The sequence below is a fragment of the Heteronotia binoei genome, chromosome 5 (assembly GCF_032191835.1).
Source record: "Heteronotia binoei isolate CCM8104 ecotype False Entrance Well chromosome 5, APGP_CSIRO_Hbin_v1, whole genome shotgun sequence".
NCBI classification, from domain to species: domain Eukaryota; kingdom Metazoa; phylum Chordata; class Lepidosauria; order Squamata; family Gekkonidae; genus Heteronotia; species Heteronotia binoei.
The window spans coordinates 27,790,039-28,077,020 of record NC_083227.1 but is presented as its reverse complement, the minus strand read 5'-3'; the positions used below and the strand labels follow the sequence as shown (position 1 = coordinate 28,077,020).

General features: G+C 46.2%; 6 protein-coding genes, 1 long non-coding RNA gene, 1 other non-coding gene and 1 pseudogene across 14 annotated transcripts; 3 read left to right on the top strand and 6 right to left on the bottom strand.

The window, feature by feature from the left end:
• The first annotated feature begins 34,063 nt into the window (after positions 1-34,063).
• On the top strand, positions 34,064-35,101 carry LOC132571891 (gastrula zinc finger protein XlCGF17.1-like). The gene has a single exon (XM_060238683.1). It carries the CDS (start codon positions 34,064-34,066, stop codon positions 35,099-35,101), a length of 1,038 nt encoding a protein of 345 aa, XP_060094666.1.
• Positions 35,102-47,763: 12,662 nt separating this feature from the next.
• LOC132571890 (zinc finger protein 420-like) lies at positions 47,764-140,558 on the bottom strand. The gene is made up of 7 exons (XM_060238682.1): positions 140,268-140,558; positions 137,395-137,509; positions 132,004-132,203; positions 131,677-131,803; positions 50,721-50,849; positions 48,254-50,400; positions 47,764-47,982 (listed from the first exon to the last, which is right to left on the bottom strand). Exons 1-7 carry the CDS (start codon positions 140,556-140,558, stop codon positions 47,764-47,766), a joined length of 3,228 nt encoding a protein of 1,075 aa, XP_060094665.1.
• Positions 55,327-76,920, bottom strand: LOC132570972 (oocyte zinc finger protein XlCOF6-like; annotated as a pseudogene).
• Positions 76,999-77,476, bottom strand: LOC132571356 (uncharacterized). The gene is made up of 2 exons (XR_009555384.1): positions 77,434-77,476; positions 76,999-77,102 (listed from the first exon to the last, which is right to left on the bottom strand). It is a non-coding gene; the product is annotated as an uncharacterized LOC132571356 (long non-coding RNA).
• LOC132570971 (oocyte zinc finger protein XlCOF6-like) lies at positions 107,151-113,887 on the bottom strand (the record flags this gene model as incomplete). Its single annotated transcript, XM_060237607.1, has 6 exons — positions 113,690-113,887; positions 111,552-111,666; positions 110,612-110,688; positions 110,264-110,390; positions 107,610-109,005; positions 107,151-107,526 (listed from the first exon to the last, which is right to left on the bottom strand). Coding segments are annotated over exons 1-6 (2,289 nt in total), but the record flags the coding sequence as incomplete, so codon positions are not given.
• Positions 140,559-162,112: 21,554 nt separating the features above from the next.
• LOC132571351 (zinc finger protein 845-like) lies at positions 162,113-198,217 on the bottom strand. Its single transcript, XM_060238155.1, has 2 exons — positions 196,794-198,217; positions 162,113-163,046 (listed from the first exon to the last, which is right to left on the bottom strand). The coding sequence occupies exons 1-2, from the start codon at positions 198,070-198,072 to the stop codon at positions 162,202-162,204; spliced, it is 2,124 nt and encodes a 707-aa protein (XP_060094138.1). The 5' UTR covers positions 198,073-198,217; the 3' UTR covers positions 162,113-162,201.
• On the top strand, positions 181,101-263,691 carry LOC132571256 (zinc finger protein 883-like). 5 transcript variants are annotated; one of them, XM_060238005.1, is made up of 5 exons: positions 236,276-236,493; positions 240,023-240,105; positions 243,792-243,915; positions 245,517-247,392; positions 261,883-263,691. In XM_060238005.1, the coding sequence occupies exons 2-5, from the start codon at positions 240,091-240,093 to the stop codon at positions 263,438-263,440; spliced, it is 3,573 nt and encodes a 1,190-aa protein (XP_060093988.1). In that variant the 5' UTR covers positions 236,276-236,493; positions 240,023-240,090; the 3' UTR covers positions 263,441-263,691. The 5 variants fall into 5 exon arrangements, with proteins under 5 accessions (XP_060093987.1, XP_060093988.1, XP_060093986.1 ...); XM_060238003.1 differs by lacking the exon at positions 261,883-263,691 and having other exon boundaries at positions 236,364-236,588; positions 245,517-247,600; XM_060238002.1 differs by lacking the exons at positions 236,276-236,493; positions 240,023-240,105; positions 243,792-243,915; positions 245,517-247,392 and adding exons at positions 254,823-254,939; positions 258,231-258,357; positions 259,620-259,712 and having other exon boundaries at positions 261,558-263,691.
• TRNAW-CCA (transfer RNA tryptophan (anticodon CCA)) lies at positions 232,620-232,691 on the bottom strand. The gene has a single exon. It is a non-coding gene; the product is annotated as a tRNA-Trp (tRNA).
• Positions 263,692-278,476: 14,785 nt separating the features above from the next.
• Positions 278,477-286,325, top strand: LOC132571279 (zinc finger protein 260-like). Of its 3 annotated transcripts, none has more exons than XM_060238043.1 (3): positions 278,477-278,627; positions 280,044-280,176; positions 284,338-286,325. In XM_060238043.1, the coding sequence occupies exons 1-3, from the start codon at positions 278,568-278,570 to the stop codon at positions 285,963-285,965; spliced, it is 1,821 nt and encodes a 606-aa protein (XP_060094026.1). In that variant the 5' UTR covers positions 278,477-278,567; the 3' UTR covers positions 285,966-286,325. The 3 variants fall into 3 exon arrangements, with proteins under 3 accessions (XP_060094026.1, XP_060094025.1, XP_060094027.1); XM_060238042.1 differs by having other exon boundaries at positions 278,509-278,627; positions 284,335-286,325; XM_060238044.1 differs by lacking the exon at positions 278,477-278,627 and adding an exon at positions 278,727-278,762 and having other exon boundaries at positions 284,335-286,325.
• The last annotated feature ends 657 nt before the right edge of the window (positions 286,326-286,982 follow it).

Here is a 286,982-nt window from a genome sequence, read left to right as displayed (position 1 = left end):
TATCGGAAGGATAGGGAGGGAAGGGTTGGAGGTGGGGTGGCTCTGTATGTCAGAGAGGATATACGGTCCAGTAAGGCTCAGATCAGAGAATTAGATTCACTTTTAGAAATGCTTTGGGTTGAAATAGAGGGCCCAAAAGGAAATTTAACTATGGGAGTTTGTTATCGCCCACCAAATCAAAAGAGAGAGGACGATTATAATATGATGGAACGCTTAAAGATAGCGGCTAAACGTAAAAACTGTGTTGTAATAGGTGATTTTAACTACCCGCAGATTGATTGGGTCAATATGTGTTCTGGTCGAGAGAAAGAGATTGAGTTTCTTGATGCTCTCAATGACTGTGCTATGGAGCAGATGGTCTCAGAACCTACCAGGGGTGGGGCGATCCTGGATTTGGTCCTAAGTAATGCCCAAGACTTGGTGAGAGATGTAAAAGTGATTGCGCCGCTTGGGAGCAGTGACCATAATGTTATTGATTTCACCGTTTGTATAAATAGGGAGTTGTCCAAAAAGACCACCACAACCACGTTTAACTTTAAAAGGGGTAAATACACTGAGATGAGGAGGCATGTGAGGAAGAAACTGAAAGGAAAGGTACATACGGTCAAAACCCTTGAGAAAGCTTGGACGCTATTTAAAACTATAATCCTAGAAGCTCAGATAAAATACATACCACAAGTTAGGAAAGGCACAAACAGGCATAAGAAAAGGCCTGCGTGGTTAACAAATAAAGTAATGGAAGCTGTAAAAGGTAAGAAGGACTCCTTTAAGCGGTGGAAAACCAGTCCAAGTGAGATTAGTAAAAGGGAACACAGGCTGTGGCAAATCAAATGCAAGACTGTGATCAGGCAGGCAAAAAGGGACTATGAGGAGCATATTGCAAAAAACATAAAGACCAACAATAAAACTTTCTTCAAATATATTAGAAGTAGGAAACCAGCCAGGGAGGCAGTGGGGCCCTTGGATGACCATGGGGTAAAAGGATTACTGAAGGAGGATAGGGAAATGGCTGAAAAGCTAAATGAATTTTTTGCCTCCGTCTTCACTGTAGAAGACGAGAACTTTTTGCCCGCCCCAGAACCACTAATTTTGGAAGGGGTGTTGAAAGACCTGAGTCAGATTGAGGTGACAAATGAGGAGGTCCTACAACTGATAGACAAATTGAAAACTAATAAGTCACCGGGTCCGGATGGCATACATCCGAGAGTTCTGAAGGAACTCAAAGTTGAACTTGTGGATCTTCTAACAAAAATCTGTAATCTTTCATTGAAATCTGCCTCCATTCCTGAGGACTGGAAGGTAGCAAATGTCACCCCCATCTTTAAAAAAGGTTCCAGAGGAGATCCGGGAAACTACAGGCCAGTCAGTCTGACTTCAATACCGGGAAAGTTGGTAGAAACCATTATCAAGGACAGAATGAGTAGGCACATTGATGAACACAAGTTATTGAGGAAGACTCAGCATGGGTTCTGCAAGGGAAGATCTTGCCTCACTAACCTGTTGCATTTCTTTGAGGGGGTGAACAAACATGTGGACAAAGGAGACCCGATAGATGTTGTTTACCTTGACTTCCAGAAAGCTTTTGATAAAGTTCCTCATCAAAGGCTCCTTAGAAAGCTTGAGAATCATGGAGTAAAAGGACAGGTCCTCTTGTGGATCAAAAACTGGCTGAGTAATAGGAAGCAGAGAGTGAGTATAAATGGGCAGTCTTCGCAGTGGAGGACGGTAAGCAGTGGGGTGCCGCAGGGCTCGGTACTGGGTCCCATGCTTTTTAACTTGTTCATAAATGATTTAGAGTTCGGAGTGAGCAGTGAAGTGGCCAAGTTTGCGGATGACACTAAATTGTTCAGGGTGGTGAGAACCAGAGAGGATTGTGAGGAACTCCAAAGGGATCTGTTGAGGCTGGGTGAGTGGGCGTCAACGTGGCAGATGCGGTTCAATGTGGCCAAGTGCAAAGTAATGCACATTGGGGCTAAGAATCCCAGCTACAAATACAAGTTGATGGGGTGTGAACTGGCAGAGACTGATCAAGAGAGAGATCTTGGGGTCATGATAGATAACTCACTGAAAGTGTCAAGACAGTGTGCGTTTGCAATAAAAAAGGCCAATGCCATGCTGGGAATTATTAGGAAGGGAATTGAAAACAAATCAGCCAGTATCATAATGCCCCTGTATAAATCGATGGTGCGGTCTCATTTGGAGTACTGTGTGCAGTTCTGGTCGCCGCACCTCAAAAAGGATATTATAGCTTTAGAGAAGGTGCAGAGAAGGGCAACTAGAATGATTAAAGGGCTGGAGCACTTTCCCTATGAAGAAAGGTTGAAACGCTTGGGACTCTTTAGCTTGGAGAAACGTCGACTGCGGGGTGACATGATAGAGGTTTACAAGATAATGCATGGAATGGAGAAAGTAGAGAAAGAAGTACTTTTCTCCCTTTCTCACAATACAAGAACTCGTGGGCATTCGATGAAATTGCTGAGCAGACAGGTTAAGACGGATAAAAGGAAGTACTTCTTCACCCAAAGGGTGATTAACATGTGGAATTCACTGCCACAGGAGGTGGTGGCGGCCACAAGTATAGCCACCTTCAAGAGGGGTTTAGATAAAAATATGGAGCACAGGTCCATCAGTGGCTATTAGCCACAGTGTATGGAGCACAGGTCCACCAGTGGCTATTAGCCACAGTGTATGTGTGTATATAACATTTTTTGCCACTGTGTGACACAGAGTGTTGGACTTGATGGGCCGTTGGCCTGATCCAACATGGCTTCTCTTATGTTCTTATGTAACCCCCACTAACTCCTTAGCTAATATTAATTAAATTAATACGTCCCTTGGCTCCTTAATTAAAACCTTCCCCACTAATACTCTTCTCCTATTAATTTGCCATCAATATATCGACTTAGCTAATCAATGAAACTGATTAAATGACCAATAAATAATTAGTTATCTGGTTGTACAAATTGGTAGTTAAAACAATAGGATTGGAGGGTAAAGTGCTGTTGTTTACAAAGTGACGGTGCAATGAGGTACAGAGTTCTTCTCCTTATCTTCATCTCCTTATCTTAAAGTGCGGTAGTGTCCGAAAGGTGGAAGGCAAGCAAAAGAAAGAAAGTTCAGTTCTTGTTCTTAGGCAGTGTGAGAGCATAGTTCTTGTTGGGGGGGGGGGGAATCATGCGGTCTGAGAGCCCGAGGCAGCCTTCTACCCAACACCGGGGGCCCAGGAAGGTACTAGCCCCCCCTACTACTTCATCTTCTGTAGACCATTTCAAAACAATTTATACATTGTCATTGTATTTACTACTTCATCTTCTGTAGACCATTTCAATAACAATTTATACATCTTTGCAATCAACTTTTCATCTTCCCCTAATAGCACTTTTTCCATTTCTGTCTGATCTTGCCTTATACCTGTAGTCCTGATATCTTTATCCACTAAACTTTTAATTTGTAGCATCTGGAACCAATTAAATTTGTCTTGCAGTTCTTCCTCCGCTTTTAATTCTACTTTGCTACCCTTAATTTCTAGCAATTGTTTGTATGTAACCCATTTGTCTTCCTGTGAGTCAGAAATCCATTTTATAACTTCCACTGGTACAATCCACAGTGGTTTCCTCTCACCACCATATTTAAAATATTTTTTCCAAGTATTCAACAAACTTCTTATAAAATGATGCCGGAAGAAATCATCCATCTTCTCCTTCCCATAATACAAATATGCATGCCAACCAAATAGATTTCCATGACCTTCTAACGCCAATAACTTCTGGTTGGATAAGGTTATCCAGTCCTTGAGCCATACTAAACATACTGCTTCATGATATAATTTAAGATCCGACAGTTGCAAACCTCCTCGTTCTTTCGCATCAGTTAGTATTTTCCTTTTGATTCTTGTTTTTTCCCCGCCCATACAAATTCAGAAATCTTTTTTTGCCATCTATTGAATTGTTTAACATTTTTCACAATTGGAATTGTTTGGAAGAGGAACAACATTTTTGGTAAGACATTCATTTTCACGGCAGCTATCCTTCCCAAAAGAGACTTCAGTTTATTCCATTTCAACATATCAGCTTCAATTTTATGCTAAAGTTTATCATAGTTATTTTTAAACAGATCTATATTTTTCATCGTGATCTCTACACCCAAATATCTTACTTTCGAGGTGACTTCACATCCAGTTGCATTTTGGAGTTCTTTCTGTTTCCACAATAATAAACTTTTACTTAAAATTTGCAATTTTTCTTTATTTATGTAAAACCCAGCAAGGGTTTCTCTGATTTTTTCCAATAACAATGGTAATACTTGTATTGGATTTTCAGTAATAAACATCACATCGTCTGCAAAGGCTCTATATAAGTCCTTTCAATTTTAGCCCCTCTATTTCCTTATCTTCTGTTATTTGCAACAACAAAATCTCTAGAGTCATTATAAATAGCAATGGGGATAGAGGGCAACCTTGTCTTGTACCTTTGCTGATAACCATTTGCTCCGTTAAATCTGAATTAACACATAGCTTAGCTCGCTGTTCAATATATATCGCCTTCACCATTCTTATAAAGTCTTTTCCCAACTCTGCTTTTTCCATCACAATAAACAAAAAGTCTCAATTAAGATTGTCAAAGGCTTTTTCCGCATCAACAAAAAAGAGTGCCACTTCTTTTTCCGGATGTTTTTCATAATACTCTACAATGTCGACCACTATTCTGATATTGTCTCTAATTTGCCTCTTCGGGAGAAAGCCTGCTTGCTCCTCACAGATAGACCTATGCAGGTATTGTTTTAGCCTTTCCGCCAAAATTTTTGCAAAGATTTTGTAGTCATTGTTCAGCAATGAAATTGGTCTATAATTTTTCACATTTGTAGCATCTCTGTCTTCTTTTGGTATCAATGAAATAACTGCTATCCAAGTATTTGGCACTTGCCCATCCAAACGGATCTTATTCATCAATTTTTGGAGCATTGGAACTAATATATTTATAAGAACTTTGTAAAATTTTATTGAAAAGCCATCCGGTCCCGGTGCTTTCCCTATTTTCATTGAACTGATTGCAGCTTCTATTTCACCTTTTTCAATTGGATCATTCAATGTTTCTTTCATCATTTCTGTTGTTGGATTTACCTTCACATTTTGTAAATAAGCTTCTATTCTTTCTTTATCAACTCGCTGGCCTTTAAATAAGTTAGCATAGTACTTGTAGAATTCCCTTTTGATGCCCTCCTGGTCCACAATTTCTTTGCCACCGGTTTTAATCTTGTTTATGTATTTATTTTCCCTTTTTTTCTTCATTTGCCACGCCAAATACTTTCCAGGTTTGTTTGCCCCTTCAAAAGATTTTTGTTGGAGTCTTTTCAAATTCCACTCCACCTCTTTATTCAGTAAATGACTTAACTGACTCTGTAAAATTGTAATTTCTTGCAACATTTTCTTTTTCCCCGGTCTCTTTCTTAATTCAATTTCTTTTTTACTTATTTCCTTTTGTAAGTCCAACAATTGCTTTTCATTTGCCCTTCTGTCATTATTCAATGTAATTAATGTTCCTCTCACCACAGCCTTATAGGCATCCCAAACCATTTGAAATTGTACCTCTTGGTTGTCATTTATTTGGAAAAAAGCTTTAGTTTCTTTTTCTAGAGATGCCACTACCTCCACTTTCTGTAATAAGTTATCATTTATCCTCCACCTCCGCTCTTTTTCCCTCACTTTAGCCAACCACATCAACGGGTTATGGTCTGCACCTATTTTCAAAAGAATCTCTACTTTTTTGTGATCAGCCCCAGCTCTTTTGTAGCCCATAACATATCAATCCTAGAAAAGGTATTATGTCTGGCTGAAAAAAAAGTATAGTCTCGTATCCTGGGGTTGAATTTTCTCCACACGTCTTCTAAGCTCTCTTGTTTAATTAGTTCAAAAAATGCTTTAGGTAGTTTCCCATCTACATTTTTTTCCCCAGATCTATCTAAGAAATTCTGGATAGTTCCATTAAAGTCACCCATAAGCATTATCTGATCATATGTTACTTGATCATTGAAAAAGTCACTCTTAGCCCCATTAGGAGCATAAAGTCCCAACAACAGAGTCTTTTTGCCATACATCAAAACTTCTACTGCCAAATATCTACCTTCATTATCTTTAAAAATCAGTTTTGGCTCCAGCTCCTTCTTTATGCAAAAAATCACTCCCCCTTTTTTTTCTTTAGCCAATGAACCAAATTCTTCCCCTAAAAATTTGTTACGTAAAAATTTGTAATCCGATTGTCTAATGTGTACTTCTTGTAAACAAATTATATTACATTTTTGTTTTGTAATCCAATGAAATGTCGCTCTTCGTTTCTGCAGTGAATTTCGGCCATTAACATTCCAACAAATTAATTTGTAATCCATAATGATTCTTCAATTAAGCTGTGTCCCCAAAATCCTTATTGTCCGCCAAAAACCCTTCCATGCCTTAAATGTCTATTATGGAATACTTCAGCCCTTTATACTCAAAAGTAAGTCCAGCTGGTAAAATCCATCTATATCTTGTACCTTTTGCCCTTAATTTATCTGTCAAATGTTTAAATTGTCTTCTGTCACTGATGACCTTCCTTGGTAGTTCCTTCATTATTCTAACTCTGCTCTCCTCCACCACCAATTATTTTGCAAATTGTTGGCTCAAGATCCTTTCCACTATATCTCTAGTGGTAAGTTTAATTACTGTGTCTCTTGGCAATTTACGCCTTCTGGCAAACTCTGAATTGACCCTGTACACGTAATCACATTGATCTTCAGTCTTCTTTGGATCTTCACCCAAATATTCAGCAATAATAGTCATGATATATTTCTTTAAGTCCTCTTGATTGTTTTCTGGCACCCCCCTCAGACGTACAAAGTTCTCCATCAGCTTACAGTCTTGTAGTAGAACTTTTTCTTGAATCTTCTTTATTGTAACATCTTGATTTGTAACTCTATTTCCCACCTCTTGCATCTTCTGTGTTGTTGCTTGTGACTTCTTCCTCAGATCTTCAATTTCCTTTTTGATCTCTTTCTTTACAGCTTCAGCACTGGAATTTATTTCTTTTGTTAGTTCCTTAGTTATCTCTTTTGTTATTTCTTTAGTCTCTTTAGTCAACTTTTTCTCACTTGTAGTTATCAAATCTTTCATTGCCTTTGTTAATCTGGCCTCCATAGCATCCAGCTGTTCTTGGGCAATCTTAGACATTTTGCCCTCTACTGAGCCAGCTCTTCCACGCGTTCTTAGTTTGTATTTTGGATCAGATGTCAGTCTTTCCATAGCGTATAATAGACCCCAAGTTGACCTCACCAAACTACAAACCGATAACAGAGTTCAATAGATTAGAGCATGCCCTCTTCAGCAAACCCAAAATCGCTGTCCTCAAAACTTCCTGCGCCAAGATATTAATATTTAAAGTTTTGTAAACATTCAAAATGGAGGCCACAACTTTTTCAGGCCCCAACTCTATGATTTTTTGGGCTAGAATAGGCCTGGAGGTCTAGGATGTGTCCCTCTTCTCCCAGCGCTGTTTCCTGACTCTGGAAATGAAGTCCCGTTCTCAATGGTTTCCACTATCGTGATAGTTCGATCGTCACTTCCTGTTTCCCAGTTGCAAGCCAAGGCTTTGTTATGACGGGGGATTTTTTTGAAGAAGCCACAAAGGTAAACAAATCTTGGTTTTTTGAATTTTACAGCATCTATTAAAGTTCCAAATCTTTGTTTCTTTATTTTAAAAACATTCTTTTGGTCCCGGAATGAAAGATTTGTACCTTATCAAGTGTCCAAAACTTCCTTACACTGATCGTTCCAATCTTCAGTAGTCTATAGTCCATAGAAAGTTGGAGTTAGGTGAACTTATGTCAACTTAATGACTCCAAAAAGCCTTTGTAGATGTTGTTATGTGATTTTTCACGGGAGAGTCTTCAAAGCCAAAAAGGAGCCCTGGCGGGACTCCTCGCAAGCCAAAGTTAAACTCCTCAAAATCTTACAAGCATGTCTTGGACTCTTCCCATAACTGGGAGGGTAGACAGCAGTTGATAAAAACACCTTTTATGTCCAGAACAAAGGCATTGGTCCACTCCACGAAGGGGAGATGCGTCAGTTCCCCATCTTTCCAACTCCGGAAGCCCCATTCCATTGGCTCCCAGGACCCTCCCGGCTCCCCATGGTTGGGGCCAGGAGTCTGGCAGTGATGGGGGGGTGGGGCTTAGCAGGCCCAGGTAGTGGCGGTGCTGAAAGCAAAGGAGCAAGAACCATCTCAGGGTGCAGGTGGTGGCTTTTTCCACCAGAGCCCCCCATGCCTGTCTGCCATGATGCGCGCACCAGTTTCAGGACTACTCCCCCCCCCCCCTTCTGCATTATACAAACTGTCTAGGCTGTCATCTCTTTGATTGCAGAGTACAGGCATGGGCAACCCTCATCTCCCCAGTGCCTGCCCTCCCATTTCCACCGACAACTACACATTACCATTAGGACAGTATGCAGGGACAGTATGCATAGCCTCTGTCATCTGGTGAAAAAAGTAACAACCATTTTCTTGTGGTCTGGATAAGAGTCCTGGAAGGGCAGGTTCCAGCTGTATGTTTGATACCAGTGCCTTAGCTGGTGGTATCTTTCTCTTCCAAGTTGCCAAGGTGGTAATTGGGGGCCTCATGCTTTGATAGTTTTAGCCCTGTCTGGCAGAGAAATCCCAGAAGTGGGTCAAGGGAAACCCAGCTGGACATGAACCACATGGTCCTAGAGAGTTCTCTTGTCTTCCATGTTTTAGATTCTGGAATTTTCTGTGGGAGTCTGGGAAGTAGCTCTGCTGGAGTCTCTGTCCAGGCTGCGAATGTGATTCTCCTTGAGGCAATGGTCTGGATTTCTTTCTAGTGTCCTTTTCCTCCTTTAAACAGGAGGTTGGCTCCACAGTTTACCATGGAGATGGAAGAAATACCCAGCAAGGCTGAACAGAATCACACTTTCCTACGCTCATTTAAGCAAAGTTTGCTGTGGAATGCACTGTTAAAAAAGGTTGACAGTGGTATGAGGTGAGAAAACTTTCCGGTTCTTTGTTTTTCCACAAAATATTCCCATTTCTAATGACCTCTTGTCTCCTAAAATTAATACTGCATGTATGCCATTGACAATACAGTTTTGGTTCAGTTTGGCAATTTTAAAACAGTAGTAAACGTTGTTCAGTTAAGATGTTTGCAGCCACTTAGAGGTTGCTGAGACATTCGTGCCTCAGTTCAAGGGTGATGTCTCATTTCTCTCTCTTTGGCCTTTGAAATTAGCAGTTTCCTTCATGAAGGTCTCAGCCTTCTCTTGCTTAGGAATTCAGACTGACTGACTTACGGGAAAATTTTAAAAACAATATCTAATCACTTGGCAAAGCCTTCCTTTATAATACTTCCTAACAGAGAAATTCTAATATGCCATTTTTCCCAGTTGGGCTTATCATGAAAATGCAAACAAATTAGCAGTTTCCCTCACTCTCTCTCTGGATGTTTTCTCTCTCCTGCTGCTGAGGGAATGGGACTCTTGTCATGGGTCATATGGGAGCCACTTCATGAACCGTTCAGGCTCTGCAACCATTTGCTCCCTGGGCTCTAATTCCTACCCCTCCAAACGGAAATAAAATCAAATGTTAGAAGATGCCTTGGATTACACTAAGTACACTTACTGTGGGTTTTGTTCAGAGTGAAACCTTGCTAACTGTCAGAACAAAGAACACTAGGAAAGAGACTGTTAAAAGAGGTTGACAGTAGTACGAGGTTGGAAACTTCCAGTTCTTTATTTTTTCCACAAAATGTTCCCATTTCTAATGACCTCTTATTTCCTAAAATTAATACTTCATGGATGCCATTGACAATGCAATTTTGGGTCAGTTCAGGAATTTTAAAACAGTAATAAAATAAACAGAGGCAACATTAGTAGAAAATTAAAACCATAACAATAAAACAGTCAAATAAAAACACAATGGTGCTACTACATCTATTATAGGCAGAATCATATGGTAAGAACGTAAGAGAAGCCACGTTGGATCAGGCCAATGGCCCATCCAGTCCAATATAGTGGCCATAAAAACCAAGTGTCATCAGGAGGTCCACCAGTGGGGCTAGAAGTGCCATCAGGAGGTCCACCAGTGGGGCTAGACGGTGTCATCCTCTCTCCAAAGGCATCGAATCCTAGGCAGTTGGTATAATACAAGATAAAGTCCAGGTGAGGTGGCAGCTCTCTCCTACTTAGATGTCATATGCCATCTGGAACAATTCAGTCTTACAGGCCCTGCGGAACTGTGATGCTGCAAGGCCCTGACGGCTTCTGGGAGGTTGTTCCAGATTATTGGGGCTGCCACAGAGAAGGCTATGGCTCCACTGGAATTTAGCCTAGCCTCTTATAGCCGAGGGACAATCAGAAGATTTTGCGAACTTGCTAAGTGCTCTCTGGAGAACATGTGGGGCAAGATAGGTCCTAGGCCATATAGGATTTTGAAGGTTAATACCAATACCTTGAAATGGATTCAGTATGCTACAGGCAGCCAGTACAGTGCCCTCAGCAGAGGCTGAATGTGCTCCTGCCAAGGGAGCCCCATTAGTAGCCTGGCTGCATTCTGCATCAACTGCAGCTTCCAAATCTGAGTCAAGGGCAGCATCATGTAGAGAGCGTTACAGTAATCTATTCTTGATGTGACCAAGGCATGGATCACCATTACTAAGTCACTGCGCCCAAGGTAGGGGACCAACTGCTGTATATGCCAAAGATGGTAAAAGGTGGCTCTTGCAGTGGCTGCTACCTGAGCCTCCATAGTTAAGGAGGTCTCCAGGAGAACTCCCAAGCTCTTAGTAATTGATGCTGGCTTCAACAGCGCCTATCAAAGGCTGGTAAAGGGATCATCCTTCCCAGGCCACTGCGACTTAGAGAACCTCCATCTTCGTCAGATTCAGCTTCAGTTGACTCAACCTGAGCCATACCACAGCTTGCAGCGCCAGGTCCAAGTTCTCCAGTACACAGCCAGACCAGCCATCCATCAAGAGATAGAGCTGGGTGTCATCAGTGTACTGATGACAACCCAGCCCACCATCTAGGCAAGGGGGCGCATGTAGATTATGCCTGTTCCCACCACTATACTTGCCCCTCCCTAGGAGCGCTGGTATCCCTTGGGCTAATTCATCCATGGTGCTGATCTTCACAGAGCCTCAGATCTACATCAGATGGAATTACCTCACTGATAGCATACTACTTTTCATTCTTCATGTTGTAAAACCAGAAAATTAAAGAGAGCTGTCAGGACAAACATATCTTCTGCCATAGAACAAAGTAGGGGTTAAGTCGCACCTTTTAAGACCAACAAAGTTTTATTTGGAACGTAAGCTTTCACGTGCTAGAAGCACTCTTCATCAGACAATAGATGGAATGGCAAACAGTCCTAAATATAGAGAGAGTGGGTAGTGAATCGGTATACAAAATCATGGAAATGTTTGTTAGCAAATTAAAAGAAACACAATTTGGTGATTGTTAGTTTATGCTAACTGGGCTGCATCAACAAGGGGGCAATATAAGTCAGAATAGCAGATTGATGTCTATGTGAAGTGCCATGAATAAGAGTCTGTTGAGATGTTAGCTCTGGGTTTAAAATGAGGGCATTAGTTTCTCAAGATGTTTAATTTAAACATGTAACACATGTAAACATCATTCTAGTTTGCCATTTGAAAAAAAAGGAATACATTAAAATATAGTGGAAGATGGGTTAGTATATGTGATGAAATAAACAGCCAATATCCCTTATTTGAGTATGTCAATACAAAAAAAACATTATTCTGATACACTGTTCTAAAAGAAAAATACATGTGGATATATAGCTATATTCAGTGAGTATACTCATCTCTTCTGCCAGTGGAAGGCACCGCAGGATTGCTTTCCGGAAACCAGTCCTGTGAAGGGTGACTTTCTGTGGGCTAAACTCTTGGGGGCTGTTTCGGGGGGACGGTCGTTGTGCTGGTCTTCAGAACAGCCAGATTCGAGACCAGACTCCTGATGGGTCTCTAAGGCGCTGCTGCACTCACACCTGGCTCCTTCCACAAAGACTGGCATGAACTCATCCCCCAACCTGTGTACCCTCTGTGCCACTCACACCCCCTCCACTGGATGGGGCTCTTCGACCTTGATTCTGGTCATGTTGTGCACATGTCCAGAAAGACAAAATAATACTGGTCACCGACCAGTGTTTTTTGTGGCAGCCCAGGCGGTTTGATCCCCGTTCTGGCCTATTCCGGGGTGTTCCGGAGGCCTTTTGGTTCGGAACGGGCTAATAAAGATGTGTGAGTTCCGCTTTTCCCCCCTAGGATATTGTTCTTGAGTGTCTGTGAGGCATCCCAGTGTTTTTTGTGGCAGCCCAGCTTGTTTGATGCTCGTTCTGGCCTGTTCCGGAGGCCTTTTGGCCCAGAACAGGCTAAGAAAGATGTGTGAGTTCCGACCTCTTCCAGGGTGTTCTGAAGGCATTTTGGCTTGGAATGGACTAATAAAGATGTGTGAGTTCCGCTTTTTCTTTTCTAGAATATTGTTCTGGAGTGTCTGTGATGCATCCCAGTGTTTTTTGTGGCAGCCCAGGTTGTTTGATGCCCGTTCTGGCCTGTTTCAGGGTGTTCTGGAGGAATTTTGACCCGAAACAGTCTAATAAAGATTTGTGAGTTCTGCTTTTTCTTTTCTAAAATATTGTTCTGGAGTGTTTTTGATGCATCCCAGTACTTCTCCTCAAAACACCCTCCAAGTTTCAAAAAGATTGGACCAGTGGGTCCAATTCTGTGAGCCCCAAAAGAAGATGGCCCTATCCTCAGCGCTGGCCCATGGACGCATGGTGCCCCAGGCAAGCTCCTTGCCTGCCGCGCTCTGTTCCTCCCCCCCCCCCCAATGCCACGCCACACCACTGCACCGAGGCTGGTCCTTACCGGGTTGATGCAGCTGGCACAGCTTCTATGCCTTTGAAGAGCCTACGACGTGAGAGGAAACTTAGCTTCCCCTCCTTTCCAAAACCAGAAGGGGAAGCGAAGTCTCCTTTTGTGTCACGGGCTCTTCAAAGTTGTAGAAGCTGCACCAGCTGCATTGACGCCAGTAAGGACCAGCCTCAGTGAAGCATGGTGGGGAGGGGCAATGGAGCATGGCGCTGCCAGGCACCGAAGGGAAGGAGGGTGGTGCGGGGCTTGTGGCTGCAGTAGCAGGGGGCTTTCAGCGGTACAGGGCTTTCAGTGGCAGCGGGGAGCAAGGGAGGCAAACTAGGCATTTGCCGTGGGAGGGAGGAGGAGAGCCCAATTTGGTGCCCCAACCTCCCGGCCCCCTAGGCAACTGCCTAGTTTGCCTAGTGGGTGAACTGGCCCTGCCTATATTTTATTTTATTTGTTCAATTTATATCCCGCCCTACCCCACCAAAGCGGGCTCAGGGCGGCTTACAATACAGAATGCTAACAGTAAATCAGTTTAAAATACATTAATGATTATACAATAAAATACATAAAAATACATAAAACTCACATCACTATACTATGCTACCTCTTCCTTAAATCAATTCTTCAAGTATTCCAGTGTTCAATATTCTGATGTTCGTAAGTTTAAATATTCAGGCATCCCGGTATCGATCAGTTGTATGCCAACCGGAAGAGGGCTGTTTTACAGGCCCTGCGGAACTGTTCAAGGTTCCGCAGGGCCCTCACCTCCTCAGGGAGCTGGTTCCACCAACAGGGGGCTGCAATCGAAAAGGCCCTGTCTCTGGTGGCTTTCAGACGGGCCTCCTTTGGCCCAGGGATTATAAGGAGGTTCCGAGACCCCGATCTCAGCACTCTCTGGGGAAATATACATTATTTCCAATGTAGAGAAGGCTTTTCAAAGGTGTGCAGTTCCTTGAATTTGTCTGTCAGAATTTGTGCTTGTCACACCCTTGCTCCTGGCTCCACCCCCAAAGTCCCCAGATATTTATTGAACTGGACTTGGTAATCCTAGTTTGCAGGTCTTGGTTACTAGTGGCTCTTTTGCTCTGTGGCCCAGAAAGAAATGATAGGATGGTTGCCTATCATGTAGAAAGGCTGGCTAAGCTCAGGAGGGGAGAGGCAGTGAGGGGGCAAGATAGGAGTCCAATAGCACCTTGGAGACCAACAAAGTTTTATTCAGAATGTAAGCTTTCATGTGCTGTAAGCATACTTCATCAGACAGGAATCAGGCACAGTGAGCAGATCTACATATCGCTGGTAGGCAGTGGTTTAGAATGCAAAATGGTACAAATGTAAAATCCAATGACAGAATAGCAAAATTAACAAATTGAGCAAACCTTTGAACTGGGGAAGAAGAAGGAAGAAGAACAGATTTATACCCCACCCTTCTCTCTGAATCAGAGACTCAGACAATCTCCTATATCTTCTCCCTCCACAACAGACACCCTGTTAGGTGGGCGGGGCTGAGAAGACTCTCACAGCAGCTGCCCTTTCAAGGACAACCTCTGCCAGAGCTGTGGCTGACTCAAGGCCATTCCAGCAGGTGCAAGTGGAGGTGTGGGGAATCGAACCCGGTTCTCCCAGATAAGAGTCCGCACACTTAACCACTACACCAAACTGGGGTGAGAAACCAATAAAACAGTAACATGTCAAAATGTAAGAATGCCTGTTAATCATTCTATCGTTATAAGCCTGGGCCAAAAGTCCAGATGCCTTTCTTGGAAGACCCCGGGTTTTGCCTTTCCCCCACCCCCGCCCCCAGGAATGTTGGCCAACACTCCCCCAGCCCAGACGGGCCACTTTCTGACCGGCCGCGTTTGGGGTCCAGTCCAGCGGCGTTTTCTCTCCAAGGGGGTGGGGCAGAGAAAGTGATGGCCCTGACCCTCTTCTGTTTCCAAAGGCGGCCCCTTTTAAAACCAGCCCACTGCAGCGGAATTACTCCAGAGGAACCCCACTGAGTTGCACAGGGCCCGGCAGCCGGGCTGAAGCTCCTCCCGGAGAGAGGGGCGCCTTTTCCCTTCCTCTGCAGCACCGAAAGGGTTAAAAGAGCCGAGCTGCTTGCTAGAGAGATCCAAGCGGGCAGCCGTGTTGGTCTGAAGCAGTAGAACAAAGTAGGAGTCAAGGAGCACCTTTAAGACCAACAACGTTTTATTCTGAAGGTGAACTTTTGTACCATTTTGTACCATGTTGCATTCTGAACCACTGCCTACCAGCTATACCTAGCTGTGCTCACTGTACCTGATTCCTCGTCTGATGAAGTGTGCTTAGAGCGAATAATACTTTGTTGGTCTTAAAAGTGACTTGACTCCTACTTTGTTCCATTGCTTGCTGGACAGGCCGGGCAAGAGGGAGGGGGGCAGGAGAAGGAAGGCGCATTTCCTGCGGGGAGGGGCCTGGGAAGGGTTTGCTTATGCAGGGCGAAGGAGGAACTACAGAGGGGGCTGCAAAGCAGCAGCAAGATCTTCGTGGGAGGTCTCCTTAGAAGTAAGGCACGGCGTAGGGGGAGAATCGGCTTCGAGATCTTGAAAGGGAGGAGGCCGAGGTCGCTCTCGGCCAGGGTTGCCAACTCCCGGGAAGTTGCTGAATATTTGTGCGGGGGGGGGGGATTCCGAAAAAGGCCCAGTTTGGGCCCAGGGGAGACGGGAAGCCTGAGACGGGAAGCAAGCCAGAGATTTTCCCCACACCCACACCCAGGACAGCCATTTTCTCCAGGGAGGGAACTAAACGCTTTCAGCCAGAGGTCGGCTGTAATTCCGGGAGAACTTCAGGCCCCACCTGGAGGGTGACAACCCTCTTAGACACCAGTTTTGTTCCGCTGACTACGGGGAAGGTGTTGGAGATCGTGACCGCTCTGCGATTCAGAGTGTAGGGCGGGATATAAATCCAATTATTATTATTTCTTCGTCTTCATCTTCGTTATCTTCTTTTTCTTCTTCTCATTCTTTTAGCATAAGGAAATTTACATGTATGAATCTGACATTCTGTTGCTGGTCATTTTAATGGGCAACCCCCCAAAAAAGCTGGCCTTCGGTTGGCAAAAGGGGGCACGGGGCGGGGGAGCTCCTGCCTGCAATGGAATCGGGCTGCAGCCCCATCTGATGACCCAGTGTGCGGCTGGGGCTGCCAGCTGGTGCCCCAGGCCTGCTCAGCACAGGAAAGGAAAATTGGGCAAACTCCCCTCTGACTGGCAGAGAGGGGCAGAGCATGCTGGTGTGTCCACACCCCCTGGCATCAGCCTCCCTCAGACACAGGGCCAAGAGGAACCAATGGCACACAGTCACCATGAGGATTGTGGCTCTGTTTTTCTAGCAGGAGCTCCTCTGCATATTAGACCACGCCGCCCCTGATGTGGCCAATCCTCCAAGACCTTAAAGGGCTCTTAGTACAGGGCCTACTGTAAGCTCCAGGAGGATTGGCTACATCAGGGGGACGTGGCCTAATATGCAGAGGAGCTCCTGCTAGAAAAAGAGCCTTGCATGAAAGATGTAAGCACCCCAAGGAGCGCCACAGCTATACGTTTCAGTACCCACCCACAGGGAGAGAACGTGGCTGCTGTAACCGCATCGCCCCAGCCCTATCCCTCCACAGCTAACTTGGCAGAGGCAGCCATAACACAATGCCAAATTCTCCCTCCTGCAGGAATGGCATCTTTTGCCAGGTGAGAAAGGGAAAGAACCAGCCCCCGGGGCAACACAACAGGGAGAAACACTGTGTGTATGGCGGGAAGGGGGGGGGAGGTTTCAGGTCTTGCTAAGGGGGTTGCCAGCAAGAATTCAAAACTCTCCTTTTGGTGGTTAGGAGGACTGTAGGTGACTCCGTCATGCTGATTGGGTGGCCAGAATGCCAAGCATTTTGATTGGTCCTCCCCATCTCCCTGATGTGGGTTTGCCAATGCCCAGGGAGGGGCTGGAGATTGTCTCATGAGAGCCAGTTTGGTGTAGTGGTTAAGTGCGTGGACTCTTATCTGGGAGAACCGGGTTTGATTCCCCACTCATTCACCTGCAGCTGCTGGAATGGCCTTGGGTCAGCCATAGGTCTGGCAGAGGTCATCCTTGAAAGGGCAGCTGCTGTGAGAGTCCTCTCAGCCCCACCCACCTCACAGGGTGTCTGTTGTGGAGGGAGAAGATATAGGAGATTGTCTGAGTCTCTGATTCAGAGAGAAGTGCAGGGTATAAATCTGCAATTATTCTTCTCAAATTACAGCTTCAGACTCCAGAGATCAATCTGAGGGCAGGAGATGGCTGCTTTGGAGGATGGGCTCGGTGCCATCATCCCCTGCCCTCCCCAGGCTCCAACCCCAAATTACCAGGAATTTTCCAACCTGGAGCTGGCAACCTTGTGCATTCAGCAGAGTTCCTTGCTTCCCCCGGCTCCCCTTCCTCCCAGCAGCCCTTGTGCCCTAATTGGGAAAGGCTGAGCCCCATTCCACATGCAGACCACACCTCTGGCACAATCCCACTCTATGCCAGGGTCAGAATAACATTTGCCTGATCAGCAGGGCATTGGTGTGGCTTTGGGTGGTCATATCTCCTAACACAGAGGTTCCCAACCACCGGTCCATGGCCTGCTAGCAACCAGGCTGCAGAGGAAGGCAGAGGTGCCACACTGCCTCCGCCTGCCCAGGACCCAGGCAGATGAAAGAGGCAATGTGGCCTTGCTCTGAGGCAAGGAAGCAGCCTTGGAGTGAGGTAGGGCAGCCTCAGCGCCCCTTCTGTCTGCCCAGGACCCAATCAGCTGATCGATGGGGTCTTTACATGGGAAGGGGAGGTAGATTGGCCTTCTGCTGCCTGGCCACCTAGCAGGGAGGTGGCAGAAACAGCCCATCTCCCTCTCCCCATTTAAAGACCCCCATGTGGGGCACGGAGGGGGCAGCCTGGGGCAGCAAAAACCTCAGCACTGCCCCCCCCCCCACCGGTCTGTGGAAAAATTGTCTTCCGCAAAACCAGTCCCTGGTGCCAAAAAGGTTGGGAGCCACTCTCCTAACATACTTGGTAGCCATCCAGATTGTTCAAGGGCTGGGGTTAGTCTTGTTGTCAAACAGGCTGGACTCTGGAAAAGGGTCCTTCTGTCAGGGTGACTTCCCCACCCCCTCGAGACTTAGGGTTATAGAAGAGATGTATACAAAGGGAATAGGGTCACGTCTCTTGTGTCCTTTTGGGGCTCTGGTTTCCCTTAGGAATTAGGCCCCTGGACAGACAGAAGAAGATTGCAGATTTATACCCTGCCCTTCTCTCTGACTCAGACACTCAGAGCGGCTTACAGTCTCTTATATCTTCCCCCCCCCACCAACAAACCCCCTGTAAGCAATGTTCCCTCTAAGCTGTGGAGTCTTGTGAGCAAAAATTCTACTTTGTGAGCTACTGGCATTACAGTTGTGAGCTACCACATAAATTACTTTGCTCTGGGGCCATTTTTCCTGAGCTGAGACAAAAATGTGTGAGCTGGAGGCTAAAAAATTGTGAGCTAGCTCACACTCGCTCAGCTTATAGGGAACACTGAGCTGAGAGGGCTCTCACAGCAGCTGCCCTTTCAAGGACAATTCCTGCAATAGCTATGGCTAACCCAAGGCCATTCCAGCAGCTGCAAGTGGAGGAGTGGGGAATCAAACCTGGTTCTCCCAGATAAGAGTCTGCATATTTAACCACTACACCAAACTGGCTCTAAAAGGAATGAGAAGCCAAAGGAATGAGAAGCTAAGCTTGTAATGTCTCTAAAAAGCCCAACAGAGACACTTAACTTTCCCCAAAAACCAAGGCGGCATATTTAAAATGCATCGGTATGCAATATATAGCAAAATGATATTAAATCCAACCTACAGACCACAAGAAGCACTTTTTTTCCTTATCTACCAGGGCAATTCTAACTTGTCACTGGAGCATATGAAGGTTGGTGGGTTTTGGTGGTGTATCTCAATTCTCATTTATCTTTCTGATGTATGTGTGTCTCTCCTTCCCCCACAACAGAAGCCTCTCTTCAGAGACAAGTGAATAGATGGCCATCTAACAGCAGTGCTGATCCTCTGAATTTACGGGGAGGTATTTGTGAATTTCCTGCATTGTGCAGGGGGTTGGACCAGATGACCCTGGAGTCTCTTCCCACTCTATCATTCTATGAATGAAGGCATCTTTCCTAAAATGGAGATGACTCAGTAGAAGGAGCAGGAGATGGAAGAGCAGGACCTAGAAGGACCTGGAACTGGCAAGAGAGCAAGCAAAGGCCTCCTTCCCCTCCAAGCTGGGATTGGGGTTGAATTCTGGGAAAGAGCTGTGCCAGAGACCATGGCCAAGGACACCATGACCTCAGATGTATATTGCCAACACTTCCAGCAGTTCCACTACCATAAGGCTGATGGACCCCGAGAGGTTTGCAGCCAGCTCCATGGACTTTGCAGCCAGTGGCTTAAGCCAGAGAGGAATACCAAGAAGCAGATCCTAGACCTGGTGATCTTGGAGCGGTTCCTGACTCTCCTGCCCCAGGAAATGCAATGCTGGGTCAGAGGATGTGGGTCGGAGACCAGTTCCCAGGCAGTGGCCCTGGCTGAAGGTTTCCTCCTGAGTCAGGCAGAGGACAAGCAGCAAGCAGACCAGGTGAGGGAATTCCCTCCAGGTATATCCAATTCAAGCAATGATATCTGGCCTTATCCTAAAATTGTCCAAGCATTAATCATCCTAATGGGAGATTTAACAGCCTCCTAATCTATCTCACAGAGTGTCTGTTGTGGGGAGAGAAAGGGAAAGAGGTTGTAAGCTGCTCTGAGACTGCAAGTGAAAGACACAGAAAAAAATCCTTCCTTCCTTCCTTCCTTCCTTCCTTCCTTCCTTCCTTCCTTCCTTCCTTCCTTCCTTCCTTCCTTCCTTCCTTCCTTCCTTCCTTCCTTCCTTCCGTCAAGCGTGCTTATTTCTGGACTGCATTTTGCTATGTAGAGAGCAGGTCATCAGCTCTCCATCTCTCCCTGCTTATTTACAGCCAGAGGGCAAGTAGTAACACCATCTGGCCCTGAGATGCTTATGTTACAGACTGGCTGTTAGTAAGAACATAAGAGAAGCCATGTTAGATCAGGCCAATGGCCCACACACACACACACACACTGTGGCTAATAGCCACTGATGGACCTCTGCTCCATATTTTTATCTAACCCCCTCTTGAAGGTGGCCATGCTTGTGGCCGCCACCACCTCCTGTGGCAGTGGATTCCACATGTTAATCACCCTTTGGGTGAAGAAGTACTTCCTTTTATCCATTTTAACCTGTCTGCTCAGCAATTTCATCGAATGCCCACGAGTTCTTGTATTGTGAGAAAGGGAGAAAAGTACTTCTTTCTCTACTTTCTCCATCCCATGAATTATCTTGTAAACCTCTATCATGTCACCCCTCAGTCGACGTTTCTCCAAGCTAACGAGCCCTAAGCGTTTCAACCTTTCTTTATAGGGAAGGTGTTCCAGCCCTTTAATCATTCTAGTTGCCCTTTTCTGAACTTTCTCCAATGCTATAATATCCTTTTTGAGGTGCGGCGACCAGAACTGCACACAGTACTCCAAATGAGACCGCACCATCGATTTATACAGGGGCATTATGATACTGGCTGATTTGTTTTCAATTCCCTTCCTAATAATTCCCAGCATGGCGTTGGCCTTTTTTATTGCAAACACACACTGCCTTGACATTTTCAGTGAATTATCTACCACGACCCCAAGATCTCTCTCATGGTCAGTCTCTGCCAGTTCACACCCCATCAACTTGTATTTGTAGCTGGGATTCTTGGCCCCAATGTGCATTACTTTGCACTTGGCCACATTGAACCGCATCTGCCACGTTGACGCCCACTCACCCAGCCTCAACAGATCCCTTTGGAGTTCCTCACAATCCTCTCTGGTTCTCACCACCCTGAACAATTTAGTGTCATCCGCAAATTTGGCCACTTCACTGCTCACTCCCAACTCTAAATCATTTATGAACAAGTTAAAGAGCATGGGACCCAGTACCGAGCCCTGCGGCACCCCACTGCTTACCGTCCTCCACTGCAAAGACTGCCCATTTATACTCACTCTCTGCTTCCTATTACTCAGCCAGTTTTTGATCCACAAGAGGACCTGTCCTTTTACTCCATGACTCTCAAACTTTCTAAGGAGCCTTTGATGAGGAACTTTATCAAAAGCTTTCTGGAAGTCAAGGTAAACAACATCTATCGGGTCTCCTTTGTCCACATGTTTGTTCACCCCCTCAAAGAAATGTAACAGGTTAGTGAGGCAAGATCTTCCCCTACAGAACCCATGCTGAGTCTTCCTCAATAACCCGTGTTCATCAGTGTGCCTACTCATTCTGTCCTTGATAATGGTTTCTACCAACTTTCCCGGTATTGAAATCAGACTGACTGGCCTGTAATTTCCCGGTTCTCCTCTGGAACCCTTTTTAAAGATGGGGGTGCCATTTGCTACCTTCCAGTCCTCAGGAACAGAGGCAGATTTCAATGAAAGATTACAGATTTTTGTTAGAAGATCCACAAGTTCGAGTTCTTTCAGAACTCTCGGATGTATGCCATCCGGACCCGGTGACTTATTAGTTTTTAATTTGTCTATTAGTTGTAGGACCTCCTCTTTTGTCACCTCAATCTGACTCAGGTCTTTCAACACCCCTTCCAATATTAGTGGTTCTGGGGCGGGCAAACACTTCTCATCTTCCACGGTGAAGACAGAGGCAAAAAATGCGTTCAGCTTCTCAGCCATTTCCCCATCCTCCTTCAGTAATCCTTTTACCCCATGGTCATCCAAGGGCCCCACTGCTTCCCTGGCTGGTTTCCTACTTCTAATATATTTGAAGAAATTTTTATTGTTGGTCTTCATGTTTTTTGCAATATGCTCCTCATAGTCCCTTTTTGCCTGCCTGATCACAGTCTTGCATTTGATTTGCCACTGCCTGTGTTCCCTTTTATTAATCTCACTTGGACTGGTTTTCCACCGCTTAAAGGAGTCCTTCTTACCTTTTACAGCTTCCATTACTTTGTTTGTTAACCATGCTGGCCTCTTCTTATACCTGTTTGTGCCTTTCCTAACTTGTGGTATGTATTTTATCTGAGCTTCTAGGATTATAGTTTTAAATAGTCTCCAAGCTTCCCCAAGGGTTTTGACCGTATTTACCTTTCCTTTCAGTTTCCTCCTCACATGCCTCCTCATCTCAGAGAATTTACCCCTTTTAAAGTTAAACGTGGTTGTGGCGGTCTTTTTGGGCAACTCCCTATTTATACAAACAGTGAAATCAATAACATTATGGTCACTGTTCCCAAGCGGCGCAATCACTTTTAGTCACCTCTCTCACGGTTTCACACAGACAGTCCTTATCTCTCCCCAAAGAAGTGTGAGAAGGTTTGATGTTTCCAATAGCCTAAAATTCCTTAGTAATAAAATAGATAGTTGCTTAGTAACCTTTGAACCCGTGACTCAAGTATGCATCTGTATTGTAACCTTTGATGACATCCTATATAGTAACTGTGTAACTGTTTGTACTCCATTACTCCCAAGGCTTGTGTCTTTGGTACAGTTCCTGAGTTTCTAACAATAAACCTACTTTTGATTTAATACAAAGGACTTGGTTATTATCGGCACTTGACACCTTCCTTCCTTCGCCTCTTCTACTAGAGAATTTCTTATCCCACTCACCACCAGCTGCTGATAGAAGTGTGCAGAGTCTGGGAGTGGGGCAGGATCCATTCCTCGGTCTCTTTTCCATTCCATCTCTTACTCCTCTCTGTTGCTGCTCTTTCAGATGTGGGCACCACCCTTGAATAAAGAAGCTATGTTCCCTGAGGTGAAAGGAGCTTCCTTGGAGGAAGGGCAGAGGGCGCAGGTCGTGGAGTGTGCCCAAGAAGTTCTCTCCTGTGGTAAGGGCCTTTTGTGCCTGGGTGTGATTGGGGCACCCTGTGTATGTGATGGGTAGAGAGTTCAGGTCAGGGGAAATAATTAAACTCTCCTTCACAGAACACAGAGTGAATTTGTGTCACTCAGTGTCCACAAACTGTGATTCCTCTCAAAGGGGATTCGACAAGTTCATGGAAGGCAATTCCTCACATAAACAAAAATATTCATATCTCACCCTCCTTCCATTCAACCTGGTGAAGAAAGGGAGCCTCCAACTTCTGGGGCAACAGAGCTCTGAAAAACACTTTCCGGGGACCAATAATTTATTTATTTATTTATTTATTTATTTATTTATTTATTGGGGGTGGGTGGGGGTGGGCTCCCTCTGGGAATCCTACCCCCCCAGGAAAAGTGCATGCGCAATACATAGCCTCTCCTCTCCCGGTGTAGTGAACGCCGCGTGGTCACTGTCTGGCTATGCCTGGCAGATGGTCACTGCAATGGCCTCTCCTGCATTACTGCATCCGTAGCAACACCTTCTCGCTGGTCCCCCCCGTTTTCACAGAGTTTGCTACGTCATGGTGCGACCGAATTGTCCGGCGGTATAACCGGATGGGCAGGCTGGGCCCACCAACTTCGTCAGCCTAAGAGAAGGAAAACTCTAACATCAAACCCGGGCAGATAGAGCTCGTTAATGTAACACCTACCACCTGGAGGACTCACTGCCGGCGTCCCGGCTTACTGGGCCATGGCAGATGACCCCCAGGTGAAAGGGTGGAGCCAGTACCGCGCACACTGCGCTTCACCTAAAAAATTCCTCTGCGCAGGCCTGAAGGGCATATCCACACACACAACCCACAACGCATCAAGTCCTGCAGCGATAGGCAAGGGGCGAAACGGCAGGTGGAAGGTGCCACTGGAAGCCGCAGTCCCGATCCTGCATGTAGGCGGTTCAGGATATTGGTCGCCTGATGCTAACCCGGAGACGAAAGCATCTTTCGGCAGCACCCTGAACGACCAAGCAGCCTTATCTAGGGACAGCACTGCTTGCTCCACACGGAGAGGGGCCTAGAAAAGGTGGCCTAAACAAAGCTCGTCTCCCCCACCCCAGTTGGCTAGCCGCGGTCAACGGGCATCCTTACTTGCGGTCGAAAAATAACAACAAAGAAAAGGCATGCACCTGCCTCACAAAGTGTGCAAAGACTAAAGCTTGCGTGTTGGAACATCAGAACCATGCTTGACACAGTAGGCAGTGGTCGCCCTGAACGACGCTCTGCTCTAGTTGCCCACGAACTTCTCAGGTTGAATATCGACATAGCAGCTCTCAGTGAGGTCCGTTTCCCTGAGGAAGGTAGTCTTCAAGAACACGGTGCTGGCTATACCCTCTACTGGTCGGGTAAGTCAAAGGCTGAGAGCCGCCTTTCTGGCGTTGGCTTCATGGTCAGGAACTCCATTGCCTCCAAACTCGAAAACCTTCCAACAGGTCACTCAGATCGCATCATGTCCATGCGCCTCCCACTTCAAAACAAGCAGCATGCAACACTCTTCAGTGTGTATGCCCCAACCCTTCAAGCAGATCCTGCAGAAAAGAACAAGTTCTATGCTGATCTACGCAACCTCGTACGGAAGACCCCTACAGAGGACAAGGTGATCATCCTTGGCGACTTCAATGCCAGAGTAGGTAAAGACTCGGAAGCCTGGAAAGGAGTACTTGGCAAACACGGCATTGGCAACTGCAATGACAACGGGCGCCTCCTGCTAGAATTCTGCATGGAGCACCAGCTCACCATCACCAACACTATCTTCCAGCAGAAGAACAGTCTGAAGACAACCTGGATGCACCCACGGTCCAAGCATTGGCACCTTATCGACTACATTCTGGTGCGCCAGAGAGACCTTCGAGATGTCTTACACACCCGAGTAATGCCCAGCGCAGAATGTCATACGGATCATCGTCTTGTACGCTGCAATCTCCGTCTTCACTTTAAACCCACACCCAGGAGAGGAGGTATCCCTCGGAGGAAGTTTCAGGTTGGCAGCCTCCAGTCAGCCGAAGTTAAAGCTGCCTTCCAGGCAAAACTCCAGTCAAGAATTGAGGACCTCAGTTGCCCCACAGACCCTTCTCCAGAAGCACTCTGGGAACACCTAAAAACTACCGTCCTGCAGATCTCTGAAGAAGTCCTCGGGTTCTCCACAAGGAAGAACAAGGACTGGTTTGATGAGAACAATCAAGAGATCCAAGAATTACTGGCAAAAAAGAGATCTGCCTACCAAGCACATCTTGCTCAGCCCTCCTGTCCTGGGAAAAAAGCAACCTTTCGCGCTGCATGTAGCAACCTCCAGCGCAAGCTTCGAGACATTCAGAACGAGTGGTGGACCAAGCTTGCAGAGAGAACCCAGCTGTGTGCAGACACTGGTGATTTAAGAGGGTTCTACGAAGCCCTGAAGGCAGTATATGGTCCATCATATCAGGCTCAGAGTCCCTTGCATAGTGCAGACGGCCAAGTGCTCCTCACAGACAAGGCATCCATACTGAACCGGTGGTCGGAGTATTTTCAGGTTCTCTTCAGTGCCAACCGCGTAGTTCAAGATTCAGCAATCCACCTCACCCCACTTCAACCGGTGAAAACAGAGTTGGATGAGATCCCCACCCTAGAAGAGACTGTTAAAGCCATCAAGCAACTGAAAAGTGGCAAGGCAGCAGGAGTTGATGGAATTCCACCAGAGATCTGGAAGCATGGGGGCACAGTACTACATAGCTCACTTCACAAAGTACTTGTCACCTGCTGGGAACAAGGCAAATTACCACAGGACTTTCGCGATGCAATCATCATCACCCTATACAAGAACAAAGGGGAAAAGTCAGACTGCTCCAACTACCGGGGGATAACCCTGCTCTCCATCGCAGGCAAAATCCTTGCCAGAATACTCCTGAACAGACTGGTGCCCACCATTGCAGAAGAACTCCTCCCAGAGAGCCAGTGCGGCTTCAGAGCTAACAGGAGCACCACCGACATGGTATTTGTTCTCAGGCAGCTCCAAGAGAAATGCAGGGAACAGAACAAGGGTCTGTATGTGACTTTTGTCGACCTTACCAAAGCTTTCGATACCGTTAGCAGGAAAGGCCTGTGGCAAATCTTGGAACGTTTAGGATGTCCCCCAAGGTTCCTCAGCATGATCATCCAGCTACACGAAGACCAGCGAGGCCAAGTCAGACACTGCAACGACCTCTCGGAGCCCTTCCCAATAGGCACAGGTGTAAAGCAAGGCTGCGTTCTCGCGCCAACTCTCTTTACGATCTTCTTTAGCATGATGCTTCAAAGAGCCGCAGTAGATCTAGATGAGGACGATGGTGTCTACATCCGCTATCGCACCGATGGCAGCCTGTTCAACCTGAGGCGACTAAAGGCACACTCCAAGACAATGGAAAAACTCATCCGAGAGCTACTGTTTGCTGATGATGCTGCACTCGTCTCCCACTCGGTATCAGCTCTGCAGCATATGACGTCCTGCTTTGCAGAGGCTGCCAAGCTATTCGGCCTAGAAGTTAGTCTGAAGAAGACAGAAGTTCTCCACCAGCCTGCCCCCCAGGAAGATTATCACCCTCCCTGCATCACTGTGGATGAATCAGTTCTGAAGACAGTCCAGCAGTTCAGCTACCTGGGATGCATCATCTCCTCAGATGCCAAGATCGACAAGGAGATTGACAACAGGCTGGCAAAGGCAAACCGTGCATTTGGCCGACTGCACAAAAGAGTGTGGAGCAACAAGCATCTGAAAAAAGGCACAAATATCAATGTTTACAAAGCGGTTGTGATGACAACCCTCATCTATGGCTCCGAATCGTGGGTTTTATACCGTCATCACCTGCGACTCCTCGAGCGCTTTCATCAGCGCTGCCTTCGCACCATCTTCAACATCCACTGGAGTGACTTTGTGACCAACACTGAAGTCCTCAAGCGGGCAGAGGTTACCAGCATCGAGGCACTGCTGTTGAAGACGCAGCTGCGCTGGGCAGGGCATATTTCTAGGATGGAAAACCACCGCCTTCCCAAGATTGCCCTGTATGGCGAACTCTCCACCGGCCATCGTAATAGAGGGGCACCAAAGAAGAGGTACAAGGACTCCTTGAAGAAATCCCTTAGCACCTGTCACATCAACCATCACCAGTGGTCTGACCTAGCCTCAGATCGCAAAGCATGGAGGCACACCATCCACCAGGCTGTCTCTTCCTTTGAGAACACACGCATAGCTGGTCTTGAGGACAAAAGGAGATTGAGGAAGAATCGCACTGCTACAGGACCAACCCTAAATCAGACTTTTCCCTGCAGCCGCTGTGGCCGGACCTGCCTGTCCCACATTGGTCTTGTCAGCCACCAGCGAGCCTGCAGCAAACGTGGACTATTGCACCCTTCTTAAATCTTCGTTCGCGAAGCCAAGCCGAGAGAGAGAGAGAGATTTATTTATTTATTTATTTATTTATTTATTTATTTATTTATTTTTATGTCCCGCCCTCCCTGCTGAAGCAGGCTCAGGGCAGCTCACAACAACAAATTAAAGCAATCAATTTAAAGTAGCATGACATTAATATGACAATTTAGAAATCAATAATTAAAACAATCTGGTGCTGATATCATTTGTAATTGTTTCACTTTCGATGGCTTCAGTATTCTTACATTTGCTCCCACAGTACAATAACTCTAGCTCAGTTAAAGGCTAGCTGGAAGAGTGTGGTTTTACAGGCCTTGCGGAACTGGGCAAGGTCCCTCAAGGCCCTCACGTCCTTTGGTAGCTGGTTCCACCAGTAGGGGGCTGCTACCGAGAAGGCCCTCTCTCTGGTAGATTGTAGTCTAGCATCCCTCGGCCCAGGGATCACTAGTAGCTTTTGAGATCCAGATCATATAGAGGATGGTGTGGAATTGTTTTCTGTGGCCTCAGAAGGTAGGACCAGAACCAATGGGCTGAAATTAAATCAAAATAGTTTCCAGCTCAACATTAGGAAGAACTTCCTGACCGTTAGAGTGGTTCCTCAATGGAACAGGCTTCCTCGGGAGGTGGTGGGCTCTCCTTCCTTGGAGGTTTTTAAACAGAGGCTACATGACCATTTGATTCTATGATCTGACAGCAATGAAGATCCTGTGAATTTAGGGGGAGGTATTTGTGAGTTTCCTGCATTGTACAGGGGGTTGGACTAGATGACCCTAAAGGTCCCTTGCAACTCTATGATTCTATGAGATCTATGAGTATAAATGGGCAGTTTTCGCAGTGGAGGATGGTAAGCACTGGGGTGCCTTAGGGCTCAATACTGGGTCCCATGCTCTTTAACTTGTTCATAAATGATTTGGAGTTGGGAGTAAGCAGTGAAGTGGCCAAGTTTGCAGATGACACTAAATTGTTCAGGGTGGTGAGGACCAGAGAGGATAGTGAGGCACTCCAAAGGGATCTGTTGAGGCTGGGAGAGTGGGTGTCAACGTGGCAGATGAGGTTCAATGTGGCCAAGTGCAAAGTAATGCACATTGGGGCCAAAAATCCCAGCTACAAATACAAGTTGATGGGGTGTGAACTGGCAGAGACTGACCAAGAGAGAGATCTTGGGGACGTGGTAGATAACTCACTGAAAATGTCAAGACAGTGTGTGATTGCAATAAAAAAGGCCAATGCCATGCTGGGAATTATTAGGAAGGGAATTGAAAAATCAGCCAGTATAAATCGATGGTGCGGTCTCATTTGGAATACTGTGTACAATTCTGGTCACCGCACCTCAAAAAGGATATTATAGCATTGGAAAAAGTGCAGAAAAGGGCAACTAGAATGATTAAAGGATTGGAACACTTTCCCTATGAAAAAAGGTTAAAACGCCTGGGGCTCTTTAGCTTGGAGAAACGTCGACTGTGGGGTGACATGATAGAGGTTTACAAGATTATGCATGGGATGGAGAAAGTAGAGAAATAAGTACTTTTCTCCCTTTCTCACAATACAAGAACTCATGGGCATTCGATGAAATTGCTGAGCAGTTGAGTTAAAATGGATAAAAGGAAGTACTTCTTCACTCAAAGGGTGATTAACATGTGGAATTCACTGCCACAGGAGGTGGTGGCGGCTACAAGCATAGCCAGCTTCAAGAGGGGGTTAGATAAGAATATGGAGCAGAGGTCCATCAGTGGCTATTAGCCACAGTGTGTGTGTATATATATATTTGGCCACTGTGTGACACAGAGTATTGGACTGGATGGGCCATTGGCCTGATCAAACATGGCTTCTCTTATGTTCTTATGCTCTCTGGGGAATGTGTGGGGAGAGACGGTCCCTAAGGTAAGCAAGTCCTTGGCCATATAGGGCTTTAAAGGTAATGACCAGCACCTTGTAGCAAATCCGGTATACTACTGGCAGCCAGTGCAGCTCCTCAGCTGTATGTGCTCCCACCTGGGAAGCTCCAAATTGCCAGGAATTTCCCAAGCTGGAGCTGGCATGGGATGATGGGAGAATTTGGCTTCTGTAGCTGAGCTTATAGAGGCATGTGGTGGGCTGCTGAGGGAAGCAGGATATTGGAGTTGGGAGGGCAGGGTGTGACCTGTAACCCCCCAGGAGCTTTGGGGCTGGGCTTGGGACATATTTCATGTTGTGCTGTTTCATCTGTCTGAAAACCTGATTGTGAGGTTAGCCATGCTGTCATGACTCAGGGGGGTCTTACCAATTGCTGCCACCACTCTGGGTTAAGGGTCTCCCTTGAGAAGGCTCAGAGTACCCTCCCAAGCCCTTCCAGGCCTCCCTTAGCTTAGGCCAAATAATGGGCATGAGGACCAGGCAGAGTTAACAACAAGGGGGAAAAAAGGTTTATTTAAAAGGTTAGTGCAATATAACAAACAAGGTGCATAAAACAGTAAAAGGGGTGAAGGGAAAAATAACCAAATGCCCTAACGCGTCTGTCTATACAGTCCGTAAACTGCCAGTCAGACCTGGGCCTACTCACCCTTCCTCACAGGGCAAGGGTCTCTTCCTGGCAGCAGCTCTTCCTCAGTTCTGCTTCCTAGGAAAAGAACACGCCCCCTCTCTGGACCAGCTTCCAACCCTTGCCACCCAATCAAAGGGATAGAGGGGATCCTCAGAAATGTAGGCTCTTCCCCGTACTCCTAAGCAGGCTTCCCTGGGGCCTGCAGGCCTTGCTAAGCCAGGATCGCGATGCATGCCAAGAGACACTCTGAAAACTCATCCATATTACCCTTGAGACTCCAAATGTGCACAAGTCACGAGTGGTCCAAATGTGACAGTGACGTGTCAGGAGACATCATCTTCACCTCCCTCTTCCCATCCACCCCCCCCGACACAGGACTCACAGAAGTCTGAAATACATTGGCAGCCTTTGTAATCCCTGAGGCTCAGAGGTCCCTGGTGCTTCTCTTCTTCCTCTCCCAGAATTTAGTAAGAAATATTTTAAAATGTGTTGAGTGTAGGTAGGGTGAGGTTTCACACCCCTGGGAAGGGTTACATGAAGCAGGATATTAACCAGCAGCCACCAGCGAGCCTGCAGCAGACGTGGACTACTGCACCTTTCTTAAATCTTCGTTCGCGAAGTCAAGCCGAGAGAGAGAGAGAGAGAGAGAGAGAGAGAGAGAGAGAGAGAGAGGAATATAAAGTCCTGGAAAACACCTTCTTTCTTTCTTTGTCTCAGGAACAGACAATGAAGAGATGCTGCTGGGCCATTATCTTTTCAGAGGTGTTGAAATGGCTGCTGCACCTCCAGTCCAGGTGAGGAATTGGAGCAGGGGGCAGCTTGGGCGCCCCCTCCTTCTTTCTTAGGGAGGCTTTTGCTCCTACAGTTTCTACAAGGTGTCCAGGTGAGGGAGGCTCTGGATCAGGCCCGTAGCCAGAAAATTTTAGTTGGGAGGGCCCATGGAAAAATATTTTGGGCGGAGGGACCCCCCCCTCTGGCGGCCCCCACTCTCTCCACTGCCACTGTTCTGGTGGCCCCTAATATCCCCGCCACTCTGGCAGCCCCCCCGGCCCCCCTCCGCAGCACCTCCCCCCCCCCCCTCCTGCTCACTCACCCGGTGAAGCAGTGAAGCATGGGCTCCTGGGACTCTTTCAAGGTGCTTGCTGAGCGTGCCGGAAAGCCAGCGTAGGGACCGCTGGCCTTGTTGCGGCTTTTCCTGCTGATCAGTGCCTTGAAAGAGCCCCAGGTGGGTGGGAGGGAGGGGGAGGCGCTGCGCGGAGGGGAGTGGGGGCTGCCAAAGTGGTGGGGAAGGGAGGGGCCGTAAAGGTCAAAGGGGGGTTGGGTGGGGGGGCTACGGACCTGCTTTAGATGCAACTTCTTTTATCCATCCCCAGCCTCACATCCTGTACCTTCCCAGACAACTCTTTTCCAGTATGCAGTCTCTGCCTGGCGTGATCTCAAAGAGGAGGGAATCTGCTTTTTCTTTCAGGGTCCCTTTTCCTTGGAGGAGGTGTCCGTCTCTTTCACTGAGGCAGAATGGGCCTTGTTGGATCCGGGACAAAGAGCTCTCTACAGGGAAGTCATGCTGGAGAACTATGGGAATGTGGCCTCTCTGGGTAAGGATCTTCTTTCCTAGGTTCCAAAGGTGTGAATTGCTGCCACTGGGATGAGGAATGTGTCAAAACACTGAACGACAAATACACTGTTTTGTCTTTTGTCCCGCTACTTGCCCAGAGGGAACTGAGGCCGGTGTTGTAGCCAGTGTTCCCTCTAAGCTGGGTTAGTGTGAGTTCGCTCACAGATTTTTTTAGCTTTCAGCTCACACATTTTTGCCTTAGCTCAGGAGGGATGACCTCAGCGCACAATAAGTTATGCAGTAGCTCGTAACTTTAATGCCAGTAGCTGACAATGTGGAATTTTTGCTCACAAGACTCTGCAGCTTAAAGGGAACATTGGTTGTGGCCATCACCCAAGCCAGAGAAAGTGTCCTGGCCTGAGGCAAGGGTGGGATGAAAGGGCCTCAGAAAGACCCTGGAAGAGGCCAGATCCTTATTTCTCTGTGGTTAGGCTTCTCAACACTCCTTTCCCTTGGAAGGGATTAAAAACATCTGCTCTGACTGTGATATGGAAATGATCCATCCCCCCCTTATATTGTTTGGGATTGTGGGCTTTCATCTTGACCAGCTTTCTGTTCTTCCAGAAGAATTTTTAGTCCTGTTTGGATTTCCCTCCTTCCCCATATAAGAATTCTCCTCCTCCACCCCCCACCAAAGAAGCCAGAATTATAAGGGAGACTATGGTGGAGGCAGACAACAGCCGTGCATCCAAAGAAAATATTAGGACTATGGAGGTGCAGCAACGGAACAAAAGCGATACACCCTCTCAGTCTGTGCAGTATGAAAAACAAATTATAATACTGTCAAATGTGTTTACTAACAAAGAAGAAGAAGAATTGCAGATTTATACCCTGCCCTTCTCTCTGAATCAGAGACTCAGAGCGGCTTACAATCTCCTTTATCTTCTCCCCCCACAACAGACACCCTGTGAGGTGGGTGGGGCTGGAGAGGGCTCTCTCAGCAGCTGCCCTTTCAAGGACAACCTCTGCTAGAGCTATGGCTAACTCAAGGCCATTCCAGCAGGTGCAAACAATATTTCATCCAGTTACAATAGAATAATACAGTGAAGCAACCATCCAACACACATGACACAACTCCTGTCTGTATAACAAATATGTCCGTATCAGATTGTTTTCTCTATGTCAAGGTCTGATGATAGGAGAACCAGTCCAATATCATTTTGGATTAAACAATCCTTCTTCCTAGGACCGTCTTCTACAATCAAAAGTTCAGTAGTCTGGTGGTGCCATTATTCATTTTTATAGTTCACTAGGTTGCATTTTTTCCTTGCTTTTTCTAATATTTGTTATTTACCTGCAGAATGCTGCCAATTCTCCTCCATGTCAGCATTTAGACGTTCAGACTACTGAATTTTTGATTGTAGAAGACAGTCCCTGGAAGAAGGATTGTTGAATCCGAAATGATATTGGACCAATTCTCCTGTCGTTGGACTTTGACATAGGGAATACAATTTGATATGGACATTTTGTTATATGGACAGTAGTTGCGTCATGCATGTTGGATGGTTGTTTCACTGTATTATTCTATTGTAACTGGATGAAATATTGTTAGGATTTGTTAGTAAACACATTTGATAGTATTATAATTTGTTTTTCGTATTGCACAGATGGAGAGGGTGTATCGTTTTGTTCAGTGCATCCAAAGAAAGGCTGAAGAGTTCCTCAAGAGGATCTCAAGAGAAGATTCACAATTCACAGAATCTTTAATGGCATAACAACAACAGTATCAAATCAAGGAAGAAGGGGGGGGGGAAGAAGGTGGTTAATTAAACATTCTAAACATTCTCCTCTTATAAGCACAGTAAAGGAAGTTTGCCACCACTTTGATAGTTTCAGCCATATTTGAGGCTAGTAAACTTACTATCTTGCTTTCATCAGATTTACCCTCCAAGAATTGCAATAAAGGATCCAGATAAGATGCATGTAAATCACAGTAGAATCTACAGGATAAAAGTACATGGTCTGTTCCTTGAGTTTCCTTCAGCCCACAGGGACATAGCCTATCAAAGAATGGTATTTTTTAAACCTCCCATATAACACAGCAGAAGGAAGCACATTAAAATGGGCCAACATAAACGCCCTTCGTATATGGGGGGTCAATCAAACAAGAGACATACTCTGTAAGTGAACCCTTCCCAAGCAAGCTGGCAGAGAGTGGGTATCCTTCACACTTAGGGGAACAAGCAAGGAATACCCATGGGACTTTTCGGCTTCACTTCTAAGCAGCTCTTAGTTTGGTAGAATTATAAAGCCCGCTGGATGACTTGGGAGGGGTCTGAACTCTGGAGGTTTGGCAGCTCCTTCTGGGCAAGAGCTCAGCTGTGACTCTTGAAAGACTGTGGTATCCTTAAATCCTGGATATTCTGGGGAAAGGCGGGGGGTTAGTTAAGGTCAGCCAAGCTGGATGAGGCCAAAGGTCTGTCAGTCCTTTCCTGCTGCTGTCACATAGATGCCTTGGACCTTACCTGCCCTCCCAGGTGCTAACAGTCTCTCTCTAATTATTCCAGCAGAGGATGATCAGAGGAATGAGGAAGGTGAGGAACTTTATCAACAATTGACAGATAGAGTTAATAATGAAGACATGAAAAGAGACATCGGGGATAAAGGCAGATGTAAAAGAAAAAATGACAGCCACTGGGTTGGGCAGAGAGATGGAAGAAAGGGTAACATACGTTTTCCCAAGCACAATATAATGAAGAAAAGTAAATCCATTCAGTGTGGAAAGTACTTCAAATATAGATCACAGCTTCTTGTGAACCAAAGGGTACACAGAGGAGAGAAACCTTCAAAGCATGGAAAGAAATTGAGTCAGAGTAATAATCTTCAACAGCAAAGAATACACAAAGAGAAAAAAGGTTTTGAATGTTTAGAGTGTGGAAAGAAATTCAGTCGGAGTGGTCATCTTCAATCACACCAAAGAACCCACACAGGAGAAAAACCTTTTGAATGCACAGAGTGTGGAAGGAAATTCAGTTACAGTTCCAATCTTCAACGGCATCAAACATCCCACACAGGGGAGAAACCTTTTGAATGCTCAGAGTGTGGGAAGAGATTCCGTCTGAGTTTCAATCTTCAACAGCATCAAAGATCCCACACAGGAGAGAAACCTTTTGATTGCTCAGTGTGTGGAAAGAGATTCAGTCGCAGTGGCAGTCTTCAAATGCATCAGAGAACCCACACAGGGGAGAAACCTTTTGAATGCTCAGAGTGTGGAAAGAGATTCTGTGAGAGTTCCAGCCTTCAAAAGCATCATAGAACCCACACAGGAGAGAAACCTTTTGAATGCCCAAAGTGTGGAATGAGATTCAGTCGCATTGGCAGTCTTCAAGTGCATCAGAGAACCCACACAGGGGAGAAACCTTTTGAATGCACAGAGTGTGGAAGAAAATTCAGTCACAGTTCCAATCTTCAACGGCATCAAAGATCCCACAAAGGGGAGAAACCTTTTGAATGCTCAGAGTGTGGAAAGAGATTCCATCTGAGTTTCAATCTTCAACAACATCAAAGAACCCACACAGGGGAGAAACCTTTCGAATGCTCAGAGTGTGGAAAGAGATTCAGTCGCAGTGGCAGTCTTCAAATTCATCAGAGAACCCACACAGGGGAGAAACCTTTTGAATGCTCAGAGTGTGGAAAGAGATTCAGTCACAGTGGCGGTCTTCAAATGCAGCAGAGAACCCATACAGGGGAGAAAGGTTTTGAATGCAGAGTGTGGGAAGATATTCATTGAGGGGGGGATTTTCCATTGCATTATAGAACCCAGACAGGAGAGAAACCATTTGAATGTTCAGAATGTGGAAAGAGATTCAGTTTGAGTTTCAGCCTTCAAAGGATTGCTATTGAGGAGAAGGAGAAGAAGAAAATGATGATATTGGATTTATATTCCGCCCTTCACTCTGAATTTCAGAGTGACTTATGATCTCCTTTACCTTCCTCCCCCACAACAGATACCCTGTGAAGCAGGTAGGGCAGAGAGAGCTCTCTCAGAAGCTGCTCTTTCAAGGACAGCTCTGCAAGAGCTATGGCTAACCCAAGGCCATTCCAGCAGGTGCCAGTGGAGGAGTGGGGAATCAAACCGGGCTAATCCACTACACCAAACTGGCTTCATGGATTTCATGTTATCAGTCATTCAGAAATCATCTCATCTCATCTGCAGCAAGTATTAATCCAAGTGCTGCAAGCAACTTCTTCAGTGCAAGTATTCAATAGTAGAACATTGTAATATGGACTTTAAATCTCATTTGTAAATATAGTATATTCTTTGGTGTGTTGTATACTGTTAAACTGACATGATATATTGCTCTGTGTTAAATACTAGAGAGATTATACATAACAAAGAATTGAAAAGAAGGATTGAAAGAGTCAATAATTTTGGAAGAGTGGTTTCTTTGATCTATGGCGTTATTCTTGTTTTCTTACAACTTTTACACTGTGGTTTCCTTTGTGGTTGTACACAAACAACTGACAAGTTCACCCCTCAGTGGTGCTGTGTATGCTGACAAGGTCTATGCCAGGGGTGGCCAAACGGTGGCTCGGGAGCCACATGTGGCTCTTTCACACATATTGTGTGGCTCTCAAAGCCCCCACTGCCCTGTTGGCCAGCCTGGCGGCTACAAGCATAACCAGTTTCAAGAGGGGGTTGAACATATGAACATATATATGAACATATGAAGCTGCCTTATACTGAATCAGACCTTTGGTCCATCAAAGTCAGTGTTGTCTTCTCAGACTGGCAGCGGCTCTCCAGGGTCTCAAGCTGAGGTTTTTCACACCTATTTGCCTGGACCCTTTTTTGGAGATGCCAGGGATTGAACCTGGGACCTTCTGCTTCCCAAGCAGATGCTCTACCACTGAGCCACCGTCCCTCCCCAGATAAAAATATTAGATAAAAATATGGAGCAGAGGTCCTTCAGTGGCTGTTAGCCACAGTGTGTATATATATGTATATATATATATATAATTTTTTTGGCCACTGTGTGACACACAGTGTTGGACTGGATGGGCCATTGGCCTGATCCAACATGGCTTCTCTTATGTTCCTATGTGATACAGAGTGTTGGACTGGATGGACCATTGGCCTGATCCAACAGTACTTCTCTTATGTTCTTATGTGACACAGAGTGTTGGACTGGCTGGACCATTGGCTTGATCCAACATGGCTTCTCTTATGTTCTTATTTGTCTCTTTAAATCCATTCTCCAAGCCAAGCCTGCTGGCAGCTTAGAGAATGCATTTCAGGTGAGAGTAGCTTTATTTCCATCTCTCCTGCCCTCTCCCCATTTAGTTGCCTCCCTCCCTCCCTTCCTTGTGGCTCTCAAGCATCTGATGTTCATGTCTTGCGGCTCTCAAACATCTGGTGTTTATTCGATGTGGCTCTTACCTTAAGCAAGTATGTTCACCCCTGGTCTATGCCCTGTACCAGATCCTTCTTCCAAAGATCAGGGTGTTCCTATCGGTGGATGTGTATGGCAACCTCACCCACATTACATGCTGTTGTACAGGAGTGACCTTGCTAGCCTAGCTGTGATCCCAAGCTCCAGACATGGCATGCCTCCACCACCACCCCCCCCAAAAAAAACAGTACTCCCTTCAAGGCAATGGTCTGGTTAGCTGGTGGCACAAAAATGTGCACTGTCAGCAGCTGCAAATGGAGTTTGCCCACTGCCCTCATTAATCTCACAGGTCCACTTTTGTACAATGCATGGGCGCTCTTCAAAGCATTTCTGTTTCCCCTCCCCTCTGAAAGGACATGGTCCGGAACCAGTGCTTGTGCTTGACCAACCTGCTGCTCTGTGTTTTGAGAGTTGCCAAGAGATTTCAAGGCACCTTAGTAGCTACGAGCCTCACTTAAAGAACACAAGAGAAGCCACGTTGGATCAGGCCAATGGCCCATCCAGTCTAACACTCTCACCGATTTCCCGCTCACCTTACACCGCTCTGACGTTCCTCTTTGCAGCGGGGCTTCCTTCCGATTTCATACTATCTGCCCTGGGGCTGCAGCTCGCGTCGGCGTTTTCACGCAGCAAACAGAAACTGGTTTGTAGCAGTTTCTGTTTGTTGTGCAAAAAAGCCGACGTGAGCTGCAGCCCCGGGGCAGATAGTGTGAAATTGGAAGGAAGCCCCGCTGAGAAAAACGTCAGCGGCATAAGGTGAGTGGGAAATTGGCCTCTGTGTCACACAGTGGCAACCCCCCCCCCCAAAAAAAAAACCCAGGTGCCATCAGGAGGTCCACCAGTGGGGCCGGGACACTAGCTCTCCCACTGTTGTCCTCCCCACCACCACAAGCACCAAGAATACAGAGCATCACTGCCCCAGACTGAGAGATCCATCAATACGCTGTGGCTAATAGCTACTGATGGACCTCTGCTCCATATGCTTATCCAGTCCCCTCTTGAAGCTGGCTTTGCTTGCAGCTGCCACCACCTCCTGTGGCAGAGAATTCCACTTGTGTGTTCCTGTTCTTGGCATCTCTGAAAGTCTTCCTGTCCATTCTTGCCTGTTCCAGCCTGCACTCATATTGCCTCTCCTCAGCCACCAGGATCAATTCCTCATGGCGCAATGTGGAACTCTGCTCACTCTGGCAATCCAAATGCAGATGTTTCAAGACTGATCCATGACCAAAGCAGAGAAACGCATCCAGAAGCCCCTGTAGACAGATGGGGCAGCGGAAAGAATAGGGGAGCTGTGGGGCTGCTGCTAATGGAAGGGAGGGATAATGCAACGTTTTGCGAGAAGGAGCTTGTTCACCCATGCCCCACTCCCTCCACCGTCTTTACTGGGAGCCTGACTGCCAAAATGGTTCCTGCAAGACTTTGCTCACTAAAGAAGTAAAGATGAAAAAGTTTTCCAAAAAAATCTGGGAGAACTGGGTTTGATTAACCAATGCTTCTCCACTTGATGCTGGCTGGGTGTCCTTGGGTCAGTCACCAGTTCTCTCAGAGCTGTTCTTTCAAGAACCATTCTCTCAGAGCTCTCACAGCTGCACCTGCCTCACAGGGTGTCTGTTGTGGGGAGGAGAAGGGAAAGGAGATTTTAAGCCGCTCTTAGACTCCAAGTGAAGAGCCCAGGGTGTAAATCCAGTCTCTTCTTGAGAAGGAGGAGGAAGAGAAAAATAGTTGGTTTTATATCCTGCCATTTGCTACCCGAAGGAGTCTTGGAGAAGCTTACAATCACCTTCCCTTCTTTTCCCCATAACAGACAACCTGTGAGGTAGGTGGGGCTGAGAGAGCACTGAGAGAATTGTGACTAACCCAAGGTCACTCCCTGCTTCTCTTTAAGGCCTGCTCACTGCTGTCTCCCAGGCCATGTGTTTGGAAGCAAGGTAGGTACCTCCCCCCCCAACAGACATCCTGTGAGGTAGGTGGGGCTGAGAGAGCATTTACAGCAGCTGCCAGCTGCCCTTTCAAGGGCAACTCCTATGAAAGCTATGGCTGACCCAAGGCCATTCCAGCAGGTGCAAGTGGAGGAGTGGGGAATCAAACCCAGTTCTCCCAGATAAGGAAAAATCAAACGCATCATTATAGTATGGGGGAGACTCGTTTTGGCAGTAGTATATGTAAAAAGGATCTGGGGGTCTTGGCATAATCTAATGCTGCAATCTCTTGTGGGGAGGGGTTTGTGCAGCTCAAGTGAGGTCAGAGAATTCTGCCCCCCTCTCTGGGAGTTTGGCTTTGGATCATTCTCCTTCCTCCTCCCTCTTTCCTGGCAATGTTCATCAAGTAGTCCTTCCCACCCCAGGATCCTGCATGGAGCACGAAAAACTTCTGTAGTAAATCTTCCCTTCCCTTCCCTTCGAGGAAGCAAAATGCAGGGGGTGAAGAAGATTATGATACTGGATTTCTATCCTGCCCTATACACTGAATCTCAGAGTGGTCACAATCTCCTTTACCTCCCCCCCACAACAGACATCCTGTGAGGTAGGTGGGGCTGAGAGAGCACTTACAGCAGCTGCCCTTTCAAGGGCAACTCCTATGAAAGCTATGGCTGACCCAAGGCCATGCCAGCAGGTGCAAGTGGAGGAGTAGGGAATCAAACCCGGTTCTCCCAGATAAGAGTCTGCACACTTAACCACTATGCCAAACTGGCTCTCAATAGCAGTACACACAGTTACCAGGTAAAACTCTTGTGCATACAAATGTTTTTACCTGAGCAGAGAAAGCAAAGGCACAGACGACTTCACAGGGAATTTCTTCTGGTGGGTGCTACCATGCCCTTTCAGTTGATTTATACCTGGACTGTTCTCTTATCAAGGTCTACTCTGTTGACTTTGACTGCCTGGCAGTTATTCCCCAGCATTTCAAGCAGAGGAGGACTTGGAGATCACCTGATGATTTCAACGGGAGATGCCAGGGACTGGAGACTTGCACAACTGAATGCTTAAAGTCAGGGATTTTTTGTAGAAACGGCCCAGCAGAAACTCATTTGCATATTAGGCCACACCCCTTGACATCCCCATTGTTTCACACAGGATTTTTTTGTAGAAAAAGCCCAGCAGGAACCTATTTGCATATTAGGCCACACCCCGATGCCAAGCCAGACAGAACCGCATTCCTGTGGATTCCTACTCAAAAAAAGCCCTGCTTAAAGTCAGGGTTGCCAGCCGCAGCTTGCAAGGTTCCTGGCAGGGGGAGGGATTTGGAGACAGGAAGGAGTTCAGGGAGATTGACAAACCTAGCTAGAATTGACAGGGAGATTGACAAACCTAGCTACTACTGGTCTTTAAGGCGCTACTATGCGCTATCACTAAGCTCTGCTCACGACCTGAGTTCGATCCCCGATGGAAGCTGGGTTTTTAGGTAGCCGGCTTGAGGTTGACTCAGCCTTCCACCCTTCTGAGGTCGGTAAAATGAGTACCCAGCTTGCTAGGGGGAAAGTGTAGATGACTGGGGAAGGCAATGCCAAACCACCCCGTAAAAAGTCTGCCATGAAAGCAACATCACCCCAGAGTCAGAAACGACTGGTGCTTGCACAGGGGACCTTTCTTTTCCTTCTCCATGCACTATCAACATGTTATGGTACTATTCATAAAACAATTATGGTAAGCAGTGGCAGACTGGCCAGGGTGTCAGCTTGCCCAATGGCAAGTGGGCCCCTGATGAAGTGGGTCCTCTTCAACATTAGACAAGATGTTTAAAATGTTAATGTCCTTTTAGTAGCTTGAAAATATAACAGAAGTTCCAATATTATTACTGTAATGCAACTAAAATTTACATTGTATTTAGGGTTGCCAGCCTCCAGGTGGGGCCTGGGGATCTCCCGCTTTTACAACTGATCTCCAGCTGGCAGAGATCAACTCCCCTGGAGAAAATGCAGTTTGTATTTACATTTAATATCTACTGTATACTGCCAGTAATTTGTACAATATATGCACACTGTAATTACATATATATATATATATATATATATATATATATATATATATATATATATATATATATACACACACACACATACACACACACACACACACACATTTATTTTGCAAAATAAATGAGCCCGCCTTGCAGGATAGGGCAGGGTATAAATCTCAAAATTAAAAGTTTTTATTGTACCTTTCTTCCACTTATGTATTTTTTAAAAATTTTTATTTATTTCTTATAAAAGTGAAATGATAGCCTTATAGTTGTGGGTGGGCACATTTGTCTCCTGGCAACCAATATTTTTAGACCCAGACCACCACATTTTTAGTAATTACTGTTCTACAAAACATCAGATCTCCGTGCAACTTTCATGCTAGTGGCCTCTTGATTCACAAAGCAGATTTTTTTTTCTCAAAACACTCCACAGCTTAGAGGGGACACTGCTGGTAATGTGACTTCTCCCATGTCCTGGGAACCAGCAGTACGCCTGGAACTGGAACATCTTTCCAACTCCTCCCTGTCTGGAATCCCAAGGGGAAAAATTTTCCTCTGGTTTAAAGTGTCTGATCCTTGACTGACTAGATGGAACAGGTCTACCCTCCGGAGAGTCAACAATTCCAGTGACGTCTTGAGTATGGGAGCTCCATCCACCTCCAGAAAGTCAACTTCTGTTGGCTGTTTTGCCATTGCAACACCCTAACTCAGCAAGCCACATTTTTTTTAGAAATAGTGTAATTCAATATTCAATCTCAGGCTAAAACAGGAATTTTAAGTCTTCAAGGCTTCACTGCAAGCCATGTCACAGACCCCTAGTCCAAGGGACTCTATTTTGTGCAGAACACAAAATAGAGTAGGAAGCAGAGACCTCCAGGGTCATCTAGTCCAACCTCCAGTAGATCTTGTGACCTAATTGAAGGTTAGCTTTGCAGATGACCATGATATCTAGAAATGGGAATTTAACCTTGATTTCTTTTTTGATGCTCATCAGGAATTCCTCACTTCATCCTGACATGCACAAAAAAATGAAAGACAGTAGCACAGCCACTACGATTATAAGGACTCCCTAAGATTCATAAGGACTCAGTCCCACTCTGACCCACAGTGAGTGCCCTACATATGAATTAGCTAAATAGCTGGCCAATCTTTTACAGAACCGCATCGGAAAAACCACAAAGGACATCATAGATTTAGCGCATTTCATCAACGAAATCAGTCCTCTGAAACTCAACCCACAGGACATACTTGTCAGTTTTGATGTGGTATCTCTGTTTACCAAAGTTCTGGTGAAAGACACACTCACACTTGTTAATCAGATTTTTCTGGATGACGTAGTAGCCTTATTCCACCACTGTTTGACAACCAGTTATTTCCAATGGGATAATGAATTCTATGAACAAATAGATGGTGTTGCCATGAGAAGCCCTCTCAGCCCGGTTATAGCAAACTTCTACATGGAACATTTTGAAAAAGCAGCTTTAGAATCTGCAGCCCGCAAACCTACAGTCTGGTTTTGGTTTGTAGATGATACCTTTATTATTTGGAGCCATGGTGAGGTAGAATTGATGGAATGCCATCAATATATATATAATTTTGGACACTGTGTGACGCAGAGTGTTGGACTGGATGGGCCATTGGCCTGATCCAACATGGCTTCTCTTATGTTCTTATCTGCTAGCTAGATACCATAGGAACTGCTTTTATCTCTCTACCCTGCACTCAAGCATATATTTCTAGAAGAAAGTAGTTATTCTGTTTTAACTTGAAACTTGACTGAGTAAATTTGGAAGTGTATGGTTAGGTCCAGGGGTCGTTTTGCAGAAAAATAGGTGGTGGCACTCATCCAGGGATTGTTATGCAGCTGCACCTATTCAATGGACAAGGTAGGGAAGAGGAGGGGAAACCCTCAGAAAGGTTCAGGAGCTGTGCTCCTGTGAGTTCCTACTGAATCCGAGATCTGGTTACGTCTGAGACAAGCACAGCTACATTAAAGCCTTTGCTCTCTGTTAACTAAAGAAAGACCTGGATCACCCAAACCAGTACCACTTTCTACAAAAATATCATATTAGAATTTCCCTGTTTAGGAGATATTATAAAGGAAGGCTTTGTCAAGTGGATAGTTTTAAAAAATTTCCCCCCATATGTCAGTCAGTGTGAACTGCTGAGAGAAGGTTGAGAGCTTCCTGGAGGGAACTGTTAACTTCTTTGCAGGCCCAAAAGGGAGGACTGAGGCATCACTGTCAGAAGAAAAGGAATAGATTGGATTTATACCCAGGGCCGGATCGGGTGGGGGGCCTGCTTGACCCAGGCACCGACCGGGGGGGAGGGGGGGCGCCAAATTGGGTATGGAGCCCATTCTATTCTATGGGCCCATAAGATAGAAGGGCTCATAAGGGGGCATCTTTTTTTAATTTTGCCCCCCTCCTCAAAAAACTTGTAGATTCGGTCCTGTTTATACCCTATCCATCACTCAAAGTCAGAGTGCCTGACAATCTCCTTTCCCTTCCCCTTCCCACAACAGACACTTTGTAATTGTGCCATGCACAAACATCTCAACAACTCAAAACGCAGCCAACATCTTACCTGAATAACATTTATTACTGTTTTAAAATTGCCAAACTGACCCAAAATTGCATTGTCAATGGCATCCATTCACTATTAATTTTAGGAAACAATGTTATTAGAAATGGGAACATTTTGTAGAAAAGGGAAGAACTGGAAAGTTTCCCCATCTGATACCTCTGTTATCCTTGTTAAACAGTGTGCTCTACTGGAAAGTTTACTTATGTGGGCTTAAAAAAGTGGGACTCAAATACCTTGCTGGGTATTTTTCCATCTCTGGGGTAAACCATGGAGTCAGCCTCCTGTTTGAAGGAGGAAAAGGACACTAGAAAGATATTATTATTATTATTTGTTCGATTTATATCCTGCCCTACCCCACCAAGGCGGGCTCAGGGCGGCTTGACTGCCTCACGGAGACTCACATTTGCAGCCTGGAGAGAGCCTCCAGCGTATAATTCTGATTCCACCAAGAAATTCCGGAATCTAAAACACAGAGGACAAGAGATAACTCTTGGGACTACACGGTTCATTTCAAGCTAGGGTCTCCTAGCCCCTCTTCTGAGATTCTCTGCCAGACAGGGCTAAATCAGAGCATGGTGCCCCTTATTACTATCATGGCTACTTAAAAACATAAAAGAAGCCATGTTGGATCAGGCCAATGGCCCATCCAGTCCAACACTCTGTGTCACACAATGGCCAATATATGTGTGTGTGTCTATATACATATATATAGACACACACACACACTGTGGCTAATAGCCACTGATGGACCTCTGCTCCATATTTTTATCCAAACCCCTCTTAAAGCTGGCTATGCTTGTAGCTGCCACCACCTCCTGTGGTGAGGCTGAGGACCCCTGTGTCACACAGTGGCCAAAACCCAGGGGCCATCAGGAGGTCAACCAGCAGGGCCAGAACTCCAGAAGCCCTGCCACTGTTGCTGCCCAAGCACCAAGAATACAAAGCATCCCTGCCCCAGATATAAGATCATAAGAGAAGCAATGTCGGATCAGGCCAGTGGCCCATCCAGTCCAACCCTCTGTGTCACACAGTGGCCAAAACCCAGTGGCCATCAGGAGGTCCACCAGCAAGGCCAGAACACCGGAAGCCCTCCCAATGTTGCCCCCCCCAACACCAAGAATACAGAGCATCACTGCCCTAGAGTGTTCTATCTATAAAGGTAGTCCCCTTTACTTGGAAGAGAAAAGAGACCACCTGCTAAGACATGGGTAGCAAACATATGCTTTGTGTGCTGTAGAAGGGGGCGGGGAGTAGTCCTGACACTGGCAGATGCATGATAGCAGGAAGGTGTGTATGTGTTTGTGGGGGGGGGGGTCCAGTGGAGAAACCCACCCCTTGGATCCTGAGATGGTTCCCTTGTCCTTGCTCCTTTGCTGCTGACACCACTGCTGTCTGGGCCTGCTAAACCCCCACTGTCACTCCCAGAGCCCTGGCCCCAACCATGGGGAGGCAGGAATGTCCCAGCAACCAACAGAACAGGCAGAGGCTGACGCAGTCCATCTCCAGGTGTGGCCAGTGGTAAATTGCCCACAATGGAGTGCATCGTGAAGGGTGAGAGGGTTGGTTCCCATTATCTGAAGGTGGGGGAGATGGAGGTAGGTGTCTACTTAAGCTCCAGCATTATTATCATGTCTGCAGATAGGGGTGGATTTTATTATATATGCAATGGTGGTGGCAGCTGGGGAATTATCATGTGGCAATCCCTCAAGCTGAGAGGGAGAGGCTAAAACTTAAACCTGACATAAATGTCTCTTTGTCAGGCCATAGTATGTAATGTCATGAGATATAAACTTTATAAAGGACCAGGCAAACCCAGTTAAAAATATTTTTACTGAAAAGACACAAACATGCTTAAAACATTATCACTCTTGCAGTATTTTATTTACAAGTCTTTGATAACTGGTAACTCTTTTTCTGAAGTATCACATCAAACTCTGGAGTCAATATCTATGCTGTAGCAATCTTAAGTATGCTGTTCAGATGTGTCTCTGTAAGCCAAGACACACTTTTGATTTATTGACATTCATTACAGAAAAGAGTGGTTCAGACATACGTTGTCCCAAATAAGACAGAATTTTAGAAGCCAAAGCCTTAAGTTAGGGTTAATTTAGACCTCAAAACTGGTAAGATTGGCTAAGGTCAACATCAGAAAGGTTATCCTTCAGTAAGGCATCACCCTGCTCCCCACCTACCAATGAGAGGATGACACAAATCACCCCTGGTGTGCTTTGGGTCCTCTATAGACTCATCCAATTTAGCCACCTTTCATTAAAATTAGCAGCTAAATGGGGATCAGCTCTGTAAATCTTCCATAATAACTGTTGTTACATATTAATAGTGGCTATAATAACCCATTTCAGTGAAACAAATGGAAAACCCCAAGCCCATCTTTTATGGCATGGGGTGGGAAATATGGAGCATCCTTTTATTTTAAAGAGCTATGACAATTCCATAGCTTTTTGCTTCCAATTGATAAACAATTATGGGTTGGAAACTGCCCTGTGGCGCAGAGTGGTAAAGCTGCAGTACTGCAGTCTGAGCTCTCTGCTCACGACTTGAGTTCGATCCTTGCAGAAGTTGGGTTCAGGTAGCCAGCTCGAGGTTGACTCAGCCTTCCATCCTTCTGAGGTTGGTAAAATGAGTCCCCAGTTTGTTAGGGGGAAAGTGTAGGTGACTGGGGAAGGCAATGGCAAACCACCGTGTAAAAAGTCTGCCATGAAAACGTCACGATGCAACGTCACCCCAGAGTTGGAAATGACTGGTGCTTGCACAGGGGGCTACCTTTACCATACCATACCAAACCTTTAATGGCCTAACAGATGCAAATAAAAATACACAGAATATAAAAATTTAAACACTGGAGGTAAAATCAAAAAGAAACCGAGCTTCCAGATGCATTCATACATGGTCAGATTTAAATTTAAGGACGTCAGCCAAAAATTTTGCCACAGCCACGCTAACCTCCCCCTCAGTATCATTCAATAAATAATAGCAGGGTGGCAGAATAGACAAATCTGGGGAGAAAGAAAGCTTGCAAAATAAATCTTTAGGGAGATAATGATAAAAGGAACAATCAAGCAATATATGCTGAATTGAGTCGGGAATATTCACTCCACAGGAACAGGATCTATCGCCTAAAGGGACTCGATGATATCTCCCTTGTAAAACTTTGGAGGGAAACTCATTTAGTCTAGCCAACATAAATGCCCTGCGATGACGGAATGGTTAAGTCTGATAGATAATGGGGCATTCTGCCGCAGAAAGCATAAAGACCTAAGGAAGCTGGGAAGCAAATATAAGAGTCTGTTGGCCGTAGTTTCATTTCCTCCAACTCCCACAGTCTCAATTTAATACATCTGAAGATATATGACTCATCAGAAGTAAAAAAATCATCAACCTCTATCCCCAACTGGTTAAGTTTGGACATAAGCACTGCTGTCCAGGATGAAATATATGGGTCTCTTTTCATACAATCAAGAAGGCTGTTAGGATCTGTTCTAAAGTGAATTTTGAGCCAGAATTTAAACATTGCAATCCAGGCTTTTGTCTCCACCAAAGACTGACCCACTTCAGAGCAGAGAGCAACCCAAATTAATCCTACTGCCAGAACTCTCTAGGATGCAAAGTGGTGAGATCCTCAAAAGCTCACTGCAGTCTGGACTTGGGACAGTATAGAGTTGGGGGATGCCTCTCTAGAACTCCTTGTAAGGAAAAAAACTATAAATTAGGGAAGCCAGCTGTTCAACTCCAGTCTGTTAGGGATCTACCATCTTCATTTTGCCTATCTCTGTACAGGATTTGGAAAATGTTTTTGCCAGTTTTGCAGATGTCAGAAAGAGTTAGCTGGGCAGATATCCTGAAGTAGTGAGTTTCATAGAGGAGGGCAGACCATTACAAAAGTAACTCTTTTCTGAGCCTCCAATACCTGGGTGTTTATGAGAAGATATCAGCTGGGCTGGTCCTGAATCCTGAGAGCACATTCTGGTCTTCTTCCCTGTAAGATCTAGTTCAGTTTTCAAAGATGGCTAAAGCTCTTTCCACAGTCTAAGAATTCTTAGATGCTGCTGAAGATAGCCACATGGATTAAATCTCTTTCCACACCCCAAGTATTCAAAAGGTTTCTATCCTCTGAAATCTTCTAGATGCCCTTGAAGAGTTCTACTCTGATTTTTTCCTCATATGCGTGTACAAATTGTTTCTCCCCTTTGTGATTTATTGGACGCTGCTGAAGATTGCAATTTCGATTGAACTTCTTTCTATTTTCTAAGCATTTAAAAGGTTTTTCTCCTGTGGGGGTCCCTAAATGTCTTTGAAGACTGTCAGACCAACTGAATTTCTATCTACATTCTGAGCATTCAAAAGGTTTCTCCCCTGTGAGGGTTCTTTGATGCCACTGAAGAAGACCAGTGTGTATTCCTGGAATATACTGAAGAGAGCCACAATATAGAATCTGTCAACATTCTGAGCATTTAAAAGGTTTCTTTCCTCTGCAGTTCTTATATGCTGCTGAAAGAATGCAGCTGGGACAGAAGCTCTTTCCAAACTCCAAGCAGTAAAAAGGTTTCACCAGTGTTTTGGTTCTTAGATATTTTTGAAGACTGGAAGACATATTGAATCTCTCCCCATATTCTGAGCATTCAAAATTGTTCTTCTCTTTAAGGATTCTTTGATTCTGTCGAAGAGGCGAACTCAAACTGAATTTCTTTGCGAATACTGAGCATTCAAGTTTCCTCCCATGTGTTTCCTTAGATGCTTATGAAGATTGCCATTCCAACTGAATCTCTTCCCACACTTTTAAAAGGTTTCTCCACTATGTGGTTTCTTTGATGAAGTTGAAGACTGCAATTCTCACTGAGTATCTTCCCTCACTCTGAGCATTCAAGAGGTTTCAGCTTTCTGTGGATTTTCAGATGTTTTTGAAGACTGCCATTCTGACTGAATCTTTTTCCACACTGTGAGCATTCCAAAGATTTCTCCTTACTGTGGGTTCTTTGATGCCGCTGAAGAGTGGAATTCAGAGTAAATCTCTTTCTACATACTGAACATTCAAAAGGCTTCTCCCCTGTGTGGATTCTTAGATGCCGTTGAAGATCTCGACACTCATTGAATCTCCTTCCACACACTGAGCATTCAAAAGGTTTCTCCCCTGTGTGGATTCTCTGATGCTTTTGAAGATTCCCCCTCACACTGAATCTCTTCCCACACTCTGAGCATTCAAAAGGTTTCTCACCTGTATGGGTTCTTAGATGCTGCTGAAGACTACAACGCTGACTGAATTTTTTCCCACACTCTGAGCATTCAAAAGGTTTCTCCCCTGTGTGGATTCTTTGGTGCAGTTGAAGATTGCAACTCTGTCTGAATCTCTTCCCACACTCTAAGCATGCAAAAGGTTTTTCCCCTGTGTGGGTTCTTTGGTGCAGTTGAAGATTGCTCGTACTACTGAATTTCTTTCCACACTCTAAGCATTCAAAAGGTTTCTCCCCTGTGTGCGTTCTTTGATGAAACTGAAGAGTGCAATTCTCACTGAATCTCTTTCCACACCTTAAGCATTCAAAAGGTTTCTCCCCTGTGTGGGTTCTCTGATGCCGTTGAAGAGTGCCGCTTTGACTGAATCTCTTTCCACACTCTAAGCATTTAAAAGGTTTTTCCCCTGTGTGGGTTTTCTGGTGCTGTTGAAGAGTGCGACTCCAACTGAATCTATTTCCACATTCTGAGCATTCAAAAGGTTTCTCACCTGTGTGGGTTCTCTGATGTCGCTGAAGAGTGCCACTCTGTCTAAATCTCATTCCACACACTGAGCATTCCAAAGGTTTCTCCCCTGTATGGATTCTTTGGTGCTGCTGAAGACCCACCCTCTCACTGAATTTTTTTCCACACTGTGAGCATTCAAAAGGTTTCTCCATTGTGTGCATTCTCTGATGCTTCCTAAGATTCCCACTCACACTGAATCTTTTCCCACACATTGGGCATTCAAAAGGTTTCTCTCCTGTGTGGGTTCTCTGGTGCAGTTGAAGATTCCCATTGGCACTGAACCTCTTTCCACACTCCAAGCATTGAAAAGGTTTCTCTCCTGTATGAGTTCTTTGATGCAATTGAAGAGTGCCACTCTGACTAAATCTCTTTCTACACACTGAACATTCAAAAGGTTTCTCCCCTGTGTGGGTTCTCAGATGCTTTTGCAGATTCCCCCTCACACTAAATCTTTTTCCACACACTGAACATTCAAAAGGTTTCTCTCCTGTATGAGTTCTCTGATGCTTTTGCAGATTCCCCCTCACACTGAAACTCTTTCCACACTGTAAGCATTGAAAAGGTTTCTCTCCTGTATGAATTCTTAGGTGCAGTTGAAGAGTGCCACTCTGACTGAATATCTTTCCACACTCTGTGCATTCCAAAGGTTTCTCCCCAGTATGGATTTTCAGATGCTTTTGAAGATGGCTACTCAATCTGAATCTATTTCCGCACTTTGAGCATTCAAAAGGTTTCTCCCCTGTGTGGGTTCTTTGATGCCGTTTAAGTATGCCACTCTGACTGAATCTCTTTCCACACAGTGAGCACTCAAAAGGTTTCTCCCCTGTGTGGGTTCTTTGATGCCGTTGAAGTATGCCACTCTGACTGAATCTCTTTCCACACAGTGAGCATTCAAAAGGTTTCTCCCCTGTGTGGGTTCTTTGGTGCATCTGAAGAGCAGCACTCCAGCTGAATTTCTTTCCACACACTGAGCATTCAAATGGTTTCTCCCCGGTGTGGGTTCTCTGATGCTGTTGAAGATGGCCACTCTGACTAAATCTCTTTCTGCACTCTGAACATTCAAAAGGTTTTTTATCTCTGTGTATTCTTCGTTGCACAAGGAGCAGTGATTTCTTTCTGAAGTACTTTCCACACTGAATGGATTTCCTTGGCTTCATTATCTTGTGTTGTTGGAAATGTACATTATGCTGTGTTTTATCTCTCTTCTCAACCATACGGCTTCCTTTCTTTCTGTTAAGTCTGCCTCGACCGATGACATTTTCTTTCAAGTCTTCATTTTCAACTCTATCTGGCATTTGCTGATGAAGTTCCTCACTCTCCTCATTCCTCTGATCATCCTCTGCTGGAATAAAGAGAGATCCTCTTAGCACCTGGGAGGGCATCTATATGGCTGGGGCTATGTGACTGCAGTAGGCCCTTGGGCCTCATCCAGCTTGGCTGCTCTTAATCACCCTTCTGCCTTTCCACAGAATTTCTAGTATTTAATGATCCCTCACCCCCTCAAGAGCCACAGCTGAGCTCTTGTCCAGAAAGAGCTTCTGAGCTTCCAGACTTCAGGTCCCTCTCTCTTTAACCAGCGGACTATATGATTGTACCAAACCACAGGTTGTTCAGAAGTGAATGTGGCTGTTTCCTTGATATAACATGAAGAATACTCACCTTCAGTGAGCTCATCTGGGAAGGAAATATGCTTTTGTGAGCCTCTTGAGGAACTCTCCAGCCTTTCTTTGAGTGCAAGGCTATTGTTTGTGTCCATCAAAGTCTCTATTATACTTCTGGCTTCTTTTGCTGAGAGAGAGGGAGAAAGGAAGAGAAAATGATCATTCTTATATGGGGAAGGAAAGCAATCCAAGAATAAATTTTCTCGTCAGTTTATTGATAAGTTCTCTTAATATCTCTTTTTTCCTCCTTTATTTTCTTTCTCTGTACCTTTATATTTCTGATTTTTTAAAAAAGTATATTAGAAGAAGTTTTAAATCTTTTTTTTTCTAGAAGGTCAAGCTCATAATCCCAACCAGGAAAAGTGGAATGGACCTGAGAGGCAAAGCACCCTAGATTCCCAAAGGTTAATGTGATTATTAAGTACCTTATTCTGAGTTGCAGATGTTTGTGACTTGACAAATGGTTTTCTGCAGGGCTATTTTTGTAGGAAAAGCCCAGCAGGAACTCATTTGCGTATTAGGCCACACCCCCTGATATCACCATGGTTTCACAGGGCTTTTTGTAGAAAAAGCCCAGCAAGGGATCATTTGCATATTAGGCAACACCCCTCATGCCAAGCCAGCCTGAACTGTATTCCTGCTCAAAAAAAAGCCCTGGCTTTATGAGAAATAGTTTCATGAAGAGGAGGGGTGCCAAAGTGCAGCCTGCAGGCCAGAACTGGCCAGCCTGGGCTTTAATACGACCCGCAAGCTGGGCTTGATATGCCTTGGATTCCTTTGGTGCAGCTGGCTCCGCCTCTCCCTTCCCTCCTCTGTGCTTTGCTTTGGTACAGTGGGTGTTTCTTTTTTATTGTGTTTGCTGGGCTTTTTCTGCCTTGAGTCTCCCAGGTGCAGCTGGCTCCACTTCCCCTTCCTTCCTCCATGCTTTGCTTTGCTACAGTGGCTGTGTGTTTCTACTTTGTTGGGGAAGGGGCTGGGCTTCTTCTGCCTTGGCTTGCCTTAGTGTAACTGGTTCCACCTCCCCCTTGCCTCCTTCATGCTCCCCATTGCAACACAAGTGGTAGAGGGACAGTGGCTCAGTGGTAGAGCATCTGCTTGGTAAGCAGAAGGCCCCAGGTTCAATCCCCGGCATCTCCAACTAAAAAGGGTCCAGGCAAGTAGGTGGGAAAAACCTCAGCTTGAGATCCTGGAGAACCACTGCCAGTCTGAGTAGACAATATTGACTTTGATGGACCGAGGATCTGATTCAGCAGAAGGCAGCTTCATATGTTCATAACACTGGAGTGTGTGTGTGTTTCTTTATCTTTTTTTTTGCTGAGCTCATTCATGTTGATTGGGGGAGGGGGTTGTGGCTCAACTGAAGAGCCTCTTCTTGGTCCCATTTTTTATCCTTGGTACCTCCAGTTAAAAGGACTAGGCTGTGGCTTATAAGAAAGACTTCAGCCTGAGACTTTAGAGAGCCACTTCACTCAGTTTATTTATACGGCACCAAGCCAGCCATAAAAGCCTAATAACTGAAACAAATTTGAACATTAAATGGCAAAATTATCCATGGTTAAAACAGAATAGATAAAAATGAATCAAAGTATCAATAAAATCAAGAGATATATGCATTTCTAATACAAAGACAAGCATTACAGAACTTAAAGATAAAGGCAGTCCCCTGTGCAAGCACGACTCTGGGGTGATGTCGAATCATGATGTTTTCACGGCAGACTATTTTACCGGGTGGTTTGCCATTGCCTTCCCCAGTCATCTACACTTTACCCCCAGCAAGCTGGGTACTCATTTTACCGACCTCAGAAGGATGGAAGGCTGAGTCAACCCTGAGCTGGCTACCTGAACCCAGCTTCCACTGGGATCGAACCCAGATTGTGAGTAGAGTTTGGACTGCAATACTGCAGCTTACCACTCTGTGCCACGGGGCTCCTATTACAGAACTTAGCTACCTGTTTCGTAATATTCTGATTGCCGTCTGAGAGGAGACAGACTACCTGAGCAGACTCTGTTCAGCCCGGCTTAGCCTTAACCCAAGGGGGAATATATTTAGTGCAGGCGGAACTATACCGAGAACATATTAGGAGCACATGTTCAATTGTTTCTATTTCTCGCAACTCACACTGGCAAAGTCTCTGAGCACATGGAATTTTCTTGTACCTTCCTTCAAGGACAGTAGAAGGAAAAGTTGAACATCTTGCCAGGGAGAAAGCTTTCCTCATCTTGTGATCCTCTAAGTTAATAAGATAGGGGAGAGGAGCGAGATGGCACCTAACTGGATCAGACACAATAAAATCCGGGCATCTTGAGAGATCGAGGTGTCTTTCTGAATCCATTATCCTTTGTTGTAAAACTTTTTTGGCCTGATCTCTGTTAAGGGACAGAATTAATTGAGGGGAGAAATCAAGTGAATTTAGTTTATTAGTAATAATTTTAACTGCCACTCTAGACTGGAGGGGGGGGGGAGGAAGAAATTTGCAGTGCCCAGCCATTTCATGTTTTCTCATGGGTCCTAGACTGGCTCAGAGAATTGACCATGAGAGCTGGTTGGGGAAAGGGTTTGCTCCCCAGGCAGCATGGGGTCATTAGCCCAATGCTGCTCTGCTGGCTCTCCAGTCTGCCTATGTGGATTTTTGTCTACATCTGGGGCAATGTGGTGAGAACCAGCGTTCCCTCTAAGCTGAGTTAGCGTGAGCTACCTCACAGATTTTTAGCCTCCAACTCACACATTTTTGTTTTAGGAAGGATGACCTCAGAGCACTCTAATTGATGCAGTAGCTCACAACTTTTAATGCCAGTAGCTCAGAAAGTGGAACTTTTGCTCACAAGACTCTGCAGCTTAGAGGGAACATTGGTGAGGACACACCAAATTAATGCTTACCAGGAACACACCAACTTAATGCTTACCCAGGAACTGGTAAAATACGTTTAATTGTGCTTGCCTATATAAAGACCCAGCATCTCCAACTAAAAAGGGTCCAGGCAAGTAGGTGGGAAAAACCTCAGCTTGAGACCCTGGAGAACCGCTGCCAGTCTGAGTAGACAATATTGACTTTGATGAACTGAGGGTCTGATTCAGCAGAAGGCAGCTTCATATGTTCGTAACACTGGAGTGTGTGTGTGTTTCTTTATCTTTTTTTTTGCTGAGCTCATTCACGTTTGTAAACTTTATAAAGTTTACAAAACTTTAGATCTCCGCTACCTGGTGTTACGTTTTATAAGCCACATGGCCCAGCCAACCAAAATTCCATATATGTCATATCTGTCCCCTATAGCAAATGAATTCAGGATTCCTGAGGTAAAGTAACTTAAGCTACAGCTGGAATATCGATGCTGCAAAAAGAGGTTCCTTCTAATACCAGGACTTTCATGAATCAGATAGAACAATTAGCTTTTCTTGTTTTTCTGCTACCGAGTAATAGAAACTGCTGCTTAGAGATGCCTTAATTTTACATCCTTAATAAACCTTTATATCTTTTTAAAGGGGTCTGCTTTATTTGTGCGCAGTCTCCTTTTGAACCCGTGGAACTGGATGGTGCTCAGGTACACCCATCAGGACCCACTTTGGTTCATTTCCAGACCACAAGCAGAATGGATATTGCTAATTCCATCCAGGGGGAAAGGCGAGTTGAAAAGGTTGGCAACAGAGAAATGAGGAACTAGCCTCTTCCAGAGTCTTTCTGAAGGCCTCTCATTTGATTCCCCACTCCTCCACTTGCAGCTGCTGGAATGGGTTAGCCATAGTTATCACAGAGGTTGTCCTTGAAAGGGTAGCCATAGCTATCACAGAGGTTGTCCTTGAAAGGGCAGTTGCTGTAAGAGACCTCTCAGCCCCACCCACCCCACAGGGTGTCTGTTGTGGAGAGGAAGATAAAGGAGATTGTGAGCTACTCAGATTCAGAGTAGAGGGCGGGATATAAATCCAATATCTTCATCCCCTTTGTATGAGGTCAAGGCAACTTCTCTGGCTTGGGTGATGGCCACAACTCTGGGCTCAGTTGCCATTGGGCAAGTACAAATACATGAACAACACAGGAAGCCGAAAGGGTGGAATTCTAGCAGGAGCTCCTTTGCATATTAGACCACACACCCCTGATGTAGCCAATCCTCCAAGAGCTTACAAAAAAGAGCCTGTAAGCTCATGGAGGATTGGCTACATCAGGGATGTGTGGCCTAACATGCAAAGGAGCTCCTGCTAGAATTCCACCCCTGGGAAGCTGCATTATACTGAATCAGACCCTTGGGCTATTGACGTCAGTATTGTCTACTCCAGGGGTGGCCAACGGTAGCTCTCCAGATGTTTTTGCCTACAATTCCCATCAGCCCCAGCCATTGGCCATGCTGGCTGGGGCTGATGGGAGTTGTAGGCAAAAAACATCTGGAGAGCTACCGTTGGCCACCCCGGTCTACTCAATCCAGCAGCAGCTCTTCTGGGACAGGCAGGGGTCTTTCACATCACCTCCTTCCTGATCGTGTTAAATGGAGATGCTGGGGACTGAACCTGGGACCTTCTGAATGCAAAGCAGATACTCTGCCACTGAGTCACCACCCCTTCCCCAGTAGTAGGACTGGCCTCAAACCCCTGTGTGAGTATTCAATATTTTGATTCACGCTTCATCCCAATGGCAGCAACTCGCACCTTTGGCATCCAGAGAGGCCACATTCCCATAGTTCTCCAGCATGACTTCCCTATAGAAAGCTCTTTGGCCTGGATCCAGCAGGGCCCATTCTGCCTCAGTGAAATAGATGGACACCTCCTCAAAGGAAAAGGGACACTAAAAGAAAAAGAAGATTCCATCATCAGAGATCAAACCAGGCAGGGGTTGCACACTGGAAGGGAGTCGTCTGGGAGAGTGCAGGATGTATGGCTTGGGATGGGTCAAGGGAAAGGCATTCAGAGCATCTCTTGCCCAGACACTTTGTAGAAACGGCAGGAGCAAAAGCCCCCCTGAGAAAGGAGGAGGGACCCAGGCTGTCCCCTGCTCATCTCTCCTACCTGGACTGGAGGTGCAGCAGCCGTTTCCACACCTCTGCCAAGATGATGGCTCAATAGCATCTCTTCGCTGCCTTTTATTGAGACAAAGAAGAAAGGAAGGGGGTTTGCTTGCTTGTTCCCTTTTTCATGCACCTTTTCCCAGGATTGTGAAGCCTCACCCTGTGTACACTCAACAAATTTTTAACATATTAAATTCTGGGAGAGGTAGAAAAGAAGCACCAGGTATCTATGAACCTCAGAGATTATAAATGCTGTCAACATATTCTGTGAGATTTCAGTCTGGCCTGAGGGGAGGGACAGAAGGGGATGGAAATGACCATCACTTGACATTCAGCTTATAACCCAGATGTGACTGGATCATATATGGAACCTTAAGTTTAATTTCAATGAGTTTCCAGAGTGTGTTTGCATGTTAACATCACAACCAGCCTTTCAGCCAGATGCAACATCAACATGGCATCACATTTGAACCATTCTCCTCCCCCCCACAGCTTCCGGGGGTGCCAGTCCACAGCCTGCCATCCCTACTCCAGCATCCTATTTCTCAAAGTGCACACCAGATGCCCCTATAAGTGTGGACACAGAAGTCAAATTTTTTCAATGAGTATTGGCCCCGAGGGACTGTTCATCAGAGCTCTGCTGTTCCAGAAGTGGAGGCCCCCTTTATTCATCAGGATGAATAGCTCTGCCCAGCTTTGTCTACCTCTTCTCTTTTGAGCCACCTTCAGTTCCTCTTAAGGAAGGAAGGTGAGATGTGAATATTTTGATTAATGGGAGGAACTGTCTTCCATGAATCTGTCTAATCCCCTTTGAGAAGAATCACAGTTAGTGGGCTTTGAATGCCACAAATTTACTCTATGTTGTGTGAGGAAGTACTAAATTCTTTTCCTGACTTAAGCTCTCCACCCAACCAACTCGCAGGGTGTCCCAAACACATCCAGGCACAAAGAGACTTTACCACAGGAGAGGGAATCTTGGGCAGACTCCTGAGACTGCGCCCTCTGCCCTCGCTCTAAGGAAGCTCCTTCCGCCTCAGGGAATGTCACTTCTTTCTTTGAGGATGGTGCCCACATCTGAAACAGCAGCAAGAGAGAGGGTTAAGAGGTGGAATGGAATGGATTCTGTGTAAGCATTCATGCCCCTCTTCTGGCAAGAGCAGCTGGCAGCTAGGGAGAGACAAACCCTAGTGTCTTTCAAATTAATATTCTGGGCTTTTTTGTAGCAGGAACCCCTTTGCATATTAGGCCACAGCCCTCTGATGTAGCCAATTCTCCTGGAGCTTGCAGTAGGCCCTGTACAAAGAGCCCTGTAAGCTCTTGGAGGCTGGGCTACATCAGGGGTATGTGGCCTAATATGCCAAGGAGTTCCTGCTACAAAAATATTATCCCAGAATCATAAGTCCCATGCTGTCTGACCTAAAATGACAAAGAATGGATGCCAGCCAGAAAGGCAAAACTAGGCCACAATTCTGTGAAAGTAATGTAAAGCTGTCTCGCTGCCTCATGAACTTCCTTCCGCCCTAATTTATAACAATGGGTTTCTCATGAAATCAGCTCCTCTCCTTGAATTAATCTCTCTCATTCACAATCCTGCTTCGTCCCCATTTTCCTTCTTAGAATATCCACAACATGTGGAAGTATCTCCCATTCTGTACTTCACCTATGAATATTAACACCCATAACCAGTCCCTTAGAGAGCCATTCAGCCAGGGCTGGCGTGTGCGAGTAGTCGGTGGGGGGGGAGGGTGTCACATTCTCAGGGCACAGGCAGGCGGGAGTCCAAAGCCAGTCCAAGGTCAAAGTCCAGGAAGCAGGAGCCAAGTCACCAAAGCAAAATCACAAACCAGAATCAGAAGGGTCAGGGTGCCAAGGAATTCAAGCAGGTCAGGATCAGGAAGGACCGTGGGTGCAAGCCAGGGAATAGACTTGTTGCTTCCACAAGGTTACCAGGTCCTGGGTGGGAGTTATATGGAAGCCTCAATCAGCCTGCTCCCTGGGTGGCAGCGACTTTGCTAGAACTCAGGGCTGAGAGATCTGAAGCATCAGCGTTCCTCCTGTCTTCGCTCTGACATTTCTTTCCAGAGCCTGCTTCAAACTCTTGTGATGGGAGGGGGAGAGCTTGGAGGAGACTGATTGTCAACAGCTGACACTGGTGCCTGGAATGTGGGGAGAGTGACTGATGGGCCAGCTGCTGGTTGTTTGGCTGAGGAACTGGCTGGCAACTCTTCCAGGTCTGTTAACCCTTCCAGCTCCCCCTCGTCAGGGCTCATGACAGGGGGCATGGCAGTGAGCACAGTCAGAGCCCGGCTCTGAACATGCCCACTGCCTTCCTAACTTCGCCGAGGCCTCCTGAGGCTCAGGAAGCTTTGGCAAAGTTCAGGGGGGGGGGGGGGGCTGGCAGTGAGTGCACTCATAGCCTGGCTCTGAGCACGCCCGCTGCCTTTCTGACTTCACCGAGGCTCAGGAGGCCTCAGCAAAGTCCGGGGGGTGGGGTGGTGGTGCTGGCAGCAAGCATGCTCAGAGCCTGGCTTTGGGCGTGCACACTGCCTTCCTGACTTCGGCGAGGCCTCCCGAGGCTCAGGAAGCCTTGGCAAAATTGGGGGGGGGGTGATGTCATTGGGGCGTGCGCGCGAATAGAACACTTGGGGTGGGGGATTCGGCCTGGTACGCAAGAACCCCTAGCACCAGGCCTGCATTCAGCTCTTCCCCCATCTTTGATTTCCCTCCAGGAGAACCATCAAACATCTCTTCAAAATTCCAGCAAACACATGAAGTCATTTGTTTCTGGGTCAAACCTGTCATAGTGCCTCAGGAAACATTTTTCCTGTGAAGGTTTCCCTAGTCCAAAGAATGTCTGTTCTCAACCCAGGGTCTGGTTCTCAACCCTTTTTGCCCTGGCCCCAGCCTGGTGGAACACTCTTCCAGGACAGTGCAGGGCCCAGCAGGATTTGGTACAATTCTGCAGGGCCTGCAAAACAGAGTTGTTCAACCAGACCTATGGTTGAGGCAGAACCGGGCCCTAGGTGATAGGCTACAGCTAGTTTTGGCCTCCTCCTTTCCTCCTCCTCTTGCTTCCTCCCTTCTCCTCCCTTTTTGAGACATGTGTATATATTGCCTCTCCATATGGATTGCATGCCATCTTAAAAAACCAAGTTATTTAAACTTGTTTTTAGAGGCTGAAGGGAGGTAGCTATTACCCCATGGCACCGATAATCCCACTGAACCACCATAAGTGAAGCAAGATCATTCAGAGCAATTAGAAATGCACATCTTGGTCTTAAATGATTGTAAACTGTATTGGTTAATTTTATTGTGTACTGTTTTTAATGTTTTATATGGGTAAGTTGCTGTTGTTAGCTGCCCTGAGCCCGCCAAGGGAGGGCGGGATATAAATTCGATAAAATAAAAATTAAAAATATTGAATTTTATAGTAATCGTCTTATAGGTTTTATTGGTTTTATATTGTTTGTAGCAGGGCTCTTTTTGTAGAAAAAGCCCAGCAGGAACTCATTTACATATTAGGTCATGCCCCCTGACACCACCATTGTTTCACACAGGGCTTTTGTGTAGAAAAAAAGCCCAGCAGGAACTCATTTGCATATTAGGCCACACACCCGACACCAAGCCCGCCGGAACTCCGTTCCTGCTAAAAAAAAAGAGCCCTGGTTTGTAGTATTTTAGAAGGGTTTGAATTGTTAATCTATAAATTGTTGTCACCGCCTATGAATCTACTTTGTTGAGAGTGGGTTATAACTTAAAATAAATGCAAGCACCCATTTCCAGTGTGTGTTTGTGTGTATTTTTATTTATTTATTTATTGGATTTATATCCTGCCCTCCCCGCTGAAGAAGTGTACATATGTATGTGTGTTTTCTTGGCTCCTGCATCACACTTCCATTTGCATGGGGGTGCCACCTCTCTTCTATGGAATGTGGACCATTTCAAATCCTTCTTCATGGACCACACTTCTTCAAGATTGGTAAATACAGCCTCTCCCATAATCTGTTCCCCACTTATTCCTGTTCTTCTTATTTAGCTTTGCAGGTGTGTTTAAAGAGTGTTCTTGTGTGCAAGTATACTTGTTTCATTTCTTTTCAATCTGTTTTTCAATAAAACTTTACTGGTTGAAGATTTGCCTGGTTTATGTGAGTTTTTCTAAGGGAACAATTCCTGTATACATAGGTGGCAATTCCAGTCATCCCCTCTTGCACTGTCTCTAATAACGCTAACTTCCCCAATTAAATAAAAGACTGCTATCTGGGTAGCAGCTGCCCCACTTCCAGACTCAGTACCCTTCGATCAGCAGAGACCTGGAGAGTTATCTGGAGGGATAAGAAATCCTCTAGCAGAAGAGGCTGCTTAAGAGGCTGTTCATTTTGGATGATTAATGCTTGGGACAAATGTCTGTCAAGGAACCTTTAGGATAAGGCCCGATATCATTGCTTGAATTGGACATACCTGGAGGAAATCCCCTCACCTGTTCTGCCTGCCTCTTCTCCTCTGCCTGACTCAGAAGGAAACCTTCGGCCAGGGCCACTGCCTGGGAACTGGTCTCTGGCCCGCATCCTCTGACCCAGCACTGCATTTCCTGGGGCAGGATGGTCAGGAACTGTTCCAGGATCACCAGGTCCAGGATCTGCTTCTTGGAGTGCCTCTCTGGCTTCAGCCAGTGGCTGCAAAGTCCATGGAGTTGGCTCCAAACCTCTCGGGGCTCCTCAGCCTCATGGTAGCGGAATTGCCGGAATCGTTGGCAATGTACATCTGAGATTGCAATGAACTGATCTTGGGTATCTGGCACCAGGCTTTCCCAGAATTCAACACCACTCCCAGCTGGGGTGGGACGGGGGCTTTCCCTTTGTGCTTTGCAAGCTCTAGGTGCTTCTGGGCTCTGCTCTTCCATCTCTTTCCACTTCTCTTGGGTCCCTCTGATTGTGTAAAAGGTGCCTTTAGTCACTTAGCTATGAAAAGCAGCTTCTTTCTGGAGCAAAGGAGAGATGCAGGCAGTCACACTGAAAATCAGAATGGAGTTGCACCAGTGATCAGGGGTCGTTCTGTAGAAAAATAGGTGGTGGAGCTCATTAGCATAACTCATTAGGAAAGCAACCCGATGCAAGAAAGGAGAGCCCTGGGTGAGTGAGGCCTGCTTGGGCTGGGTAGAAATCCAGCCAGCTCAAGCAGACCTCGCTCACCTGGGGCTCTCCTTGGCCACCCTCCCCGCCCTCAAGAGGCCAGCAAGCCACCTGCTGTCCAAAATCACATAAGAAGTGAAGAAAGGGTAGTGTGGGCTTCAGGAATTAGATGAATTTATGGAAGACAATTCCTCCCATTGATCAAAATATTAGGTGAATTTATGAGGGTGAATGAGGGTTGTAAGGGTTTGGCAAAGCCCCTGGTGGCTAGCTGGCTGCCCGCTCTCCTAATCCAGGGATTGTTATGCAGCTGCACCTTCTATTCAGTGGACAAGATAGGTGGGGAGGAAGAGGGGGAACCCTCAGAAAGGTTCTGGAGCTCACAGGAGTGCTGAATCCGAGGCCTGCCAGTGAGCATCACAAACCTTCAAATACTTAGGAGATACATAAGAATTATCTTGGTGGATCAGAACAAAAGGACTTCTTGTGGGTTACAGACCGGTTTCATATCATTTTTATATATTACAAACTAAGTTATTTGAGATATGCCTCCATGGGTTCATTAGAAAGTTAAGTGTCTCTGGCACTTTAAAGGTGTGAACAAGCCCTTAGCCTCTGTTTAGTTGGTTCAGTCTGTTCATGAAGATCATGTCCCATTAAGTAGGCCTCTCTCAAAGGAACAGAGCCAGACTGGTGTGGATCAAACGGCTGCAAGTGAAGAAATGGAAAACTGCCCTTGGCAAGACGTTGGTTGGGAAGGCCTGAGATCTGAAAGAGTATCATGTTTCCCACTTCCACAAGCTCTGGAACACAGAAGTATTCAAGAGGGTTTTGCTTTGCAGGCAAAAGAGCTGCACTGTACTAAATGATTCACAATGCTACTTGGATAAATTATTAAGGACTGTGGTCTTACCACTCTGTATAGCTTCTTAAAACTAGGATCCCACTATGGAATTTTTGCATCACTTAATGTGTTGTGTTAATTCATGTGCTTTCCTTAATCCAGTCTAGCCACCTGGATCTACCCTATGGTAACTGAGGCTAGACTACTGTCACACACTTTACATTAGTTTCTCTAATGTAGAGCTTTTAAGGGCCACAATACCTGATTCCCTCGTCTGATGAAGTGTGCTTAGAGAGCACACGAAAGCTTACGTTCTAAATAAAACTTGGTTGGTCTTAAAGGTGCGACTTGACTCCTGCTTTGTTCAACTGCTTCAGACCAACACGGCTGCCCACTTGGATTTTCCCATTGATTGTTTGTGCCTGGTGTAAGATGCCAAAGAGTGGTTGGTGTACTGGTGCATCCCATCTCCAAGGTAGGCTGTGATCAGAACCAGGACAAGGAGTCTGATTACTGTCCATCTCTGCAGTGATACCACCCCCCCACACACACCCCGTTACCTGAAAAGGCTTCCTGGCAGCTCTTTTTCCTTCATCACAGAGGAGATGAAGGAGGAGATATCTTTCTGCTGCTGCCTGAGAGTGAGAGAAAAAAAGATGTAGGGGAACCCTTTTTTCTACACACTCATTTTTTTATGCCAGTCCTTCGAAATGACCTTGTCTCTGGATAAGAACATAAGAGAAGCCATGTTGGATTAGGCCAGTGGCCCATGCAGTCAACAACTCTGGGTCACACAGTGGCCTAAAAAACCAGAAGCCATCAAGAGGTCCATCAGTGGGGCCAGGACAACAGAAGCCCTCATACTGAGCCCCAAAGCACCAAGAATACAGAGCATCACTGCCCCAGACAGAGAGTTCCAACAATACACTGGATTGGTGTCAGGACACAATTCAAAGTACTGGAATTTATCTAGTAAAGCTCAGGACAGGTTGACCTGTCACCTCCCCCCACCCCAGCTAGTTTTTATGGGGGGGTCACATATTCCTTGTCCATCCAACCCTCTCCCCTTCCGGACAGGTGTCCTCACAGCCTTGCCAAATCCATTCCTGGGTGCTTAGTTCCTGACCCTGCTGGAAGCCACTGCACTTCCTCCTCCCCTCTGAGGGAAGCCAAAACCCTCCAGTCTGCTCCACACACTGAAGAGAACTCATGAGCAGGAAGGCCATGAGGCAACAGAGCTGAATTGCTGGCTCTTTGCATCATGGGAAATGCCCACACGTTGGAAGATAGAAGAACAAGGAGAAAGGTTGTGCCCACTGTCTCTGCTCATATGAATCAGATCAGAGATGTCTTCAAGGCATTCTTCTATCTAGCACCTGGCACAGGTGACCCTGGAAAGATCTGATTCATCGTCTCAAGGAACTTGGAGGGCTTCTTTCTCCATACACCCAGCAGAGCAAAAAAGCAGTCATCAAAGGCCCAGAATTTTGACAGTGAGAAGGACAAAGAGGATTGCAGGGGTGGGGGAGACCTTTCACTCCTCAGTTTCTCAAACAGCAAAACACACGGCTGCATTGCTTGGGAGCTGGATGCCCAAGGAAGGAAGGAAGGAAAGGCCTGCTTGGGCCAGAAGCAGAGGAGGCAGAAGGAAGGCGGGGCCCCCTCTCCTCCTCCCCTTCCAAATCTCCTACCCCTCCTGTTGCTCCCCAGCCTTGCCCCATCAGCTCCCTCCCCAGTCTAAGAAGGTTCCTTTCCTCTCCATGTCTCCTGCTGGTCTGAATTCCCAGGCTCTTTGGGGACTGTTTTCTTCTGCACAAAGCTGTGCCTTCTGAGGCAGGAAGGGAGGGTGTAAATTTGAGGGGGGGGGCTTTCTCCCAGTTACCTTAAGAGCGGCAGGCTGTAATCTGGAGAAATGGATTTGAGTCCCCACTTCTCCACTTGGCAGCTGCTGTATAACCTTGGGTCAGTCACAGTTCTTGAAAGAGCTGTTCTGCTCAAGAGTAGTTTCTGTCAGAGCTCTCTCAGCCCCACCTGCCTGCCTCACAGGGTGTTGCTTCTCCAAGGGGGAGGGTAGGAAACCTCCACCCGCCTGGTGCTTCTCTAGAACTGAGGACTCTCTTCACTATTCTGGGCTCTTGTTGCACTCCCCCCCCTCCCTATAGGAAATAAGCCGGGTTTTAATTCCCTGCGGTCAGAGACTCAAGAACATGGATAGCTCTGGGCAGGAATGAATAAAGGCAAGCCACCATTTCCCCTCTCCTGGAGAACCTCCTTTTCTCTCCTGGGAGCTCTTTGCGCTCTCCTAGGGGCTTTGCCTTAGGGTTGCCAATCCCCAGGTGGGGGAAGGAGATCCCCTGGTTTGGAGGCCCTCCCCTCACTTCAGGATCATCAGAAATAATAATAATAATAATAATAATAATAATAATAATAATAATAATAATAATAATAATAATAATAATAATAATAATAATAATAATAATAATAATAATAATAATAATAGAAAGTGGGGGTGGGGTGGAAATATCTGCTGGGCATTATTTCCTATGGAGACTGATTCCCATAGGGTATAATGGAGAATTGAGCCAGTTATCTGGGGCTCTGGGGTGGCCTGTTTTTTGAGATAAATGCATAAAACTTTCAGCATAGCATCCACTGCTTCTCCTCAAAAGGATTGGACTAGGGGATCTAATTCTATGAGCCCCAAAACAAGGTGCCCCTATCCTTCATTATTTCCAATGAAGTGAAGACATTTAAAAGATATTCAGTCCCTTTAAATGTGATGGCCAGAACTCCCTTTGGAGTTCAGTTAAGCTTGTCACAGCCTTGCTCCCGGCTCCACCCCCAAAGTCCCCAGATCTTTCTTGAATTGGACTTGGCAACCCTACTTTGCCTTCCTGGAGGATTTGCCCTCCTCTGCAAACTTGGCCCTCAGTTCCAGACTCGCTCAATGCCCAGACCCCGGGACTGGGAGCCCCACTGCTCTGACTCCTCTCCCTGCAAGCAGGCGGGTGGGCAGATGTCTCCTTCTCTCCTTCCTTCTCTCGAACCAACCACTGGCCCTGGAGAGAACCTGCCCAGATGTGTCCCTAACTGTCCCTCCCCGGGAAAACCCAGCCCCTCCTCTCCCCGCCTTCCCTTGACCCACAACTCTCCAATGCAAGGCAGGGGTTGGATCTCACCCCCCCCCCCCAGCCAGGTGCAGAGAAGGGGAGGAAAGGAGGGGCGCCCAAAGGAGAAACCCCCCACCCGCGGGGCTCTGCAGCGGGGCGACGCTCCCTCCCTCCCTGAATCTTGCCCCCCCTTTCCCTTCCCCCACCCCAGCCTTCCCCAGCCCCCTGGACTCACCGGAGAGGAGGGAGCTGAGGCCGCTTTGTAGGCCCCAGAACACACCACCCCGCTTTCCTGGAAGCCCCTCTAGGATTCTGACTTTCCCTGCTACGGGGCGGAGACAGCCAGAAGAAGGGGGAGCTCTCCGCTGAAGTGCGCTCTTCCACCCCACCCCCACCCCTGCACAGCCCTCCATTCTGCTTCCGCCTCATCTCGCTGCATAAAGGGCTTTGCATTTGCTGGGGGAGAAAAGCTTGAAGGCTGATTCCCACTGCAGGAGCCAGGAGGGATGGGGCGCCCGGGGTGGGGAGCTTGGAGCATGTGGGGGAAGGATTTGTCCGTGGAGGCTGTTGTCTTTGTGTCTGGCGAGTGGGGTGGGGCAGTGTTTCCTCTAAGCTGAGTTGGTGTGAGCCAGCTCACAGATTTTTAGCCTCCAGCTCACACATCTTTCACAGAATCATAGTATCATAGAGTTGGAAGGCACCTCTAGGGTCATCCAGTCCAACCCCCTGCACAATGCAGGAAACTCACAAACACCTCCCCCTAAATTCACGGTATCTTCATTGCTGTCAGATGGCCATCTAGCCTCTGTTTAAAAACCTCCAGGGAAGGAGAGCTCACAACCTCCCGAGGAAGCCTGTTCTACTGAGGAATCGCTCTAAAGGTCAGGAAGTTCTTCCAAACGTTGAGCAGGAAACTCTTTTGATTTAATTTCAACCCATTGGTTCTGGTCCTACCTTCCGGGGCTACAGAAAGCAATTCCACACCATCCTCTATATGACAGCCCTTCCAAGTACTTGAAGACGGTGATAATATAATTTTTGTGTTAAATCAGGAAGGATGACCCCAGAGCACACTAATTTATACAGGAGCTCACAACTGTAATGCCAGTAGCTCAGAAAGTAGAATTTTTTGCTCACAAGACTCTACAGCTTAAAGGGAACATTGGTGTGGTGGTGGTGGGGGGGTGATTTTTGCTTCTTCCAATAACAGGAGGACCCATTTCTCAATATTGCTGGAAAGGTGAGCAGGGAGGGGGGGGGGCATAAACAAAGACGCCTCAGCTCCAGTCTCTGCATTGGAGGCGTCATTTGTGATTCCAGTTGAACTCCAGGCCCTTCCTGGAAGCAGGTAACAGCCGGTATTATTTTGTCTTCCTGCGCAGATGAGCATGGTGACCAGAATCAAGGTCAAAGAGCCCAATCCAGTGAAGGGGGGTGGGGTAGCACAGAGGGTACACAATTTGGGGACGAGGTCAGGCGGAAGTTCCCAAAACCTCTCTTTGTGGAAGCAGCCAGAGGTTTTGCCTCAAATCCAGCCTTTTAAAAGTAAGTCTCTTCCCTGGTGTTCTTTGCTGTGATGTTTAACAAGGTTTCTGCTCCAGATAAAGCCCAATACACATACTAAGACCTATGTCATCTAACATCATTTTATTTCTGTTTAAAACTTTAGGATTTAGAGCCCAGGCAGCCCAGCCAGGCAGAACCTGAACTGTTCATGAAGTTGTTCCCAGATGGCCCATGGCAAGAGCCCCTCCTCCCCTCCCCTCCCCAGGAGCAAGAAAAGGTCCAGAGCTGGGCTGAGATAAACTGCTAATTCATTTGCACTTACACGATGGGGCCAACCTGAGAGGAATGACATATTAAAATTTCCCTATCCAAAGTTATTATAAAGGAAGGCTTTTTTAAGTGGTTAGACGTTCCCATATGTCAGTCAGTCTGGCCAGCTGAGCAAGAGAAGTCTGAAGTCGTTTTCGCACTGACCTTACTCGGGAGCGACGTCCCTCTTCACCGCGCAGCGTTTGTGCGGATTTCGCACTAATTGCTCCGCAGAACCCGGAAGAGCCGCAAAGTCCCGCGGCTTTTGCGTTGCAAATGTAAACTGGCCAAAGTTTCCGGAAAGGAACTGCTGGTTTCTTGAAGGCCCAAGAGATAGAAATGGCACTTTATAGGGCCACGAGTGCCATAAAATTTAGTGCCAAGAGAGAGAACTGAGGCACGAATGTCTCAGCAACCCCTAAGTGGCTGCCAACATCTTACCTGAACAACATTTATTACTGTTTTAAAATGGCCAGACTGACCCAAAATTGCATTATCCATGCAGTAGTACTTTTAGGAAACGAGATAATTAGAATGGGAACATTTTGCAGAAAAATAAAGAACTGGAAAGTTTTCCTACTTCGTACCTCTTTCAACATTTTAAAACAGTGTAGTCTACAGGAAAGTTTACTTCAATGAGAAAAGTGTACCTTGCTGGGTATTTCTCCCATCCCCGGGGTAAAAGTCTCCTGCCTGAAGGAGGAAAAGGACCCTAGAAAAAAAGCCCAGCCAGGCAGAACCTGAACTGTTCATGAAGTTGTTCCCAGATGATCCATGGCAAGAGCCCCCTCCCCTCCACAGGAGAGAGAAAAGGTCCAGAGCTGGACTTAGGGAAACTGCTAATTCATTTGCACTTTCATGATAAACCCAACCTGGGAGATTAGAATTTCAGCAATTAGAATTTCCCTATCGAAAGCTATTATAAAGGAAGGCTTTGTCAAGTGGTTAGATGTTCCCATATGTCAGTCAGTCTGGCCTTCTGAGTGAGAGAAGCCCGAGAGCTTCCAGAAACTGCTGATTTCTTGCAGGCCCAAGAGATATAAATGGCTCTTTATCGGGCCACAAGTGCCATAAAATTTAGTGCCAAGAGAGAGAACTGAGGCATTACACTTGAACTGAGGCACGAATATCTCAGCAACCTCAAAGTGGCTGCCAACATCTTACCTGAACAACATTTATCACTGTTTTAAAATTGCCAGACTTACCCAAAATCGCATTACCATGGCATCCATGCGGTATTACTTTTAGGAAACAAGAGATCATTAGAAATGAGAACATTTTGCAGAAAAATTAAGAACTGGAAAGTTTTCCTACCCCATACCTCTGTCAACATTTTTTAACGGTGTAGTCTATACAAAAGATTACTTCAATGAGAAAAGTGTACCTTGCTGGGTATTTCTCCCATCCAAGGGGTAAAAGTCTCCTGCCTGAAGGAGGAAAAGGACCCTAGAAAAAAATCCAGACCACTGGCTCAAGGAAACTCACATTTGAAGCCTGGACAGAGACTCCAGCAGAAATACTTCCCAGACTCCCTCAGAAAATCCCAGAATTGAAAACATGGAGGACAAGAGAGAATTCTCTCAGTCTATGTGGTTCATGTCAGGCCTGGGCACCCGCCCCACTTCTGGGATTTCTCTGCCAGACAGGGCTAGGACTACCAGAGCATGAGGCCCCCAATTAACATCTTGGCAACTTAGAAGAGAAGGATACTACCAGCTAAGGCACTACAATCAAATATATGGCCCGCAGGATGGAACCTGCCCCTCCAGGACTCTTATCCGGCCCACAAGAAACTGGTCATGGTTGCCAGATGACAGAGGCTATGTGTTCTGTCCCTGCATACTGTCCTAGTGGTAATGTGTAATGGGTGTGGAACTGGGAGGGTGGGCACTGGGGATATGAGGGTTACTCACACCTGTACTCTGCAGTCAAAGAGATGACAGCCTAGGCAGTTTATGTAATGTAGAAGGGGGGAGTAGTCCTGACTCTGGTGCGTGCGTGATAGCAGGCAGACATGAGGGGCTCCAGTGGAAAGAGCCACCCCTGCTGCTTGGACCTGCCACTGCCAAAGTCCTGGCCCCAACCATGGGGAGCTGGGAGGGTCCGAGGAGCCAACAGAACAGGCAGACGTGGTCCATCTCCAGCTGCAGCCAAGGTGGCAAATTGCCCATGGTGGAGTGCATTGTGAAGGTGAGTTGTTGGGAATCTACATGGGAGAGTTGGTTCCTGTTACCTGAAGGTGGGGGAGAGATGGAGGCGGATGCCCAAAGCATCAACATTATCATCATCTCTGCAGATGGGGGTGGGTTTTATTATAAGTGTGATGGTGGCGGCAGCTGGGAATTATCACATGGCATAGGACCAGAACCAGTGGGTTGAAATTAAATCAAAAGAGTTTCCAGCTCAACATTAGGAAGAACTTCCTGACCGTTAGAGCAGTTCCTCAGTGGAACAGGCTTCTTCAGGAGGTGGTGGGCTCTCCTTCCTTGGAGGTTTTTAAACAGAGGCTAAGTGGCTACCTGATAGCAATGAGGATCCTGTGAATTTAGGGGGAGGTATTTATGAGTTTCCTGCACTGTGCAGCGGGTTGGACTAGATGACCCTGGAGGTCCCTTCCAACTCTATGATTCTATGATTAAAGCAGAGGGGGAGAGGCTAAAACTTAAACCTGATATAAATGTCACTTTATTGGGCCATGTGTGCCGTAAAATTTAGTGCCATGAGATATAAATTTTATAAAGGACACAGGAAAACCAAATAAATGATATGAATTTTACTGAAAAGTCACAAATATGCTTAAAACATTATCACTCTTGCAGTATTTTCTTTATTTACAAGTCCTCTATAACTGGCACCTCTTGCTCTGAATTTTCATACCAAACTCGAGTCGACATCTGTGCTGTAGCAATCTTGAGGATGCTGTTCAAGTGTGTCTCTGTAAGCTGAGACATACTTTTTATTTGTTTGTTTATTTTATTCGATTTATATCCCGCCCTCCCCGCAAGCAGGCTCAGGGTGGATTACATCACAGTTAAACAATAAAAACAATTTGCAATTCACTATAGATACCTAAAACCATTAAAATGCAGATAAAATGGACTAAGTTAACAACCTCAGCCTCAACAGTAGCAGCCTTCAATCCAAAACGAATTCTGATGGAAACAGATCCTGGATTACCAATATGAAAAGCAGGGTGGGGGGGGAGGGTGCCAGCAAGTGATGTATGCTGTTTCAACCAAAAACCTGGTGAAAGAGTTCTTTTACAGGCCATGCAGAACTGAAGCAGTTCCTGCAAGGCCTGGCTCTCCAGTGGCAGCTCATTCCACCAGGCAGGAGCCACGGGTGAAAAGGCCCTGGCTCTGTTTCAAGCCAGTCGGACGTCTCTGGGGCCAGGGACCATCAAATGGGTTCATATGGGGAGAGGCGATCTTGAAGCTATGCTGGCCCCTTGCCATTTAGGTCTTTAAAGGTAAGAACTAGCACTTTGAAGTGGACCCGGTACCCAATAGGCAGCCAGAGCAATTTGCGCAGCACTGGATGGATGCATGCCCATTTATGACATTATTCCAGAAAAGAGATGTTCACAGATATATGTTGTCCAAACAGACAGAATTTTAGAAGCAAAAACCTTAAGTGAACAGTAATTTAGACTGGTAAGAATGGCTAAAGCCAACATCAGAAAGGTTTTCCTTCAGTAAAGCATCACCCGGCTCCCCCACCTACCAATGAAAGGATGACACAAATCACACCTTGTGTGTTTTGGGTCTTCTATAGACCCACACGATTTAGCCACCTTCCATTTAAATTAGCGGCTAAATAGGGATTAGTCTGTAAATCCTCTCTAGTCTAGTCTCTAGTGGTATACCCCGGAGCTGCGATCAATGAAACGACGATTAAGACGACTAGAGAGACAATGGCGCCACGCTCATGACGAAGCTACGAGAACATCATATAGGTCATTTATGAGGGCCTATGAGATGGCTATTCGGACTGCAAAGAAGGAACACTTTGCATCCAGAATCGCATCTGCGACCTCGCGCCCAGCACAATTGTTTAGTATAATTCGGTCATTAACAGAATTGCCGCAGGGCAAACAAAATAATAGAGAATTGGAAATAGGCTGTGAGGCTTTTGCGAGCTATTTCGCAGATAAGGTCTCGTCACTCCGACACGACTTACCCGCCATAATTAATACCGTAGATGAACTTGGGGCACCGAGCACGTCTTCTGGTTCAATTCTGGACTCCTTCAGTCCACTCAGTCTGGAGGAAGTCAACAGGATCCTTGCAGCTGTACCCCCTACGACCTGTAGGTTAGATCCGTGCCCGTCTTGGCTTATAAAGGCTAGCCAAACGTGGCTACGTGAACCACTACAGGACATTATCAACAGGTCCCTGACTGAAGTGATCTTTCCCATACCTCTTAAAGAGGCAGTGGTCCGTCCCCTCTTAAAAAAACCATCAGCAGACCCGGCCACATTGGCGAACTATCGGCCGGTGTCAAACCTTCCCTTTCTGGGTAAGGTCATAGAGTGGGCGGTGGCGATTCAGCTGCAGGGATTCCTGGAGGACACTTCCGCACTGGATCCATTCCAGTCCGGCTTCCGGCCAGGTCACGGGACGGAGACAGTTCTGGTCGCTCTCATGGATGATCTTATGCGACATCTGGATCAGGGCGGCTCTGCAGTGCTGCTGTTATTAGACCTGTCAGCCGCTTTTGATACGGTTGACCATCAGCTACTGACCAGCCGCCTTACCGATGTGGGGATTCAGGGATCTGCCTTGCAGTGGCTGACTTCCTTTCTCCAAGATCGGGGACAAAGGGTGGTGATAGGGGAGGAAGCATCCCAGAGGCACTCTCTTAGTTGTGGGGTGCCGCAGGGAGCGGTCCTATCCCCGATGCTATTTAATATCTATATGCGCCCCCTTGCCCAGATTGTCAGGAGGTATGGACTGGGTTGCCATCAATATGCGGATGACACCCAGCTCTACCTATTGATGGGTGGCCAGTCTGACTGTACCCTGGAAAATCTAGACCTGGCATTACAAGCCGTGGCCTCTTGGCTCAGACTGAGTCGGCTGAAATTGAATCCGACGAAGACGGAGGTTCTCTACCTGGGTCGGGGTGGTCCGGGGAGAGAGATCCAGCTGCCGGCCCTTGACGGGGTGCCACTGATACCGGTCCCTAAGGTCAAGAGCTTAGGCGTGCTCCTTGAGTCCTCCCTTATAATGGAGGCTCAGGTGGCAGCCACTGTTAGATCTGCCTTTTTCCATCTTCGGCAAGCGCGGCAGCTGGCCCCTTACCTGGAGCGCAACGACTTAGCGACGGTAATCCATGCTACGGTCACCTCAAGAATAGATCACTGTAATGCTCTATACATGGGGCTACCCCTGACGCTAACCCGGAGACTACAACTAGTGCAGAACGCTGCGGCACGGCTGTTAATGGGGCTACCACGATGGGAGCACATTCAGCCAGTGCTGAGAGAGCTGCACTGGTTGCCTGTTGTGTTCCGAGTTCGCTTCAAGGTGTTGGTATTAACCTTTAAAGCCCTTTATGGTCAGGGACCTGCCTATCTACGGGACTGCCTTTCCCCATATATCCCCCAGAGAGCACTGCGATCAGGGACAAAAAATCTGTCTGCCCCTGGCCCAAAAGAAGCCAAGTTATGCATAACGAGATCCAGGGCTTTTTCGGTGGCAGCACCAGAACTTTGGAACACCCTCCCAGAAGCTATAAGGGCCCTGCGGGATTTGTCGGCGTTCCGCAGGGCCTGTAAGACTGAACTGTTTAAACAGGCTTTTGTGGTTGATTGAAAATGGGCTGCCACCGGACATCCTACAGAATGCTGGCGATCATAGTCAGAAGTCAATACCGCCTAGATTGGACTAAGACAGCGCTAATAGTTTTAAAATTGATAAGTAAATTATGGTTTTATATGTTTTATTGAATTGATTGTTTTTATGATGTTGTAAGCCGCCCTGAGTCCGCTTGCGGAGAGGGCGGGATATAAATGTAAAGTAATAAATAAATAAATAAATAAACAAATAAATAAATAAATATAAATAGCGGCTGTAATAACTCATTTCACTGAAGCAGACTGAAAACCCAGCCCATCTTTTTTTGCATGGGATGGAATATTGGTGCATTCTCTTATTTTAAAGAGCTATAGCCCTTCCTTAGCTGAATTTTTTTTTATTCCTTCTGACTGATAAATAATTATGGCTTGGAGGGGGAAAGGGTGATGTCCCTTTGAGAAAGACTTCCTGGGATGTTATTAACCTCTTCAGCTACCTATTTTCACATAGCTATTTTTCAATACTAAAGTAGTTAAACAAAAAACCCTCTGTCTGCTTTATATGTTGAGAGAGGATTGGATTTAAACCCTGCCTTTCACTTGGGAGTCTCCGAGTGGCTAATCTCCTTTCCCTTCACCTCCCCACAACAGACACCCTGTGAGGTATGTGGGACTGAGAGAGCTCTTTTGGGAACAGCTGAAAGAAGTTGTGACTGACCCAAGGTCACACCAACAGCTATAGGTGGATGCATGGGGAATCAAATCCAGTTCGCCCAGATTAGAGGCCATGTGCTTAATTACTACACCAAACTGGATCTCATATTGTATGTTGTTGGGCGGTCTGACTCCTTTGAACTTAGTGGGTATTTGAGTTGGGGGACAGAACGTTTTCTTTTCAACCCAAATTAATCCTACTGCCAGAAAGTTGCAGATCCCCAAAAGCTCAAAGCAGTTTGGACTTGGGAGGGTATGGGGTTGGGGTTGCCTCTCTAAAACTCCTTATCAGGAACACCCCCATTGTAAATTAGGGAAACCAGCTATTCAAAGCCAGTCTTGTACCATCCTCACTTTGTCAATCTCTGCACAGAATCTGGAAAACAGAAATGTTTTTGCCGGTTTTGCAGATGTCAGAAAGTGCTAAGATACCCTGAAGTAGTGAGTTTCACAGAGGAGGGCAAACCATTACAAAAGTTACTACTTTCTGAGCTTGCAATACCTGGGTATTGAAGAAGAGCATTATCTGAACCAACTACAGGAAAATGTCATCCTTCTGTGGATTCCCTGAGGAACAGGAAGGCAGGACCTTGGCCTGAACTTCTTGCCCCACAGCAACATTTATGAAGTTCCTCTCCTGTGCAGACTCATAAATCCTTCAAGAGATATGAACTGATATCGAATCCTGAGATCACATCCTGCTGATTCTTTCCCGTGAGATCTACTTCAGTCTTCCATCATGGCTACAGCTCTTTCCGCAGCCCAAGAAGTCTTAGATGCACTGACTGAATCTCTTTCCACAGACCAGATAATCTCTTTCCACAGACCAGTGCTGATATCAGCACTGACTGAATTTCTTTCCACAGACCAAGCATTCAAACGTTTTCTCTCTGTGAGTTCCTAGATGACCTTGAAGAGTTCCACTCTGATATTTTTCTTCACTGTGAGCGTTCAAATTGTTTCTCCCCTTTGTGGATTCTTTGACATTGCTGAAGATCACATTTCCGAGAACTCCTTTCCACATTCTAGGGATTTGAAAGGTTTGTCTCCTGTGGGGGTCCCTAAGTACTCTTGAAGATTGCCAATCCAACTGAACGTCTATTCACCTTCTGAATATTCAGAAGATTCCTCCTCTGTGTGTGTCCTTAGATGCTTTTGAAGATTGCCATTCTGACTGAATATGTTTCCACATTCTGAGCATTCAAAAGCTTTCTCCCCTGTATGGGTTCTTTGATGCCACTGAAGAAGGCCTCTCTAGCTGAAGCTATTTCTAGACTCTCCGCATTCAAAGGTTTTCTCCCCAGTGTGTGTTTCTTGAAATTATTGAAGTGTGCTATAGAAAAGGGATCTCTGTCAACATTCTGAGCATTTAAAAGGCTTCTCTCCTCTGCAGTTCTTAGATGCTGCTGGAAGAATACAACTGTGACTAAAACTCTTTCAAACTCGAGCATTGAGAAGATTTCACCAGTATGCTGATTCTTAGATATTTTTGAAGTCTGGAAGACATACAAAATTGCTTCCCATACTCTTGAGCATTCAAAATGGTTCTTCCATTTGTGGATTCTTGGATGCTAGTGAAGATTCAAACTCAGACTGTCCACATTCTGGCATTCAAAAGTTTTCTTCTGTGTGGGTCCTTAGATGCTTTTGAAAACTGCCATTCCAACTGAATCTCTTTCCACACTTTGAGCATTCAGAAGTTTTCTGCTGTGCATTTTTTTATATTTTTGGAGACTGCAATTCTGATTGAATCGTTTTTCACTCTGTGAGCATTCATAAGATTTTTATCTACTGCGGTTTTGATGTCACCGAAGAGCGGTACTCTTGAGTATATTTCTTTCCACACACTAAACATTCAAAAGGTTTCTCCTGTGTGAATTCTATGATGCCATTGAAGATCGTGACACTCACTGGATCTCTTTCCACACAGAGCATTCAAAAGGTTTCTCCCCTGTGTGGATTTTCTGATGCTTTTGAAGATTCCTCCTCACACCGAATCTCTTTCCACACTCTAAGCATTCAAAAGGTTTCTTCCTTGTGTGGGTTTTTAGATGCTCCTGAAGACTGCAAGCCTGACTGAATTTCTTTCCACACTCTGTGCATTCAAAAGGTTTCTCTCCTGTATGGGTTCTGCGATGTTGTTGAAAATAGCTATGGCTACTGAATTTCTTTCCACACTCAGAGCATTCAAAAGGTTTTTCCCCTGTGTGGGTTCTTTGGTGCTGTAGAAGATAGCTACTGGTACTGAATTTCTTTCCACACTCTGAACATTCAAAAGGTTTCTCCCCTGTGTGGATTCTTAGATGCCGCTGAAGATCGCGACGCTCACTGAATCTCTTTCCACACACTGGGCATTCAAAAGGTTTCTCCCCTGTGTGGGTTCTTTGATGCCGTTGAAGAGTACCACTTTGACTGAATCTCTTTCCACACTCTAAACATTCAAAAGGTTTCTCCCCTGTGTGGGTTTTCTGGTGTTCTTGAAGACTGTGACCACTACTGAATCTCTTTCCACACTCTGAGCATTCAAAAGGTTTCTCCCCTGTGTGGGTTTTCTGATGTCGCTGAAGAGTGCCACTCTGTCTGAATCTCTTTCCACACACAGAACATTCCCAAGGTTTCTCCCCCGTGTGGATTCTTTGGTGCTGCTGAAGACCAATCCTCTCACTGAATTTCTTTTCACACTCTGAGCATTTAAAAGGTTTTTCCTTTGTGTGCATTCTCTGATGCTTTTGCAGGTTCCCACTCGTACTGAATCTCTTTCCACACTCTGAGCATTCAAAAGGTTTCTCCACTGTGTGGGTTTCATGGTGTTCTTGAAGACTGCGACCACAACTGAATCTCTTTCCACACTTGGAGCATTCAAAAGGTTTCTCCCCTGTGTGGATTCTCTGATGTCGCTGAAGAGTGCCACTTTGTCTGAACCTCTTTCCACACTCGGAGCATTCGAAAGGTTTCTCCCCTGTGTGGGTTCTTTGGTGCAGTTGAAGATTCCCACTTGAACTGAATTTCTTTCCACAGTCCGAGCACTGAAAAGGTTTCTCTCCCGTGTGAGTTCTTTGATGTAGCTGAAGAGTACCACTCTGACTGAATCCTTTCCCACACACTGAACATTTAAATGGTTTCTCGCCTGTGTGGGTTCTCAGATGCTTTTGCAGATTCCCCCTCACACTAAATCTCTTTCCACACATTGAACACTCAAAAGGCTTCTCCCCTGTGTGGGTTCTCAGATGTATTTGCAGATATTGCCTCACACTGAAACTCTTTCCACACTGAAAGCACTGAAAAGGTTTCTCTCCTGTGTGAGTTCTTTGGTGCAGTTGAAGCGTGCCATTCTGACTGAATTTCTTTCCACACTCTGTGCATTCCAAAGGTTTCTCCCCTGTGTGGGTTGTCAGGTGCTTTAGAAGACGGCTACTCAACCTGAATCTATCTCCACACTCTGAGCATTGAAATGGCTTCTCCCCTGTATGGGTTCTTAGATGCATTTGAAGAGTGCCACTCTGACTGAATCTCTTTCCACACAGTTGGCATTCAAAGGGTTTCTCCCCTGTGTGGGTTCTCTGGTGCACCTGAAGAGCAGCATTCCAACTGAATTTCTTTCCACACTCTGAGCATTCGAAAGGCTTCTCCCCTGTGTGGGTTCTCTGATGCTGTTGAAGATGGCTCCTCTTTCCGAATCTCTTTCTGCACTCTGAACATTCAAAAAGTCTCTCATTTCTGTGAATTCTTTGGTAACCAAAGAGTTGTGATTTCTTTCTGAAGGACTTACCACACTGAATGGATTTACTTGGCTTCATTATCTTATTCTGTGGAAAATGTAAATTATGCAGTGTTCTATCTCTCTTCTCAACCATATGGCTGCCTTTATTTCTCTTAAGTCTGCCTCGACTGATGACATTTTCTTTCAAGTCTTCATTTTCAACTCTATCTGGCATTTGCTGATGAAGTTTCTCATCCTCCTCATTCCTCTGATCATCCTCTGCTGGAATAAGGAAAGAGATCCTGTTAGCACCTGGGAGGGCTTGTAAGGTCCAAAGGCATTTTGATTGTTGGGGCTATGTGACTGCAGTAGGCCTTTTGGCCTCATCAAGATTGGCTGATCTTAACCACCCCTCCACAGAATATCTAGCATCTGATGACCTCTCACCCCTTCAACAGCCATAGCTGAGCTCTTGCCCAAAAGCAGCTTCTGAGCCTTCAGATTTCAGGCCCCTCCCTCCTTACCCAGCAGGCTGCATGACTGTGCCACACCCAATGTTGCTCCAAATGAATGTCCCTGTTCCCTTGATATAACCATGAAGGATACTCACTCTCAGCCAGCTCATCTGGGCAGGAGATACACTCTGGGGAGCCCTCCAGCTTTTCTTTGACTGCAAGGCTGTTGTTTGTGTCCATCAAAGCCTCTGTTATACTTCTGGCTTCTTTTATTGAGAGAGTGGAAGAAAGAAAGAGAAAGTGATCATTATTATATGGGGGAGGAAAGCAATTCAAGAATAAAAACTTTTGTCAGTTTATTGATATATTTTCTTAATTTTCTTCCTTTAGACTTTTTCTCTGTACCTTTATATTTCTGTTTTTGAAAAATGTATATTAGAAATTTTTTTAAAAAAAATAAAAATATTTCTTGAAGGACAGAACTATGGTCTGTATCAAAGCCCACAATCTCAATCAGTAAAAGTGGAATGGATCTGAGAGGCAAGTGCCCTACTTTCTCCAAGGGTTAATGCGATTATTAAGTGGCTTACTCTTGAGTTAGAGCCCCGTGGCGCAGAGTGTTAAAGCTGCAGTACTGCAGTCCTAAGCTCTGCTCACGACCTGAGTTTGATCCCTGGTGGAAGCTGGGTTTTCATGTAACCGGCTCAAGGTTGACTCAGCCTTCCATGCTTCCGAGGCCAGTAAAATGAGTACACAGCGCTGGGGGGAAAGTGAAGATGACTGGGGAAGGCAATGGCAAACCACCCCGTAAAAAGTCTGCCGTGAAAATGTTGTGAAAGCATCGTCACCCCAGAGTCGGAAATGACTAGTGCTTGCACAGGGGACCTTTCCATTTCCTTTCCTACTCTTGAGTTGCAGATGTTGTGACTTCAGATGGTTTTGTGAGGAATAATTTTATGTAGGTAGCTTAAGCTACAGCTGGAATACTGGTGGTGTGACAAGAAGTACCATCTAATACCAGGACTTTCATGACTCAGATAGAACAATTAGCTTTTCTTTTTTCTGTTGCTAAGCAGTAGAAACTGTGCTGCTTAGTGATGTCTTACTTTCACACCCTTAATAAACCTGTCTATATTTCAAAGAGGTGTGCTTTATTTGTGTGCACTCTCCTCACAAACCCACTGAACTGGATGGTGCTCAGGTACAAAGAGAAGTGACCCAGGGGGACCCACGCTTTGGTTCTTGACAGGATCTTTTCCAGATCACAAGCAGAGTAGAAGGGTGTGTTGTAAAGGGTGTTTGGAAAGGCTGGGAACAGAGAAATGAGTATGTGGCCCCTTTCAGTGTCTTTCTGAATTTATTTTATTTTATTTTATTCATTTATTTTTATTTTATTCCATTTATATCCTGCCCTCCCCGCCAAGGCGGGTTCAGGGCAGCTTACATAGACATGCATATGCATGAGTAGACATAGTTGTGTGACATTAAAACCATAAAACACAGAGTAATATAAAAGATAAAATACATAAAAATATTTTGGTGCTATGATCTTAAGTTTTCAAATTTATAATTCTCTGTAAAGCAGATCTTAAGTTGTCCTCTCCGCAGCTGCTGTACAGCAGATTGAAAGGGGGGGTTCGTATGTTGCCTAGAACAATAGTGGCTAGCAGTCTAGCTTACAGGCCCTGTCTTCCAGGCCCTGCGGAACTCTATGAGCTCTCGCAGGCCCTGACCTCTTCCCGCAACTCATTCCACCAGTGTGGAGCCACTACAGAAAAGTCTCTAGCTCTAATTGTCATGAGCCTGGCCTCCTTAGGGCCAGGGATTGTAAGTAGATTTTGCAATCCAGATCGAAGTGCTCTCCGGGGAACATGAAGGTCTCTCATCCCCTTTGCCTCAGACCAGGACACCTTCTCTGGATTGGGTGATGGCCACAACTCTGGCCTCAGTTGCCCATGAGCAAGTACACACACAGGAACAACACAGGAAGCTGCATTATACTGATTCAGATCTTTGGCTTATTGAAGTCAGTATTGTCTACTCAATCTAGCAGCAGCTCTTCTGGGACTCAGGTAGAGGTCTTTCATATCACCTCCTACCTGATCATTTTAGATGCTGGGGATTGAACCTGGGACTTTCTGCATGCAAACAAAGCAGATACTCTGCCACTGAGTCACCACTCCTTCCCAGGTAGTAAGACAGGCCTCAAAAACATTTGTTTCAATATTTTGATTCATGCCTTATCCCAATGGCAGCAATTCTCACCTTTGGCACCCAGAAAGGCCACATTTCCATAGTTCTCCAGCATGACCTCCCTGTGGAGAGCTCTTTGCCCTGGATCCAGCAAGGCCCATTCTGCCTCCTTGAAATAGACAGATACCTCCTCAAAGGAAACAGGAGACTGAAAGGAAAAGCAGATTCCATTGTCAGAGATCATGCCAGGCAGGGACTGCACATTGGAAGGGAGTCTTGTGGGAGGGTACAGGATGTATGGCTTGGGATGGGTAAAGGGACCGGTGTTCAGAGCATTTCTTGCCCAGACACCTTGTAGAAACTGCAGGAGCAAACGCTCCCCTGAGAAAGGAGGAGGGACCCAGGCTGTCCCCTGCTCATCTCTCCTACCTGGACTGGAGGTGCAGCAGCTGTTTCTACACATCTAAGAAGATGACGGCTCAACAGCATCTCTTCACTGCCTTTTATTGAGACAAAGAAGGAAGGAAGGGGGTTTGCTTGCTTGTTCCCTTTTTCACATGTCCCCTTTCCAGGGTTATGAAATCCTGTTCTGTATATGCTCAACAAATTTTGTACCACTTTTTAATACATTCTGGGAGAGGCAGAAGAGAAACACCAGGTACCTATGAGCCTCAGAGTTTAGAAATGCTGTCAACATATTTCAGAATTCTGCGAGATTTCAGTCTGGCCTGAGGGGAAGGACAGAAGGGGATGGAAACGACCATCACTTGACATTCGGCCTAAAATCCAGATGTGACTGGACCCATATCTGGAACCTCAAGTTTAATTTCATTGAGTTTTCAGAGTGTGTTTGCATGTTAACTTCACAACCAGCCTTTCAGCCAGATGCAACATCAACATGGCATCACATCTGAACCATTCCCCTCCCCCCCACAGCTTCTGGGGGTGCCAGTCCACAGCCTGCCATCCCTACTCCAGCATCCTATTTCTCACATTTAACACCAGATACCCCTATAAGCGTGGACACAGAAGCCAAATTTTTTCAATGAGTATTGGCCCCTAGGGGCTGTTCATCAGAGCTCAGCTGTCCCAGAAGTGGAGGCCCCCTTTATTCATCAGGATGAATAGCTCTGCCCAGCTTTGTTTACCTCTTCTCTTTTGAGCCACCTTCACTTCCTCTTAAGGAAGAAACGTGAGATGTGAATATTTTGATTAATGGGAGGAACTGTCTTCCATGAATCTGTCTAATCCCCTTAGAGAAGAATCACAGTTAGTGGACTTTGAATGCCACAAATTAACTCTGTGTTGTGTGAGGAGGTATTGAATTCTTTTCCTGACCTGAACTCTCCACCCATCCAACTCACAGAGTGTCCCAAACACATCCAGCCACAAAGAGACTTTACCACAGGAGAGGGCATCTTGGGCAGACTCCTGAGACTGTGCTATCTGCCCTCGCTCCAAGGAAGCTCCTTCCGCCTCAGGGAATGTCACTTCTTTCTTTGAGGATGGTGCCCACATCTGAAACAGCAGCAAGAGAGAGGGGTAAGAGGTGGAATGGATTCTGTGTAAGCATTCATGCTCCTCCTGTCTGGCAGCTAGGGAGAGAGAAGCCCAAGTGTCTTTCATATTAATATTACCACAGAATCATAAGTCCCATGCTGTCTGACTTAAAATGACAAAAAATGGATGCCTGCCAGAAAAAAGAAAATGGGGCTACGATTTTGGAAGAAGAATCCCTGGCTCTTGAACTTCCTTCCACCCTAAAGCCATGTGTAATTTATAACAAAGGGTGTCTCAGGAAACAAGCTCCTCTTCTTGAATTAATCTTTCATCTACAATCCTGCTTCCTTCCCATTTGTCCTTCTTAGCACATCCACAACATCTGGAAGTACCTCCCATTCTGTACTTCAGCTATGAATATTATCACCCATAGCCAGTCCCTGAGAGAGCCATTCAGCTCTTCCCCAGTCTTTGATCTCCCTCCAGGAGAACCATCAAGCGTCTCTTCAACATTTCAGCAAACGCATCAAGCCATTTGTTTCTGGGTGAAACCTGTCATAGTGCCTCAGGAAACATTTTTCCTGTGAAGGTTTCCCCAGTCCAAAGAGTGTCTGTTCTCAACCCAGGGCCTGGTTCTCAACCCTTTTTGCCCCGCCTGGTGGAACATTCTTCCAGGCAGTTCAGGACCCAGCAGGATTTGGCGCAATTCTGTGGGGCCTGCAAAACAGCCCTGTTCCACCAGGCCTGCGATTGAGGGCAGGACCGGGCCGTAGGTGATAGGCTACAGCTAGTTTTGGCCTCCCCTTCTTTTCCCTCTCCTCTTGCTTCCCCCCTTCTCTTCCCTTTTTGAGATATGTGTATATTGCCCCTACATATGGATTGCATGCCATCTTGAATTTTATAGTAATCGTCATATCGGTTTGTATTGGTTTTATATTGTTTGTAGCAGGGCTCCTTCTGTAGAAAAAGCCCAGCAGGAACTCATTTGCATATCAGGTCACACCCCCTGGCACCAAGCCAGCCGAAACTGCATTCCTGTGCGTTCCTGCTGTGTGTGTGTATGTATGTATTGTGTGTGTGTGTGTGTGTGTGTATGCATGTGTGTGTTTTATTGGCTCCTGCACCACACTTCCATTTGTATGGGGAAGCCCCCTCTCTTCTATGGAATGTGGGCCATTTCAAATCCTTCTTCATTGACCACACTTCTTCAAGATTGGTAAATGCAGCCTCTCCCTAAACGATTCCTTTCTCATTCCTGTTCCTCTTATTTAGCTTTGCAAGTGTGCTTAAAGAGTGTTTTTGTGTGCAAGTATACTTGTTTCATTTCTTTTCAGTTTGTTTTTCAATAAAACTTTACTGGTTGAAGATTTGCCTGGTTTATGTGAGAATTTTTCTAAGGGAGCAATTCCTGAACACATAGGTGGCGATTCCAGTTGTCCCCTCTTGCACTGTCTCTAAGAACGCTAATTTCCCCAATTAAATAAAAGACTGCTATCTAGGTAGCAGCTACCCCACTCCCAGACTCAGTACCCTTCAATCAGCAGACCTGGAGAGTTATCTGGAGGGATATGAAATCCTCTAGGAGAAGAGGCTGCTTAAGAGGCTGTTCAATTTGGATGATTAATGCTTGGGACAAACGTCTGTCAGGGAAACTTAAAGAAAAGGCCAGATATCATTGCTTGAATTGGTCATACCAGGAGAAAATCCCCTCACCTGTTCTGCCTGCCTCTTCTCCTCTGCCTGACTCAGAAGGAAACCTTCGGCCAGGGCCACTGCTTGGGAACTGGTCTCCGGCCCACATCCTCTGACCCAGCACTGCATTTCCTGGGGTAGGATAGTCAGGAACTGCTCCAGGATCACCAGGTCCAGCATCTGCTTCTTGGAGTGCCTCTCTGGCTTCAGCCAGTGGCTGCAAAGTCCATGGAGCTGGCTCCAAACCTCTCGGGGGCCCTCAGCCTCATGGTAGCGGAATTGCCGGAATCGTTGGCAGTGTACATCTGAGATTGCAATGAGCTGATCTTGGGTATCTGGCACCGGGCTTTCCCAGAATTCAACACCACTCCCAGCTGGGGTGGGACAGGGGTCTTTCCTTACTTCCTTGCCAGGTCCAGGTCCTTCTGGGTTCTGCTTTTCCATCTCTTTCCCCTTCTCTTGGGTCATCTCTGACTGGGTAAAGGTGCCTTTAGACACTTGGCCATGAAAAGCAGCTTCTTTCTGCAGTGGAGAGATACAGTCAGTCACATGGAAAATCAGATAGAATGGAATTACACCACTGAGCATCACAAATCTTCATATACTTAGGAGATACATAAGAATAGCCCTGGTGGATCAGAACAAAAGGACTTCTTGTGGGTTACAGACTAGTTTTATGAACATATGAAGCTTCCTTATACTGAATCAGACCCTTGGTCCATCGAAGTCAGTATTGTCTACTCAGACTGGCAGTGGCTCTCCAAAGTCTCCAGCTGAGGTTTTTCACACCTATTTGCCTGCACCCTTTTTTGTATCATTTTTCTATATTACAAACCAAACTATTTGAGATATGCCTCCATCGGTTCATTAGAAATTTAAGTGCCTCTGGCACTTTAAAGGCCAAAGTGAACAAGCTTATATAGAAAATTTAGATGCAAGTTCAAGAAACACAACTGTGTAGTCATTCAAAGTCCAAAATGTCCCAAATGGAAAGATTACAGCCTTGAATTTTGATGACTAGATGAAGAGTATGGATTTATTCAGCTTCTTTTCACACTTCCTTAGATCATGGACTACTGCTAAGGCTATCCGTTGCATCTGTTGGATGCCACAACTATTAATCTGTGTTCTTATGAACCAATTTTTACAAAGTTCATACAATGAATAGTTCTTCTCTCAAATTCTCTATGGACGTAATCCTCAAGAGATTAATAAAAGCCTTAGTCTCAGTCTATTCATCAGAATTCAGGATTGTGATCTTTCCCATTGATTGTGTGGGCCTGGGATAAAATGCCAAAGAGTGTGTGGCTATCTGGTTGATGCACTGGTAGGCTGTGACCAAAGGTAGGTCTGTGACCAAAGCCAGAGCAATGAGACTGATGTTAGTTCAGTTACCTTTATTGGCATTAAAGGAGAGATAAAAGAGAGGGGGGAAAATAGATGTACACACATATGCATACAAATAGATGAAAACATGCCAACATGAATGAAGACAAAAGAACATTCTAAAAGGTCTAAAATCTGTACAAAAATAAGTCAAAACTTAGTCTGTCTAATACAGATTTAAATTACAACACATCACTTCATATAAGAAGAGCATCCTGCGAAAATTTTGCTACAGCATCATTTGTGTTCCCATCTTTGTCGTTTAATAGATACAGCAGTTTGTATTAATCCGGAAGCTCTAAGATACTATCAAGAATTAACAATAGAATGCTGCACCAAATATTAACATAATAACATTCTAATAACACATGAGACACAGCTTCAATGGACCCACTTGCACAAGGGCATAGTTAGCAAAAGGTGTACTGTTAAATCTCCCCAGTTTATATCGCTGAAGGGAGGGCACTGAACCTAGCAGGAGAAAAGATTCTGCGTAATGCTGGAGTCTGAAGTTGGTAAAAGTAGCTAGCAGGAAGGCCCACACTGGGGAAGATCCCATGACTAAGAGGGGAGTATAGACCACGCCCTTGTGGTCATAAAATTTTGCCCACATTCCAGGCATAAGGCCGCATACGATGCACAAGATGGAACACCCAAAATCTTCCGTGGAAAGCCCGAGTGTACTTGTTCAACTGCTTTATTTATCGAATTGATCCAGATAGGGGCTTCATAGAGCAATTGAGGGCCAATTTTCAAATTAAAAACTTTTAACACAGCTGGAACATAGTGGTGATATATTGGAGGCTGATTATTGTCCATTTACGCAGTGATACACCCCCCCCCCCCAATTACCTGAAAAGGCTTCCTGACAGCTCTTTTTCCTTCACCACAAAGAGAAGATGAAGGAGGAGGTATCTTTCTGCTGCTGCCTGAGAGTGAGAGGAAAAAAAGATGGAGGGGAACTTCTTTTGCTACACCCACTTATTTTTTATGCCAGTCCTTTGAAATGACCCTGTCTCCAGATTGGTGTCACGACACAATTCAAGGTACCTGTCACTCAGCTAGTTTCTATGCGAAGGGGGTCGCATATTCCTTGTCCATCTGACCCCCTCCCCTTTCGGACAGGAGTCCTCCCACCCTTGCCAGATCATTTCTTGGATGCTCAGCCCCTGACCCCACTGGAAGCCACTGAACTCCCTCCTCCCCTCTGAGGGAAGCCAAAACCCTCCAGCCTGCTCCACACATTGAAGACAAATCATGAGGCAGGAAGGCCATGAGGAAACAGAATTGAATTGCTGGCTCAAGAGAACAGATGGGAGGTTGCAGCCCTGAGCACCACAACTGCAAATGTTTCTTTGCGTCATGGAAAATGCCCCACACACAGAATGCTAGGAGAGCAAGGAGAAAGGTTGTGCCTGCTGTCTCTGCTCATATGAATCGGATCAGAGATGTCTTCAAGGCATCCCAGATGGCGGCCTTGTCTCTCTTCTATCCAGCACCTGGCACAGGTAACCGTGGAAAGATCTTGCAATTCTGGTTCATCATCTCTGGAAGCCAGGAGGGCTTCTTTCTCCACACACCCAGCAGAGCAGAAAAGCAGCCCACAGCTCAAAGGCCCAGAATTTTGACAGGGAGAAGGACAAAGAGGATTGTGGGGTGGAGGGGGACCTCTCAGTTTCTCAAACAGCAAAACACACGGCTGCATTGCTTGGGAGCTGGATGCTGAAGGAAGGAAGGAAAGGCTTGCTTGGGTCAGAAGCAGAGGAGGCAGGAGTGGGGGGGGCCTCTCCTCCCTCCCTTCCAAATCTCCTACTCCCCCTGTTCCTCCCCAGCCTTGTCCCATCAGCTCCCTCCCCAGTCTAAGGCGGGGGGAGGGGGGAAGGTTCCTTTCCTCTCCATGTCTCCTGCTGGTCTGAATTCCCAGGCTCTTCTTTGGGGACTGCTTTCTTCTGCACAAAGCGATGCCTTCTGAGGCAGAAAGGGAGGGTGTAAATTTGGGGGGGGGGGATTTCTCCCGGTTACCTTAAGAGCAGAAGACTGTAATCTGGAGAATTGGATTTGATTCCCCATGCCCCCCTATGGCAGCTGACCTTCGGTCAGTCACAGTTCTTTAAAGAGCTGTTCTGCTAAAAAGCAGTTTCTGTCAGAGCTCTCTCTCAGCCCCACTTGCCTCACAGGGTGGCTGTTGCGAGGAGAGGAAGGAAAGAAGATTGTAGGCTGCTCTGAGGCAAGGGTGGGGCATAAATCCATTCTCTTCTTCTTCATCATCATCATCATCATCATCATTCCTAGCCGCTGCAGCAGAACCTGGAAATGCAAATGTTGCTTCTGCAAGTGGAAGGATAGGAAACATCCAGCAACCTGGAGCTTCTCTAGGACTGGGGACTCTTTAACTCAGCGGTGTCAAACATGCAGTTTGGGGGCTGAATTAGGCCCCTGGAGGGCTCCTATCAGGACCCCGAGCAACTGTGTGTCATCTGCTTCCTTCTCCCTATATCTTGCTTCCCTTGCTTTGCAAGCTTTGCTCAATTGCACAGCAGAGCTACTGAGCCAAGCCCATTGGCTTTCTATTGCCTGAGGCTCCCCATCCCACCCACCAGGCCCCTGGGGAAGGAAGAAAAGAGTCAGAGCTTCCTTTGGCCAGTTCCCTGGATCCCATGGGATACTTTTAAAAAAAAAAAAACATCTTTAAGACCAATGAGTACTAACGTTTTAAGTTTTATATATATCTAAGTTTTATATATATTTAGGTAGCAGAGATATATATCTCTGCTACCTAACCTTAAACAGGTACACTGCACACATGGCCCAGCCCAACATGCTTGGGCCCAACCTGACATGGCCCGGCCCAGCAAGGTCTCATTTATGTCAGATCCTCATAACAAATGAATTCGACACCCCTGAGATGGGCTCTTGTTGCACACCTCTCCCTAAACTAGGAAATAAGTCGGGTTTCATTCCCCTGCGGCCAGAGATTCAAGAACACGGAGAGGTCTGTGCGGGGTTGAATGAAGGCGAGCCACCATCTCCTCTACCCTGGGAGCTCTTTGCGCTCTCCTCGGGGCTTTGCCCTCCTGAAGGATTTGTCCTCCTCTGCAAACTTGGCCCTCGGTTCCAGACTCGCTCAATGCCGAGACCCCGGGATTGGGAGCCCCACTGCTCTGACTCCTCTCCCTGCAAGCAGGCGGGTGGGCAGATGTCTCCTGCTCTCCGGGAAAACCCAGCCCCCTCCTCTCCCCGCCTTCCCTTGACCCACAACCCCCCACCCCTCAATGCAAGGCAGGGGCTGGATCTCACCCCCCTCCCCAGCCAGGTGCAGAGAAGAAGGGGAGGAAGGGAGGGGCGCCCAAAAGAGGAGCCTCCCCCGCCGGGCTCTGCAGTGGGGCGACGCTCCCTCCCTTGGATCGGAACCTGCCTCTGCTCCCCTTTCCTCCCCCCTCCGCCCGCAGCCCGAAGACTCCCCTGGACTCACCGGAGAGGAGGGAGCTGAGGCCGCTTTGCAGGCCCCAGAACAAGAACCGCCGCTTCCCCACCCCGCTTTCCTGGAAGCCCCTCTAGGATTCCGGCTTGGGTGACTTTCCCTGCTATGGGGCGGAGACAGCCAGGAGAAGGGGGGTCCAGTCCGCCGAAGGGTGCCTCCCCCCCTCTGCACAGCTCTCCCTTCTGCTTCCGCCTCTCCTCGCTGCAAAAAGGGCTTTGCATTTGCTGGGGGAGAAAAGGCTGACGCTGATTCCCACTGCAGGAGCCAGGAGGGACGGGGCACCCGGGGTGGGGGGCTTGGAGGAGGGGGGTGGGGAGGGATTTGCCGGTGGTGGCTGTTGTCTTTGTGCCAGGCGAGTGGGGGGGGGGCAGTGTTTCCTCTAAGCTGAGTTGGTGAGCCAGCTCACAGATTTTTAGCCTCCAGCTCACACATTTATGTCTTAGCTCAGGAAGGATGACCCCAGAGCACACTCATTTATGCAGGAGCTCACAACTTTAATACCAGTAACTCACAAAGAATTTTTCCTCACAAGACTCTACACCTTAGAGGGAACACTGGTGGTGGTGTTGGGGGGGTGGTGGTGTCTTTTGCTTCTTCCGATGACAGGAGGACCCATTTCTTAATATTGCTGGAAAGGCCGGAGGGGGAGGAGGCATAAACAAAGAAGCCTCAGCTCCAGTCTCTGCATTGGAGACCTCCTTTATGATTCCAGTTGAACTCCAAGCCCCTCCTGGAAGCAGGTAACAGCCGGTATTATTTTGCCTTTCTGCGCAGATGAGCATGGTGACCAGAATCAAGGTCATAGAGCCCCATTCAGTGAAGGGGGGTGGGGTGGCACAGAGGGTACACAATTTGGGAACGAGGTCAGGCGGAAATTCCAAAAACCCATCTTTGTGGAAGCAGCCACAGAAGTCTTGTCTCAAATCCAGCCTTTCAAAATTAAGTCTCTTTCCTGGTGTTCTTTGCTCTGATGTTTAACAAGGTTTCTGCTCTGGATAAAGCTCAGTCCACATATTTAGACCTAGGTCATCTTCTAACATATCATTTTATTTCTCTTTAAAACTTTAGGATTTAGAGCCCAGGCAGCAAAAGGTTCCAGAACCTGAACAGTTCATGAAGTTGTTCCCAGATGACCCATGGCAAGAGCCCCCTCCCCTTCCCTCCCCAGTCCAGAGCCGGACTGAGGGAAACTGCTAATTTATTTGCACTTACACGATGAGTCCAACATGGGAGAAATGGCAGATTAGAATTTCCCTATTGGAAGGTATTATAAAGGCTTTGTCAAGTGGTTAGACGTTCCCAATTGTCTGTTAGTCTGGCCTGCTGAGTGAGAGAAGGCTGAGAGCTTCCTGAAAGGAACTACTGGTTTCTTGCAGGCCCAAAAGATAGAAATGGCACTTTATCGGGCCACGAGTGCCATTAAATTTAGTGCCAAGAGAGAGAACTGAGGCACGAATGTCTCAGCAACCCCAAAGTGGCTACCAACATTTTACCTGAACAACATTTATTATTGTTTTAAAATTGCCAAACTGGCCTAAAATCACATTATCCGTGGCATCCATGTGGTATTACTTTTAGGAAACAAAAGATCATTAGAAATGGGAACATTTTGCAGAAAGCTATCCCTCCCCCCTTCCTCCCCCAGGGAGGAGCCTCAGCCAATGGAAAAAGTAGAGGTTTTGCTCTGTAGCTCCTGTGCAATTGAGCAAGCCTTGCAAAGCAAGCTGTTATACAGAAGGAAGCGAGACAGAGAGAGGAAACAGATGACAGCCAGTTGCTTGGGGGCCTGATAGAAGCCCTCTGGGACCTGATTTGGCTCTAGGCCACATATTTGACACCCCGGGCTATATGTTATGTGCGGTGGAAGTGGGAGGGTGGGCACTGGGGATATGAGGGTTACCCACACCTGTACTCTGCAATCAAAGAGATGACAGCCTAGACAGTTTTTGTAATGTAGAAGGGGGGGAGTAGTCCTGACACTGTTGCATGTGTGTTAGCAGGCAGACATGAGGGGCTCCAGTGGAAAGAGCCACCGCTGCTGCTTGGACCTGGCCCCAACTATGGGGAGCTGGGAGGGTCCGAGGAGCCAACAGAACAGGCAGACATGGTCCATCTCCAGGTGCCCACAGTGGAGTGCATCGTGAAGGGTGAGAGTTGTTGGGGAGCTACAGGGGAGAGTTTGTTCCCATTACCTGAAGATGGGGGAGCGGAGGTCGAGGCAGATGCCCAGCTTTCAGCATTATCATCTCTGCAGATGGGGGTGGGTTTTATTATAAGTGTGATGGTGGCGGCAGCTGGAGAATTATCACATGGCATAGTTGTGGGAATCCTGCCCTGAGAAACTGCTTGGTTCTCAGGTCTCGCAAAGACCACAAACAGGAACTGGGTGCGACCATGTGCCTGGCATACCAGCCTGGAGCTCCCATATTCCGCATTGTGTCTGAAGAGTCAAAAGGGCACAGGCATCTCACATCCGTGTCCACTCACATTCTCACTCTTTATGCTGACCCTTGCAGTATTGACGAATTGATGACTGTATTGAATCCTGTAAACAATGGTCTGTCCCCCTTGAACAGATGTATCCTGTTGTTTGTTTAAACACTATATACTAAGCAAATATGTAGCTTCAAGACAGAATGTATAAATAAAGTAAGGGTTGGCTGAGGAGGTCAGACCTCTCTTCTTCCTGAACCTACATGTGTCGACTGATGATTCCTTCACAACCAATGGGTTGAAATTAAATCAAAAGAGTTTCTGGCTCAACATTAGGAAGTACTTCCTGACTGTTAGAGCAGTTCTTCAGTGGAACAGGCTTCCTCAGGAGGTGGTGGGCTCTCCTTCCTTGGAGGTTTTTAAACAGAGGCTAGATAGCCATCTGACAGCAATGAAGAACCTGTGAATTTAGGGGGAGGTATTTGTGAGTTTCTTGCACTGTGCAGGGGTTTAGACTAAGTGACCCTGGAGGTCCCTTCCAACTCTATGATTCAAGCTGAGGGAGACAGGCTAAAAGTTAAACCTGATATAAATGTCACTTTATCGGGCCACGTGTGCCATAAAATTTAGTCCCATGAGATATAAACTTTATAAAAGACACAGGAAAACCAGATAAATGATATGAATTTTAGTGAAAAGGCACAAACATGCTTAAAACATTATCACTCTTGCAATATTTTCTTTATTTACAAGTCCTTTATAACTGGCACCTCTTGCTCTGAATTTTCATACCAAACTCTGGCGTCGACGTCTGTGCTGTAGCAATCTTGAGGATGCTGTTCAGGTCTGTCTCTGTAAGCTGAGACATACTTTTTATTGATTGATTGATTTTATTTGATTTATGTCCCACCCTCCCCGCAAGCAGGTTCAGGATGGGTTACATCACAGCTAAACAATAAATACAATTTGCAATTCAATATAGATACCAAAAATCATTAAAATCCAGATAAAATAGACTAAGTTAACAAGCTGTGCCTCAACAGTAACAGCCTTTAATCCAAAACAAATTCTCATTGACACAGATCCTGATTACCAGTATGGAAAGGAGGGTGGGGGGGAGACCAACAGCAAGTGAGGTCTGCTGTTTCAAACAAAAACCTGGTGAAAGAGCTGTTTTACAGGCCCTGCAGAGCTGAAGCAGGTCCTGCAAGGCCTGGCTCTCCAGTGGCAGCTCATTCCACCAGGCAGAAGCCACGGGTGAAAAGGCCCTGGCTCTGGTTGAAGCCAGTCGGACGTCTCTGGGGCCAGGGACCACCATATGGGTTCATACAGGGAGATGCAATCTTGAAGCTTTGCTGGCTGTGGCGGACCGGTCCTGCGTCTGCTAGCTGGCCCCAGCCCTGCCCACCCCTTCCTGGTATGCTGACCTGAAGGGGCCGTTCCACTTGGCTGCCTCAGGGTATTCGCTACCACCACTGTCCCTGTCTGGGCTCCGGATAAGCGGGACAGCCTCCTAACCTCCCTCTGGACTCGCTAAGAACCCTTCTCAGGGCTTCCCAGGATCTTGGGGCTCCCCTGGAGAGTTGGCAAAGCTCTTTCACCACTTCTCTCCATCCTAGGGATGCCCCTACCCACTCCTAGCATTCCAAGTGGTATGGGGAACTCTGTGGTACAGAGGGACTCCACTTAAACAAACATAACATTTATTTAAAGTATGTAACTATTTACAGGCATTTTTTTTTTTAAAAAGGGGAACAGAAGAAACAAATCATAGGGGAAAAAACGCTCTTTCTCTCTCTGTTATAATACTTGCCCTAACTGGATATTCAGGGCAGGAACCTCACTTAGATTGTTGCAAGCCTGACCATGCCTTCCTTAGTCTGTTGCCAGACTTACTAATTGAACTCAACTGAGGGCTTCCCGCCCAAAATCTCCTATATAAAATCCAGTTCCCACGCAGGAACTGGTTTACCTCTCTTGCAGCATTCTGGGAGACAGGCCTCAAGAACTTCCTGTCTCTGTAGGAGCCCCCCCCCCCCAAAAAAAATTGCTGGTTCCAGGCAGGAGGGGAGAGGGCAGGAGGACAAGGCCTGCCTCGAGTTTGACAGCCTCTTCCTGCCAACTCCCAGATAACCATAGCCTAAAATAGCGTTTCTCCACACTGGCCCCTTGCCATATAGGTCTTTAAAGGTAAGAACTAGCATCTGGAAGCGGTACCTAATAGCCAGCCAGTGCTATTTGCACAGCATAGGCTTCCCAACCCCCCCGCCCTGCCAGGGAACCCCCGAATTTGCAGCCTCCTCCTCCACTCTCGAAAAATCCGAAAGCAGGGGCGGGGGGAAACGGCGAGTCCGAGTCCTTCTCCGAGCCCATCTCGGTGGAGCAGCTACGTTGTGAAGCGGACAAAAGGCGGCAGTGCAGCAGCGTCACCCGCTCCGCCTCTGAGGTGAAATGAGAGAAGGGGAGGGTGGAGGCAGGGGGAAAAGTGAGCCACAGAACGGGACAAGTGCGCATGCGCGAGCAGCTGTCCGCTCAACCGACAACCCGGTGACTGACTATGGAATTAACCCACAGCCCTCCCAATCTAGCCGCGGGCGGCTGCGCAGCCACGATTTTGTTGACGCCCCCTCATTTCTCTCTGCCACTTCTTTTGCAACGTGCCTGCTTCTCAGGGAAAAGACAGGGCTGGAGGAAGCCGAAAAGGTAACAGGAGCAGGATCAAGGAGATTCTATGTAGTTCAGTGTGTGGATGAAGCTGACTATGACGTTTCTTCACATATTACCTAAAACTCTCTTTACCCTTATATATGTCCTCTAGCTTCTAACTGTCCTCTAGTCTAAACAATGCAGAAAGTGGATCACAAAGGTAAAGTAGTAACACTTTACCACTTTACCTTAGTGATTCTCTTTCTGCATTGTTTATAGATTCAAATGGGCAGCTGTGTTGGTCTGAAGAAATAGAACAATGTAGGAGTCTAGTAGTACCTCTAAGACCTACCAAGTTTTATTCAGAATGTAAGCTTTCATATGCAGGCACACTTCATCAGACTGTACCCCATTCCATTGTCTGATGAAGCTTACATTCTGAATAAAACTTGGTTGGTCTTAAAGGTGCTACAAGACTCCTACATTGTTGCACTGTTTATAGTGTGTCATGTCTTACACAGGTCTCCATTTGCAATATTTTCTAATTTTGTAATCCCAGTCCTATTGCATTGTTAGATGTCTTATGCTGTCTGATCAGTAGTTTTAATATTTGCCATCTGCCTTGAGTCTTGCAATACATGTGCTTAACAGAACATGGATCCTGTTCCTACTTTTTATCAACATACATTACTGTGTGTCTTTTTAATAGAAAGGCATCATTCAAGTGTCATTTAAAAATACAATACCAATTAGTTTGAACATGCACAGGATTGCTGCCCAAGAGGCGCAGGCCAGGTCTGCCATCCAGTTTTGGCATCTTGTCACAAACCAGGATGCAGTCTCAGAACCAGATATTAGAGAATCCCAGGGTTAGTCTTAATAAAGACAGATTGTGTGTGCCTTTCCCATTCCAGGGAGTGGTCACAATCAATCCACATGCATCTAAAGTAGAGAGACAGGCCAGGTCAGGTCAAACCATCTGGATAACCATCGCCTTATATTTCAGAATTAAATACTCCTCAAGCAATTTAGATTTTATTTGCATTTTTCGTGTTCTTCCGTGAAACATCAAAACATTTAAAACCAGTGTTGTGTCATGCTTAGATTGTCCAGCTAGGTTCTGTGGGATCCAGGTTCAAATCTCCACTCTGCCATGGAAGCTTGCTTGGGTGACCTTGGATAATCACACACGCTCATCCTAATCTTCCCCACAGGGTTGGTATAAAAATTAAATGGAGAAGAGGCCCATGGAGGAGAAGATTGGATTTATATCCTGCCCTTCACTGAGAGTCTCAGAATGGTTTACAATCTCTGTAATGTACTGGAAACCGTGACGGTTGGAAGGTAACATTCTTTATTGCGAGCACATTACAAAAAGTGAGTACACGCGGTCGGGGTCCCGCATATATACATTTCCCCAGATGGCCCCCCTGTTCTGACCAGGCCAATCCTGGACGGTTAAACTTCCCACCACAGATGTTGAGGGCGGGGCCACTGGCGAGCCACATCCAGGAACCCGAGGGTCTCCCTTAGGTGACCATTGCCATGCAGCCTGGCCACTTATGAACATACATAACAATCTCCTTTCTCTTCCACCCTCCCCCCACCACAACAGACACCCTGTGAGGTGGGTCCCTTTCAAGGACAGCCTCTGCCAGAGCTGTGGCTGACCCAAGGCCATTCCAGCATGTGCAAGTGGAGGAGTGGGGAATCAAACCTGGTTCTCCCAGATAAGAGTCCGCACACTTAAACACTACACCAAATAGAAGCTACTCAGTACTGGTGTCTGTCTGTCTAAGAGCTACTTAAGCTTGCAATTGTGTGTGGCCTGAGAAGAAAGCAGTGACTGAGTCTTAACGAGATTGCGAATGGCTTCAAGTGTTTAAGGGGGAAGCACAGATTTGTTGTGAATTGGTAAGTGATATTACCTGGCAAGCTTCTATGCTAAAGCAGCATAAAGGTGGGTAAAGGTGGGGTACAGGGTGAATTTATTGGCAGGTAATTGAAAATTTTAAGATGTTAGTGTGCCAAACTAGCATGTGGGAGACCCAGTTTCAAATCCGTACTGTGGCATGAAAACCCGCTAGGCCACCTAGGGTCAGTCAGACACTCATAGCCTAAACCTACCTCCCAGGATGGTTGTGAGGATAGAAGAGAAGAAAATTATGTAAACCCCTTTGGGTCCCCAGTGGAGATAACTTGAAGTAAATAAAAAAAACATCGTATTTGTGTGATAAATAGTTGCCAAACTGATGAGTATATTTGTTAACTCCACCTACAAGGCTATATGTGAGTGCTGTTTTTTCCCTCCCCTCTCCTGCAGTACTCAGGGTTGCTTCCCTTCAGTATTTTGAGAAGTCATGGCAAGTGGAGAAGGTCCATCTGGTAGTAGCGAAGCAAAAAAGAAAAAATACCTTTCAGTTTTTAAAGAGGAACGGCTGAGCGAAAGCCAATTCAAAAGATGGCTTCGTAAAAAAGTCTTAGAAACAGCAGAATGTGTCTGGTGCCGCCGCACAATATCTGGGCGTTATGAGGGGAAAGGTGCCATCATAAATCATGCAAAAGCTATGAAGCACAAAGAGGTGAAAAAACAGTACAGACAGACACCAGTAGTGAGTAGCTTCTTTCAAAAACAAGATTCTTCAGAAGCAAATCAGGTCACTGCAGCTGAAGTGGTCGAAGTGTACCACAGTGTTATGCATCATCATAGTTATGCTAGTCAGGACTGCACAAATAAGCCGTTGCCAAAAATGTTGCCTGATTCCAACATAGCAAAAAATATGTCTTGTGGACGGACAAAAGCTACCAGCATTGTGGAGAATGTTTTGGCTCCCAAATCCGTAGAATTGTTGCTGAAGGACCTGAATGCTGCACACTTTTTCTCTATTGGATGTGATGCCTCCAACAAGGGAAACAGGAAATTCTTTCCTGTGACTGTTCGTTACTTTTCTGTAACAGAGGGAATAAAAGAAGGATTGCTTTATTTCTACAATGACAATGAGGAGACCAGTGAGGCAATTGCAGCCCAGCTCTGCAATGTGCTACAGGACAGTGGTCTCAGTTTAGACAGAGTATCATCGTATGTTGCTGACAATGCGGCAATGAATTTTGGAAAACACAAGTCACTGTTCCAAAAACCTAAGCAGCTTAATAATAGGCTGATAGATGTGGGCTGCAAATGCCACGTGCTTCACAATTGCCTTAAAACAGGGAAGAGAGCACTGACTTTTAACATTGAAGTCTTTATCTTGCAAATATATAGTGAGTTCTCATGCTCAGCAAAAAGTACAGACTCCCTGAGTTCCTTCTTTGAGTTTGTTGATATAGAATATAGAGATTTGATTCGGCATGGTCCAACACGGTGGCTGTCACTTTTGCCTGCTGTTGAACAGGTTCTTCAGTGCTGGCCTGCACTGAGGGCATACTTCTTGTCCTGTGGGGAAGAAGAGTGTGAAAAAGTTGTTTGGGAAGGATTCAGTCCAGAAGAGGAGTCATCTCTTCCTCTATGCTATATGTACTTTCTACACAATCTGATGGCATTGTTCGACCCCGTTGTGAAAAAATTGGAAAGAGCCAATGTTAGCTGCATTGAACTTCACCAAATTCTGAGTGACCTTCGAGAAAAACTTAAAGGGAGGAAAGAGAAGCAGTTCTATGGAAGATCTGCTACAGCCATCCTACCCGATGTCTCCACATCTCAAAGGGCAAAATTCCAAAGAGAAGCAGAGCAGACACTCTCAAGTTGCATTGCCTACCTTGAGAAATGGTATGATTTTGAGAATTCAGTTTTCAAAGATATGGCATTGTTTTCACTTGACAGTCCTGTGATTTGGGAGGACTTAGAGAATCTTGTCAAATCCCTTGATTTTGGCCCTAATATCATAGACACTGACAAGCTTTTTGATGATGTCTGCATTGTTGCAAAATGCCAAAAAGAGATTTCCTCACAAGAAGAGAGGATAGACCAGAGATGGGTTCAGATCTTTAGGCGCATTCCAGACAGTAGTGTCAGCCATCTGTTGAAGCTGGTCTCTTTTGCACTGTCCATCCCAGTATCCAATGCCTACTGTGAGAGAGTCTTCAGCTTAATGACGCAGCTCTGGAGCAAGGAAAGAAACTGACTGAGTGATAGCCTTGTTAAAGCAGAACTTCAGGTGAAGTTAAATTTCAGAATGTCCTGTGAAGAATTCTGCAACTTTATACAGTCAAATCCAGAGTTGTTGAAAGCAGCAAGAAGCAAAGATAAATACCGCTTTCTTTCCCAAAAGCAGAAAGCAACATGAACATGATGGGTTCTCTTGTTTGATGTGTGCTGTTTGATTGTTTTTTGTTGCTGTAATTGTTAAATGTTTAAAGCACTTTATGTTGCTTAAATTACGACAGTTTCTCTGGTTTTATTCACTTGTTTGACATATGCTGGTTGCTTGGTGTGTGTGGGTTTGTTTTTTTTTTGTAATGGTTAAATGTTTAAATTAAAGCACTTTATATTTCTTAAAGCTTTTGGTTATTTTTGCACTGGAAGGAGGCCTACATGCCTAAAAGTAATGTAAAATGGGGGAAAGGTGGGGGTGGGAAGTGATATCTAACAGTGTTTGAATTTGTAAAATTGGACATTGCTTCACAGGAACAGGCAGGTTTGGGAGAGTGCCCAGAAAGTGACATCACATGAGGAGGCAGGGTTTTGGTGCTGGAAGTGACATCATTGGAATGGGTGGAAGTGAAATCACTTGACCTTTGACCTGGAAATGACATCACAAAAGTCTCCTGGCTCCCCCCCCAATGTCTCCTGGCTCCACTCCCAAAGTCCCCAGATATTTCCTGAGTTGGACTTGGCAACCCTAGCACAGCACCGGATGGATCCATGCCCATTTATGACATTAATTTCAGAAAAGAGATGTTCACAAATATATGTTGTCCCAAACACATTGTTTTAGAAGCAAAACCCTTAAGTGAAGAGTAATTTAGACCCCAAACTGGTAAGAATGGCTAAGGCCAACATCAGAAAGGTTTTCCTTCAGTAAAGCATCACCTGACTCCCCAGCTACCAATGAAAAGATGACACAAATCACACCTTGTGTATTTTGGGTCTTCTACAGACCCACACGATTTAGCCACTTTCCATTAAAATTAGTGGCTAAATAGGGATTAGTCTGTCAATCCTCTATAGTATTGTAACTTGTTACATGTTAATAGAAGCTATAGACTTCCGGTGTAATGGCGTGGTGACACAGAGCTAATCTTCCGAGCTCCGGGAGGCAGCTCTGCTTTAGGGGGTTTTCGTGAGAGCTTTCCTCTGGGAAGCGTCTCCTAAGAGGTATCAGGGGATACCTCTTTGTTTGGGGAGCGTTTGGGAGCTGGAAGAGGAGCGGAGGCTCTTCTTTCAGCCTCATTCTGTCCCCTTGGCCGATCCCCTCTAACACTTCAGTGCTAACTGGGCCACCGGACAAGGAGCGGACGAGGTGAGCGTGAAATTCCACAACGAATTCCAGTACAAGAACAAAGAAACCAAACTGTTCCGAGCAAAAGAATTGGAGGATTTTTACAAAGGCAACTTCTTAAGAAAGAGTGACAGACTTGCGGCTCGAGAGGGAGACGGAGGGGGAGAGACGTGCCACCGACTGCGGTTTGAGAGAGGATCTGCATCAGCACAGACTCTGGAGAGTTTACTGAGTTACCGGTAAGCGTGGCTTTGAGAGCTTTGTGAGCGATTTCTCTTGGAAAACAACAAGGGGAGAACCATAAACTCCTTAAAACTTTTTAAAGTCTAAAGACTAATTTTCTAAACGTGGCGGGACTGGTGTAGCTGGTGGCGCTCCAGAGCTGTGTTATAATTCCTGATGGACATGTCGGCGGGCGCTTGGAAGGCGGGTGAGTGCGGTGGCGTGTAAAGGGATATAAGAGACATAAGAGAGAAAAATAGAAGGAATTATAAAAGAAAGTTTGACAGTTTGACAGCTGGAAAAGATAGTTTGTTTAGGAGGGATCAGTGAGGAGGAGAAGGAAAAATAGCCTATGAGGTGGAGAGAAACTTCAGCGAAAAGGATAATGCCCAGAACAAAATGTGGAGGTTTAATGGCGGCGCACCGGCTAGAGAAGTAGAAGAAAGGACAATGGCGTCGCACAGAGGGCAATGTGAGAGAACAGAATAAGACTGGATGAATGGTGAACTGTGGAACGTAGAACGTGGAGAGACAGAAAAGCGAGGAAATAAAGGACTGAGTTTTTAAGAGAAGCGGAATTGAAAGACTGAGTGACAGAGCTGTGGATACCAACCGGGCAAGGGTGAGGAAATAGTTTTTAGTGGCTTTTCTACCGCGGCTGTTTCCTTGCCGAAGATTGGCTTTTGGTTCTTGACTAATATAAAATAAGTGGAGAGAGATTATAGGTAATAGACTAAAGACGTGAGCTATTGGGAAGACACTGTGAAGAAAGGGAATAGACTATTGAAGGGGAGAAGGAACTGATAGAAGAAGGAGGAAGAAAGAAGAAAGAAGAAAAGGACGGCTGAGCTGAAATTTGGATGGTGTGAGACTGTAGTTTTACTGTTATAGATTAATTTGAGTGTGGGGCTGGGGAAGTATATGAGTGGGTAGCTATTGCAAGTATTTGTATTAATTTGTTAGAATTTAATGATACTGAATTGCTGTTAGGAAAATATATTAACTGAAAGTGCTTTCCAACATAGAGGGAAATATACTAAAAACGGGTGAAGGGTGGAACTTGAAGTAGAGCTGTTTAACCACTTGTAAATGGATTTTGTTGATGATAAGGATAATAAGCGGTTTAAGTGTGATCAAGTGTGTCTATGGTAGTTTAATGAATTTACTGAATGGTATGAATTTAAGGTATTAACAACTTTTTGAATTAATTGGAATATAGTGATTTGATAGGCAGTAAGTGATTGGTTATTTAGTAAGGTTAAGTGTATCATTTTTTCTGTTTAATTATTTTACTGAACAAATACTAGAAATAACGGCTGGGAAGTGACCATCTTAGTATTTACATGCTTTAAGTTGATTTACAGAACAGCGTATAGGGCACTATATACTTACAACTGATAATAGTGAGAAGTAAGATAAAATAGCGAGCCACTAGAGGGCGGCATAACATAAAGAACAAGAACCTGAGAAGCAATTGCCAGTACAAGCCTGCAATGGACACTAAAGTAAAGAAAACTGTCCAGGCTACCCACCCCAGCTGGGGGGGGGGGGGGGAGATGACTTTAGCGCCGACTAATCAAGACGCACTGGAGAAACTCCAACAAATTGTGACAGAGGGTTTTAAGCAAAATCAGGAAGCTTTGACAAACATGAAAATGGATTTATTAGGGCAAATAGAGAAAACTAATAAACAGGTACAGGAGTTTCAGAAACAACTCCTAGCCAATACACAGCAGCTACATAGTTTATCTGCAAAAGTTGAGAAAATAGAAGAAAAGGAAAAAGATACAACTAACTCAATCCGGGAGAACAAAGCGTGCATGGTAGACTTAGAAGATAGAATAATTAAATTGGAAATGGAAAAAGCTGCATATATTCTGCGTTTTCAGAATATTCCGGAAGAAAAAGAAGAAGACATAATAAACAAAGTTTCAGATATCTTAATGGTGGATGAGGAAGACCTATTAGAAGATGGAACAAGAGACATTGAATGGGCTAAAAGAGTTTCCTCCAGCTACACGAGGAAGCTCAACTTACCTAGGGAAGTACTAGTTAAATTCCTTCGTGTAACAACTTGTGAAAAAATACTGAAAAAAGCAAGGGATTGCGAATTCAAATGGAAAGACGCCAATATCAAAGTCCTTAAGGAAGTACCCTGGGGGTTGAGACAACGTCGATTCAAGTACCGTAAATTAACATCGTGGCTATTGAAGCACTCAGCACAATTTAAATGGCTTATCCCGGAGGGGATCTTCTTTGTATGCCAGTCAAGAAGGTATAATATAACATCTGTGGACAAACTGGAGGACTTCTGGGGGAAATTTGTAGACCCAAGTACCGGTGAGTCAGAGATAGAAATTGGGGAAGACCTAGAAGAAAGTGAAGTGCTGAAGACAACAAACAAAGAAGAGCTCCAAAGCCTTGGAGGCGTTAAAACAAGGCTGCAATCTAGGAAGATACCAAGAAATACTTTAGATAGTATTACTTCCTCAAAATGAATTCGAAAACAGGACTACGAATAACCTCAGTGAACGTTAATGGTTTAAATGAACCTTGAAAATGAAGGACTTTCCAACAACTTAAAAAAATGAACTCAGAAGTAATTTGTCTACAGGAAACCCACATCAAAGAAAAAGACATCAAATATTTACAAAATGGGAAGTTGGGCACATTGTACCACTCATCGGATCCAGGGAAGAAAAAGAAAGGGGTTGCTATTTATGTTCAGAAACATATTAAATCGGATTGTGTATATGCGGATAAGTTTGGAAGAATAATAATTATCCAACTAGAATTTAATGATGATAAAATATTGTTGGCCAACATTTATGCTCCGAATAAGAACTTGGAAGAATTTTACAAGACACTTCACGGAATATTGTTGGATCTTAACTCCCGAAACTGCTACATTATAGGTGACTGCAACGCAGTAACTGACTTAGAAAAAGATAAAAAATTTGAGGGGAAAAAGGAAAAAAGACCGAAACCCCGCACCATCCTTCCTAAAACTTTTTTCAAAATGGTGGATGAATTTAATTTGGTGGACGCCTGGAGGATGAAAAACCCCAAAACGAAGGATTATACGCATTATTCCTCAGCACATAAGAGTTGGTCAAGAATCGATATGTGCTGGTTACCTATAGAATGGCTGACATCCCTCCATCAAGCAGACATATTACCCAAAACTTTTGCGGACCACAACCCAATTCAGATATCCTTTTCAAGAAAATTGAGAAATACACGTTGGACACTTCACTTACAAATCCTGAAAGAACCGGGATTCATTGAACTAGCAAAAAAAGAAATGAAAGAATTCTTCTATCATAATCTCAATAAAGGAACCAAGATGCATATAATTTGGGACACACTTAAAGCTTTCTTCAGAGGAATCGCAATACAGTACTCGGCTAGGAGGAAGAAGGAACGCATGAAAATGTATAGTGAACTAGTAAGTAAATTGAAGGTCCAGGAGGAACAACAAAAGAAGAAGAATACGAAAGAGATAAGACTTAAGATCCTTGCCACTCAACACCAACTGAATATATTACTTACTGAGGAGACGGAGAAGAACTTGAAATGGACAAAGCAAACTCATTTTGAAAATGCAAATAAAAAGAGAAAAGAAGATCATAAAATCCCTGGAAAATGAAAATAAAGAAGAACTAACCCAAAACAGCCAGATGAAGCTAATTATTCAAGAATTTTATCAAAGATTATATAAAAGAGAAGAAATTTTGGACCAAAACCAAGAAGATTACATCGAAAATGTTAAAATTAACCGCTTATCAGAAGAACAGCAGGAGACTATGGGGAAGCCAATTATGCAACAGGAAATTGTGGAGGCAATCCATCAGCAAAAACAGAACAAGACACCTGGCCCAGATGGGCTTCCTATAGAGTTTTTCAAAACCTTTGAAGATATTTTGTTAATACCATTTAAGCACGTTATAGAGGAAATCCAAGAGATTAATGAGATTCCAGCTTCTTGGCAAGAAGCCCTTATTTCTTTGATTCATAAAGAAGGAACTGATGCTGTTAATATTAAAAACTATAGGCCGATTTCTTTATTGAACAGTGACTACAAAATTTTTGCGACAATGTTGGCGAATAGGCTCAAAAAAGTAATTACATCTGTAATACATGAAGACCAAACTGGTTTTGTACCAGGGAGATTAATGCAACAAAACATCAGACTATTATCAAATTTGTTGGAGTATTACAAAGAACATCCAGAAAAACAATTTGTTGGAATCATGATAGATGCTGAAAAAGCCTTCGATAGAGTTAATTGGAAATTTATATTAAAATCATTAGCAGCGATGGGATGTGGAGAAAAATTAGTAAAAGCTATTTACACGAAGCAGAGTGCAAGAGTCAATTTTAATGGAATCAGAACGGAACGGTTTGAAATAGAGCAAGGTACGAGGCAAGGATGCCCATTATCTCCACTACTCTTCATAGCAACTTTAGAATTCTTAACTAAAAAAATAAGAGATGACAACAGAATTAAAGGCACCAAAATTAAGAACGAAGAATACAAGATACAAGCCTTCGCGGATGACCTACTCTGCATTTTGGAAGATCCATTGTCCTCGATAGAACATTTGAAGGAAAAATTACGACAATATAGCGAGGTCTCGGGCTTCAAAGTTAATATGCAAAAACCGAAATTTTTGACTAAAAATCTGAGCAAAACGCAAATTACACAATTAGAAGAAATTTCTGAGTTTAAAACTGATAAGAAAATAAGATATTTGGGAATTCAATTTACAAACGACACAAAAGACCTCTATCGTAATAACTATGAAAAAATAATAAAAGAAATCCGATCGGATCTGGAAAGATGGACTGGCCTACAGATTTCGCTCTTAGGCAGAATTGCAACAATTAGAATGAACGTGCTACCTAGAATCTTGTTTCTCTTTCAAATGGCCCCAATTATCCTACCTAAGATCTTTTTTCGTGATCTTAATAAAATTATTTCGAATTTCATATGGCAGGGTAAGAAGCCTAGAATTAGGCTAAAAATATTGCAGGAGGGTAAACTAAGAGGAGGCTTCTCACTTCCAGACTGGGTTTTATATCATAAAGCATGCTGCATTATGTGGTTAAAAGATTGGCTAACCCTAGAAAATAAGAGATTGCTGGCTATTGAAGGAGCGGGATTAGAGAGAGGCTGGCATAATTACCTTTGGTATCAAATTCCAACTAAGGCTAGTCTATTTTTAAGGCATGAGATAAGAAAGTCACTCTTTAGAGTATGGTTGGAGATCAAAAGCAAGTATGGGTACACACCTCTGTGGTTGTCACCCATAGAAGCCTCCACATATCCGAATTTGTTTAAATGGGGAAGTATGAGTTCATACGGTGATCTATTAGACAATCAAAACAATTTGAAAATGGAAGAAACTAGCAACTTAGACTGGTGGTTGCAATGCCAGGTAAAATCTAAATATCAGAACGACAAAGAGAAAGGTTTCCCAAAGAAATCGAAGTTAATTGAGCTAGATCAACTCTTACAAATAAAAACAAAACTTATCTCTAATGTTTATAAGTGGTTGCTCCAGGAAAAAATGCAGGGGGAATTAGTAAAAGAGGCCTGGATTAATTGGTTGAAAGACTTTGGTTATAATATTGAATTAGAAGAGTGGGACAAATTGTGGAAGCGTAATCTCAAACTGACAAGATCTGCTGTTTACAAGGAGAATTTGTATAAAATGGTGTATCGTTGGTACCTCACTCCGGCACGATTGGCAAAGATATACCTGGAGTATAGTAACAGATGTTGGAAATGTAAAAAAACTAAAGGAACCATGTACCATATATGGTGGCAATGTGACCAGGCAAAAAAATATTGGGCTCTGATTGGTACTTGGATCAAAAAAATTCTGAAAATTGATTTACCTCATGTACCGGAACTATATCTGTTAAGTATTTGTGTGAGTGATCTCTCTAAGCCCAATATGAAGCTGTTACTACATATTGTAACTATAGCAAGAATTCTCTATGCCAAATACTGGAATACAGCCATAATACCCAACAGAGAAGAATTTATTATTAAGCTATTAGAGGCCGCAGAAATGGATATCCTAACTACTAGACTAAGAGAGGAGAACATCCAGAGATGTAATGAAACGTGGAATCCAGTATATCAATGGGTTAAAGGAAAAGGTGTTGACTTGGAATAATAGAACTTATAATTTGATAACCTCAACCACTCCTCGTATGAATGAGGAGTTAGTATGATGTCAATATGTTGTCAGTCTGTTGGTATGTTATTAGAGTGTGCTAGGTATATGTTGTATATTGGATTTTATGTCTGTACTTATGTTGTGGTTGTTGATTGATTCTTTTCTATGTGTACTTTTCCTTTTATTATGCAATAAAATTATTTAAATTTTTTTTTAAAAAAATAATAGAAGCTATAATAACCCATTTGACTGAAGCAGATTGAAAACCCAACCCATTTTTTTTTTTTTTGCATGGGATGGAATATTGGTGCATCCTCTTATTTCAAATAGCCGTGGCCCTTCCTTAGCTGAAGTTTTTTTTTATCCCTTCTGATTGATAAAAAATATTGCTTGGAGGGGGGAAAGGGTGATGTCCCTTTGAGAAAGACTTCCTTGGATGTTATTAACTTCTTCAGCTACTCATTTCCACATACTATGCCTTATGAGAAGGGCAGGATATTTTTTTCCTCTAAAGTCCTGTTAGCAGCTCTAACACAGCTATTTTTCAACACTAAAATAGCTAGGGGGGGAAATACTCTCTGTCTGCTCTATATGTTGAGACATGATTGAATTTAGACCCTCCCCTTCACTTGGAGTCTCCAAGTGGTTTATAATCTCCTTTCCCTTCACCTCCCTACAACAGACACCCTGTGAAGAATGTGGGGCTGAGAGAGCTCTTTTGAGAACAGCTCTGAGAGAACTTGCGACTGACCCAAGGTCACACCAACAGTTATAAGTGGAGGCATGGCGAATCAAGCTCAGTTCGCCCAGATTAGAGTCCGTGTGCTTAATCACTACACCAAACCGGATCTCATACTGTATGTTGTTGGGTGGTCTGACTTCTTTGAACTTAGTGGGTATTTGAGTTGGGGGACACAACGTTTTCTTTTCAACCCAAATTAATCCTACAGTCTTCCATCATGGCTAAAGCTCTTTCCACAGCCCAAGAAATCTTAGATGCTGTTGAAGATAGCAACGCTGACTGAATCTCTTTCCACAGACCAAGCATTCAAAAGTTTTCTCTCCTCTCTGAGTTCCTAGATGATCTTGAAAAGTTCCACTCTGATTTTTTTCTTCACTCTGAGCATTCAAATTGTTTCTCCCCTTTGTGGATTCTTTGACATTGCTGAAGATCGCATTTCCGAGAACTTCTTTCCACATTCTAGGCATTTGAAAGGTTTCTCTCCTGGGGGGTCCATAAATACTCTTGAAGATTGCCAATCCAACTGAATGTCTATCCACATTCTGAACATTCAAAAGATTCCTCCTCTGTGTGTGTCCTTAGATGCTTTTGAAGATTGCCATTCTGACTGAATATGTTTCCACATTCTGAGCATTCAAAAGCTTTCTCCCCTGAAGAAGGCCTCTCTAGCTGAAGCTATTTTTAGACTCTCAGCATTCAAAGATTTTCTCCCCAGTGTGTGTTTCTTGAAATTATTGAAGCGTGCTATAAGAACGGAATCTCAGTCAACATTCTGAACATTTGATCTCTCCTCTGCAGTTCTTCAATGCTGCTGGAAGAATATAACTGTGACTGAAACTCTTTCAAACTCCAGCATTGAGAAGATTTCACCAGTGTGCTGGTTCTTAGATATTTTTGAAGTCTGGAAGACATACAGAATCTCTTCCCATACTCTGAGCATTCAAAATGGTTCTTCCATTTGTGGATTCTTTGATGATGGTGAAGATTCAAACTCAGACTGAAGTTCTTTTCACATTTTGACATTCAAATGTTTTCTCCTGTGTGGGTCCTTAGATGCTTTTGAAAACCGCCATTCCAACTGAATCTCTTCCCACACTTTGAGCATTCAAGATGCTGTGCATTTTTTATATTTTTGGAGACTGCAATTCTGACTGAATCTCTTTTCACTCTGTGAGCATTCAAAAAAAAATTATCTACTGTGGCTTTTTTGATGTCGTCGAACAGCAGAACTCTTGAGTATCTTTCTTTTAACCCACTGAGCATTCAAAAAGTCTCTCCCCTGTGTGGATTCCTTAATGCCGTTGAAGATTGCGACACTCACTGGATCTCTTTCCACACACTGAGCATTCAAAAGGTTTCTCCCATGTGGATTCTTTGATGCCGTTGAAGATCATGGCGTTCACTGGATCTCTTTCCACATAGAGCATTCAAAAGGTTTCTCCCCTGTGTAGATTCTCTGATGCTTTTGAAGATTCCCCCTCACACTAAATCTCTTTCCACACTGTGAGCATTCAAAAGGTTTCTCCCCTGTGTGGGTTTTTAGATGCTTCTGAAGTCGCAAGCCTGACTGAATTTCTTTCCACACTCTGTGCATTCAAAAGGTTTCTCTCCTGTGTGGGTTCTTTGATGCTGTTGAAAATAGCTATGGTTACTGAATTTCTTTCCACACTGAGCGTTTAAAAGGTTTCTCCTGTGTGAGTTCTCTGATGCTGTTGAAGATTGCTACTCCGACTGAATCTCTTTCCACACACTGGGCAATCAAAAGGTTTCTCCCCTGTGTGGGTTCTCTGATGTCGCTGAAGAGTGCTACTCTGTCTGAATCTCTTTCCGCACACTGAGCATTCCAAAGGTTTCTCCCCCGTGTGGATTCTTTGGTGCTGCTGAAAACCAATCCTCTGACTGAATTTTGTTTCCACACTCTGAGCATTCAAAGGGTTTCTCCCGTGTGAGTTCTCTGATGCTGTTGAAGATTGCTACTCCGATTGAATCTCTTTCCACACACTGGGCAATTGAAAGGTTTCTCCCCTGTGTGGGTTCTTTGATGCGGTTGAAGAGTACCACTTTGACTGAATCTCTTTCCACACTCTGAGCATTCAAAAGGTTTCTCCTCTGTGTGGGTTTTTAGATGCTCCTGAAGACTGCAAGCCTGATTGAATTTCTTTCCACACTCTGAGCATTCAAAAGGTTTCTCCCCTGTGTGGGTTCTCTGATGTCGCTGAAGAGTGCTACTCTGTCTGAATCTCTTTCCACACACTGAGCATTCCAAAGGTTTCTCCCCCGTGTGGATTCTTTGGTGCTGCTGAAGACCAATCCTCTGACTGAATTTTGTTTCCACACTCTGAGCATTCAAAGGGTTTCTCCCGTGTGAGTTCTCTGATGCTGTTGAAGATTGCTACTCCGACTGAATCTCTTTCCACACACTGGGCAATCGAAAGGTTTCTCCCCTGTGTGGGTTCTTTGATGCCGTTGAAGAGTACCACTTTGACTGAATCTCTTTCCACACTCTGAGCATTCAAAAGGTTTCTCCCCTGTGTGTGTTTTCAGATGCTCCTGAAGACTGCAAGCCTGACTGAATTTTTTTCCACACTCTGAGCATTCAAAAGGTTTCTCCCCTGTGTGGGTTCTCTGATGTCGCTGAAGAGTGCTACTCTGTCTGAATCTCTTTCCACACACTGAGCATTCCAAAGGTTTCTCCCCCGTGTGGATTCTTTGGTGTTGCTGAAGACCAATCTTCTGACTGAATTTCTTTCCACACTCTGAGCATTCAAAAGGTTTCTCCTTTGTGTGCCTTTTCTGATGCTTTTGAAGATTCCCACTCGCGCTGAATCTCTTTCCGCACTCTAAGCATTCAAAAGGTTTCTCCCCTGTATGGGTTTTCTGGTGTTCTTGAAGACTGCGACCACAACCGAATCTCTTTCCACACTCTGAGCATTCAAAAGGTTTCTCCCCTGTGTGGGTTCTCTGATGTTGCTGAAGAGTGCCACTCTGTCTGAATTTCCTTCCACATTCAGAGCATTCAAAAGGTTTCTCCCCTGTGTGGGTTCTTTGGTGCAGTTGAAGATTCCCACTTGAACTGAATTTCTTTCCACAGTCCGAGCACTGAAAAGGTTTCTCTCCCGTGTGAGTTCTTTGATGTAGCTGAAGAGTACCACTCTGACTGAATCCTTTCCCACACACTGAACATTCAAATGGTTTCTCGCCTGTGTGGGTTCTTAGATGCTTTTGCAGATTCCCCCTCACACTAAATCTCTTTCCACACATTGAACAGTCAAAAGGCTTCTCCCCTGTATGGGTTCTCAGATGCATTTGCAGATATTGCCTCACACTGAAATTCTTCCCACACTGCAAGCATTGAAAAGGTTTCTCTCCTGTGTGAATTCTTTGGTGATGTTGAAGAGTGCCACTCTGACTGAATTTCTTTCCACACTCTGAGCATTCAAAAGGTTTCTCCCCTGTATGGGTTCTCTGATGCTGTTGAAGATGGCAACTGTGTCTGAATCTCTTTCTGCAGTCTGAACATTCAAAAAGTCTCTCATTTCTGTGTATTCTTTGGTAACCAAAGAGTTGTGAATTCTTTCTGAAGGACTTTCCACACTGAATGGATTTACTTGGCTTCATTATCTTGTGCTGTGGAAAATGTAAATTATGCAGTGTTCTATCTCTCTTCTCAACCACACGGCTGCCTTTCTTTCTCTTAAGTCTGCCTCGACTGATGATGTTTCCTTTCAAATCTTCATTTTTAATTCTTTCTGGCATTTGCTGATGAAGTTCCTCATCCTCCTCATTCCTCTGATCATCCTCTGCTGGAATAAGGAGAGAGATCCTGTTAGCACCTGGAGTGATTGTAAGGTCCAAAGGCATCTTTATTGTTGGGGCTATGTGACTGCAGTAGGCCCTTTAGCCTCATCCAGATTGGCTGATCTTAACCACCCCTCCACAGAATATCTAGCATCTGATGACCTCTCACCCCTTCAACAGCCATAGCTGAGCTCTTGCCCAGAAGCAGCTTCTGAGCCTTCAGATTTCAGGCCCCTCCCTCCTTACCCAGCAGGCTGCATGACTGTGCCACACCCAATGTTGCTCCAAATGAATGTCCCTGTTCCCTTGATATAACCATGAAGGATACTCACTCTCAGTCAGCTCATCTGGGAAGGAGATACACTCTGGGGAGCCCTCCAGCTTTTCTTTGTCTACAAGGCTGTTGTTTGTGTCCATCAAAGCCTCTGTTATATTTCTGGCTTCTTTTATTGAGCGAGAGGGAGAAAGAAAGAGAAAGTGATCATTCTTATATGGGGAAGGAAAGCAAGAATAAAAATTCTTGTCAGTTTATTGCTGTATTGATTAATTTCTCTTTTTTTCCCTTTAGTCTTTTTCTCTGTACCTTTGTATTTCTGTTTTTGAAAAATGTAATAAACATTTTAATAAACCTGTCTATATTTCAAAGGGGTGTGCTTTATTTGTGTGCACTCTCCTCGTGAACCCACTGAACTGGATGGTGCTCAGGTACAAAGAGAAGTGACCCAGGGGGCCCAAGCTTTGGTTCTTGACAGGATCGTTTCCAGATCACAAGCAGAGTAGAATGGTGTGTTGTAAAGGGTGTTTGGAAAGGCTGGGAACAGAGAAATTAGTATTTGGCCCCTTTCAGAGTCTTTCTGAAGGCCTCTCAATCCCTTTGCCTTAGGCCAGGACACCTTCTCTGGCTTGGGTGATGGCCACAACTCTGGCCTCAGTTGTCTCTGAGCAAGTACACACACAGGAACAACACAGGAAGCTGCATTATACTGATTCAGACCCTTGGGTTATTGAAATCAGTATTGTCTACTCAATCTAGCAGCAGCTCTTCTGGGACTCAGGTAGAGGTCTTTCATATCACCTCCTACCTGATCATTTTAAATGGAGATGCTGGGGATTGAACCTGGAACTTTCTGCATGCAAACAAAGCATATACTCTGCCACTGAGTCACCACTCCTTCCCAGGTAGTGAGACAGGCCTCAAAAACATTTGTTTCAATATTTTGATTCATGCCTTATCCCAATGGCAGCAATTCTCACCTTTGGCACCCAGAAAGGCCACATTCCCATAGTTCTCCAGCATGACCTCCCTGTGGAGAGCTCTTTGGCCTGGATCCAGCAAGGCCCATTCTGCCTCCTTGAAATAGACAGATACCTCCTCAAAGGAAACAGGAGACTGAAAGGAAAAGCAGATTCCATTGTCAGAGATCATGCCAGGCAGGGACTGCACATTGGAAGGGAGTCTTGTGGGAGGGTACAGGATGTATGGCTTGGGATGGGTAAAGGGACCGGTGTTCAGAGCATTTCTTGCCCAGACACCTTGTAGAAGCTGCAGGAGCAAACGCTCCCCTGAGAAAGGAGGAGGGACCCAGGCTGTCCCCTGCTCATCTCTCCTACCTGGACTGGAGGTACAGCAGCCATTTCCACACGTATGAGAAGACGCCGGCTCAACAGTATCTCTTCACTGTCTTTTACTGAGACAAAAGAAGAAGGAAGGGGGTTTGCTTGCTTATTCCCTTTTTCACATGTCCTCTTCCCAGGGTTACGAAACCTTGCCCTGTGTACACTCAACACATTTTTAACACTTATTCCTAAATTCTGGGAGAGGCAGAAAAGAAGCACTAGGTACCTATGAGACTCAGACATTACCAGAGAGGCTGTCAACATATTTCAGACCTCTGTGAGATTTCTGTCTGGCCTAAGGGGAGGGACAGAAAGGGGTGGAAAAGAAATCACTTGACATTTGGCCTAAATCCAGATGTGACTAGAGCATATTTGGAACCTCAAGGGCAATTTCAATGTGTTTTCAAGTATCTTTATGCATGCTAACTTCCCAACCCGGTTTTCAGCCAGATGTAACATCAAAATGGCATCACATCTACCTTTTGAAGCCCCTCCCCACAGCTCCTTGGGGTGCCAGTCCACAGCCTGCCATCCCCACAACAGCATCCTGTTTCTCACAGCACCCATCAGATGCCCCTATAAGCATGGGCACAGAAGCCAAATTTTTCCATGAGTATTGCTCCCGAGGGAATGGTATCCAGAGCTCTACTCTTCCAGAAGGTGGTGGCTCCCTTTATTCACCAGGTTGGATAGCTCTGCCCAGGTCTGTCTGCCTTCTTTCTTTTGAGCCAACTTCAGTTCCTCATAAGGAAGGAAGGTAAGATGTGAATAATTTGTTTAATGGGAGGAACTGTCTTCCATGAATTTTTCTATTCCCCTTCAAGCAGAATCACTGTTGTGTGAAGAAGTATTTATTTCTTTTCCTGACCTGAGCTCTCCACCCATTCAACTCACAGGGGAACCCCTAACATATCCAGGTACAAAGAGACTTTACCACAGGAGAGGGCATCTTGGGGACACTCCTGAGTCTGTGCCCTCTGCCCTTGCTCCAAAGAAGCTCCTCCCACCTCAGGGAACGTCACTTTTTTCTTCACGGAGGGTGTCCACTTCTGAAACAGCAAGAAAGAAGGGTAAGAGGTGGAATGGAATGGATTCTGTGTAAGCATTCAGACGCCTCCTCAGACAGGAGCAGCTGGCAGCTAGAGAGAGAGAAGCCCAGGTACCCTTCATATTAATATTATCCCAGAATCATAAGTGCCATGCTGTCTGTCCTAAAATGACAGAAAATGGATGCCAGCCATTTTGACAAAACTGGGCCACAGTTCCGGAAGAGTAATGTAAAGGTGTCTTGCTATCTCAAGAATCCACCCTACATTTATAATTGATAGCAATGGGTTTCTCAGCAAATCAGCTCTTCTCCTTGAATTAATTTCTTCCATCCTCCCCATTTGTCCTTCTTAGCATATCCACAACATTTGGAAGTATCTCCCATTCTGTACTTCAGCTATGAATATTAACACCCGTAGCCAGTCCCTCAGGGAGCCATTCAGCTCGTCCCCAATCTTTGATCTCCCTCCAGGAGAACCATCAAGCGTCTCATCAAGATTCCGGTAAATACATCAAGCCATTTGTTTCTGGGATTAACCTGTCATAGTGCCTCAGGAAACATTTTTCCTGTAAAGGTTTCCCCAGCCCAAAGAATGTCTGTTCTCAACCTGGGGCCTGGTTCTCAACCCTTTTGGCCCCGGCCTGGTGGAACACTTTTCCAGATCAGTGCAGGGCCCAGCAGGATTCAGTACAATTCCGCAGGGCCTGCAAAACAGAGCTGTTCCACCAGGCCTATGACTGAGGGCAGGACTGGCGTTGATAGGCTACAGCTAGTTTTGGCCTCCCCTCCTTCCCCTTTCCTCCTCCTCTTGCTTCCCCCTTTCTCCCTTCTTTTTGAGGCATCTGTATATTGCCTCTCCATATGAATTGTATGCCATCTTGAATTTCATAGTAATTGTCATCACTTTGTATTGGTTTTATAGACTGATTTAATTGTATGTAGCATTTTAGAAGGACTTAAATTGTTTATCTAGAAACTGTAGTCACCGGCTCCACACCTGTTTTGTGGAGAGTGGATTATAACTTAAAATAAATGCAAGCACTCATTTCCATTGTGTGGGTTTTCTCGGCTCCTACATCACTCTTCACCTCTCTTCTGTGGAATGCAGGCCATTTCAAAACTTTCTTCAAGATTAGTAAATGCAGCCTCTCACTAAAATTAGTCCCTGCTCATTCCAGTTCTTCTTATTTAGCTTGGCATGTGAGTTTAAAAAGTATTTTTGTGTGCAAGTGTACTTGTTTCATTCCTTTTCAATTTGTTTTTTCAATAAATCTTTACTGGTCTGAACATCTGTCTTTTTCTAAGGGAACAATTCCTGTATACATAGGTGGTGTGATTCCCCCCTCATGCCCTGTCTCTAATAATGCTAACTCACCCAATCTGGGAAGCAGCTACCCCACTCCCAGACTCAGTACCCTTTGATCAGACCTGGAGTTACCTGGAGGGATAAGAAACTCTCTAGGAGAAGAGGCTGCTTGAGAGGCGATTAAATCTTCAATTTGGAAGATAAATGCTTAGGACAAAGGTCTGCCAGGGAACATTTAAGATAAGGCCAGATATCATTCCTTGAATTGGATATACCTTTGGGCAGGGCTTTTTTGGTAGAAAAAGCCCAGCATGAACTAATTTGCATATTAGGCCACACCCCCTGACATCACCACTGTTTCACGAGGTACTTTTTTCTAGAAAAACCCCCAGCAGGAACTAATTTGTATATGAAGCCACACCTCCGGACACCAAGCCAGTCGGAACTGCATTCCTGCTCAGAAAAAAGCCCTGCCTGGAAGAAATCCCCTCACCTGTTCTGCCTGCCTCCTCTCCTCTGCCTGACTCAGAAGGAAACCTTCGGCCAGGGCCACTGCCTGGGAACTGGTCTCCGGCCCACATCCTCTGACCCAGCACTGCATTTCCTGGGGTAGGATAGTCAGGAACTGCTCCAGGATCACCAGGTCCAGCATCTGCTTCTTGGAGTGCCTCTCTGGCTTCAGCCAGTGGCTGCAAAGTCCGTGGAGCTGGCTCCAAACCTCTCGAGGGCCCTCAGCCTCATGGTAGCGGAATTGCCGGAATCGTTGGCAGTGTACATCTGAGATTGCAATGAGCTGATCTTGGGTATCTGGCACCAGGCCTTCCCAGCATTCAACACCGCTCCCAGCTGGGGTGGAATGGGGGCTTTTCTTCACTGTTTTGCAAATGCCAGGTCCTCCTGGATTCTGCTCTTCCATCTCTTTCCAATTCTCTTGGGTCCCCTCTGATTGCGTAAAGGTGCCTTTAGCCATTTGGCTATGAAGAAAAGCTTCTCTCTGGAGAAAAGGAGATAAACAGACAGTTACATGGAAAATCAGATAAAATGGACTTCCACCACTGAGTATCATAAACCTTCAAATAGAAGATACATAAGAATCGCCCTGGTGGAGCAGAACAAAAGGACTTCTTGTGGGCTGCAGACCAGTTTTATATCATTTTTCTACATTACAAACCAAGTTATCTGAGATATGCCTCCACAGGTTCATTGGAAATTTAAGTGTCTCTGGCACATTAAGCTTAGCCTCTGTTTACATTGGCTGAGTCTGTCCATGGAGATAACGTCCCATTACGTCAGCCTCTTCCAATGGGACTGAGCTGGACTGATGTGGGTCAAATGGCTGCAAGTGAAGAAATGGAAAACTGCCCTGGGAAGATGTTGGTTGGGAAGGCCTGAGATCTGAAAGAGTATCATGTTTCCCATTCCCACAAGCTCTGAAACACAGCATTATTCAAGGGGGCTTTTCTTTGCAGGCAAAAATGATTCACAAAGTTTCTTAGATAAATTATTAGGGATTGTAGTCTTTGTACTGCTGTATGTAGTTTCTTGAAACTAGGATCCCACTATGGAATGTTGGCATCACTTAATGTGTTGTGTTAATTCATGAGCTTTCCTTATGCTCCTCTAGCCACCTGGATCTCCCCTATGGTAACTTTGAGGCTAGACTACTGCCGCAGTCTACATAAGTCTCCATTCAAAATCAACTTGAATACTCCAGTTGGTATAGAATGCCACACCAAGGCTATAACTGGGAACTAGCAGAAAACCTGCAGATTAGTCCCCAGCTACGGTCACTCCAGTGTTTGTGCAGGGTGTTGGACTAGATGACCCTGGAGGTCCTTTCCGAATCTATGATTTTATGCGATACAACCAAAAAACCCTGCAAAACCAATATGATGTTGCATACTAATAGAGACTATTTTGTTATAAAGCACTAAGGTGTACTGTTTTCATCCAAATTTCAACACTATTATACAATATACTACTACCTGAGAATCACTCTTATCACCATGTTACATTTAAGAATACAGGCAGGCCCACAGCCATGGGGTGCCCGGTCTCTCCGTCCAAACCCCTCTTCCACCTGTATGGCCCATCCTAGCAGCCCTGCTCTCCCTGCCACTCTGTCTCCGCTCTCTCCGTCGCTGTTGCTCTGGTGGCCCCCCCTCTCCGATCTCCTTGTCGCTCTGGCGGGGGGGGGGAGTGGGAGGGAAGTGGGAAGAAGGCAGCGGAGCCTTCCTGCGATCAGCTGATCAGCAGGGGGGCTGCCTTGAATAAGCCCCAGGAGCTGGCGCTTCACCAGGTGGGTTGGAGGGCCCCTCCACCCAAAATTTTATTCCGTGGGTCCCCGCACCTGAAATTTTCTGGCTACCGGCCTGGATATAGGAGAATCAGTTTGTATAGATATCTTTCACAAGATACCAAAATTCTACACTATTACATTCAATGATACAATCCAAATAGTGGGGCTTATATAGAAAATTTAGATGCAAATTAAAGAAACACAAAGTCTAAAATGTCCCAGTGGAAAAGAACACAGTCTTGAATTTCAATTACTAGACAAAGACTCTGGATTTACTCAGCTTCCTTTCATATTGTCTTCCTTAGATCATGGACTGCTACTAAGGCTATCCATTGCATCTGCTGAATGCCACAACTATTAATCCGTGTTCTTATGAACCAATTTTTACAGAGTTCATACAATGAATAGTTCTCCTCCCACTCCCAAATACTCTATGGACATAACCCTCAGGAGATAAATAATAGCCTTAGCCTTTGTCTATTCCTCAGAATTCGGGACTGTAATCTTTCCCATTGATTGTGTGGGCCTGGTGGAAGATGCCAAAGAACGTGGCTATCTGATTGGTGTACTGGTGCATCCCGTCTCCAAGAAAGGCTGTGACCAGAACCAGGGCAAGGATCCTGGCTGATTATCGTCCATCTCAGCATTTACACCCCCCCACCCTGTTACCAGAAAAGGCTTCATGGAAACTCTATTCCCTTCGCCACACAGTAGGGTTGCCAAGTCCAATTCAAGAAATATCTGGGGACTTTATTTATTTATTTTTCGCATTTATATCCCGCCCTCCCTGCTGAAGCAGGCTCAGGGCGGCTAACAACATCATTAAATATCCACAATAAAACCATAAAGCAATAAAAACAATTACAGTAAGATCAATTAAAATTAGCAATTACACTTTAAATATTGAACAGATTTTAAAAACAGTTTTGGTGCTAAGTTCCATACAATGATGTTAAGCATCTCTGTACTTTAGTTGAAGGCCATTCGAAAAAGTGTTGTTTTACAAGCCTTGCGGAATTGGGCAAGGTCCCGCAAGGCTCTAACATCATCAGGGAGTTGGTTCCACCAGTGGGGGGCAGCAATAGAGAAGGCTCGTTCTCTGGTAGCCTTCAATCTCGCCTCCCTCGGCCCCGGGGATTTCTAATAGATTTTGTGATTCAGATTTCAGTACCCTCTGGGGAACATGTGGGGAGAGACGGTCCCTAAGGTAGACAGGACCTCAGCCATATAGGGCTTTAAAGGTAATAACCAGCACCTTGTAGCAAATCCGGAATACTATTGGCAGCCAGTGCAGTCTCCGCAGCCGCAGCTGCACATGATCCCGAATAGAGAGACCCAGTAACAGCCTGGCTGTTTGGAGGTTGGAGCCAGGAGACATTGGGGTGAAGCCAGAAGTAAGGTTATGACGAGCACAAATGAACTCCAAAGGGAGTTCTGGCTACCACATTTATAAGGACTGCACACCTTTTAAATGCCTTTCCTCCATTGGAAATAATGGATAGGGGCACCTTCTTTTGGGGCTCATAGAATTGGACCCCTTGGTCCAATCTTTTTGAAACTTGGAAGGTATTTTGAGGAGAGGCGCCAGATGCCATGCGGCAAATTTGATGCCTCTACCTCAAAAAACAGCCCCCCCCCCTGAGCCCCAGATACTCATGGATCAATTCTCCATTATACCCTATGGGAATTGGTCTCCGTAAGGAATAATCGAGTATCCAGTAGAAGTCATTTCCCTCCCCCCCTTGCTTTCTGATGACCCTGAAGTGAGGAGGGAGGGCCTCCCTGCCCCCACCTGGGGAATGGCAACCCTACTACACAGAGAAGACGAGGAAGGAGGCATCAGAGGTGTCTTTTGGCTCTCCTCTCCCTCCTCCAAATCTCCCACTGCTCCCCAGCGCTGACCCATCAGACTCTTCCTGGGGGTGGGGGGTGGGGTTCTTTTCCTGTCCAGGCCTCCTCTTGGTCTCTATTCCGCATCATTTCCAAAAATGCTCAATGCTCGCAATGCGGGCAAGCACCAGCTTAGTTCTTCTCTGGAAGGAGGGGGTGGGCGGGCGCCAATCCTACCCAATTCCTCCTCTTGAACCAGCCACTCGCTGGCAGAGAACGTGTCCCTAAGGTGTCCCCCCCCCTCTTCTCCCTGCCTTTCCTTGACACTCAACAGCACCTCCCATCCAATCTCTCCCCGCCCTCATTCAAAGTCTAAAATGTCCCCATGGAGAAGAACACAGTCTTGAATTTCGATGACTAGACAAAGACTCCAGGTTTATTCAGCTTCCTTTCATATTCTCTTCCTTAGATCATGAGGCTATCCATTGCATCTGCTGAATGCCACAACTATTAATCTGTGTTCTTATGAACCAATTTTTACAGAGTTCATACAATGAATAGTTCTCCCACTCCCAAATTCTCTACAAACATAATCCTCAAGAGATTAATAATAGCCTTCGTCTTTCTCTATTCCTCAGAATTCAGGAGGACTGTGATATTTCCCATTGACTGTGTGGGCCTGGGATAAAATGCCAAAGAGTGTGCGGAGATCTGGTTGGTGTACTGGTGCATCTCATCTCCAAGGAAGGCTGTGATCAGAACCAGGGCAAGAATCCCGGCTGATTATCGTCCATCTCAGCATTGACACCCCCACCCTGTTTCCTGAAAAGGCTTCTTCATGGCAGCTCTTTTCCCTTCGCCACACAGTAGGGTTGCCAAATCCAATTCAAGAAATATCTGGGGATTTCCCCCCCCCCCTGCCCCCGTCAATCTAAACCCCTGGCCAGGCCCCCATAATGCAGAGAAGGGCTGGATCTAAACCCCCGTCCCTCCCCAGCCAGGTGCAAAGAGGAGGAGCAGAAAAGGAGTTGCGCCTAAAGGAGAAGCCTTCCCCCTCCCTTCCCAGGCTCTGCAATGGGGCGACTCTCCCTCCCTCCTTCCTCTGTATCTGGGCCTGCCTCTGTCCCCCCCACCCTGCTTTCCCTTCGCCTACCCCAGATGCCCCAGCCTTGCCTCCCCGCGACCATCCCCGGGATCCCTGCCTCCCACCCCGGACTCACCGGAGAGGACTGGGCTGATGCCGCTTTGCACGCCTGGTGATAACAAAAACCTATTCCCCACGCAGGGGCTCCGGGTAGGAAAGAGGCTGACTCCTCACCCCGCTTTCCTGGAAGGCCCTCTCGGATTCGGACCTGGCCGGCCTTCCCTTTTGCTGGGCGGAGCCAGCCAGGAGAAGAGAGATCCAATCTGCCGAAGTGCGTCCTCCGCCCCCCCCCCCCCGCCGCAACACACTTTGCACAGCCCTCCCTTCTGCTTCCGCCCCTCCTCGCTGCAAAAAAGGGCTTTGCATTTGCTGGGGGAGAAAAGGCTGAAGGCTGATCTCTTGGACAGAAGCCAGGAAGGATAGGGACACCCGGTGGGGGGGAGGCTTGGAAGATCCAGGTGTGGGGGAGGGATTCGGCGGTAGAGGCTATTGTCTTTGTGTCAGGCGAGTGTGTGTGTGTGTGTGGGGGGGTGTCTTTTGCTTCTTCCGATGACAGGAGGAGGGCTCATTTCTCAATATTGCTGGAAGGGCGGGGAGCGGTGGGGGGTGGGGGCGAGGCACATAAAGAAGTCAGCTCCAGTCCCTGCATTGGAGACGTCCTTTGGGATTCTAGTTTGAACTCCAGGCCCCACCTGGAGGCAGGTGACAGGTATTCATTTGTCTTTCTGCACAGAAGAGCAATGTGACCAGAATCAAGGTCAAAGAGCCCAATCCAGTGGAGGGGGTGTGTGGCGCTGAGAGTACACTGGTGGACCTCCTGATGGCTGGTTTTTTTTGGCTACTGTGTGACACAGAGTGTTGGACTGGATGGGCCATTGGCCTGATCCAACATGGCTTCTCTTGTGTTCTTACACCATTTCGGGATGAGGTCAGGTGGAAGTTCCAAAAACTTGTCTTTGTGGAAGCAGCCATGGAAGTCTTGCCTCAAATCCAGCCTTTCAAAATTTAAGTCTCTTCCCTGGTGTTCTTTGCTCTGATATTTAGCAAGGTTTCCGCTCTGGATAAAGTCCAGTCCACATACTTAGACCTAGGTCATCTTCTAACATATCATTTATTTCTGTTTAAAACTTTAGGATTTAGAGCCCAGGGAGCAAAAGGTCCCAGAACCTGAACAGTTCATGAAGTTGTTCCCAGATGACCCATGGCAAGAGCCCCCTCCCCTTCCCTCCCCAGGAGAGAAAAATGGTCCAGAGCCGGACTGAGGGAAACTGCTAATTCATTTGCACTTACATGATAAGCCCAACCTGGGAGAAATGGCAAATTAGAATTTCTCTGTTAGGAGGTATTATAAAGGAAGGCTTTGTCGAGTGGTTAGACGTTCATGAAGGGAACTGCTATTTTCTTTGCAGGCCCAAGAGGGAGAACTTAGGCATCACCCTTGAACTCAGGCACAAATGTCTCAGCAACCCCAAAGTGGCTGCCAAAATCTTACCTGAACAACACTTATAACTGTTTTAAAATTCCCGAACTGACCCAAAATTGCATTGTCAATGGCATCCATTCAGTATTAATTTTAGGAAACAAGAGGTCATTAGAAATGGGAATGTTTGGCAGAAGAATAAAGAACTGGAAAGTTTCCCCACCTCATACCTCTGTCAACCTTTTTTAACAGTGCATTCCACTGGAAAGTTCACTTCAGTCAGCTTAGAAAAGTGGGACTCAAATACCTTGCCGGGTATTTCTTTCATCTCTGGGGTAAACCATGGAGCCAGCCTTCTGTTTGAAGGAGGAAAAAGACACTAGAAAGAAATCCAGACCACTGTCTCAAGAAGGTTTGAGGTCTGAACAGAGACTCCAACAGAGATACTTACAGACTCCCTCAGAAAATTCCAGAAACTAAAGCACAGAGGACAAAAGAGGACTCTCTGGGACCATGTGGTTCATGTCAAGCTGAAGTCCTCTAATCCCACTTCTGGGATTTCTTTACCAGGCGGAGTTGGAACTATCAAAGCATGAGACCCTCTATTGCCATCTTGGCTACTTGAAAGAGAAGGGTACCACCAGCTAAGGCACAGGTATCAAACATATGGCTCGCAGGCTGGAACCTGTTCCTCCAGGACTCTTATCCAGCTCAAAAGAAACTGCTCATTACCTTTATTGCCAGAGGACAGAGGCTATGCATTATGTCCCTGTATACTGTCCTAGTGGTAATGTGTAAAGGCTGGTGGAAGTGGGAGGAATGGAAATCAGGGAGATGAAGGCTGCCCATTCCTGTACTCTGCAGTGACCTTGATAGTTTATGCCTTGTGTGCTGTAGGGGGGAGGAATAGTCCTGACAATGGAACACAGAATCATAGAGTTGGAAGGGGCCTCCAGGGTCATCTAGTCCAACCCCTCCACAATGCAGGAAATCCACAAATACCTCCCCCCACACACATATTCCAGTGACCATGGCTTGTTTTGCAGCAGGAACTCCTTTGCATATTAGGACATACAACCCTGATGCAGCCAATCTTCCCACGGCTTATAGGGCTCTTAGTGCAGGGCCTACTGTAAGCTCCAGGGGGATTGGTAACATCAGGGGAGTGTGGTCTAATATGCAAAGGAGTTTCTGCTACAAAAAAAGCCCTGCCAGTGACCATTGGTCCATGTCCAGAAGATGACAAAAAACCTCCAGGATTCCTGGCCAAACTAGCCTGGGGGAAAGAATGCTGGCTGACCCCAAAGTGGCTATTGGCATTTCCCTGGGTGTGTAAGAAAGGGCCACAAGAACTAAGCAACGATGCAACCCTTCCTGCCCTTCTTATGATCTGCCTAATTCAACATTGCTGTCAGATAGCCATCTAGCCTCTCTTTAAAAACCTCCAAAGAAGGAGAACCCATCACCTCCTGAGGAAGCTGTTCCACTGAGGAACTGCTCAGTCAGGAAGTTCTTCCTAATGTTGAGCCGGAAACTCTTCTGATTTAATTTCAACCCACTGGTTCTGGTCCAACCTTCCAGGGCAACAGAAAACAATTCCACACCATCCTCTATATGGCAGCCCTTATGATCACCAAAAATGGTGATCATATCACCTCTCAGCCACCTCCTCTCCAGGCTAAACATACCCAGCCCCTTCAACCTTTCCTCATAGGACTTGGTCTCCAGATCCCTCACCATCTTCATCGCCCTCCTCTGGACACATTCTAGATTGTCTATATTCTTCTTAAATTGTAGTGCCCAAAACTAAACACAATATTCTAGGTTAGGTCTAATCAGAGCAAAACAATACCATCACTTCATGTGGACACTAGCCTTCTGTTGATAAAGCCCAAAATTGCATTTGCCTTTTTAGCTGCCACATCACACTGCTGACTCATGTTCAGTGTACAGTCCACTAAGACCCCTAGATCCTTTTCACATATACTACTTCCAACTTAGACAAGTCACTCCCATCCTATAATGATGCATAATGAAGGTATAGATGGAACACTCTTTCTGAGGCAGTGATGCTCTGTATTCTTAATGCTTGGAGGGGCAACAATGGGAGGGCTTCTAGTGTCCTGGCTCCACTGGTGGACTTCCTGATAGCACCTGGTTTTTTCTCCACTGTGTGATGAGTGTTGGACTGGATGGGCCACTGGCCTAATCCAACATGGCTTCTCTTATGTTTTTAAACCTGACATAAATGTCACTTTGTCAGGCCGTGTGTGCCATAAAATGAAATGCCATGAGATATAAACTTCATAAAGGATACAGGCAAACCCAGTTAACAATATTAATTTCTTTATTTACAAGTCTTTGATAACTGGCACCTCTTGCTCTGAATTATCAAATCAAACTCTGGAGTCAATATCTGTGCTGTAGCAATCTTGAGTATGCTGTTCAGGTGCATTTCTGTAAGCCAGGACACACTTTTGATTTATTAACATTCATTACAGAAAAGAATGGTTCACAGACATATGTTGTCCCAGACAGAATTTTAGAAGCAAAAAATTGAAGTTAGGGATAATTTAGACCTCAAAACTGGTAAGATTGGCTAAGGCCTCAAAACTGGTAAGACTGGCTAAGGCCAACATCAGAAACAACATCCTTCAGTAAAACATCACCTTGCTCCCCACCTACCAATGAAAGGATTACACAAATCACACCTTGTATGTTTTGGGTCTTCTATAGACCCACCCGATGTAGCCATATTCCATTACAATTAGGGGCTAGATGGGGATTAACTCTGTAAATCCTCTATAGCAGGGGTGGCCAAACTGCAGCTCGGAACCCACATGTGGCTCTTTCACACATATTGTGTAGCTCTTGAAGCCTCCATCACCCCTTCAGCTGGCTTGGAGAAGATATTTCTCTCTTAAAATCACATCTAGTCAGTGGATTGGGAAATGCATTTAAAGTTACTTTCTTTCCCCCTCCCCATCTATTTTTCTTCCTTGTCTTGAGGCTCTCAAACATCCGATGTTCACGTCTCGCAGCTCTCATACCTCTGACATCTATTCTATGTGGCTCCCACATTAAGCAAGTTTGGATTGGAAACTGCTTGGAGGGGAGAAAGTTGCTATCTCTGTGGGAGAGGCTCTCTGGAATCTTATGAGAGCCAGTTTGGTGAAGTGGTTAAGTGTGTGGACTCTTATCTGGGAGAACCGGGTTTGATTCCCCACTCCTCCACTTGCACCTGCTGGAATGGCCTTGGGTCAGCCATAGCTCTTGCAGAGGTTGTCCTTGAAAGGTCAGCTGATGTGAGAGCCCTCTCAGCCCCACCCACCTCACAGGGTGTCTGTTGTGGGGGAGGAAGATAAAGGAGAGTGTGAGCCACTCTGAGATTTGGAGTTAAGGGTGGGATATAAATCCAAAATCATCATCTTAATATTATTATTATTAACGTCTTCAGTTGCCCATTTCCACACATGAAGCCTCTGGGACGGAGCAGGAGATTTGTTTCCCCTTGAGACCTGTTAGCAACTCTAACAGATACTTTTCCAAATTGAAGTAGTTAGACAAAAAAAATTAAATCTTGCAGTCTACTCAATAAAGACACAATCTCATTGAGGAACCAGAGGTGGGGAATATGTCTTGGCTCAGGATTTACTCCTGAGTCCTGATCAGGCGTTTTGTTTGTTTTTTTGGTAGAAAAAACTCATTTGCATATTAGGCCACATCCCCTGACATCACTGTTGTTTCCCAGGAACTCATTTGCATATTAGGCCACACACCCTGATGCCAAGCTGGCCGGAACAGCATTTTTGCTAAAAAAAAAAAAAAAAAAGACCTGTTCCTGATCATTTCTGTCTCATGCAGCTGGGGGGGGGGCGGGCGGTGTTTTCACAGGATGGAGAAATTTTACTTCTCTCTCCTGATTCTCTCTGGGAGACTCTGGAGATGAGTGGGGAAGACAGCTGCGATTGGGCAATCTGTGTCACCCTGCAACTTGAACATCTGTCCATTCTACAATACTGTATGTTGAGAGAAGATTGGATTTATACCCCGCCCTTCATTTGGAGTCTCAGAGCAGCTTACAATCGCCTCCTCCCCACAAAAGTCTGTTAGTATTAAGTCTGCCTTTACACAGTTTGACAGCTATAACATGACGGCAAGTGATCTAGCTGGCAGGCTAGGTCACAGTGACCTTATCCACAAGCCGGTTCTAGCTGGTAAAAGACAGGTGGAAAGTACCTGCTGAGTCAGCATGACTATGGACTGCCAGGATTGGCTGATGGAACTATATATGGACTGCACTACCAGTGCACAGGTCTCTCTTTGAGGAGTCACATGCTGGCGGAGCACTTTGATCCTAAGGTTGATGTATATTACTGCACTAGTGGACACGTTGTATATAATCTGTAAATACACTGTTTTAGCACTAGCTGCAGGTGTCTGGCTCGCTCACTTACTGGGGCTCACTATTGTATATATCACACCGCTCACTCTGCACACACCCGCACCGACAAAGACACCCTGTGAACAGTGTTCCCTCTAAGCTGCGTTAGTGTGAGCTAGCTCACAGATTTTTGGTGTCTGGCTCACACATTTTTGTCTTAGCTCAGGAAAAATGCCCCAGAGCAAACTAATTTACGGAGCAGCTCACAACATTAATGCTAGTAACTCACAAAGTAGAATTTTTGCTTACAACTCCATGGTTTAGAGGCATTGCCTGTGAGGTAGGTGGGGCTGAGAGAGCTCTTTCGAGAACTGCTTTTGAGAGAACAGCTCTAAGAGAACTTATGACTGACACAAGGTCACAGCAGCAGCTGCATGTGAAGGAGTGGGGAAATAAACCCGGTTCTCCCAGATTAAAGTTGTGCTCTTAACTACTACACCAAACTAGCTCTCATTGTATGTTGTGGGTGGTCTGATCCCTTTGAACTTACTGGGTAGTTGATTTGAGGACATTACCTTTTGCCTTCAACCCAAATTAACTGCCACAACTCTCTGGGATGCAAAGTGGTGAGACCTCAAAAAGTCCACAGCAGTCTGGGGAGGGTATAGGCTTGGGGGATGCCTGTCTAGAACTCGTCAAAAAAAAGTTTGTAAATTAGGGAAGCCTGCTGTTCAATGCCAGTCACAAACTAGGCCATAAATATCTAGTATCCTCATTTTGCCTATATCTGTGCAGGTTTTGACAAACAGAAATGGTTTTGACAGTTTTGTAGATGTCAAAAAGAATTACCTTGGCAGATTACCTGAAGTAGTGAGTTTCAAAGAGGAGGGCAACCGCTACAAAGGCCAATATTCATTAAGTCTCAAATAACTGGACATTTAAAGAAGAGTGTCATCTGAAACAACTATAGGAAAGTTTCATCTTCATGAGGATTCTCTGAGGAACAGAAAAGTAGGGCCTCTACCTCAACGTCACACAGCAAGCATTTATAAGGTTCCTCCCCTGTGAGGACTCATTAGTGCTTCAGGAGACATGAGCTGGTCTTGAATCTCCATCCAGCCTGAGAACACATGCTAGTTTTCTTTCCTGTGAGATCTAGTTCAGCCTTCAATCACAACTAAAGCTCTTTCCACAGCCCAAGAATTCTTAGATGCTGTCAAAGATAGCCACCCTGATTGAATTTGTTTTCATAGTCAAAGTATTCGAAAGGTTTCTCCCCTCTGAGAGTTCCTACATGCTCTTGAAGAGTTCCACTCTGATTTTTTCCCTCCATAGCGTGGATTCAAAATGTTTCTCCCCTTTGTGGATTCTTTGATGCTGCTGACGACTGCAGTTCTGAGGAAACTTCGTTCCACCTTCTGAGCATTTAAAAGGTTTCTCTCCTGTGTGGGTCACTGGGTCCCTAAGTACTCTTAAAGATTGCCATTCTAACTAAATTTCTATCCACATTCTAAGCACTTTTGTATTCTTTGATGCTTTTGAGGAGTGCCACTCTGACTGAATCTTCCCACACTCTGAGCATTCAAAATGCTTCTCCCCTGTATGGGTTCTTTGATGCAGCTGAAGAGTGCCACTCTGAATCTCTTTCCACACACTGAACACTAGAAAGGTTTCTCCCCTCTGTGAGTTCACAGGTGCATTTGCAGATTCCCCCTCACACTGAATCTCTTTCCACACACTGAGCATTCAAAAGGTTTCTCCCCTGCCTGGGTTTACAGATGCATTTGCAAATTCCCCCTCACACTGAATCCCTTTCCACATGCTTTTTTCACATCTCTTTTTCACATGCTTTTGCAGACAACTACTCAGTCTGAATCTCTTTCCACACTTTGAGCACTGAAATGGTTTCTCCCCTGTGTGGGTTCTTTGATGCCGTTGAAGAGTGCCATTCTGTCTGAATCTCTTTCCACACAGTGAGCATTCAAAAGGTTTCTCTCCTGTGTGGGTTCTTTGATGCCGTTGAAGGTAGGTACTCCGACTGAATCTCTTTCCACACTCTGTACATTCCAAAGGTTTCTCCCCTGTATGGGATGTCAGATGCTTTTGAAAATGGCTGCTCAACCTGAATCTCTTTCCACACTCTGAGCATTGGAAACGTTTCTCCGCGGTATGAGTTTGTTGATGCCGTTGAAGAGTGCCACTCTGTCTGAATCTCTTTCGACACAGTGAACATTCAAAAGGTTTCTCCCCTGTATGGGTTCTTCGATGACGTTGAAGAGTGCCGCTCTGACGGAATTTCATTCCACACTCTGAGCATTCAAAAGGTTTCTCTGTTGTGTGGGTTGTCTCATGCTGTCGAAGATGGCCCCTCTGACTGAATCTCTTTCCACATTCTGAACATTCAAAAGGTTTCTCCCCAGTGTGGGTTTTAAAATGCTGTTGAAGATGGCCGCTCTGACTGAATCTCTTTCCACACAGTGAGCATTCAAAGGGTTTCTCTGCTGAGTGTATTCTCTGATGCCGCTGAAGATTGCCATTCCTACTGAATTGATTTCCACACTCTGAACACTGAAAAGGTTTCTCCCCTGTATGGGTTCTCTGATGCTGTTGAAGGTGGACACTCTGGCTGAATCTCTTTCTGCACAGTGAGCATTCGAAAGGTTCCTCCCCTCTGTGTACTCTTTGGTGCAAAGGGAGCTGTGATCTATTTTTGAAGTACTTTCTACACTGAATGGATTTAATTGGCTTCATTATCCTGTGCATTTGAAAATATACATTATTCTGTCTTCTGTCTCTCTTCCCAACAATACAGCCACCTTCCTTTTTCTTAGGTATCCCTTGGCAGAATACATTTTCTTTCAAGTCTTCATTTTTAACTCTATCTACCATTTCCTCACCCTCCTTGTTCCTCTGATCATCTTCTGTTGGAATAAAGAGATCCTGTTAGCACCTGATAGGGCCATTTCATAGAATCATAGAGTTGGAAGGGACCTCCAGGGTCATTTAGTCCAACCCCCTGCACAATGCAGGAAACTCACAAATACCTCCCCCTAAATTCACAGGATCTTCATCGCTGTCAGATGGCCATCTAGCCTCTGTTTAAAAACCTCCAAGGAAGGAGAGCCCACCACTTCCCAAGGAAGCCTGTTCCACTGCGGAATCGCTCTAACAGTCAGGAAGTTCTTCTTAATGTTGAGCCAGAAACTCTTTTAATTTAATTTCAATCCATTGGTTCTGGTCCTACCTTCTGGGGCCACAGAAAACAATTCCACACCATCCTCTATATGACAGATGGTGATCATATCACCTCTCACCCGCCTCCTCTCCAGGCTAAACATGCCCAGCTCCTTCAACCTTTCTTCATAGGACTTGGTCTCCACACCCCTCACCATCTTCATTGCCCTCCTCTGCACCCATTCCAGCTTGTCTATATCCTTCTTAAAATGTGTATTTGGTTGAGACTATATGTTTTAGTTATTTTATTTCATTTGTATCCTGCCCTCCCTGCTAGGAGGCTCAGGTCAGGTTCCATCATAAAAGCACATAAAACCAGGGCTTTTTTTGTAGCAGTAACTGCTTTGCATATTAGGCCTCACACTCCTGATGCAGCCAATCCTCCTGGAGCTTACAGTACACCCTGTACTGACAGCCCTGTAAGCTCTTGGAGGATTGGCTACCTCACGGGATGTGTAGCCTAAAATGCAAAGAAGTTCCTGCTACAAAAAAAAAGCCCTGTATAAAGCTATAAATAAATAAAATGCATTTAAAATAATCAGAGTATCAGTATGAAAACTAAACAATGCCTCAACAGATAGCCACTCAGTTTGTGTCACTGGAGGGGAGGCCAGATCTATGACTGCAGTAGGCCCTTGGGCCTCATCCAGCTTGGCTGATCTTAACCACCCCTCCATCTTTCCGAAGAATATCTGGTTTTTAATGACCCCTCACCTCCTCAAGAGCCACAGCTGAGCTCTTGCCCAGAAGGAGCTTCTGAACCTCCAGATTTCCGGTCCCTAGAAGGCCTCCCTCTCTCTTTACCCAGCGGACTATGATTGTACCAAACCAAAGGTTGTTCAGAAGTGGATGTGCTGGTTTCCTTGGTATAGCTATGAAGGTTACTCACCCTCAGCCAGCTCAGCTGGGAAGGAAATATGCTCTTGGGAGCCTCTTGAGGAAATCTCCCGCCCTTCTTCAGATGCAAGGCTGTTGTTTGTGTCTATCAGAACATCTCTTATACTTCCAGCTTCTTTTGTAGAGAAAAGAAAGGGTAAAAGAAAAAGGAAGAAAGTCTTATATGGGGAAGGAAAGCAATTCAAGAACAAAAATTCTTACCAATTTATTCATATGTTCTGTTAATTTCTCATTTTCTCACCTTTATTTCCCCCCTGTACATTTATATTTCTATTTAAAAATAATAATAATCTTACATTAGAAAAGGTTTTTTAAAGGAATAAGAATTCTTCTGGAAGGACAGAACCATGGTCAAGATCAAAGCACAGAATCCCAACCAGTAAGAGTGGAATGAATCTGAGAGGCAAAGTGCCCCAGTTCTCCCAGGGTTAATGTGACTGTTAAATGGCCTGGGCCGACTTGCAGGTGTTTGAGATTGTTGTCCCCCTGCAGCTAACATCCTTATCTCTTTCCAGGTCACACTTCAGTATGTGGTAATTGGTTAACTGGGAGAACCTGTATCCAGTTGTGTTATCAGGAGGGAGGGCATGTTTAGCCTTCATTTTTAACTATCTGGCATTTGCTGACAGCCTCTGGAAAATTCCATCAAGGAGGACCCTTGATTGGTCATTCAGACCACCTGACCCTAGATAGGCCTGCCACAAATTTGTCTACTTTCCTTTCAGAAGAATCTCAGTTAGTAGAGGCCAGATTGCAGGAGGGAGAGAGAGGTAGAAAAAACAATTTTAACTTTAAATGCATTCTCTAAGCTGCTGGCTGGGCTTGGCTTGGAAAAGTGATTTAAAGAGAAACATGCCTTCTCCAAGCTGGCCAACAGGGTGGTGGGGGCTTCAAGAGCCACATTATGTGTGTGGAAGAGCCACATGTGGCTCCCAAGCTACAGTTTGGCCACCCCTGATGTAGAGTAACTTTGGCTACAACTGGAATATTTAAAATGCAACAAGAATTGGCATCTAATACCAAGTCTTTCATGGATTTGATAGAACACGGTGCAGGAAGGGCAGGATAAAACTTGAACAACATAAATAAATAACCTTTCTCATTTTTCTGTTGCTGAGCTGCAGAAAGTATGCTGTTCAGTGATCTGTTGTTTTTAAATCCTTAATAAACCATTTTGTATTTTAAACAGGGGTTTGCTTTACTTATGTGCATTCCCGTCGTGAACTCCCTGAACTGGATGCTGCTCAGTAAGCCAGTTTGGTATAAAGCAGGGGTCCCCAACCCTCGGGCCATGGACTAGAACGCGTCTGTGGCCTGTTAGCAACTGGTCTGTGAGTTGTCTAATTATTTCATTATATATTACGTAGTAATAATAAAAATAAGACAACATTTTATTTATTTTTCTATTTATTTTGGTCGATTTATATTCCGGCCTTTCCCATACGGGCTCAGGGCGGATCACAGTCATAAAAAACAATTAAAACACAGTAATAACTCAATAATGTACCAATAAAATACAGCTACTAAAAATATACATAGGCAGGCACGCACATATTTCAGATAAAACAAAGATTCCGGCTCATAATTTTATAGCCCATTGTGGGAGAGGGTAATAGATGGTATAAGCAGTGGAATGAAGGGATGTCTGCCTGCCTCAACCGACGGCCTGGCGAAACAGCTCCGTCCTGCAGGCCCTATGAAACGGAAGTAAATCTGGTAGGGCCCAGATCTCCATAGGGAGCTGATTCCACCAGGCCGTGGCCAGGGCCCTGGTCGAGGCAAGCCGGACGCCCCTTGGGACATTGGATTTATATCCTGCCCTCCATGCCAAATTGCAGAGTCTCAGAGCAGCTCACAATCTCCTTCTCTTCCCACAACAGACACCCTGTGAGGTGGGTGGGGCTGAGAGAGCTCTCCCCAGAAGCTGCCCTTTCAAGGACAACTCTGCGAGAGCTATGGCTAACCCAAGGCCATTCCAGCAGCTGCAAGCGGAGGAGTGGGGAATCAAACCCAGTTCTCCCAGATAAGAGTCTGCACACTTAACCACCATGCCAAACTAATAGAAATAAAGTGCACAAAACCATCGCCACCCATCCACCCCCAGTCACTGGAAAAAGTGTCTTCCACACAACCAGTCTCTGGTGCCAAAAAGGTTGGGGACGGCTGGTGTAAAGGACTGTAATGTGGGAGAACCAGGTTTGATTCCACACTCTTTCACATGCACCTGCTGGTGTGACCTTGGGTCAGCCGTACGTTCTCTCAAAGCTGTTCTCAAAAGAGCTCTCTCAGGGTGTCTGTTGTGTGGAGGGGAAAGAGATTGTAAGCTGCTCTCAGACTCTGAGTGTATAAATCCAATCTCTTCTTCAGGTACAAAGTGAAGTGACGTTGGGTGACCCATGCTTTGGTTCTTGACAGGATCATTCCCAGGTCACAGGCAGAGCAGATGTTGGTCATCCCGTCCAGGGGGAAGGGTGTTTGTAAAGGTTGGGGAACAGAGAAATGAGAATTTCGCCCCTTTCAAAGTCTTGTTGAGGGCCTCTCATCCCCTTTGCCTCAGGCCAGGACACCTTCTCTGGCTTGGGTGACGGCCACAACTCTGGCCTCAGTTCCCCTGGACAAGTACGCACACATGAACAACACAGGAAGCTGCTTTATACGGAAAGAAGAAGACTGCAGATTTATACCCTGCCCTTCTCTCTGAGTCAGTCTCAGAGCGGCTTACAATCTCTTTTATCTTCTTCCCCCACAACAGACACCCTGTGAGATGGGTGGGCCTGAGAGGGCTCTCACAGCAGCTGCCCTTTCAAGGACAACCTCTGCCAGAGCTATTGCTGACCCAAGGCCATCTCAGCAGCTGCAAGTGGAGGAGTGGGGATCAAACGCAGCTCTCCCAGATAAGAGTCCACACACTTGACCGCTACACCAATCAGACTCTTCGGCCATTGAAGTCAGTACTGTCTACTCAGTCTGGCAGCAGCTCTCCAGGGTCTCAGGCAGAGGTCTTTCACATCACCTCCTCAGGGCCATAGCCAGAATTTTAAGATTGGTGGGGCCCACAGAACTGGTTTTTGTTTGGGAGGGGCAGGGGGACACTTAAGGTACATACAGATCTTGGCGAATTTGGATACTGTGCCCACTGTTGGGGGGTGGGGAGTGCATCGCAGCACTCTGGGCAGGCAGAACAAGGAGGTACGAGTGCAGGGAAGCCAGCAGGAGAGCAAGGAAGCCGGCAGGAGAGCGGGGAAGTCTGCACAAGAGCAGCAAGCAAGGGGGGAGGGGCCAGGAAGGTGAAATGGGGAAAGTTTCTGGGGTCCGCCCCCCCCCCCCAATAGCTACGGGCCTGCACCTCCTACATGATCCTTTTATCTGGAGTTGCTGAGGATTGAACCTGGGACCTTCTGCATGCCAAGTACGGTGTACCACTCTTCAGTATTTTGATTCAGGCCTCATCCCAATTGCAGCAATTTGCAACTCTGACACCTATGAAAGATCCTTACCCAGAAAGGCCAGATTCCCATAGTTCTCCAGCATGACTTCCCTGTACAGAGCTCTTTGGCCTGGATCCAGCAGGGCCCACTCTGCCTCAGTGAAATTGATGGACACCTCCTCAAAGGAAAAGGGACACTGAAAGAAAAAGCAGATTCCCTCATCAGAGATCCCACACTGGAAGGGACTTGTCTGGGAGGGTACAGGATGTATGGGGATGGGTAAAGCAAACAGCGTTCAGAGTGTCTTCCACCCAGACACCTCGTAGAAACGGCAGGAGCAAAAGCCCCCCAGAGAAAGGAGGAGGGACCAGGCTGTCCCCTGCTCATCTCTCCTACCTGGATTGTAGTTGCAGCAGCCGTTTCCACATCTCTGAAAAGAGGATGGCTCAACAGCATCTCTTCACTGCCTTTTATTGAGACAAAGAAAGAAGGAAGGGGGTTTGCTTGCTTGTTCCCTGTTTCATGCACCCCCTGCCCAGGGGGGTGAAGCCTCACCCTGTGTACACTCAACAAGTTCTTAACATATTTACTAAATCCTGAGAGAGGCAGAAGAGAAGCATCAGGTATGTATGAGCCTCAGATATTATAAACCCTGTCAACATATTTCAGGCTTCTGTGAGATTTCTGTCTGCCCTGAGGGGAGGGACAAAAAAAGCGTGAAAATGACATCACTTGAGATTTGGCCTAAAGCTCAGATGTGACTGGAATGTATCTGGAAGCCCTAGGGCAATTTCAGTAAGTTTTCAGAGCATCTTTTTGCATGCTAACTTCACAGCCAGGTTTTCAGCCAGATGGAACATATAAATGGCATCACATCTGCCCCTCTTGAAGCTAGGGTTGCCAAGTCCAATTCAAGAAATATCTGGGGACTTTGGGGGTGGAGCCAGGAGACTTTGGGGATGGAGTCAGGAGACATTGGGGTGGAGCCAGGAGCAAGGTTGTGGCAAGCATAATTGAACTCCAAAAGAGTTCTGGCCATCACATATAAAGGGACCGTGCACCTTTTGAATGCCTTCCCTCTATTGTAAATAATGAAGGATAGGGGCACCTTCTTCTGGGGCTCATAGAATTGGACCCCCTGGTCCAAACTTTTTGAAACTTGGAAAGTATTTTGGGGAGAGACACTGGATGCTATGCTGCACATTTGGTGTCTCTAGCTCAAAAAACAGCCCTTCCAGAGCCCCAGATACCCATGGATCAATTTTCCATTACACCCTATGGGAATTGGTCTCCACAGGAAATAATGGAATGCCCAGCAGACATTTCCCTCCCCCCCCGCCCACTTTCTGGTGACCCTGAAGCAGGCGGAGGGCCTTCAAACCGGGGGATCCCATGATCTCACCTGGGGATTGGCAATGCTACTTGAAGCCCCCCCCCCCCCCACAGCTCCTGGGAGTGCCAGTCCACAACCTGCCATCCCTACTCCAGCATGCTGTTTCTCACAGCACCCACCAGATATCCGCATAACATAATAATAATAATAATAATAATAATAATAATAATAATAATAATAATAATAATAATAATAATAATAATAACAACAACAATAATAATAATAACAACAACAACAACAACAACTTTTTATTTGTACCCCGCCCTCCCCACACAAGCAGGCTCAGGGCGGCTCACAACATAGGAATGCAATACAATATAGTAAAATCATAAAACAATAAAATTAATATACAATTACAATAAAATTAACATTGAGGTGCTAAATAGATCTTAATTCAGTAGAGGAGAAGAAACATACACAGCGACATTATCTTAGTTCGGTATGGGCGAAGGCTATTTTGAAGAGGTATGTCTTATAGGCCCTGCGAAATTGATTTACACATCGCAGGGCCCGTACCTCCTCCGGGAGTTGATTCCAGAGTAGTGGGGCCGCAACGGAGAAGGCCCGATCCCGGGTGGTCTTTAATCTGGCCTCCCTTGGCCCAGGGATATTCAGCTGGTGCTTACCAGCTGACCTCAGTGCTCTCTGGGGCTCATATGGGGAGAGACGGTCCCTCAGGTAGACAGGCCCTCGGCCATATAGGGCTTTAAAGGTCATGACCAGCACCTTGTAACGAACTCGGTAGATCACTGGCAGCCAGTGCAGTTTGCGCAGCCCTGGCCATATGTGCTCCCATCTTGGGAGCCCCAATAACAGCCTAGCCACCGCGTTCTGCACCAGCTGCAACCGCCGAGTTCGGCACAAGGGCAGCCCCATGTAGAGGGCGTTGCAGTAATCCAGTCTGGAGGTGACCGTAGCATGAATCACCGTTGCCAGGTCCCGGCGCTCCAGGAAGGGGGCCAGCTGCTTTGCCCGCCGAAGATGAAAAAACGCAGACTTAGCAGTGGCCGCTATCTGTGCCCATAGATAGTGAAGGCTCCAGAAGAACCCCCAAGCTCCTGACTCTGTGGGCCACTTTCAGGGGCACACCGTCAAGAGCTGGCAAGGGAATTTCCCCTCCCGGGGCACCGCAACCCAAACAAAGGACCTCCGTCTTTGCCGGATTCAACTTCAGCCCACTCAGCCTGAGCCAGCCAGCCACGGCCTGCAACGCAAGGTCCAGGTTTTCTGGGACGCAGTCAGGCCGGCCATCCATTAGTAGATAGAGCTGGATGTCATCTGCATATTGATGGCACCCAAGCCCAAACCCCCGGGCAATCTGGGCAAGGGGGCGCATATAGATGTTAAACAACATCGGAGAGAGAACTGCCCCTTGTGGCACTCCACATACTAGTGGGTGCCTCCGGGACAGCTCTCCCCCAATTGCCACCCTTTGTCCCCGACCATCAAGGAAGGAGGAGAGCCACTGTAAGGCCAGCCCCCTAATCCCTGCGTCGGCGAGCCGGCGGGTCAGTAACCGATGGTCGACCGTGTCGAACGCAGCCGACAGGTCTAACAACATCAGCACCGCCTCGGTCCAGATGCCGCTGGAGGTCATCCACTAAGGCGACCAGCACTGTCTCCGTCCCATGGCCTGGACGGAAGCCGGACTGGCAGGGGTCTAAGGCGGAAGTGTCATCCAAAAAGCTCTGTAACTGTAGCGCCACTGCCCTCTCAATAACTTTACCTAAAAATGGTAAGTTCGAGACCGGTCGGTAGTTCGCCAATTCGGCCGGGTCTGCTGTACTTTTTTTGAGGAGGGGGCGGACCATGGCTTCTTTCAATGCTGTTGGAAATTGCCCTTCCAAGAGGGATCTATTTATGATATCCCGTATAGGATATCTAAGTTCCCTCTGGCAAGATTTAATTAGCCAGGAGGGACATGGGTCAAGATCGCAAGTTGTAGGGCGCACAGTAGAGAGAATTCCGTCGACTTCTCCTAGGCTGAGTGTGTCGAAGTGGTCCAAGGCAAGACCAGAGGACAGGCACGGAGCCTCAGGTTCTTGTACTGCATCTAATGTGGCAGGAAAGTCCTGGCGGAGCGATGAGATTTTATCTGCAAAGAATTTCGCAAAAGCCTCACAGCCTATTTCCAATTCCCTCATATTTGGTCTGCCTTGAGGCAGAGTGGTCAAATTCTCAACTATCTTAAATAATTGTGCTGGGTGCGAATTTGCAGATGCAATCCTAGTCGCAAAGTAGTCTTTCTTTGCGGCTTTGACTGCCATCTCATAAGACTTCATAAACGTTCTATAGGATGTTCTCGTCGCTTCGTCACGAGTATGCCGCCACCGCCTCTCTAGTCGCCTGAGTCCCTGTTTCAGCTGGCGTAACTCCGAGGTATACCACGGAGCCAGCCTATTACGGGGGCGCAGAGGACACCAGGGGGCGATTTCGTTGATAGCCCCAGATAGCCTGTCATTCCAGGCCTCTACTAGGTCATCAAAGGAATCGCTAGAGGGCCAGGGATCCCGCAGAGCCATTTGGAACCGCTCAGGGTCCATCAGGCTCCGCGGGCGAGCCAAAATAGGCTCACTGCCCATACAGGGTCGGGGCGGCGCACTCATACGAGCCTTGAGGGCCAGGTGATCCGACCATGGTACCGCTTCTACAGCGATATCGTCCACCAAAATCCCAGACGCAAAGATCAGGTCTAATATGTGGCCGGCCTGATGCGTGGGAGTGGTAACAAATTGGGAGAGTCCCAGTGTCGCCATGGAAGACACTAGGTCCAACGTCCGATTTGAGGCCATGTCATCCGCATGGACATTGAAGTCACCCAACACCATAAGCCTTGGGAACTCCAATGCCCACCCTGCCACGGCCTCCATCAGAGCTGGTAAGGCGCTGGCCGGTGCGTTAGGCGGACGGTACACCAGCCAAATCGCCAACCCCTCCCCCACATCCCATGCCAGACCGGCACATTCCAGACCATCGTTCGTTGGGGCCGGGAGGGCCCTGAAGGAGTAACCCTCCCGTATGAATAGCGCCACCCCTCCCCCCCGCCCATTTGTCCATGATTGGTGGAAGACTGAGTAGCCCGGGGGCGCCATCTGGGAGAGAGCCACTGTCTCTCCATCACGCACCCAGGTCTCGGTCACGCAAGCCAGGTCCATATCCTGTTCAAGCAGGAAATCCCTGAGGATCGAGGTATTATTATTTATGGACCTGGCGTTACATAACACCAATGACGGAGATGGGCTTTCCCTTTTAGCCCCACTGCCTGCTACCGTCGGGATGGGACGCAGGCCGGAAGGGGGCCGAGCACTGTTTTGTCTCCGCCTTTGACCACATGGGTGGTCAACGGTAGCTCTCCAGATGTTTTTTGCCTACAACTCCCATCAGCCCCAGCCAGCATGGGCAATGGCTGTGGCTGATGGGAGTTGTAGGCAAAAAAACATCTGGAGAGCTACTGTTAGCCACCCCTGCCCTATAAGCATGGGCTCAGAAGCCAATTTTTTCCATGAGCACTGAATGCCTAAGGACTGGTTTTCAGAGCTCTGCTGCACTAGAAGGTTCAGGCTCCCTTTATTCACTAGGTTGAATAGCTCTGCCCGGGATTGTCTACCTTTTCTCTTTTGAGCTCCGTTCAGTTCCTCTTAAGGAAGGACGGTGAGATGAGAATGTTTCTATTAATATTTTGATTTTGATAAATCTGTCTAATCTCCTTCCAGAAGAGAGCCAGTTTGGTGTAGTGGTTAACTGCGTGGACAGTTATCTGGGAGAACCAGGTTTGATTCCCCACTCTTCCACTTGCAGCTGCTGGATTGGCCTTAGGTCAGCCATAGCTCTCAAAGAGGTTGTCCTTGAAAGGGCAGCTTTTTTGTGAGAGCCCTCTAAGCCCCACCCACCTCTCAGACAATGTTCCCTCTTAGCTACAGTCTTGTGAGCAAAAATTCTACTTTGTGAGCTACTGGTATTAAAGTTGTGAGCTACTGGCATTAAAGTTATGAGCTACTGCATAAATGACTGTGTTCTGGGGTCATCCTTCCTGAGCGAAGACAAAAATGTGTGAGCTGGAAGCTAAAAATCTGTGAGCTAGCTCATGCTAACTCAGCTTAGAGGGTGTCTGTTGTGGGGGGGAGAAGATATAGGAGTTTGTAAGCCATAAAGAGTCTAACTTGACTGTGCGACTGAACAACAACAAGCCGCTCTGAGTCCCTGATTCAGAGAGAAGGGCAGGGTATAAATCTGCAGTCCTCCTCCTCAGAAGAATCTCAGTTAGTGGACTCTGAGTGTCGCAAATTAACTCTGTGTTTTGTGAGGAAGCACTGAATTTTTTTCCTGATCTGAACCCTCTACCCATCCAACTCACAGGGATGCCCCAAACACATCCAGGCTCAAAGGAATCATACCCCAGGAGAGGTCATCTCCATTACACTCCTGAGACTGTACCCTCTGCCCTTGCACCAAGGAAGCTCCTTCCGTCTCAGGGAATGTCGCTTCTTTCTTCAAGGATGGTGCCCACATCTGAAACAGCAGTGACAGAGAAGGGTAAGAGAGGGAATGGAATGGCTCCAGTGTACGCATTCAGACCCCTCCTCAGGCAGGGGTGTTGGCAAAACACAAAAAAAACAACACTAGGCAGTTATGAATAAAGAATAAGTCCCAAGCAGTCCAAGTAGTCCAAATGAAGACCCCAGGTTTTTTTTTCTCCGTTTCAATTTCAAAACAATCTTCTACAATGGTGTAGGCTTTGAAGCTGGATTTGGATGCCAAGGACCCAATTATGTCTTCAATATTTACTCTACCTTCTTCCCTGTTTCTGTGTACTCTGAGCAGCTACATAAAATCAAGTCATTCTGTTTTCTGACACTCTATGGGGGACTTAAATTCTTTATTCATAATTGCCCAGTGTCCGTTTTCTTGTGTTTGATATGTTGTTAAAACCATCACTCCATATCAGGGGTGGCCAAACTGTGGCTCAGGAGCCACGTGTGGCTCTTTCACATATATTGTGTGGCTCTTGAAGCCCGAATCACTCAGCCAGCTGGCTTGGAGAAGGCATTTGTTTCTTCTCTAAGCCAAGCCAGCCAGCAGCTTGGAGAATGCATTTAAAGTTGCTTTCTTTCCACCTCTCCCTCCTTCCTCCATCCATTTACTTTCCTTCCTTCCTTGTCTTCTGGCTCTCAAACATCTGACATTTATGTCTTGTGGCTCTCAGACTTCTGACATTTATTCTTTGTGGCTCTTGTGTTAAGCAAGTCTGGCCACCCCTGCTCCATATATAGTGTTTGTTAGTTATTACGTTATAGGGGGAGTTGGTAGGCAGAGAGAGAGAGAAGCCCAAGTGCCCTTCATATTAATATTATCTCAGAATCATAAGTCCCATGCTGTCTGACATTAAATGACAGAAAATGGATACCAAGCCAAAAGAGAAAACTGGGCTACAATTCTGGAAGAAGAATGTTACTTGGCAAACCACACACTATGACAGGTTTGCCCCACAGCACAGAATTAATTTGCTTAATGGAAAATCCATTCCATGTTTTCCTCGCAGCTTTGTCTGTGCGGCAATGTCTTTTAATGGTGTGGAACTCAGTTTCACTTTTCTGTGTTTGTTTGTTTATTTATTACCTTAAATTTCTATCCTGCCCTCTTCGCAAGCGGACACAGGGTGTCTAACAGTCAGTTCAGACATTTATATTTACAATTTAAAACCAATAAACACAATTACAATTAAAACATTCTGTGGTGCTGCACAACTTCAATATAGGTGGCCTCTTCTTTCCTGATGGTGATCGTATAGTAGTCGTAGCTCTTAGCAATGTGGGGTGGCAGTCCTCTCCCAGCTTAGATGTTAAAGGCCTGTTGGAACGGTTCATTGCAGGCCTTGCAGAAAGTAGAGAGATTCCCGCAGGGCCCTTATGGTCTCTGGGAGGGCATTCCACACTTCTGGTGCTACCACCGAGAAGGCCCTAGCCCATGTGGAGCATAGCCTGGCCTCCTTTGGTCCAGGGATGGACAGTAGGTTTTGTGTCCCTGAACTCAGTGCTCTCTGAGGAACATACGGAGAAAGGTGGTCCCGTATATAGGCAGGCCCCCAACCATAAAGGGCTTTAAAGGTCAATACCAACACCTTGAAACAAACTTGGAACACAATAGGTAGCCAGGGCAGCTCTTTCAGCACTGGCTGAATGTGTTCCCATCGAGGGAGCCCCATTAACAGCCATGCCACAGCGTTCTGCACTAGCTGTAGTTTCCGAGTCAGGGTAGCCCCATGTAGAGAGCATTATAGTGATCTATTCTGGAGGTGACCAGAGCATTTATATGGCCAGCTAGAAGCTGTTCCATGCTGGAGTTGTGTGACCTTGCAAAGAAAGGGTTGATGCTTTGAGCCACCAGGTCTCTGCTGAATGGACCTTAGAATGGTGCCTTCTGAGTACTCTAACCTGGAAACCCACAACCAAAGGGGGATATTACACTGAAGAGCCATTGCCAATCTGAGTAGACCTGGGATGGGAGGAAAGCTTGCAATGCCCAGCCGTTTCACGTCTTCCTAAGCCCAGAGCATTTTATATTTTTGGTTTATATTTTTAGTTTTTGCTGTGATCCTTGTTCTTTTTACTGTTAAAATTCCATTGCCAAATCCCACTATTCCCCCACCTTTCCATTTTAAACAAAACATTGCAAGAGTTTTAAACATGTCTGTATTTAAAGTAAAAAAAATGGCCGATTTCACACTTGGCTTGTTCCAGGTGGAGAGCACTTTTGTTCCTGGCACTTCTCTCCATTTTCGCACAAGCTGCTGGGACCTGCGAGTTGTCACGCCACTTTCCCGCAGCAAGTAAGATCCTCTTACAAGTGGTTTCTGCTTGCCATGGAAAAGTGGCACGCCAACTCACTGCTCCGCAGCAGCTTGTGTGAAAACAGAGAGAAGTGCCGGAAGCAAAAGGGCTCTCCACCCAGAACAAGCCCTAGTGTGAAATTGGTCAATATCTTTGTGTTTCTCTGTATCCTTTATAAAGTTTATATCTCCACTACCTGGCATTACGTTTTATGAAAGCATGGCCTGGCCTCACAAAGTCCCATTTGTGTCAAATCTGGCCCTCGCAACAGAGTTCAACGACACCCCTGCTTTAGGATAAGGCCAGATATCATTGCTTGAATTGAACATGCCTGGAGAGAATCCCCTCACCTGTTCTGCCTGCCTCTTCCACTCTGCCTCACTCAGGAGGAAACCTTCAGCCAGGGCCACTGCCTGGAAACTGGTCTCTGGCCCACATACTCTGATCCAGCACTGCATTTCCTGGGGCAAAATAGTCAGGAACTGTTCCAGGATCACCAGGTCCAGGATCTGTTTCTTGGTGCTCCTCTCCGGCTTCAGCCACTGGCTGCAAAGGTGATGGAGCTGGCTGCATGCATCTCGGGGTCCATTGGCCTCATGGTAGCGGAGCTGCCGGAATCGTTGGCAATGTACATCTGAGAATGCAGTGAGCAGATCATGGGTACCTGGCACTGGGTTTTCCCAGAATTCAACATCACTCCCAGCTGGGGTGGGATGGGGGCCTTTCCTCATTGTCTTGCCAGTTCCAGGTCCTTCTGGGTTCAGCTCTTCCATCTCTTTCCCCTTCTCTAGGGTCACCTCTGACTGGGTAAAGGTGCCTTTAGTCACTTGGCTATGAAGAAAGGCTTCTCTCTGAATGGGGAGGAAAGGATAGACACAGACAGTCACAAAGAGAACGGAAATACACCACTGAGCATCACAAACCTTCATATACTCAGGAGACACATAAGAATTGCCCTGGTGGTTCAGAACAAAAGGGTTTCTTGTGGTTCATAGGCCAGATTTCATATCATGTTTCTATATTACAAACCAAGTTATCTGAAATATGCCTCCATGTTTGTTTTTTAGAAAGTTAAGTGAGTGTCTCTGTCTCTTTAAAGACGTGAACAAGCTTAGCCTCTCCTTACATCGGCTCTGTCTGTCCACGGAGATAACCTCCCATTAAATCAACCTCTCCCAAAGGGGTAGAGTCAGACTGGTGTGAGTCAAATGGCTGAAAGTGAAGAAATAGAAAATTGCCCCTGGCCAGATGGAGGTTAGGAAGCCTGAAATCTGAAACAGTCTCGCGTTTCCCACTTCCATAAGCTCTCCAACACAGAATTATTCAAGAGGACTTTTGTTTGTATGCAAAAGAGTTGTACTGTGCTAAATCAGGGCCTTTAAAAAAAAAAAAAACAGGAACAAACAGGAACGCAGTTCCGGCTGGCTTGGCATCAGGGGGTGTGGCCTAATATGCAAATGAGTTCCTGCTGGGCTTTTTCAAAAAGGCGAAACAATGGTGATGTCGTGGGGTGTGGCCTAAAACACAAATGAGTTCCTGCCAGTCATTTTCTACAAAAAAAGCCCTGTGTGAAACAATGGTGACATCGGGCACATGTCCTAATATGCAAATGAGTTGCTGCCAGTTTGGAGAATTAATCCTCAGGTATCTGGGGCTCGGGGGGGGGGGGCTGCTTTATGAGGTAGAGGCTCCAAAATTTCAGCATAGCATCCAGTGCCTCTCCCCAAAATACCCTCCATGTTTCAAAAGGATTGAACCAGGGGGTTCAATTCTATGAGCCCCCAAAGAAGGCGCCCCTATCCTTCATTATTTCCAATGAAGGGAAGACTGAAAAGGAGTGTGGTCCCTTTATATGTGATGGCCAGAACTCCCTTTGGAGTTCAACTATGCTTGTCACAACCTTGCTCCTGGCTCCACCCCCAAAGTCTCCTGGCTCCATCCCCAAAATCCCCAGATATTTCTTGAATTGGACTTGGCAACCCTATCACAGTGTTACAAAAAAACACAGCTCCATTGCTTTGGAGAAATGAGGAATTAAGGAAGGAAAGGCTTGCTGGGGCCAGAAGCGAAGGCAAGATTTGGGGGGGGGGGCTCTCTTCTTCCCCCTCCAAATCTCCTGCCCCTCCCGCTGCTCCCCAGCCTTGACCCACTAGCCCCTCTCTGCGGTCTAAAGTGGGCAGAAAGTTCCTTTCCTCTCCACGCCTCCCCTCTGCCTTAAATCTCAAGCTCTTCTTTGGCAACTGCTTTCTCTTGCACAAAGCAGCGCCTTCTGAGGAAAGGGAGGGGGTTAACTGGCGGGGGGGCTTCTCACCTGCAGACCCTACTTTTCCATTCCCCCCCCCCCCAAGCCCTTTTGAGCTCACCAGAGCATCTCTAGCCGCTGGAGCAGAACCCGGAAGTGCAAGCCTGGCTTCTGCAAGGGGGGGAAGCAACTACATGCGGCCTCTCTAGGACTGGGGACTCTCTCACTATTTTGGGCTTTTGTTGCCCCCCTCCCCCCAGTCCACGAGGAAATTAGCAAGGTTTCCCCCGCCCCTGCAGCTAGAGATTCATGAAAATGGACAGCTTTGTGCAGGGATGAATGAAGGCGAACCACCGTTTCCCCTCCCCTGGAGAACCTCCTTTTCTCCCCTAGGAGCTCTTTGCGCTCTCCTCGGGGCTTTGCTCTCCTCTGCAAACTCGACCCTCGGTTCCAAACTCGCTCAATGCCCAAACCCCCGGACTGGGAACCCCACCACTAGCTCTTCTCCCTGGAAGGAGGGAAGTGGACATATATATATTCTCCCCTCAGTTCCTTCTCGTGAACCAGTCCCTGGCCCCGGAGATAACGTGCCCTGGTATGTCCCTAACTGCCCCCCCCCCGAAAAAACCCAGCCCCCTCCTCTCCCTGCCTTTCCTTGACCCACAACCAGTGTTCCCTCTAAGCTGAGTTGGTGTGAGCTAGCTCATAGATTTTGGCCTCTGGCTCACACATTTTTGCCTTAGCTCAAAAATAGCTCCTGAGCAACCTGATTTATGCAGTAGCTCACAACTTTAATCCCAGTAGCTCACAAAGTAGAATCTTTGCTCACAAGACTCCATGACTTAGAGAAAACATTGCCCACCACCCACCCACCTGGACCCACCCAGACACTCCTCCTTCCCACTCCAAACCCCTGGCCAATCTAATAACCTTTCCGCATTATTATTTGTTAAGGCCAGGGCTTTTTTTGAGCAAGAACGCACAGGAATGCAGTTCCCGCTGACTTGGTGTCAGGGGGTGTGGCCTAATGTGCAAATGAGTTCCTGTTGGGCCTTTTCCACAAAAAAGCCTGTGAAACAATGGTGATGTCAGGGGGTGTGACCTAATATGCAAATGAGTTCATGCTGGGCTTTTTCTACAAAAAAGCCCTGGTTATGGCAAGCACCTGCCTAATGACATGTTAATCGCTTACGCCCCTTTCCCAGGTTAGCACCTTATGTCTTTTTTCTAACATTCTTGTATGGTCTTCAGTTGTTTTCAACCACTTATCTCCTGGGAAACAATTTCCTGAAACTTGGAAGAATTGTCTATTGTTCCTTGTTTGCCATTCTGTCACGAGACTAACTTGTTCTAGTGAGTGCACTCACACGGAAGGGTTGCCAGTCTCCAGACAGGAGATTCTCAAGTCTTAATTTAAGTTTTGTCCTTCACAGTAACCAGTATTATTTTGTCTTTCTGGTCAGGTGAGCAATGTGACCAGAATCAAGGTCAAAGAGGGGGAAGGGGTGGTGGTGACACAAAGGGTATATATATGTATATGTATATATATATTTACATACACACACACACAGAGTGGCTAATAGCCACTGATGGACCTCTGCGCCATATTTTTATCCAATCCCCTCTTGAAGCTGCCACCACCTCCTGTGGCAGTGAATTCCACATGTTAATCACCCTTCGGGTGAAGAAGTACTTCCTTTTAACTGTTCTAACCTGACTACTCAGCAATTTCATTGAATGCCCACGAGTTCTTGTATTGTGAGAAAGGGAGAAAAAGACTTCTTTCTCTACTTTCTCCATCCCATGCATAATCTTGTAAACCTCTATCATGTCACCCCGCAGTCGACGTTTCTCCAAGCTAAAGAGCCCCAAGCGTTTTAACCTTTCTTCATAGGGAAAGTGTTCCAAACCTTTAATCATTCTAGTTGCCCTTTTCTGCACTTTTTCCAATGCTATAATATCCTTTTTGAGGTGCAGTGACCAGAATTGCACACAGTACTCTAAATGAGACCGCACCATCAATTTATGCATTGATTTATATTATAATAATTCAGTCAGGAAATGGCTAAACACCTTTACCAGTCTGTTTGCTGTAACTGCCATGTTCTGTTATATTTGTAGTTTTACAACAGCATTTTATGTCTTTTTATGTATGATTTTAGGGTCATTCAGTTTTAATTTTGTATGATTTTACTGTTTTAAATGCTGGCTTAGGTTGAGAATAAACTAACTAAGGAGTCATCTGCTGCAGAGGGTCGGAATCCAATGGCACCCTTTCCCATGGACTTGGCAGGACGGCAAAGGAGGAGGAATCTGCCTTCTTACTGGGATTCCTTGAGGGTATCTGCTCGAGAGCTGGGTGCCTGACACTTGATGGTGAGATATCTTGGGAGACCCCTTTCTCTGGGAATCTGAGACTCTTGGCCTGCTCCCCCGCCAGAACCACGTCCATTCCACTGGGCTAGTTTCCGAACCACCTGTTACTGTGAGTCCGCAGCTTTTGTGACAGGAATGTATTTGCACAGGCAATCCAAACAGAGTAGGAAATGGTTCTTCTGTGTTGCTGCTATTCCACACATTTGGTCTTTCCTCCAAGCTATTTCATTCTTCAGCAGTAGAAAATGTTTTAAAAAACATTTTAAAGTTGTCAGGACAAATATATCCTTTACCTGAGGGGGCGTTGTAGGATTGTTGTTGTTTTTTTTATAACCAATCACATAAAGGGTGTATTTCCTTTGCCCAAACTGGTGTTAGGCTGCTTCCGAGGGTAGTCACGTAACTAGGGTGGCCAGACCGTCCTGGGCACCCGGGAATGTCCCGGTTCTGGCCCCCTATTCCCGCCTCCCGGGCTGGCTATACCGGGACCATTAGAGGTTCCGGTTTAGCCAGCCCCGGAGGCGGTGGGCCGCGCGCGCTGGCGGGGAAGGCGGCGAGTGAGGGAGGGAGCGTCCCTGCGCTCCCTTCCTCACTCGCCGCCTTTCCCGCAGGCGTGCGGGGCCCGGCGGCGGTGGCGGAGGCCGGGGAGGCGGCAGAGAGGCCGGCGCTGGTCGCTGGAGGGCCTCCAGCGACCAGCGCCGACCAGCGGAGGCCGCGGAGAGGCCGGCGCTGGTCCCTGGAGGCCCTCCAGAGACTCTGGAGGGCCTCCAGGGAGCAGCGCGGCCTCTCCGCGGCCTCCGCTGGCCCGGCGCTGGTCGCTGGAGGCCCTCCAGCGACCAGTGCCGACCAGCGGAGGCCGCGGAGAGGCCGGCGCTGGTCCCTGGAGGCCCTCCAGAGACCAACGGAGGCCCTCCCCGGCCTCCGCAGCCGCCGCCAGCCCCGCCAGCAGCACCACCCGCCGGGAGGAGAGGCCGCCACCCGCCCTGGATGAAGGTAAGCAGGGAGGGAGGGGGCCGAAAGCGGGGGGGCTGGCGGGAGGGGGCGGCCTTCCTTCCTTCCTTCCTTCCTTCCTTCCTTCCTTCCTTCCTTCCTTCCTTCCTTCCTTCCCTCCCTCCTCCCTTCCTTCCCTCCCTCCCATCCTCCTCCCTTCCTTCCCTTCCTCCCGCCTTCCTTCCTTTCTTCCTTCCTCCCTCCTTCCTTCCCTCCCTCCCTCCTCCCTTTCTTCCTTCCCTCCTTCCTTCCCTCCCTCCCCCTTCCTTCCTTCCCTCCCTCCTCCCTTCCTTCCCTTCCTCCCTCCTTCCTTCCTTTCTTCCTCCCTCCCTCCTTCCCTCCTTCCTTCCTTCCTTCCCTCCTTCCCTCCCTCCTCCCTTCCTTCCCTCCCTCCGTCCTTCCTCCCTCCTTCCTTTCTTCCTTCCTCCCTCCTTCCCTCCTTCCTTCCCTCCTTCCTTCCTTCCCTCTTTCCCTCCCTCCCTCCTCCCTTCCTTCCCTCCTTCCTTCCTTCCTTTCTTCCTTCCCTCCCTCCTTCCTTCCTTTCTTCCCTCCTTCCCTCCCTCCCTCCTTCCTTTCTTCCTTCCTTCCCTCCCCCCTCCTCCCTTCCTTCCCTCCCTCCTCCCTTCCTTCCCTCCCTCCTCCCTTTCTTCCTTCCCTCCTTCCTTCCCTCCCTCCTTCCTTCCTTCCTTCCTTCCCTCCTTCACTCCCTCCCTCCTCCCTTCCTTCCCTCCCTCCTTCCTCCCTCCCTCCTCCCTCCCTTCCTTCCTTCCTTCCTTCCCTCCTTCCCTCCCTCCCTCCTTCCTTCCTTCCTTCCTTCCCTCCTTCCTTTCTTCCTTCCCTCCTTCCTCCCTCCCTCCCTCCCTCCCTCTGGCCACCCCTGGAGTAGACAATACTGACTTTGGTGGACCCAAGCACTGATTCAGTGTAAGGGAGCTTTGTGTTTGTGACTGGACTAGACAATACTGACTTTGGTGGACCCAAGCACTGATTCAGTGTAAGGGAGCTTTGTGTTTGTGACTGGACTAGACAATACTGACTTTCGTGGACCCAAGCACTGATTCAGTGTAAGGGAGCTTTGTGTTTGTGTCTTCTGGTGCAATTTTGTTCTCAGATCCTGTATTTACTTCATCAGTATATGGGATAAGGCACTTTCTCAACTGTGCTGCATAATGCAGCCTATTTATTTTGTCCTGTTTGCTCTGTTGGCTCTATCTGCGCCACCTTCATCACTTTCGGGGTGTGGATCCCCCAGTGGGGTGGTCTCCCGACTCCCTCCGCCAGCTGTTTCTGATAGCCCTGCGCCCCCTCTTTCATTTGATATGTGTCCCATGCGGGTGCCACCCTCCCGCCGGGAGATGCCGCAAAATGAGCCCCCTTGAGGCTTATGGTGGCAGGGCTCAGGGGAAGCGAGCTAGACTGCTGTTCTTTTGAGGGGTTATAGAGTGTTTCGAGCCCGTCCCTGTGGCATCGGTCCCATTGTTGTGGGGCCCAGGGGGCCGGCGCAGCGGCACGCTGAAGCAGCCTGTCGGTCACTTCCGGGTTCCTGTCCTGCATCTCGACCTGTGTTATTAGTGACAGGCTGCTTCGGCGTGCCGCTGCGCCGGCCCCCTGGGTCGTAGCCTAATATGCAAAGGAGTTCCTGCTACAAAAAAAGCCCTGGCTCCATAAGCAACCCTTCGGCCCTGTGGAGAAACTGATGTCTAATGTCAAGCATAGGAATTTCAAAAGAACCAAGCGATGATTTAGAAACAGAATATTGGTTTATTGATAATCCATGTTGTCCGTGGAAGGACCAGGTTGAAAGTGATACAGTATAATGTATAGCAGCTGGCTTTAAGGGATACATCAAAGAGATACTAGAGATCGCTAGGAATTCTAACACAGGCATGTGAAAAGCTACAATCACAGATTCGGTTATCTTTTGTGGTTAGCAACATTCTGGGTCCCAGGCTCAAGCCTGGGAATCTTCCCTGGGAGGCACTATCTTCAAAGCTGGCATTCCTACATTTGTTACAAGAGGTGCGAACTAGAGAATGGGTTACATAGCTTTGATATGCACCAGCAGAGGAAAAGGGTAAACAATACAGCTTTATGCTAGAAAGAATTTGTATGCTTGACATCTACACCTCAAGGTCACCTTTTCTGTTCACAGAGACAGCTTGAACTGCTCATCGTCTGGTACTGGGGAGGTTGGTGGGAAATATTTTATATTGCTTTTTGTGGACTTTTTACTGACATATTTGGTGGGCTCTATAACGGCCCTGAAAAGATATAAAGATCTGGTCAATCCCGGGTGAGCAAGATCTGACACGGAACTTACATGCTACTGTTTCCTGCCTATCAATAAAATTGACCTTTTCTGCAATAAGAGAGGTCTGCTTGTATGTGGAGAGCCAGTTTGGTGTAGTGGTTAAGTGTGCGGACTCTTATCTGCGAGAACCAGGTTTGATTCCCCACTCCTCCACTTGCACCTGCTAGCATGGCCTTGGGTCAGCCATAGCTCTGGCAGAGGTTGTCCTTGAAAAGGCAGCTGCTGTGAGAGCCCTCTCGAGCCCCACCCACCTCACAGGGTGTCTGTTGTTGGGGAGGAAGGTAAAGGAGATTGTGGGCCGCTCTGAGACTCTTCGGAGTGGAGGGCAGGATATAAATCCAATATCTTCTTCTCCTTCTATTTGAAGATAGTCCCAGAGAGGACCCCCTGCCTAGCAGTCTTGTGTCTGGACCACATGAGAGGGCATTGGAAGAAGAGCCAAGGGATGCAAGGGCTTGTGAAAATGGGGTGGTCTGAGCAGGGGTTTCACTTCAGTCTGGCCCTGGCCCTGGCCCTGCAGGGACAGATGGCAGTGGGAGAGAGAGCGTTTCAAGCTTCTCTGCCACTGAGTCTTTTTCTCAGCTGTCATTTCCATCTCAGCTGGGCGGGGAGTAGACAGAGCAGTTGTCAAACTCCAGGCCTTCCTGAGAGCCAGTGTGGTGTAGTGGCTAAGAGCCGTAAACTCTAATCTGGGGAACCCGGCTTGATTCCTTGCTTCACCTTGAGAAGCCAACTGATTATAAAGAAGAAGAAGATATTGGATTTATACCCCACCCTTCACTCTGAATCTCAGAGTGGTTTACAGTCTCCTCCCCCACAACAGACACCCTGTGAGGTGGGTGGGGCTGAGAGGGCTCTCCCAGCAGCTGCCCTTTCAAGGACAACCTCTGCCAGAGCTATGGCTGACCCAAGGCCATGCTAGCAGGTGCAAATGGAGGAGTGGGGAATCAAATCTGGTTCTCGCAGATAAGAGTCCGCACACTTAACCACTATACCAAACTGGCTCTCCACATACAAGCAGACCTCTCTTATTGCAGAAAAGGTCTCCTCCCCCACAACAGACACCCTGTGAAGTGGGCAGGACTGAGAGAGCTCTCCCAAAAGCTGCTCTTTCAAGGACAGCTTTGCCAGAGCTATGGCTGACCCAAGGCCATTCCAGCAGCTACAAGTGTAGAAGTGAGGAATCAAACCCGGTTCTCCTAGATAAAAGCCCACATACTTAACCACTACATCAAACTGGGTGACCTTGGGTCAGTCACAGTTCTTTCAGAACTCTCTCAGCCTCAGCTCCCTCACAGCATGTGTGTTGAAGGGAAGGGAAGGTGGTTGTAAGCTGTTCTGAAACTCCTTCTGGTTTCAGGCCACGTTATGGGATAATACATCTCAGGCAGGCAGAGTGGACACGGTTCTGGCAATGCCAGGTAAATAATTCTTGGCTCATACAATTCCTCCCCCCTTCCCCACCCATTTATTTTCAGCTTTTAAAAAAAACAGTCTTGTCCTTTGTCCAGTTTTGTTTTGTTTTTGCTTCTGGAAGTACAAAGTCAAATTTGGCTTGGGATTGCTGAATATTTATGGGCACATGGAAGAGTCACAACTATAGTTTTTGTTTTCTCTTTCAAAAAGGAACTGCGGTTGCCAAACCGGACCTCGTATCCTGGCTGGAAGAAGAGCTCTTTCTCCATGGGTCTGATGAAGTGGAAGGATTGGCAGGTTTGTTGTGTTATGCCTGGATTCTGGTGGATTTCTATTGTCTTGTTTACCTAGAGTAGACTGACTGTGAATTGTGCTGTGAACATCTTCTAGTTAAGCGCTGGAATCCTGGCATGAACTCCTCCTTAGAGTTCCTCACACTTTGCTCTTAATGTCTTAAGGTGCTTTTGGTGCTTGGTGGGGGCAACAGTGCTAGGGTTTCTAGTGTCCTGGCCCCACTGATGGACCTCCTGATGGCACCACAGAATGTTGGACTGGATGGGCCATTGGCCTGATCCAACATGGCTTCTCTTATGTTCTTATGTTAATGGCCAATTTGCACGTGCCTGTTAGGTGGGTTAAGCTGAGAATGTGCAACTAGCATGTGCAACCAGTGAGTTTCTGTGGCAGAATGGGAATTTAGAGGTCCTAGTCTGAAACGAATCACAGCACACCGGCATTTGTAGGGTGGCTGGTGTTGAGCAGTGATTCTATTATTCGGTAATTTCTTCCCTGTGTTCATGTCATGTGTGTCTTTCTTCCAGCAGGAGGTGTGTGGAAGTCAGCGAATGAAACAGAGCATCAAGTGAAAGTGGCAGCCAAAATGGTTACAATGAATATCCAGATGTTCGCCTTTGGAAACTTTGGAAGAGGAAGGCATAGGCTGTAGATGGGGGGAACAACTTAAACAAAAAGGATATAGTAGAGTACAGGACTTGTTATCTGCAAATGATAGAGGTTTACAAGATAATGCATGGAATGGAGAAAGTAGAGAAAGAAGTACTTTTCTCCCTTTCTCACAATACAAGAACTCGTGGGCATTCGATGAAATTGCTGAGCAGACAGGTTAAGACGGATAAAAGGAAGTACTTCTTCACCCAAAGGGTGATTAACATGTGGAATTCACTGCCACAGGAGGTGGTGGCGGCCACAAGTATAGCCACCTTCAAGAGGGGTTTAGATAAAAACATGGAGCACAGGTCCATCAGTGGCTATTAGCCACAGTGTATGTGTGTATATAACATTTTTTGCCACTGTGTGACACAGAGGGTTGGACTTGATGGGCCGTTGGCCTGATCCAACATGGCTTCTCTTATGTTCTTATGTTCTTAAATATCTTAAAACCATTTCAAGCTCTAGAGGAGGCAGTAGGTGCAAAATACTGGTTAAAAGCTGCAGGCTTATACACAAAAATTAAAAAGATAATTGAAAATAGTGACATAAATATAGAAGAACAAATAGAAGAGATTTATAAATTAAATGGAAAAAAAACAAAAGAGGATTGGTAGGTGTAATCTATAAGAAAATGACCTCAGATGAAGAAGGAATAATAGCCCACCTTCAAAGAAAATGGAGTACAGAAACTCAAATAACAGAACAAAACGCTAAAAAATTAATGGAAGGAATTAAGGGAATAAAAATACATAAGTTTAGGGAAATGGAGCTAAAATTTTATACCAAATGGTATAGAACCCCAGCCACCTTAGCCAATATGTTTCCAGGATTAAGCCCAAACTGTTCGCATTGTAAAAAAGTGAAAGGATGGTACACCCACATGTGGTGGGAATGTCATGAGGTTAAAATAGTATGGGAAAATATAATAAGAATAATAAACAAGCTCTTTCAAGTAAAGCTAAATATAGATTTTGAGTTGAATTTGATGAGCACTCTAGGCAATGCAATAATAGGGGAAAAGAACCAAGATCTATTAAAAGCGATGATACTAGCTGGTAAAGCAGTAATAGCAGTAGGGTGGAAAGATAAAAATAAATGGACAGAAAGAACCTGGCATAGTTATTTGTTTGAATTTTTTCAGTCAGATATAATGGATATAACAAACCAGGATCTGCCATGGGAAGATAGAACATCGAGGATCAAAGAAAAGTGGTCGCTTTACTTGAGCTGGATAAAAGAGGAATAGAAGGAAGACGTTCAGTGGAAGCTTCAAGCCCTCTGCCCCTGGCTGAAAGAATGAGGGGGGAGGGATGGGGGCGAAAAATTTATAATGGAACAATGAGACAATGAAAAATTCACACACGAAAAAAACCTTATAAATGCTTCAAGTGTGGGAAACGTTTTACATTCAGCTCATCCCTTACTTCCCATCAGAAATCACATACAGGAGAAAAACCTTGCAAATGTCAGGAATGTGGGAAAAACTTCAGACAGCATGCACACTTAACTTCTCATCAAAGGATTCACACAGGGGAGAAACCATATAGATGCTTGTTCTGTGGGAAAAGTTTTGGATACAATTCTGTACTTTCTTCACACCAAAGGATCCATATAAGGGAGAAACTCTATAAATGCCTGGAATGTGGCAGAAACTTCAGTCCATGTTGATAAGAAAGTATATAAATACCCAGAGTGTAAAAAAACTATGGTCAGAATGGAAAGCTTTCTTCACACCAAAGCATTCACAAAGGTGATAAATCATTTAAATGCCAAGAGTGTGGAAAGAGCTTCAGTGATGGTATAAAGCTCTGTTCACTTCGCAGAAGCCATGTAAAAAAAACCCATTTAAATTTCCAGATTGTGGAAGGGGTTTCAGTCAGAGCATGATCCTTCTTTCACATCAAAGAATCCACACAGGAGAAAAACCTTTCAAATGTCTGGAGTGTGGGAAAAGTTAGTTGGAACACAAACCTTTCAGTACATCAGAGAATCCATAAAGGAGAAAAACCTTATAAATGCCTGGAGTGTGGGAAACACTTCACTCGGAAACCAAACCTTCCATAACATCAAAACATTCACACAGGTCAGAAACCATATAAATGCATGGAGTGTGGGAAAAGCTTCAATTGGAAAATATACCTGACTTCACATCAAAGAACTCACACAGCTGAGGGGAGGAGTGATGTCATCACCGAAAATAGCTGGCTAAATGGACCACTCCCTTCCAGCGAGGCAGTCTTTGCACCCCAAATAGGCAACAGATGATAAGAAGCTATTTCAAAATCAGACATGATCTTCAGAAGCTCAGCTACTGAAGGCGGAAAAAGAAATATTGGCCATTTCTGCACTATTTGTCTTGTTGTATCTATCAAGCCCCCTTTTCCTCCAATCAAGAGATTCAACAATCTCTTTCCTCCAATCAAGAGATTCAACAATCTCTTTCCTCCAATCAAGAGATTCAACAGAGGTGAAAGCAAAATGAATATGCAGATCTTTAATGTTTTCACATTAATGTGGGAAGGAAAATAAAACCTTCACCCCCTCCTCCATTCTCCTTTGAAATCATTCAACATAGTCATAACATTTTTTACCCTTCCTCATAACAAAGACCAACTTACAGATTGGCTACAACAATCGCTTCTGACGTTTTGATTACATTCATTGGGAGAGACGGTGGCTCAGTGGTAGAGCATCTGCTTGGTAAGCAGAAGGTCCCAGGTTCAATCCCCGGCATCTCCAATTAAAAGGGGTCCAGGCAAATAGGTGTGAAAAACCTCAGCTTGAAACCCTGGAGAGCCACTGCCAGTCTGAGTAGACAGTACTGACTTTGATGGACCAAGGGTCTGATTCAGTAGAAGGCAGCTTCATATGTTCATTTATTGGTCAAATGAACATCCCATCTCCCAACTTAGAAGTGAAAGATGAATGGATATCACCCAGGGTCTCTAATCAAGACCTCCAAGTCTCACTTTTCCACACCTCATATCTGCGGTTTTTCCTCCTTCCCTGTTGGTCTCCAGCGTAGGCCCCCTGGCCCAATCCCAGAATGTGTAAGAGCAGAGCTTCTGCTCTGACCTTCCCTGAGAGATAGGCTTCTGGAGGTAGAAAAGATAGCTTACTTTCCACCGAAAGATGTTTACAAAACAAATGGTGATAGCAAACTTTTGCTAAGAAGATTCTTTCATATCTAGTATGCTTAGCAATGACTTCTAATGGAAGCCATTGTTCTTTGTTCCCCAGACCACTTCAGGCATAGAACAGAGAGAAAAGGGCACTATATACTTTAAGGCAAGTTATGCAGATATAATACTTTGAATGTAGTGGTTTAGTTATAACTGTTAAGGCAGGTTAGGGCAAGTAAGTTCTATGATGAGGATTAGTGCAATTCTGTTTGGCACTCTGTCCATGTTCTAGAGCAATTCTGAATCTACATTCTGTGGTCTTGGATTCCATACTATTGGGAAACAAGTTGTTTTCCTGCTTTCCCCTCAGTGTCATGATGAAACTTACATGGCTCAAAAGCAGGGGTGGCCAAACTGTGGCTAGGGAGCCGCACGTGGCTCTTTCACACGTATTGTGTGGCTCTTGAAGCCCCCACTGCCCTGGCAGCCAGTTTGGAGAAGGTGTTTGTCTCTTTAAATCACTTGTCCAAGCCAAGCCAGATGGCAGCTTGAATAATGCATTTAAAGTTAAAGTTGCTTTCTTTCTACCTCTCCCCATCTATTTGCTTTCCTCCCTCCCTCTCTTCCTTCCTGTCTTGAGGCTCTCAAACATCTGATGTTCATGTCTTGCAGCTCTCGGACATCTGATGTTCACACCTTGTGGCTCTCTGACATCTGGCGTTTAGTCTATGTGGCTCTTACGTTAAGCAAGTTTGGCCACCCCCGCTCTAAAGTTTTTTGAAAGACTCCAGTAAAATTGGGATGGTTGCTGTCTGGGTGGGAAAGTTTGGATTTCCCTGCTGATGTGGCCATTTTCTCTGACATTTCCCCCATAATAAGTCTCTATCCTCCTCCATTGTGGAGATGAGATAGACTCCTTGGCCGACAATAGATGATTGGCTCAAGGTCAGGGCCGGATTAAGCCCTGTGGAGGCCCCTAGGCAGTTGAAATCTTGGGAGCCCCCTTGCAAATTATCTCAAGAGTTGGAGCACCCACCCCACTGCCCGTGGCCCCTGCTGAAGCCTGCAGACACCAGTGGCTAAAAAGGCAAATGCAATATTGGGCTGTATTTAACAGAAGTATAGTGTCCAGATCACATGAAGTGATGGTATCGCTTTACTCTGCTCTGGTGCTCACCTGGAGTATTGTGTTCAGTTTTTGGCACTACTTTTTAAGAAGGATATAGACAAGCTGGAACGGGTCCAGAGGAGGGCAATGAAGATGGTGAGAGATCTGGAGACCAAGTCTTATGAAGAAAAGTTGAAGGAGCTGGGCATGTTTAGACTAGAGAGGAGGCGGCTGAGAGGTGTTATGATCACCATCTTGAAGGGCTGTCATATAGACAATGGTGCAGAATTGTTTTCTGTGGCCCCGGAAGGTAGGACCAGAAGCAATGGGTTGCAATTAAATCAAAAGAGTTTCTGGCTCCACTTTAGGAAGAACTTCCTAACAAAGCAGTTCCTCAGTAGAACAGGCTTCCTCAGGGGTGATGGGCTCTCCTTCCTTTTAAACAGAAGCTGGATGGCGATCTGACAGCAATGCGGATCCTGTGAATGTAGGGGTAGGTATTTGTGAATTTCCTGCATTGTGAAGGGGGGTTGGGCTAGATGACCTTTGAGGTCCCTTCCAACTCCATGGCTGGTGAGGACTGGGAAAGTTATTTTAAAATTTACCATATGCCACATATATATGCTTATATTTCACGTTGAAGATGAATAGTTAGCACATAATGACTAACACAGAACAGAATTCACAATATCTGGCATGCACTGGAAAGTAAGTGTGGAAGAGGGAGCATCAACTATTTTGCGACTCTTTAACTACTCTAATTGCAACTGCAAGTAGAAATAACCTTCAACAGATATGCATCCTATTTAAAGGTAAGCATGCATACATATTCTATAGGAAGGAGGTGCTCTAAAACTGCACTGAACATTGGTTCTCATATTGGTTTGGGTCACATTTCTTGTAAAAGGTGCCTCATGTTCAGGTGAGATAATTCTGTGTACTACAGGGTACTTTCTATTTGCATTTTAAAACATTTATATCCTACCTTTCCTCCTAAGGCAATCAGTAACATATTTCTAAAGACATCTTACATAAAACCTGTCAGGTGTCAAAACACACCCACACAAAAAAACCCCTTCATTTAAAATCTCCACAGAAACAAAACAATTTTGTCCTTCTGAAGACCAACAGCAATGTGATCTTTATTAACTCCACAGAGAGCTTATTCCACAGAAGTGGAGCCAGTACAGAAGAAGTTATGAACATCTGGTTGCCAGCTCTGTCACTCTCAGGGAAGGCAACACTAACCAATATTGATCTTAGAAGCGCAGTGATGGCATGTGGGTTCACAGAGACTGATGTCTTTCAGATATTCAGCATCACAATGCTAACCAGGACCCCTAGCCTTTTAACATGGTCTACTAATGACTATAAAGCAGGGGTGGCCAAACTTGCTTAACATAAGAGTCAAATAGAATAAATGTCAGATGTTTGAGAGCCACAAGACAATAATAATAATAATAATAATAATAATAATAATAATAATAATAATAATAATAATAATAATAATATTTATTCTTATATCCCGCCCTCCCCCGCCGAGGCGGGCTCAGGGCGGCTCACAGGACAGGGTATATACCATGATTACAATAAAATACAATCATTACTATAAAAGACAATTAAAATATAGTTAAATTACATTCAAATTAAGTTAAATAAACAATTAAAACATTATAGGCTACAGATTAAAGTGCTACAGTTCGGTATATGTATAGGATGGCTAGGTGTCATTACCCGGGTTCCATCTTAAACGCAAGTTGGCAGAGGATGGTTTTGCAAGCCCTGCGAAACTGATTTAGGTCTCGCAGGGCTCGCACCTCCTCTGGTAGTTGATTCCACCATTGGGGAGCCATTGTAGAGAAGGCCTGCTCCCTCGTTGTTTTCAGTCTGGCCTCCCTTGGTCCAGGGATTTGTAGAAGATTTTGGGAACTAGATCTCAGTGCTCTCTGGGGAACATATGGAGAGAGGCGGTCCCTAAGGTAGGCAGGTCCTCGGCCATATAGGGCCATGAATGTCATATTTGAGAGCAGCAAGATGGGAAGGAAGGAAATCCACTATGGAAAGAGGGAACCTTTGAACTAGGTGTCAGTCCTCATCTAGGATGCAAAACCAATAGCCACATTATACTTTTTATTAGGTTCAACCCAAATGACTCCCAATATTACTCAAGCTTTCTCCAGAATTCTTCATCAGTGAACCTCAAAAGCCCACACATTTCTTGTATCATCTGTTTACTTAAGTTATATCTCATCTTTCTCCCCGGTAAAGACCTGAAGCAGCTTACATCATTCTTCTCTTCTTCATTTTATCCTTACAACGATCCTGTGAATTAGGTTAGGCTGAGAATGTGTGTGTAACTGGGCCAAGCCAAGGTCACCCAGCAAGCTTCCATGGCAGAGCAGAGATTTGAACCCAGACCTCCCAGAACCTAGCCTGACACTCTTAATCACTACTCCACACTTGCAGTAAATAAAAATAGATAAAGGAAGGAAGAATGCACAAAGGCAGTGCTTTTAGCTGCCATGGAAAATATGTGCATTGATGGTGCCAGACTTCCTGGGAGTAAATCCCATTGAATAGACCACAGTAGGATTCTGAGCATACCTGCTTAAGACCCAGAGTCACTGTCAGCTTAACCTATCTTCACATGTTGTGAAGGTAAAAATGAAGATAACAACGTTGTGAGCCAGTTTGAATCCCCACTGGGGAGAAAGGCAGCAGGGTACATATATTACAATAAGTAATGATTGGGGGGAAAGTCACAGTGCTGAATTAGGGCCGCTGTCAGGGAGCTGTGTTCTCTGGGAAAGACAACTGATTTCTAGAATTTACCCAAAGTAAATGGCCACTTTCAAGGGTGGATCTAGGGATCCATTCAGCTCCCCCCTGCCCAAGGCACAGCCCCCAGTCTCCAGAAATTTCCTGAACAGGGGCAGGCTGCATGCGCCCTTAGCAGCTTCCGGAGTGCTTGTGCACCTCCCGGCTGCTCCCCAGGTGCTTCCTGAGGACTGGAAGATAGCAAATGTCACCCTCATCTTTAAAAAGGGTTCCAGAGGAGATCCGGGAAATTACAGGCTGGTCAGTCTGACTTCAATACCAGGAAAGTTAGTAAAAACAGTTATTAAAGAGAGTTAATAGACACATTGATGAACAAAAATTATTGAGGAAGACTCAATGTGGGTTCTGCAAGGGAAGATCTTGTCTCACTAACCTGATAGGCTCTCTGAAATTCCAGGGGAAGGCCTTGGTCTGTATGCTCTGTTGTTGGATTTCCAGAGGAATTGGCTGGCCACTGTTTGAACAAGGATGGTGATTAACACATGGAATTCACTGCCACAGGAGGTGGTGGCGACTACAAGCATAGCCAGCTTCAAGAGGGGACTGGATAAACATATGGAGCTGAGGTCCATCAGTAGCTATTAGCCACAGAGTATTGTTGGAAAACTCTGTCTGGGGCAAGTGATGCTCTGTATTCTTGGTGGGAGGGGTAACAGTGTGAGGGCTTCTAGTGTCCTGGACCCATTGATGGACCTCTTGATGCCACCTTAGTCAGGTCAGAAGTTCAACTTTACAAGATTGCAATGAAAAGTCCATCCAATGAGCACCTGGATGTAGGCTCATTTAATCACAAGTCTTTCTCAGGAGTATTTCTAATTTTTTCAAAGTTTTCAGTCACCTCCTGCCCCCCCAAGACAGGCAGCGTGTCATGGTAGCTGGCACTTCAGAGCACACTGTTTTAGCACTGCCCAGCCTCCAAGGAAGCCTCTGAAGAGAATACTGCTCTCTGTAGCACTCCTCCAATCCTGCCTTCAAGGCACACTTGGAGGAGTGCTCTGCAGGGGCAAGGGGGATTAAGGCCCCCCAAAGCAGGGTGGCGCTCTAGGCAGCTGCCTACCTAAATCAAAAGAGTTTCCAGCTCAACAGGAAGAACTTCCTGACCGTTAGAGTGATTCCTTAGTGGAACAGGCTTCCTCGGGAGGTGGTGCGCTTTCCTTCCTTGGAGGTTTTTAAACAGAGGCTAGATGGTCATCTGACAGCAATGAAGATCCCATGAATTTAGGGGGAGGTGTTTGTGGGTTTCCTGCATTGTGCAGGGGGTTGGACTAGATGACCCTGGAGGTCCCTTCCAACTTTATGATTCTATGATTCTACCCCGCCTACTCCCACGCACCAGCCCTGCCCTCATCCCAGCTTTCTTAAGATACCCCACTTCTCTGATAACACCATCATAAATGGAATACCATTTATGAATCTTTACTATACTGCTGTGTCTTATACCTTTAAGAAACAGATTATCCAAGACACAGCTGCATGGAGTTAACTAGAATAATTTTCTTTAAGTAGAGTTAATTTTCAAGCTTTTGGAAGAAAGCCAGTAAAATTCAGAAGGCTTTTGCATCTGGTTAGGGAAGAGGTTTGGGACTGGTTTGCTCATAGTATAAACACTCCCGAGGAAGGCTTTTGATGTAATGAGCCTACATCCATTGGATGGACTTTTATTTGCAACCTTATAAATTTGAATTTCTTTATAATGTTTTTAAATGGAGTTATATGATTTAAAAAAAATGTTTTACTAAATACAGTATGTTGTCGAAGGCTTTTACAGCTGGAGTCGTTTGGTTGTTGTAGATTTTCCAGCCTTTGTGGCCGTGGTCTTGGCATTGTGAGACCTGATGTTTCGCCAGCAACTGTAACTGTCATCTTCAGAGGTATAACTCAGAAAACTGGAGTTCTCTCTGGGTCAAATGAAGTTATACCTCTGAGGATGCCAGTCATAGTAGCAGGCGAAATGTCAGGTATCACAATGCCAAGACCATGGCCACACAGCTCAGAAAATCTACAACAAACTATGCTTTACTAAATGTCATTCGCCAATATATCACTCCACTCTCCAATATGTCGATGGGCACATTCTAGCTATATATCTGAAGAAGTGAGCAGTGGCTCACAAAAGCTTGTACTGTGCCACAAATTTTGTTAGTCTTTAAGGTGCTACTGGGCTCCAGCTCTTTTCTAATGCTACAGATATGGACACCCATCTTGAAGACTCATGAAATGTAGCAAAAGCCTTCATGAGGGTTTCCAGCAGGCCTGGAGAAAAGAAATCAGATGTTGACATAAGGTTTTGTCATGCGTGAAGCTTTTAACACACTCCAAGCATTGATACAGCTTCTGCCCTTTTTGACGCTGGCGACGTCCAGTGAGATTTAATTTCTGAGAACTGGTTTTGCCAAAATGTGGACTGCTTTATGGTTTCTCACAATGTTGCCCCCCAAGTACCAATACATAGCATCCTTTAAAAAAAAACTTCTGGAAAATTTTGGTATTGTAGGTAATGCAGGATTTTGTCCTCTGAGGAACAGATCTATTAGATTTTGGAAGGCCATGTCTCAATACCTTGGGCTTTTTTTGGAGCAGGAACTCCTTTGTACATCAGGCCACATACCCCGGATATAGCCAATCCTCCAAGAGCTTACAGGGCTCTTAGTACAGGGACTAGTGTAAACTGCAGGAGGATTGGCTACACCGGGGATGTGTGGCCTAATATGCAAAGGAGTTCCTGCTAAAAAAAAAAGCCCTGCTTTTAATCCTAATGCTCCTGCAAACACTGAGACTGACCCACTGAGAAAACAGCCTTCAGTGCTCAGAAACCATAGAAAATGCCTCTTATAATCAAAGCACCCATGCAATCTAGCACATAGAGAAGAAATGCAGAGAAATACCCCAGAGAAACAAAACTATACTAAGCAAAGGCAAAAATGTCTTTATAAAAAAAGGTTTATTATAAATGGAGAAAAAAGGGGGGATTAAAAATGGTGGAAGACGGCAAAAGCCAAATACATGGAAACGGTAACACAGCACAGATACGTTCAAATAAAAAGCAATACAATCAAACTCACTAAGCTAAACACACACTACCTTGCAGGAGTCTTTAACCTCTACCCAACCTCCTGTGGACCCAGTTTCTGCTGAGGACTGAAACCGGAAGACAAGATCACCCCAAATGTCCAGATGATGGAACTGGACCTAAGCCAGACTCTCTCCTCGCGAAGAATGGTGAGTTGATGTAATGAATGGCATGCTAAGCCCACTCTGATGCCAGAGGCTACTGTTGCCAATCAGAACCAAACAGGATATAGTCCCAACTCCGTCAAGCATTTGGCCATGGCTCTGAACTTTCATGATAAACAGGTGGCCTGGTTCAAACCCGATTGTCCTTCATCCAAAAGAGATTAACTCTGCCATGCTGGTCTACTGTGGAATGGAAACGAATAGCTCATTTTAACATAAGCCACCAGAGGCCCAAAGTTCCAGACACCATCGGTTGTGCACTGTCCTAGCAAGGTTTTAGGGGCTTGGTCAACCATTATGTACTTTTTTGGTGATTCCAAGAAAGGGGAAAATGTTTTTGTTCTTGGTAAAGTTAAATCTTAAAAGTATGGTATAAGTGGAAGCAGAAACTGGCACCTGAGATTCTCTACTGATTTCTACATTCTAAAATAATAACATTGTGTAGAGCACTTAGGAAACACAGAGCTTGGGAACTGTGATGCTTTATCAGCCCTTAATGACATACTTTAATCAGATGCTATCCTGGCAGAGAAAATCTTTCAGTATTTTCAAATCAGGAGTGCTTTATATATAAAAAGGTAAAGGTAGTCCCCCTGTGCAAGCACCGGTTGTTTGGGACTCGGGGGTGACGTCGCATCACAACGTTTTCATGGCAGACTTTTTAATGGGGTGGTTTGCCATTGCCTTCCCCAGTCATCTACACTTTCCCCTCAGCAAGCTGGGTACTCATTTCACCGACCTTGAAAGGATGGGAGGTTGAGTCAACCCTGAGCTGGCTACCTGAACCCAGCTTCCGCTGGGATCAAACTCAGGTCATGAGCAGAGAGCTTGGACTGCTGTACTGCAGCTTTACCACTCTGCACCACAGGGCTGCTGCTTTATATATACTACAACAGAAACACTTTAATTTAAGGAACAAATCTAGCTTTGAATGGTTTTTGGTGGGAAATATTACAAAAGAAGAAGAAGAAGAAGAAGATATTGGATTTATATCCCGCCCTCCACTCTGAAGAGTCTCAGAGCGGCTCACAATCTCCTTTACCTTCCTCCCCCACAACAGACACCCTGTGAGGTGGGTGGGGCTGGAGAGGGCTCTCCCAGCAGCTGCCCTTTCAAGGACAACCTCTGCCAGAGCTATGGCTGACCCAAGGCCATGCTAGCAGGTGCAAGTGGAGGAGTGGGGAATCAAACCCGGTTCTCCCAGATAAGAGTCCGCACACTTAACCACTACACCAAACCGGCTCTCCGGTTAGTGGGAGGAATCAGATAATTATCAGCATAAATGGAAAAGGGATTTGGGATCTGAGTGGAAAACTGGAACTTGATTTGGTCTACAAGAGTTCCCAACATTATATCCACAGGCAGAAAAAAAATCTGGATAGCATTCAATACCAATGGTAACTGACCACAGCCAAACTGAGAATTATTTATAAATCAGGAGAAGCTTATCTGCTGGCAATGCCAGATTTCAGGAGCTAAAGTGTTACATATTTTTTAGTAGTGCCCCATTATAAAGTTAATCTAGTAGGAAGTTAATACTGCAACAACTAATACGTTGGGATAAAATTTACCATTTCAACCAAAGATATTATCTTGGGCTATCTTTAAAACTGCTGCCTTGGAAGAAGACCTAAAATTTATTTTGAGTTTGACAATCACTGCTTGCTGCATGTTGGGGTAAAAACTAAACTAAAAGAATACCACAAGCAACAGGTGAGCAATGGGAAGGCCACTCCATAGGCAAGGCACCACCACTGAAAAAGTCCTGTTTCTGATTGTACCTGCCTCAACTTCTTTCTCCCATATGTGTTCTTTGATGTAGAATAAAGCTTCCACTCTGGCTGAAGTTCTTCCCACTCTCCAGGCATTTATATGTTTTTCCCCCGGTATGAATTTTTAGATGGGATGTAAGGTTTCCACTCTTACTAAAGGTTTTCCCACAATCCTGGCATTGATATGGTCTCTCCCCTGTGTGAATTCTTTGATGGGAAGTAAGGCTTCCACTCTGACTGAACCTTTTTCCACATTCCTGGCACTGGTATTTTTTCTCCCCTGTATGAATTCTTTGATGGGAAGTAAGGTTTCCACTGTGAGTGAAGCTTCTTCCACACTCCAGGCATTTATATGGTTTCTTCCCTGTATGAATTCTTTTATGGGTAGTAAGGTTTCCAGTCCTACGGAAGCATTTCCCACACTCCGAGCATTTATATGGTTTCTCCCCTGTGTGAATTCTTTGGTGGGAAATAAGGCTTCCACAGTGATTGAAGCTTTTCCCACAATCCTGGCATTTATATTTCATCTCCCCTGTGTGAATTCTTTCATGGTAAGTAAGGCTTCCACTGTGATTGAAGGTTTTTCCACACTGAAGGCATTTATATGGCTTCTCCCCTGTATGAATTCTTTGATGGTGAGTAAGCTTTCCTCTGTGATAAAAGGTTTTTCCACACTCCAGGCATTGGTATGGCTTCTCCCCTGTGTGGATTCTTTGATGGATAGTAAGTTTTCCATTTTGACTGAAGCTTTTCCCACACTCCAGGCATTTATATGGTTTCTCTCCTGTGTGGATTCTTTGATGAATAGTAAGGCTGTACTTTCTCCCAAACCGTTTCCCACACTCTAGGCATTTATATGGTTTCTCCCCTGTGTGAATTGTTTGATGGGAAGTAAAGCAGTTCTTCCACCCAAATGTTTTTCCACACTTGAGGCATTTAAATATTTTCTCTCTTTCATGGGCATTCCATCGCATGTTGATGTCTGACATTTCAGAAGATCTTTCTCCACTTAGAGGTCCCTCATTCCTAATCTCTCTTTTATATATTATTGGAATTAGTGGGATTTCATGTGAGTCACCACTCTTTAAAAGACTGCAATTACTCCTCTCTGCAAGTGAGTGTTGTCTGTCATCTTTCCTCAGGGCATTACAATATTCAGCATTCTCTTTCACATCTGGATGTGTGTACTCTTTCTCTGTCACTGGCTGCTCCTTCATTTCATTCCCTGACTCCTGTACACCTCCTGCTGAAAGGGAAAAAAACCTGGCATGAACACACACACAAAAACAACTGAGTCTGAAATCAGGGGATGAGCTAAATTAACTGCTTCATCAAACCCATGAATAGCAAGTTGTATCGTCTGGACACACTTTCAAAAGCCTTGGTTGGGTCATTCAACAGTGACACACCAGACTATATTGACTGATCTGTAGTTTGTGGCCATTAAAAAGAGAATTGCGTTTCACTGAGACAGTGGTAGAGAGATCCCTTTGTAACCCAAACTGCAAATCAGAAGAGCTGCCCCCAAATATAGCCACAAATCAGTGATTAAAGTCCAAGGTTAACTGATCATTCACTCTTCCCAGGTCAGTGGGGGATGACGGATCTCTAATGATGCAGTATGGGTTCTCTGCCATAACTAGAATGACCCTATAAGGGTCCCTATAAGGGCACCCCAAAGTTTGAGAACAAAGTCATCAGCTACCTGTCAGTTCTTCCAGTTCCTCACAGCCACAGAAAAACAGTTCTTGTTCTTCCTCCAGCCAAGATATCAGGTCAGGTTTGGCAATCAGAGGCCCTTTTGTCAGGAAAAAAACAAACAAACACAAAACTTCTTCTGTGTGCACAAAAATCCAGCAATCACAAGGCAACCTCAATGTAAAAAAAAGGTAAAGGTAGTCCCCTGTGCAAGCACCAGTTGTTTCTGACTCTGGGGTGACATTGCTTTCACAACGTTTTCATGGCAGACTTTTTATGGGGTGGTTTGCCATTGCCTTCCCCAGTCATCTACACTTTCCCCCCAGCAAGCTGGGTACTCATTTTACCGACCTTGGAAGGATGGAAGGCTGAGTCGATCTGGAGCCGGCTACCTGAACCAGCTTGCGCTGGGATTGAACTCAGGTCATGAGGAGAGCTTAGGACTGCAGTACTGCAGCTTTAACACTCTGTGCATGGGGCTCTTATCTCCATTACCTGGCATTAAAAGGTAAAGGTAGTCCCCTGTGCAGCTGTTTTCGACTCTGGGGTGACATTGCTTTCACAATGTTTTCACAGCAGACTTTTTACGGGGTGGTTTGCCATTGCCTTCCCCAGTCATCTACACTTTCCCCCCAGCAAGCTGGGTACACATTTTACAGACCTTGGAAAGATGGAAGGCTGAGTCGACCTGGAGCCGGCTACCTGAACCAGCTTCTGCTGGGATTGAACTCAGGTCATGAGAACGGCTCCGACCGCAGTACTGCAGCTTTACCACTCTGTGCCACGGGGCTCTTTTATTAGGAAGAATGGCAAGGTCTAAATCAGGGATGTCAAACATGCGACCCGTGGGCCGGATCAGGCCCCTGGAGTGCTTCTATCAGGCCTGTGAGCAACTCACTGTCGTCTGCTTCCTTCTGCCTCTCTTGCTTCCTTCTGCATCACAGCTTGCTTTGCCAGGCTTGCTCAATCAAACTACAGAGTAAAGTTTTTATTTTCTCCATTGGCTGACCGGCAAATGAAGCAGCTTATGTACAAAAGCTCACAATGCCCAGCCATTTCATGTTTTCCTCTGGGTCTTAGGCTCAAAGCATTGACCACGAGATTTCTGTAATGAATGTCAATAAATCAAAAGCAGGTTTGCAACTTACAGATACGTACTTGCACAAGGCATTGTCTCCAAATTTTGAGGCAATAATTCAAATCAAGAGGTGTCAGTTATCAGAGACCATTGCATTTAAAAAAAAATTGCAAGAGTGCTATTCTTTTGAGTATGTTTTAAGTTTTTTTTTAAAAAAAATATTTAATTGTGTTTAGTCTGTGTTCTTTATAAATTTTATATCTCTGCTACCTGGCATTACATTTTTTGACACATGTGGCTCAGCCCAATAAGGTTTCATTTATGTCAGATCCAGCCCTCATAACAAATGAGTTTGAGGGAATAAGGGGTATAAAAGAAGTAAATAAATAAAGAACATATGAAACTGCCTTTATCCTGAATCAGACCCTTGGCCCATCAGATTCAGGACTGTCTACTCAGGCCAGCAGCGGCTCTCCACAGTCCCAGACTGAGGTCTTTTGCATCACTTCCTACCAGATCCTTTGAATTTGAGATGTCGAGGATCGAACCTGGGACCTTCTGCATCCCAAGCAGAGGCTCTGCCATTGAGCCACAGTCCCTCCCTATAAATATGAGTCCACAGAATCATCTTGCCCCAAATAAGCAGATGACCAGCAAGGAGCTCCTTCTGTGAAGAAGCTCCCAGTCAATTCAGCTTCCCACATGTATAAGTTTTTAAAATAATCTCTTAACAATAGCTAGATATCCTACTTGATAAGGGCACCCATGCTTGTCTACTTTCCCTATGAACACTTTCCCTATGAAGAAAGGTTAAAACACTTGGGGTGCTTTAGCTTGGAGAAATGTCGACTGAGGGGTAACATGATAGAAGTTTACAAGATTGTGCATGGGATAGAGAAGGTAGAGAAAGAAGGACTTTTCTCCCTTTCTCACAATACAAGAACTCGTGGGCATTCAATGAAATTGCTAAACAGTCGAGTTAGAACTGATAAAAGGAAGTCCTTCTTCACCCAAAGAGTGATTAACACATGGCATTCACAGCCACAGGAGGTGGCGGCAGCTACAAGCATAGACAGCTTCAAGAGGGGACTGGATAAGCATATGGAACAGAGGTCCATCAGTGGCTATTAGCCACAGCTTATCATTGGAACTCTCTGTCCGGGGCAGTGATGCTCTATATTCTTGTGCTTGGGGGAAGCACAGTGGAAGGGCTTCTAGCCCCACTGGTGGACCTCTTGATAGCACTTGGGGGGTTTTTTGGCCACTGTGTGACACAAGAGTGTTGGACTGGATGGACCATTGGCCTGATCCAACATGGCTTCTCTTATGTTCTTCTGTGACACAGTGTTGGACTGGATGGGCCACTGGCCTGATCCAGCATGGCTTCTCTTATGTTCTTATGGCCACTGTGTGACACAGAGTGTTGGACTGGATGGGCCACTGGCCTGATCCAGCATGGCTTCTCTTATGTTCTCTTGTCTAACTAAATTATCTTATAATTTCAAACACCAAACAAAGTTACCTATACTTGAAACATATAAAAATTGCTAGTTCATTCTTGCTACTTTTTATCTTAATGAAGTCTATTTAAAGTACTTTAAATATTTAAAGTACATTACAAGTTTCTCATACATATGAGCATCTTTTGGCTTTTAACCAATACACCCTACCTTTGAACTATACCTTCCCTTCCATGAAGATGGGCAGTATCCCCTTTTTCAGCCGCTTGCGCACTTGGGCCTCAATATCTAATATCCATCCATATGGGTTAGACCAGGGGTGTCAAACTCATTTGTTATGAGGGCCGAATCTGACATAAATGAGAGCTTGTTGGGCCGAGCCATGTCGAGTCGGGCCATGTGTGTACCTATTTAAGATTAGGTAGCAGAGATATAAATTTTATAAAGAACACAGACAAACACAAATATATATATATATATATTAAAAAACTTAAAACACGCTTAAAACGTTAGCACTCATTGGTCTTAAAAGATGCTTTCTTTGTATTTCTCCCCTGGGAACCAGGGAACTGGGCAAAGGAAGCTCTGGCTCTTTCCTTTCTTCCCCAGGGGACTGGGAGGGGGAGGAGCCTCAGCCAATAGAAAGGAGAGAGACTTGGCTCAGTAGTTCTGTTGTGCAACTGAGAGAGTCTGGCAAAGCAAGCTGTGATGCAAAAGGAAGCAAGAGAGAGGGAGAAGGAAGCAGATGACAGCCAGTTGCTCAGGGGCCTGATAGGAGCCCTCTGGGGGCCTGATTTGGCCCCCGAACTGCATATTTGACACCTCTGGGTTGGACAGTTTCTAATCTAACAAAAGGCCATACTATTGTATTACACACCTTTATTTCTTGTCCCACTATTCTGTTTTGAGTTGCTAGACTCCCTTTTTGGCATGTTTAGTTTGGAAGCTGGGCCAGCTCTGTTTCTGGCTTGCAGAAACATCCTCTACGATCTTTTTGGTCAAGTCCAGCAACTGTTCCCTTGTATTCTTAGCATCTTCCTTGACACCAGATCATATCGAAATGTCAGCTGAGAAATGGCTTCAAGAACTTCCTTACAGTCACTCCTCAGAGCATGGAGGAGACAGCCCAGAAGAAGAAGACCCTTACCCAAAAAGGCAACGTTCATAAAATTCTCCAGCATGACTTCCTTGTACAGAGCTCTTTGGGCTGGGTCCAGCAGGGCCCACTCCCCTGGGGTGAAATAGACAGCCACCTCTTCAAAGGATACCAAACTCTGAAAGAAGGAGAAGAAGGAAAAAAGCATTTCTTTACACATTAGTCTGTGCTCTTAACATGGTTAAGCTAAATCAGCCAATCTTGGCTTTGAATTTTTTATACTTATTTGTGTTAAAGAAGAATTGTTTAGAATTATATTGCTAGTAATAGTTTAGTAAAAAAATTCTTTATAATGAAAGACAAGGATGGTAAAATATATGGAGAACTTCATACTTGCAGGTAGAACAAATTGGGTATTTCATTTGGAGGTAGAATTATAATTGATATATTTGTACTTTTCTTTGTTTCTGTTTTTCCCACTCTGTATATTCCCTTTCCCCCCCTTTTATGTACCTTTGCTCCTGCTTTTTCTTTTTATAGTTAAAATCAATAAAAATTATAAAATTCGATTCCCCACTCCTCCACTTGCAGCTGCTGGAATGGCCTTGGGTCAGCCATAGCTCTGCCTCTCGCAGAGCTGTCCTTGAAAGGGTAGCTTCTGTGAGAGCTCTCTCAGCCCCACCCACCTCACAGGGTGTCTGTTGTGGGAGAGATAGGGAAAGAAGATTGCAAGCCACTCTGAGATTCAGTGTATAAATCCAATATCATCTTCTTCTAGAGAAAGTAAACTGATACTGGAAGACCAGTACAAAGAGGAGGGTGTGAAAACCCCTGTAGGGACATTTGGCTCCCCCTCCCTGCCATCTTTGGGGGAATCTTATTTATTTTTATTTTATTATTAGATTTATGAATCGCACACACACACACCCATAGCAGGGCTCTGGGCGATGTACAACACAGATAAAAGCATTAAGCATAAATAAAAATTAAAATACCTATTATTTACAGTCTAAAATAACAGAAGGGGGGGAGGGGGTGGGCTCCCTCTGGGTGTCCTGCCCCCCCTGGGAAAGTGCATGCTCAATACATAGCCTCTCCTTTCCCAGTGTAGTGAACGCTGCGTGGTCACTGTCCAGCTATGCCTGGCAGATAATCACTGCAATGGCCTCTCCTGCATTACTGCATCCGTGGCAGCAACTTCCCGCTGGTCCCCCCCGTTTCTCACAGAGTTTGCCATGTCATGGTGCGACCAAACATGTTGGAACATCAGAACCATACTTGACACAGTAGACAGTGGTCGCCCTGAACGATGCTCTGCTCTAGTTGCCCACGAACTTCTCAGGTTGAATATTGACATAGCAGCTCTCAGTGAGGTCCGTTTCCCTGAGGAAGGTAGTCTTCAAGAACATGGTGCTGGCTATACCCTCTACTGGTCGGGTAAGTCAAAGGCTGAGAGCCGCCTTTCTGGCGTTGGCTTCATGGTCAGGAACTCCATTGCCTCCAAACTTGAAAACCTTCCAACAGGTCACTCAGATCGCATCATGTCCATGCGCCTCCCACTTCAAAACAAGCAGCATGCAACACTCTTCAGTGTGTATGCCCCAACCCTTCAAGCAGATCCTGCAGAAAAGAACAAGTTCTATGCTGATCTCCGCAACCTCGTATGGAAGACCCCTACTGAGGACAAGGTGATCATCCTTGGCGACTTCAATGCCAGAGTAGGTAAAGACTCGGAAGCCTGGAAAGGAGTACTTGGCAAACACGGCATTGGCAACTGCAATGATAACGGGCGCCTCCTGCTAGAATTCTGCACGGAGCACCAGCTCACCATCACCAACACTATCTTTCAGCAGAAGAACAGCCTGAAGACAACCTGGATGCACCCACAGTCCAAGCACTGGCACCTTATCGACTACATTCTGGTGCGCCAGAGAGACCTTCAAGATGTCTTACACACCCGAGTAATGCCCAGTGCAGAATGCCATACGGATCATTGTCTTGTACGCTGCAATCTCCGTCTTCACTTTAAACCCACACCCAGGAGAGGAGGTATCCCTCGGAGGAAGCTTCAGGTTGGCAGCCTTCAGTCAGCCGAAGTTAAAGCTGCCTTCCAGGCAAAACTCCAATCAAGAATTGAGGACCCCAGTTGCCCCACAGACCCTTCTCCAGAAGCACTCTGGGAACACCTAAAAACTACCATCCTTTCGATCTCTGAAGAAGTCCTCGGGTTCTCCACAAGGAAGAACAAAAACTGGTTTGACGAGAACAATCAAGAGACCCAAGAATTACTAGCGAAAAAGAGATCTGCCTACCAAGCACATCTTGCTCAGCCCTCCTGTCCCGGGAAAAAAGCAATCTTTCGCGCTGCATGTAGCAACCTCCAGCACAAGCTTCGAGACATTCAGAATGAGTGGTGGACCAAGCTTGCAGAGAGAACCCAGCTGTGTGCAGACACTGGTGATTTAAGCGGGTTCTACGAAGCCCTGAAGGCAGTATATGGCCCATCATATCAGGCTCAGAGTCCCTTGCGTAGTGCAGACGGCCAAGTGCTCCTCACAGACAAGGCATCCATACTGAACCGGTGGTCGGATTATTTTCAGGTTCTCTTCAGTGCCAACCGCGTAGTTCAAGATTCAGCAATCCACCTCACCCCACTTCAACCGGTGAAAACAGAGTTGGATGAGATCCCCACCCTAGAAGAGACTGTTAAAGCCATCAAGCAACTGAAAAGTGGCAAGGCAGCGGGAGTTGATGGAATCCCACCAGAGATCTGGAAGCATGGGGGCACAGTACTACATAGCACACTTCACAAAGTACTTGTCACCTGCTGGGAACAAGGCAAACTACCACAGGACTTTCGCGATGCAATCATCATCATTCTACACAAGAACAAAGGGGAAAAGTCAGACTGCTCCAACTACCGGGGGATAACCCTGCTCTCCATCGCAGGCAAAATCCTTACCAGAATACTCCTGAACAGACTGGTGCCCACTATTGCAGAAGAACTCCTCCCAGAGAGCCAGTGCGGCTTCAGAGCTAACAGGAGCACCACCGACATGGTATTTGTTCTCAGGCAGCTCCAAGAGAAATGCAGGGAACAGAACAAGGGTCTATATGTGACTTTTGTCGACCTTACCAAAGCTTTCGATACCGTTAGCAGGAAAGGCCTGTGGCAAATCTTGGAAAGTTTAGGATGTCCCCCAAGATTCCTCAGCATGATCATCCAGCTACATGAAGACCAGCGAGGCCAAGTCAGACACTGCAACGACCTCTCGGAGCCCTTCCCAATAGGCACAGGTGTAAAGCAAGGCTGCGTTCTCGCGCCAACTCTCTTTACGATCTTCTTTAGCATGATGCTTCAAAGAGCCGCAGTAGATCTAGATGATGACGATGGTGTCTACATCCGCTATCGCACTGATGGCAGCCTGTTCAACCTGAGGCGACTAAAGGCTCACTCCAAGACAATGGAAAAACTTATCCGAGAGCTACTGTTTGCTGATGATGCTGCACTCGTCTCCCACTCGGTATCAGCTCTGCAGCATATGACGTCCTGCTTTGCAGAGGCTGCCAAGCTATTCGGCCTAGAAGTTAGTCTGAAAAAGACAGAAGTTCTCCACCAGCCTGCACCCCAGGAAGATTATCACCCTCCCTGCATCACTGTGGGTGAATCAGTTCTGAAGACAGTCCAGCAGTTCAGCTACCTGGGGTGCATCATCTCCTCAGATGCCAAGATCGACAAGGAGATTGACAACAGGCTGGCAAAGGCAAACCGTGCATTTGGCCAACTGCACAAAAGAGTGTGGAGCAACAAGCATCTGAAAAAAGGCACAAAGATCAATGTTTACAAAACGGTTGTGATGACAACCCTCATCTACGGCTCCGAATCGTGGGTTTTATACCGTCATCACCTGCGACTTCTTGAGCGCTTTCATCAGCGCTGCCTTCGCACCATCCTCAACATCCACTGGAGTGACTTTGTGACCAACACTGAAGTCCTCAAGAGGGCGGAGGTTACAAGCATCGAGGCACTGCTGTTGAAGACGCAACTGCGCTGGGCAGGGCATATTTCTAGGATGGAAAACCACCGCCTTCCCAAGATTGCTCTGTATGGCGAACTTTCCACCGGCCATCGAAATAGAGGGGCACCAAAGAAGAGGTACAAGGATTCCTTGAAGAAATCCCTTGGCACCTGTCGCATCAACCATCACCAGTGGTCTGACCTAGCCTCAGATCGCAAAGCATGGAGGCACACCATCCACCAGGCTGTCTCTTCCTTTGAGAACGCACGCATAGCTGGTCTTGAGGACAAAAAGAGATTGAGGAAGAATCGCACTGCTACAGCACCAACCCCAAACCAGACTTTTCCCTGCAGCCACTGTGGCCGGATCTGCCTGTCCCGCATTGGTCTTGTCAGCCACCAGCGAGCCTGCAGCAGACGTGGACTACTGCACCCTTCTTAAATCTTCGTTCGCGAAGTCAAGCCGAGAGAGAGAAAATCACAGAATCACAGAGTTGGAAGGGACCTCTAGGGTCATCTAGTACAACCCCTTGCACCATGCAGGAAACTCACAAACACCTCCCCCTAAATTCACAGGATCTTCATTGCTGTCAGATGGCCATCTAGCCTCTGTTTAAAAACCTCCAAGGAAGGAGAGCCCACCACCTCCTGAGGAAGCCTCTTCCACTGAGGAATCGCTCTAACGGTCAGGATTCCTAATGTTGAGCCGGAAACTCTTTTGATTTAATTTCAACCCACTGGTTCTGGTCCTACCTTCTGGGGCCACAGAAAACAATCAGATGGTGAAATCCTATAATTACAAGTGTAGATTTTCAGCGACTTTGAGAGCAGGGGGGAAGAGAGCAGAATGAATGTGGAAAGCAGAAGAGGGCCAAAGAAACTGAACTCAGCAAGAGGTGACTAGCAGCCTTGGGGGGAAGATGCCAGAAATGCCCATATGCTAAAGGACCAAATTGTTTTCTACGGGAACTTCATGGTCCAGTATCTTTTCATAGTCCCTGCTTGGGCTTCTCTGCTTCCCAGTGGGCTGCCTTGACATGTTGGAGCACCAGAACCAAGGGCAAGGAACCTTGCAACAAATAATAATAATTATTGTATGGTACTATGTGAAGTGTAGCCAGGAGATCCTAAGATTGTCTGGCAGTCAGAGATAGATCCAGGTGGGCAGCCATGTTGGTCTGAAGCAATGGAACAAAGTAGGAGTCCAGTAGACATATGCATGCATACTAAAGCTTAAACTCTGAATAAAACTTTGTCTTAAAGGTGCTATTGAACTCCTACTTTGTTGTATTGGCAGCCAGAGGTTCTAGCTCTTTTAGCATTAAGCACCACTAGGTGGATATTATTATTATTTTTATCATTAGTGGATAATAATATCCACTAGGTGGATATTATTATTTTAGTGTTATGCACCACTAGGTGCATATTAGGCCGCACACCCCATATGTAACCAATCCTCCAAGAGCTTACAGGGCTGTTATTACAGGGCCTGTTTGGTATAGTGGTTAAGTGTGCGGACTCTTATCTGGGAGAACCGGGTTTGATTCCCCACTCCTCCACTTGCACCTGCTGGCATGGCCTTGGGTCAGCCATAGCTCTGGCAGAGGTTGTCCTCGAAAGGGCAGCTGCTGTGAGAGCTCTCTCCAGCCCCACCCACCTCACAGGGTGTCTGTTGTGGGGGAGGAAGGTAAAGGAGATTGTGAGCCGCTCTGAGACTCTTTGGAGTGGAGGGAGGGATATAAATCCAATATCTTCTTCTTCTTCTTCCTACAGTGAGCTCTTGAAGGATTGGCTACATCAGGAGGGTGTGGCCTAATAGGCAAGAGTTCCTGTTACAAAAAACGCCTTGGAGGTCAGGGTTGGATTAACAATTAGGCCAAGTAGGCATTGACCTATGGGCCTCCATGCCTTTAGGGGCCCTGGGCCAGCTTTCCCCCCTGGTTTCCCCCCCTGCTTGCAGCCCCTCCAGCCTGCAAGTGCAGCCAGCAACTGAGCCGCTCACTGCCCAACATGCCTGGTGAGGTCGCCAAGTTTCCCTCTTCCCTGCAGCTTTGTCAAAGGGGCTTTTGAGAAGGTGCTTGCAGGCTGCAGCAGGGGCTGCGGGTGACGAGCAATGATCCCTCTCAGCTACAGAGTCGTGAGCAAAAAATCTATTTTGTGAGCTACTGGCATTAAAGTTGTGAGCTCCTGCATCAATTAGTGTGCTCTGGGGTCATCCTTCTTGAGCTAAGACAAAAATGTGTGAGCTAAAGTCTAAAAATCTGTGAGCTAGCTCACGCTAACTCAGCTTAGAGGGAACACTGGTGGCAGGGTGGGCACTCCAACTCTGAAATAATTTGTGAGAGGCCCCCAAGATTTCAACTGCTCAGGGGCCTCCATAGGATTTAATCCAGCACTGTTGGAGGTCACCCTTCCAAGTCTTCTCCACAGCCAATCCTGCTTGGCTTCTGAGATCTGAGAGGATCTGGCTATCTGGGGCTCTCCAGGTTAGGTTCTTGCAACAGGGAAGGCGGCATCCCCCTGCCCTCTGCTGCACATCCCCCCCACCTACCCCCTGCTTACCTGTGGTGGCTGCATGGTGGCTCTTTTCTCTTCACCACAAGGAGGAGAGGATGGAGGGTGAAGCAGGAGAAGACGTTTTTCTACTGTTGCCTAGAAGAATGAGGAAGAAAGATGGAAGCACTTTTGAATACACACACATACATTGCCTGCATCAGTCCCTGGAATAAAATTCTCCAGATTAGCTTTGAGGGACATTTCAAGATCCCAGATTTGATCTAGGAAGGTCCAGGAGCATTTGGCCCAACATTTCTCTCCAAGGGCTTTGCCACACACCCCAGCAGCCCTAATTAACCCTTGGAGAAGCCCGTGCCACCCTTTCTCCACTTCTTATGTGATTCTGGGTGGCAGGTGGCTTGCTGGCTTTTTGACTGGGGGGGCAGGAGAGCCCCAGGAGAGCGAGGCATGCTTGGGCTAGATGGATCTCCAGGTAGCCCAAGCAGCCCTCGCTCACCCGGGGCTCTCCATTCTTGCATTGTGTCATGAGCCCCGACGAAGAGGAGCTGGAAGGGTTAACAGACCTGGAAGAGTTGCCAGCCAGTTCCTCAGCCGAACGAACAGCAGCTGGCCCATCAATCACTCTCCAGGCACCAGTGTCAGCTGTTGACCATCAATCTCCTCCAAGCTCTCCTCCTATCTCAAGAGTTCGAAGCAGGCTCTGGAAAGAACTTTCAGAGCGAAGACATGAGGCACGGCAATGCTTCAGATCTCTCAGCCCTGAGTGCTAGCAAAGTCACTGCCACCCAGAGAGAAGATTGAGACTCCCATATAGCTCCCACCCAGAACCAGCTAACCTTGTGGAAGCAACAAGTCTATTCTCTGGTTTGCATTCACACTCCTTCCTGATTCCTGACCTGCTTGATTTCCTTGGCACCCTGACCTTTTGGCTCTTGGACATTGACTTCTGATTCCAGTTTGTGATTCTGCATTGGTAACTTGGCTCCTGCCTGATTTCCTGGACTTTGACCTTGGACTGGCTTTGGACTCCTGCCTGCCTGCACCCTGAGAACATGACACATTGGGTTACTTTTGGCTGGTGGGGGATGGTGGCATATGCTAATGAGTTATGCTAATGAGCTCCACCACTTATTTTTCTACAAAACGACCCCTGGAAGCAGTGAATCCTGCAACTACGATCTTTCTTGGTGGTGCAGTCCATCAAACCATTTCCCATCTGTTACAGCAAAGTGAGCATTGTGATTTCCAGGGAGAGCTCTTTGAATTCCCCCAGCTGCGACTGAGTGGACTGAAAATTTAGTTGTTTGTATAAGATGAGATTATCCAATCGGTCTGCATACCCGTTGCCATGGCCGGCCCTCCTACTAGGTAAACTAGGTATTTGCTTAGGGCACTGGGCTGGGGAGGGCGTCAAATTGGGCCCTCCTGGCCCAGCATCATAGGCAAATGCCCAAATTTTGCCACCTGGCTGGCACGCAGTCTCTTTATCGCTCCCTGAGCATCCTTGTGCTCAGGGAGCGATATGGAAAATGCGCACCAGCCAGGAGCCCTCCCTGCCCCTCTCTGATGATTGGAATAATCAGAGAGGAGTGGGGAGGGCTACTGGTCGGTGCACAGTCTCTGTATCGCTCCCTGAGCGTCCTCACGCTCAGGGAGTGATAGAGACTGCACACTGGCCAGGAGCCCTCCCCGCCCCTCTCTGATTATCAGAATCATCAGAGAGGGGCGAGAAGGGCTCCTGGCCAGTGCACAGTTTCTGTATCAGTGGAGGGAGGCGGGGGGCAAGAGCGCAAAAGGGGAGAGGGCAGCCCAGGGGCAGTGCCATGGAGGGGGCGGCGGCTGGCAAGTCTGCCTAGGGCGCTGCATGCCCTCAGGCTGGCTCTGCCCATTGCATCAACTTGGTTATGTATTTTATATTATTATATGTTCCTGTGTGTAACTGCCATATGATTAATCATCCTCATTCTCACAACAGCCCTGTGAGGTTGGTCTGTCAGAGTGCCTAACTGGGCCAAAGTCAGCCTTTACTTCCTTGGCAAAAGGGCAGATTTTGTTGAGTTAATCTTTTATCACAAGAGTGTAATTTTCCTTCATGTCTGGGACTGCAACTTCCACAATCGTCCTAAAGTCAGTGAGCAATTTCGAAGCTCCTAGCTTTATTTTCTGACATTTTACACCTGATGCAGGGCAGCCAAGTTTCTAACCCAGAAAGGCAAGGGGCTGCAGGTTTCTAGAGTCTGCCTGGGCTCATGGTGTTCAGTTCCTATAACATTTGGCATTTCAACTTCCCCAGTTGTTGTGGCAAAATTCAAGATGGTTAGCTGTATTTCTGGATGAGTTATGCCTGCCATGATGCCAAGGCCGGATGAACAATTAGGCCAAGCAGGCACTGGCCTAGGGACCCCCATGCCTTTAGGGGTCCCGGACCAGCTCACCCCTCCCCCGTTTCCCCCCTGCTTGCAGCCCTTCCAGCCGCCACACACAGCAAGCAACTGAGCTGCTCTTTGCTGAACTTGCCTGGTGCGGCTGCTGCTGGGGTTGTTGCCAAGTTTGCCTCTCTCTGCCTCTCCCTGGCAGTTTTTTAAAGGGGATTTGGGGAAAGTGCCTGCCCTGGAGGCTGCAGCAGGGGCCACAGGTGGTGGGGCAGGCGCTCCAACTCTGAGACAATTTGAAAGGGACACCCCAAGATTTTGACTGCCTAGGGGCCTCCACAGGGTTTAATCCGGCACTGCATGATGCACATAATAATGCAACCTACGTCCTGACCTGGAAGCCCAATCTCATCAGATCTTGGAAGCTAAGCAGGGTCAGCTCTGGCAAGTACTTGGATGAGAGACCTCCTTGGAATAGCAGCCTCTCTGAAGATCTTCCAGGCCCCCAGTAGAGGTCAGTCACCAGAGGTCACCATGACTCCCAGGTACACACACACACATCTAAATACAAAAATACATTAAAAATTACAACCTACAATGTAAAAGACCTATGCAATCAAACATACAAACAGCCTACAGCATAAAATAACAATGTAGAAGAAGACGACTGCGGATTTATTCCTCGCCCTTCTCTCTGCATCAGAGACTCAGAGCAGCTTACAATCTCCTATATCATCTCCACCCACAACAGACACCCTGTGAGGTGGGTGGGGCTGAGAGAGCTCTCCAAGCAGCTGCCCTTTCAAGGACAACTTCTGCAAGAGCTATGGCTGACCCAAGGCCATTCCAGCAGGTGCAAGTGGAGGAGCGGGGAATCAAACCCGGTTCTCCCAGATAAGAGTCCGCACGCTAAACCACTACAGCAAACTGGCTCTCAACATTTCTTCATTGACATTCTCCTCTATTTTATTGCATTCCTGTATGTTTAAATGGCTAACAAATCTTAAATCCCCACACACGCACCGTGTTTCTCTCTTCATCCCACATTCACTTAATTCCTCTATGTGTCTCTTGAGCTTCATTAGACTTCTCTGCTTTTTCTCACAGGCTTCACCTTCCTGAATGGCCTGGGATCAATCCTCTGCAGCCCTCGGCCTCCTGACTCACCCCTATCTACAGACTCTGGATTGTCCCGGACCAAAGCTGACAATGCTGCTTTTCATGAGAACATAACGAGAGCCCTGCTGGATTAGACCAATAGTCCATCTAGTCCAGCATCCTGTCTCACACAGTGGCCATCCAGTTCCTCTGTAGGGCCAACAACAGGGCAGAGAGACCGAGGCCTTCATAAGAACATCAGAAGAGCCCTGTTGTCCATAAGAAGAGTCCATCTAGTCCAGCATCCTGTCTCACACAGAGGCCAACCAATTCCTCTGGACCGCCAACAACTGGGCGGAGAGGCTGAGGCCTACGGAAGAACTGCCCTGCTGGATCAGACTAGTGGTCCATCTAGTTCAGCATCCTGTCTCACACAATGGCCAATCAGTTTCTCTGGACAGCCAACAATAAGAACATAAGAGAAGCCATGTTGGATCAGACCAATGGCCCATCCAGTCCAACACTCTGTGTCACACAGTGGCCAAAAAACCAGGCGCCATCAGGAGGTCCACCAGTGGGGCCTGGACACTAGAAGCCCTCCCACTGTTGCCCCCCCCAGGCACCAAGAATACAGAGCATCACTGCCCCAGACAGAGAGTACATATAGGACATAGAGGCCAAGGCCTTCCCCTAATGTTGCCTCCTGGCTCTGGGATTCAGAGGTTTAGTGCCTCTGAATGTGGAGATTTCCTTCAGCCACCATGGCTGGTAGCTATGGATAGACTTCTCCTCCATGAACCTATCTAACCCCTTTTAAACCTGTTGATTCTGCTTTCTGGCTCACCACCACCTGCAGGCTCTGGATGGGTCCTGAACGAAATTGACAGTGTCGCTTCTCATTCATTTTCCTGGGATCCCAGCCTTCCCTGGGGGAAATGGTGCATCCATTCCTGCCTTCTAAAGTTGCCAACCTCCAGGTTTGACCTGGAGATCTCTGGCTTTTACAGCAGATTTCCAGACTACAGATTTGCAGCTCCCCAGCAGAAAATGGCTGCTTTGGAGGGTGGCATTATATCCTTCGGAGGTCTACCCCCCTCCCTAAATCCCATCCTCTCCAGGCGCCACCCCCAAAATCTCTAGATGTTTCCGACCCAGATCTGGCAACCCCACTGCCCTCTGCTCTGTTTCCTAGACAGCCCTGATCTGTCCCTGATGAACCCCCCCCCCCCAAAAAAAAAAAAAGATCCATGGGGCACACCACTGGGGTGGGTGGGCTCTTCCTTCCTTTGATCTGCATTTCTCCCCTTTGCAAACTCCCCTTTCCCAGCAGTCCCTGCAGAGACCCCCCCCCCCCCATCTTCGCTCAAACACCCCCCAACTCACCAGCCCAGCCAGGGACAGAGCAGCTGTTGCACGCAAGGAAGACAGATTTCCTATAGAGGGAGAAGAGGGGAGGGTGAATCTGGGCCGGAAGGGACATCCCCCCCAATCCCTCCTTCTAGGATTCCCGACTCTCTCCCTTTAACCCTTGGATGGGAGCGCATCCGAAAGAGGAAGAGCCGGGCAGACTCCGGAGGAGAGGCTTCAGTCTCCCGCTTGCTCCTTTGCAGACCGAGGTGGGTCTGGGTTTTATTTTTGCAAAATCTCTTTGGTCGGAAAGGACAGTGGGAGGATCATAGTCTGCGTTCCAGTCCTCTGGGGGTTAAAAGGATCAGGCGGGGCGCGTCTTTTGCACTGGGGTCCAACCCGCGTCTGCAAAATGGGCTTTGCATGCTCTTGGAATGGAGCTGGGTCTGCAAAATGGGTTTTGCATGCTCTTGGAATGGAACTGGGCCTTTATTCCGGCTGCAAGGTCGGGCGAGGGCAGCGTGGTTGCCAGAAACCGGGGGGGGGGGGGAGATTTGTATTAAGAACATCAGTAGAGCCCTGCTGGATCAGTCCAGTAGTCCATCTAGTCCAGCATCCTGTCCCATACAGGGCTAACCAGTTCCTCTGGAGAGCTAACAACGGGGCAGAGAGGCTGAGGCCTTCATAAGAACATCAGAAGTGCCCTGCTGTTCATATGAAGGTTAAAACTGTATAATCAGTTTTAATGAGTAAACTCTTTAGCTTATTGTGTTATATGTTTTATGCATGATTGTACTACATATGTATGACCTTTGTATCTGATGATTTCAATGCAATAAAATATTTTTGAAAGAAAGAAGTGCCCTGCTGGATCAGACTCAATGTTCTCTCTAAGCTGTGGAGTCTTGTGAGCAGAAATTCTACTTTGTGAGCTACTAGCATTAAAGTTGTGAGCTACTGCATAAATTAGTTTGCTCTGGGGCCATTTTTCATGAGCTAAGAGAAAAATGTGTGAGCCAGAGGCTAAAAAACTGAGCTAGCTTACACTAATTCAGCTTAGAGGGAACATTGATCAGACCAATGGTCCATCTCGTCCAGCATCCTGTCCCACAAAGTGGTCAACCAGGTCCTCTGGATGGCTAAAAACAGGGCATAGAAGCCAAAGCCTTTATAAGAACATGAGAAGAGCCCTGCTGGATCAGACCAATGGTCCCTCTAGTCCAGCATCCTGTCTTACACAGTGGCCAACCAGGTCCTCTGGATGGCGAACAACTGGGCATAGAAGCCAAGGCCTTTGTAAGAAGAGCTGGGTCAGACCAATAGTCCATCTAGTCCAGCCTCCTGTCTCACACAATGGCCAACCAGTTCTTCTGGACAGCCAACAACAGGGCATAGAAGGATCGGACCAATGGTCTATCTAGTCCAGCATCCTGTCTCACAGTGGCCAACCACTTCTTCTGGAGGGCCAACAACAGGGCTTTTCTAGGTCTAATCCAGCATCTTGAATTGTGCCTAGAAGTAAATATGGAGAGGGGGTCACTCAAGGGACTAGCCTGGAGAATTTGGTGCAGCAAAAAAACCCAAACGTTTTCTTGTCCCTTTTCTTTCTCACCCTCCCAGGCAGCAGTGAAACAACATCCTTGATGCTTTCTGTGCCATCTCCTCTGTGTGGTGAAATGAAAAAAGATGCCATGCAGGTGGCTCAGGTATTGTGCGTGTGTATGTGAATGTTCACAGGGGAAACACGCAGTAGACAGCAGGAACTTTTAGCATTTCTGTGCTGCCTGTCTGGATACTGGCTGACAAAAAGAAGCAAAGCCATAAATACTGAGGGCTGGAGCCGGCAATACCTTCTGCTGATCGCAGGGACTTCATCAGCAGAATGAAATGTAGCCATCTTTCACTGTCTACCCAGAATGCTGTTCTTAGGAAAACCTGAAGGAACAGCTGGAGGGGGGCAAATTGGAAGAGTCTACATCAGGGAGGTGTGGCCTAATATGCAAAGGAGTTCCTGCTACAGGAAAAAGCCCTGACCGTCAGCATCAGTTTATTGGGCTCAATCCATTTGTGAACCTTCCCCCAGCACTTATTTAGGATCCCCACAAACTCCCAGTGCTCCACTATTGAGGAGAAAAAGAACTGAGTGTCATCCACATGTTAAGGACTCCTGCCTCCAGATTGCAGGATGATCTCTCCCAGTGTTCTCTTCTTCTTCCAGGACCTGGTGTCTTTTGAAGAGGTGGCTGTGTATTTCACCCAGGGGGAGTGGAGCTTGCTCCTCCCAGCCCAAAGAGCGCTGTACAAGGAAGTCATGCTGGAGAATTTTAGGAATGTGGCCTCTCTGGGTAAGGATTCTTTTCTCTTGGGTTGTCTACATGCTTTGAGGAATGACTATAAGGAAGTTCTTAATGTAGAAGAACATGTCTACCCTCAGCCCAGTGGCTGATCTCTGTCACCCTCTATGACCAATCCTCTAATGCAGGGGTCCCCAACCCCCGGGCCAGGGACCAGTATCGGGCTGCAGCCTGTTTGAAACGGGCTGCACAGCCTCACTGCCCCCCCTCACCATGGTACCTCCTCTTCCCCCTGTTTTCACCATTTTAAGGCCGGGCAAGAGAAGGAGGCAAGGGCAGCATCGCTCACTACTGCTGCTGCTGTGATTTTCCCACCCATTTGCTGATTGGCGAGGGGCGGGGGTTGGCCTGGGAGGTGCTTCATGGCCCCATCCCCGGCCTTAAAATGGTGAACAAGGGAGAGGAGGTGGAGGTGAGGCTGCACCGGGGGGGGGGGTGAAGGAGGGAGAAGAAAATGCTGCGGGGGGGGGGGGGAGACTGAATTGGGTGTCCCCCACCCTTCCGGCCCTGAGGCCGTGGTCGGCAGGCCAGTCCCCGGGGCAAAAAAGGTTGGGGACCACTGCTCTAATGTGGGAGGGGTTCTGGACTCTCCTTGCATAGAGGGAGCCCTTGACTGGCTGTTCTAATTCTAGACCACCTGAGGGGGCATCAGAAGAGGTGCCACATGACGTCTGCTTTGGAGAAGGTGAGACATTCTGAGCAAGGACTTCCATCTAGACTGGGTCTTGTCTAACCTGAGCTGAGCTGAGGGGTGGCTATGGAGGAAACACTGCTGGCTTCTCCACCACTGACTTTGTTCTCAGCTGGCATTTCAATCTCAGTTTGGCAGGGAGTGGACCCAAAACTCCCAGTGTCAGATGGATGTATCTTGGCTTAGGATTGTCAGGTCCAATTCAGGAAATATCTGAGGACTTTGGGGATGGAACCAGGAGATTTTGGAGGTGGAACTAGGAGCAAGGGTGTGACAAGCATGATTGGACTCTGAAGGGACCATGCTCCTTTTAAATGCCTTTCTTCCATTGCAAATCATGGAGACTGAAGGCATCTTCTTTTGAAGCCCCCTGGTCCAATATTGAAAAAAATATTTTTCAATATTTTTGAAACTTTTTTTAAGAGAGGCACCAGATGCTATGCTGCAAAGTTGGTGTTTCTACATCAGAAAATGGGGGGGCTCCAAACCCCAGATACCCATGGATTGATTCTACATTATACCCTATGGGAATCAGTGGACATTATTCCCTGCCTCCAGCTGGGGATTGGCAACCCTAACCTCTACCCCACCTTTTTACTTGTAATTGAATATTTCTGGAGTGATATAGTCAAGATGGCTTAGAATTGCTGAATTTTTGTATATGAAGAATGTTAATTTTCTGGTGCTTTTTTTTCCTAATAAAAGGACCTCTGATTGCCAAACCTTACCTCATATCTTGGCTGGAAGAGGAGGAAGAGATGTTTCTCATGACTTCTGGATTGGCAGGTAGCTGCTTCAATCTTTCGTGGGACTGTGTGTTGCCTTGTACTTTTTTTCAAGGTCTGGTGGATTTCTATGGTCTATGAGTCCGCTTGCAGAGAGGGCGGGATAGAAATTTAAAGTAATAAATAATAATAATAAGAAGACTGCAAATTTATACCCTGCCCTTCTCTCTGAATCAGAGTCTCAGAGCGGCTTACAATCTCCTTCCCCCACAACAGACACCCTGTGAGGTGGGTGGGGCTGAGAGAGTTCTTACAGCGGCTGCCCTTTCAAGGGCAATTTCTACAAGAGCTATGGCTGACCCAAGGCCATTCCAGCAACTGCAAGTAGAGGAGTGGGGAATCAAACCCAGTTCTCCTAGATAGGAGTCCACACACTTAACCTCTACACCAAACTGGCGGAAGGAAGGAAGGAAGGAAGGAAGGAAGGAAGGAAGGAAGGAAGGAAGGAAGGAAGGAAGGAAGGAAGGAAGGAAGGAAGGAAGGAATGGTCTTCTCTTACAGTCACTTCCCTTCAGAAGAGCTTGGCTGAACCACACACCCCTGGTGTAGCCAATCCTTCTGGAGCTTACAGTAGGCTCTGAAGAAGAGCCCTGTAAGCTCTTGGAGGATTGGCTACATCAGAGGAGTGTGACCTAATATGCAAAGGAGTTCCTGCTACCAAAAAACCCCAGAACTGGTGAATTATTTTCTCCAACTTCTGTGGCACTTATGCCAAGATGTATTGTCCACTCAGAGTGGCAGTGTTTTTTTAAATGTCTTTATTTCAGAAAGAAAGAACGAACAACAAAGGAGAAAACCTCAAAATCCAGCAACAAAATAGTGCCAAAAAGGTATAAATAAAATAGATACAAAAATATAACAACAGGGGTGGCAGATCTACACATAAGTTTCTATAAAAGTTTTTCAAATATTTAAAATAAGTCCATATGTGGTTGGCATCTATATGTCATGAATTCAAATACTAATAGAGTTCTAAGTTCCACAAACCACTGATTTCCTGGAGTTGGGCATTTATCTTTCCAGTGCTGCAATATGAGTCTTTTAACTGTAGTAAGGGCAGGGAGAATCCTTCAAGATCTGTGGATTCCAAAAATTGGGCAGATAGTTTAAAAGTACATGAGCATCCCCCAAAATCAGTGACCAATCTAATACATAAGAACATAGGTGAAGCCATGTTGGATCAGGCCAATGGCCCATCCAGCCCAACACTCTGTGTCACGTAGTGGCCAAAACCCAAGGGCCATCAGGAGGTCCACCAGTGGAGCCGAATTGATACCAACTGACAAAACTGATATGAGTAATAACTTCTTTCCAGAGGAATCAAGTGACTGGACACACCAAAGCACATGTTTAAGGGACATGCGCTATGAGTTGCAATGCCAACTGACACTTTACTTGGTCCTTTGCTAAAAAGTTGTTATGGTGTCCAGTATGTCCAAAACATAGTTTTTGTTGAATAAGTCACAAGATTCAAGGAGAGGTCAGCTATAAGCGTTAAGGCCTTATCCCATTGCTTTGGCAAAATGGGGTGATCTAGTTCCTTATTTCATTCATTCCTGAGACACTGCATATCATATTGATTAATCATAAAATATTTCTACATAAATATTGTAGGTTTTGTTTTCTGCATCAATTCATTTAGAGTTTCCAGGAGCAAAGGGGATTCTGAGACAACGCTGCCAGATGGTAAGCCAGTTTAAGAGCCAGTTTGGTATAGTGGTTAAGAGCAGTGGATTCTACTCTGGAGAACTGGGCTTGATTCCCCACTCCTTCACATGCAGCCAGCTGGGTGACCCTGGGTCAGTCACAATTCTCTCAGAGATGTTCTCTCAAGAACATTTCTCTCAGAGCTCTCTCAGTCCCACCTGCCTCACAAGGTGTCTGTTATAGGGACAGAAAGGAATTATAAGCTGCTCTGTGTCACGTTCTTGGGGTGCAGGCAGACAGGAGTCCAAAGCCAGTCCAAAGTCAAAGTCCAGGAAATCAAGCAGGAGCCAAGTCACCAAAGCAGAATCATAAACCAGAATCAGAAGTCAATGTCCAAAAGCCAAACGGTCAGGGTGCCAAGGAAATCAAGCAGGTAAGGATCAGGAAGGAGTGTGGATGCAAACCAGAGAATAGACTTGTTGCTTCCCCAAGGTTACCAGGTCCTGGGTGGGAGCTATATGGGAGTCTCAATCTGCCGGCTCCCTGGGTGGCAGTGACTCTGCTAGAACTCAGGGCTGAGAAATCTGAAGCATCGCCGTGCCTCATTTCTTCGCTCTGAAAGTTCTTTCCGGAGCCTGCTTCGAACTCTTGAGATGGGAGGAGGAGAGCTTGGAGGAGATTGATTGTCAATAGCTGACACTGGTGCCTGGAGAGTGATTGATGGGCCAGCTGCTGTTTGTTCAGCAGAGGAACTGGCTGGCAACTCTTCCAGGTCTATTAACCCTTCCAGCTCCTCCTCGTCAGGGCTCATGACACTCTGAGACTCTTGAGTGAAGGGTGGGGTATAAATCCAACTCTTTTTCTTAAGGAACCCCACCTAAATTTCCAAAACAAAGTATTAATTCTATAACTATTTCCACAAGGTATATAGAAAGCAATAGCATGTAGAATATGAATACTCCTAGTTATAATATTAATTTTGAGTGTATTTTTTTGCCCTGTATCCCTGGCTTTCCCAGGGTATTTTAAACCCTAACCTGGAAACATCCGTTAATGGCTGATTCCATGTTGACCGGCACTCAGGATGCTGATTTAGTACACCAAAGCTGCTAACAGACAGGCATTTTGGGGTGGTTGGGAGGCGTCCTGAATTGGTCCAGCTCAAAAAGAGCCATCTCGAAGCCTCCACACACTTCCCAGCGACGTAGCCATACCCCATCCGGGAGGCAGCCTGTCACAAACAGATGGCAGGGCACTTCAGAAGCTAGACTGCTCTTCCCCCGCCACACACATAAGTTAAGCGCTCAAGCACTCTGAGCAGTTTTTAAGGGGGGGAAAAAGCCAGAAGTGGCTTGGGGCAGCTTCACAGTTTCACACACCAAGGCTTGTACCCTTCCTCTTCCAGACGGCGAGGAGGTGACTGGCGTATGACTTCAAAATTTGCTACCACTTCCAAAGCGGTAGCTTTTTGAGCCACTCTCTGGAGGCTGGAGGACGGGACGAGGACAGGTGGCAGATTTTGCCATTTGGAAGGATTTTTTGGGTTGATTTCTGAGGCATATCTGAGTCGGCCCAAAGTGCTGGTCTGTTAGCAGCCCAAGAAACATTTAAAAGTGATGAGAGCAGATGAAGCCTTGCACAGTCGATACCCCAGCAGGGTAGGGGAGCAGAGCAGTTGCCGGTCAATTGGAAGGACAGCCAGGCCAGTCTCAAGTTTACTTGAATGGAGCACAGTTTCTGAGGGAACAGCTGACCCTCAAGGAAGGCAGGAGTTCTTCTCCCTTCAGTTCAGAGCTGTTGCAAGGTCATTTCAGCAGTCAGGGATTTCTTGGGGAACCACCAAGAAAGCAGAATACAATACATGGACTCCTTGAAGCTGCCTTGCTGTAAAGAAGCAGGTATGTCTTTCAGGAGATCCTACTCTTCGTTCTTAATAGAAGGGATTTATTTATTTATTACATTAAATTTTATTACATTAAAGGGAGAGGAAAGGATGTGTATAATTTATGTTACCACACTACCAGGTGAATTAGTTGATCTGTGCCTGGGTAGAGATTGTCTAGCTTTCTCTTACAACTTTTGGCAGCTATTCTGGCATCCAGTTCACACCAGAGAAGGGTCACTGTCCTAATAACAGTCGGAAGGAAAAGCTGTTCCCTGACATTGATATTAACTGCTGGTCAACAGAGGAGAGTCAGTTTGGTGTAGTGGTTAAGTGTGCGGACTCTTATCTGGGAGAGCCGGGTTTGATTCCCCAATCCTCCACTTGCAGCTGCTGGAATGGCCTTGGGTTAGCCATTGCTCTGGCAGAGGTTGTCCTTGAAAGGGCAGCTTCTGGGAGAGCCCTCTCAGCCCCACCCACCTAACAGGGTGTCTGTTGTGGAGAGGAAGATAAAGGAGATTGTGAGCCGCTCTGAAACTCTGAAATTCGGATTGAAGGGCGGGATATAAATCCAATATCCTCTTCTTCTTTCCTCTTTTTGTAGCAGGGACTCCTTTGCTTATTAGGCCACACACTCCTGATGTAATCAATCCTCCAAGAGCTTGCAGCTGTATAAAAAAACCAGCTCTGACAAACAATACATTTAGTTCAGTCCCTAATTTCAAACTATTATTTTCACTGTGTTCATGCCAGACTTCTGTTTCTTTCAGGGAGGGAACAGGAGTCATTGACTGAAATGGAAGAGCATCAGTTGAAAGAGAAAGAAGAGTCGTATCCAGAGGTGAAAGAGAAGGGTGGCTACTGTGAAGGACTACAGAAAGAAGAAAAACAGAAGCATAAAGGAAGGAGCAATTTCCCTTTTTTCCAGGGTGATGAAACTCCACTAGTCCAAAAACTATACAAAGGAGGCAACTGGAATAAGCATATTATAAGAGGAGAAAGAGTTTCTGAAAACTCCAACATTAATATGCATTTGAATACCTATGATGGACAGAAAAAATTTAAGTGCTTGCAATGTGGAAGAAGTTTTGGAAGGAAACATAACCTTAATGTTCATCAAAGAATTCACACAGGAGAGAAACCATATAAATGCCTGCAGTGTGGAAAGAGCTTCAATGAGAGTGGAAAGCTTACTTTACACCAAAGAATTCACACGGGGGAGAAACCATATAATTGTCCAGAGTGTGGGAAAAGCTTTGGTCGTAAAGATAACTTAATGTCCCATCAAAGAGTTCACATAAGAGAGAAAAGATGTAAGTGCATGGAATGTGGGAAAACCTTCAGTCATATGGGGCACCTTATTTCCCATCAAAGAATTCACACAGGGGAGAAGCCATACAAATGCCAGGAGTGTGGGAAAAGCTTCACTCATAGTGGAAGCCTTAGTTCCCATCAAAGAATTCACACAGGGGAGAAAAAATATAAATGCTTGGAGTGTGGAAAAAGCTTCAATCAGAGTGGAAGCCTTACTTACCATCAAAGAATTCACACAGGGGAGAAACCATATACATGCCTGGAGTGTGGGAAAAGCTTCAGTCAGAATGGAAGCCTCACTTCCCATCAAAGAATTCACACAGGGGAGAAACCATACACGTGTCTGGAATGTGGGAAAAGCTTTAGTCAGAATGCACACCTGACTTACCATCAAAGAATTCACACAGGGGAGAAGCCATATAAATGTCTGGAGTGTGGGAAAAGCTTCACTCACAGTGGAAGCCTTAGTTCTCATCAAAGAATTCATGCAGGGGAGAAAAATTAGAAATTTTGGAGCATGGAAAAAGTTTTAGTGGGGAGACACTCATATCCCATAAAAAGATTTCACATTGCAGAGAAAAGATGTAAATGCCTAAAGTGTGGGAAAAGCTTCAGTAGGAGTGGAAATGTTACCTGCCATCAAAGATTTCATGTAAAGGAAAAATGTTACCTGCCATCAAAGATTTTACATTAAGGAAAAAAGAGTGGGAAAAGTTTCAGTCATATTGGACACCTCACTTTCCATTAAATAATTCATATGTGTGTGGGGGATGGAACCCTGCAGATTTTCTGACAGTGTGGAAAGCAATCTGAATTAAAGAATCAGAAAGCAATGCGATAAAGAATATAGTACCTATGACAATAAAAGGATGCATCCACCCATTTGTCTCTCTGGAAATAAGGCTAGGATTCTCAAATGGGCCTGCTCCTTCACAATTATGATGGGATTCACAGTGCCCAAGATTGAGGGAATCAGGATATGTCCAGAAGTTCTGGCTATTGGCAATGGAAGCAAAAGTTTTTTCACAAGAAGCCAGAAAGGACAAGCAGAACAGAAAGGGAGGGCAAAAAAGAGCCCCTTTGTTACAAAACAAACTGGATTTAACAACTTCCCTGACTTTTAAGAGAGCCAGTTTGGTGTAGTGGTGAAGTGTGCGGACTCTTACCTGGGAGAACTGGGTTTGATTCCCCACTCCTCCACTTGCACCTGCTGGAATGGCCTTCGGTTAGCCATAACTATTGTAGGAGTTGTCCTTGAAAGAGCAGCTGCTGTGAGAGCCCTCTCAGCCCCACCCACCTCACAGGGTGTCTGTTGTGGGGGGAGAAGATATAGGAGATTGTAAGCCACTCTGAGACTCTGATTCAGAGAGAAGGACGGCATAAATCTACAGTCTTACTATTTTCAGAGGCTGTGTGTTGTGGGGGTTAAAATGTCAGACTTTCAAGGTGACCGAGGTATAAATCCCTTATCTGCCCCTAAAAGTTGCTGGTGGCTAATTTAGGGCCAGACTCACCTGCCCAATTTAAAGTACCTTGCAGGGCTGTTGTGATGAGGAGGAGAACTGGAGAATAATCTTACATCCTTCCCCACTGGTGGAAAAGACACCACAGACAGGGAAAGGGGGGGATCCCTTCTTTAATAATTGGGGTGTGAGTGTTAAGAACTTCCCTGGGCTCTCAGTCAGTGTGGTGCAGTGGCTAGAATGTCAGACTAGATCTAAGAGACCCAACTTCAAATCCCTGCTCTGCTACAGGTTGCTATGCTTGGACCTTGAGCGAGCTGCACTCAGCCAGATCTCCCTCACAGGGTGGTTGTAAGGGTGGGTTTGTTGCTGTAGAAGGCAGTGGGCCTCATGTCATTTGGTGAAATTTGGGTGACCCCTTTTAAATATGAGCAGTGTTCCCTCTAAGCTGAGTTAGTGTGAGCTAGCTCACAGATTTTTAGCTTCCAGCTCACACATTTTTGTCTTTGCTCAGGAAGGATGGCCCCAGAGCACAGTAATTTATGCAGTAGCTCACAACTTTAATACCAGCAGCTCACAAAGTAGAATTTTTGCTCACAAGACTCTGCAGCTTAGAGGGAACATTGATCATGAGTATCTCTGCTTTGGATCCATGTTTTTGTGTTATGGTGGCACCCCGAAGCGGTGGATTGGTAATATTTATGTTGCTGTCTATACACCATAGCGTGAGCTACCATGCAATGTGGTTTCGGTTTGTGTGATTTTTTCTTTAAAGTGAATTCATGAAGATCCATTTGCAATCAATTAGACCTGACCTCATCCCAGTATCATAAGAACATAAGAGAAGCTATGTTGGATCAGGCCAATGGCCCATCCAGTCCAACACTCTGTGTCACACAGTGGCCAAAATAACCCAGGTGCCTGCCATCAGGAGGTCCATCAGTGGGGCCAAGAAACCAGAAGCCCTCATCTTGTTGCCCCTCCCAAGCACCAAGAATACAGAGCTTCAAAATTTGGCACTACCCTGCCTTCAACTTTCCTTGATCAGCAGTTGTAAGCCATATGGTTGCTTACAGACAGGCAGTTCGTGGTGTGAGGGAGGCATCCCAAACTGGGCCGACTCAGAATGAAGTGTCCTAAACTGTCCACACACTCCCCCGCAAGCTGTTCTCATCTCATCCGCGGGGTGGCACAGGCGCGATCAGACGACTGTTGCACACCATCCCTGTAGCTTGGTTTGGGTTTCTCTTTTCCCCCATTCATTTATTGGTTGTGCGCACCCCCTCAGCCTAACCAACCTCACAGGGGTGTCGTGAGTATGAAACAGAGGAGAAGGGAATGATGGGAGTCACCTGGGGGAGAAAGGTCAGAAATCCATTGAGAGACTGAATGACGTTCATAACCGTGTGTCTGCTCCAGGAAATGGGGGTGGCTTCTGCAACCCAGGGGGAAGACAGCTGTGAAGGTAACACTGAGGGGGCAGAGGATTACTGCAAAAGAGCTAAACGAGGTATCAGGAAATTCGGAACCCGTTTTCGCCTTCCAGGCTTTCTCTAAGCTGCAATCATGACAAGGCACTTCTCACTAAGATCCATTGCTTCAGTTTTTCACAGTTCCAGATAGGTTACTAACTGACCAGCCGACATTTGCCCGTTCCCCTTGGCATTCTTAAGGTAGAAGAATTGCAGATTTATACCCAGCCCTTCTCTCTGAATCAGAGACTCAGAGCGGCTTACAATCTCCTTTATCTCCCCCCCCCCACAACAGACACCCTGTGAGGTGGGTTGGGCTGAGAGGGCTCTCACAGCAGCTGCCCTTTCAAGGACAACCTCTGCCAGAGCTATGGCTGACCCAAGGCCATTCCAGCAGGTGCAAGTGGAGGAGTGGGGAATCAAACCTGGTTCTCCCAGACAAAAGTCCATGCACTTAACCACGACACCAAACTGGCTCTCTACCAAGGCGTAGTGGTTAAAGTGATCCTTCATTCTATTTCCTTCATAGGAGACTGAGCCTTCACCTTCTGTGAAATTGACTTAAGAAAAAGGAAATTGCCTCTGTGGACTATATATATATATATATATATATATATATATATATATATATATATATATATATATATATATATATATATATATATATAGACAGCCATCTGACAGCAATGAAGACCCTGTGAACTTAGGGGGAGGTATTTGTGAGTCCTAAGGGAAATCAACCCAGACTGTTCACTGGAAGGTCAGATGCTGAAGCTGAAGCTCAAATACTTTGGCCACCAAATGAGAAGGGAGCACTCCCTGGAGAAGATCCTGATGCTAGGAAAGACAGAAGGCAAAAGAAGAAGGGGACGGCAAAAGATGAGTTGACTGGACAGTGTTATTGATGTAACAAACACGAATTTGAACTGACTTCGGAGGATGGTGGAAGACAGGAGGGCCTGGCATGACTTTCCAAATTTGTGAGTTTCCTGCATTGGGGACTAGATGACCTTCCAACTCTATGATTTTATGAATACACACACATCTTAGGCTTTTGACTCTTCTGCTGCTGCTGTTTTGCTATAAATATATTTTGAAAAGACCAGTTATATTTTTGTGTTAAAGTAACTTTATTTGTGTTAGCTTTCAGAAGCACAATTGAGACTAATTTATACATGGAAGCATTGCGTTGTATTTCTGCCACCCTTATCTGTGTTTCACTTTGGTTGCTTAATCCCCAGGTGGGGGCAGGAGATCCCCCTCTTTGGAGGCCCTCCCCTCTTCAGGGTCATCAGAAAGCAGGGGTGGTGGAATGTCTGCTGGGCACTTCATTATTCCCTATGGAGACCAATTCCCGTTAGGGTATAATGGAGAATTGATCTGTGAGTACCAGGGGCTCTGAGGGGGCTGGTTTTTTATGTAGAAGCACCAAACTTTCAGCATAGCATATGATGCCTCTCCTCAAAACACCCTCCAAGTTTTGAAAGGATTTGACCAGGGAGTCAAATTCTATGAGCCCCAAAAGAAGGTGCCCCTATCCTTCATTACAAATGGACCCTGAGCTTGTTTGGAGGTTCTAGCAGTGGAGGGCAGCTATCATATACCCTTGACCAAAGAACAGTACACTCCTTCTATCTGGGATGGTCATCCTCTTCCACTGAGCGACAGCTTTGGGAGGGACGCACATGGAGTGGTGAGGGAGGTAGGGGACACCCACCTAGCCAGCCAAATCAACCCTAGCGATCAATGGGGTGACAGATGTCGCAGCCAGATCGCCCTCACATCCTTCATTATTTCCAGTGAAGAGAAGACATTTGAAAGGTGTGCAGTCCCTTTAAATGTGATGGCCAGAACTCCCTTTGGAGTTCAATCACAACCTTGCTCCTGGCTCCACCCCCAAAGTCCCCAGATATTTCTTGAATCGGATCTGGCAACCCTAGGGAACAGGCATTGTGTGCACAAGGCCATGGGTCTCTCATAAAAACATAAGAGAAGCCATGTTGGATCTCAGAGACTTTAGGCCCCCTTGTGAGCAGTACAGCTGGAGATCATGGACATCGCTTTCCCATGAGGTGGCAGTTGCCTACAGCTAAAGGCTGTTGGGTGTTCCATGGTGGAGGGAAGCCTTACTGTTGAGTTTCATGCTTGGTGGCAGGGCTAGGCCCCCAACATGAGGAAGAAACTGTCAAAGAACGTCCTCACAGGAGTCAAAGCACAGCTGATGCATGGGTGTGTGTGTGTGTGTGTGTGCAAATATAGCAGAGTATCCACTAAATATGAACAGAGATAACTCTTCAGATCCGCACAGATTGCCCCCGTTTCTTTCTTTTCAATAGTACTTTTATTTTAAAAAATTAAACGGGGAAGTTAAGGACAAAAAGACAAAAAGGGGAAAGAAAGAAAAACAGGAAAAATAGAAGAAAAAAGTCAATTATATAAGTTGGAAACAACAACAAAAAAGGAATAATATCAGATGTTCTGTTACAAAATGACATATATTTACATATTACAACCTTCGCCTGACATCAGATTAAAGGAAATAAATCTCCTTTCTGTGTGAGATTGTTATTTTTGCCTCTTAATCTTCAAAACCATAAGTCGTCAATTCATTGTTTCCCATTTTGAGCAAGAAGGGGTTTCCATATAGTTGTACATTTAAGTAATATATTTTCCTTTATCATAGAAGTTTGGCCACCTCTGCAAACTCAACCATTTTCCCTGACCGTTCCTCTAATGCAGGTAATGTTGAAGTTTCCCATTACTGAGCATATAATCCTTTTGTCGTCATTGCCATATAAAAAAACCAAAGTTCCATAAGTTTTCTAATTGTTTATCCAGCAGTCCCAACAGAAAGGCCTCTAGTTTCAATTGTATATTAGACTTTAGACCAGGGGCGGCCAAACTGTGGCTTCGGAGCCACATGTGGCTCTTTCACACATATTGTGTGGCTCTCAAAGCCCCCACCACCCCCATCAACTGGTTTGGAGAAGATATCGGTCTCTTTAAATCACTACAAGTCAAGCCAGCCATGCTTGGAGAATGCATTTAAAGTTGAACTTGCTTTCTTTCCACCTCTTCCTCCCTCCCCGATCTATTTATGTTTTTTGCTTCCTTCCTTTTCTCAAAGATCTGACATTCACACCTTGCAGCTCTCAAACATCTGACCTTTATTCTATGTGGCTAACTTTAAGCAAGTTTGGCCACCCCTGCTTTAGGCTCCGGAAGATTCAAAACATTTTAATACATTTTGGCCAACTTATCTAATGTCTTATACCACAAGTACATCATTTTATTTAAAAATCTCTTTTCAGTTAGAATTTAACACACATTCAAGCCTTTTCAACCAGAGCTTTTCTCATTGTTCAAACTGGATATTATAACCAAAGTTATTTTACCATTTTATTGTAAATCTTTTACCATTTTTGAAGCCACTGGCTAGCTTGACTTCTTAGGTCCACTGGTTAGGCTTTACAAATTAGGCATAAAAGGTCTTGAAGAAATATAGAATGAGAAAAATTAGTCCTTGATAATATCTACAGTCTAAAAACATCTGAGTGTTAATGTGCCCTTTCATGAGAAGTTAGATCTGTTTTCTATACAAAGCCTTTCCCACACTCTGAACATTTATATGGTTCAGAGGTGTTTTTTGTAGCAGGAACTTTTAGGCTCCACCCCCTGAGGTAGCCAATTTCCAAGAGCCCACAAAGTTCTTAGTACAGGGCCTACTGTAAGCTCCAGGAGGATTGGCTACATTAGGGGTGTGTGTCCTAATATGCAAAGTAGTTCCTGCTACAAAAAAGCCCTGATATGATTGATTATGAGTGGACTCTCTGATGGGAAGTAAGGGTTGTTCTGTGGCCAAAAGGGAACCCTACATATTTTTAGGAAACTGGTGTTGCCAGGTGGGGCTTTTGCCATCAGGACTTCTGACCAGCTATACAGATTTTAAGAAGCTGCTTCAGCAAGCAGCTGCTTCCATCACAACACAGGTACCTTCACTGTCACTGAATGTAAGCTGTTGTAGGCAAGAAAATATTTTAAAATGGTATGTTCATTTTAAAAGGATTTTGCCTGAAATGCGGAAGTGTCTCTCACATCTTGTGGTTGGCTGTGCCTCCAATGGCAGCCATTTTGTTTCACTTACTACCAATGCTCACTCTAAGCTGTGGAGTCTTGTGAGCAAAAATTCTACTTTGTGAGCTACTGACATTAAAGTGGTGAGCTATTGAATAAATTAGCTTGCTCTGGGGCCATTTTTCCTGAGCTAAGACAAAAATGTGTAAGCTGGAGGCTAAAAATCTGTGAGCTAGCTCACACTAACTCCGCTGAGAAAGAATACTACCTACTACACGGTGTCAGAATGCCAAAGGTGCCCACAGGCATAAAAGTCTGTGGACTCCTGTTCTAGGAAAACAAACTGCCCATCAAGCCAGAAAGTATCCAGAAAGTATGTGTAATGTGGAAGAGGGGGAGTTTGGTGAGAGAAATTCTGGATGCTGCTTCCTTATACCCAACATGGGCCTACCCTCCCCCCATCTCAGGGTAGATGGGCCTCTCTTTCCATCCTTGATAATAATGTTCAAGGTGTTCTCTCTATCTTTTCAACAAATCCACCCTCACTATCTACTTTCATTTGTAAAATGAAAGCTAAAATTCTCAGGAAGCTGGCTGCTGGATAACAGAATGGCAGCACCTCAGCATCTCTGTCCTTTGATAGCTTTTCTTTTTCCGTATTCCTACTTCAACCTCCTGTCTCCTGGCTTGCAGTCTCCCTCCTTTGCAAACCTCATGCTTAGAGAGTCCCCCCTTCTTTTGCCTAGAAGACCTCCATTGCCTCATCTCTGTCTGCTTGGTCCTCATTTCCTTTTGCATTTTCAAACTGTAGAATATCTCAATCCCCATTTCCCCGTTTGAAAAAGAAAACAGCAACATTTTCTTTAAGAGTGAGTACCTGGCCCAGATGGTTTGTAGAGCTACAAATGGAAGAAAGAGAGAGAGAGAGAGAGAGAGAGAGAGAAATAGAGAGAAAGAGAGACAGACAGACCGTGGCTCAGTGGTAGAACATCTGCTTGGTAGGCAGAAGGTCTCAGGTTCAATTCCCGGCATCTCCAACTAAAAAGGGTCCAGGCAAATAGGCATGAAAAACCTCAGCTTGAGACCCTGGAGAGCCGCTGCCAGTCTGAGACAATACTGACTTTGATGGATCGAGGGTCTGATTCAGTATAAGGTAGCTTCATTTGTTCATAAGAAAGAAAAAAAGGCTTCCAAAGTATTCTCTGCCAGCATAACCACATTCAAGGACACATTTACAAAATAAGATAATTAGAACAAGCATACATAAAATGGACATGGTAAATCTGCCCCTCTTCTGCATAAGCTATGTGGTATGTAACACTGAAGCTACAAATCAAAATGACTGAAACTGGAATCATAACAAAACCAACTGTGATTTCAAAACTCAATATAAAGCTGTCCATCAACTTAAACATTAGATGGGGCTTATCAGTTCTCAACAACATCTCAGAGGATGATATAATTAAAATCCTCACAGCATGAAGACAAAAGAAATGAATGCAGACAGCGTCAGAGCAGGGGGACACACTACTGCATGGGTACATGCTCACCAACACCAACGGAGCAATACCCTTAATCATGCTAATGGATGGGATGGAAACAAGAATTGCCAGGCTGGGGTCCAAGTACATAAGCCATGTTGGATCAGCCCAATGACCCATCCAGTCCAACATTCTGTTTCACACAGTGGCCAAAAAAACCAGGTGCCATCAGGAGGTCCATCAGTGGGGCAAGGACAAAAGAAGCCCTCCCACTGTGCCCCCCCAAGCACCAAGAATACATAGTATCACTGCCCCAAACAAAGAGTAGGGTTGCCTGGTCTGTGTTGGAAAATACCTGGAGACTTTGGGGGTGGATCCAGGAAAGGGCGGGTTTGGGGGAGGGGAGGGGCTTCAGCATGGTACAGTGCCATAGACTAGAATAAACCCTTCAAAGCAGCCATTTTCTCCAGGGGAGTGGATCTCTGCCAGCTGGAGATCAGTTGTAAAAGCAGCAGATCTCCAGGCCCTACCTGGAGGCTGGTAACCCTATGTCCAAGATCTTGCCTCATGTCCATAAATACACGTAAAATGTGCAACCCCCCTTTTTTTAAAGAAAACATCGAATTATTGATTCATCCCATTAGTTTGGTTGGTGAGGGGACAGAGTGATCTTCCTTGTCGCTTGACTTTTGTTCTACGGCAGGCTAAGGCAGGTATCCTCTAGAAAATCAGCAGGTGCAGCTTCACCAAACACCACATGTTTCTCTCCTGTATGAATTCTTAGGTGTGAATTCAGGTGCGTGCTCCGACTGAAACTCTTTCCACACTCGAGGCATTTGAATGGTCTCTCCCCTGTGTGGATTCTTTTGTGCAAAGTAAGGGTTTCACTATGGCTGAAGCTTTTCCCACACTCCAGGCATTGAAATGGTTTCTCCCCCGTGTGAGTTCTCTGATGTCTAAGGAGGTTTGCACTTCGGCTGAAGCTTTTCCCACAGTCTAAACATAGGAATGGTTTCTCCCCAGTGTGCAGTCTCTGATGAGAAGTGAGGTTCGTGCTCCGACTGAAACTCTTCCCACACTCCAAGCATATAAATGGTTTCTCCCCTGTGTGCAGTCTCTGATGACTAGTGAGTCGTGCAGAACAAACAAAACTCTTCCCACACTCCAAACATATGTATGGTTTCTTCCCAGTGTGGATGCTTTGATGTAAAGTCAGACTTGTGTTCACACTGAAGCTCATGCCACACTCCAGACATATATATGGTTTTTCCCCTGTGTGAATTCTTTGATGGTAAGTTAGATTTGCACTTCGACTAAAACTTTTTCCACATTCAGAGCAGGTGTATGGTTTCTCTCCTGTGTGGATTTTCTGATGTGAAGCTAAATGTGTACTACGACTGAAGCTTTTCCCACACTCTGAGCACTGATACGGTTTTTCCCCTGCATGGATTCTTTCATGAGAAGTTAGATCTGTTTTTTGTTTAAAGCCTTTTCCACACTCTGAGCATTTATATGGTTTATTCCCTGAGTGGACTCTCTGATGGGAAGTAAGAGTTGTTCTCTGACTGAAACTCTTCCCACACTCCAAACAGGTAAATGGTTTCTCCCCAGTGTGGATTCTCAGATGGGATATAAGGTTATGACTCCAATTGAAGCTTTTCCCACACATTGTACAAACATATGGTTTCTCCCCTGTGTGAATTCTGAGGTGTCTAGTAAGTCTTTCCTTCCAACGGAAACTTTTTCCACACTCTAAACATTTATATGGTTTCTCTCCTGTGTGGATTCTATCATGTCTAGTAAGTTTTTCTCTCCTACTAAAGCTCTTTCCGCACTCCAGACATGAGTATGGTTTTTCCCCTGTGTGGATTCTCAGATGGGACATGAGGCTGTAGTTCCAGATAAAGGTTTTTCCACATTCTGGGCATTTATATGGTTTTTCTCCAGCATGGATTTTCCAATGAGAACTCAGACTGGATTTCCAGCTGAAGCTTTTCCCACACACAGGGCACTGCTTCTTTTTCTTGCCTTGGTCCATTGTTTCTTGGACTGCAATTTCACAGAAGCCGTCTCCCTGAGAAGCAGATGATTCATTTGCCTTCTCCTGCTCTGAGTTGGTTCCTGTTCCTTCCTGCTGCCATCTTGCTTTTTGCAACACTACCCAGCTCAGCTCTCCCTTGTTCTCACAGTTCCCCAAAGAACCTGTTGGAATAAAGAGAAGAAAGCAGCATGATGAAAAATAGAGCCTGAAGTCAAGGTGGTAACCAAATGATAGACCAAAAAATACCTCTTGGGAGACCTGCCCACATTCAAAAGCCTCTGTTTGATGGCATTCACTATGACAATTTTCACAAACAGCAAAAAAAAAAAAGGCAACATTAATGAGAACCAGCATGGTGTAGTACAGGGGTGAGGAAAACAAAGAAGGGAAAGAAACTTAACCCAAAAACTGGAGTAAGAAACCTAAAAGGTTAATATGCAATTAAAGGGCCAAACATTAAAAAACAAAGTGTAAAAAAAATCATAAATCAACAAACATGTATTTATTGTAGAAAGCTAAAACCATTTAAGGGCCCATCATAAGCCTCTATCCTATGTAAAATCATAAAACCTCAATTGGAACCCACTCAACTTGATCTGATGCGTTTCAACCTAGATTGGTCTTCTTCAGAAGTCAGAAAGGAAAGTACACATATTGTCTTATAATACAGAACAGAATAAAACAATAGAACAATGCTGGACCGCAAGGAAATTTCTGTAATATAAAAGAGAAAAATTATAAATTTGTAAAACTATTTTTTCATGCTCTTTAAGGACAATGTTTAGAATTACTTACAGTGAAGTGACAAAGGCTTAGAGATATTCTTGAGTTCTCTTGTTCTATAGCCTTATGTCTTAATCAAGGGCATACCTATAGCATTCAGTGTTTTTTTGTATGCCTAAGAACAAAATATTAACCAAAATAGAAAAGTTAAACCACACTTAAAATAATACCAAATAAAACCATAAATTTCAAATTTAATCAGTTGTCTCACCATGTGGTCCAGAATTGGTCAAGTAAAATCAGAGCCTATGTGCCAAGAGTTGTGAGTAGTGCACTGAAGCTGGTGCTCAGCTTAAGAATGCTAGGAACCAGAAGATGCAATCCTGGCCCAATCAAAGCACATGATGTAATTAGAACAAAGGCCATGAGGGAAGATAAATTGGAAATTACAGGTACAGCAATAGAGCAATTAACAAAATGCATTTATTGCCTTATGACACTCTCACCATCATTCTCCCATTCTGACACGTTACTGTTTTCTTGGTTCCCCACACAAAAGCTATTCAGACCAATACTCCCTCTAAGCTGTAGAGTCTTGTGAGCTACTGGCATTAAAGTTGTGACCTATTGTTAGTGTGAGCTTGTTCTGGGGCCATTATTCCTGAGCCAAGACAAAAGTGTGTGAGCTGGAGGCTGAAAAACTGTGAACTAGCTCACACTAACTCAGCTTAGAGGGAAGACTGATCCAGACCAAATGTTCTTTCAATGTGTTAATTTCACTATTTTGCCATTGGATGTTAACTTTGTGCTACTTTGCACGCTTAACCACTGCCACCAGCTATATGCAGCTCTGCTCACTGTAACCCACTCCATTGTCTGACGTTCTGAATAAAACTAAGTTAGTCTTAAAGGTGAAATCGACCCCTATTTTGTTGTAGCATAAATAAATTAATCCACCAGTCCGCTTAAGAACTTCCACAAATCCAAGGCAATAAAAGGAGCCCCCAAAACATAGCACCTACCAGTTCGGTTCTCCCCCTTGCTGGAGCCCTGGACAAATGGCTGTCCTCCTTCCTCTCTTCTGCGATCTTCTAGCCAGGAGATGAGGTCAGATTTGGGAACTGCAAGGTCTCCTGTGGTGGCCGAAAAGGGAGAGACTCAAAGTCATGTGAGTAACCTCTCTAAGAGAGCTTTACTGTCTGTATTTAACTCCTGCAAAGGAACGTAGCAAACAGGAGAGCAGAGCATGAATTAGGAAAGTTTGCAGATAGTCTGCTGCCCATTTGTAATCGAGATACTCTAATTGGGCCACCTACATCAATTTTGGCTTTGATATCTTCTTCTTTGTGAAGATACAGTGCCTGCTGAGTTCTTCTGCATCTCATTCCTTGATTATGCCAAAAACCTTTCTTTTCTTTTCTTTTTTTTTTACTGTGAATCCTCAAGGCTTACAAGTTCTTAATTTCAGTCCAGGGGCACTTTTAGGACCACCACATTTTAATTCTGGGTATGAACTTTTGTGGGCATGCACACAAAAGCTTATACCCAGAATTGAAATTTGTTGGTCTTAAAGGTGATCCTGGACTCAAACTTTGTTCTGTCGCTTCAGATCAATGCTGCTAACCCCCTCAGTCTAAGCTTTTGATTTGTTAGAGGTAGTCAGGGAGTTTTTTTGTAGCAGGAGCTCCTTTGCTTATTAGGCCACACACCCCTGATGTAGCCAACCCTCCTGGAGCTTACAGGGCTTCTCTTACAAGGCCTACCGTAAGTTCCAGGAGGATTGGCTATATCAGGGGTGTGTGGCCTAATAGGCAAAAGAGTTCCTGCTACAAAGAAAGGCCTGGAGGTAGTGATGAAAAGACCAGGCAGTAGTTGATGTGAAAGACCCTGGAGAGCCACTGACAGTTTGAATAGCCAGTACTGACTGTGATGGACCAATGGCAGGAGTGGAATTCTAGCAGGAGCTCCTTTGAGTATTAGGCCACACACCCCTGATGTAGCCAATCCTCCAAGAGCTTACAAAAAAGAGCCTTGTAATCCTCTCAGAGGATTGGCTACATCGGGGGGGGGGGTTTGCCTAATATGCAAAGGAGCTCCTGCTAGAATTCCACCCCTGACCAATGGTCTGATTCAATATAAGGCAGCTTTGTGAGTGTTCCCACCCTGCCTCCTCAGGAACTGCTTTACACCACAAGGGCAATTAAAAGAAAGTCCAGACCTTTGGGCACCTGCTCAAATTCAGGGCAAAGAGGTTCTCACCCAGAGAGGCCACGATCTCATAATTCTCCAGCATGACTTCCTCATACAAAGTTTTCTGGTCCATATCCAGCAGAGCCCACTCCTCCTCTGTGAAGCACACAGCCACATCCTCAAAAGACACCAGGCTCTGAATTAAGAAAGAAAACATTCTCTTGTTGACTGAGAAGGTGGCGGAAAGTAGTTTATACCCCAAGGGTGGCCAAACTGTGCCTCAGGAGCCACATGTGGCTCTTTCACACATATTCTGCAGCTCTTGAAGCCCCCACCACCCCATTGGCCAGCTTGGAGAAGGCATCTAAAGTCTCTTTGAATCACTTCTCCTAGCCAACCAGCAGCTTGGAGAATGCATTTAAAGTAGCTTTCTTTCCACCTCTCTGTCTCTTCTCCCTCTCCCATTTATTTCCTCCCTCCTTTTCTTTCAGCTTCCAAACATCTGATTTTGATGTCTTGCGGCTCTCAAACATCTGACATTTATTCCGTGTGGCTCTTACATTAGGCAAGTTTGGTCACCCCTGTTATAACCTGAAAGGCTGGTGAGATAAAGAGACATTTTCTCCCAGAGTTTAAGCCAGGGTGTCAAACATGCGGCCTGAGGGATGGATCAGGCCCCCAAATGGCTCCTATCAGACCTGCGAACACCTCACTGTCATCTGCTTCCTTCTGCATCACAGCTTGCTTTGCCAGGCCTGCTCAATCGCACAGGAGCTACAGAGCAAAGCCTCTCTTTTCTCCATTGGCAGACCAGCACATGAAGCAAATGCACAAAAGCTCACAATGTTCAGCTGTTTCATATTTTCCCCTTGGTCTCAGGCTCAAAGCATTGCAAAAGCTCACAATGTTCAGCTGTTTCATATTTTCCCCTTGGTCTCAGGCTCAAAGCATTGAGCCTGAAATAACAATTTTCCAAACACACCGGACGCAAGGTGACCAGAAGATGGATGCAGAAAATGTTGAGGTCCCTTTGCCCAATGATCATGATCAGCGAAGCCTTCACAATTACAAACAGGTTGAAGTCTGCACCTTGTCCAATCATAAACCAACTTTCTGTTCTCCATGTTTAGATTGGAGAGGAGGCGGCTGAGAAGTGATACGATCACCATCTTCAAGGACTTGAAAGGCTGTCATATACAGGATGGTGTGGAATTGTTTTCTATGGCCCCAGAAGGTAGGACCGGAACCAATGCGTTGAAATTAAATCAAAAGAGTTTCTGGCTCAACATTAGGAAGAACTTCCTGACGGTTAGAGCGGTTCCTCAGTGGAACAGGCTTCCTGGGGAGGTGGTGGGCTCTCCTTCCTTGGAGGTTTTTAAACAGAGGCTAGATGGCCATCTGACAGCAATGAAGATCCTGTGGGTTTAGGGGGAGATATTTGTGTGTTTCCTGCATTGCGCAGGGGGTTGGACTAGAATGACCCTGGAGGTCCCTTCCAACTCGATGATTTTATCCTCTCAACAACCCTCCAAAGTAGGTTGAACCAATGGAAAACGATTGATCCAGGATCACCCTGTAAGGGTGGGGAACCCATATCCTAGCATGGTACTACACTGCCTCCACTCCTAACAAATTTCCCCTGCTATTATCCGAATCAGACTCGGGGCTTGACCGGTAGAGGGCGTAAGCGCACATCTGCACAGCACCCTTGGAGATGCTTCCCATTTTCTGTCCTGCGGAACTACCCGCACCATGTTCTCTCTCACCTGCCGTCCATCCTCTGCCTGGCTCAGGAGGCAACTTTCCTCCCGGGGACTGCTCCTCTCCGGCCCACCCTCTCCGAGCCAGCGCTTCATTTCCGCGGGCATGATGCGCTCCATCTTCTGGGGAAGACCTGCTTCAGGTCTCTCCGGCAGCCTCCGGGTTGCACAGGTCGCTGGAGTAGCCCAGGCCAGGGAAACGACTCCCCCAATCCCTGGCCGGAGGGATCCAGACTTGAGCCCACTTTGCGCCGAGGAACGGCTCAGGTTGCGCTTAAATGGCAAGCGCGCAATGCCTCCGGGCGCGCACCCGCTTTAGGAAAGGGCGCAAAACCGACGCGCGTTTGCTTCTGTTGCCACTGCGAAGCGCTTTTTTTTTTGCAGTCCTCTTAAGAGCAGCCATTCTCCCCGAAGGAAGGGTGGGCCGTTGGGATCTCCCCTTCCCCAGGAAGGTGCCTCCGCTTTTCCTGTCTCTACGGAGGCCGGAGCGCTTTTGCCTTGGATTTAACCGTGAGAGGGCCGAGAGAGGCAGATCCCTGCAGGAAGGCTCAAGTTTGCAAAACTGCTGCACCGCAACGCGACGCTCGCTCCGCCTGGCCGGCTGCTGCTTGTTTTTCATCTTCTTCCTTTGGTGGGAAGCTGGCCAGGCGGAGAAACAACCGCTTGACAAGGCCGAGCACAGCCCTTTGTTTCCCGGGGAGCTGAGTCGCCCTGAGGTTTTTAATGGGGCTTCCCCATTGCCCAGGGAAAGCACCCACGGGAGTCAAAAGTGGCCGCATCCGATCCATCATCCATGCGTTATGGGGAAATTCTGGAGCAAGTGGGTCCGGATGCCCGAGTTTACTAACTTGTGGCAAAGCTCTGGGGTCAACTAAAAGTCAAATTAGCAGAAATCGGCTTCCTTGAGAGGGCATAAGGGGGGTGGGGGACGTCAGTCCTAGAAGCACCTTTGGGGGGTGATTTTAAGAACATAAGAGAAGCCATATTGGATCAGGCCAATGGCCCATCCAGTCCAACACTCTGTGTCACACAGTGGCCAAAAAACCCAGGTGTCATCAGGAGGTCCACCAGTGGGGCTAGAAGCCCTCCCACTGTGCCCCCCCCCCAGCACCAAGAATAGAGAGCAACACTGCCCCAGACAGAGAGTTCTTTTTTTTAAAGAGGCGGGAGCAGATTAAGTAGGAGGGAAACCTACAAACCTATCCCACTGGCTTGGGTTGTCAATTTCCGTAAGAACATAAGAGAAGCCATGCTGGATCAGGCCAATGGCCCATCCAACGCTGTGTGTCCACAGTGGCCAAAACCCCCCACATGCCATCAGGTGGTCCACCAGTGGGGCCAGCACAATAGAAGGCCTCCCAAGCCCAAGAATACAGAGCATCACTGCCCCAGACAGAAAGTTCCATCAATACCCTGTGGCTAATAGCCACTGATGGACTTCTGCTCCATATGTTTATCCAACCCCATCTTGAAGCTGTCTATGTTCGTAGGGACCTGGTGTTCTGAGAACATGAGAAAAGCCCAGCTGGGTCAGACTAATGATCCATTTAGTCCAGTATCCTGTCTCATACAATGGCCAACCAGTTCTTCTGGACGGTCAACGACACAGCAGAGAGGCTGAAGCCTTCATAAGAAGAGCCCTGCTGAACCAAACCAATAGTCCAGCCTCTTGTCTCACACAGTGGCCAACCATTTCCTCTAGAGGGCCAGCAATAGGGCAGAGAGACCGAGGCCTTCCCTCTGAGGTTGCCTCTTGGCACAGGATTCAGAAGATTAGTGCCTGTCAAAGTGGAGGTTCCCCTCAGTCACCAGGGATAGTAGGCATTGATAGACTTCTCCTCCATGAATCTATCTAATCTCCTTTTCAAGCTTTTGTAACAGGAACTCCTTTCACATTAGGCTACACTCCCCTGATGCAGCCTATCCTCCAAGAGCTTACTGGGCTCTTCTTACAGGGTCTACTGTAAGTTCCAAGAGGATTGGCTACATCAGTGGGGTGTAGCTTAATATGCAAAGGAGTTCCTGCTACAAAAACCACCCTGGTTGTAACTGTCCACCTAGTTTACATTTTAACATGTAGCATTCATTATAAACATCATTCCAGTTTGCCAGTACAAAAAAGAATACATTAGAACAGTGCTTCCCATTTGCAGGGTCGTGACCCGGTACCAGGCCACAGAAGTCTCACTACCGGGTCACAAGAAAAGCCAAAGTTAGCCCCACCCCCAGCAAAGCTAGCCCTGCCCCCAGCAAAGCATGACCTCTGCTCTGCTTCCTTCCTTCCTCTGTCTCTTTGTTGTGCAGAGAAAAGCTAGCCTTGAGACTGACACAGGCTGCAAAGCCTGAGCTCTGTTTGGCTTCCTTCCTTCCCCTGTCTCTGTTGTGCAGAGAGAAGCTGGGCTGCCTCTCCTTCCTTCTCCCCCCCTCCCAGCGTTTAAGAGAAAAGCTGGAGTCCACTGGCACTTTAGACCCATGAAGTGTTCTTCAAGGTATGAGCTTTCATGTGCCTTGCAATATGCTCTTTTGGGGAGATTTCCCTGGGAGGCCTGGGCAGCAAAGAAGGGTGTGTGTGTGTTTTTCAGCTGGGAGGGGCGGGGAGTGGGCATTCCAGTAGCTTTTTTTTTTTACCAAACGACCCCTGGGCAGAATTGTTGCTGGCTGGGGTCACCTGATGGTGAGAAAGGCTTTTTTCTCTCCCCCCACCTTCTTTCTTTCTTTCCCTGCAAGTGATGCTCTGTCTGTATTCTTGGTGCTGGGAGGGGGGGAAAGCAACAGTGGGAGGGCTTCTAGTGCCCTGGCCCCACTGGTGGGCATTCTGGTGCTTTTGGGGCATTGTATGAGAGAATTTTGGACTGGATAGTCCACTGGCCTGATTCAACATAGCTCCTCTTATGTTCTTATGTTTTTTTCTTTCCATATCTTCTGTTCCTCTCTTTCCATTTCATTCTTTCCCTTTCTTTCTTTCCTTCCATTTTTACTGGATGAAACTTTTCTGTTCATCATACTGTTGTTGCAGACATAGGAGCTCTGCCAATGAAAAGTTGGCACCTCCAGTTGTAGCCAGCTGGCCTTTCTATGAGATTTCTGTGTGAGTGAGTGAGAGTGAGAGGTGTGGGGTCTGATTACTGCAGTATATCTCAACAGCACTGGAAGTGATGATACTATGAACTTGACACCATTTTACTGGTCCTGCTTTTAACAGCTGTCTGACACCAGAATTAAACTCCTTCTGTAGATATTAAAAAGGATGAAAGAAGTTCACTGGCTAAATGCCTGCAAAACAGGTTGCTTTTAAAGGCATGGGAAACACAGCCAGTAAAAAGCTGCAGGCCCCTCATAAATATCCTTTTTGGGATAACTACAGAAAAGCTTGTATGAACTTCATATAACTGGAAATTAATTCATTAATTGCAATTCTCTGCTATCTTTCACAGCAATTTCCCAGTGTTTCAGCCAAAGAAAAGTATGAAAAACAGCTGTCGAAAGATTTTCTTGAAACCAAGCAAGCTTGGTTATAGTTTGAGTCAGGGTCCAGTAGTAGCAGCTGAAGGAAGGACCTACTAAATGTTTCAGCATATTTTGAGGTAGAGCAGCTGCCAGGGCCCAATGTGGGTGATACACAGTGCTGTCATTCCTGATGGCAATGGCAACAAGGCCTGTAAGATGGCACTCTTCCACCAGGCATTTGTAAACTAGGCTGTTGGCCACTACAGTTTATAGCAACATGTGAACCACCACCAACAATCTGTTGTACAGCAGTTGCAGAGAGGAGAACTTAAGATCTGCTATACAGAGAATTATAAAATTGGAAAATGTAAGATCATGGCACCGAATTTTTTTTAATGTATTTTATGTCTGTTTTACTTTATGTTTTATGGTTTTAATGCTGTACTATTACGTTGAATCTTGCACCCGCCTGAGCCCGCCTTGGCGGGGAGGGCGGGATAAAAGTGGAATTAAATAAATAAATAAATAAACAGCACTCCCAACTGCATACACTGGCCAATGCTGTTGAGGAAGGGGTGTGTAGGTGGTGCAGGCAATTGAACATGGGCATCAGGAGTGCTTGCAAGCTTGAGAAGAACACACAAACAGATAGGTGCATGCAGGTGTGGGAGTGGAAAGAGAGGACCGCCCACTTTCAATCACCATTTTGGCTCAGCATGAGTTTCAGAGAGATTTTTCTGAAAACAAAATTACTTCAGAAGAAGAGGCAGGTTTGCGGGAGTGCCCTGGAAGTGACATCACAGGAAAAAGTGGAGTTTTGGTTCAGTGTGCCCTGGAAGTGACATCACTTGGCCCTTGACACCGCAGGAAATTACATAATTCCTGTCTTCCGGCTCCACCCCCAAAGTCTCTTGGCTCCACCCCCAAATTTTAGTGGGCCATGAAGGAGAAGTGTAAAAATAACTGGGCCACAGGAAAGAAAAGTTTGGGAAACCCTGCATTAGACTATAGTGGAAGATGGGTTTAGTATATGTAATGAGATAAACAACCAATATCCGTTATTTAAGTAAATAAGGGATATTTAAATAAGGGATATTAGTAGTTTATTTAATTACATATGCTACATGTTACATATTACATTTATCTCATTACATATGCTACAAGTTCAAAAGCAAACTAGGTGGGCAGTTACACCGCTGAGAAAAACGTGTTTTCAGTTTAACCCAGCCTTGAAGAACTATATAGAGCATTTAACAGATTACATTTACTGCCTTGTGACACTCTCACCATCACTCTTCAATTCTGACCTGTTTATTGACTTTGCTGTTTTCCGACACAATTAATGGTATCTAAACCAAACTACCTGTTCTTTCAAGTTGTTAATTGGACTATTTTGCCATAGATTCTAACTTGGTACTATTTTGCATGCTTAACCACTGCCCACCAGCTATATGTAACTCTGCTCACTGTACCCCATTTCATCGTCTGATGAAGTGTGCATGCATGCAAAAGCTTACATTCTGAATAAAACTTTGCTGGTCTTCAAGGTGCTTCTGGACTCCAACTTTGTTCTGTTGCTTTAGTCCAACATGGCAGGGAGGGCGGGATATAAATCAAATAAAGTAAAGTAAAGTTTGGCTGCCCACCTGGATCTAAAATCCCAGCAAGAAAGCAATTATTAGTCAAATCAGCAGAATAAAAAGATACACAGGGCAGCCTGGAAAGATGGGCATCTCTCAGTTTCTTGTCTGCTGATGAGAATCAAGACATCCCATAATGTTACACTAAGCCAGACTCCTCTCAGCTCAGCAGTGAAAGTGACCATGTTTTCCCCGTAATAAGGAATTCCCACAGTTTTATCTACCATTGATGTATTGACAGTAGGCCTTCATTTTTCCAGTGACAAGCCAATATCATCTTGGCAGCTAGAAGCATAATCAAGATTAAGCCTGTACATGGTTTAGGAATTTCCATATAATCCCATTTAGTTTCCTTCGTTTATACCCTGGCTTTCTTCCCAGTGGGGACTCGGTTTCCCTCCCAGCAATCGTCAGAGACATTCTAGGCTGAGAGAGATGGAGTGGCCCACCATTATATCTATGACCTTCCTAGGGCTTTGTTTGTAGCAGGAGCTCCTTTGCATATTAGGCCACACACCCCTGATGTAGCCAATCCTCCTGGAGCTTACAATAAGCCCTGTACTCACAGTCTTGTAAGCTCTTGGAGGATTGGCTACATCAAGGGCATGTGGCATAATGTGCTACAAAAAAAGAGCCCTGGACATTCCATGGCAGACAGAGGATCTGAACCTGGGTCTCCCAATTATTATTCCAGCACTCTGGAATACTCTGTATTCCACTCTGGCTGTCTGGAACTGGCTCTGCAGCTTCCTTGATCTTCTAGTGCAGGGGTGGCCAAACTGTGGCTTGGAAGCCACATGCGGCTCTTTCACACACATTGTGTGGCTCTTGAAGCTCCACCACTCTGTTGGCTGGCTTAGAGAAGACATTTGTCTCTTCAAATCACTTCTCCAAGCCAGGCCAGCAGGCAGCTTGGAAAATACATTTAAAGTTAAAATTGCTTTCTTTCCATCTCTCCCTCTTCCCCCCTCCACCATCTATCTATCTATCTATCTATCTATCTATCTATCTATCTATCTATCTATCTATCTATCTATCTATCTATCTATCTATCTATCTATCTATCTATCTATCTATCTATCTATCTATCTATCTATCTATCTATCTATCTATCTATCTTCCTTCCTTCCTTCCTTCCTTCCTTCCTTCCTTCCTTCCTTCCTTCCTTCCTTCCTTCCTTCCTTCGAGCCGGTTTGGTGTAGTGGTTAAGTGCATGGACTCTTATCTGGGAGAACCGGGTTTGATTCCCAACTCCTCCACTTGCATCTGCTGGAATGGCCTTGGGTCAGCCATCGCTCTGGCAGAGGTTGTCCTTGAAAGGGCAACTGCTGTGAGAGTCCTTTCAGCCCCACCCACCTCACAGGGTGTCTGTGTGGGGGGAGAAGATATAGGAGATTGTAAGCTGCTCTGAGTCTCTGATTCAGGAGAAAGGCAGGGTATAAATCTGCAGTTCTTCTTCTTCCTTCCTTGTAGCTCTCAAACATCTGATGTTTGTGTCTTGCAGCTCTCAAACCTCTGACATTTATTCCATGCGGCTCAAAAGTTAGGCAAGTTTGGCCACCCCTGTTCTAGCGGTTCAACTCATTGCTGCTTTTAACAGTGCACCCCCACACAGGTCTGGTGGTGGTAGAAAAGATCATCAATTCTCAGCCCACTTACGGTGACCCTTCTTGGGGTTTAAAGGCAAGAGGCGTTCAGAAGTGGTTGGCCATTGCCTGCCTCTGCACAGCAACCCTGGACTTCCTTGGTGGTCTCCCATCCAAGAACTGACCCTGCTTAGGCTTCTAAGACTGGATGAGATCAGGCTAGCCGGGGCCATCCGTCTTGGGACAGTTCTTTTTATTAGGACCAAATAAATGACACATAAGAATGTGTGAGCTTCTCAGCCAGTAAGGTAAATGCAAATGCAATATTGGGCTGTATCAACAGGAGCTGAGAGGGCTCTCATAGTAGCTGCCCTTTCAAGGACAACCTCTGCCAGAGCGATGGCTGACCCAAGCCCATTCCAGCAGTTGCAAGTGGAGGAGTGGGGAATCAAATCTGGTTCTCCCAGATAAGAGTCCATGCACTTAACTACTACACCAAACTGGCTCACAGGAAGGAAGGAAGGAAGGAAGGAAGGAAGGAAGGAAGGAAGGAAGGAAGGAAGGAAGGAAGGAAGGAAGGAAGGAAGGAAGGAAGGAAGGAAGGAAGGAATAGATCACGTGAAGTGATGGTATCGCTTTACTCTGCTCTGGTAAGACCTCACCTGGAGTATTTTGTTCAGTTTTGGGCACCACATTTTAAGAAGGATATAGACAAGCTGGAACGGGTTCAGAGGAGGGCAACAAAGATGGTGAGAGGTCTGGAGACCAAAGAAGAAAGGTTGAAGGAGCTGGGCATGTTTAGCCTGGAGAGAAGGCGGCTGAGAGGTGATATGGTCACCATCTTCAAGTACTTCTAGTCCAAGGGGGTTGGACTAGATGACTCTGGAAGTCCCTTCCAACTCTATGATTCTATGATTTGTTGGAATGCAAGCTTGAAAGCAGAATAGAGATAAAAATGTGGACGGGATGTTTTGCAGCCTAACTTGATTTATGGTCTCAAAGAAACTTGTTGTTTGTGTCATGTACGCATGCGTCTGCTGTCACTGGGCAGAATAGACACAATGATTTATAGGTCAATGTTGTGGAATGCTGTGATGTCATAAAACTAATAAAAGCACTGCTGAGGTGCGAAGGAGGAGTTACTTTCCCCACGCAAATCTCCAGTGCATTTGGAACTATCTATCAAGACGTCTTCCCTTGAGTTTTTTTTAATTGCTTCATAAATCTTCTTATTAGCATTGCAAGTGTCAGGAGCAGGTACTCCTACAATGATTCTGAGTTCCCCAGAACTCTGCATCAGGTTCAGTTGTGCAAAATAAAAGATTTAAAACTATTGATTAATTTATACCTCAGCTTTCTCCCCAGAACCTTTTTAAAGATAGTGAAAAGTCCTGGCTTCTCAGGGAAGCTTCTGGCTTTCCATAGAAGTGGCCCATGCAAAGAAACAGGAGGGGGACACCAGAGAGAGAGGGAACGAGATAGAGAGAGACAGAGAAAGACAGAGACAGAGAGACAGAGCACAGATCTTCATTGTGCTTCTGCCACAAATGTGCTGGGGGGACAGACAAAAGGTAAAATTGCACATGAACAGTCCAAGGGGCTAGTCTGATCTCAGAAGCTATGTAGGGTTGGCTCTGGCTAGTATTTGGATGGGCAACCTCCAAGGAATACCAGAGTCATGACACAGATTAAGGCAATGGCAAACAACCTCTGGAACATCTCTTGCCTGAGAAACAAGTCTAGCTCACCCCCTAGTGGTGCATAATGCTAAAAGAGCTGGAACTTTTGTCTGCCAGACAATCTTAGGATCTTATGATTATCCTACACACACTGCCATACAATAATTACAATTCTTCCACATGAACACATACAAAATTGCCTTATACTGAATCAGACCATAGGTCCATCATAGACAGTATGAACCTAGAACCTTCTGCGTTCAAAGCAAAAAGTTAATCCAGTGTGCTGTAGTGATTAAGGATGGTGACCTCTAATCTGCGGAACCTGGGAAGAAGGAGGAGGAGTTGGATTTATACCCCAGCCTTCATTTTGCGTTTCAGAGCAGCTTACAATCTCCTTCCCTTCCTCTCTCCACAACAGACACCATGTGTGAGGCAGGTGAGGCTGAGAGAGCTCTTTCAAGGACCGCTCTTGAGAGGACAGCTCTGAGAGAACTGTGTAGGGCTGTAGCCAGGATTTCATGTTTGGTGGGGCCCACAGCAGGATTTGTTTGGGGGCGGGGCACCTGGTTTGGCAGCCCAAGGCTCTCGGCACTGTAAACTGCCTTGAGTTCCACAAACTAACCCCTCTTCATGCCTGGGCAGTCACAGCAGCTCTGCTCCCCCCAACCCTTTCTTATGTGCCCCTCTCTCAGAGAGACAGAGACCTTTGACTCTCCCCCCCACTTTTGCTCTGCAAGGTGTGTTAGGGAAGGGGAGAGAAAAAGCAAAAAGATCAGCAGCAATGCTACCACTTCTTCAGAGTGGCAGTGAGCAAAGGGGACAGATTGGGGGCCCTCCAATGGAGGGGCCATAGTTCGAAGGGGAAGATGAAAGGATGGGCCCAGCCCCTCCCAGGCCCCACTGTAGTTACGGGCCTGGAACTGTGACTTACCCAAGGTCACCCAGCAGCTGCGAGTGGAGGAGTGAGGAATCAAGCCAATGGCCCATCCAGTCCAACACTCTGTGTCACACACACACATATATTGGCCACTGTGTGACACAGAGAGTTGGACTGGATGGGCCATTGGCCTGATCCAACATGGCTTCTCTTATGTTCTTATTAGGCCACACCGCTGTCATCACCATTGTTTCACACAGGGTTTTTTTTTGTAAAAGCAGCCCAGCAGGAACTCATTTGTATATTAGGCCACACCCCCTGACACCAAGCCAGCCAAAACTGCGTTCCTGTGCGCTCCTGCTAAAAAAAAAAAACCCTGCTACAACCTATGCAAAAGAGAATTGCTCAGAAGACCTTTTCTAAAAGTAATAGGAATTAAGGTTGCCGAGTTCAGAGACTTTGGGGAAAGGCTGTAGCTCCGTGATGGAGCGTTGGCTTTGCAGTCCCAGGTTCAATTCCCAGCATCTCCAGTGAAAGGATCACAAAATAAATGATTTGGAAAGACCTCTGCCTGAGTCTCTGAGGAGCCAATAGTAGAAGAAGTAGTGCAGGTTTCTATACCCCACTTTCCTCTACTTTAATGAGTCTCAGAGCGGCTGCAGTTTACAATCTCCTTCCCTTCCTCTTCCACACACACATATACATACACACACACACACACACACACACACACACACACACACACATATATATATATATATATATACACACACACACACACATATATATACACACACACACCGTGGCTAGGGTTGCCATGTCCAGTTCAAGAAATATCTGGGGACTTTGGGGGTGGAGCCAGGAGACATTGGGGGCGGAGCCAAGAGCAAGGGTGTAACAAGCATAATTGAACTTCAAGGGAGTTCTGGTCATCACATTTAAAGGGAATGCACAAATTTTTAAATGCCTTCCTTCCATAGGAAATAATGAAGGATAGGGGCACCTTCTTTTGGGGCTCATAGAATTGGACCCCCTGGTCCAATCTTTTTGAAACTTGGGAGGTATTTTGGAGAGAGAGCACTAGATGCTATACTGAAAATTTGGTGCCTTTATCTCAAAAAACAGGGGCCCCCAGAGCCCCCCCCCCATACCTGCAGATCAATTCCCCATCATTCCCTATGGGAATCGTTCATGGAGGTGCATGATGGCTCTGGGGGCGGGGCTTCCCCTGCCGGCCAGCTGGCTGGGGGAGGGGGGAAGCCTGTAAAACCGGGGGATCCCCCTCTGGGACCTGGGGATTGGAAAGGCTAATAGCCACTGATGGACCTCTGCTCCATATTTTATCCAATCTCCTCTTAAAGCTGGCTATGCTTGTAGCCGCCGCCACTCCTGTGGCAGTGAATTCCACATGTTAATCACCCTTAGGCAAATAGGCAAATGAGTTCCTGCTGAGCTTTTTCTACAAGAAAAACAAATAAGCACCCTGGCTTGTAGAGTGCCAGAAACACTGGGGCCTTCTCGTCTTACTTAGCAGATGAAGAGTTTTCAAGAACTCAAAAGCATGCGCAAGATTTTGTATTGTTTTGAACGGCTGTTCCTCTGGGATTTTGCCATCAAGCTGGTTGCTTTCGAATGGCAGCCGGAATAGAGGGCTGGGTGTGCATGTGTCACTCTTTGTCTTTTCTCTGTGTTTCTCTGTCCCCCTTATCTCTATGGTAACCAGAGAAACAGATTTCCTTTTCCGCCCAGCTGGGAAGGAGAATCCGTCGGGTACAAAAAACTGGAGGCTGATGCACGGTGCACCAAGGAAGAGAAGGAAAGAGTTACAACAGCAAAATTTGCAAGGTGGGTGGGAAAAGATCATGGGGGAGACCGAAATGAGTGTTATTCATGGAATGGCTTCCCTGATACGGTTAGGAAGACTCTGCAAACTGCAAAGCTGCGTTATTCAAGAGGGCTTTTTGCACAGGCTACATGAAATGGTCAGGTTGCATTGGTAAAAGGATAGAGCTCAATGTTCCCTCTAAGCTGCAGAGTCTTGTGAGCAAAAATTCTACTTTGTGAGCTACTGGCATTAAAGTTGTGAGCTATTGGCATTAAAGTTGTGAGTTACTGCACAAATTAGTGTGCTCTGGGGTCATCCTTTCAGAGCTAAGACAAAAATGTGTGAGCTGGAGGCTAAAAATCTGTGAGCTAGCTCATGCTAAGTCAACTTAGAGGGAATACTGATAGAGACGGTGGTGTACACCACTGTATGGCTACTTTCAGGTGGGCAGCCGTGTTGGTTTGAAGCAGCAGAACAAAACTTGAAGACCAACGAAGTTTTATTCAGGGTAATAGAGCTGAATGAATGTGCTTGCACATGAAAGCTTATACCTTGAATAAAACTTTATTGGTCTTCAAGGTGCCACTGGAGTCAACTCTTGCTACCTATCATTGTAAGTATGGTCCAGGCTACGTAGTTTCGATGCCGTCTAACATAGCACATTTAAAAGCACCTGCTTTGTTTCAGCTCTGTTTGATACTTCTGTTTGTTTTCAGATTTCTGTAGTCCAAACCCTGTTGCATGATTAATTGGATGTTCCATCCTGTTGATTATATTTGACTTACACCATGTAACCCGCCTTGAGTCTTAACAAGAAAGGTGAGCTATAAATATTATTATTATTATTCCAGAGGGGTAGTTGTGTTAATCTGAAGGAAGGAAGGAAAAGAAGATGATGAAGATATTATATCCCGCCCTGTACTCTGAATTGCAGAGCAGTCACAATCTCCGTTACCTTCCCCCCCACCACGACAGACACCCTGTGAGGCTGAGAGAGCTCTTACAGCAGCTGCCCTTTCAAGGACGATTCCTACAGAAGCTATGGCTGACCCAAGGCCATTCCAGCAGCTGCAAGTGGAGGAGTGGGGAATCAAACCTGGCTTTCCCAGATAAGAGTCCATTCACTTAACCACTACACTAAACTGGCTCTCACTTAACCACTACACCAAACAGGAAGGAAGGGAGGGGGGTTGTCTGGTGACGCTTTTAAAAACTAATATTTATTTGACATCAGAATGAGTGGACTCTTGCTATGAGAAGAGATGCTGTGATAAATCTGTTAATTCTGCAGCACAGTACTGGAGGGGGACAATTTGGGAAGACTTCCAGATTTCCCTGTGTGGTTCTTCCCAGAGATGCTGCAGCCAGTTGAATTGTGAATTACGTTGACGTGATCTCCAGCATCCTTTTGAGTGCCTTGGGCTGGGTCCACACCAGCAATTTCAGGCATACGGGAGCTGAGTGAGCATGAGCTAGCTCACAGATTTTTAGCCTCCAGCTCACACCTTTTTGTCTTCGCTCAGGAAGGATGACCCCAGAGCACACTAATTTAGGCAGTAGCTCACAAAGTAGAATTTTTGCTCACAAGGTTCTGCAGCTTAGAGGGAACATTGTACGGGAGGTGTCTGAAAGTGGACTGGTTCAAAAAGGAGCTGCCAAAACCCATTCAGATGCTCCCCCACAAAGTACCCGTATCTCACACAGGAGGTGTTTTGGTGCAGTCAGTCAGTTGTCATGCACCATCCCCGTAGTGTGGTTTGGGTTTCCTTTTCCGCTTTCATTTTTAGTGACCATGCACCTATGCACCTAGGGGAGTTTTAAAAAGAAAAGGATACCAGTGAGTGCCTAGAGCGGATTGGCAGGTTCACACCCACGTTCAGACACCCTGAAAAGCAGATGGCATTCTGCAGAACAATTTGCTACCACTTCGTAAGTGGTAACTTTTGGAGCCACCTTAGAGATGCCAGAGGATGGAGTGAGTATGGAAGCAGGACGGGAGGCAGATGTGCACATTTGGACTTGATTTTTAAATCCATTTGCCAGCTGTCCCTGTGTCAGCTTAAACTGCCGGTATGGATCCAGTCCTGGATTGGGGAATCTGTCTATATTGCGAATCCTTCCTGAGCCCTTCCCAGTATTTCCTCAAAGACATTGCAACTGTTTTTTCCTCTTTGAAAAAGTTTAGGCCTCTGCCCTGCCTCATAAGGAATGTTTTGATTATTGATTGATTGGTTTTAATGTGAACTTAATGTTTTATTATTGTATTGTTTCACTTTTAAATGTTGTTAGCTGCCCTGAGCCTGCTCCAGCGGGGGAGGGCGGGATACAAATAAAATTTTACATTACATTACATTACATAAGTTCAAATCCCATCAAAACAAGGCTACCAGTTCATATCAGTAACGTGTCTCTTGTGATCTTGGTAGAGACTTGGGCTTGGATCTTAATTATGTTTTCCATTGGTGGAAGGCCTGTGCACCAGGCAGAAGAGAGCAGAAGCATGTTTGACACCCCTGAAATAGGATTATGTAGGAAACTGGTACAGAATACTGTTCTCCGGAGAATAAAACTCTTCCTCTTAACCTTTCTCCCTTGCAGGCAGCAAAATAACATTGGTGCCACGTTCCAGATCATCTCTTCTTGTGGGCGGCGGGAGAACAGAGGCTATGCAACCGGCTCAGGTAGGGAGAGCAAGATCTGGCAAGAAAAGACCTCTGCCTGAGAATAATAATAATAATAATAATAATAATAATAATTTTTATTTATATCCCGCCCTCCCCGCCGGAGCAGGCTCAGGGCGGAGAACCTGGAGAGCTGCTGCCAGTCTGAGTAGACAGTACTGAGTAGACAATGGCTGCCAGTCTGAGAGCCAGTTTGGCATAGTGGTTAAGTGTGTGGACTCTTATCTGGGAGAACCGGGTTTGATCCCCCACTCCTCCACTTGCAGCTGCTGGAATGGCCTTGGGTCAGCCATAGCTTTCACAGAGTTGTCCTTGAAAGGGCAGCTTCTGGGAGAGCCCTCTCAGCCCCACCCTCCTCACAGGGTGCCTGTTGTGAGGGAGGAGGATAAAGGAGATTGTGAGCCACTCTGAGATTCAGAGTATAGGGCAGGATATAAATCCAATATCTTCTTATTATTATTGATGGACCAATGTTCTGATTCAGTAGAAGGCAATTTCATAGGCCCAAACGTTTCTTCTTTCAGTGCCCAGTGGTCTTCAAGGAGGAAGCCCTGTATTTCCACAAGGGGGAATCATCTCTGCAGAATCCCAGCCAAACAGCTCTGCACAGGGAAGTCAAGCTGGAAAACTGTGTGACAGTAGCCTCTCTGGGTAAAGAATTCCTTGTTGCCCCTCTAAGAGCTGTTGCTGTTATTGTTGTTGTTGTCATCATATGCCATTGTGTGCAATGTAGCCAGGCGATCCTAAGATTGTCTGGCAGCTGGAAGTTCTAGCTCTTTTAGAGTTATGCACCACTAGGTTTCAACCTAGTCTTGTTTTTAGGCAAGAGACATTTCAGAGGTGGTTTGTCATTGCTTACCTCTGGATCATGCTCCTAGTATTCCTTGACGGTCGCCCTTCCAAATACTAGCCAATGTCACCATTGTTTCACACAGGGCTTTTCTGTAGAAAAAGCCCAGCAGGAACATATTTACATATTAGGCCACACCCCCTGACACCAAGCCAGCTGGAACTGTGTTCCTGTGCTTTCCTGCTCAAAAGAAGAAGAAGACTGCAGATTTATACCCTGCCCTTCTCTCAGAGACTCAGAGCGGCTTACAATCTCCTATATCTTCTCCCCCCACAACAGACACCCTGTGAAGTGGGTGGGACTGAGAGGGCTCTCCCAATAGCTGCCCTTTCAAGGACAACTCCTGCCAGAGCTATGGCTGACTCAAGGCCATTCCAGCAGCTGCAAGTGAAGGAGTGGGGGATCAAACCCAGTTCTCCCAGATAAGAGTCCATACACTTAACCACTACACCAAACTGGCTCTCTAGTTAGAGTATTGGACTCAGATCTGGAAGATCCAGGTTCTAATCCCTGTTCAGCCACCAAAGCTTGCTGGGCGACCTTGGACCAGTTGCATCTTCCCAACCTAACCTACCTCACAGGCCTGTTGTGAGGGTCAAAAGGAGGAAAAGAGAGTGAGAAAAGCTGCTTTGGGTCAAGTGGTGCATTGGGGAACCTGCACTGAGTTGACGGGGACCCTCTCTTTCCACTTTATTCCCTGTCTTCAAACTGTTTCCTGTTTCTGTCCTCTTTAGGGTGGCAGCCTCCATGTGGGATCTGGAGTTCTTCCAGAAATAAAATTGAGGGGTGACATGATAGAGGTTTACATGATTATGCATGGGATAAAGAAGGTAGAGAAAGAAGTACTTTTCTCCTTTTCTCACAATACAAGAACTCATGGGCACTCAATGAAATTGTGGGTTAGAATGGATAAAAGGAAGTACTTCTTCACCCAAAGGGTGATTAATGTGGAATTCACTGCCACAGGAGGTGGTGGCGGCTACAAACATAGACAGCTTTAGAGGGGGAAATGGATAAACATATGGAGCAGAGGTCCATAGGTGGCTATTAGCCACAGCTTATCATTGGAACTCTCTGTCTAGGGCAAGTGATGCTCTGTATTCTTAGTGCTTTGTGGGGGGGGTGACAGTGGGACGGCTTCTAGTGTCCTGGTCCCACTGATGGACTTCCTGATGGCACCTGGGTTTTTTGGCACAGAGTGTTGGACAAGATGGGCCATTGGCCTGATCCAACATGGCTTCTCTTATGTTCTTAAAGTTGATCTCCAGATTGGATTCCTTGGAGAAAATGGCAGCTTCAGCAGGTGGCCAGTATGACATCATATCCTTGTGGAGCTCCCTCTCTTTCCTGAACTCTGTTGTTTCCACCCACAAAAGAGCCCTGACCTGGAAATCCTGGACTAGCCTGATATTGAATCTTGGAAGCTATGCAGGGTTGGCTGTGGCTAGTACTTGGGTGGGAGACCTCGGAGGAATACCAGGGCTGGGATGCAGAGGCAGGCAATGGCAAAACCACCTCTGAAACATCTCTTGCCTTAAAAACAAGTCTAGCTCGCCACCTAGTGGTGCATAATGCTAAAAGAGCTAGAACTTCTGGCTGCCAGACTGTCTTCGGATCTCCTATCTATACCACACACACTGCCATAGGATAATTTTTATTACCCCAAATGTTCAGGAATTTTCCAAAGCTAGTGTTGACAACCTTGCCCCTCCTCCTGAGAGCCTGTTTGGTGTAGTGTTTAAGAGTAGTGGACTCTAATCTGGAGAACCAGCTTTGATTCCCCAGTCCTCCACATACAGCCAACTGGTTGACCTTCGGTCACTTGAAGTTCTCTCATTGCTTTCTCAGCTCCAACTACTTCACTGGGTGTCTGTCGTGGGGAGAGGAAGGGAAGGTGATTGTAATCCACTCCAAGACTCCTTCAATTAGTGAAGGTCAGGGCATAAAACAACTCTTTCTCTTCTTCTGACAGCCCCTTCTTCCTTAATATTTCCTGCTTCTTTCTCTCCTCACCCACCCACCTTTAATTTGCATCCATCTTACATTATTTAGACTCTGCCTTTCTCCACAATAGGGATCCAGACAACTTACATTATTCTCCGCTCCTCCATTTTGTCATCACAACATCCATGTCAGTAGGTTAGCCTTTGTGTGTGAAGTGGGGAAGGAGGGAGAAATAGGCAGGTTTGCAAGATCTCCTCCACCGCAGAAGTCATCCAGAGACCTAGAGTGGAGAAAGAGCCAAGGGAGCCGCTGGAAGGAAAGATGGAATTATAGAGGGCAGTGCAGGGTTCCCCCTTACCAACTTTGGTGTCAAGGCAAACAGATATGTATAATGATGCAAATGGTGGGCAATGATTTATGAGTTACATGTGTATTTCCTTCTCCCACTGGTGCCAAAAAATAATTCCCTAACCATTCCCTAGGCTGGTCTTATGAAGACTGTTATTCCCAGCTTTTGTTTTTTTTTTTTTAAAAAAGTCTCTTTGTAACATGGTCATGTTATCAAGAGTTTAAGAGTTGTTAAGAGTTTTAAGAAAGACACATGTATAATATTTGTTAATGTCTTGTGATTCTCAAAATCTGATGTTTATTCTACATGGGTCTTACGTTAAGCAAGTTTGGCCACCGTTGCCTTAGGGGTTTGTGAATTGGGCAAGTACTGTGATCCATCTCCATATAATATCTGGGTTGGTTCTGTGTGGGGTAAGTTGAGGGTGTAGAAGAAATCATTGTCTGGGGTCTGGAAGGGATCTTGGCAGTCCTGTGGTACCTTGTCACACAGCAGGGGCCTAGCAGGGCCTTCTACTGGCTGCCACCACTCTGGTAAGGGTTTGTAAGGGCCCAAAGCACCCAACCACCCTTGTTTTCCTTATTAAGAAATACCTCTTAACTGTGATCAAGGAGACGTGAGGACCCAAGGAGTATAACAACAACAGTTTATTTACAGTGCTCAAATAATAAGTGGGTAAAAGTGAAATATATATACAGTAAAGGTTGGTGTAAACAAACCAAAGCCCTGACACATTTATCTACACAGTCCCTACTCTAATAACCAACATTCACCCCCTTGGGTAAGGGATCTTTCCCCTGCTGCCAGCTCTCCAGGCTGCAGCCTGCCTCCAGCTCAGTCTTCAAGGAAAAGAACATCCCCTGCCTGGGCTTGGCCCTTTTATGTCCTCCTAACCCTCTCTGGGCCAGTTTCCCTCCAAAACTTTGCCACCCAATCAGAGGGACAGAAGGGATCCTGGGAAATGTAGGCTCTTTTGTAACTCCTAGGCAGGCTTCTCTGAAGCCTGCAGGCCTCACTAGGCCCAGGATCATGACACACCTCTTCAGTTCTGAAGATGAAAACTGCTCTTGAGGGCTTCTGAATCTGTCTTTCTTCTATGACAAATAAGATGCCAAAACTAATTAGATTAAGGAACCATATTTATTTTAATTCTTCACAACAATTAATTCAATGTGATCAGAGGCTCATTTCCCCCCCCCCTCTACCTGTAATCTGTATTTGTTTATTTTTTCAGCTGCTGGACAGATCAGTGAAGACTGCAGAATACCCCATGGGGTTTCATTGGAAAGGATCGAAGGAGGAGAGGAAGAGGCTCTTGGGAATCAAAAGGAATTGAGGGAACAGGAGGAAAGCCAAGCCCCAAACTGGAGTATTAAATCCATTGTTGACCACAGTGATGGCATCCAAGCAGATGAGAATTCAGTCCAATGCGACAGCCACAAGGAAGCGAGAAAGAATGAGTGCCCTGTGTGTGGGAAAACATTCAGTTCTAAATCAAACCTGAATGCACACTGCAAAATCCACAGTGCAGAGAAACCCTATAAGTGCTTGGAATGTGATAAGAGCTTCGCTGATAACAAAAGTCTTACTTTGCATCAAAGAATCCACACAGGAGAGAAACCCTATACGTGTCTGGAATGTGGAAAGAGCTTCAGTCGGAGCACGACCCTTACTACTCATCAAAGAATCCACAGGGGTGAAAAACCTTACAAATGTGTGGAGTGCGGGAAAAGCTTCAGTGATAGCACCAGCCTTAGCTCCCATCAGAGAATCCACACAGGTGAAAAACCATTTCACTGTTTGGAGTGTGGAAAGAACTTTGCTTATAGTGCCAGTCTTACTACGCACCAAAGAATTCACACAGGAGAGAAACCTTACCAGTGCTTGGATTGTGGAAAAAGCTTCAGTGACAGCACAAGCCTTAGCTCCCATCAAAGAATTCACACAGGAGAAAAACCATATAAATGTTCAGAGTGTGGGAAAAGCTTCAGTGAGAGCACAAAGTTGACTTCGCATCAAAGAACACATGCTGGGGAAAAACCATATAACTGTTTGGAGTGTGGGAAGAGCTTTGCTTATAGTGCAACTCTGAGTCGACATCAAAGAATCCACACAGGGGAGAAGCCGTATAAATGCCAGGAATGTGGGAAGAGCTGCCGGGATAATGCAAGTCTTCGATCTCATCAAAGAATCCATACAGGCGAGAAGCCATATAAATGTTCAGAGTGTGGAAAGAACTTCAATCAGAGCTCACATCTGACTGTACATCAGAGAATTCACTCAGGCGACAAGCCGTATAAATGCCTGCAATGTGGGAAGAGTTTTAGCAATACCACACACCTTAGTTCCCATGAAAGAATTCACACGGAGGAGAAACCTTATCATTGTTTGGAATGTGGAAAGCGCTTCAGGTCCAGCACTGCCCTTACTTCGCATCAAAGAATTCACACTGGAGAGAAACCATACAAATGCTTGGAGTGTGGGAAAAGCTTTCACAATACCACACATCTTAATTCCCATGAAAGAATCCATACAGGAGAGAAGCCATTCCATTGCTTGGATTGCGGAAAGCGCTTCCGGTGGAACAGAGCCCTGACTTCGCATCAGAAAATCCATACAGGAGAGAAACCATATAAGTGCCTGGAATGTGGAAAGAGCTTTCGATGGAGTGCTCACTTTACTGCCCATCGGAAAATGCATATAGTGAAGACAACAGAAAATGTGTAACACTGTCATAAGAACTTGTACATCAACTTTTGCTGAACAGTGAAGACATAAATGATTCGTTAGGGAAGAAATTCAGTGAACGCTCAAATTTTGTAGCTCATTTTTTATCCTGTCCTTCCCTCAAGGATATCAGGGTGGGTTTACATGGTTCTTCCTGTCTTCATTTTATCTTCACAACAATCCTGTGAGTTAGGTTAGGCTGATACTGACTAGACCAAGGAGCTGCTGTGTACTTTTGTGACAAGCAAGAATTTTAAGCTGAATCTATCTTGTTCTAGTCCTGTGCTAAGGTCTACTAACCGCTGACTCTTCCATATGTGAAAATTCACACGTGAAAATCCCTGAAAATGCTTGGCCAGTATCTGACACTTTCATGCAGCCTCATCATAATGTTAATTGTAGGTGGCTTAATAATTATAACAGTTACCAAAAACAATGACAGAAAAAAGCTAGGAGTTGCCTAAAGATTAAAATGGCACAGGCTTACACTCTCATGAAATGAGACATTAACAGTGCCGTTCTTAAAAGAGTTATACCTTCTAAGCCTGTTGAAGAGTGTAACTGTTAAGGACTGCAAAGCCAGAAGCCCTGGATAATTCAGTATATCTTATTTAAAATGCACATACAGAAATGTGATAGTCACTACACACACACACACCCCGATGGCCGTTCATCACAGCTTCAGTCTTTGATGTCAGGAATTCGTCAAAAAAATTTCAGATCAAATCTTCTTTGTTTTCAGGAAGTGGAGTCACACACGTACTATACCTTTTCTAGTAAATGAAAGGGTTTGGAGCATCTTTGAACCATCTCTTTAGCTAGAGAAAACCGCCACAGTTTTCCATTAAAGCAACTGCAGGCTTTTCTGTGTTTAGTTCCCATGGAATGAATCAATGAACTGAAAGAAGTCTGTTTATGTCTTTTATCTTCTCAGCCTCCTGTTGTTTTTCTGATCTCCAGCATTTAGCATATAAAAACCCTACCATAACCATCATATAGCCTGAAAGATACAAGGGGAAATCTTTTTTCTAAGTTAGTCAAAGTGTCATAGGATCTACACCTAGATTTATCTTTTCTGCGCTGTAAATTATTTGCGATATTTGGTCAACATTGCTTTTCCACTAGACAGAGCCATGACAATTTTTTTAGAATTACTTTTTTGCTTATATTTCCAGCATGTACATTCATAATTATTTGCAACTTAGGACACTGTTGGGACTGTCATGCAGCATTGCTATAATTCTGCAGCTGTTTGTCCCAGGTTTAGAAAGAGATGATTGCAGTATTTCTAATTTCCCCCTAGATCAGGGGTGGCCAGACTTTGGCTCGGGAGCCGCACGTGGCTCTTTCACACATATTGTGTGGCTCTTGAAGCCCCCCTGTCCTGTTGGCCAGGTTGGAGAAGACCTTTGTCTCTTTAAAACACTTCTCCAAGCCAAGCCAACTGGAAGCTTGGAGAATGCATTTAAAGTTGTTTGTTTCCACCTCTCTCCCCCTCCCCTTCCCCATCTATTTGCTTTCCTCCCTCCCTCCTATTTTATGGCTTTCATACATCTGATGTTCATGTCTTGTGGCTCTTAAGACATCTGATGTTCATGTCTTGCGGCTCTCAGACATCTGACATTTATTCTATGTGGCTCATATGTGAAGCAAGTTTGGCCACCCCTACCCAAGATCAATAAGGTTATGGTATGCCCCATCTCTTGGTCTGTTTTGCATAACATTCTACTCTTTTTCCATTGGGTGGTAATAGCGTGTGTGTGTGTGTGTGAGGGAGTGACTGACTGAGTGAAATCACAGCCGACTTAAGGAGACCCAGGGGGTTTTCAAGGCAAGAGACGTTCAGAAACAGTTTGCCATTGTCTGCCTCTGCACAACAGCCCTGGTACTCCTTGGTGATCCCTCATCCAAACAGCAACAAGGGCCAGCCCTGCTTAGCTTCCAAGATCAGGCTAACCTGATCTGAAGCTTCTGAAGTTCTGGCCCTGCTGGTGAACCTCCTGAGGGCACCTGGGTTTTGGCCACTGTGTGACACAGAGCGTTGGACTGGATGGGCCATTGCCCTGATCCAACATGGCTTCTCACATTCTTCCAAGATCAGGCTAACCTGGGCTCTCTAGGTCAGGTGAATGATAGCCAGGGCTTTTTTTTTGTAGCAGGAACTCCTTTGCATATTAGGCTACACACACACACACCCTGATGTATCCAATCCTCCAAGAGTTTACAGGGCTCTTCTTGCAGGGCCTACTGAAAGCTCAAAGAGGATTGGCTGCATCAGGGGGGTGTAGCCTAATATGCAAAGGAGTTCCTGCTACAAAAAAAGCCCTGATGATAGCCTACCGCATGTATATCTTTGTGTGTGTGTATGAAACAATTCGTTGATGTCTATCCTATCTTCCTCACACACACAATGTTTCCCTCTATCTTTGCTCTCTGTCCTGTTTTCCGGTAGGGTTTGATGTACAGCTGGGGCATCAAATCTCCTAGACCAGAGGACACACTGCAGTCTGTTCTCAGAGTTACCCTTCCCCAAAACGTTTGGTCCTGAGTGAACTTGAATACTTAACTAGCTGCTTTAGCTTGGAGAAATGATGACCGGGGTGTGGCATGATAGAAGTTTGCAAACGTACGCATGGGGTAGAGAAGAAGTACCTTTCTTCCTTTCTCACAGGAACTCCTGGACACTCAATGCAATTGATAAAGCAGTGAGCTTAGAAAAGATTAAAGGAAGTACTACTTCACCCAAATTGTAACTTAAGTAGGATTCCCTGCCGCAGGAGGTGGTGGCAGCTACAAGCATAGGCGGCTTCAAGAGGGGATTGGATCAAAATATGGAGCAAAGGTCCATCAATGATTATTAGTCACAAGATCTAGAGGGAACACTGGAGCAGTGATGCTCTGTATTCTTGTTGGGGGGGGGGGGCAACAGTAGGAGGGCTTCTGAAAGTGTTCTAGCCCTGCTGGTGAACCTCCTGAGGGCACCTGGGTTTTGGCCACTGTGTGACACAGAGAGTTGGACTGGATGGGCCATTGCCCTGATCCAACATGGCTTCTCACATTCTTAACGTTCTTAAGACATCTGGTCCTGAATGAACGTGTAACCAGCTGCTTAGTCCAGGGGTGTCGAACATGCAGTTTGGGGGCCGAATAAGGCCCCCAGAGGGCTCCTATCAGGCTCCCAGGCAATTGGCTGTCATCTGCTTCCTTCTCTCTCTCACTTCCTTCTGCATAACATCTTGCTTTGCAAAGCAAGGCTTGCTCAATCACACAGGAGCTACAGAGCGAAACCTCACCATTGGCTAAGGCTCTTCCCTTGGGGAGGAAGGGAGAGGGAATAGCTTGCTTTGCCAAGCTCTCTCAATTGCAAGCACAGCTACTGAGCCAAGCCTCTCTTCCTTCTATTGGCTGAGGTTCCTCCCCACCCCCAGTCTCTGGGGAAGGAAGGAAAGTGCCAGAGCTTCCCTTGTCCAGTTTCCTGGGTCCCATAGGAGAAATACAAAGAAAGCACCTTTAAGACCAACGAGTGCTAACATTTTAAGCATTTTTTAAATTTTCTAAAATATATATGAGTTTGTCTGTGTTCTTTATAACATATCTCTGCTTAAAAAAAAAAGTAAAGGTAGTCCCCTGTGCAAACACCAGTCATTTCTGACTCTGGGGTGATGTTGCTTTCATGTTTTCACAGCAGACTTTATACGAGAGAGAAGGAAGCAGATGACAGCCAGTTGCTTGAGGGCCTGATAGGAGCCGTCCAGGGGCCTGATTCAGCCCCCGAACTGCATGTTTGACACCCCTGCTCTACACCCTTTGAGCTACACCAAAGGGAAAGGCTACAGCAGCTTTCCAAACCCTGACAGGAATTCAACCTCATCAAATATCCCTCCCTGTCTCCCTCCACTCCACCAACTTCTACCAGAAAGAGCCAGTCTGGTGTAGTGGTTAAGTGCATGGACTCTTATCTGGGAGAACCAGGCTTGATTCCCCACTCCTCCATTTGCAGCTGCTGGAATGGCCTTGGATCAGCCATACCTCTCACAGAGTTGTCCTTGAAAGGGCAGCTGCTGTGAGAACACTCTCAGCCCCATTCACCTCACAGGGTTTTGTTGTGGAGGAGGAAGATAGAGGAGATTGTGAGCCACTCTGAGACTCTGAGATTCAGAGTGGAGGGTGGGATATAAATCCAATATCATCATCATCATCTACCAAGCCTTAAGAATTGGAAGATACCACCTATGGACCACCCACTGATTTTTTTAAAATTGCTTTCCCCCATTCTAAGGCTATGTACATGGGAACAAAAAATCCCATCTTCAAGAATAGGCTAATGGAAGAGGGAAACCCAGTGCGCTGCAGCAAAGTCAGAAAAAGGCAAAGTCTATGTTCTGGATTATTAAAAGTAGTGAGAATAAAACAGCCAATACAATACTGTTGGAACTCTCTGTCTGGGGCAAGTGATGCTCTGTATTCTTGGTGCTTGGGGAGGAGGCACAGTGGGAGGGCTTTTAGTGTCCGAGCCCCACTGATGGACCTCATGGTGGCACCTGGTTTTTTCTGGCCACTGTGTGACACAGAGTGTTCGACTGGATGGGCCACTGGCCTGATCCAACATGGCTCCTCTTATGTTCTTAATGCTGTACAGATTCATGGTGCAGCCTCATCTGGAATACTGTGAAGCGTTCTGGTCACCAAATATCCAAAAGGACATCGTAGAGCTGAAAAAGTACAGAGGAGGGCAACCAGGATGATGAAGGGGTTGGAGGACCTTCCCTGTGATGAAAGGTTGAAGAGTCTGAGACTTTTCAGTTTAGAAAAGAAATCACTAAAGGGGGGGACATGACAGAGGTTTATAAAATTAGGCATGGGGTGAAGAGAGCTGACCCAAAGAACTTATTCTTCCTCTCCCGAAAGAGTAGAACTAAAGGGCATCCAATGAAGCTGATGGGCAGTAGGTTCAGGATGAACAAAAAGAAATACTACTATGCCCAGGGAGGGAATAAAATGTGGAATTCACTGCCAGAGGATGTAACAATGGCCATAGGAATAAACAGCTGGAAGAAGGGACAGATTTATGGAGGATAAATCCATCAGTGGTTGCGATCCATGGTGACTGAGAACTTCCCCATTCAGAGGCACTAATCCTCTGAATCCTGGAGCCAGAAGGCAACATTAGGGGAAGGCCTTCGCTTCTATGCTTTGTTGTTGTCCATTCAGAAGAACCGGTTGGCCACTGTGTGAGACAGGATGGTGGACTAGATGGACCCAGACCGTTCTGATCCAGCAGGCCTCTTCTTATGTTCTTAGGAAGGCCTCCGTCTCTTTGACCTTTGGCTGGCTGTCCAGAGGAACTGTCTGGCCCCTGCAAGACAGGATGCTGGACTAGATGGACTATTGGTCTGATGCAACAAAGCTGATTTTATGTTCCCTTTGCTAATTTGTCTGTCTAATGTGCCACTCCCAGATGGGGGGGGGGGACGGGTTGACAGGACTCAGGTTGATTTCTTTGCATGTTCTGAACACCACCATGGTACAAACTATCTGCGTTTTGCACCTCTGAGGTACCTAGGGTTGCCAGGTCCAATTCAACAAATATCTGGGGACTTTGGGGGTGGAGCCAGGAGACATTGGGGGGTGGAGCCAGGATCAAGGTTGTGACAAGCACAATTGAACTCCAAAGGAAGTTCTAGCCATCACATTTAAAGGGACAGCACACCTTTTAAATGCCTTCCCTCCGCTGAAAACAATGAAAGATAGGGGCACCTTCTTTGGGGGCTCACAGAATTGAACCCCCTGGTCCAATCCTTTTGAAACTTGGCAGGGTTTTTGAGGAGGGGCACCAGATGATAAGTTAAAATTTGGTGCCTCTACCTTAAAAAACAGCCTCCCCAGATACCCGTGGATCAATTCTCCGTTATACCCTGTGGGAATCGGTCTCCATCGGGAATATTGGAGACATCCCCCCCCCCCTGCTTTCTGATGACCCTGAAGTGGGGGGAGGGCCTCCAAACCGGGGGGATTCCCTGCCCCTACCCTGCGGATTGGCAACCCTACTAAGGAAAGGAAAGGAAAGGTCCCCTGTGCAATAGCGGAGTTAAGCTATTTGAAGCAACAGCATTGAATTGGTGAAAAAAAATTGGGAAAGCTTGTAGAAGTGAACAAGGAAACATGGGAGAGAGTACTACAGCATCGCGTATCTTTTTATGCCTAGCTGTGCATTTGAAGACTGGAGCATTGGTCTCCGTGGATAATTGCTGTGTTGGAACCTTATTGTTGAAACACTACAGACATGGACTTCCAATTTAAATGACTGTGGGCGGGGTCACATATGTTCCTTTGTTTGCACTTTAAACTTTGTATGTTTGAATGATACTGATTTTACAAGTAAAATTTATACTTTGTATAAGATAGGAAGCTAGTGAGGTGTTTACTTAATTTCCCTGCCCCACCTGGGGATTGGCAACCCTAGAGTAGGGTTGCCACATCCAATTCAAGAAATATCTGGGGACAGTGGGGATGGAGCCAGGAGCAATCATTGAACTCCAAGCATGATTGAACTCCAAAGGGAGTTCTGGCAATCACATTTAAAGGGACAGCATGCCTTTTAAATGCCTTCCCTCCTTTGGAAATAATGAAGGATAGGGGCACCTTCTTTGGGGGCTCATAGAATTGGACCCCCTGGTCCAATCCGTTTGAAAATTGGAGGGTGTTTTGAGGAGAGGCACTGGATGGTATGCTGAAAATTTACTGCTGCTACCTCAAAAAACAAGCAAAACAACAACAGCCCACCAGAGCCCCAAATATTCACAGATCAATTCTCCATTGTACCCTATGGGAATCGGTTTTCATAATGGAGTGCCCAACAGACATCCCCCCTCTTTCTGATGACCTTGAAGTAGGGGGAGGGCCTCCAAACTGGGGGATCCCCTGCCCCCACCTGGGGATTGGCAACCCTAGAGGTATCAAAATCGACGCACCTGACAGCCTTCCCTCACCCTCCTGCCATCTTAGCCGCCCTGCAATTTGCACTTCCCAAATAATCACCGGGGGTCAAAAAAAGGGGAGGTGAAGAGAAGGGGGGGAAGCGATGTATTGTTTGTATTTTCTATTATTTTTAATTTTTCTAAAAGATTACTATAACAATATATTGCATAATTAATAAATTGTTTTAAACTCACCACTGGAATTTCTGCCTCCACCCTTTGGATATGAGAATTGGACTTTAACTTGTTTTTTAAGTGACTTTGGGTGAGGGTGTATGTTCCTTTTGTACTTATTCTGTACAATTTATTGTTTGGTATTGGAAGTAATTTTTTTTCTCTGCTCCATTATCTGAGTTGCTCTTTGTTGGTTGCACAATCCCCAGGTGGGGGCAGCAATGGATTCCCTAGGTTAACTATTGATTTCATTTGCCTGCAACTACCTGCGCAACAATTGTAAAAGCTGGAGAGTGTCCTAAGTGCAATTTTAAAGGAAATACTGGGTATTCAATAATTGAACTCAAGGCTTTACCTAGTGTACTGCAGCCTGAAGAAGGCAAATGAAACCGATAGTTACCTAGGCAATCCATTGCTGCTGTAATATCAGCCTTCTATTGTAATTCTGCCAGTTGTTGTTAAATTCTGTCATCAAGTGTTTTTTGTTAATAATAAAGGTAAAGAATCGCACTGCTACAGGACCAACCCTAAATCAGACTTTTCCCTGCAGCCGCTGTGGCCGGACCTGCCTGTCCCACATTGGTCTTGTCAGCCACCAGCGAGCCTGCAGCAAACGTGGACTATTGCACCCTTCTTAAATCTTCGTTCGCGAAGCCAAGCCAAGAGAGAAAGGTAAAGATAGTCCCCTCGTTTCCAACTCTGGGGTGATGTTGCATCACGACGTTTTAATGGCAGTCTTTTTACGGGGTGGTTTGCCATTGCCTTCCCCAGTTCTCTACACTTTCCCCCCAGCAAGCTGGGTACTCATTTTACAGACCTCGGAAGGATGGAAGGCTAAGTCAACCTGGAGCTGGCTACCTGAACCAGCTTCCGCTAGGATCGAACTCAGGTCATGAGTAGAGCTTAAGATTGCAGTACTGCAGCTTTACCACTCTGCACCACAGGGCTCTTGGTTAATAATATTGAGCAAAGGCTTGCAATTAACAATGGTAACTTCTATACAATTTTTCCTTTTGTTACAATACCACTTTTCTGTATAGCCATATTGCTTTCTGTATACCAGGGGTGGCCAAACTTGCTTAACGTGAGAGTCACATAGAATAAATGTCAGATGCTTGAGAGCCACAAAATATGAATGTCAGATGTTTGGGAGCCACAAGATGGAAGGAAGGAAGGAATAGATGAGGGAGGGAGAGGAAAGAAAGCAACTTTTAACTTTAAATGCATTCTCCAAGCTGCTGGCTAGCTTGGATCATAGAAGTGATTTAAAGAAAGAAATGCCTTCTCCAAGTTGGCTGACAGGACAGTGGGGGCTTCAAGAGCCACATGATATGTGTGAAAGAGCCACAGTTTGGCCACCCCTACTGTATACCCTCCAGTTGGTGACTGGAGATCTCCTGAGATTACAGCTGATCTCCAAGCAACAGAAATCAGTTTACTTTGAGAAAATGGCCACTTTGGACAGTGGGTCCTGTGATGTTACATATGGACATGATAGAGAGGTTTCTAAAATTATGCATGGGGTGGACAGAGTTGACAAAGAGAACTTCATCTCCCTTTCCCAAAGTAGTAGGGCTTGAGGGCATCCAATGAAACTGTTTTGTCTTTCCTGAACCTACTGCCCATCTCCATTTGCCTCATATTAACTTTATTAGAAGCTAAAATCAGGCCTCATTTTGGGCAGGAGTTCCCAGGAGCAGATCACCAGAACCTCTGAATTTTATTGCACTCTTTCTTTCTCTCCCCCCCCCCCGCCCCCAATACTTGCTTCTGGGCTCCATTGTTCAAACCCCCTGTGACAATTTTGCTCAACTCTTAAGATTTGACAAACTTTCTAATATCCCCCCTCAAAAAAATAGGAAAATAACCAAAACACATAAAGCAGACAGATGGAAATCTTCATCATGCCACAAAGGAGACAATAATTTAAAAAGTATGATGGGAGCAGCGCTGATCCTAGGGCGTGTGGTACCCCAGGCAGACTCTCTGTCCACTGCCCCAGGTCCCTGAGAGCCCTAGGTGAGCACGTGCACACACATACCCTAGGCCCGGCCGTCTGCTGCCACCCCCTCCTTCCCTTTTGCAGCGCCACACTCCGCCCTGCCCCTGGTGCACTCAGATAAGTGCTGCTAAAATTGGCCCTTTCCGCTTCGATGCGGGCATCTGAGTGTTCTCTTAAAAGAGAGCGCTGAAGGAGGTTTCATTCCCCCTCCTCAGGTAAGGCCAATTCTAACAGTGCTCCTCTGAGCACGCTGGGGGGGGGGGTGTGGAGCGCGGCACCGTGTTGTGGCGGTGCAGAAGGGAAGGAGGAGGGAGGAGAAGGTGGTGCCAGTGGTGGTGAGGGGAGGGAAATTAGGCATTTGTCTTAGGTACAGTGGGGGGGGGGGAGAGCCAATTCGGCGCCCACCTCCCGGCGCCCTAGGCAAATATCTAATTTGCCTAGTGGGCAAGCCAGCCCTGGATGGAAGTGAGGTTTTATTAGGACAATTCTAATTCAAAAAGCATTTTAAGGAAGATGCAGAGCTGATATAATTTTCTTCCAGTGATGTCAGGAGCATGTGGCATATGCAAATGAGTTGTGCTAATGAGCTCCTGCATCTCTTTTTCTACAAAATGACCCCTGCCTCCATGCCTTATTTCCTTTCACCTGGCAGAAAATGCTAGTTCTGTTTGTTCCAGGCAGTCTTTCTTGGTGTTAAGTCTCCTTGCCCTGCCAACCTCAGCCTGAGACCCTGGAGAGCCGCTGCCAGTCTGAGAAGACAATACTGACTTTGATGGACCGAGGGTCTGATTCAGTAGAAGGCAGCTTCATATGAAGCATATGAACTTATGAGGCAGCAAAATTTCACATTTCCCTTTCAAGTCTGTCTCCCATGCTTCTGAATTCTTCAGGCGTTTCAAGCCTCTAATAGCTTCCCTTTGATGAAACCTGCAATCCACCAGAACTCATGGTGCAAAGGATATTGTGCCTGAGTTCAGATCAGAACTCTGTAGGTTTGAGTCTTGCCTGGTTCATATCTTATCATTTTGTTCTAAACCAAAGCAGCACAGCCTTCCTGGGCAAGCACAGAAGTGCAGCTGGTTGCTGAGAGAAAAAAGAAAGTAAAGCCCCTGACCCTGGTGTGATTCGAACACACAACCTTCTGATCTGGAGTCAGACGCGCTACCGTTGCGCCACAGGGCCAACAGCTGGCCTGCTGGTACAGCTGCCCTGGTACCCAAGGCCAAGATATATTGGAAGGAAGGGCAATTGCTTAAACTTGCATCTGGTGTGTGGAGAAATGTATGCCTGGGGTGTGTGTGTACGTTTCCCACTTCGTGATTCGGTTGAATCTGTGTTGTCTTTTTGGGGTTGTTTTGCATATCAGTTTTTATTTTAAAAGTGTTTGTTGTTCTCAGAGGCGCAAAGGAAGTCTTGAGTCAGACATTCAGAGGGTACAAGTTTGAGTCTGGCCTCAAGTCGCCAGGTCCAATTCAAGAAATATCTGGGGACTTTGGGGGTGGGGCCAGGAGAAAGGGTGTGGCAAGCATAACTGAACTCCAAAGGGAGTTCTGGCCATCACACTTAAAGGGACACCTTCCCTCCATCGGAGATAATGAAGGATAGGGACACCTTCTTTTGAGGCTCATAGAATTGGACTTCCTGCTCCAATCTTTTTGAAACTTGGAGAGTATTTTGAGGAGAAGCACTGGATGCTATGGGGAAATTTTGGTGCCTCTATCTCAAAACACACCCACCCACCCACCCCAGATCCCCTCAGATCAATTCACCATTATACCCTATGGAAATCGGTCTCCATAGGGAATAACGGAGTGCCCAGCAGACATCCCCCCCGCTTTCTGATGACCCTGAAGCGGGGGGGAGGGTCTCCAAACTGGGGGGGTCCCCTGCCCCTGCCTGGGGATTGGCAACCCTAGTCTGGCCAGATCTGCTGTTGTGTCTCTTGCCCTGAGAGGGGGCTCAGCATGTTGGAAAGCCCCTTGCAGAGCTGAGTGTGTCCCCCAGGTCAGTAGCTATTAATAGACTTCTCCATTAATCTATCGGATCCTGTTTTAAAGCTATTTATTTCTGTAGACATCATCACATCCTCTGGCAGCCTATTCCCCATTTTAAACCCTCTCTGTGTAAAGCAGCATTTCCTTTTGTCCCAGACTCTTCAGCCTTTCCTCACAGGGAAGGTGCTCCACCCCCTCATCATCTTGGTTGCCCTCCCCTGAACATATGAACATAAGAGAAGCCATGTTGGATCAGGCCAATGGCCCATCCAGTCCAACACTCTGTGTCACATAAGAACATAAGAGAAGCCATGTTGGATCAGGCCAATGGTCCATCCAGTTCAACACTCTGTGTCACACAGTGACCCAGGTGCCATCAGGAGGTTCACCAGTGGGACCAGGACACTAGAAGCCCTCCCACAGTTGCCCACCCAAGCATCAAGAATACAGAGCATCACTTGTCCAAGACAGAGAGTTCCATCTATGCCCTGCGGCTAACAGCCACTGATCGACCCCTACTCCTGATGAAATTGCTGAGCAGTCGGGTTAGAATGGATAAAAGGAAGTACTTTTTCACCCAAAGGGTGATTGACATGTGGAATTCACTGCCACAGGAGGTGGCTACAATCGTTGCCAGCTTCAAGAGGGGATTGGCTCAACATATAGAGCAGAGGTCCATCAGAGGCTATTAGCCACAGCGTATTGAACATATGAAGCTGCCTTATACTGAATCAGACCCTCTGTCTATCAAAGTCAATCTTGTCTACTCAGACTGGCAGCAGCTCTCCAGGGTCTCAAGCTGAGGTTTTTCACGCCTGCTTGCCTGGACCCTTTTTAATTGGAGATGCTGAGGATTGAACCTTGGGACCTTCTGCTTACCAAGCAGATGCTCTACCACTGAGCCACTTTCCCTCCAACTGTCTTGGTGCTTGGGAGGGGCAACAGTGAGACTTCTAGTGTCCAGGCCTCATTGACAGACCTCCTGATGGCACCTGGGTTTTTTGGCCACTGTGTGTATAGAATGTTGGAGTGGATGGGCCATTGGCCTGATCCAACATGGCTTCTCTTATGCTTATCCAATGCCCTCTTGAAGCTGTTTATGCTTGTAGCTGTTCCATGTGTTAATCACCTTTTGGGTGAAAAAGTACTTCCTTTTATATGTTCTAACCTGGCACTGTACTTTTGCTTGCAGTTCTATGATGTCCTCAGTGGCCAGAATAGTATCACAAATGAGGCTGCACCATAAAGGGGCATTGCAATATTAGCCATTTTATTCTCAGTCCCTTCTCCTAACAATCCCTAACTGAGTGAGTTCACCTTTTTCTCTACTGCAGCACGCTAGGTTGACACTTCCATTGAGCTTATCCACTGCAACCCCAAGATCTTTTTGCCTTCCAGTCTCAGCAGCAAGGCTTTTGCTGCACTTCTGTTTTGTAGACTTCCGGTTGGATCTACAATCCAAATCCTATTACATTATTTATTGAACATCCTACCTTTATATGCCAAGATGTAATATTTTTAATTACTATTAAGCTAAGGTTGATTTTTTTTTTACTTATTTCTGATTTTGGTAAGCTGTGGAAAATGCATACTTACTTACTTACCTTCCGTATAATTTTTTCTTTTGTACTGTTTACATGTTTTATCAATAAATATGATTTAAAGTTTTAAAAAAAGAAAGAACACATTCTATCTTGTTAACTGTGTGATTCGTCTTGAGTCCTAGCTGGAAAGGCAGACTATAAATACTTTAATTGCATTATTTGGTAATTGTGTAACCTGTCTGAAACAGCAGAACAAAAGTTAGAGTTCATTGGCACCTTTAAGACCAATCAAGTTTTATTCTGAGTAGAAACTTCCATGTGAGTGCAGCATAAAACTTTGTTGATCTCAAAGGTGCCACTGGCCTCAAATAAATAAACAAGGATTTTGCACGCTGCTTGAATTTCTCCAGAGCGGCTAAAGTAAACACAGAGGAATTTGGCAAAGAAGGGATTTCAAGGCTCCTTTTGTACTTGTAGTAGAGTGGTAAAGCTGCAGTAAAAAAAGGTAAAGGTAGACCCCTGTGCAAGCACCAGTCGTTTTCAACTCTGGGGTTGCTTTCACAACGTTTTCACAGCAGACTTTTTACAGGGTGGTTTGCCATTGCCTTCCCCAGTCATCTTCACTTTCCCCCCAGCAAGATGGGGACTCATTTTACCGACCTCGGAAGGATGGAAGGCTGAGTCAACCTGGAGCCGGCTACCTGAACCAGCTTCCACTGGGATCGAACTCAGGTCGTTAGCAGATGGCTCCAACTGCAGTACTGCAGTCTTAAGCTCTGCGCAGACCTGAGTTCGATCCCGGTGGAAGTTGGGTTCAAATAGCTGGCTCCAGGTTGACTTAGCCTTCCATTCTTCCGAGGTCAGTAAAATGAGTACCCAGCGTGAAAACGTTGTGAAAGCAACGTCACCCCAGAGTCGGAAACGACTGGTGCTTGCATCTTTACCTTATTTTTTTGTACTTGTAGGTGGGTTTTTTTTGTGGGGTGGAGGGGATTGAGGATTGGGGCGGGCAGGCGATCCCTTCACTCTCAGCCCATTCAACGCTCATGTCCTTGGGGGGTTTGGTGCGTGGGGCGTGTAAGAAATCTGCAGCTTTGCCCCCCACAAAGACTCAATGGCCCGAAGTGTCAGGGGCTCCGTCTGACCAGCGAGACACTTCCGGTTCCCTGTCGAACGCCTCCAGCAACCCCAATTAGCGACCACAGAGGGTCGCCTGTCTTTCGCTGCAGGCGCCCTGCTGTCACGCATATGGTGGGGATTTGTGTTTTGCAACGGGAACCGGAAGAGAGGGTCCGCCCGGGCATTTCTCGCCTTGCACTATCTCTGCGGCCGCCCCTCCATGCACCTTCCTTTTCCGCTTATTTGGGGAGTTGGAAATTGGGGTTTGTGAGTCTCCTTTGCAGAGGAGGGGAGCGGCGGAAGAAATTAAGTTGCAATATTTGGGAGGTGAGCTATAGGCAATAAATCGACCTGCTCCTTTAAAGAAAATACTAAAGGTGGGGAGGACATGCATCCAGTCCAGTGAGGATGCGGCTGTGGAGGTGCGTTGTTGCAGTTGCAGATTTTTTCTGGAATAGCTTTTCGGCGCTTTCACCAGTTTGCATGGGGTCTTTTTGCAGAGAAAATGCGTGGGAAGGGCTGCAAGAGGACTTTCACAAACTGGGTGGGTGGGCGACACCGTGGCAAATGAAGCTCAGTGTTAGTAAGTGTAAGGTGATGCACATTGGGACAAAAAAAAATCACAACTTCAAATATAGGCTGATGGGGTCTGAGCTTGCCTGAGACTGAGAAGGAAAAAGATCTTGGGGCCATAGTGGATAGCTCAAAGAAAGTGTAGACCCAGTGTGCTGCAGTAGTGAAAAAGGCAAACTCGAGGTTACAGAGTATTAGGAAAGGGATTTAGTAGGGTTAAGCGGCCCCGTGGCGCAGAGTGGTAAAGCAGCAGTACAGTGGTCTGAACTTTCTGCTCACGACCTGAGTTCGATTCTGGCGGAAGCTGGTTCAGGTAGCCGGCCCAAGGTTGACTCAGCCTTCCATCCTTCCGAAGTCGGTAAAATGAGCCCCCACCTTGCTGGGGGGAAAGTGTAGATGACTGGGGAAGGCAATGGCAAACCACCCTGTAAAAAAGTCTGCGGTGGAAACGTTGTGAAAGCAACATCACCCCAGAGTCGGAAACGACTGGTGCTTACACAGGGGACCTTTCCTTTCCTTTCCTTTCCTTTCCTTTCCTTTCCTTTCCTTTCCTTTCCTTTCCTTTCCTTTCCTTTCCTTTCCTTTCCTTTCCAGGGTTGCCAATCCCCAGGGTGGGGGAAGGGGATCCCCCCAGTTTGGAGGCCCTTCCCCCACCTCAGGGTCATCAGAAAGCGGGGGGGGGGGGGGCGGGATGTCTCCAATATTCCCTATGGAGACTGATTCCCAGAGGGTATAATGGAGATTTGATCCACGGGTATCTGGGGAGGCTGTTTTTTGAGGTAGAGGCACCAAATTTTAGCTTAGCATCTGGTGCCCCTCCTCAAAACATCCTCCAAGTTTCAAAAAGATTGGACTAGGGCGTCCAATTCTGTGAGCCCCCAAAGAAGGTGCCTCCAATCCTTCATTATTTCCAAAGGATGAAAGGCATTTAAAAGCTGTGCGATCCCTTTAAATGTGATGGCCAGAACTCCCTTTGGAGTTCTATTTTGCTTGTCACAACCTTTCTCCTGGCACCACCCCCAAAGTCTCCTGGCTCCACCCCCAAAGTCACCAGACATTTCTTGAAGTGGAACTGGCAGCCCTATTTAGAATAAAATGGCCAATATTGTGATGCCCCTGTGTAGGTGTGTAGTGCAGTATCATTTGGAATACTGCATATAGTTCTGGTCACTGTATCTAAAAATAATAATAATAAAATTGCAGAGCAGGAAAAAGTAAAGAGGAGGGCAATCAAGATGAGAGGGTTGGAGCACCTTCCTATGGCTGAAGAGACTCGGACTTTTCAGTTTAGAGAAGAGATTACTAAGGCAGGGGAACATAATGGAAAGGAAAGGTCCCCTTTGCAACCACCAGTCGTTTCCGACTCGGGTGACGTCGCTTTCACAACTTTTTCATGGCAGACTTTTTACGGGGTGGTTTGCCATTGCCTTCGCCAGTCATCTACACTTTCCCCCCAGCAAGCTGGGGACTCATTTGACTGACCTCAGAAGGGTGGAAGGCTGAGTCAACCTGAGCCGGCTACCTGAACCAGCTTCTGCTAGGATCGAACTCAGGTCGTGAGCAGAGCTTAGGACTGCAGTACTGCAGCTTATAAAATTGCAGGTTTATAAAATTAGGCATCGGGAGGAGAGCATTGACAGAGAACTTTTTCTCCTTCTCCCCAAAGGCTAGAACTCAAGGGCATCCAATGAAGCTGATAGGCAGTAGATGAAAAGTCTGGGACTTTTCAGTTTAGAAAAGAAATGACTAATAAAGAAATGACTAATACATTGTAAACATGATAGAGGTTTACAAGATTATGCATGGGACAGAGAAAGTAGAGAAAGAAGTACTTTTCTCCCTTTCTCACCATACGAGAACTCGTGGGCATTCAATGAAATTGCTGAGCAGACAGGTTAAAACGGATAAAAGGAAGTGCTTCTTCACCCAAAGGGTGATTAACATGTGGAATTCACTGCCACAGGAGGTGATGGCGGCTACAAGCACAGCCAGCTTTAAAAGGGGATTGGATAAAAATATGGAGCAGAGGTCCATCAGTGGCTATTAGCTACAGTGTGTGTGTGTGTGTGTGTGTGTGTGTGTGCATATAAATATAATGTGTGTATACATATATATATATATATATAGAGAGAGAGAGAGAGAGAGAGAGAGAGAGAGAGTGTGTGTGTGTATATATAATGTGTGTGTAGATACACACACACACGCATATATTGGCTACTGTGTGATGGGCCATTGGCCTGATCCAACATGGCTTCTCTTATGTTCTTAATAAACAGTAAATAGCCCTGGTGGGCAGCTGTGTTGGTCTGAAGCAGTAGAACAAAGCAGAGTCAAGCGGCACCTTTCAGACCAACAAAGTTTTATTCAGAATGTAAGTCTGATGACGCGTGCTTAGAGCACATGAAAGCTTACATTCTGAATAAAACTTTGTTGGTCTTAAAGGTGCTACTTGACTTCTTTGTTCTAATGAGCAGTAGGTTTAGGATACTGGACTATATGGGCCACTGGTCTAATTCAGATTTTTATATGTGCGTGTTTGGCTGTACTGTAAAAGAGACTCTTCTTCATCATATTCTTCGCCTTCCTCATTTCTTCTCATCCACTTATCCAGCTCCTACATCCTCCTTGGCATACAATACCTACCTACAGACCTATTCCCCCTGCCGTGTCCTCCTCAGCCTACAATACCAACCTCCTAGACTCTGACCTTCTCAACCTTCTCCTCCTCTTCTTCTCTTTATCTTTAAGAGTCATGTGAACCTGGGAAAGGTGTGTTAAGATAGGTAGGGTCAGAGAGTCAAGGTTAACTAAAACGGGAAGCTAGGCTCTGATACTCTTATGTATTTAGAATTTGATAGTATACAAACATTCCAAAATGCAAAAGTCATGTAGGGCATAGCATTCTCTGTACTCTGAAGTGTCCTAAAGCCTCCTGGGAAACAGAACCAGAGTTTCAACTGTAGAGTCTAATCCGTATCGAAATTGAAATAGCACTGGGTTAGCACGGGGCTGACGCGATCCAGCCCTAATTCTGCAACCGCAGATTCCATCTCACTACAACATTTGAAATTACAGATTTTTTAAAAATCTGAAATTCAGGACTGGAAAAAGGGAAGAGTAGGGAATATAGATCGACATCTGGCTTACCTTGTTTGGGTTTTTCTAGATCAAACCCTGTTCCTTGAACCCAAGTGGGAAGACAGATTCAAATCCTGCAAAGATGAGGGATGCTAAAAGTGTGTGACATTTAGAAATCTTCCTGTCTCCTTTGTCTCCCTCGCAGGCAGTGGAAGAGTGCTGGAATCACATTCCAGGTTCTCTCCTCTTTGGGCTGGAGTGAAAAAGGCTGCTATGGATCTTGCTGAGGTAAGGGAAGATCATTGGGGAGGCGTATGCAGAACACTTCGGGCTCCTCTTCCTTGTTTAAGGGACCTGAATTTCCTTTTGAAATAAAGCAGGCAGTGCCATTAAGCTGCAACCAATTTATGATAGGGTTTCCAAGGCATGGGACATTCAGCGATGGTTTGCCATCACCTTCCTCTGCATGGACTTCCTTGGTGGTCTCCCATCCAAATATTAACCAGGGCTGGGCTTCCTTTGCTTCTGAGAACTGACAAAATTGGGTCAGACTGGGTCGTTCAGGTCAGGGCCCTTAGAGGCTGATAGAGTTTATCCTGACATAAGCTTTTCGGAGGTCCCTTCATTAGACGTGTGGAGCATAGATCAGTAGGAGACACATTTGTATTTAAAGTTAGATGTAACAGAGACTTTTATGTACTGGATGTTTCTCTCTCAGGAATGCCTGAATCCTTTGAACAGTGTTTTGTTCTTCCTTTACTCTTCTAAGAGGATTCGTTTGGCAAAAAAAAAAAGGCCTCTCTTTGTAAAATTCCCCTCCTCCTCACCTTGTGGGAGCTTTTTTGCCTCATGATGTACATTGCTCTGCATCTGACAGAGTGAGCTCTCACAAACATTTCTGCCTGGAATAAATGCTGACAAGCAAAAAATACTGCTACAAACAGTACCGCTGAAAACATCACAAATTCTTCAATCCTCATATAATTTAAACCAGTGTATACCAGGGGTGGCCAACGGTAGCTCTCCAGATGGTTTTTTTTTTGTTTACAACTCCCATCAGCCCCAGCCAGCATGGCCAATGGCTGGGGCTGATGGGAGTTGTAGGCAAAAAAAAACATGTGGCGAGCTACCGTTGGCCACCCCTGGTGTATACAATCTCATCATACCTTCCCTCCAAAGAAATGACAATTACAATTCATTACAAATCAACTGCTTCCACAGTTTCCAATAGAGGGATTTGTAGTCTTCAACAATTCCTTCCTTCAGTAATTAAAGTTCACAATACAGTCCATGAAAAGTTCTGAAATTTGTTCAAGTAGGAAGGACCAGGAACTCTTTACAGCCTTTATAAGACGCCCCTTCTAGATTTCAAGACGTTTCAATACTGGTCTTCTTCAGTTATCAGGTTGTCAAACTGGAATCCGATTTCAACGACTTCTAACGCAGACTCAAGGTCCATAGCTTACAGTAGAATCAATAGGAAGAAGGCTGTAAGGATTTCCTGGTCCTTCCTATGTGAAAGAATTTCACAACTTTTCATGGACTGTATTATGAACTTTAATTACTGAAGGAAGGAATTGTTGAAGACTACAAATCCCTCTATTGGAAATTGTGGAAGCAACTGATTTGTAATGAATTGTAATTGTAATTTCTTTGGAGCGAAGGTATGATGACATTGCATACACCAGGGGTGGCCAACAGTAGCTCTCCAGATGTTTTCTGACTACAACTCCCATCAGCCCCAGCCATTGGCCATGCTGGCTGGGGCTGATGGGAGTTGTAGGCAAAAAAACATTTGGAGAGCTACCGTTGGCCACCCCTGGTATACACTGGTTTAAATTATATGAGGGTTGAAGTATTTGTATTGTTTTCAGCGGTACTGTTTGTAGCAGTATTTTTTGCTTGTAATTACGCTGAAAATCCTTCTTCTGCGGAATAAATGCTGAGGCGAAGGCCTCGGCCTCTAAGCCCTGCTTGTTTGGCCCTCCAGGGTGACTAGTTGGCAGCTCTGTGAAACTGTATGTTGGCCTAGATCATGGGTGGGGAACAGTGGTTCTCCAGATGTTTTTTGCCTACAACTCCCATCAGCCCCAGCCATTGGCCACGCTGGCTGGGGCTGATGGGAGTTGTAGGCAAAAAAACATCTGGAGAGCCACTGTTCCCCACCCCTGGCCTAGATGGATCACTGGTCTGATCCAGCAGAGCTCCTCTTCTTTCCTTATCATTCATGGTATTTAATGTTAGGAAGGTGTGAGTGTGTCTCCTAAGAAGAGCTTCGTTGTCATTCTTTCGCCTTTCGTGTTTCCTCCCCTTGACTGTGTTGTGAATGCCAGTGGAGCACCAGCAGAGGTAGCCGGAGCCATTATTATTATTTTTTGCAAGGTCTGCTTAATTAAATGGCCCCTCGATGGTGGAATCATCTACCAGAGATGGTACGAGCCCTGTGGGATTTGAATCAATTCCGCAGGGCTTGCAAAACATTTCTTTTCCAGCTTGCCTTCGAAACAGAACCTGGCTAAACTGATGTGTAGCCACCCAGCCATCTTGTGGATATTATGACCCATAGTAATTTAGCACCTATTTTATCTATTTTAACTAACTTATTTATTATGTAATTGATTATTTAAAATTGTTGTTGTATTGTATTGTTTTATTGAACCATGGAACTCCATGCCTGTGAGCCGCCCTGAGCCCGCCTTTGGCGGGGGAGGGCGGGATATAAGAATAAATTTATTATTATTATTATTATTATTATTATTATTATTATTATTATTATTATTTAGACGCACAAAATTACATTTCTGGAAGATGCGTGTGTTTGCCGGGGTTGCTGGTGCTATTGTCTTTCTAAATGGATATTAGGAAGGCCTCTTCATTGCTAACATTCTGGCACTGCTGTGAAGTTGAATTATTTCAAAGAGCCTTTTCAGGTCTGTAATTGTTTCCATTGGATGTATGATGTGATTGTTGAGTATATGTTTGCAGATTGGGTCACTAGTTCTGATCCTATTATGTACGGTTTATATAGCATCATAGCCTGCCTTGAGCTGCTGTGACAGAAAGGTGGGTTAAAAACACCTTAAATAAATGCTTGCTGGTCCCCAACACCTTGTAGCTTGGCATAGAGACAGAGCTTTCTCTGCTGAATGCCCACCTGCTTGGTTGTTCTGGGCCCCTTCACCCTCTATGTCCTATTGTTGGCTATCCAGAGGAACTGGTCAACCACTGAATGAGACAGGAGGCTGGACAAGATGTACTATTGGTCTGATCCAGCAGGGGCTTTCCTGTGTTCTTATGTAAAGATGCACAAAGACAATACACTGAGGAGTGGTAGAATTTTTCTTTTCTTTTTTTAAAGGTGGGAAATGTTCAGATAACAAATGTCTGAGATTCAGGATTGCCATGGAGTCTCTGTACAGTCTAAATGGGCCCTTTAAAGATTCAGCCTCCATAGTCACCTAGGAAAGAGCAGTTTTTGTGGTTAGTTTAGTCGTCTTTGTGATTTATTCTCAAAAGCTATTGCTTTAAATGGTTGATGAGGTCCTTCATAGTATCTGGCCCATTGTTTAGGAGAGGGTCTGTGTATCAGTGGAAGAGCATCTGCTTGGCATGCAGAAGGTCCACGGTTCAATCCCTGGCATCTCCAGTTAAAGAAGGAGGTGGTAGTGGGCAATGTGAAAGACCTCAGCCTGAGACCCTGGAAAGCTGCTGTCAATCTGAGTAGACAAGACTGATTTTGATGGACCAGTGGTCTGATTAAGTGTGTGCATAGGAGATTGAGAATTTACTAAGGACTGGCCAGGGTTCTGTCTTTCTTAGTTAGATAAATGCCGACTGGCTGTGAATTCTTGGTCCCGCAGGGAAATTGCCAGTTAACTCCCCTTCTTTTCACCTTTCAGGCGGCGAGCAGAAGTCTTTGTGCTCAGAAGCGAATTATTTGTGATAAGAAATAATATGGTGGAATTTCTTTCCAGAATATGGCGACCTTTGAGGAGGTGGCTGTGCATCTCTCCGATGGAGGACCAGCACTATCAGACTTGAACCAAAGCACGCTTTGCAGGAATGTGACAGCAAATGCTGGGAATGTGTCCTCTCATGGTATGGATCTCTTTGCTCTTATTCAATGTTTGACGGAGGTTTTTACTGTTACGGTCAGGATACCCCAGGTCAGTCTGCTGTGCCTACTGTTTAAGCTCGGACCCTGGTCCAACTGGCACCGTTTTACAAAAGACTACAAAAATCCAGTTTTGGGAAGATGTGACGCTTGCAGTCAGCTACTTACCATGCTTGAGATAACTGTTTTCGACAACTGCAGTTACTGCAAATTGTATTTAGAGCAATTAACAGACAGCTTTTATTGGTTTCTCACGCAAATGCTATAATATCTTTTTTGAGGTGCGGTGACCAGAATAAGTCAAATGCTGGCATGCTGGTTGCTGCCATTCTGATTTCTTTCTGCAAGCAGTGCTAGTTTGATACTTGTTTTCTAAGGCGATCCCACAGTTTTATGTCAGTCGTGACTGTTTTGGATCTGATAGCTGTATGTTTGGTTGTTCGAGTTACATTGTCATTTTTGTTACTGTTTTGAGTGTGCCTCTTTTATACTGTTTGTGCTCTAATAAAAGTTATTTTGGGAGGGACTTTTTGGGGGGAGCGGGGAGAGGTAGAATGCATCCCAGACAAACAAAATGGTCAATACTTACGAAGGCTGCCAAGAGCTCTAAGAATTCAGAAGGAGGCCTTCCAGTTAATTATGGCCATCCCCACCAGTTCATTCTCTAGGGTTGTGATCACACACACTAAATAAATTATGCACTTTCAATCCACTTTAAATGCACTTTCCAACTGGATTTTGACAGTTCACATAGCAAATGCCTGTTGGGAAGTGCTTTGGAAGTGGATTGAAAGTGCATTACTTAATGCAGGGCTGTTGAACTCATTTGTTATGAGGGCTGGATCTGACATAAAGGAGACCTTGTCGGGCCGGGCCATGTGTGCACCTATTTAAGATTAGCTAGCAGAGATATAAACTTTTTAAAGGACACAGATAAACATGACTAAATAATTTTTTTTAAAAAAACCCTTAGAACGTGCTTAAAACGTTAGCACTTTTTGGTCTTAAAAAGTGCTTGCTTTGTATTTCTCCCATGGGATCCAGGCAACTGGGCGAAGGAAGCTCTGGCTTATTCCCTCTTTCCCTAGGGGACCAAGAGGAGGAGGAGCTTCAACCAATGGAGAAAATCGAGCTTTTGCTCTCTAGCTCCTGTGTGATTGAGAAAGCTGAGATGCAAAAGGAAGCAAGAGAGAGAAAGAATGAAGCAAACAAGAGCCAGTTGCTCAGGGGCCTTATAGGAGCCCTCCGGGGGCCTGATTTGGCCCCCAGGCCACATGTTTGACACCCCTGGTTTAGTGTGTGTGGTCAAGGTGAATCTGGCAAAGTGAGCTTTGACTTAAGAAAGTTTATACCCTAGAAAATTCTGTTTGTCTCTAAGATGCTACAGGACTCAAAAAATTTTTCTCTAGGTGAAGGCTAGTTCTCTACAGCTATCAAAACTGTCTCGTTCCTATGGAAAGGTAGGAAATTAAACTGAGAGAGGGTGAGGAACCACAGTCTGATGCAGTAAATTCAGTTTGATCATAGGCTCTGTTTTTCTTCTCAACAGCATTCTTAATCACAATTCTTTCTTCCTTTATTCCAGCAACTCATAGACAAGACTGTGAGAACTCCAGCGTGCCACATGATGCTTCACTGGAATTGGTCAAAGTGAGAGGACAAGACAAGACCCTTGGGAATCAAGAGGAATTGAGAAAGCTGGAGGAAAGGCAAGCCCAAAACTGGAACATTGTTGACCATAGTGGTAATGTCCAGGGCATTGGGATATCAGTCCAACTGGAAAATCACAAGGAAGCAAGAATCGAATGCCTAGTATGCGGGAAGACATTCGGTTCTAAATCAAACCTTAATACACATTTCAGAATCCACACTGCAGAGAAACCGTATAAGTGTCTGGAGTGTGAAAAGAGCTTCAGTGATAGCCGCAGCCTTACTTTGCATCAAAGAATCCACACAGGAGAGAAACCCTATAAGTGTTTGGAGTGTGGAAAGAGCTTCAGCCGGAGCACAACTCTTTCTACACATCAAAGAATCCACAGAGGGGAGAAACCATATAAATGCCTGGAGTGTGGAAAGAGCTTCAGTGATAGCACCAGCCTAAGTTCCCATCAAAGAATCCACACAGGTGAGAAACCCTTTCACTGCTTAGTTTGTGGGAAAAGTTTTCCTTACAGTGCAAGTCTTACTACACATCAAAGAATTCATACAGGAGAAAAACCATATAAATGCCAAGAGTGTGGGAAAGGTTTCAGTGATAGCACAAGTCTTAGTAGACATCAAAGAATCCATACAGGAGAAAAACCGTATAAATGCCTGGAGTGTGGAAAAAGCTTCAGTGATAGCACAAATCTTCATTCGCATCAGAGAACTCACACAGGAGAGAAACCGTATAAATGCCTTGAGTGTGGAAAATGCTTTGCTTACAGTGCAACTCTCAGCAGACATCAAAGAATCCACACAGGAGAGAAGCCGTATAAATGCTTGGAGTGTGGAACCAGCTGCCGTGATAATGCTAGCCTTCGTTCACACCAGCGGATACACACAGGTGAAAAACCATACAAATGTCTAGAGTGTGGAAAGTGTTTTAGTCGGAGTGAACACCTTACTTCACATCAGAGAGTACATACAGGAGAGAAACCATACAAATGTCAGGAATGTGGAATGAGCTTCAGCCACAGCTCAGCTCTTACTTCACATCAGAGAAATCACTCTGGGGAGAAACCCTATAAATGCCAGGAATGTGGGAAGGGCTTCAGTCACAGTTCAGTCCTTACTTCACATCAGAGAAGCCACTCTGGGGACAAGCCATATAAATGCCTGGAGTGCGGAGAGAGTTTCAGTCACAGAACATACCTTAGTTCGCATGAAAGAATTCACAAGCCGGAGAAACTGTTTAAATGCTTGGAATGTGGAATGAGCTTTAGCCAGAGCCCAAGCTTCATTAGACATAAAAGAATCCACACAGGGGAGAAACCCTATAAATGCCTAGAGTGTGGAAAGAGCTTCAGTGTGAGCTCCAGCCTTACTTCCCATCGAAGAATGCACACTGGGGAGAAACCATTTAAATGCCTGGAGTGTGGAATGAGCTTTAGTCAGAACTCAAACCTTAATTTGCATCAGAGGATCCACTCAGGGGACAAGCCGTACAAATGCATCCAGTGTGGGAAAAGCTTCAGCAATAGTACCCGCCTCAATTCCCATGAAAGAATCCACACTGGGGAGAAACCTTTTAAATGCTTGGAATGTGGAAAGCGTTTCAGGTGGAGCAAAGTCCTTACTAGGCATCAAAGGATCCACACTGGAGAGAAACCTTTTAAGTGCCTGGAGTGTGGGAAAAGCTTCGGGAGAAGCACGGACCTGTCTTCACATCAGAGGTTCCATACTGGAGAGAAACCATATAAATGTCTAAAATGTGGAAAGAACTTCATGTGGAGCTCACATTTTACTGCCCATCGCCGAATGCATTCGGAGGAGACACCGTAATTTATTCGTTATGATTAAAAAAAAAATTGTAATACACAAGTTGTATAAATTACTAGCTAGGAGTAAGCTTCTGTGAGCACCCAGGCCTTACTAAATACTAGGAAACTCACTAACAGAGAAACTGTAAAAGTACTCCATCTGTATTGTGAAGGTTTTGTGATAAATCGGCTGTTGTGTTGTTTGTAATTTTTCTTTTATTTGCAAACCAGCTATAATGATGGGATGGCCTGTGTGAAGATGAAAAGAACACAGGTTAATGCTACCTTGGAGTTCAGTGAAAGACGAAAAAAGACAGACAGAGCAGTCATAGTCCCCAATTGTCCTATTCATCTAATATCTCAGAAGCTTGCCCTGTGTTGTCTTTCGAATTTGAAAGCAAAACATTTGGTTGCTGTGGGGGGGGAGGGGGGAGTAATTTATTCTGTGTGTGATAATCAGGGGTGGAATTCTAGCCGGAGCTCCTTTGCATATTAGGCCACACACCCCTGATGTAGCCAATCCTCCAAGAGCTTACAAAAAAGAGCCTTGTAAGCTCTTGGAGGATTGGCTACATCAGAGGTGTGTGGCCTAATATGCAAAGGAGCTCCGGCTAGAATTCTACCCGTGATGATAATCCCTATATGTTTCATCTATGATTGGTCAGGAGTCTTCTTTAAAAATACATAAATATAGACAGGTCTCAAGAATGATAGTTTTTTCTCTATGTCTTCTAGTTTTATTTCTCTCGTAAAATTAAAATTCACTCAAGAGCGATAGGCATGATGTCATTACACTCAAACTAAAATATTGTCCAACACTCTTATCACACAGTTGTAAAAAAACCAGGCACCATCAGGAGGTCCACCAGTGGGGCCAGGACGCTAAAAGGCCTCCCACTGTTGCCCCCCCAAAGCACCAAGAATACAGAGCATCACTGCCCCAGACAGAGTTCCATCAATACACTGTGACTAATAGCCATTGATAGACCTACTCCATATGTTTATCCAGTCCCCTCCTGAAGCTGTCTATGCTGGCAGCCACCACCACCTCCTGTGTCAGTGAACTCCGTGTGTTAATCACCCTTTGGATGAAGAAGTACTTCCTTTTATCAGTTCTAACCTGACTGCTCAGCAATTTCATTGAATGTCCACGAGTTTTTGTATTGTGAGAAAGGGAGAAAAGGACTTCTTTCTCTACCTTCTCTATCCCATGCATAATCTTGTAAACCTCTGTCATGTCACCCCTCAGTCGACGTTTCTCCAAACGAAACAGCCCCAAGCGTTTTAACCTTTCTTCATGGTCAGCTTTCAGTTTGTATGATTCCTCAGCGGTCATTAGTTTTGACTTCTTGATGTTCAGCTGTTATCCTGCTTTGGCACTTTCTTGCTTTAGCCATCAATAGTCATTTCCAGTCTTTGTTTTCTGCTGGTAACATGGTGTCATCTGCATCTCAAATTGTCACTGTTCCTTCTGCCAGTTTTCACTCCACATTCATCTAACTCTAATCCAGTTTTTCTTTTAGTATATTCTGCATGTGGATTGAAGAGATAGATAAAATACACACTTTTCTAACACCTTTAACCGTTGGAAAGCATTCTGTTTCTCCATATTTTGTCCTAACAGTAATCTCATGTTGCTTCTCACAGGGCCACACATACCCAGTTAATTATATTCCACTTATTTTGCTGTTTGTTATGATATGTAGTCCATCATAAGAAATCAGAAAGAAAAGAATGATAGACCCACCCAAGCTGGGAAATTATGAGTACAGGAGAATTTTTACCCTCATGAGGTGGGGCACCCTCCCTTCTGCAGTCTTGGAGGGCAGATATAACAAAACACCTTTTGAAGGTCGTACATGCCCCTGCTAAATTGAAGGGACAGAATCTTTAGTAGATGTCCTACGTGACTGCAAGGTGTACAACATTCACTGTGAAATCCTCCCTTTCCCCACAATCTTGCCTACCACTCTTAATTAAAAAATGCAACAACTGAAGGATCTTCTGAATGATAGGAACCCTATGGTTATACTCAAATTAGCTAAATTTGGCTGGCTTGCCACCCAGGTATTGTCTAAATGCACATATTTAAAAACAGTTTTTAAAAGAAGAAGAGATTAGATTTATACCCCACCCTTCACTACCCGAAGGTGTCTCAGAATGGCTTACAATTTTCGTTACCTTCCTCTCCCCACAGCAGACTGTGGTAGCTGAACAATGTGAGAAATGTAGCTGATAGGTTGATGTCCTAATAACCAGAAGCTTTTGCGTAGGGCCTAGGATACCCAGTTTAGTGTAGTGGGTTCTAATCTGGGAGAACCGGGTTTGATTCCTAACTCTGCCACATACATCTGCTGAGTGACCTCGAGTCACAGTTCTTGAACGAGCTCTCTCAGCCCCACCTACCTCACAGGGTATTTGTTGTGGGGACAGGAAGGAAAAGGAGATTGTAAGCCACTCTGAGACAACAACTGAAGGGTGGGGTATAAATCTATTCCTCCTCTTCCTCCCCTTCTTTTTCTTCTTCATCTTAATCATCATCTATAAATCCTCATTTTGAGAAAACACATTAACATAGAATGTTCTTAAACAAAAGGGACAGACTAGTCTCACAAATACACATAGGTTAAGAAGTGGGATATTGCTGACCTGTAGAATATCCTTGGCAGAAAGTTCCCAAAGAAGTTTAGCTTCAAAGAGAGCCAGTTTGGTGTAGTGGTTAAGTGTGCGGACTCTTATCTGGGAGAACCGGGTTTGATTCCCCGCTCCTCCACTTGCACCTGCTAGCATGGCCTTGGGTCAGCCATAGCTCTGGCAGAGGCTGTCCTTGAAAGGGCAGCTGCTGTGAGAGCCCTCTCCAGCCCCACCCACCTCACAGGGTGTCTGTTGTGGGGGAGGAAGGTAAAGGAGATTGTGAGCTGCTCTGAGACTCTTCCGAGTGGAGGGCGGGATATAAATCCAATATCTTCTTCATCTTCTTCTAATCTGGACATTGGGGTTTTTTTAAATCTCATGTGATCAGTAGCAAATCTAAACTTTCATATAACCCACCAGCCCTGAACGTTCATCCTCAAAATTTGTGAGGCAGGAGTTATAGATGATACATGCACTTGTCGTTCTTGAGACTTGGTTATATTTATATTTTACAGATGCCCTCTGACAAAGTGGAGAAACGTACTGATTTTCAAGTTGAATACATTATTTTTTACACTGCACTGATTGTTGTTTTGCTCCCCCTCCCCCCCGGAGAGCCAGTTTGGTGTAGTGGTTAAGTGCATGGACTCTTATCTGGGAGAACCGGGTTTGATTCCCCATTTCTCCACTTGCACCTGCTGGCATGGCCTTGGGTCAGCCATAGCCCTGGCAGAGGTTGTCCTTGAAAGGGCAGCTGCTGCGAGAGCCCTCTCCAGCCCACCCACCTCACAGGGTGTCTGTTGTGGAGGAGGAAGGTAAAGGAGATTGTGAGCCACTCTGAGACTCTTCGGAGTGGAGAGTGGGATATAACTCCAATATCATCATCATCTTAAAATTGGCATGGTGCTCTTTTCTTGTGTGTTCATGTCTTTGAAATGTACCTGCAGAATTACCTCCTGGAAAGGGGGTCCAACTAGAGGTTTGGTCTGAGAAGCTCGGTCTTTCTCAAGAAACTGCCTTTATTTGCACTTACCCTGTAGAATAAATTCCTTTTTTGCTCCTTTCCTGGTTTCTTGGGTGAAAGTAGCTTGGAGCCATTCTTTGTCAGAAGAGCTGACCAATGTTCCTTCTAAGCTGCAGAGTCTTGGAAGCAAAAATTCTAATTTGTGAGCTACTGGCATTAAAGTTGTGAGCTACTGCATATATTAGTGTGCTCTGGGGTTTTCCTTCCTGAGCTAAGACACAAATGTGTGAGCTGGAGGCTACAAATCTGTGAGCCAGCTCACACTGACTCAGCTTAGAGGGAACACTGGAGCTGACTACTTGATGCTTCCGTCCTTTGAAATCCTTTCCCCCATTTTTAAAGCAAAACAGAGGTTACTATTACGTGGCATGGTTCTAAATCAGATGGAAGTAAGGAGTGGTAAGAGAGAAAAGGAAACAGACTGAATTGTAAAAGGCGTCAGCATAGCTTATGAAGGATGAGACTCCCAGAGAAGGGGGGATCTAGATGGGTAGTCGTGTTTGTCTGTCTAGCAATAGAACAGAGCAAGAATAATAGAATCATACAGTTGGAAGGGACCTCCAGGGTCATCTAATCCAACCCCTTGCACAATGCAGGAAACACACACACACCTCCCCCTAAATTCACAGGATCTTCACTGCTGTCAGATGGTCATCTAGCCTCTGTTTAAAAACCTCCAAGGAAAGAGAGGAAACCTGTTCCACTGAGGAACCGCTCTAACGGTCAGGAAGTTCTTCCTAATGTTGAGCCGGAAACTGTTTTGATTTAATTTCAACTCATTAGTTCTGGCCCACGAGCACCTCAAAGACTAACCAAATTTGAGGCAGGGGGGTGAGCTTTTGTGAGTCACTGCAGGGGTGGGGCATTTTTGTTATAAAAACAACGGTGTCTGCTATCAGTTGTTAATCTAAAAAGTATACGTGATCTCCGTGTATTTCAGTAAGGAATCAAAGGTTACCAGTTCTCATTAAAGAGATGGTGACTTTGTTTGCTTTCTTGGTTCTCGTGGAATAAGCCATCTGAGCTAAAGTGCTGCCCATTTCTTTCTCCTGGTCTTCTGCGCTGGATGCTTCTTTGGACCTCCAGGTGTTTAGCATATTTAACTCTTGCCATTTTCATCCTGTGCAGTGATAAAGCTCGTTAGATGCTAAAATACATGTGCAAGTTGATAGTCCAGCAATGCAATCCCGAGCAGAGGAACATTCTGCTAAATCAGTGGAAGTCAGCAGGCTTAAACTCAGGGGTGGCCAAACTGAGGCTCTGGAGCCACATGCGGCTCTTCCACATGTGGCTCTTGAAGCCCCCACCACCCTGTCAGCTGGCTTGGAGAAGGCATGTCTCCCTTTAAATCACTTCTCCAAACCAAGCCAGCTGACAGCTTGGATAATGCATTTAAAGTTAAATTTCCTTTCTTTCCACCTCCCTCTCTCCCTTCCCCATCTATTTTCCTTCCTTCCTTCCTTGTCTTACAGCTCTCAAACATCTGACATTCATGTCTTGTGGCTCTCAAACATGACATTTCTTCTATGTAGCTCTTATGTTAAGCAAATTTGGCCATCCCGATATAGCTGCACTTAGGATTCCTCTGTCAATACATTCCTTTGTTAGCCCATAGTAGTGTATCCAATATCAAACCAATGTTACTTTTCAAACGGCATGTAAAGAGTTCCTAATTCCTTCTTGTTTGTCTGATGTGTTGGATAATAAGGACCTGTTACTTCAGGTAACCTTGAAGGTGTTAAAAATGATCATCATAGTCTTCTTGCCATTCTCCTTTAACTTTGTGACAACAGAAAAGTTGCGTCAGTCAATATATTGGCTTACAAAGTTGTAAGTGTATTTCCAAGTCTTTCCAAAGGTCTAGAAATATTGTGTACTTCCCTTTTCTGTGCCCATTTGACCACAAAGTTCACTGCTCACTCCATGGTCTAATAAAGGTTTACAATTTTGAGACAAAACAGTTCTCTTGGTCAACTGCCATTGTTTACATCCAAAATGGGGGAGGGGGTGCTCAGCAACCAACTCTGACTAGAACAGGGGTGGAATTCTAGCAGGAGCTCCTTTGCATATTAGGCCACACACCCCTGATGTAGCCAATCCCCCAAGAGCTTACAAGGCTCTTTTTTGTAAGCTCTTGGAGGATTGGCTACAACAGGGGTGTGTGGCCTAATATGCAAAGGAGCTCCTGCTAGAATTCCACTGCTGGACTGGAATGATTGTGCCAGAGTATAGGAGAAGTCCGGTCAGGTCTCAGAAGCTAAGTGGGGTCAGCCTTAACCAGTACTTGGATGCCCTGACCTGGAGAGCCCAGGCTAGCCAGATCTCGGAAGCTAAGCCGAGTTGACACTGGCTAATATTTGGAAGGAATTCCAGGGTTGTAGCACGGAGGCAGGCAATGTCAAGCCACTTCTGAAATGTCTCTTGCTTTAAAAAAGCACAAGTCTAGCTCACTGCCTAGTGGTGCATAATGCTAAAAGAGCTGGCTGCCAGACGATCTTAGGATTTCCAGGCCATACTACACGCAGTGCCGTACTATACTGGGGAAGGACGGTGGCTCAGTGGTAGAGCTTCTGCTTTGGTAAGCAGAAGGTCCCAGGTTCAATCCTCAGCATCTCCAACTCAAAAGGGTCCAGGCAAATAGGCGTGAAAAACCTCAGCTTGAGACCCTGGAGATCCGCTGCCAGTCTGAGTAGACAAGACTGACTTTGATGGACCGGGGGTCTGATTCAGTAGAAGGCAGCTTCATATGTTCATATGTTGATAACATAGTAGTAGTAGTAGTACTTGGATAGGAGTCCATCAAAGAAGTCCGATGATAGTACACATAGGCAGAGAATGGCAAACCACCTCTGTTCCTTGCCTTGAAAAGCATACAGAGTTGCTAGAACTGGCCAAAATTGCTTAAGATCCACACAGAATAAACATCAGGTGTTTGAGAGCCACAAGACATGAATGTCAGATGTTCGAGAGCCATAAGGCAGGCAGGCAGGCAGGCAGGCAGGAAAACATGGGGAGGGAGAGGTGGAAAGAAAGCTAACTTTAAGTGCATTCTCCAAGCCACTGGCTAGCAGCTTGGCTTGTAAAAGTGATTTAAAGAGAGAAACAAAGTAGGCCAAGTTGCGCCTTGAAGACCAACCAAGTTTTATTTGGAATGTAAGCATGCATACTTCTTCAGACAAGGGGATAGGGCTGAAATACATGTAGTTGGGGGGTTAAGAGTGTAAACTGATACAAAGGTTAGGATCACATGGCAAAATAGTGTAATAAATTGGAAGACCATTTGGTCTGGATAGCAATAAAAGATAATAAAAGTTGCCTGTTAATTACTGCTGCTGTGAGGCTAGGTAAAACAAAAGGATGTGCAAGTCTAGGTAAAACAAAAGGTCCTACAACGCGTTGGCTGACCCAAGGCCATTCCAGTAGGTGCAAGTGGAGGAGTGGAGAATCAACCCCGGTTCTCCCAGATAAGCGTCCCTGCACTTAGCTATTATGCTGGGACCTGAGGATCTCCCAGAATTACAGCACATGCACATCTCCAAACTACAGAGAAACATTCCTCTGGAGAAATAGATGCTTTGGAGGGTGGACTCTATGGCGTTGTATCCCACTGAGGTCCCTGCCCTACCCAGACACCATCTCCAAATCTCCAGGAATTTCCCAACCAAGATCTGGCAACCCTAACCACACACCCCCATCCCCTGCCCGTGATGGGGGCAGGAGGGCAGCCCTAAGGGTTAAAGAGAGAAAGTTGCAGTCCTAGAGAGGCGCGGGGGGGGGGGGGGGCGGAATCATGTGGAAAAGCTATATTTCCTGTTTCTCTCCCTCTCCCCAGTGCACAATATGATTCTGAGCGCTTCGGATTTCTGCCCAAATGGCTTGGACGGATCTGGTAAGCTCGAAGGGGCTGGGAGGGAAGATTGGGATGGAGGGCTGCAATGCAAGATACAAAGCAAGATCTCTCTCCCTCCTGCATTAGAGAGAGCCACATGTCCTCTTTGTGCAGAAGTCCCTGCAAACGTATGAGTGTGGAATCTGAACCTGGCACCTTTGGAGGCTGACTCAAACGGTTTCAGGTTCCAATAGAGACGTGTTTAGGAAGGAGAAGCAGCGGGGTATGTGTGTGTGTTGTGGGGGAGAAGGATGGAACAAATGCAAGAAGGGGGAAAGGAGCGGGAAGCTAAGGGGTCCAGTGGCATCTTTATGACTGACAAATTGTCTTGTGGCATAAGCTTTTGAGAAACACAGCGCTCTGCGTCTGATGAAGAGAGGTGTGTTTCTCGGTTTTACCAGTTTTCAGTGTTAACAATTTTATTAGTATTATACAAGGACAAATAGGATAAAGGAAAAAGGGGTATGGAGGGGGGAAAGCACAAAACAAAAAACAATTAAATCCAAAATATCATTTCTCCTGTTACTATTATTATCCAATAACAGTTCTCCATCTCACATTTAATAAACCCTGTGATCTACCTACAACAATTTTATACTCAGTTCTCTACTTCATAGCGAATTTCTTATAGTTTTCCACCCATAAATAAAAAGGTAACCATATTTCTTTCAAAAAAAGTTTTTTGCTGTCTTCTCTCAGTAAGTCTGACAGTACATCCGTTTCAAAGATTTTCACAATCACTTCTGTTTCTGTTGATATTTCTGTTTTCTTCCAAGATTTAGCATATTGGATTCTTGCAGCAGTTGCTAAGTGTATGCATATATATGTTTTACATTGTTGTCCTTTATATCTGGCATTACATTTAATAAAAGCAGTTCTCTGCTAATTTTCTGAATTATTTCATATACCATACACCAATACTTCTTGGCTTTCCTACAGGACCACCACATATGATAGAAAGTTCCCTCCTTACATTTACATTTCCGACAAGAATCAGAAACCCCCTTAAACATTCTGTTTCTTGAAAGCTTATGCTACAACAAAAACTGTTAGTCTTAAAATGTGCTGCTGCCAGACTCTGCTGTTTTGCAGACTAACACTAACTTCTCAGGAGCTAAGGGGGAGATTTGAGGTGGGAGAGCGGACCCAGGAGGGAGGAGCTGGGTACTGGGAAATTTCTGATGGGGAGGAAGACAGAGGTTGGAGTGGGGCTGAGAGGAGATTAGGAGTGGGGGAGCAGACTCAGAGGGGGGAGGAGTGGGGGGCTGAAGGAGATTCTGGATGGGGAAGGAGGCTGCAGATGCAGGAGGGGAAAGGAGTGGGGGTTGAGGGGCCATTTGGGGTGGGAGGAGGAAAGAGCAGATGCAAGAGGGGGATAGTGGTGGGGGGATGAGAGGGAGATCTGGGGCAAGGGGAGAAGGTAGGTGGGGAAAGGGAGATTTTAGATGGGGAGAGGAAGGAGCCAGATGCAGGAGGGGAAAAGGAAGGGAGGAGCTGAGGGGAAATCAGGGACACGAGGAAGGGGCAGATAGAACAAGGGGAAGGGGTGGAGGCTGAGAGAGAGATATATGGGGTAGGGGAGAAGGAGGAAGAAGATGCAGCAGGGGACATGAACAATGGCCAAGAGGAAGAATTGGGGTGGAAATAGGGTCATGAGATGCCAGAGATCTCACTTGCCCTTGAGGGAAGGACAGCGGCAGGGGGTGGGTTGATCTCTGGCCTCCATTGCAGGCCTGGCCTTCCTTGCCTTGCTTGGCTAGGCGCACTTGCCCTCCAGGGAAGGGCGGGGGGTGGGGGATGATCTCTGGCCTCTGTTGCAGGCCCGGCCTGGTTTGCCTTGCTTGGTTGGGTGCAGTTGTCCTCCAGGGAAGGGCAGTGGGGGTGTGATCTGCAGCCTTCATTGCAGGCCAGGCCCGGCCTGTTGCACTTGCCCTTGGGGGAGGAGTGCTTCTGTGCTGAAGGCAAGTGCATTTGGCCGCCACAGCAGGACAAGGCTGGGGCCTGCTTTGTCAAGCGGGCATTGGCAGAGGCAGCATTGGGGGGGCATCTTCAGCCTGCACCTTGCCAAGCGAGCAGACATCTCAGGGGGAGGTCTTTCACCTTTCTAGTGGGGGGGCCCAGGAGAGTTCCCCAAGGCCTGCCCTGCCATCCTGGGCTACTGGGTGAGTGGGAGTCTTCTGTTGGAGGGGGTGGGGGATTCTATATTTCCCACCCCCCTCTCTCTCTCTCTCTCAGCAAAGGAGCCAATCTTTGGGTCTTTCCTGGAGATTTCCCCACAAATCAGGTCAGTTCCCCAGGGGAGAAGACTGAGGGCTTTCCCCTCACACACTTTTTGGAGGAAGTAGGCTGCTCTTTCTCTCCAAGAGATAGGTCTCTTTCCCCTGCACCATAGGAGGCAGTCTCCAGGACTTTCCTGGAGAGTTCCTCACAAATCAGGTTCATTTCCCCAGGAGAGAGAATGGGGGGGCTTTCCCCCCCTTTATTGAGGAAATAGGCTGCCTTTTTCTCCAAGAGATAGGATGGGAAAGGCATATAGTGCCCTTCAGCATGGGGTACCCAGAGCATACAAGATAGCTGTTGATGCAATGTCAAATGGTAAAGCAGAAACAATAAAAGGAGCATGGGGGGAAAAATCCCTGTGATGATCAGTATGAGAAAAAGGCAGACTAAAAAAGCCCAGTCTTGTTGCTGGAAAAATAAAATTACAGAAACAAGAATAAAATCAATGTAAGACCTTTTACTAGACCAATCAAATTAGTGCAAAATAAAATTAACCATGACAGAAAAATTGTGTAAGCCAGAAGGAAGTGGCAAGTCCCAGTCACTACTAAAAAAAACTGTCCAGAAAAGGGTTGGTTTCAAGAGCTGTTGCAAACTTAGCAGCCAGATAATTTCCCTGTGTGTGGAGTGCAGACTGAGAAGCCTCTCTCCCCTCCTTTCTCTCACCTCCCCTTCCTTTCTCTATCTCTCCCTGTCATCTCTCCCCCCATCTCTCTTTCCCCCAAAAGTAACTTGACAGGCCATGCATGCCCTCTAATAAATGTTTGTGATATTGAAATCATTTAATACCTTTACTGTTTTCTTTGTGCTTTTGCCAGCTCTGAGTTGGGAAATACTTGGAGATTTTGGGGTAGAGACTGAGCGGTGGACGTTGCCTTCTGACACACTTCCGGTGATGTCCGAGGGTGCAACAAATGCAAATAAGTTATGCTAATTAGTTCCTGGAAAGCTTTTTCTACAAAATGACCCCTTCTGCTGGCAGTACAAAGAAATGATTTCTTCTTCTTCTAGGGGAAGGTATCCTTTGAAGAGGTGGCTTTGTATTTCACCCAGGGAGAATGGGTGCTCCTGGATCCAAGCCAAAGAGCTCTCTACAAGGAAGTCATGCTGGAGAATTTTGGGAATGTGGCCTCTCTGGGTAAGGATCCTTTTCTCTGTGCCCCCCCCCCCCCATTCTGAGGAGTGACCATGGATATTTTACAGTTCACTGAAAGGAAGTAACTGTTGAGGACAATTGTGGTCAGGCAAATTGACTATGATCTGCCACCCTGTACACAGATGTGGCAAGGGTTTGTGGTTGTCCTTGCTGGGGAGATGGGAGCCCTTGCCTAGCAGTCCTGTTCCTGGACCTGGGACACATGAGCAGGCATCAGAAGAGCTTGGTGTCAAGTGATGCTTCTTTTGGAGAGGGTGAAATGGCCTAAGCAGGTATTTTTCTCCTAAAAGCATAAGAGCCCTGCTGGATCAAACCAATAGTCCATCTAACCCAGCCTCTTGTCTCACATAGTGCTCAGCCAGTTCCTGTGGAGGGCCAACAACAGGGCATAGAGGCTTACACATTTCCCTGATGTTGCCTCCTCGCCAGGGGTGGAGAGCCAGTTTGGTGTAGTGGTTAAGCGTGCGGAGTCTTATCTGGAAGAACCGGGTTTGATTCCCCACTCCTCCACTTGCACCTGCTGGCATGGTCTTGGGTCAGCCATAGCTATCGCAGGACTTGTCCTTGAAAGGGCAGCTTCTGTGAGAGCCCTCTCAGCCCCACCCACCTCACAGGGTGTCTGTTGTGGGGGGAGAAGACATAGGAGACTGTAAGCCACTCTGAGTCTCTGATTCAGGGAGAAGAGAAGGGCGGGGTATAAATTTGCAATTCTTCTTCTTCTAGCAGGAGCTGATTTGTATATTAGGTCACACCTGCGATGTGGCCAACCCTCCATCTTTTTTGTAAGCCCTTGGAGGATTGGCTACATCAAGGGGGTGTGGCCTAATATGCAAATAATTCCGCCCCTGTTCCTCGCTCTGGGCTTCAGAGGATTAGTACCATGACTAGTAGCTATGGACAGATTTTTCCTTCATGAATCTATCTAGTCCCCTTATGAAGGTGATTATTCCTGTGGCCATCACTACATCCTCTGGCAGCAAATTCCACATTTTAATCACTCTCTGTGTAAAGTAGTATTTCCTGTTGTCCATCTCAAATCTGCTGCCCATCAATTTCATTGGATGCTCTCGAGTTCTAGTCTTTTGGGAGAAGGAGAAAAAGTTCTCTTCAGTTGCGAATCTCCTGCATTGTGAGACTAGATGACCCTGGAGGTCCCTTCCAACTCTGTGATTCTATGAGTCAAGACCTGAATATTTATCTATGTGGCAGAGCCATAATTGTGCTTTTGTTTTGCTCTGGAAAAGGACCTGTGATTGCCAAACCTGACCTCATATCCTGGCTAGAGGAAGAGGAAAAGCTACTTGTCCATGGCTGTGATAAAGAGGAAGGATTGGCAGGTAGGTCTGTCATGCAGCTCATGGTGTCTGTGAGCTCTGGGTTCTTTTCAAGGGTCTGTGGGTTTCCCTGGTCAAGTTTTAGTTGTTCAGATTAGTCTGACATGAAATTCTGCCTCAAATGTTAGTTGTGTCTTTGTGGGGAAATGGTCCTGCCAGCTGCATTTTAACCCAAATGGGAGTGGGAAGGCTGTTTGGCCGTCCTGAATCTCTGTCCAGCCAGGATCCCCATTCTCTGTTCCCCAGCTGTTCTCTCTCCCCATGGTACCACCACCATCACTTGATTATGTGTGACAACCTAAATTCAGTTGTTATACTGCCTGAGTCCTCACGTCTCTCTGGTCATTGATAGAAGATGTTCTGTTAAGAAGGAAGACACAGGGGGTGGGAGGATGATCTGGGCCCTCCCAGACTGACCCCATACCAGAGTGGTGGCAGCAAGTAGAGGCCTTCCCTGGTCCCCTACTGTGTGACAATATCTCTGAGAGCATCAGATATGAATGATCTCTCAACTTGGTTTAATGAGCTTTGTGATCCACTCCATTTGGCCAATTGTAATATTCCAGTCCTGCTTTACACTGGACTTGCTCTCAGACAAGTGTTGGTCAGCAGAAATCATTCATATGTAGGTTGAACAAAAAGGGGGCCACAAGCATGGACTTACTGAACCCTGTCTGCCTAAAAGGAAATGTGTGTATTCTGTGGGGTCCCAGAAACAGGAGGTTTCTACGAGGCATCTTTTCAGTACATGACAGGTCAGAATGGTAGATTTAATGTAATGTAGATTTAATGTAGAAAAAGCCCAGCAGGAATTCATTTTGCATATTAGGCCACACCCCCTGACATCACCATTGTTTCACACAGGGCTTTTTTGGTAGAAAAAGCCCAGCAGTTTATTTGCATATTAGACCACACCCCCCTGATGCCAAGCCAGCCAGAACTGTGTTCCTGTGCGTTCCTGCTCAAAAAAAGCCCTGCCTTTCCCCCATTCTCGCTTTCCTCAAGATGGTCATTCTTGCTTAATTTCTAAAATGAAAGGTGCTAAGCTCAAGCCTGATCTTAACAGAAAGACAAAATAGAATGTGGGCTATGTTAAACTTCCCAAATCACCTATCCCTGGGTAGAAACTCCTGGCTTTCTGTTCTACCTTTCCCCTACATTAGAGAAGAATCTCTCTGCTAATAACAGTTACAGGGGGGGAAAAAAAACTATTCCCCTGTCACTGATGTTAACTACTGATCAATCAATATGATCTCTTATGCCACAGGATCAGGTTCTCCACAAGTCTGTTAGTGTGTCTAGACCAATGGTCCCCAACCTTTATGGCACCAGGGACCGGCAACGCAGCTCTCCCCTCTGTCGCCCCCCCAATCAGAGCGTGCCTTGGCACCACTCCCTGCCAGAGTGTGCCTCGGCGCTGCCCCCCACAATCACAGCGCTCTGCGTCTCAGCCCCACTGGCTGTGACACAGCATGCATCTTATCTTTCTTCAAGGAATGTGCTGGAGGATGCTTCTTCCCCCTCCTTCCTAGAACCGGAAGGGAGGGGGAGCCAAGCATCCTCCAGCGCGTTCTTTGAAGAAGGATAAGATGCATGCCGCATCACAGCTGATGGGGCAGAAATGCGGCACACTCTGATCATGCCGGGGGCGGGGGGAGGCAGAGCAGAAAGGACGGGAAGGGAGGGGGGCAGCGGGGGGGGGCAGTGACAGCCTCCCTGAAGCCCGTGGTCCGGTACCGGTTTGCGGACTGGGGGTTGGGGACCCCTGGTCTAGGCAACAAGACTGAATCCTCTGATTTCAGAATCCCTTATTTCTGAGTATTACCAGGTTCCTCTTTGTTTCAGCAGAAGGTGTGTGCAAGACAATGGATGAAAGGAAGGTGATGGAGGAAGAAGATACATATTCAGATGTTAAAAAGAATGCTGAATATTGCAATTCATTGAGGAGGGAGGATGGAAAACAGCTGCTTAAAGCGAGAAATAATTTCAGTCCTCTAAAGGATGATGACAGTTGTGAAATTCCAGTACTACAAACAATATATAATAGAAATGAGGAAATTGCAAGTGGAGAAAGAATTTTTGAAAAATCGGACATTATTATGCATTGGAATGCCCATAACAGAAAGAAAATATTTACATACCTGAAGTATGGAAAAAACTTCCCTCAGAGTAGAAACCTTACTTCCCATCACACAGGGGAGAAAAAATACAAATGTCAGGAGTGTGGGAAAAACTTCAGTCTGAGTTGGCACCTTAATTCACATCAAAGGATTCACACAGGTGAGAAACCTTATAAATGCTTGGAGTGTGGGAAAAGCTTCAGCCAGAGTGGAAACCTTGCTTCCCATCAAAGAATTCACACAGGGGAGAAAAAATATAAATGCCCAGAATGTGGCAAAACCTTCAGTCAAAATGCACACCTTATTTCCCATCAAAGAATTCACACAGGGGAGAAACCATATAAATGCATGGACTGTGGAAAAGCCTTCAGTCAGAGTGGAAATCTTACTTTACATCAAAGAACCCACACAAAGGAAAAACCCTATAAATGCCTGGAGTGTGGAAAAAGTTTTAGTCACAGTGGAAGCCTTACTTCACATCAAAGAACTCACACGGGAGAAAAACCCTATAAATGCCTGGAGTGTGGGAAAAAATTCAGTAATAGCAGACACCTTACTTCCCACCAAAGAATTCATACAGGGGAGAAAAAGTATCAATGCTTGGAGTGTGGAAAAAGGTTTGGCCAGAGTGGAAGCCTTACTTCCCATCAAAGAATTCACACAGGGGAGAAACCATATAAATGCATGGAGTGTGGAAAAGCCTTCAGTCAGATTACACACCTTACTTCCCATTACAGAATTCATACAGGGGAGAAACCATATAAATGCCTAACTTGTGAGAAAAGCTTCAGTAACAGTGGCTACCTTACTTCCCATCAACAAATTCACAGTGGGAAGAAACCATATAAATGCCTTGAGTGTGGAAAAGTCTTTGGAAGGAGAGACAGCCTAATTTCCCATCAAAGAACTCACACAGGGGAGAAAAAATATAAATGCCTTGAGTGTGGGAAAAGTTTTGGACAGAGTGGAAGCCTTATTTCCCATCAAAGAATCCATACAGGGGAAAAACCATATAAATGCCCGGAATGTGGAAAAACCTTCAGTAATAGTGGAAACTTTACTTCTCATCAAAGAATTCATACAAGAGAGAAACCATATAAATGCCTGGAGTGTGGAAAAACTTTCAGTAACAGCAGATGCCTCACTTCCCATCAAAGAATTCACATTGGGGATAAACCATATAAATGCCTCGTGTGTAGAAATACCTTCAGTAACAGTGGAACGCTTACTTCCCATCAAAGAATTCACACAGGAGAGAAACCATATAAATGCCCAGAGTGTGGGAAATGCTTCAGTCAAAGTGGAACCCTTCTTTACCATCAAAGAATTCACACAGGGGAAAAACCATATAAATGCCTAGAGTGTGGGAAAGGTTTTAGTAACAGTGGATGCCTTACTTGCCATCAAAGAATTCACACAGGGGAGAAACCATATAAATGTGTGGAATGTGAGAAAAGTTTCAGTAAGAGTGGAAATCTTACTTCCCATCAAAGAATTCACACAGGGGAGAAACCGTATAAATGCCTCCAGTGTGGGAAAAGCTTCAGTCAGAGTGGAAACCTTGCTTCACATCAGCGAACTCACAGGGGAGAAAAACAAATAAATGCCTAGTGTGTGGCTAGACACTGCCTCAAAATGAATTGGATTAAAAAGTTAGAAAGCAATGCAATAAAAGAGAAGAAAACATACACTGCAGCTGTGAGTTGTGATGTAATGCACGTGTCCCCTATCAGAGATAATGTGTTTTTTCTTCCTGTTCTTCAATTCCAGCCCAACTAGGAATTGTTGGATTTAGGCTTAGATGGTGTTATATTTTGTGAGTTCCCCCGCTGATCAAAAATAGAGATTTGTTTGGCTAGGTATCCTTATGATTCAATTTAAATATTTTTATCTTCCAAATGTTCCTTTATTTTGTAACAGTCTTACTGATTTACCGAATAGCTCTGTTGTAATCCACCTGAGTGAAAAAGCTGAGTGAAAAAGCTGGACTATAAACGAAGATAAATAAGTTAAAAATTTTCAGAGATTAAAAACAGAACCCTATTGTTTTTATGAAACGCCCTCTTAAACTATTTCATTTAATGCATTTTCCGGAAGGATATAATTGTCAGAGCCTTCCTGAAAAAAGAAAAGAACTCCTGCCATATGGGAGCCCCAAGAGAGACTCCTTCGGTGGGTAGTTCTTGACCTCATCCAGGGGTGAAATTCTAGCAGGAGTGCCTTTGCATATTAGGCCACACACCCCTGATGTAGCCAATCCTCCAAGAGCTTACAAGGCTCTTTTTGGTAAGCATTTGGAGGATTGGCTACATCAGGGGTGTGTGGCCTAATATGCAAATGAGCTCCTGCTAGAATTCCACCCCTGACCTCATCCATTTTGCCTTGATGCAGTGAGTGAAGCTGTCTCTGCAGTGTGTATCAACAGAGGAATCCCTGTAGTGGTGTGAATGAAAGTGTTGGTAATAATTATCACCTCAAATTGAACCTAAAAACCATGGGGTGACCACAGAATAGGTGCAATATACATATCATGCCTCACTCCTGAGAGTCATCTGACTTCAAGGGTGAACCCAAGTAGAGTGTAATGCAGTAGTCTAACTGTTATGTCACTTTATTCATGTATTCATGCGGCCAGATTGACTGACCAAGTCAAGGTGTGCCTAAAAACAGGCCGAAATATGGATAACTTGAGTGTGATTAATACTTTCAGGACTTTTTTTGTAGCAGGAACTCCTTTGCATATTAGGCCACACACCCCTGATGTAGCCAATCCTCCTGGAGCTCACAGTAGGCCCTGTAAGAAGAGCCTTGTAAGCTCTTGGAGGATTGGCTACATCAGGGGTGTGTGGCCTAATATGCAAAGGAGTTCCTGCTGCAAAAAAGCCCTGCTTTCCATGGTTGCACTGTTAGGCATAAGATGCTCCAAGCCTCACACAAGGCGAGTGTGGCGGGTGATTAGATCCAGGCTGCAGAAGGCAGTAGAACTTTTTTTCAAGCAGTGAGATCAGGAGAGGACTATCTGGTCAGCACTCAAAATGAACACAAATAAAAGCTTTATTCACACAAATGCCTCCTGGTGAGTTAGCCAAACCCCAACAGAAGTGCTTTTGACATCTCAGGACAGAGAGTCTGTTGGCAGGGAAAATAATTTTCCCCACCTTCCTGCCCCTTTGTCATATCACATCATTACTCCAGGTTGTTCGGAGCAAAACAAAAGCACAATTATGGCTCTTCCACATGTATAAATATTCAGCAAGTCTTAACTCACAGAATCACAGAGTTGGAAGGGACCTCCAGGGTCATCTAGTCCCACAATGCAGGAAATTCACAACTAAAGAGAACCTTTTCTCCTTCTCCCAAAAGCCTAGAACTCGAGAGCATCCAGTGAAGCCGATGGGCAGCAGATTCGAGATGGACAAAAAGAAATACTATTTTACAAAGAGAATGATTAAAATGTGGAATTTGCTGCCAGAGGATGTAGTGACGTCCACAGGAATAATCACCTTCAAAAGGGGATTAGATAGATTCACGGAGAAATCTGTCCATACCTCACCCCTCACTCAGAGTCTCAGAATGGCTTACGATCTCCTTCCTCTCCCCACAGCAAACACCCTGTGAGGTCAGGCTGAGAGAGCTGCTCTTGAGAGAACAGCTGTGTGAGAAGTGCAGCTTGCCCAAGTCACACCAGCAGCTGCATGTAGAGGAGTGGGGAATCAAACCCAGTTCTCCCAGATTAGAGTTCATGCATTTAACCACTTAACACCAAACATGGCATAGGCCTTACATATAATCCACTGTGAGTGTTCCTCTGCATCCTATTCTAAGGGACCAACTTGTAGTCATACAATAAATATATATATGGACTTAACTCCAGTCATGTTTACAAGAACCCTCACACCATGTTGCGAATCCAGTTCCGTCAAGGCTTGAATAAGTTTCATTCAGTCTATTCCATTGTAATCGACAGAAAAGAACTGCCATATGGGATCCCCAAGAGAGACTCCTTCGATGGGTAGTTCTTGACCTCATCCAGAGGTGGAATTCTAGCAGGAGCGCCTTTGCATATTACGCCACACACCCCTGAGGTAGCCAATCCTGGAGCTTACAAGGCTCTTTTTGGTAAGCTCTTGGAGGATTGGCTACATCAGGGGTGTGCGGCCTAATATGCAAAGGAGCTCCTGCTAGAATTCCACCCCTGACCTCATCCATTTTGCCTTGCTGCAGTGAGTGAAGCTGTCTCCGCAGTGTGTATCAAGAGAGGAAGCCCTGTAGTGATGTGAATGAGATAGTTGGCAATAACTAGCACCTCAAATTGAACCTGAAAACCATGGAGTGACCACAGAATAAGTGCAATATGCATATCATGCCTCGCTCCTGAGAGTCATCTGACTTCAAGGGCGAACCCAAGTAGAGTGTAATACAGTAGTCTAACTGCTAGGTCACTGTGGCGTGTATTCATGTGGCCAGATTGACTGACCAAGCCAAGGTATGCTTAAAAGCAGGCTGAAATACGGATAACTTGAGTGTGATTTAATACTTTCAGGGCAAAAATCATTCCTTTGTGTAAACTTCCCCAAATAGCTGAGAACTTTGAAGGGTTTTATTTTGAGCTGCTAGAGTGGAATCTTCAACTAGGCCTCAGCTACAGAGTATTTTGGAGCGCCTTGCTTTTAACTAAACAGGTTGGGTTGGTAGGGAGGAATGGTTTTAGGTAGCCATTTGCTACTGGGCCTTTTGAATTAATTTACAGTGTGTTTTGTCTTTTTCTTGCCACTGTATCTGCTCTGAACCATACAGGCTGCATTATATTCACTGTGTGTGCTGCTATTTTTCTAGTAAGAGGCGTTGCGATTTTTTACACTCCTTGGTTCTAATCTGTTAATGGCTCATATTGCCTGAACTGTGTGTTGTTCTTCAATAAACTGTAATTTGTTTCAGTTAAATGACTGCCTCTGGTGCTGTTTCAGCATGGCCCACTGGGCAAAATGGGAACCCAGTTTACACATATCAAGCACCCTTGTCCCTCAGACTCTGCAATGTCTGTTCTGATTGGCCATGGTTCTTCATAGAAAGACTTCTTTGGCTGACAGAGGCCTTTTCCCAGCATCTACTACAGGATCATTGGAGAGGCCACAGACTCAGTCTGGGATCTTTTGCTTACAAAGCCTTTTTCATTTTATTCTCACAACGACCATGAGAGGCAGGTTAGACTGAGAGTGTACGACTGGCCCTAAGGTCACCCAACAAGCTTACCTGACAGCATTGGGATTTGAACCTGGGTCTCTCAGATCCTAGCTCAACATTCTAACCCCTATAACCATATTCTGGTTGTGATAATATCATTTTCCTTTTATTTATCTCTGTCACATTTTTATCCTGACCTTCCTCCAGGGAACTGAAGGTAGTGTGCATGGTTCTCTTTTTAGGATCGCCAACCTCTAGGTAGAACTTAGAGTTCTCCTGGAATTGCAATTGATTTCTATGCCACAGAAATCAGTTCCCCTGGAGAGCATAGTAGCTATGGAAGATGGATTCCATGCCAATCTATCCTGCTAAGATTCATTCCTCCCAAAGCCCCACCCTCCTCAGGATTCATTTAAAGTTGTTTTCTTTCCACCTCTCCCTCCCTTCTCTCAAACATCAAACCCGGTTCTCCCAGATAAGAGTATGCAAACTTAACCACTACACCAAACTGGCTCTCAACAGGGCTCTCAACAGCTTACATCAACAGGGAAGAGAAGAGGCATCAGCTATCTGATTGCTACAGCACTCTATTTCTCCTACGGGATCCAGGATATAGGGAGAAGGAAGCAGATGACAGCCAGTTGCTCGGGGGCTTGATAGGAGCCCTCCGGGGGCCATGTTTGACACCCCTGCCTTAAGGGATCTGGGTGTGAGGGGTAACTGATATGTCCAGCCCAGGGGGGCATGTCCCGGGGATTACCCTCATGCCCAGGTGGCAGGGGAGACCACCTCTGGGCTTTCACCCTAGGGCAGGGGTGGCCAATGCTAGCTCTCCAGATTTCTTTTTGCTTACAACTCCCATCAGCCCCAACCAGCATGGCCAATGGCTGGGGCTGATGGGAGTTGTAGGCAAAAAAATCCAGAGAGCTACCGTTGGCCACCCCTGCCCTAGTGGGAATCCCAAACCTCCCATCCCAAGGTTACCAGCTGATCAGCTACTGGCAGGCAGGTCAATTGATGTGTGGGATCCCCACCCCATGCTGTGCTGAGGCTTCCTCAGCTGTAACCCATAAAGTTGTGGCCATTTTTATTCTACTTTCTGTGAAAGTGGTGGGCTCATGTGCAGTGTTCCCTCTAAGCTTCCTTAAAGATGGAGGCTTCCTTAAAGATGGAGGCTCAGATAGCAGCCGCTGCCAAGTCCGCGTTTTTTCACCTTAGGCGGGCAAGGCAGTTGGCCCCCTTCCTGGAGCGCAACGACCTAGCAACAGTGATCCATGCTACGGTCACCTCGAGGTTGGACTACTGTAATGCCCTCTACATGGGGCTGCCCTTGTCCCGAACTCGGAAATTGCAGCTGGTGCAGAATGCCGCGGCCCGGCTGTTACTGGGTCTCCCAAAGTGGGGACACATTCAGCCGGGCCTCTGGACCCTGCACTGGCTCCCAGTGATATACCGAGTCCGGTACAAGGTGCTGGTTATCACCTTTAAAGCCCTATATGGCTTGGGACCTGTCTACCTGAAGGACCGTCTTTCCCCACATGTTCCCCAGAGAGTACTGAGGTCGGGAACACAAAATCTCCTTACTATCCCTGGGCCAAAAGAAGCCCGCTTGAAATCCACCAGAGAAAGGGCCTTCTCTGTTATGGCCCCTACATGGTGGAATCAGCTGCCAGAGGAGGTGAGGGCCCTGCAGGACCTTGTTCAGTTCCGCAGGGCCTCTAAGACGACCCTCTTCCGGCTAGCTAACACCTAGCTTGAGAATTTAATACAACTTGCCAGATTTCTTTTTATATATTTGGAATATTTATTAATTTTTAAGGTTTTATCTGTTTTTAAATGTTTAATTCCTTACATGTTTAAATATTGTTTAATTTTTGTGTCGGATTTATTGTTGGAAGCCGCCCTGAGCCACTTGTGGGAAGGGCGGGATATAAATTCTAAATAAATAAATAAATAAATAAAATAAGCTGAGTGAGAGTGAGCTAGCTCAGAGTTTTTTTAGCCTCCAGCTCACACATTTTTGTCTTAGCTGAGGAAAAATGGCTCCAGAGCACACTAATTTATGCAGCAGCTCACAACTTTAATGTCAGTACCTCACAAAGTAGAGTTTTTGCTCACAAGACTCCACAGCTTTAGAAGAAGATGATGATGATATTGGATTTATATCCCACCCTCCACTCCGAAGAGTCTCAGAGCGGCTCACAATCTCCTTTACCTTCCTCCCTCACAACAGACACCCTGTGAGGTGGGTGGGGCTGGAGAGGGCTCTCCCAGCAGCTGCCCTTTCAAGGACAACCTCCACCATAGCTATGGCTGACCCAAGGCCATGTTAGCAGGTGCGAGTGGAGGAGTGGGGAATCAAACGCGGTTCTCCCAGATAAGAGTCCGCATACTTAACCACTACACCAAACTGACTCTCCTCTTTAGAGGGAGTGTTGCTCATGTGCCATTTCAACTGAAACTGTAACTCAAACTAGAATGTGATGGTAGGGAGGAATTTTGCCCAGGGTGCCCACCAACACTAATCAGTCAAGTCTTGTGAGCAAAAATTCTGCTTCTTGAGCTACTGGCATTAAAGTTGTAAGTTACTGCATAAATTAGCTTGCTCTTGGGCAGTGGTGGCCAAACTGTGGCTCAGGAGCCACCTGTGGCTCTTTCACACAAATTGTGTGGCTCTTGAAGCCCCACCACCTCATTGGCCAGCTTGGAGAAAGCATTTGTCTCTTTAAATGACTTCTAAGCCAAGCAAGATGGCAGCTCGGAGAAGACATTTAAAGTTAAAGTTGCTTTCTTTCCACTTTTCCCTCCCCTCCTTTTACTTCTATTTGCCTTCTTTCCAAGCCAAGCAAGATGGCAGCTCGGAGAAGACATTTAAAGTTAAAGTTGCTTTCTTTCCACTTTTCCCTCCCCTCCTTTTACTTCTATTTGCCTTCTTTCCAAGCCAAGCAAGATGGCAGCTCGGAGAAGACATTTAAAGTTAAAGTTGCTTTCTTTCCATTTTTCCCTCCCCTCCTTTTACTTCTATTTGCCTTCTTTCCAAGCCAAGCAAGATGGCAGCTCGGAGAAGACATTTAAAGTTAAAGTTGCTTTCTTTCCACTTTTCCCTCCCCTCCTTTTACTTCTATTTGCCTTCTTTTCTTCTTTCCTTCCTGCTCTCCACCCTCCCTCCCTCGCTTCATTGCGACTCACAAACATCTGACATTCATGTCTTGCGGCTCTCAGACATCTGATGTTTATGAAAGTGATGTGGCAAATACCATAAATTATGATGATATGGTGAGAAGCTTTGCAGAGAAAAAAGTGAGAAAAGTTCACTTTTAGTTTAAGGGGAGATTATAGTTTACATCCAATATATACATTACTGCTAATGCTTAATTTTATTAAAGAAAGAAATGCCTTATAAGCTGTGCTATTTTCTCTGTATTTTCTCCTAAGGTCATGATGCCCTAAACAAGAGAGTTTACTTTTCTTATATTTACTTTGCAGCAGCTGTGGATTCTTTTGAGTGTCAGAAGTTTGCCTTGGCTAAAAATGTTTTTCTAGAAGGAATAATTTTAATCTAGATTTTTTTTAATTTGGGTAGTGGGCTTCCTTTGTTGGAGTTTTAATTTCCCCCATTGTAGTAAGTTCCCGACACATTTGTCTTACTGGCAGGGCTTTTTTGTAGCAGGAACTCCTTTACATATTAGGCCCCACCCCCCTGAGGTAGCCAATCCTCTAGGAGCTTACAGGGCTCTTAGTACAGGACCTACTGTAAGCTCCAGTGGGATTGGCTACATCAGGGGAGTGTGACCTAATATGCAAAGGAGTTCCTGCTACAAAAAAAAGCCCTGCTACTGGAATATTCAGCTTGAGCTTGCAAGAAGTAGCACTTTTTAAAGGAGAGGCCACCCTTCACTTGCTACTCACCCGTCAGTATTTTTTGCCGTGGAATGACTCTCATCATGCCTCTGAGTTCCTTAAAGTCTGTCTTCCTAATTTCTAACATGCATGTTTGGCTATGGACTCCCTTAGCTCCCTACAACAAAAGGAATTCTAAGAGGAATGCTTAGATAATGATGGATAAGATAATGTAAAAGTGTTATTAACTATTCACTGGGCTTTTTTTGAGGAAAAAAACCCAGCAGGAACTCATTTGCATATTAGGCCACACCGCCTGATACCAAGTCAGCTGGAACTGTGTTCCTGTGCGTTCCTGCTCAAAAAGAAGATGATATTGGATTTATATCCCGCCCTCCACTCTGAAGAGTCTCAGAGCAGCTCACAATCTCCTTTACCTTCCTCCCCCACAACAGACACCCTGTGAGGTGGGTGGGGCTGGAGAGGGCTCTCACAGCAGCTGCCCTTTCAAGGACAATCTCTGCCAGAGCTATGGAGGACCCAAGGCCATGCCAGCAGGTGCAAGTGGAGGAGTGGGGAATCAAACCCGGTTCTCCCAGATAAGAGTCCGCACGCTTAACCACTACACCAAACTGGCTCTCCAGAAGCCCTGACTATTCATAGAAGCCAACACAAGGCCTCATTTTGGGCAGGAGCTCACAGAAGCGGAGCTCTGGAGCCTCTACATTTTATTGTGCTTTCTCTTTCTTAACCCACTCCCGCCAATACTTGCTTCTGGGCCCCGTTGTTCAAACCCCCTGTGAGAATTTTGCTGAACTCTTTAAGATTTGACAAACTTTCTAATATTTCCCCTCCACAAAATTGGGGAAATAACCAAAACATATAAAGCAGATAGATGGAAATCTTCGTCATGCCACTGTGGCCACATAGGAGAAAGCAACTTTAAAAGTATGATGGGAGTAAGGTTTTATTATGACAATGATAATTCAAGAAGCATTTTCAGGTAGATGCTGAGCTGATACAATTTAGTACACCTTCCGGTGATGTCAGGGGTGTGTGGCAGATGCAAATGAGTTGTGCGAATGAGCGCCAGCACCTCTTTTTCTACAAAATAATCCCAGGTCAACACAATTTATTCTGTTGTTTAAAAGTTGTTTATTATATATCTATATTGCAAACAATGAACATATCTGTATGCATAAAGGAAGAATATAAAGGTAAAGGTAGTCCCCTGTGCAAGCACCAGTCATCGACTCTGGGGTGACGTTGCTTTCACGTTTTCACGGCAGACTTTTTACGGGGTGGTTTGCCATTGCCTTCCCCGGTCATCTACACTTTCTCCTCAGCAAGCTGGGGACTCATTTTACCGACCTCGGAAGGATGGAAGGCTGAGTCACCTGGAGCCGGCTACCTGAACCAGCTTCTGCCGGGATTGAACTCAGGTCATGAGAAGAGGGCTCCGACTGCAGTACTGCAGCTTTACCACTCTGCGCCATGTAGGGAAGACTGGAAAGAAATAAGTACTTAATTGATTGGCTTGTCACCACACTACTTTGGGACTTGAATGTACATGTTTTGGACTTTTGGACTGGTTTCTATATACTTCTTAGTAAATTGGTCACTAGGTTGCATTTTTTGTTGTGTTATCCATTACAGTGACCTCTCTCGGATTGTATTCCAATCCCCAGTTGGGGGCAGGGGATCCCCTTGTTTTGAGGCCCTCCCCCACTTCAAGGTTAGCAAAAAGTAGAGTTGGAGAGGAAATGTCCACTGGGAACTCCATTATACCCTATGGAGACCATTCCAGGGTGGCCAAACTTGCTTAACATAAGAGCCACATAAAATAAATGCCTGATGTTCGAGAGCCACAAGACATGAACATCAGATATTTGAGAGTCAGAAGGAAGGCAGGTAGATGGAGAGGAGAGAGAGGTGGGAAGAAAGCAACTTTAAATGCATTCTCAGCTGGCTTGGCTTGGAGAAACGATATACAGAGAGAAATGCCTTCTCCAAGCCAGACGATAGGGCGGTGGGGACTTCAAGAGCTACACAATATGTGTGAAAGAGCCACATGTGGCTCCTAAGCCAAAGTTAGGCCACCCCTGCCCTAGGGTATAATGGAAAATCAATCTGTGGGTATCGGGGTTCTGAGGATTTGTTTCTTTGTTTGACATAAAGTAAAGGTAAAGGTAGTCCCCTGTGCAAGCACTAGTCGTTTCTGACTCTGGGGTGACGTTGCTTTCACAACGTTTCCACGGCAGACTTTTTTGCAGGGTGGTTTGCCATTGCCTTCCCCAGTCATCTACACTTCCCCCCCCCCCAGCAAGCTGGGTACTCATTTTACTGACCTAGGAAGGATGGAAGGCTGAGTCAACCTTGAGCCGGCTACCTGAACCCAGCTTCTGCTGGGATCGAACTCAAGTCGTGAGCAGAGCTTAGGACTGGAGTACTGCAGCTTTACCACTCTGCGCCATGGGGCTTTTCATATTATTTGAGAAAGAGGCACCTAATTTTCAGCATAACATCTGGTGCCTCTCCTAAAAAACCCTCCAAGTTTCAAAAAAACATTGGCCCAGGGGGTCTGTCTGATTCTATGAGCCCCCAAAGGAGCATAGTCCCTTTAAATATGATGGCCAGTGTAACGTACTCGAAGCGGAGACGAGAGTAGGGCAACATGGTTTATTAGGAGCACGTTGCAAGAGAGCGAACACGCGGGCCGGGTCCCGCTTATGTACAATCCCGGGTACAGCCTACTGGGTTGGTCGGGCCAATCCAGCCCCGTTGAACTTCCCGCCACAGCTGGAGATAGGCGGGGAACTGGCTCCCGGCGCTGGGGCTCCTGGGACTGCCCAGTTGCCCCCCCCCGTCGGGTCGCATGACATTTCTTGATACACTACACCCCTCCCCCCCTGGTTAATGTACAAAGTCCTGTAAGTATGCGGGGGGCCGGCGCTCCCGAGTGGACCGTCTGGGGGGGTCCCGGGTGGCGGCGGCGCGGCCGCCGAGGATGGTGCCTTGGTGGGTCCTGGAGTGGACGGGGGCGGCCCGTCCGGTTCAGCGGATCCCTCGGGCTCGGTCGGTTCCGGTACCTCCGGCGCCCGCATCACGGATGTTGGGATCGCGTCCTCTAGGCGGTCTCCGTTAGGCTCCTCGCTGGATATAGCCTCGTCCGTGTCTGTGGGGGCCTCCGGAAGGGTGCGGCGCCTCAACTGGTCAATGTGCCGCCGTAGTACCTGGCCCCCCTCCATTGATATGTCGTAGTGGCGGGACCCGGTTACCCTCAGTACCCGCCCCGCCACCCAATCGGGGCCCCTTGCATAGTTTCGGGCGAAAACTGGGTCGCCCGCGAAGAAGCCCCGGGCGGCGTCACGGACTTCGGGGCTCCCGCGGGTGTCTGAAGCTCGGTCGGGATGCAGCCGGTCCAGCCTGGTTATGAGTTTGCGTCCCATGAGGAGCTCAGCCGGGCTGACTCCTGTGACCGGGTTAGGGGTGATCCGATTATCGAAGAGGAACGCGGCCAGCCTGTGGTCCCAGTCCCCCTGTACAATTCGGCCGAGGGCCTCCTTTGTTGTGCGGACCATCCGCTCCGCCTGGCCGTTGGTGGCCGGATGGAAGGGAGCCGACCTTATGTGCCTGATCAGATATCTTTGCAGGAACGCCTGGAAGTCGGCTGAGGTGAAGGCGGCCCCGTTATCAGAGACTATGGTGTCCGGGATGCCATGTGTGCATAGGACCCTGCGCAGAGCTCTGATCGCGGCTGTGGACGAGGTGGACCCTACGGGGATGACCTCCAGCCATTTGGTGTAGGAGTCCACCATTATGATGAAGGTTTGCCCCTGGAATGGGCCCACAAAGTCGATATGGAGTCTCGACCATGGTTTCCGGGTGGACTCCCACCTAGTGACGGGGGCGCTGGGCGGCTCGGGCCGTGATTCCTGGCAGGTCTGGCACCCGCGGACCCAGCCCTCGATCTCCCCGTCCATTCCCGGCCACCAGACGTAGCTCCTGGCCAGAGCCTTCATTCGCACTATGCCGGGATGAGTCTCGTGTAGGGATTCTAGAACACGCCTTTGGAGCGGGGGTGGAATCACTACCCTACTGCCCCAAAGTATGCAGCCCTTGTGTGCGGCTAATTCCTCCCTCCTCGCCTTGTAAGGCTTGAATTCTTCCCCCATGTTTCCCTCTGGCCACCCCCTCACCACCCAGTCGAGCACCCGTGCCAGTGTCTTGTGTTTCTGGGTGGCCTTGGCCACCTCCGTTGCGTGGAGGGGCGGCTCCGGGAGGCTCTCTATCATCATGACCTGGTGTGCGGGTGCGGGGTCCGGACCCGTCTCCGGAAGCGGCAAACGGCTAAGCGCATCCGCGTGTCCCATAGCCTTGCCGGCCCTATGAACCAGTGTGTACGTGTATGAGTTGAGGAATTGGTTCCACCTCAACACGCGCTGTGAGAGTATTTGGGGGGTTTGTCGGTCTGGGGCCAGTAGACCTAAGAGGGGCTTGTGGTCCGTGGCAATGGTGAACCTTCTCCCATATAGATACTCATGGAACTTTCGGACCCCTGCCACGATTGCCAGGGCCTCTTTATCTATCTGCGCGTAGTTGCGCTCGGCTGAAGTGAGCGTGCGGGAGTAATATGCGACCGGTACCTCCCTCCCGTCCGGAAGCTGGTGCCCCAGGACTGCTCCCACCCCATACGGCGACGCATCGCAGGCCAGGATGACGGGGAGGGCCTCGTCAAAATGGTGGAGCACCGCATTGGACACCAGGACGTCCTTGACCGCCTGAAACGCCGCGGCCTGTCGTTTGCCCCAAACCCAAGGGGCTTTTTTGTCCAGCAGCCGGTGAAGGGGCTCCGCCAGGGCTGCCTTGTGGGGGAGGAAGGAGTGGTAAAAGTTGAGCACCCCCAAGAAGCTTTGGAGCTCCGCTTTACAAGTGGGAGCCGGGGCTTGCACGATGGCTCGGGTCTTTTCTTCCGTGGGGTGGATTCCTGCTGCGTCAACGGCGAACCCCAGAAACTCCACCCGTGGAACCCCCAGCAAGCATTTCTCTCTCTTGACCTTGAGCCCCGCTGCCTGGAACCGGTGGAGCACCTCTCGAAGGCGGTTGCCGAATTCTTCGGGGTCCGGAGCGGCGACTAAAACGTCGTCGAAAAACGGCTGGACTCCTGGGATCCCTTTAAGGAGAGCGTCCATTAGGCTCTGGAAAATCCCCGGAGCGACGCTAACCCCAAACTGAAGCCTCTTTACCCGGAAAGCCCCCCTGTGGGTCACGATCGTTTGGGCCTCCGCCGTCTTATTGTCTACTGGGAGCTGCTGGTAGGCCTGGGCCAGGTCTAGCTTCCCAAATATCCTAGCCCCCGCTAGGGCGGCCAGGACATGGCTCACCACCGGCACTGGATAGGGGTTGTCCTGTAGTGCCTTGTTTATGGTGCATTTATAATCGGCACAGATCCGCACCTCCCCGTTTGGCTTGATGGGGGTAACGATGGGGGTTTCCCAGGTGGCGTAGTCCACCGGCTCGAGGACGCCTTGTGCCGTGAGGCGGTCTAGCTCTGCCTCAATCTTAGGTTTCAAGGCGAACGGAACCCTCCTGGCCTTGAGCCGAATCGGTCTGACCGTGGGGTCTAGGGGCAGGGAGATGGGCGGCCCCCGGTAGCTCCCTAGGGACCCATCGAATACCTCGGGGAATTCCTTGCAAATCTCCCCGAACCCCCGGGGCGTTACGGTCTGGCCCACCCCCTCCACGCGGATTCCCAAGGGTTTGAACCAGGCCAGACGTAGCAGGGTGGCCAGCTGGCGCTTAACCACCAGGATGTCCAGCGGGCCGTGGAAGGACCCCCGCTCGACTTGTACCCGCGCCCACCCCGCAATTTGCACCGGGTTCTTCTGGAAGTCCCGGAGTATGAAGTCTGCCGGCCGAAGTTGCAGCCGCTGGCGGGGACACAGTTCTCTTAGGGTTTCTTCCGCAATGAGGGAAATGGAGGACCCTGAGTCCACCTCCATTTGGCAGGGGTTCCCCTCTATAAGGACCGCCACTTTGATTTTATCGGGGGAATCGTGGGGCAAGTTCAGTACCTGTAGGGACGTAGAGTCTACCGCGTGGGACTCCGCGGACTCGTGGTACGTGGTCGGCTTCCTGCGGTTGGGCTTGGCTCGGCAAGCCCTGGCAATGTGGCCGGTCTTTCCGCAGCTCCTGCAGTCCCAGGTCCGGTACTGGCAGTCTCTCCGCTCGTGGGGGCCGCCGCAGCTGGCGCACTTGGTGGCCGGGGCTCTCTCCGACGTTGGTGGTCGGTCGGTCGCTCGGGGGCGTTGGGTCGCTCTGTTGGGTGGCCCGGCTGGGCGGCGTAGCTGATGGACTTCCTCCTCCTCGGGGCCGTCGTGGTCCAGCTCTCCGTGGTGGGCAGCTTCCATCTTGGCCCGGGGAAACGTTCGTGCGGTTCGTTCCCATGCCACCGCTTCGCTGAAGGCGGCCTGGAGAGTAAGCTCTTCTTTGGCGAAGAGCTTCTGCTGGAGCCTCTCGTCGCGGAGGCCCCACGTGAATCTGTCCGCCAGGGCTTCCTCCAGTTGGGGGAGGTTGCAGTTCCCGGCGAGTTTGCGGAGGGCCGCCAGGTAGTCCGCGGCGGACTCGCCCGCGATCTGGTCCCGTTTGTGGAACAGGAACCTGCGAGCCACCCGCGAAGGCTGTGGTGAGAAGTGTCCCGTGAGGAGTCGGATGATCTCGTCGTAGGATTTCTCTGCCAGACGGGCGGGTGCCGAGAGACCCTTGGCGATCTCGAACGTGGCAGGCCCGCAGACGCTCATGAGAACGTCCCTCTTTGCTCCGGCGTCAGTGATCTTGTTGGCCCGGAGGTAGAACTCGACCCGCTCCGCGTAGGACTCCCATCCCTCTGGATTGGTTGGGTCGAAGGGCTCGAGGTAGCCGGTGATTCCGCCTTGGTTGGCCATGATGGCGGCGGCAGTCGCTTGTTGCCCAGATCTCCGTCGTAGCCGCTGAGGCTAGAATCCCATCCTCGTCGCCAGTGTAACGTACTCGAAGCGGAGACGAGAGTAGGGCAACATGGTTTATTAGGAGCACGTTGCAAGAGAGCGAACACGCGGGCCGGGTCCCGCTTATGTACAATCCCGGGTACAGCCTACTGGGTTGGTCGGGCCAATCCAGCCCCGTTGAACTTCCCGCCACAGCTGGAGATAGGCGGGGAACTGGCTCCCGGCGCTGGGGCTCCTGGGACTGCCCAGTTGCCCCCCCCATCGGGTCGCATGACATTTCTTGATACACTACAGCCAGAACTCCATGCAATCTCTCTTTCACACACACACACTGTAGAGTATTGGAATCAGCACAGCGCCGCGCAACCCGAGCCGCCCGCGGGTCGCCCTGCGCAGCGCGGGAAAGCCACCCCAATCAGCTCCAAGGGCGGGAAGTTCAACTGGCCAGGATTGGGCTGGCCAGCAAAGGGGATGTTCCGGAATGCTTGTATATATTAGCGGACCCGACCGCGTGTTAACCAGTTCGGTAGTGTGCTAGCTATTAAATACTTATGCCTTCACCACGACTCGTCAGAGATTCTCTTTGGTTCACTAATGGTTAAATCCACAGGCCCGAGGGTTCCCCCCCCTTCCCGATTCCTAGACAAGCAGGAAATGTAGGAAGGGGGAATGCCAATAGTAGATGCGCTTTCCCAGGGGCGGGTGGAGAAGGGCAATCCCCCCAACTCATGCATTTCCCTGGGGGAGGACAGAGGAGGCTGGTGGACGGATGGAGCAAAAATAGAAAGGTGCAAAATGAGGGGGGGAGGGAGGGTCTCAGATCTCGGGGGTCTTAGTGGATAGCTCAATGAAAGGCTCAACTCAGTATGCTGCAGCGGTGAAAAAGGCAAGCTGTAGGTCAGGGATGGCCAAACTTGCTTAATGTAAGAGCCACATAGAATAAGCATCAGATGTTTGAGAGCCACAAGAAGTAAGGGAGGGAGGGAGGGAGGGGGCGGTAGGAAGAGGTGGAAAGAAAGCAACTTTAAATGCATTCTCCAAGCTGCCAGCTTTAAAGAGAGAAATGCCTTCTCCAAGCCAGTTGACAGGGTGGTGGGGCTGAGTGCCACGCAATATGTGTGAAAGAGCCACATGTGGCTCCTGAGCTGCGGTTTGACCACCCCTGGGCTAGGTTATTGAGAATGAAATTGCCAATATTGCCAGTGGATTTTGCTATTTCACACACAAAATCCAGTTGCAAACTGGGTTGAGAATAAAATTGCCAATATTGTAATGCCTCCCCACCCACCCTCCTCGCCGAGCTATATGGTGTGGCCTCAATTGGAATACTGTGTGCAGTCCTGGTCACCGTATCTCCAAAAGGGCATTGCAGAGCTGGAACAAATACAGAGGGGTAGGGGGGTGGGGAACCAAGATGATGAGGGGGTGGGAGGAAAGGTTGAAGCGTCTGGGAAGACTAAGTGGGGATGTGATGCGGTTGCTAAAATTAGGCATGGGGTGGAAAGAGTTGACGAAGCCCTGCTGGAACAGACCATCTATGTCCAGCCCTGCTGGATCAGTAGTACATCTAGTCCAGCAGTGTGCACCAGTGTGGTGTAGTGGTTAAGTGTGCAGACTCTAATCTGGGAGCACTGGGTTTGCTTTTCCACTCCTCCATGTGGAGCCTGCTGGGTGACCTTGGGCCAGTTACAGTTCTCTCAGAGCTGCTCTCTTAAGAGCAGTTCTCTCAGAGCTCTCTCAGCCCCACTTACCTCACAGGGTGTCTGCTGTGGGGAGGGGAAGGGAAAGGAGATTGTAAGCCACTCTGAGACTCCCAAGTGAAGGGAAAAAAAGGAAAGGAAAGGTTCCCTGTGCAAGCACCAGTTGTTTCTGACTCTGGGGTGATGCTGCTTTCACAATGTTTTCACGGCAGAGCTTTCATGGAGCCCAGTCAGGTGGGGAGGGGCCACTGGGAAGACAGGGAGGGGGGCAGCTTGAGCACTTCTGTCCCCTGCATATCTCCCTGGGCTGGAGAGAACCTGTCTCTTTCCCTTTGTTTCTGCCAAATCTGCCCACCAGTAAGGTTGCAAATGCCTCTCATGAAGTCTTGAATGTCCCCAGAGATTCCTCAGCCACTTTGCCTGAACTACCCTTTGGAGTTGTGCTGAGCTGGGACAGAAGTATTTTGTTATCTATGTGAAGGAAATGTGTCCTTTCTCTTTCAGGGTCCACAGTCCTTTGAGGAAGGTTGCAGAGTATTACAGAAGGTTGCAGAAAAGTGGGCTTTTCTGGATTTGAACCGAAGCAACCTGCGGATTGAAATCATGCTAGAGGCTTCTGCAAAGATGGATGGTCTGGGTAAGTCATTCCTTTGGGTTTGAAAAAAACAAATTCATTTAGGAAACCTTATTAAAAATAGTTTTCAGCACTCTTGCCATGCTTTAGCACCCATTGCTCTTCCTACAACATGGCAGGGATGTAGGAACTTTTCACAGAGAGTCAGAGCCCTTTGCAAATCAGAACTGCATCTTACAGCATTGAAAGGACCTCCTGGCTCTCTTTTGAAGGACACAGGATGCTTTTACACACACTAAATAATGCACTTTCAGTCCACTTTCAATGCACATTACAACTGGATTTTACTGTGTGAAATGGCAAAGGAAAGGAAAGGTCCCTGTGCAAGCACCAGTCGTTTCCAAATCTGGGGTGATGTTGCTTTCACGACGTTTTCATGGCAGACTTTTTACGGGGTGGTTTGCCATTGCCTTCCCGAGTCATCTACATTTTCCCCCCAGCAAGCTGGGTACTCATTTTACCGACCTCAGAAGGATGGAAGGCTGAGTCAGCCTCGAGCCGGCTATCTGAAAACCCAGCTACCACCGGGAATCGAACTCAGGTCGTAAGCAGAGCTTAGGACTGCAGTACTGCAGCTTTAACACTCTGTGCCACGGGGCTGTTTGTGAAATGGCAAAACCCACCTGCAAACAGTCGCTGAAGTGGATTGAAACTACAGTCTGTTGTAAGAGGGTTCTTTCCGCCAGGTTGGGGCTTCGCCTCTCTGTGCTGTGTTTGGGGCAGCTTCCTTTTTGTGACTCCCTCCTGTGGGCAAGGAGTGGAGGGGTCCTGGGAGATAAAAAAAAATTGTTGGGGGGGTGGGGTGCAGGGCTTGGCTGCTTCTTTCCTCCAGCAGCCAGCTCGCCTGGCCCCAGCTCTCTCTAGTGCTCTCTTTTTCACTGTTGCTCTCTCTAGCACTCTCTTTCTCACTGTTTCTCTCTCTTTCTCTCATGCTTTCTCTCTTGCTCTCCCCCTCGTTGTCGCTCTCTCTCTCTGCTTGCTCTCTCGCTGTCATTCTCTGGCTCTATCCCGCGCTCTCCCCCTTGCTGTCCCTCTCTCTTGCTGTCACTTTCTTGCTCTCCCCCTTGCTGTCCCTCTCTCTTGCTGTCACTTTCTCGCTCTCCCCCTTGCTGTCCCTCTCTCTTGCTGTCACTTTCTCGCTCTCCCTCTTGCTGTCACTTTCTCGCTCTCCCCCTTGCTGTGGCCGTCTCCCTCTCCAATGGAGAGGCCCAACAGTGGGAGACAGGCCTGTTCTGGAGCAGATAAAATTGTAATTTTTTTGTGAAGTTGGAAATGCCAGAAAATGGGATTTTATATAATCTAATTAAAAAGTCGAGTTGCTTTCTGTTGCTCTAGAAAGTCAGACCAGAGCCAATGGGTTGAAATTAAATTAGAAGAGTTTTCAACTAAATATTAGGAAGAACTTCCTGACAGAGCGGTTCCTCAGTGGAAAAGACTCCCTCCTTTGGACATAATGGGCTCCTTTGGAGGTCTTTAAACAGGCTAGATGGCCATGTGACAACAATACTTATCCTGTGAACTTAGGTGCATCATGAGAGGGAGGGCAGGACGAGTTGCATCAGTCTTTAGTTCTCATGGGCCTTTCTTACACGCTGATTGCCACATGGGAGTCAGGAAGGAATTTTCCTCCAGGCTCTTCAGTAGAAGCTTGCAACTCTTTGTAGGCCAAAAAAGAACTTCACTCAGGTTATTCATGCCAGAAACTATGTCTCAAGTCAACAGCTTACTGAAGGCAAATGAATACAGCTTCAAAGTTCCAGAATTTTCTGTCCTTGCATTTAATAGAAACCAACTTCTGGTGATGTTAGGGGGTGTGGCATATACAAATGAGTTATGCTAAGAGCCCCAGCACCTCTTTTTCTACAAAGCAACCCCTGATTGCCAGGCCTGGGACTTGGGGTGTCTGCGCCTCTAGGTGAAAACCTGCTCCTCTGTTCCCCCCTTTTTTTCTTGTGCGCTGTGCGCGCCCGCGCCAATGATGTCACAGTGGCATCACTGTCGCACACGCCCTTGGTGCAACTTTGCAGAGGCGTCCTGAGCCTCGGAAGACCCTGGCAAAGTCCAGAAGGGCAGCAGATGTACTTAAAGCGTGCTCGCTGCTCCCTTCCCCCCCCCCCCATTTTGCCGTGGCCTCCTGAACCTCGGGAGACCTCGGCAAAGTTCGGAAGGGCAGCAGGCGCACTTAGAGCACGCTCACTGCCTCGCCCCCCCCCCCCCCCTGACACGGCCTCCCGAGCCTCGGGAAACCTCGGCAAAGTTCAGAAGGACAGCGGGCGCTCTTAGAGCACGCTCGCAGCCACGCCCCCCCCTGTGTTTATTCTATGTGGCTCTTACGTTAAGCAAGTTTGGCCACCCCTACTCCAGGAGGATTGGCTACATCAGGAGACATGTGGCCTAATATGCAAAGGAGTTCCTACTACAAAAAAAGCCCTGAATGAGAGATCTCTGTAAAGGGAAGCAATGGGAAACCTCTGCATCTTGCTTGCCTTGACTGCCCCTTGTAGCAGTCACCATAAGTCAGCTGCAATTGGATGGCACATATAAGTTTAGAGCCTGGGAGATTAATCTGGATCTCTTTATGCACATGAAACTGCCTTATACAAGTCTATCAGGGGTCATCAACTCTGACTAGCTCTGACCTGGATAGCTGAGGCTAGCCCAATCCCGTCAGATCTCAGAATCTAAGCAGGGTCAGCCATGGCTAGTACTTGGACGGGTGACATCCAAGGAACACCAGGACTGGGATGCAGAGGCAGGCAATGGCAAAACCACCTCTGAAATGTCTCTTGCCTTAAAAACAAGTCCAGCTCACCACCTAGTGGTGCTTAACACTAAACTCTACATCTGGGAGAACGCAGACTCTAATCTGGGAGAAGCGGGTTTGATTCCCCACTCCTCCACATGCAGCCCACTGGGTGACCTTGGGTCAGTCCCAGTTCTTGAATGAGCAGCTTTCTCAAAAGCAGAAAGAGCTCTCTCAGCCCCACCTACCTCACAGGGTGTCTGTTGTGAGGAGGGGAAGGCAAAGGAGATTGTAAGCCACTCTGAGACTCCGAGTGAAGGGTGAGGTATAAATCCAATCTCTTATCTTCTTCTCCTCCTCCTCCTTCTTTGAAAAAGAGCTAAAGCTTCTGGCTGCCTGACAGATCTAAGGATCTCCTGGCTATACAACACACTCTGCCAGACGATAATTCTTATTTCTCAACTTTGACTGGCAGCTGCTCTCCAGGGTCCCACATGGTGGTGGGGGTTCACATCACCTCCTGGAGAGCCAGTTTGGTGTAGTGGTTAAGTGTGTGGAGTCTTATCTGGGAGAACCGGGTTTGATTCCCCACTCCTCCACTTGCACCTGCTGGAATGGCCTTGGGTCAGCCATAGCTCTGGCAGAGTTGTCCTTGAAAGGGCAGCTGCTGTGAGAGCCCTCTCAGCCCCACCCACCTCACAGGGTGACTGTTGTGGGGGAAGAAGATACAGGAGATTGTAAGCCGCTCTGAGTCTCTGATTCAGAAAGAAGGGTGGGGTAAAAATCTGCAATTCTTCTTCTTCTTCTTCTTCTTCTTCTTCTTCTTCTTCTTCTTCTTCTTCTTCTAACTGATCTTTTTTAGACTGGAGATGCTGGCAATTGAACTCTGCAGGCTGCCCAAGCCAATGAAGTATATTTGTTATGCAGTGCCAGATTAAACCCTCTGGAAGCCCCTAGGCAGTCAAAATCTCAGAGGCCCCCTCTCAAATTATCTCAGAGTCAGAGCACCCACCCCACCACCCATGCCCCCTGCTGCAGCCTGTAGGCACCTTCTCCAAAGCCCCTTTGACAAAGTTGTGGGGGAGAGAGGTAAACTTCATGACGCCAGCAGCAGCTTCACCAGGCTAGTCGGGCAAAGAGAAGCTCAGTTGCTGGCTGCACATTGTAGGCTGGGAGGGCTGCAAGCAGGGGGGAAACTGGGGGAGGGGAAGCCAGCCCGGGGCCCCTAAAGGCATGGGGGCCCATAGGCCAGTGCCTACTTGGCCTAATCATTAATCCGGCCCTGTTGGTATGCAACAGAATATGCTTCCACATCTTTCCTACTCTGAAACTGATCAGGGCAGCTGATTAGACCCCTTCCTTGATTTCAGGCTTAATTTCTCTTTTGGAGTCTTACTAGTTTTCTGTCTTTATTCTAGCAGGTGAGAACAAGAATGCGGGAGAACTCTCTGGGGTGTCACCAGATATTTTCATATGTAAAGAAGAGCCTCAGCAGGCGAGGAAAATGAAAGGAATACTGAAGAGGAGGAAGAATGAATTGCTTACTTCTCAGCATGGTGGCTCCAAAGACAATCCAACCCAAGAGAAAACAGATAAAGGGCAGGAAAGGAACAACTGTCCTGTGTGTGGGAAAACCTTTGCTCATAAGGCAGGCCTTTGTTCTCACTGGAAAACCCACACAGGGGAGAAACGATTTAAATGCGCTGAGTGTGGAAAGAGTTTCTATGAGAGCACAAAACTAATAAGGCACCAGGTAATTCATACAGGGGAGAAACCATATACATGTTCAGCGTGTGGGAAGAGTTTCAGTAACAGCGCTTACCTCACTACACATCGAAGATTCCACACAGGAGAGAAACCATACAGATGTTCTGAGTGTGGAAAAAACTTCAGCATGAGGACAAGCCTTACTTCTCATCAAAGAATTCACACAGGGGAGAAACCTTTTAAATGCTTGGAGTGTGGGAAGTGCTTCCGTCGGGGTGATCTCCTTTCCTTGCATCAAAGAATTCACAGTGGAGACAAACTATTTACATGCTTAAGGTGTGGGAAGAGATTTTGTGACAAATTAAGCTACAAGATTCATCAAAGAGCTCACACAGGGGAGAAACCTTTTAAATGCATGGAGTGTGGAAAGAATTTCAGTCTGACCTCGCAGGTTAAGTCACATCAAAGAATCCACACAGGAGAGAAACCATTTAAATGCTCAGAGTGTGGAAAGAGGTTCAAGTGGAGTACACACCTTACTTCCCATCAAAGAATCCACATTGGAGAGAAACCTTACAAATGTTCAGACTGTAACAAGGGCTTTTGTGAAAATTCGAGCCTGAAAAAACATCAGAGAACTCACACAGGAGAGAAACCATATAAATGTTCAGAGTGTAGTAGGTACTTTTGTGACAAATCAAGCCTTAAGAAACATCAGAGAGTTCACACAGGAGAGAAGCCATACAAATGTGTAGACTGTGGAAAGAACTTCAGTGCAAGCACAAGCCTTACCTCCCATCAGAGAATTCACACTGGGGAGAAACCATATCAATGCCTTGAGTGTGGGAAAAGCTTCAGAGCAAGCACCAGCCTTACTTCACATAAACGAGTTCACAGTGGGGAGAAACCGTATCAATGCATGGAGTGTGGGAAAAGCTTTGGTGAGAAATCCAGCCTCAAGAAACATCACAGAATTCACACAGGGGAGAAACCATATAAATGCACAGACTGTGGAAAGAGCTTCAGTATGAGCACAAGCTTAACTTCCCATCAAAGAATACACACAGGGGAGAAACCGTATAAATGTCCTGAATGTGAGAAAAGTTTCTGCAGAGGCGATCTTCTTACTTTACATCGAAGAAATCATACTGGGGAAAAACCATTTAAATGCTTAGAGTGTGGGAAAAGCTTCAGTCAGAGCGGAGGTCTTACCTCTCATCAAATAATTCATACAGGGGAGAAACCTTTTGAATGCATGAAGTGTGGAAAATGCTTTCGATGGCGTGCACAGCTTGTTTCACATCAGAGAGTGCACACTTGTGAACAATTGTATAAAAATTGAGTGACTATAAGAGGCTTCCATAATAGTTCTTTGCACCTCGCAGAGTGGGAAAACTGCAGAGAGAGTGTTTAATTTGAAGGGATAATTTAGAAAGCATCCCCGAATACCAGATTTAGAACCTGTAGTCATGTCACTAATCAGAAGGCAACTTGCATGAAAGTAATATGAAGGAACTGTAGCCATCCTGTAATAAGCCCACTGACGCAGTGTAGAGTTCAGTGTTGAAAAGAATCATATTAGAACTTTTCTTGCAAAACTAGCCCAGTGTTTCACTTTGAAAAAGTAGAATTGTATTATAAAAATAAAGTGTTTTTTGAAAATGTATAAAAACCCTATATTATAAACTGTGCTGCTACTGGACTCCTATTTTGTTTTGTTTACTTATCAAAACAATTATTTGTCCATTCCTGGGGGAACTTTCTGGACCTATCAATGTAGGGATGGTTTAGGGAGGAATGGTTTGGAGAGGAACAGTAGCTCAGTGGTAGAGCATCTGCTTGGTAAGCAGAAGGTCCCAGGTTCAATCCCTGGCATCTCCAACTAAAAAGGGTCCAGGTGAATAGGTGTGAAAAACCTCAGCTTGAGACCCTGGAGAGCCCCTGCCAGTCTGAGTAGCCAAGACTGACTTTGGTGGAGTGAGGGTCTGATTCAGTATAAGGCAGCTTCATATGTTCAGCTTCATATGTTCAATGTAACTAAATAGGGTGGCTAAAACAGGTGCCCACCAGTCCTGAGACGGGGGCTTTATTATTCCAGATGGTTGAAATCAGAGATGTTATTTCATGGCTAGATACAGGTGGCCACTCAGGTGAATCAGTTATGTCAGCTATGCTGCCCTCCTGAGTTGGATCATTCAGTAATTTGTAAAAGTGTTCTTCCCAGCAGTCCTGAGATATATAAGAGCAGGGGTCATTTTGGAGAAAAATAGGTGGCGGAGCTCATTAGCATAACTCATTAGCATCTTCCGCACACCCCCCCCCCCGCCAAAAGCAACCCAATGCAAGAAAGGAGAGCCGC

What these genes read in the sequence shown, in the direction of transcription:
- LOC132571351 (XM_060238155.1), bottom strand. Translation starts at nt 198,072, where the DNA reads ATGGACCAAGGCAAGAAAAAGAAGCAGTGCCCTGTGTGTGGGAAAAGC. An exon ending in AATTCATACAGGAGAGAAAC is followed by an intron (nt 163,047 to 196,793) that starts ATGTGGTGTTTG and finishes CAGGGGAGAAAC; the next exon opens with CATATAAATGCCTAGAGTGT.
- LOC132571891 (XM_060238683.1), top strand. Translation starts at nt 34,064, where the DNA reads ATGAAGAAAAGTAAATCCATTCAGTGTGGAAAGTACTTCAAATATAGA.
- LOC132571890 (XM_060238682.1), bottom strand. Translation starts at nt 140,558, where the DNA reads ATGAGGAAAGGCCCCCATCCCACCCCAGCTGGGAGTGATGTTGAATTC. An exon ending in TGGAGATGACCTCTCCTGGG is followed by an intron (nt 132,204 to 137,394) that starts GTATGATTCCTT and finishes TGCCTCTCTCAG; the next exon opens with GATTTAGTAAATATGTTAAG. An exon ending in CCCAGATGAGCTCACTGAAG is followed by an intron (nt 50,401 to 50,720) that starts GTGAGTATTCTT and finishes TTATTCCAGCAG; the next exon opens with AGGATGATCAGAGGAATGAG.
- LOC132571256 (XM_060238005.1), top strand. An exon ending in TGGGAATGTGTCCTCTCATG is followed by an intron (nt 243,916 to 245,516) that starts GTATGGATCTCT and finishes CCTTTATTCCAG; the next exon opens with CAACTCATAGACAAGACTGT. An exon ending in TTTACTGCCCATCGCCGAAT is followed by an intron (nt 247,393 to 261,882) that starts GCATTCGGAGGA and finishes CCCTCAGAGTAG; the next exon opens with AAACCTTACTTCCCATCACA.
- LOC132571279 (XM_060238042.1), top strand. Translation starts at nt 278,568, where the DNA reads ATGCATTTCCCTGGGGGAGGACAGAGGAGGCTGGTGGACGGATGGAGC. An exon ending in GATGGAGCAAAAATAGAAAG is followed by an intron (nt 278,628 to 280,043) that starts GTGCAAAATGAG and finishes TTTCTCTTTCAG; the next exon opens with GGTCCACAGTCCTTTGAGGA. An exon ending in TGCAAAGATGGATGGTCTGG is followed by an intron (nt 280,177 to 284,334) that starts GTAAGTCATTCC and finishes TCTTTATTCTAG; the next exon opens with CAGGTGAGAACAAGAATGCG.